General features: G+C 40.9%; 6 protein-coding genes and 1 long non-coding RNA gene across 14 annotated transcripts in view; 5 read left to right on the forward strand and 2 right to left on the reverse strand.

Annotated features, from left to right (window-relative positions):
* Window positions 1-13,629: 13,629 nt before the first annotated feature.
* On the reverse strand, window positions 13,630-18,351 carry LOC117508923 (SID1 transmembrane family member 2-like). Its single transcript, XM_034168761.1, has 3 exons — window positions 17,604-18,351; window positions 17,330-17,451; window positions 13,630-13,699 (listed from the first exon to the last, which is right to left on the reverse strand). The coding sequence occupies exons 1-3, from the start codon at window positions 17,835-17,837 to the stop codon at window positions 13,630-13,632; spliced, it is 426 nt and encodes a 141-aa protein (XP_034024652.1). The 5' UTR covers window positions 17,838-18,351.
* A 17,421-nt stretch (window positions 18,352-35,772) lies between these two features.
* On the forward strand, window positions 35,773-159,482 carry sik3 (SIK family kinase 3). 3 transcript variants are annotated; one of them, XR_004560022.1, is made up of 27 exons: window positions 35,773-36,082; window positions 97,948-98,064; window positions 103,600-103,663; window positions 106,104-106,265; window positions 106,345-106,469; window positions 106,767-106,890; window positions 109,822-109,940; window positions 110,810-110,920; window positions 117,056-117,190; window positions 117,806-117,886; window positions 118,292-118,399; window positions 121,047-121,205; window positions 122,837-122,986; window positions 123,111-123,184; window positions 124,446-124,580; window positions 127,191-127,332; window positions 136,324-136,443; window positions 140,419-140,477; window positions 140,588-140,697; window positions 145,368-145,534; window positions 146,499-146,626; window positions 149,596-150,362; window positions 150,472-150,626; window positions 155,650-155,779; window positions 155,863-155,989; window positions 156,277-156,847; window positions 157,037-159,482. XR_004560022.1 is itself a non-coding variant. In XM_034167905.1 (26 exons), exons 1-25 carry the CDS (start codon window positions 35,801-35,803, stop codon window positions 155,982-155,984), a joined length of 3,846 nt encoding a protein of 1,281 aa, XP_034023796.1. In that variant the 5' UTR covers window positions 35,773-35,800; the 3' UTR covers window positions 155,985-155,989; window positions 156,277-159,481. The 3 variants fall into 3 exon arrangements, 2 of the variants coding, with proteins under 2 accessions (XP_034023796.1, XP_034023797.1); XM_034167905.1 differs by having other exon boundaries at window positions 156,277-159,481; XM_034167906.1 differs by lacking the exon at window positions 124,446-124,580 and having other exon boundaries at window positions 156,277-159,482.
* An 11,619-nt stretch (window positions 159,483-171,101) lies between these two features.
* LOC117508236 (transmembrane protein 25) lies at window positions 171,102-204,925 on the forward strand. Of its 2 annotated transcripts, none has more exons than XM_034167907.1 (9): window positions 171,102-171,240; window positions 173,115-173,219; window positions 194,390-194,734; window positions 194,889-195,179; window positions 197,869-198,000; window positions 198,092-198,125; window positions 200,316-200,425; window positions 204,568-204,651; window positions 204,759-204,925. In XM_034167907.1, the coding sequence occupies exons 2-9, from the start codon at window positions 173,144-173,146 to the stop codon at window positions 204,830-204,832; spliced, it is 1,146 nt and encodes a 381-aa protein (XP_034023798.1). In that variant the 5' UTR covers window positions 171,102-171,240; window positions 173,115-173,143; the 3' UTR covers window positions 204,833-204,925. The 2 variants fall into 2 exon arrangements, with proteins under 2 accessions (XP_034023798.1, XP_034023799.1); XM_034167908.1 differs by having other exon boundaries at window positions 171,117-171,240; window positions 173,118-173,219.
* Window positions 204,926-218,105: 13,180 nt separating this feature from the next.
* LOC117508237 (T-cell surface glycoprotein CD3 delta chain-like) lies at window positions 218,106-221,511 on the forward strand. 2 transcript variants are annotated; one of them, XM_034167909.1, is made up of 7 exons: window positions 218,106-218,222; window positions 219,140-219,216; window positions 219,362-219,379; window positions 219,451-219,660; window positions 219,760-219,903; window positions 220,979-221,037; window positions 221,145-221,511. In XM_034167909.1, exons 2-7 carry the CDS (start codon window positions 219,162-219,164, stop codon window positions 221,202-221,204), a joined length of 546 nt encoding a protein of 181 aa, XP_034023800.1. In that variant the 5' UTR covers window positions 218,106-218,222; window positions 219,140-219,161; the 3' UTR covers window positions 221,205-221,511. The 2 variants fall into 2 exon arrangements, with proteins under 2 accessions (XP_034023800.1, XP_034023801.1); XM_034167910.1 differs by having other exon boundaries at window positions 218,141-218,222; window positions 219,137-219,216.
* Window positions 221,512-233,783: 12,272 nt separating this feature from the next.
* LOC117509171 (T-cell surface glycoprotein CD3 epsilon chain-like) lies at window positions 233,784-247,395 on the reverse strand. Its single transcript, XM_034168924.1, has 5 exons — window positions 247,131-247,395; window positions 245,588-245,782; window positions 245,358-245,501; window positions 237,221-237,273; window positions 233,784-234,189 (listed from the first exon to the last, which is right to left on the reverse strand). Exons 1-5 carry the CDS (start codon window positions 247,189-247,191, stop codon window positions 234,130-234,132), a joined length of 513 nt encoding a protein of 170 aa, XP_034024815.1. The 5' UTR covers window positions 247,192-247,395; the 3' UTR covers window positions 233,784-234,129.
* LOC117509172 lies at window positions 238,815-249,109 on the forward strand. The gene is made up of 3 exons (XR_004560287.1): window positions 238,815-239,007; window positions 243,411-243,415; window positions 249,099-249,109. It is a non-coding gene; the product is annotated as an uncharacterized LOC117509172 (long non-coding RNA).
* Window positions 249,110-255,835: 6,726 nt separating this feature from the next.
* LOC117508238 (myelin protein zero-like protein 2) overlaps window positions 255,836-288,358 on the forward strand; it is a 98,529-nt gene continuing 66,006 nt past the window's right edge. For 3 of the 4 annotated variants that reach the window (XM_034167915.1, XM_034167911.1, XM_034167914.1), the window contains exon 1: window positions 255,836-256,209. In XM_034167915.1, the coding sequence (XP_034023806.1) occupies window positions 256,155-256,209 (55 nt within the window). In that variant the 5' untranslated portion in view covers window positions 255,836-256,154. Of the gene's footprint in view, window positions 256,210-268,247; window positions 268,575-288,358 lie in introns of those variants that run through there. The other variant, XM_034167912.1, reaches the window with a different exon arrangement.

Below are 288,358 nucleotides of genomic sequence, written 5' to 3' on the forward strand. Positions count from 1 at the left end.
ATAAGTAAGAAGAAGAATTTTAAATTCTATTCTAGAATTAACAGGAAGCCAATGAAGAGAGGCCAATATTGGGTGAGATATGCTCTCTCCTTCTAGTCCCCGTCAGTACTCTAGCTGCAGCATTTTGAATTAACTGAAGGCTTTTTAGGGAACTTTTAGGACAACCTGATAATAATGAATTACAATAGTCCAGCCTAGAGGAAATAATGCATGATTAGTTTTTCAGCATCACTCTGAGACAAGACCTTTCTGATTTTAGAGATATTGCGTAAATGCAAAAAAGCAGTCCTACATATTTGTTTAATATGCGCTTTGAATGACATATCCTGATCAAAAATGACTCCAAGATTTCTCACAGTATTACTAGAGGTCAGGGTAATGCCATCCAGAGTAAGGATCTGGTTAGACACCATGTTTCTAAGATTTGTGGGGCCAAGTACAATAACTTCAGTTTTATCTGAGTTTAAAAGCAGGAAATTAGAGGTCATCCATGTCTTTATGTCTGTAAGACAATCCTGCAGTTTAGCTAATTGGTGTGTGTCCTCTGGCTTCATGGATAGATAAAGCTGGGTATCATCTGCGTAACAATGAAAATTTAAGCAATACCGTCTAATAATACTGCCTAAGGGAAGCATGTATAAAGTGAATAAAATTGGTCCTAGCACAGAACCTTGTGGAACTCCATAATTAACTTTAGTCTGTGAAGAAGATTCCCCATTTACATGAACAATTGTAATCTATTAGACAAATATGATTCAAACCACTGCAGCGCAGTGCCTTTAAATACCTATGGCATGCTCTAATCTCTGTAATAAAATTTTATGGTCAACAGTATCAAAAGCAGCACTGAGGTCTAACAGAACAAGCACAGAGATGAGTCCACTGTCCGAGGCCATAAGAAGATCATTTGTAACCTTCACTAATGCTGTTTCTATACTATGATGAATTCTAAAACCTGACTGAACTCTTCAAATAGACCATTCCTCTGCAGATGATCAGTAGCTGTTTTACAACTACCCTTTCAAGAATTTTTGAGAAAAAAGGAAGGTTGGAGATTGGCCTATAATTAGCTAAGATAGCTGGGTCAAGTGATGGCTTTTTAAGTAATGGTTTATTACTGCCACCTTAAAAACCTGTGGTACATAGCCAACTAACAAGATAGATTGATCATATTTAAGATCGAAGCATTAAATAATGGTTAGGGCTTCCTTGAGCAGCCTGGTAGGAATGGGGTCTAATAAACATGTTGATGGTTTGGATGAAGTAACTAATGAAAATAACTCAGACAGAACAATCGGAGAGAAAGAGTCTAACCAAATACCGGCATCACTGAAAGCAGCCAAAGATAACGATACGTCTTTGGGAAGGTTATGAGTAATTTTGTCTCTAATAGTTAAAATTTTGTTAGCAAAGAAAGTCATGAAGTCATTACTAGTTAAGTTAATGGAATACTCAGCTCAATAGAGCTCTGACTCTTTGTCAGCCTGGCTACAGTGCTGAAAAGAAACCTGGGGTTGTTCTTATTTTCTTCAATTAGTGATGAGTAGAAAGATGTCCTAGCTTACGGAGGGCTTTTTTATAGAGCAACAGAACTCTTTTTTCCAGGCTAAGTGAAGAGCTTCTAAATTAGTGAGACACCATTTCCTCTCAACTTACGGGTTATCTGCTTTAAGCTAGAGTTTGTGAGTTATCCCACGGAGTCAGACACTTCTGATTTAAAGCTCTCTTTTTCAGAGGAGCTACAGCATCCAAAGTTGTCTTCAATGAGGATGTAAAACTATTGATGAGATACTCTATCTCCCTTACAGAGTTTAGGTAGCTACTCTGCACTGTGTTGGTATATGGCATTAGAGAACATAAAGAAGGAATCATATCCTTAAACCTAGTTACAGCGCTTTCTGAAAGACTTCTAGTGTAATGAAACTTATTCCCTACTGCTGGGTAGTCCATCAGAGTAAATGTAAATGTTATTAAAAAATGATCAGACAGAAGGGAGTTTTCAGGGAATACTGTTAAGTCTTCTATTTCCATACCATAAGTCAGAACAAGATCTAAGATATGATTAAAGTGGTGGGTGGACTCATTTACTTTTTGAGCAAAGCCAATAGAGTCTAATAATAGATTAAATGCAGTGTTGAGGCTGTCATTCTCAGCATCTGTGTGGATGTTAAAATCGCCCACTATAATTATCTTATCTGAGCTAAGCACTAAGTCAGACAAAAGGTCTGAAAATTCACAGAGAAACTCACAGTAACGACCAGGTGGACGATAGATAATAACAAATAAAACTGGTTTTTGGGACTTCCAATTGGATGGACAAGACTAAGAGACAAGCTTTCAAATGAATTAAAGCTCTGTCTGGGTTTTGGATTAATTAATAAGCTGGAATGGAAGATTGCTGCTAATCCTCCGCCCCGGCCCGTGCTACGAGCATTCTGACAGTTAGTGTGACTCGGGGGTGTTGACTCATTTAAACTAACATATTCATCCTGCTGTAACCAGGTTTCTGTTAGGCAGAATAAATCAATATGTTGATCAATTATATATCATTTACCAACAGGGACTTAGAAGAGAGAGACCTAATGTTTAATAGACCACATTTAACTGTTTTAGTCTGTGGTGCAGTTGAAGGTGCTATATTTTTTATTTTGAATTTTTATGCTTAAATAGATTTTTGCTGGTTATTGGTAGTCTGGGAGCAGGCACCGTCTCTACGGGGATGGGTAGACATAAATGGTTAGATGGTTAGATATAAATAGATGGTTTATAACATAAAGTCATTACCAGAATACCCAATGTTACGATCTAGTTTTTGTACAAAAGTGAAATTAATAATCTCAACATTATTTACCATCTACTTAAAGGCAAAAACACACACAAAACATTTTTTTTATATACAGCTATATAAATTTGGGCGTTAAGGGGTTAAATCTGTTCTTAAGATTCATTTTTATGCTTTGGCTTTTAATACAATTTAAGATGTGTGTGTCTGGTCTTATGTGTATTTGTATATTTTGGAATTTTAATGCTCTGTTTTTTGTGGTATGGTTTTTGATATTGTTTTTACTGTGAAGCACTTTGGGCAGCTGCTGTTGTTGTAATGTGCTATATAAATAAAATTGAAATTGACATTGACATTGACATTCGTGTTGGCGATCCTCCTGTCCTGTACGCCAATAGCATTTCTTGTCTATTCGTCCGTGAATTGTTCTGTGAATTGTTCTGTAATTTATGTTTGTAGCATGGCCCAAGCAGAGGGTCATCCCTTTGAGTCTGGTCTGCTTGAGGTTTCTTCCTCAGAGGGAGTTTTTCCTTACCACTGTTGCTCTGGGGGTTGGTAAGGTTAGACCTTACTGTTATGTGGGCCGCTGAAGAGGAGGTACTGCTGGCCCACCACCACCAGAGGGCGCCCTGCTTGGAGTGCGGGCTCCAAGCACGGGAGGGCGCCGGACCCTGAAGAAGTGACAGCTGTCATTCATCCCCTGCACCAGCTGTCACTCGTTCATCCATCATCATCACCATCTTAAAAGCCGGATCGTGACTCCACCTCCTCGCCGAGAAATCGACTACCGTGAGGTAATCTCTCTGCTGATTAACACGTTGTGTAGGATTCTGAACTTTGTGCAGCCGGTATCCTGTGGTGTTCACCCTTATCTGGGAAGTGGCGTGGAGCGTGACGACGACAACCGCGCTACAGATAAGTGGTCACACTAGGAGCTGCACGAGTGTGTGATTCGGAGGTGGAGGTTCTCCTCCTAACTGTGTACAGACTATAGACCGCTGAGTGTAAGGATTTACACTCATTCATCTTTCTCTGCTTTCTGCCAGCAGTACCAGGGTCGACAGCCGAAGACAGAGGTCACCTGGGGATTCGGGACTTGGCGGCTCCGGTGTTCTTCAGACCGTTGGTGGTGGAGGCCGTGTGGGACGCGGTCTCTCTCTCGTCGGGGTCTTCTATCTTCGAGCCTGCCCACACGTCACCTGGTGTTCATTGACTTTGTAATTTCTGTACGTTTAGTTGTGTATTGTCACAACAGTAAATTGTTACCTTTTGGCTTACTCATTGTCCGTTCATTTGCGCCCCCTGTGTGGGTCCGTGCTACGACACCTTCCCAACACTTACCTGTGTGAAGCGCTTTGAGGCAACTCTGTTGTGATTTGTCGCTATATAAATGAAAATAAATTGAAATTGAAATTGTCTGAATTTAAATTTCTTGGAGTACTCATTGATTAAAACTTGAAATGGAAGTCGCACATAGCAGGTGTAAAAAAGAATTTGTAAAAATATTGCTGTTTTGAGCAAGATCAAGTATATGTTAATTACAATGCAATGAGACTCCTTTATTGTTCTTTGATTTTGCCATACCCGATGTATTGTTTGGAGGTATGGGGCAATACATATGTCACTAACTTAATGCCTTTATTTATTTTACAGAAGAGGGCTATAAGGATAATTAATAGAGCTGCTCCAACAGCACATACAACAGAACTGAGGTCACACCTATTAAAACTGAAGGACTTGGTTGTTTTAAAAACATTATTAGTTCTTCATAAAGCCAAACTTTTTATGTTACCATGTAGTCTGCAAACACTTTTCACTGTAATAGTGACACAAGCCGAAGAAGATATGATTTTAAAACCTCTTTTGCTAGAACTACACTGAAGCAAATGTGTGTTTCAGTGGCGGGGCGTGGAACTCTATGGAAAATCATTTAAAATGTTGTTCAAATGTCTTTCTATTTAAATGCCTGTATAAACAGAAATATTAAAATTGTATGAAAATCAAAATGAATAGAGCTAAAAAAGAAAAAGGAAAAAAATGCTCATTGTTGTGTATTCTTATAATGGAACTCAAAGGTGAGGCCGTCTAAACTTGTGTTGAAACAAGAATGGGGTAGGAGATATGTTTTTTTTATCCTATCTCCTGTTCTTTTTACATGGAATGTGTTATTTGTACTCTGTAAAGGCCAATTTTCTTGTTTTTTTTAATTCATTACCATGGAAAAAGAATAAAACAAATGAACTGAAATGAAATGAAATCGAGTGCTGTGGCCTGACCAAGGCTAAAGGCATAATGACACCCAGTGAGCAGTCATTTTTATACAGTCCTTTGACTTTTTTTTTCCCCATGCCGGAGACAAATGTAACATTTCCACTGTTTCCATATTCTATTTTTTTACTGTATGTACAGTAAATGCTGAATCCTGAGTTTTGCATTTTTTTTTTCTTTTTGCTGGCCATGAAAAATACTTTTACTATATCATATTTCTCCAGGACCTATATGAACTGCCCTGAACACTTTTTTCAATTGTTTGATGTAGTCTGTAATGACTGTTCTGCAGTGTTTTCATTTTGACTGCTTTGTGAATGATCTGTTGCAAGTGTTTTGAGGTGATTGCTTTTGCAACAGGATTCAAGGGTTTTGAGAGTTTGAAAATTGGTTTATGTGTTCACAATTTTGAGAAAAAGATAAAAGGTTTCAAGGAAATGGTTTTAGCAATTGTGAAAACCTATAATAATAATGCAAGATCCATGTGTGACACTTGTGGGTAACTCTTTATGCCTCTGACGCTTTGGGATATTTTAGCACATGCCTGTGTTTCCGTTTTTGGCCATGGAGTGGCGCTGTTTACAATCTTGTGAAGAGAAGATTAAAGTGTTCTGAACATTGTAATTTTTATATTCACAATTACAGTGGTTCAACAAATGTTTTCATTTCATACTGTATTTGACTAGTCATGTATTTAACCAAAAATAGGAAGATCCGCACCACCACGGCGCTCCCATGCAAAAAAAAAAAAAAAAAAAGCTTTATTAGTAGAGACGTGACGTTTCAGGCAAACTGCCCTTCCTCAGACCAGTATTTAAACCATCTTTTATATTAATGTCATTTGATTTTACACAATGTTTTTTGTGTGGAGCTTAATAATTTGCTTCCAGTTAATTTTGCCTTTTTTCAAACAATCCTGTTTGTGCAGAAGCTGTGGATATATTAACTTTTCCACTAAAACGGGCGAAATGCTAAAAATATTTGATGGCTTTCCACATTCTAAACTGCAAAAAGACAGTTCAAAGCTATAATGACTGATTCAGACCCTTTCCATTATGCCGTTTGTTGAAATGCAATATTGCAATTATTCAGATATTTAGGCATTTATTCCCATTGTCAAAGACTATTTATTACTCAGTTTTGTTGTTTATCTGTAAGCAAAAGGTGAATGGATTGCAATGAAGTTTGTTTTAGAGCTGGGACGTGGGTTAAAGAAGAGCTGATTAGATTTTGAGCCTTTAGATGCCCCTCTCCAAACAGGAAAAGCAAAAACAAAGGTTTGCCCCCCCCCCCCCCCCCCCATTGTTGGGTGTGTATGTGAGTCTTTCCATTTCATCCACATTTCATAAATCCACACCAGAATTTCCCAATATATTTTGATGGTTGTATTCTTTATTTCCAGTTATTTTTATTTTGTTTCATTATTTAGTATGCTATGCTGTTGCCCTGCTGCAAAACAATTCTCCCCTGCGTAACAGTTAAGGTTTGAAATTGAAATTATGACTTTTGATCAATGATGATAAGTATTTTATAAAAATTTGACTTGGGGGGGGGGGCACCCCCACCTCCACACACACGCACACACTTCTGCCGCCCCTGTATATTATCTACTAAATATTCACTACACGTATAACAACGGCAGGTTTTGCTCTGCATTAATGTGTTCTGTGCGGAAGAGCATAAAATGGGTTGACAACAGTCTGGACCACTGCATATCGTGAACAAACAATCACTAATGTCATTCGTGTCAGATAAAAATCTGACTGTCAGCGCCGTTATTGCGCCTGTAAATCGCCATGAGCCCCATATGCAGCAGTTTGGCACAGAATCACTGAATCATGGGAACCGGGAGCGATAATGCGCACTTTCTCTGTCGCCTAGGCAACCACAATACGTTTCAGCGGATGAAGTCATTTGTTACGCTCATCGTTGCCTGGTTACGGCCTAGCGAGGGCGCTGCGGAGGAGCGTTCCACGTACAATGGACGCAGGGCGGGGGCGTGCCCGCGAAGCGCGCTGCGCAAGCCTGCTTGTTGTTCCCGCAGAGAGGCGAGAAGATGGGCGGCCGTGTCAAGCGGAGGTGCTGCTGGGTCCCCTGCGGTCGGGGATTACGCACTCTGCCCGACCGACCCATGCAGGCATGGGCTCCCAGAACAGAGCCCAGCCGTCCTCCGGATGAGTCGCGCCGGCACGGCCGCTGGCTGCATCACCAGCCCCGTCCAGTCTTCGGTCACCAGGCCCCCCCCAGCCCGTGTGGGCCACTATGAGATCGAGCGGACATCGGCAAGGGAAATTTCGCGGTTGTTAAACTAGCCACACACATCATTACCAAAGCAAAGGTAAGGTTGGTGATGCCCGCGCCGCAGAGGGGGACGCTTACGGGTTGTCATTGCTTTATTTGTGGCATTTTGGAGCGTGTAGTGAGGATGACGCTGGGGCCTTGAGCAGCCAGCCCCGCTTCGGTGACATCGCCGCTGGGTGTCTGGGGGACCGTTTGAAACGCGGGGCATCACCTCTGCCCGCTGCTTCCACACACATCTTCACCGCCAAATCACTCTTATTCACTGGTACTTTCTTTGCAGTGTTGTTGGGAAAAGTTAGAAAGGTCTGATGCTAACAGTGTGTGGCACAGCTTAGAGGACGGGAGAAGGGTATTGACGGAGATGAGGAAAAAAAGAGACAAACCCTTCCAGCTGCAGTAGCTTAGCTTAGCTCACAAGCTAATTAGCGCTTGCTTAGATGGCAGATAGTCATTCAAACAGATACAAAGTAGTTTTGCTGTACAGCTGGATGAGTTAACTATATGGCAGTAGAACCGGCCGTCGGTGTTAATAGCTGTAGTTTGTGTTTGTGTGACTTTGAAGACTTTATCAAAACTTGTTTTATAAAGTTAGCAGAGCCATATAATGTGTTCCAGTACGCAGAATAATGCTGAATGTATGAGGTGGTTGTTGTTGTTTCTTTTTTTTTTTTTAAATTAGAAGGATTATTTTTCCCTTTCGGGTGAACTACAAGCATTTTTGTCGTGATAGATTGAAAGCTGCATAACAATCTTGTGCAAGTTTTGGTTGCCATTTTTGTAGGTGCATTTTCTATCTTGTCCGAATGGCTATGATTTACAGAAGTAAGTTCCTTTAAAGTTCTCCCTGTTTTTCCCCCCGAAGTGGCTAAGGATACGTACATCCGTATCTTCTGCAGGACTGCTAAAGGTACGGACCGAGGAGAATTACGGCCAAGAGATTTCCCCTAACCCTGACCTGAGTCTGAGCATGGTTTGAAAAAAGTAAATGGCCGGACTTTGAATCAAGGAAAATGCGGTACCCATTTTCTTCAACTCAGTTATTGTCAGTGCTGAACTTTAATTTCGTACCTCTGTTACTAGGCACGTCTAGGCTGCTCTGTCTGGTATGTGCAAGGGTTTTTTTTTTTTTTAATCAAAATGCGTTGCTGTCAGACAGGACGTTTTGGTCCGACTTATAAGTGAAAATCCGTTGCATAAGATCTATTATATACAGTGTTTATTACATGGAAACCATACAGAAACATTGGGACGTTTGCTTTTGGCTGGTGACTGCTAGTATCTGGTTTATACGCTGACGGTTTAGGCGAGTTTTATTACTGAGATGCCATCAGTAACCCGACTGATAACCACATTCTGCACCCATCTAGCCGCGAAGAAGCTGTCTGCATCCAAACTTTTATATGCCTTCAGGGCTTCTCCTGTTGTAGCGTGATGGAGTGTGATAAAGTAGTTGAAAATGTCTGGATATCGCAATCTGGCTTCCGCTCAAAATCGATAAAACTAGTGAACATCTCGTGGGAAATATTGTAGGGATCCATGTGATTCTCTGTATTTTTTTAAAACACCTCTTCTGATGTTTAGGATAAAGCATTTTCGCTATATCGGACAAATTAGCTTGGCCGTCCACCAACGATCCAAACATCGGCCATGCTGGGGTGTGAACTGAGCTTGCCGTCCAGTATGGCTACATACACAAAACGTGTGTTGCATGTAAAGCCAGTCTATAATATGAAGTGGTTATTGATACAGTACCCTATTGTTTTTTCACAGTATGACATCTTGTGATTATCACAAGATAAAGAGGGACATCATGGCGTTTAAAGCTGTACAGGGCACAATTGACAAGTTAGGGTTATGCATGCACTAATAACATAGACCTGAAATGATTACTCAAGTAACTGGAATAATTCGATTGCAAAAAATGTTCAAGACAAATTCCTTTGCCCCGAGGTTTTGTTTAATTCTTGGCACCATTGAAACTGCAGTATATACATCAGGCGTGTATGTGTCGCAGTAACACTCCCACAAAAAACTGAGAAGAAGACATGGTGCATGCGCATAAGGAGCTAATGACCCATTTTGCCCCACTGGCAACAATTGTTGCTGAAGTATATCACTTTCATTTTCATTGTAATTTCTACTCACAATAAAAAATCTCAAAGGTACTAATGCAACTTTTTCCACTTATATAAAAAATATGGGCATAAATGGGTTAATGTAGCAGTAGAAGCCACAATTTTCCCAAGTGGCACACAGAGAAAAATGAGAAAAATGAAGCCTTTTAAGAGAGTCTGCACTGATCATCTGAAACAGACGTATTGTGTATTTAAAGTGAAGCAGTGTGTTTGTGCATTTAAAAAAAAACAAACAAAAAAAAACACAGTGCTGTGTATTAGTCCACTGCTGCTCTCCACCTCACAAATGAAGTGAAAGGACATTCACTTTACGTGAATCAATATTAACTATTCAAGAAATGCTTTTATTCGGATATCATCAGAGTTTTGATCAACAGGGTGCGCAGCAGATTTATCAATGCGGCTTTTTGCGGAAAAGCTGCATTCCACAGGCTGTGTTCACGTTCACAGGCAGCCTGCCCCACTGACTGAGGATTTTGCCAACTGCCTAGGCTAACAGTCCAGGAAAGCTCAGAAACTTGTAACGACATGAAAAATAATTACTCAGGAAAAGGGAAAGGGAACATCCTAATTTTGAAAATCTGCAGGATGGCACAGTGGCGCAATATGTCACTGCTTAGGGAGAGCCTGGCACTAGTGATGTTCAAGAGCCGTTTTTGTAAGAATCAGGCGGCTGTGATTCAAGCAACTCAGATTTCAACGAAACATGGCTCACAGATAGAACCTACCAGGAAACGAACTTTCCCCAAAGATTTTCGACCGAAAACCACAACTGGGACCTTGCCAGGGGGTCATCAAAGTTCAGGGAAAAAATACACAAAAACTGATATTTCATTAACTTCCCCATCTTTCAAGTGGTGTAACATTCAGCGCCATCAAGTCCCCAAGCCAGTTTAACTATCAAATGACTTATGGAGGCAAACTCTTTCATATTACATACATATTAGGTTGGGGGGGGGTGCTCAAAGTCTGGTTATTTTGCGAAATTGGCTGTATTTAAAGGCCTGTAACGTTCTGTGCCATCAAGACCCCAACCAAATTTCAGTGTTATCAACAAATATAGGCCCTACTCTATCAAATGCAACTGAAAAAACATTGGGGTCTTGATGACGTAGGCCACCAGGTGGTGCTAAACGTCTTCAAAATTACTTTGGCATAATTAATGAATGTTTGAGTGCAGTGGTAAAAAATATTTGCACGAGTTGAAAGGTCTTTCATTCAATGAAGTGTCTTTGAATGAAACCTCTTCGGACACAGTTCCTACTCTGCCCACTGCTGTCGGCTTCCCAGAAGTCAGATTTCAAATGATGTGGCTCTATTTAGATGCAGAATTCAACAAATAGTGTTTGCTATTCATGCAATGTAAAGAATTTTTTCATTTGTTGAAAGATGGAATGCACCATTGAACTCAGCTGACGCCTCTTTTAATAAAATGTTCCGTCTTTCAAATCATGCAAAGAGTCTTACCATTGCACTTAAAAACATTCATCTATATTTTAATAGCCAAGTGGCCTCTGTGTCCATGCGTGCATATGGCTTCGATCATGGGGAAGGGCTGACATTTGCCGTTTCATATGGTTATGTGTTTTGGGTCAAGGATGAATGCTGCAAAAACTGAAAGTTGATAGGACTAATATTTTTGGAGAAATTAGTGATATTGGCTAACAACAGTGAACAATGGACATTGTGCTGCAATGCATCATGGAAGTTTGGGGTTTTAAACGTTATCATGGTTCATGTTAGTTTAACAGTGTTGTTAGTGTTATTGATTTAACTTATAATTAATCCAATTATTCACTTTTATCATTTCATCACTGATTCTTTATGTTAATTCTAACAAAATACTTCCTGAGTAATATATACTCATATCATCAGCAAATGACAAAAATGTAACATTTTTGATGATTCACGGATATCATTAATAAACTAAAGAAATTGCAGAGGCCCTAAAATGTACTCTTGTGGGACTCCATATATGACTTTTCTACAATCAGAATTTAGCCTACTAATATGAACATACTGTTGATGCTTAGTAATAACTTTGAAGCCACTGGTGTGCTGTGCCTCTAATCTCATACTTTTATAACTTTGATAATAACAAGGAACAATTTATGTTGTCAAATGCTTTGTGTAAGTCAGTAAACGCTCTCACAGTATACTCTTTTCTTTTAATTGCAGCTATAATTGCTTCTACTAGTTATTTAAGTGCAAAGTTTGTAGATTATTTATCTGAAACCATATTGTTTTTTGCTAATTAACTTATGTTTCTCTAGAAAATTGGTTAGTCTTTGAGTGAACCATTTGTCAAGAACTTCAGAAAACTGTGAGAGCTGCGACACAGCTCTGTAGTTGTTAAATTTGTGTTTGTCTTCATTTTAAAAATAGGAATTACTTCAGTAACTTTCATTTGTTCTGGAAAAATCCTGGTTTGTATGGAAAGATTACAAATGAAGGTCAGCGGTTTAACAATGCAGTCAATAGTTCTTTTAATAATTGTCATATCTAGTCCATCACTATCTGTAGATGTTTTACTTTTACATTTCTTACTATAGATAAGACTGGGCTCGACAATAGCACTGGTCCGATGGCCCGGCGGCCTTTTTTACATGTTCCGGGCCACCACGGGCCATTGAAGTTCATATTTCACTGGTCCGTATGGGCCAGTAAGAATTAAAATCGCTTTGGGCAGATTTATTAGTCTAATGCTGCGTTCACACCGGGCGCGATCAAATGCTACAAATTCGCGGGGTCGCGTGGCAACGGACGCGCCTCCTTCACCCGGTGTGTCGCTCTGCTTTTGCTGCGAAAATTCGCCCCGGTGCGTCATCAAATAGGAGGAGCTTCCATTCAGCTCGCCGGCCGGTTGTCAGTCAAGTTAACATGACGGACCTTGATCACACGGAGCGAGTTGTTGTGGAAAGCTGCCAAACGTCATGAGACGTTCCCAATTCAGGCAGTATCATTATTTGCTGCAGGAGCTGCGTCTGGATGATGGCTGCTTTCAGCGGTCCTTCTGCCTCTGCAGGACCCAACTTGAGGACCAACTGTCCCGTTCACGCGCGCACATGTAAACAATTAAAAGAAAAAGAAACTCCGCTCCCGCTGCTGTGGGGCTGCTGCTCCTCCAAAAACTCTTGTCATAGTTGTGAAATAAAGGACAAAAGAGACATACGTCCTGCTCACAGGCTGCTACCAGAGACGGGACATGTTGCACCACTTTGCAATGTTGGGAACATTGCCGAAGTGCAGACAAACTTCGTCTGCAGGCGCATCTTCTGATGTGGCGCAAATTTAGCTTCAACATCGACGCGTCATTTTCGCTTAAGCAAGATCGAGCGCAGTGAATATTATGAATTTCTTGAAACCTCCTGCCCCTGGGCAGAAACCAGGAAAGCAAAGGAAAGAACAGCTATCACCCTCAAAACAAGCACAGAAGAGGAAGGCTGCTGATGCTGAATATGAGAAGAAAAGGGTGAGGAAAACTTGGCAAACTTCCTGGAAGAAAAGACGCCATAGCTGGAGCGTGATGAGGAGAGTGAGGTTGTCTTCTGTGGAACTTGTAGGGCCATGCCAGAATATGCTAACAAGTAAGTATAAATATACCATGTCCTGGTAGACAATGTGGTATGATTTCATACGCCAGTTTAAAAGTCTAATCAGTATGCCCTTGTGGAAACCCCACGGTGACAACATTAGCAAGGGAACTTGGTTTATGAAATTTAACATATTAATTTTGTAAATGATCAAGAAATAAATTTATTTTGTATTAATGTCTGAGTGTTGAAAAAATTCCTATCAGTTACCTACCGACATTTTTTTTCAAAGTTTACTCACTTTAAGGTTTTTATCATGTAGTATAAGAATTTTGTGTTTGTTTTCAAGTGTTTTTACATTAAGGAAACCCAATTCTAATGTCTGAGTGTTGATTTAAAAAATTCTTATCAGTTACCCCCCGGTTCGGCACAGGCGTGAAAGTATGGGCCAGTGATATTTTCATCCGGGCCAGTAACTTTCAGATTCTACTGGCCCTGTGGGCCAGTGCATAAATTGCCTTATTGTCAAGCCCTGTAAGACCTCCTGTTCACTGACCTCCCCAACAAACATAGACTGCATTATCTTGCTATATCTTCCTATTTCAGATGCTTAAAAAGCCAGTGTCAGAGGTTGGCACAACGTCCGCCCCACGTGGGCATATAGGTATTTCCTTTGGTAGCTAGAGACAAAATGGAGGGGAATCAAATGGGGACGGAAAAAAAGAACAGAAATGTGAATGTTCTCATTCAAACTTTCTGTGTTTCGTACTTTAAAATTACATCTGCACTATCATGAACCTGACAAATGTTAAGTTTAATGATATTTATCAAAATATGTTTTCAGTTGAATAAAAGTAATATGAGCAAAGTGATGTGCAGCGGCTCGAAGCTCGCTCATGGTACAGGGAGTCCCAAACAGAAAGTGCCAAATTTTGAGTCCACAGTGAAACAGGAAATGTCAAATGTTGAACACTTCCTGGCATGTGTGGAGCTTGAGGGGAGGCCAGGGTTGCACTGGATCCCCTGAAATCTGATTGGACATAGATGATTGATGTGATGGCCCCCTGCAGCCGTCCTAATGCGTTTGTTGTGTTTGTTGTTCATTCGGCTGCTCCCGGTTTGTTTGAGGTCGCCACAGCGGACACAGCCAGATCCGCATTGGTAATTGGCACACGTTTTACACGGATGCCCTTCCTGATGCAACTCCAGTTTTAAATGAAGAAACACACAAACCGCTGGTGTTCCAAAGAGGTCTCCCATCCAAGTACTAACCAGATCCTGCTCTGCTTAGCTTCTGAGGTCCTGGCCACCAGGAGGCGCTGGTGTTGTCTTCTGCCTTGGGCTATAAAAGGAGGGGCTTTCCTCTTCTCTGGGCGCTCTGCTTCTTCCTCCTCCGGATCATGGCTTGGAGAGTGGCCGTGGGCATTTGATCCTGGTTTGGTTTTTGGCTGGTTCATCTCACTACGCCTTCCTTTTTCTTTTCTTTTGTACTTTTAATAATAAATATTGTTATACGTTTTAAAAGCCTGTCTGCTCTCGTGTGTGCCTCACTTTTTGTTGCGGCTTTTGAGCGCGGGTCGTGACATTGATATGTCACAGCACTACACATCCGGTAGAAAAGAGTTGCATTTTGAAATCAGTGAGTCACATTGACAGGTTGGTTCCTCCTGTCTAGTAGTTGGTGCTGTGTACCACAAAAACATCTAATCCACCTTAGTATAAGAAAAAAAATGCTTGCCTCAGATTTGAACTAAACGCGTCGTTTGAACCATGGACTAGTAATGACACCAAAGTTATATTGGTGAGTAAACGGCTGTATTTTATGCCAGAAATGAGGTCCAGGTTGTTAAAAGCGGCATTTCTCCTTCAATTCGGGTTATATATATAATATATGTGTGTGTGTGTGTGTGTGGGTGTGTGTGATTTTTAAACGAGCAGGCAGCTGTTGATTAAATAACGTCTTAATTTTGCTGTCTGACTGACACACCAGTGACATGACTTTAGATAAATAAGTCTAAAGTTATCTTCCTTAAACTCAAACTGAAAGCAAATCTCTACAACTTGAAATAAATTAATTAAAAAATAAAATCCAGCTTCCTGATGAAGTCTTGGAGAGGAGGATTTTCATTAAAAAAAAAAAAGACACCGATAGTTCAGCTACAATTTGCCAGAAAATACATCCAAGATGCAAGCCTTGACTTGATGTTTTGGTGAAAGAAACCTTTGTATTTCTTCATAATTGATGTAAATAAAGTGCAAGACATATTCAGTGACTTGGAAATGTTCATGTTTCCATCCCCTGACTTGTCTGAAGAAAACTGACAATAAAACTAATTACTATTTACAGGTATTATCAAGTTTTAGAGATCTACTTAGAGTTTAAGGAAGATAATTTTAGAATTTTTTATTCCTTATATTTTGTATTTCTTGTATTTAAAATGGCATAAACAAATTAAAATGTGTGAAATACCAAGTGTTCCAATACTTTTGGAGGGCACAGTATCTGAACCTTATAATGAGTGTGAAATTTTACTGTTTTGTTTAATTTTCACTGTTGCTGCACTTTGTGTGAAATCATAGTATTGTATATCATACTGATATGACAATATTGAGATATGATAATTTGGCCATATTGTACAGCCCTACTAACTAGCTGAAAACTTTGAATATTAATTTACATCTACATTCTGTCTGGGGGAGCGGAGTCCCCACAGAAACTGAAAGGCAAAAATGTTTAAAAAGTAGGAGGGTCTGGGTGGGCGGAGCACCCAGAAGCTGAAAGGCAAACAATCTTTAAAAAGGCAGGGGGTCTGGGTGGCCGGAGCCCCCCAGAAGCTGAAAGGCAAAAAATGTTTATAAAGGCGAAGGGTCTGGGTGGCCAGAGCCCCCCAAGAAGCTGAAAGGCAAAAAAAGAAAAATGCTTAAAAGATGGGGGAGCTATGCCCCCAGAAGCTGAATGGTTTCAGCCATGCTAATGTGCCCCTGACACATTTGCTCAAAAAAAAAAAACTGTCTGAAGGACCCCAACGACATGGTGATATGCTGAAGAGCTTTACTCGTTCATGTCTGCGACTGCGACATATACATATTAGGTGATCTGGAATGGTAATTTTAAAAAGAAATGAGATGACCAAAGCAGAAAATGTACTTCCAACATGTGAATAAAATTAATTTGCTCTCAAGAGTCTTGTTAAACTCTCGCTCACATGGAAATACAGTATTTTAACAAAGCATGTAACAAGGGCATAAGAAAAAAAAAGTTTTATAGCAGATTTCCTCATTTACAATAAGTGTGGCTTTTCCCAAAGGACTATGAGGAAGTCAAGAAAAAGGATGTGAGAGGCCAAAGTTCTTTAGTCATCTGCCGAGTCAAGGTTTGCAAAGGGACTTCAGAATCAAGACTGACCACATCACTGCAGTATTGCATAACCAAAGAAAGTACCTCAGAATGAGAGAGACAAAGGTCACACCACAAGCAGGCTATTCGCCACAAGCTAATAAACAGATGAACCACCTGATTTAATCAGGTTATAAAATGTGCTTCTTACAGTCACTAAAATTAATGCCACAACATATGAAATCCAGAAAATGTTAGCATTTCTTCTGTCCAATATACTCAGGTCCATGAGTATTGAGATCGTGATAGTTTTTGTAAATAAAGCTGAAAGTCTACATGACATGCACATCTTGATTGCTTCATTTCAACTGCACTCCAGTAATGGACAGAGGCAGAACATTGCAAACACTGTCACTAACTGTCCAATTACTGATAGACCTGACTGTAAAAGACACATGTGACTTTGTTCTGTAAAGGGTGGCTGCAACCAACTTTATTTTCATAATTGATTAATTGATAGATTGCTTTCTTGAATAGTCAGTTACTTGTTAGGTGCATAAAATAAAAAAGGTGAAAAATGTCAATCAATGTTATCCAGAAGACAAGATGATGCCTTCACATGTCTTGTTTTGTCCACAACCCAAAATACTCAGTTTACTGCCAGGAAAGAGTAAATCAACTCGTAAAATAAAACAGAAAATATTCACACTTAAGAAATTGAAACAAAAAAATTTGGATATTTTGATTACCAGAAGTTATTGATTAATAGTCTAACAACTGCCAATTAATCACTGGAGCTCAAAAGTTTATTCAGACTGCCCCATAGCCAGGAAGGAGTTCAGAAGTGTTGTAAGGGAAAGAATCATAAGGCAGGACCGAAGCTGAGGAAGTGGGGAAAAAAAATGATAGAGCGATCAACCCAGTTTACATGAATTTCTTTGACGCTGGCTTTAATAATTGTAGGGCTACTTACAGGCCTCTGAGGATCAGCGGGACTTGGAAAGACAATACAGCTTGCTTCTGCCGTACCACAAACAGGATAGGACTCTCCAAGCCCTGGGTCATGACATCCACAGTAACACGCACGCCTTCTGTCTGAGAGCCAAAGAAAGGAAAGACGAGAAGAAAGGTCACATTTCATTATCATTATAACCTACAGGTTGTCAGAGTTTATAAGGAAACACAGATTGAACAATCCTGTATGTACCTTGTGAGAACATGTCTGAGATTCATAGAATTAAGCTCACCTTATTTCTGGAAACGGTATGATTGAAAGCATAGATGGTCTGGTTGTCACTTGTAACCTTGTCATTGTAGGTGACATCAAACTCAGCATCTTTCTGGACCACAGTTTTTCTCTCCCCCACCAGTCCACTGCCACATCCAAACTGACTCACACAGAACCAAAGCAGGGCTGCGAATCCTAACCGGGTCCAACAGCCGCCCTTGTACCGAGATTTCCAACAGCTTCTTAGAAACATTTTGTGTGACGTCTTCCAAACGGACGAGGGATATCACAATTATCCTGTATGAAAACTCCTCCCCATTCAACAACAGATAAGGAGCTGGCAACCTGTCCAACAGCAGGTGCTGACAAACATCAACGACAAGCTAAAGGCAACAGAGTGACGGCTTCCACGTCGTACCAGCAGCACCCATAACAAAGCCAAAGTGATATTTAGGAAATAAGACGACAATGGGGAGAAAGAGAGAGAGGAAAAAAAAAATCTCAGTTTCGCTTCCCTTTTCCAACAGCAAAGGCTAGCAGCCGCTAACTAGCCACCGATCGTTAGCACTATCGGCGTCAAAGTTCGGTTCCAGTGAAGCAGTCCGCGTTTAAAAATACACCACCGTGTCGTTATTTTGTCGTCTGTCCGAGAAACACAATTGTTCCGACCTGTAGTCGCAGTCCTGAGGGATTTTTCAAGTATTTTCAAGTGCGGGGAGGTTGTGTTTACAATATGAAGAAACCTGTGACTTTAACGCCCCCACCACGCTCAGACAGCAAACATAACCAGAGGGACGTCGTGACGTCAGGACGTACTGCGCGCTCCTCCAGCCAATGCTCCATATCAGAATGTAAATGCAGAACCAAATGCACATTTTGCAGATCTCATTTACCCTTTTTTTGCAAAATTCGAAACACATTCTCAGGCAATAAAGAACATTTTGCACTGTGATGCAGCATCTTTAAAGCATATTATTCATCACACAAGGCCAGTGGCAGCACCAAGGGGGGCTTAAGCCCCCCCAACAATTTCGCCAATAATGTGAATAGCGACTGACATATTTGTGGATCTCAACTGCAGTTTTGCGCTTGGGCTAGATTGTACACAAACTTCATAAAGAATCACTTTTTTGTATATTGTTTACAACTAAGTTTCTCAAGCTATACCTTTTACTTACTTTTATCGAATGGTTATGACCGCTGTGTAAAATTGGCAATAAATTTTTGATACAGACGATTTGTGTAAGGTTGATTCCATGCATTGTCTTGAGCACCATTTCAATGAATTCAGTTTGCATACCTATGTGCAAGTTTACTGAATTGCAATCATTCTAAGTGATGTGTGTGCATTGATACCACATTTAGAGGAGCACGGGTGACTAAAACATATACCTTGGTATTTATAAGCAATTTACTAATATTGTTCATTTCGATGACATTTTGTGGAGCCCCTCCAACTTTTACCCCACCCCCCCCCCCCCCCCCCCCAGCTCCCCAACAAAAATTTCCTGGCACCGCCACTGCACAAGGCAACAGGTAGACAGTGACACAGATGTCACAAATTAAGCACGACTCAAAATTGCTAACACTATTTGATAACACTTGGTCCAATGATGTGACAACTAAAACCATACAGTTCAAAGTACAAAGAGGGTGATTAGCGACTCATTAACAATGGACAGAAATCATCTGTGTGTGTTAGAGGTGGGGTACAAGGAGTAAGAAGAGGGGGCAGAGGAAGACAAAGAGTATGAAGAGATGTAATTTCTGATGAAATTAAGGCAATAATCATTGACCATGTTCAAGTCCATGGAATGATGATGAGAGAAGCATACGAGTGCAACCCAAGCTCAGCATTTGGAAAGACCCCTAGTATGTATCCGGAAAGTATTCGCATCGCTTCACTTTTCCACATTTTGCTATGTTACAGCTTTATTCCAAAATGAAGTAAATTCATTTTTTTTTCCCTCAAAATTCTACTCACAACACCCAATGACAACACGGAAAATGTTTTTTTTCTTTTCACATTTTGCAAATTTATTAAAAATAAAAAAACTAAGAAATCACATGTACATTAGTATTCACACCCTTTGCTCAGTACTTTGTTGATGCACCTTTGGAAACCATTACAGCCTAAAGTCTTTTTAAATATGATGCCACAAGCTCAGCATGCCTGTCCTTGGGCAGTTTTCCCATTCCTCTTTGCAGCACCTCTCAAGCTCCATCAGGTTGGATGAGGCTTGTCGGTGCACGGCCATTTTCAAATTTCTCCAGAGATGTTCATTCGGATTCAGAGAGTTGTCCTGAAGTCACTCCGACAACAATCTCACTCCAGAGATGTATCTCACCTTGATTGCTCTGTTTCATCCAGGATCTCTCTATATATTGCTGCAATCATCTTTCCCTCAATCCTGACTAGTCTCTCAGTTCTTGCTGCTGAAAAACATCCCACAGCTGCCACCATCACGTTTCACTGTAGGGATGGTGCCTGGTTCCTCCAAACATGACGTCTGGCATTCACGCCAGTCAATTCAAGTCATTTCAGTCTTTGTCTCATCAGACCAGAGAATTTTGTTCTCATGGTCTGAGGTCCTTCAGGTGCCTTTTGAAAAGTCCAGGTGGGCTGCCAGGTGCCTTTTACTAAGGAGTGGCTTCTGTCTGGCCACTCTATCAGAGATGGTTGTCCTTCTGGAAGTTTCTACTCTCTTCACAGAGGAATGCTGGAGCTCTGACAGAGTGACTGTTGGGTTCTTGGTCACCTCCCTGACTAAGGCCCTTCTCCCTAATCGTTCAGTTTACATGGGCGGCCAGCTGTCCTGGTGGATCCGAACTTCTTCCATTTACAGATGATGAAGGCCACTGTGTTCATTGAGTCCTTCAAACCAGCAGAAATGTTTCTGTGCCCTTCTCCACATTTGTGCCTCAAGATAATCCTGTGACTATTTTTGTGGATGAAGCAGGGTTCAGTCTAACAAAGAGAAGGACAGGCTGGAACATAATTGGACAGCAAGCCATTGTTTGACGTCCTGGCCAGCGTGGTGGTAATGTGACGACATGATGTTAGGTTGTCTGCCATATACTCCATGGGCCATGGAGTTGATCTGTGGTGACATAAGTGATGAAATATGTCAAGTCTGGATACGGATACACCAGAATTTTCTTTCCACCGTTGCCTGGAAAGGGAGAATATTTCATGTGAAGTTGATGAATTAACTATAGGCCAGTATCTTTCTTTCTCCATTTTCCAAATTGTGGAAAAAGTTTTTCCTAAAAATTGATTATTTTTTTGAAAAATCTTTAATTTATGATAATCACTTCAGCTTCAGAATCAATCATCAATTCAATCAATTTTATTTATATAGCGCCAAATCACAAACAAACAGTTGCCCCAAGGCACTTATATTGTAAGGCAAGGCCATACAATAATTACGTAAAAACCCCACGGTCAAACGACCCCCTGTGAGCAAGCACTTGGCGACAGTGGGAAGGAAAAACTCCCTTTTAACAGGAAGAAACCTCCAGCAAACCAGCTCAGGGGGGCAGTCTTCTGCTGGGACTGGTTGGGGCTGAGGGAGAGAACCAGGAAAAAGACATGCTGGAGGGAGCAGAGATCAATCACTAATGATTAAATGCAGAGTGGTGCATACACAGCAAAAGGAGAAAGAAACCTCAGTGCATCATAGGAACCCCCCCCAGCAGTCTAGTCTATAGCAGCAACTAAGGGAGGTTCAGGGTCACCTGATCCAGCCCTAACTATAAAGCTTTAGCAAAAGGAAAGTTTTAAGCCTAATCTTAATTAGAGAGGGTATCTGTCTCCCTGATCTGAATTGGGAGCTGGTTCCACAGGAGAGGAGCCTGAAAGCTGAAGGCTCTGCCTCCCATTACTCTTACAACCCTAGGAACTACAAGTAAGCCTGCAGTCTGAGAGCGAACGCTGTATTGGGTGATATGGTACTATGAGGTCCCTAAGATAATGGGACCTGATTATTCAAAACTATAAGTAAGAAGAAGAATTTTAAATTCTATTCTGAATTAACAGGAAGCCATGAAAAGAGGCCAATATGGGTGAGATATGCTCTCTCCTTCTAGTCCCCGCTAGTACCTAGCTGCAGCATTTGAATTAACTGAAGGCTTTTCAGGGAACTTTTAGGACAACCTGATAATAATGAATTAAATAGTCCAGCCTAGAGGAAAAAATGCATGAATTAGTTTTTCAGCATCACTCTGAGACAAGACCTTTCTAATTTAGACATATTGCGTAATGCAAAAAGCATCTACATATTTGTTTAATATGCGCATTGAATGACATATCCTGATCAAAATGACTCCAAGATTTCTCACAGTATTACTCGAGGTCAGGGTACCTCCACCAGAGTAAGGATCTGGTTAGACACCATGTTTCTAAGATTTGTGGGGCCAAGTACAATAACTTCAGTTTTATCTGAGTTTAAAAGCAGGAAATTAGAGGTCATCCATGTCTTTATGTCTGTAAGACAACCCTGCAGTTTAGCTAATTGGTGTGTGTCCTCTGGCTCATGGATAGATAAAGCTGGGTATCATCTGCTAACAATGAAAATTTAAACAATGCCGTCTATAATACTGCCTAAGGGAAGCATGTATAAAGTGAATAAAATTGGTCCTAGCACAGAACCTTGTGGAACTCCATAATTAACCTTAGTCTGTGAAGAAGATTCCCCATTACATGAACAATCTATTAGACAAATATGATTCAAACCACCAGCACAGTGCCTTTAATACCTATGGCATGCTCTAATCTCTGTAATAAAATTTTATGGTCAACAGTATCAAAAGCAGCACTGAGGTCTAACAGAACAAGCACAGAGATGAGTCCACTGTCTGAGGCCATAAGAAGATCATTTGTAACCTTCACTAATGCTGTTTCTGTACTATGATGAATTCTAAAACCTGACTGAAACTCTTCAAATAGACCATTCCTCTGCAGATGATCAGTTAGCTGTTTTACAACTACCCTTTTAATAAAGCTAACTAATAAAGATAGATTGATCATATTTAAGATCGAAGCATTAAATAATGGTAGGGCTTCCTTGAGCAGCCTGGTAGGAATGGGGTCTAATAGACATGTTGATAGTTTGGATGAAGTAACTAATGAAAATAACTCAGACAGAACAATCGGAGAGAAAGAGTCTAACCAAATACCGGCATCACTGAAAGCAGCCAAAGATAACGATACGTCTTTGGGATGGTTATGAGTAATTTTTCTCTAATAGTTAAAATTTTATTAGCAAAGAAAGTCATGAAGTCATTACTAGTTAAAGTTAAAGGAATACTCGGCTCAATAGAGCTCTGACTCTTTCAGCCTGGCTACAGTGCTGAAAAACCTGGGGTTGTTCTTATTTCTTCATGATTGAGTAGTAAGATGTCCTAGCTTTATGGAGGGCTTTTTTATAGAGCAACAGATTCTTTTTCCAGGCTAAATGAAGATCTTCTAAATTAGTGAGACGCCATTTCCTCTCCAACGTATGGGTTATCTGCTTTAAGCTGCGAGTTTGTGAGTTATACCACGGAGTCAGGCACTTCTGATTTAAGGCTCTCTTTTTCAGAGGAGCTACAGCATCCAAAGTTGTCTTCAATGAGGATGTAAAACTATTGACGAGATACTCTATCTCACTCAGAGTTTAGGCAGCTACTCTGCACCGCGTTGGTATATGGCATTAGGGAACATAAAGAAGGAATCATATCCTTAAACTAGTTACACAGCGCTTTCTGAAGACTTCTAGTGTAATGAAACTTTTCCCACTGCTGGGTAGTCCATCAGAGTAATGTAATGTTATTAAGAAATGATCAGACAGAAGGGAGTTTTCAGGGAATACTGTTAAGTCTTCTATTTCCATACCATAAGTCAGAACAAGATCAAAGATATGATTAAAGTGGTGGGTGGACTCATTTACATTTTGAGCAAAGCCAATTGAGTCTAATAATAGATTAAATGCAGTGTTGAGGCTGTCATTCTCAGCATCTGTGTGGATGTTAAATCGCCCACTATAATTAACTTATCTGAGCCAAGCAAAAGTCAGACAAAAGGTCTGAAAATTCACAGAGAAACTCACAGTAACGACCAGTGGACGATAGATAATAACAAATAAAACTGGTTTTTGGGACTTCCAATTGGATGGACAAGACTAAGTCAAGCTTTCAAATGAATTAAAACTCTGTCTGGGTTTTTGATTAATTAATAAGCTGGAATGGAAGATTGCTGCTAATCCTCCGCCTCGGCCCGTGCTACGAGCATTCTGACAGTTAGTGTGACTCGGGGGTGTTGACTCATTTAAACTAACATATTCATCCTGCTGTAACCAGGTTTCTGTTAGGCAGAATAAATCAATATGTTGGTAAATTATATATCATTTACTAACAGGGACTTAGAAGAGAGAGATCTAATGTTTAATAGACCACATTAACTGTTTTAGTCTGTGGTGCAGTTGAAGGTGCTATATATTTTTTCTTTTGAATTTTTATGCTTAAATATCTTTTTACTGGTTATTGGTGGTCTGGGAGCAGGCACCGTCTCTACGGGGGGTAATGAGGCGATGGCAGGGGGAGAGAAGCTGCAGAGAGGTGTGTAAGACTACAACTCTGCTTCCTGGTCCCAACCCTGGATAGTCACGGTTTGGAGGATTTAAGAAATTGGCCAGATTTCTAGAAATGAGAGCTGCTCCATCCAAAGTGGGATGGATGCCGTCTCTCCTAACAAGACCAGTTTTCCCCAGAAGCTTTGCCAATTATCTATGAAGCCCACCTCATTTTTGGACACCACTCAGACAGCCAGCAATTCAAGGAGAACATGCGGCTAAACATGAGACTAGACTTTCTTGAGACTAATTGAACTTCTATGTGTGCTGCCTCCTGACTCGCCCAGAATTAAAATGGCAACCACGCCTCCTTGCCGGGACACAGCTCAGTGCAAGTGTGGCCTCTCGTACTCATATATATAACCTGTTTGGTTGGTCCACAGGTGGCCTTTAGTTCTCTTACTCTGCACCAGGAGGGAGCACGGCTTGGGCTTTGGACTGGAAGGGGTGGGCTTCATGCTGGCATTTACAACCCTAGACCCTGGCACTAGACTCTACAGAGTTGAAGACATCTGTTCTACTTCTACACTGATGATGGTCATCACACTTTCGAGTAAATTTCATCATCAATTTTTTTTTCTTGGCCTTTGGAATATTTTTTTAGACAAACATATTTTCCTTAACATGGCCCATGCCCGAATTTCCCAGCCCATCTGCCCGAATTTGAGCATTTTGCCAAGCCCGGGGGGAGGGGGGGAAACCCAGCCATTTACACAAAAATTTGCTGCACAGCCTCTCCATCTCTTCCACTCGTGACATGGGAATGGCTATTGCAGTCTGGGTACAATGCCATACTGAAAGAACCACAACTTGAAGCGTCCAAGCATTTGACATTAGCACATTACTGTACAAAATTCTGTTTATCTATAAGTCAGATTATTTATTTTCTGGGTTACATTTTCAAATGGCATTCAATTTTTACTTACCACCTCGTAAGATCAAATGAGAAGGAGGGCCACAACCTTTGGAAAACAGAGGAATGTGAATTGGAGAAAGTCATGACATAAACCACAGACAAGAATTTTCTTGGGGACTCTTACTGGGGTCAGGAACCATAAAATAAATTATACACAAAAAATTATTGGAAGTGACAGCTAACCGATAACTTTCAGTATTGTCTCCGGTACACTTGCAACTACTAACAAGCCGATAGCTTCTGGTAGCGTCAAAGGTGATCACAAACCCAAACAATAAGTCAGCACGTCTGTCCCAGTGTGCCCTGACCACTGCTGGAAGCTTGTTTACTATGTATTTTGCAGCAGTGAAGCAGTTGAGAGAAGCTACGCTCAACTCTACACAAAAAACAAAAAAGTCATTATTCCGTAACAGCTATTGCAGTCCCACTGTGAGGCAGAGGTCTTGGAAAATAAAGCAGTTTTGACTTATGGTTTTGATATATAAATCCAATTAATCTGGATAGAATAACTCCATTAATGTCAATTCTGTCATTTGTACAAAGTTAAAATACAACACATATCTTTTAATTCTGACATTTTGTAACAAACACAGACAGATGCCAAAGGGATGACGGGTAAAATGAGACTCTGCTAACATTGATTGGTTGACTCATTCATTCTATGTAAAAAAAAAAACAAGACGTTAATGCGAGATGTTTGTGGTGTTTACATATAAATGTGCTTTTGTAAAATATGCCATTTTTTATTTGTTAAAAAAAGCCATTTGCAAAAGCCAAAGGTCAAATTGGCCAGATTTCTAGAAATGAGAGCTGCTCCATCCTAACAAGACCAGGTTTTCCCCAGAAGCTTTGCCAATTATCTATGAAGTCCACCTCATTTTTTGGACACCACTCAGACAGCCAGCAATTCAAGGAGAACATGCGGCTAAACATGTCACTCCCGGTCCGATTGGGGAGGGGCCCAGAGAAAACTACAGAGTCTCCAACATTGTTTTTGCAAAGTTACACACCGATTCAATATTAATTTTAGTGACCTCCGATTGGCGTAACCGGGTGTCATTACTGCCGACGTGAATTACAATCTTACCAAATTTACGCTTAGCCTTAGCCAGCAGTTTCAAATTTCCTTCAATGTCGCCTGCTCTGGCCCCCGGAAGACAATTGACTATGCTGGTTTCGCTAACTTCACATTTCTCAAAACAGAGTCGCCAATAACAAGAGTTTGTTCCTCGGCGGGTGTGTCGCCGAGTGGGGAAAAACGGCTAGAAATGTGAACGGGTTGGCGGTGTACACAGGGCTTCTGTTTAGGACTACGGTTCCTCCTCACAGTCACCCAGTCGGCCTGCTTTCCCGGTTGCTCGGGATCTGCCAGAGGGAAACTACGCGGCTAAGCTAACCTTGGTCCGCACGACTACAGAGGCCTGGCTGTAGAAGTTTCTACGGTGCGGAGGCTGAGCTCTCCATTCGCCCAGCCTGGCCTCCAAAGCTACGATAAGCTACACTTATTACAAGTACCATTACTGACCCCATTCCTACCAGGCGGCTCAAGAAGCCCTACCATTATTTAATGCTTCGATCTTAAATATGATCAATCTATCTTTGTTAGTTGGCTATGTACCACAGGCTTTTAAGGTGGCAGTAATTAAACCATTACTTAAAAAGCCATCACTTGACCCAGCTATCTTAGCTAATTATAGGCCAATCTCCAACCTTCCTTTTCTCTCAAAAATTCTTGAAAGGGTAGTTGTAAAACAGCTAACTGATCATCTGCAGAGGAATGGTCTATTGAAGAGTTTCAGTCAGGTTTTAGAATTCATCATAGTACAGAAACAGCATTAGTGAAGGTTACAAATGATCTCTTATGGCCTCGGACAGTGGACCTCATCTCTGTGCTTGTTCTGTTAGACCTCAGTGCTGCTTTTGATACTGTTGACCATAAATTTATTACAGAGATTAGAGCATGCCATAGGTATTAAAGGCACTGCGCTGCGGTGGTTTGAATCATATTTGTCTAATAGATTACAATTTGTTCATGTAAATGGGGAATCTTCTTCACAGACTAAAGTTAATTATGGAGTTCCACAAGGTTCTGTGCTAGGACCAATTTTATTCACTTTATACATGCTTCCCTTAGGCAGTATTATTAGCCGGTATTTGCTTAAATTTTCATTGTTACGCAGATGATACCCAGCTTTATCTATCATGAAGCCGAGACACACACCAATTAGCTAACTGCAGATTGTCTTACAGACATAAAGGACATGGATGACCTCTAATTTCCTGCTTTTAAATTCAGATAAAACTGAAGTTATTGTACTTGGCCCCACAAATCTTAGAAACATGGTTTCTAACCAGATCCTTACTCTGGATGGCATTACCCTGACCTCTAGTAATACTGTAGAAATGTTGGAGTCATTTTGATCAGGATATGTCATTCAACGCATATTAAACAAATATGTAGACTGCTTTTTTGCATTTACGCAATATCTCTAAAATCAGAAAGGTCGTGTCTCAGAGTGATGCTGAAAAACCTAATTCATAGCATTTATTCCTCTAGGCTGGACTATTGTAATTCATTATTATCAGGTTGTCCTAAAAGTTCCCTAAAAAGCCTTCAGTTAATTCAAATGCTGCAGCTAGAGTACTGACGGGGACTAGAAGGAGAGAGCATATCTCACCCATATTGGCCTCTCTCATTGGCTTCCTGTTAATTCTAGAATAGAATTTAAAATTCTTCTTCTTACTTATAAGGTTTTGAATAATCAGGTCCCATCTTATCTTAGGGACCTCGTAGTACCATATCACCCCAATAGAGCGCTTCGCTCTCAGACTGCAGGCTTACTTGTAGTTCCTAGGGTTTGTAAGAGTAGAATGGGAGGCAGAGCCTTCAGCTTTCAATCAATCAATCAATTTTTTTATATAGCGCCAAATCACAACAAACAGTTGCCCCAAGGCGCTTTATATTGTAAGGCAAGGCCATACAATAATTATGTAAAACCCCAACGGTCAAACGACCCCTGTGAGCAAGCACTTGGCTGCCAGTGGGAAGGAAAAAACTCCCTTTTAACAGGAAGAAACCTCCAGCAGAACCAGGCTAGGGAGGGCAGTCTTCTGCTGGGACTGGTTGGGGCTGAGGGAGAGAACCAGGAAAAAGACAGTGCTGTGGAGGGGAGCAGAGATCGATCACTAATGTATTAAATGCAGAGTGGTGCATACAGAGCAAAAGAGAAAGAAACAGTGCATCATGGAACCCCCCAGCAGTCTACGTCTATAGCAGCATAACTAAGGGATGGTTCAGGGTCACCTGATCCAGCCCTAACTATAAGCTTTAGCAAAAAGGAAAGTTTTAAGCCTAATCTTAAAAGTAGAGAGGGTGTCTGTCTCCCTGATCTGAATTGGGAGCTGGTTCCACAGGAGAGGAGCCTGAAAGCTGAAGGCTCTGCCTCCCATTCTACTCTTACAAACCCTAGGAACTACAAGTAAGCCTGCAGTCTGAGAGCGAAGCGCTCTATTGGGGTGATATGGTACTACGAGGTCCCTAAGATAAGATGGGACCTGATTATTCAAAACCTTATAAGTAAGAAGAAGAATTTTAAATTCTATTCTAGAATTAACAGGAAGCCAATGAAGAGAGGCCAATATGGGTGAGATATGCTCTCTCCTTCTAGTCCCCGTCAGTACTCTAGCTGCAGCATTTGAATTAACTGAAGGCTTTTTAGGGAACTTTTAGGACAACCTGATAATAATGAATTACAATAGTCCAGCCTAGAGGAAATAAATGCATGAATTAGTTTTTCAGCATCACTCTGAGACAAGACCTTTCTGATTTTAGAGATATTGCGTAAATGCAAAAAAAGCAGTCCTACATATTTGTTTAATATGCGCTTTGAATGACATATCCTGATCAAAAATGACTCCAAGATTTCTCACAGTATTACTAGAGGTCAGGGTAATGCCATCCAGAGTAAGGATCTGGTTAGACACCATGTTTCTAAGATTTGTGGGGCCAAGTACAATAACTTCAGTTTTATCTGAGTTTAAAAGCAGGAAATTAGAGGTCATCCATGTCTTTATGTCTGTAAGACAATCCTGCAGTTTAGCTAATTGGTGTGTGTCCTCTGGCTTCATGGATAGATAAAGCTGGGGTATCATCTGCGTAACAATGAAAATTTAAGCAATACCGTCTAATAATACTGCCTAAGGGAAGCATGTATAAAGTGAATAAAATTGGTCCTAGCACAGAACCTTGTGGAACTCCATAATTAACTTTAGTCTGTGAAGAAGATTCCCCATTTACATGAACAAATTGTAATCTATTAGACAAATATGATTCAAACCACTGCAGCGCAGTGCCTTTAATACCTATGGCATGCTCTAATCTCTGTAATAAAATTTTATGGTCAACAGTATCAAAAGCAGCACTGAGGTCTAACAGAACAAGCACAGAGATGAGTCCACTGTCCGAGGCCATAAGAAGATCATTTGTAACCTTCACTAATGCTGTTTCTATACTATGATGAATTCTAAAACCTGACTGAAACTCTTCAAATAGACCATTCCTCTGCAGATGATCAGTTAGCTGTTTTACAACTACCCTTTCAAGAATTTTTGAGAAAAAAGGAAGGTTGGAGATTGGCCTATAATTAGCTAAGATAGCTGGGTCAAGTGATGGCTTTTTAAGTAATGGTTTAATTACTGCCACCTTAAAAACCTGTGGTACATAGCCAACTAACAAAGATAGATTGATCATATTTAAGATCGAAGCATTAAATAATGGTAGGGCTTCCTTGAGCAGCCTGGTAGGAATGGGGTCTAATAAACATGTTGATGGTTTGGATGAAGTAACTAATGAAAATAACTCAGACAGAACAATCGGAGAGAAAGAGTCTAACCAAATACCGGCATCACTGAAAGCAGCCAAAGATAACGATACGTCTTTGGGAAGGTTATGAGTAATTTTTTCTCTAATAGTTAAAATTTTGTTAGCAAAGAAAGTCATGAAGTCATTACTAGTTAAAGTTAATGGAATACTCAGCTCAATAGAGCTCTGACTCTTTGTCAGCCTGGCTACAGTGCTGAAAAGAAACCTGGGGTTGTTCTTATTTTCTTCAATTAGTGATGAGTAGAAAGATGTCCTAGCTTTACGGAGGGCTTTTTTATAGAGCAACAGACTCTTTTTCCAGGCTAAGTGAAGAGCTTCTAAATTAGTGAGACACCATTTCCTCTCCAACTTACGGGTTATCTGCTTTAAGCTACGAGTTTGTGAGTTATACCACGGAGTCAGACACTTCTGATTTAAAGCTCTCTTTTTCAGAGGAGCTACAGCATCCAAAGTTGTCTTCAATGAGGATGTAAAACTATTGATGAGATACTCTATCTCCCTTACAGAGTTTAGGTAGCTACTCTGCACTGTGTTGGTATATGGCATTAGAGAACATAAAGAAGGAATCATATCCTTAAACCTAGTTACAGCGCTTTCTGAAAGACTTCTAGTGTAATGAAACTTATTCCCTACTGCTGGGTAGTCCATCAGAGTAAATGTAAATGTTATTAAAAAATGATCAGACAGAAGGGAGTTTTCAGGGAATACTGTTAAGTCTTCTATTTCCATACCATAAGTCAGAACAAGATCTAAGATATGATTAAAGTGGTGGGTGGACTCATTTACTTTTTGAGCAAAGCCAATAGAGTCTAATAATAGATTAAATGCAGTGTTGAGGCTGTCATTCTCAGCATCTGTGTGGATGTTAAAATCGCCCACTATAATTATCTTATCTGAGCTAAGCACTAAGTCAGACAAAAGGTCTGAAAATTCACAGAGAAACTCACAGTAACGACCAGGTGGACGATAGATAATAACAAATAAAACTGGTTTTTGGGACTTCCAATTTGGATGGACAAGACTAAGAGACAAGCTTTCAAATGAATTAAAGCTCTGTCTGGGTTTTGGATTAATTAATAAGCTGGAATGGAAGATTGCTGCTAATCCTCCGCCCCGGCCCGTGCTACGAGCATTCTGACAGTTAGTGTGACTCGGGGGTGTTGACTCATTTAAACTAACATATTCATCCTGCTGTAACCAGGTTTCTGTTAGGCAGAATAAATCAATATGTTGATCAATTATTATATCATTTACCAACAGGGACTTAGAAGAGAGAGACCTAATGTTTAATAGACCACATTTAACTGTTTTAGTCTGTGGTGCAGTTGAAGGTGCTATATTTTTTATTTTTGAATTTTTATGCTTAAATAGATTTTTGCTGGTTATTGGTAGTCTGGGAGCAGGCACCGTCTCTACGGGGATGGGTAGACATAAATGGTTAGATGGTTAGATATAAATAGATGGTTTATAACATAAAGTCATTACCAGAATACCCAATGTTACTATCTAGTTTTTGTACAAAAGTGAAATTAATAATCTCAACATTATTTACCATCTACTTAAAGGCAAAAACACACACAAAACATTTTTTTTTATATACAGCTATATAAATTTGGGCGTTAAGGGGTTAAATCTGTTCTTAAGATTCATTTTTATGCTTTGGCTTTTAATACAATTTAAGATGTGTGTGTCTGGTCTTATGTGTATTTGTATATTTTGGAATTTTAATGCTCTGTTTTTTGTGGTATGGTTTTTGATATTGTTTTTACTGTGAAGCACTTTGGGCAGCTGCTGTTGTTGTAAATGTGCTATATAAATAAAATTGAAATTGACATTGACATTGACATTCGTGTTGGCGATCCTCCTGTCCTGTACGCCAATAGCATTTCTTGTCTATTCGTCCGTGAATTGTTCTGTGAATTGTTCTGTAATTTATGTTTGTAGCATGGCCCAAGCAGAGGGTCATCCCTTTGAGTCTGGTCTGCTTGAGGTTTCTTCCTCAGAGGGAGTTTTTCCTTACCACTGTTGCTCTGGGGGTTGGTAAGGTTAGACCTTACTGTTATGTGGGCCGCTGAAGAGGAGGTACTGCTGGCCCACCACCACCAGAGGGCGCCCTGCTTGGAGTGCGGGCTCCAAGCACGGGAGGGCGCCGGACCCTGAAGAAGTGACAGCTGTCATTCATCCCCTGCACCAGCTGTCACTCGTTCATCATCATCATCACCATCTTAAAAGCCGGATCGTGACTCCACCTCCTCGCCGAGAAATCGACTACCGTGAGGTAATCTCTCTGCTGATTAACACGTTGTGTAGGATTCTGAACTTTTGTTGCAGCCGGTATCCTGTGGTGTTCACCCTTATCTGGGAAGTGGCGTGGAGCGTGACGACGACAACCGCGCTACAGATAAGTGGTCACACTAGGAGCTGCACGAGTGTGTGATTCGGAGGTGGAGGTTCTCCTCCTAACTGCGTACAGACTATAGACCGCTGAGTGTAAGGATTTACACTCATTCATCTTTTCTCTGCTTTCTGCCAGCAGTACCAGGGTCGACAGCCGAAGACAGAGGTCACCTGGGGATTCGGGACTTGGCGGCTCCGGTGTTCTTCAGACCGTTGGTGGTGGAGGCCGTGTGGGACGCGGTCTCTCTCTCGTCGGGGTCTTCTATCTTCGAGCCTGCCCACACGTCACCTGGTGTTCATTGACTTTGTAATTTCTGTACGTTTAGTTGTGTATTGTCACAACAGTAAATTGTTACCTTTTGGCTTACTCATTGTCCGTTCATTTGCGCCCCCTGTTGTGGGTCCGTGCTACGACACCTTCCCAACACTTACCTGTGTGAAGCGCTTTGAGGCAACTCTGTTGTGATTTGTCGCTATATAAATGAAAATAAATTGAAATTGAAATTGTCTGAATTTAAATTTCTTGGAGTACTCATTGATTAAAACTTGAAATGGAAGTCGCACATAGCAGGTGTAAAAAAGAATTTGTAAAAATATTGCTGTTTTGAGCAAGATCAAGTATATGTTAATTACAATGCAATGAGACTCCTTTATTGTTCTTTGATTTTGCCATACCCGATGTATTGTTTGGAGGTATGGGGCAATACATATGTCACTAACTTAATGCCTTTATTTATTTTACAGAAGAGGGCTATAAGGATAATTAATAGAGCTGCTCCAACAGCACATACAACAGAACTGAGGTCACACCTATTAAAACTGAAGGACTTGGTTGTTTTAAAAACATTATTAGTTCTTCATAAAGCCAAACTTTTTATGTTACCATGTAGTCTGCAAACACTTTTCACTGTAAATAGTGACACAAGCCGAAGAAGATATGATTTTAAAACCTCTTTTGCTAGAACTACACTGAAGCAAATGTGTGTTTCAGTGGCGGGCGTGGAACTCTATGGAAAATCATTTAAAATGTTGTTCAAATGTCTTTCTATTTAAATGCCTGTATAAACAGAAAATATTAAAATTGTATGAAAATCAAAATGAATAGAGCTAAAAAAGAAAAAGGAAAAAAATGCTCATTGTTGTGTATTCTTATAATGGAACTCAAAGGTGAGGCCGTCTAAACTTGTGTTGAAACAAGAATGGGGTAGGAGATATGTTTTTTTTATCCTATCTCCTGTTCTTTTTACATGGAATGTGTTATTTTGTACTCTGTAAAGGCCAATTTTCTTGTTTTTTTTAATTCATTACCATGGAAAAAGAATAAAACAAATGAACTGAAATGAAATGAAATCGAGTGCTGTGGCCTGACCAAGGCTAAAGGCATAATGACACCCAGTGAGCAGTCATTTTTATACAGTCCTTTGACTTTTTTTTCCCCATGCCGGAGACAAATGTAACATTTCCACTGTTTCCATATTCTATTTTTTTACTGTATGTACAGTAAATGCTGAATCCTGAGTTTTGCATTTTTTTTTTCTTTTTGCTGGCCATGAAAAATACTTTTACTATATCATATTTCTCCAGGACCTATATGAACTGCCCTGAACACTTTTTTCAATTGTTTGATGTAGTCTGTAATGACTGTTCTGCAGTGTTTTCATTTTGACTGCTTTGTGAATGATCTGTTGCAAGTGTTTTGAGGTGATTGCTTTTGCAACAGGATTCAAGGGTTTTGAGAGTTTGAAAATTGGTTTATGTGTTCACAATTTTGAGAAAAAGATAAAAGGTTTCAAGGAAATGGTTTTAGCAATTGTGAAAACCTATAATAATAATGCAAGATCCATGTGTGACACTTGTGGGTAACTCTTTATGCCTCTGACGCTTTGGGATATTTTAGCACATGCCTGTGTTTCCGTTTTTGGCCATGGAGTGGCGCTGTTTACAATCTTGTGAAGAGAAGATTAAAGTGTTCTGAACATTGTAATTTTTATATTCACAATTACAGTGGTTCAACAAATGTTTTCATTTCATACTGTATTTGACTAGTCATGTATTTAACCAAAAATAGGAAGATCCGCACCACCACGGCGCTCCCATGCAAAAAAAAAAAAAAAAGCTTTATTAGTAGAGACGTGACGTTTCAGGCAAACTGCCCTTCCTCAGACCAGTATTTAAACCATCTTTTATATTAATGTCATTTGATTTTACACAATGTTTTTTGTGTGGAGCTTAATAATTTGCTTCCAGTTAATTTTGCCTTTTTTCAAACAATCCTGTTTGTGCAGAAGCTGTGGATATATTAACTTTTCCACTAAAACGGGCGAAATGCTAAAAATATTTGATGGCTTTCCACATTCTAAACTGCAAAAAGACAGTTCAAAGCTATAATGACTGATTCAGACCCTTTCCATTATGCCGTTTGTTGAAATGCAATATTGCAATTATTCAGATATTTAGGCATTTATTCCCATTGTCAAAGACTATTTATTACTCAGTTTTGTTGTTTATCTGTAAGCAAAAGGTGAATGGATTGCAATGAAGTTTGTTTTAGAGCTGGGACGTGGGTTAAAGAAGAGCTGATTAGATTTTGAGCCTTTAGATGCCCCTCTCCAAACAGGAAAAGCAAAAACAAAGGTTTGCCCCCCCCCCCCCCCCCATTGTTGGGTGTGTATGTGAGTCTTTCCATTTCATCCACATTTCATAAATCCACACCAGAATTTCCCAATATATTTTGATGGTTGTATTCTTTATTTCCAGTTATTTTTATTTTGTTTCATTATTTAGTATGCTATGCTGTTGCCCTGCTGCAAAACAAATTCTCCCCTGCGTAACAGTTAAGGTTTGAAATTGAAATTATGACTTTTGATCAACTGATGATAAGTATTTTATAAAAATTTGACTTGGGGGGGGGGGCACCCCCACCTCCACACACACGCACACACTTCTGCCGCCCCTGTATATTATCTACTAAATATTCACTACACGTATAACAACGGCAGGTTTTGCTCTGCATTAATGTGTTCTGTGCGGAAGAGCATAAAATGGGTTGACAACAGTCTGGACCACTGCATATCGTGAACAAACAATCACTAATGTCATTCGTGTCAGATAAAAATCTGACTGTCAGCGCCGTTATTGCGCCTGTAAATCGCCATGAGCCCCATATGCAGCAGTTTGCACAGAATCACTGAATCATGGGAACCGGGAGCGATAATGCGCACTTCTCTGTCGCCTAGGCAACCACAATACGTTTCAGCGGATGAAGTCATTTGTTACGCTCATCGTTGCCTGGTTACGGCCTAGCGAGGGCGCTGCGGAGGAGCGTTCCACGTACAATGACGCAGGGCGGGGGCGTGCCCGCGAAGCGCGCTGCGCAAGCCTGCTTGTTGTTCCCGCAGAGAGGCGAGAAGATGGCGGCCGTGTCAAGCGGAGGTGCTGCTGGGTCCCCTGCGGTCGGGATTACGCACTCTGCCCGACCGACCCATGCAGGCATGGGCTCCCAGAACAGAGCCCAGCCGTCCTCCGGGATGAGTCGCGCCGGCACGGCCGCTGGCTGCATCACCAGCCCCGTCCAGTCTTCGGTCACCAGGCCCCCCCCAGCCCGTGTGGGCCACTATGAGATCGAGCGGACCATCGGCAAGGGAAATTTCGCGGTTGTTAAACTAGCCACACACATCATTACCAAAGCAAAGGTAAGGTTGGTGATGCCCGCGCCGCAGAGGGGGACGCTTACGGGTTGTCATTGCTTTATTTGTGGCATTTTGGAGCGTGTAGTGAGGATGACGCTGGGGCCTTGAGCAGCCAGCCCGCTTCGGTGACATCGCCGCTGGGTGTCTGGGGGACCGTTGAACGCGGGGCATCACCTCTGCCCGCTGCTTCCACACACATCTTCACCGCCAAATCACTCTTATTCACTGGTACTTTCTTTGCAGTGTTGTTGGGAAAAGTTAGAAAGGTCTGATGCTAACAGTGTGTGGCACAGCTTAGAGGACGGGGAGAAGGGTATTGACGGAGATGAGGAAAAAAGAGACAAACCCTTCCAGCTGCAGTAGCTTAGCTTAGCTCACAAGCTAATTAGCGCTTTGCTTAGATGGCAGATAGTCATTCAAACAGATACAAAGTTAGTTTTGCTGTACAGCTGGATGAGTTAACTATATGGCAGTAGAACCGGCCGTCGGTGTTAATAGCTGTAGTTTGTGTTTGTGTGACTTTGAAGACTTTATCAAAACTTGTTTTATAAAGTTAGCAGAGCCATATAATGTGTTCCAGTACGCAGAATAATGCTGAATGTATGAGGTGGTTGTTGTTGTTTCTTTTTTTTTTTTAAATTAGAAGGATTATTTTTCCCTTTCGGGTGAAATACAAGCATTTTTGTCGTGATAGATTGAAAGCTGAATAACAATCTTGTGCAAGTTTTGGTTGCCATTTTTGTAGGTGCATTTTCTATCTTGTCAGAATGGCTATGATTTACAGAAGTAAGTTCCTTTAAAGTTCTCCCTGTTTTTCCCCCCGAAGTGGCTAAGGATACGTACATCCGTATCTTCTGCAGGACTGCTAAAGGTACGGACCGAGGAGAATTACGGCCAAGAGATTTCCCCTAACCCTGACCTGAGTCTGAGCATGGTTTGAAAAAAGTAAATGGCCGGACTTTTAATCAAGGAAAATGCGGTACCCATTTTCTTCAACTCAGTTATTGTCAGTGCTGAACTTTAATTTCGTACCTCTGTTACTAGGCACGTCTAGGCTGCTCTGTCTGGTATGTGCAAGGGTTTTTTTTTTTTTTTAATCAAAATGCGTTGCTGTCAGACAGGACGTTTTGTCCGATTATAAGTGAAAATCCGTTGCATAAGATCTATTATATACAGTGTTTATTACATGGAAAACCATACAGAAACATTGGGACGTTTGCTTTTGGCTGGTGACTGCTAGTATCTGGTTTATACGCTGACGGTTTAGGCGAGTTTTATTACTGAGATGCCATCAGTAACCCGACTGATAACCACATTCTGCACCCATCTAGCCGCGAAGAAGCTGTCTGCATCCAAACTTTTATATGCCTTCAGGGCTTCTCCTGTGTAGCGTGATGGAGTGTTGATAAAGTAGTTGAAAATGTCTGGATATCGCATATCTGGCTTCCGCTCAAAATCGATAAAACTAGTGAACATCTCGTGGGAAATATTGTAGGGATCCATGTTGATTCTCTGTATTTTTTTAAAACACCTCTTCTGATGTTTAGGATAAAGCATTTTCGCTATATCGGACAAATTAGCTTGGCCGTCCACCAACGATCCAACATCGGCCATGCTGGGGTGTGAACTGAGCTTGCCGTCCAGTATGGCTACATACACAAAACCGTGTGTTGCATGTAAAGCCAGTCTATAATATGAAGTGGTTATTGATACAGTACCATATTGTTTTTTCACAGTATGACATCTTGTGATTATCACAAGATAAAGAGGGACATCATGGCGTTAAAGCTGTACAGGGCACAATTGACAAGTTAGGGTTATGCATGCACTAATAACATTAGACCTGAAATGATTACTCAAGTAACTGGAATAATTCGATTGCAAAAAATGTTCAAGACAAATTCTTTGCCCCGAGGTTTTGTTTAATTCTTGGCACCATTGAAAACTGCAGTATATACATCAGGCGTGTATGTGTCGCAGTAACACTCCCACAAAAAACTGAGAAGAAGACATGGTGCATGCGCATAAGGAGCTAATTGACCCATTTTGCCCCACTGGCAACAATTGTTGCTGAAGTATATCACTTTCATTTTCATTGTAAATTTCTACTCACAATAAAAAATCTCAAAGGTACTAATGCAACTTTTTCCACTTATATAAAAAATATGGGCATAAATGGGTTAATGTAGCAGTAGAAGCCACAATTTTCCAAAGTGGCACACAGAGAAAAATGAGAAAAATGAAGCCTTTTAAGAGAGTCTGCACTGATCATCTGAAACAGACGTATTGTGTATTTAAAGTGAAGCAGTGTGTTTGTGCATTTAAAAAAAACAAAACAAAAAAAAACACAGTGCTGTGTATTAGTCCACTGGCTGCTCTCCACCTCACAAATGAAGTGAAAGGACATTCACTTTACGTGAATCAATATTAACTATTCAAGAAATGCTTTTATTCGGATATCATCAGAGTTTTGATCAACAGGGTGCGCAGCAGATTTATCAATGCGGCTTTTGCGGAAAAGCTGCATTCCACAGGCTGTGTTCACGTTCACAGGCAGCCTGCCCACTGACTGAGGATTTTGCCAACTGCCTATGCTAACAGTCCAGGAAAGCTCAGAAACTTGTAACGACATGAAAAAATAATTACTCAGGAAAAGGGAAAGGGAACATCCTAATTTTGAAAATCTGCAGGATGGCACAGTGGCGCAATATGTCACTGCTTAGGGAGAGCCCTGGCACTAGTGATGTTCAAGAGCCAGTTTTTGTAAGAATCAGGCGGCTGTGATTCAAGCCAACTCAGATTTCAACGAAACATGGCTCACAGATAGAACCTACCAGGAAACGAACTTTCCCAAAATTTTTCGACCGAAAACCAAACGGTGACCTTGCCAGGGGTCATCAAAGTTCAGGGAAAAAATACACAAAAACTGATATTTCATTAACTTCCCATCTTTCAAGTGGTGTAACATTCAGCGCCATCAAGTCCCCAAGCCAGTTTAACTATCAAATGACTTATGGAGGCAAACTCTTTCATATTACATACATATTAGGTTGGGGGGGGGTGCTCAAAGTCTGGTTATTTTGCGAAATTGGCTGTATTTAAAGGCCTGTAACGTTCTGTGCCATCAAGACCCCAACCAAATTTCAGTGTTATCAACAAATATAGGCCCTACTCTATCAAATGCAACTGAAAAAACATTGGGGTCTTGATGACGTAGGCCACCAGGTGGTGCTAAACTTCTTCAAAATTACTTTGGCATAATTAATGAATGTTTGAGTGCAGTGGTAAAAAATATTTGCACGAGTTGAAAGGTCTTTCATTCAATGAAGTGTCTTTGAATGAAACCTCTTCGGACACAGTTCCTACTCTGCCCACTGCTGTCGGCTTCCCAGAAGTCAGATTTCAAATGATGTGGCTCTATTTAGATGCAGAATTCAACAAATAGTGTTTGCTATTCATGCAATGTAAAGAATTTTTTCATTTGTTGAAAGATGGAATGCACCATTGAACTCAGCTGACGCCTCTTTTAATAAAATGTTCCGTCTTTCAAATCATGCAAAGAGTCTTACCATTGCACTTAAAAACATTCATCTATATTTTAATAGCCAAGTGGCCTCTGTGTCCATGCGTGCATATGGCTTCGATCATGGGGAAGGGCTGACATTTGCCGTTTCATATGGTTATGTGTTTTGGGTCAAGGATGAATGCTGCAAAAACTGAAAGTTGATAGGACTAATATTTTTGGAGAAATTAGTGATATTGGCTAACAACAGTGAACAATGGACATTGTGCTGCAATGCATCATGGAAGTTTGGGGTTTTAAACGTTATCATGGTTCATGTTAGTTTAACAGTGTTGTTAGTGTTATTGATTTAACTTATAATTAATCCAATTATTCACTTTTATCATTTCATCACTGATTCTTTATGTTAATTCTAACAAAATACTTCCTGAGTAATATATACTCATATCATCAGCAAATGACAAAAATGTAACATTTTTGATGATTCACGGATATCATTAATAAACTAAAGAAATTGCAGAGGCCCTAAAATGTACTCTTGTGGGACTCCATATATGACTTTTCTACAATCAGAATTTAGCCTACTAATATGAACATACTGTTGATGCTTAGTAATAACTTTGAAGCCACTGGTGTGCTGTGCCTCTAATCTCATACTTTTATAACTTTGATAATAACAAGGAACAATTTATGTTGTCAAATGCTTTGTGTAAGTCAGTAAACGCTCTCACAGTATACTCTTTTCTTTTAATTGCAGCTATAATTGCTTCTACTAGTTATTTAAGTGCAAAGTTTGTAGATTATTTATCTGAAACCATATTGTTTTTTGCTAATTAACTTATGTTTCTCTAGAAAATTGGTTAGTCTTTGAGTGAACCATTTGTCAAGAACTTCAGAAAACTGTGAGAGCTGCGACACAGCTCTGTAGTTGTTAAATTTGTGTTTGTCTTCATTTTAAAAATAGGAATTACTTCAGTAACTTTCATTTGTTCTGGAAAAATCCTGGTTTGTATGGAAAGATTACAAATGAAGGTCAGCGGTTTAACAATGCAGTCAATAGTTCTTTTAATAATTGTCATATCTAGTCCATCACTATCTGTAGATGTTTTACTTTTACATTTTCTTACTATAGATAAGACTGGGCTCGACAATAGCACTGGTCCGATGGCCCGGCGGCCTTTTTTACATGTTCCGGGCCACCACGGGCCATTGAAGTTCATATTTCACTGGTCCGTATGGGCCAGTAAGAATTAAAATCGCTTTGGGCAGATTTATTAGTCTAATGCTGCGTTCACACCGGGCGCGATCAAATGCTACAAATTCGCGGGGTCGCGTGGCAACGGACGCGCCTCCTTCACCCGGTGTGTCGCTCTGCTTTTGCTGCGAAAATTCGCCCCGGTGCGTCATCAAATAGGAGGAGCTTCCATTCAGCTCGCCGGCTCCGGTTGTCAGTCAAGTTAACATGACGGACCTTGATCACACGGAGCGAGTTGTTGTGGAAAGCTGCCAAACGTCATGAGACGTTCCCAATTCAGGCAGTATCATTATTTGCTGCAGGAGCTGCGTCTGGATGATGGCTGCTTTCAGCGGTCCTTCTGCCTCTGCAGGACCCAACTTGAGGACCAACTGTCCCGTTCACGCGCGCACATGTAAACAATTAAAAGAAAAAGAAACTCCGCTCCCGCTGCTGTGGGGCTGCTGCTCCTCCAAAAACTCTTGTCATAGTTGTGAAATAAAGGACAAAAGAGACATACGTCCTGCTCACAGGCTGCTACCAGAGACGGGACATGTTGCACCACTTTGCAATGTTGGGAACATTGCCGAAGTGCAGACAAACTTCGTCTGCAGGCGCATCTTCTGATGTGGCGCAAATTTAGCTTCAACATCGACGCGTCATTTTCGCTTAAGCAAGATCGAGCGCAGTGAATATTATGAATTTCTTGAAACCTCCTGCCCCTGGGCAGAAACCAGGAAAGCAAAGGAAAGAACAGCTATCACCCTCAAAACAAGCACAGAAGAGGAAGGCTGCTGATGCTGAATATGAGAAGAAAAGGGTGAGGAAAACTTGGCAAACTTCCTGGAAGAAAAGACGGCCATAGCTGGAGCGTGATGAGGAGAGTGAGGTTGTCTTCTGTGGAACTTGTAGGGCCATGCCAGAATATGCTAACAAGTAAGTATAAATATACCATGTCCTGGTAGACAATGTGGTATGATTTCATACGCCAGTTTAAAAGTCTAATCAGTATGCCCTTGTGGAAACCCCATGGTGACAACATTAGCAAGGGAACTTGGTTTATGAAATTTAACATATTAATTTTGTAAATGATCAAGAAATAAATTTATTTTTGTATTAATGTCTGAGTGTTGAAAAAATTCCTATCAGTTACCTACCGACATTTTTTTTCAAAGTTTACTCACTTTAAGGTTTTTATCATGTAGTATAAGAATTTTGTGTTTGTTTTCAAGTGTTTTTACATTAAGGAAACCCAATTCTAATGTCTGAGTGTTGATTTAAAAAATTCTTATCAGTTACCCCCCGGTTCGGCACAGGCGTGAAAGTATGGGCCAGTGATATTTTCATCCGGGCCAGTAACTTTCAGATTCTACTGGCCCTGTGGGCCAGTGCATAAATTGCCTTATTGTCAAGCCCTGTAAGACCTCCTGTTCACTGACCTCCCCAACAAACATAGACTGCATTATCTTGCTATTATCTTCCTATTTCAGATGCTTTCTTTTGGTTGGTTATATTCATGGAATTTGCAATGGTAGCTCTAATATTTGTAAAGAACAAGTTAAATTCATTAGGTGTATTTTTGCTGTTGTTATACACAACATCATTTTCAATTCATAGCTTGGTTAACTGAAAGGCTCTGCAAAGTTGAGGCTTGTCAATGCAGGGCAGCTGTTGGTTGGGCTGAGTGTTCCAAAAAATTCAGTACTGGTGCATAGGTTTGGGTATTACAGGTTCTTTTTGGGTATTGTTAAGAAATTATTCAATCCACCGACATCAATAGTCTTTTTGCTTAATGATTCCCTTATTGGTCCTTCAGAGCGGCCGTTGTTTTTTAGGGTGTTTGTCGGAAAAATGATCATTTCTTTATGTTGATTACAGACCCTGCAGAGGCTCTGTAATCAACCCCTTCTGCAGCGCGACTCCACTTTGAAGTATCCACCAAAGAAGCAATGCTTCGATCCGCTGGCTCATTGGTTGTTTGATTTGCTGCTGTTCAGAAGCGGCAAGTCCGCTTCTTAACCCCTCTCAAACCCATTAAAATATGTTAATCGTGGGTCACTTTTGTGTGGATTAAAGTCACTAACTGGGACTCTTGACTTGTTGCAGTCAAGAAACGAGAATCGTCCTCCGTTTTGTTGCTCCAAATGCCGATCGGCTCTCTGCCGAGACAGAATCCGGTCGGAATTAATATCTTCAAAACGAATTGAAGCTTTAAATAAAATGACACCTCTTTCCAAATGCTGCAATACAGACAATAAACTACAATCGACTAAAACGTTTTTTCCTCCCAATATGACACATCCAGCATTCTTCATGAATTACATCCTGACGTGCAGCACATTTAAGCTCAGCTCAGAGGCATGGAAAGGCATTCATGCCAATAATGTCTGCTTTTGACAAAAACTACAGATTTTGTTTATTTCTATTTATGTCCAGAGATCAAGGATCCACCTTGTAGAGTTTATTATGTCCAGAGTTTAAGGATCCAGTGACCAATTTCATATTTATTTACTTTAAGACTCCATAAAATGTTTTTGACATAGGAAACCTGTAAAGCCTACTTTTAGTACACAGAAAATTCACAAGAGGTATCGATAAGGGAATCGATAAGGAATCGGATTGATAAACGGAATTGATAATGGTATCGATAAAATCTTATCAGTACCCATCCCTACTGGTGCGTGTGCTGATACCTTGACTTTGATATCCAGGAGGAGAAGCCCCTGCATTTTTGCCTTTTTCAAATTCCAACGGAAGCCATTTCCTACAACTTCATAAACAGATGAGACTTGGAAAAACATTGTCTGAAAAAGAGAAGAAAAATAATAAATAATAATAATAATAATAATAAACAAATAAACTTGCAGGTACATTTCAGTCTTGCTTATTTATTGTGGTATTTATATGATGCATGCTTTCTTTATACTTTTATGTATTTTTTTTTAACAGTAATAAATGAATTTTGATCTGTTTTCTCGACAAAAGCGTGAGCTTTTCTTCCGTCTCAGCACTGATGACCCCCCACCCCCAATGTGGTCATTGACTGCAGCGCCCTGGATGCTCCGGTGGTTCTCAGTTTTACGTACGGCGGGTACTGCCAGAGATGGCACAAGAAAACAATAAACTAGTCCTGTGATCCACAGGCTTTGTGTATCGTTTGTGCATTGTCACGATTCATGCAAACAGAGTTTGCTGAAAGTGATCATGAACTTTCCCTTGTGGAAATGGGGCTCTTAAACATTGACGTGACGTCGGACATTCCTCCAATAACCGTTTTTATTTTTTTTTAGTGACAGTTAACCAGACCAATGACATTGCATGTTGAATCATCACAAGACACCTGCTTTGAGATTCCACCAATAATAGCGTTTTATTTTTTTGAATGACAGTTAACTAGACCAATGATGTGGAGTCTTGCTGAGATGTCTGCTTTACAAGATTACACAGGAAAGCAATGGAGACAAGAGAAATCACTCTGCGCGGCTGCAATCTGACGAATTTCACTACATTTCAGCAAAATTACCTGAGAAAAGAGTGAATGCTCTAAACTTGAAAATCGTCATGATGGCGCTGAGATTTTAACTACCTGGCACTGCACCACACATTCATTAGGGAGAGCCCTGTAAGCAGTTTCATAAACTATATCTGTTGCAGCACATTTCAGCATCTTGGCATTTTTCCACTCAACATAAAAAAGACACCTATTTATCATAACTTGAACTTTGAACCCAGTCATAGCTGTGGTTGGCTTTAAAAAAACTGATCACCAGTCTGTTGCCTTTTTGAATCATGTTCATCATTATGCTTCTTAAAATTCCAATTTAAATTCCTCACATGAAATACTAAACGCTGCCAATGTTTTGATGAAAGAAACTACAGCATCACTGTAGAGATGTGAAAGATACTGAGCTGAAATGACATCATAAAGTCACTACTTGTCTCTCTGATCACCATCTGAGCACCATGTTTAGCCGCATGTTCTCCTTGAATTGCTGGCTGTCTGAGTGGTGTCCAAAAAATGAGGTGGGCTTCATAGATAATTGGCAAAGCTTCTGGGGAAAACCTGGTCTTGTTAGGAGAGACGGCATCCATCCCACTTTGGATGGAGCAGCTCTCATTTCTAGAAATCTGGCCAATTTTCTTAAATCCTCCAAACCGTGACTATCCAGGGTTGGGACCAGGAAGCAGAGTTGTAGTCTTACACACCTCTCTGCAGCTTCTCTCCCCCTGCCATCCCCTCATTACCCCATCCCCGTAGAGACGGTGCCTGCTCCCAGACTACCAATAACCAGCAAAAATCTATTTAAGCATAAAAATTCAAAAAGAAAAAATAATATAGCACCTTCAACTGCACCACAGACTAAAACAGTTAAATGTGGTCTATTAAACATTAGGTCTCTCTCTTCTAAGTCCCTGTTGGTAAATGATATAATAATTGATCAACATATTATTTATTCTGCCTAACAGAAACCTGGTTACAGCAGGATGAATATGTTAGTTTAAATGAGTCAACACCCCCGAGTCACACTGTCAGAATGCTCGTAGCACGGGCCGGGGCAGAGGATTAGCAGCAATCTTCCATTCCAGCTTATTAATTAATCAAAAACCCAGACAGAGCTTTAATTCATTTGAAAGCTTGTCTCTTAGTCTTGTCCATCCAAATTGGAAGTCCCAAAAACCAGTTTTATTTGTTATCTATCGTCCACCTGGTCGTTACTGTGAGTTTCTCTGTGAATTTTCAGACCTTTTGTCTGACTTAGTGCTTAGCTCAGATAAGATAATTATAGTGGGCGATTTTAACATCCACACAGATGCTGAGAATGACAGCCTCAACACTGCATTTAATCTATTATTAGACTCTATTGGCTTTGTTCAAAAAGTAAATGAGTCCACCCACCACTTTAATCATATCTTAGATCTTGTTCTGACTTATGGTATGGAAATAGAAGACTTAACAGTATTCCCTGAAAACTCCCTTCTGTCTGATCATTTCTTAATAACATTTACATTTACTCTGATGGACTACCCAGCAGTAGGGAATAAGTTTCATTACACTAGAAGTCTTTCAGAAAGCGCTGTAACTAGGTTTAAGGATATGATTCCTTCTTTATGTTCTCTAATGCCATATAACAACACAGTGCAGAGTAGCTACCTAAACTCTGTAAGGGAGATAGAGTATCTCGTCAATAGTTTTACATCCTCATTGAAGACAACTTTGGATGCTGTAGCTCCTCTGAAAAAGAGAGCTTTAAATCAGAAGTGTCTGACTCCGTGGTATAACTCACAAACTCGTAGCTTAAAGCAGATAACCCGTAAGTTGGAGAGGAAATGGCGTCTCACTAATTTAGAAGATCTTCACTTAGCCTGGAAAAAGAGTCTGTTGCTCTATAAAAAAGCCCTCCGTAAAGCTAGGACATCTTTCTACTCATCACTAATTGAAGAAAATAAGAACAACCCCAGGTTTCTTTTCAGCACTGTAGCCAGGCTGACAAAGAGTCAGAGCTCTGAGCTGAGTATTCCATTAACTTTAACTAGTAATGACTTCATGACTTTCTTTGCTAACAAAATTTTAACTATTAGAGAAAAAATTACTCATAACCATCCCAAAGACGTATCGTTATCTTTGGCTGCTTTCAGTGATGCCGGTATTTGGTTAGACTCTTTCTCTCCGATTGTTCTGTCTGAGTTATTTTCATTAGTTACTTCATCCAAACCATCAACATGTTTATTAGACCCCATTCCTACCAGGCTGCTCAAGGAAGCCCTACCATTATTTAATGCTTCGATCTTAAATATGATCAATCTATCTTTATTAGTTAGCTATGTACCACAGGCTTTTAAGGTGGCAGTAATTAAACCATTACTTAAAAAGCCATCACTTGACCCAGCTATCTTAGCTAATTATAGGCCAATCTCCAACCTTCCTTTTCTCTCAAAAATTCTTGAAAGGGTAGTTGTAAAACAGCTAACTGATCATCTGCAGAGGAATGGTCTATTTGAAGAGTTTCAGTCAGGTTTTAGAATTCATCATAGTACAGAAACAGCATTAGTGAAGGTTACAAATGATCTTCTTATGGCCTCGGACAGTGGACTCATCTCTGTGCTTGTTCTGTTAGACCTCAGTGCTGCTTTTGATACTGTTGACCATAAAATTTTATTACAGAGATTAGAGCATGCCATAGGTATTAAAGGCACTGCGCTGCGGTGGTTTGAATCATATTTGTCTAATAGATTACAATTTGTTCATGTAAATGGGGACTCTTCTTCACAGACTAAAGTTAATTATGGAGTTCCACAAGGTTCTGTGCTAGGACCAATTTTATTCACTTTATATATCCTTCCCTTAGGCAGTATTATTAGACGGTATTGCTTAAATTTTCATTGTTACGCAGATGATACCCAGCTTTATCTATCCATGAAGCCAGAGGACACACACCAATTAGCTAAACTGCAGGATTGTCTTACAGACATAAAGACATGGGTGACCTCTAATTTCCTGCTTTTAAACTCAGATAAAACTGAAGTTATTGTACTTGGCCCCACAAATCTTAGAAACATGGTGTCTAACCAGATCCTTACTCTGGATGGCATTACCCTGACCTCTAGTAATACTGTGAGAAATCTTGGAGTCATTTTTGATCAGGATATGTCATTCAAAGCGCTTATTAAACAAATATGTAGGACTGCTTTTTTGCATTTACGCAATATCTCTAAAATCAGAAAGGTCTTGTCTCAGAGTGATGCTGAAAAACTAATTCATGCATTTATTTTCTCTAGGCTGGACTATTGTAATTCATTATTATCAGGTTGTCCTAAAAGTTCCCTAAAAAGCCTTCAGTTAATTCAAAATGCTGCAGCTAGAGTACTGACGGGGACTAGAAGGAGAGAGCATATCTCACCCATATTGGCCTCTCTTCATTGGCTTCCTGTTAATTCTAGAATAGAATTTAAAATTCTTCTTCTTACTTATAAGGTTTTGAATAATCAGGTCCCATCTTATCTTAGGGACCTCGTAGTACCATATCACCCCAATAGAGCGCTTCGCTCTCAGACTGTAGGCTTACTTGTAGTTCCTAGGGTTTGTAAGAGTAGAATGGGAGGCAGAGCCTTCAGCTTTCAGGCTCCTCTCCTGTGGAACCAGCTCCCAATTCAGATCAGGGAGACAGACACCCTCTCTACTTTTAAGATTAGGCTTAAAACTTTCCTTTTTGCTAAAGCTTATAGTTAGGGCTGGATCAGGTGACCCTGAACCATCCCTTAGTTATGCTGTTATAGACGTAGACTGCTGGGGGGTTCCCATGATGCACTGTTTCTTTCTCTTTTTGCTCTGTATGCACCACTCTGCATTTAATCATTAGTGATCGATCTCTGCTCCCCTCCACAGCATGTCTTTTTCCTGGTTCTCTCCCTCAGCCCCAACCAGTCCCAGCAGAAGACTGCCCCTCCCTGAGCCTGGTTCTGCTGGAGGTTTCTTCCTGTTAAAAGGGAGTTTTTCCTTCCCACTGTAGCCAAGTGCTTGCTCACAGGGGGTCGTTTTGACCGTTGGGGTTTTACATAATTATTGTATGGCCTTGCCTTACAATATAAAGCGCCTTGGGGCAACTGTTTGTTGTGATTTGGCGCTATATAAAAAAATTGATTGATTGATTGATCTGTGAGTACAGTCACATGCTGTGTTGTGCTGCAGTGCCTGTGACGTGGAACAGCACAGAAGCAATCTGTGCACATCAGCTTCTGTGTGTCGCCCATATAAAGAATTTGAAGTTGATCATAGTACAAAAGACCGCAATCCTAAATCCTTTTTAAAAATGGTAGTATTGGCATCAATACGTGGCTCGGAATTAATAACATTGTTTGGTGTCCATTTTATGACCACATACAGCGGTATGTAATTACATACAGCTTGGTTGATTTGAAGGAGTATTTAATTTTAATGACGTTTTGGGGAAGCAAAGTATGTGCTTGTTTACATGCATAGACTGACAGAGACATATCAGTTGTTTGATTTACACCACACAATAAAGAGAACCCTCCATTTACTTGCATGGTAGTTTATGAGCCTGGGCAAAATTTTCTAGTTTCACACTGTACTGTACAGTAGTGTTTGTCAACTCTGGATTGAAGGGTTTGGTGATTGCTTTGGACTGACCATTCTGCAATTTAAAAACCAGTCATTTGTGTGTGTGTGAGCAGTCACTTAGAGAACAGAGCAGTGTAAAGACACCAATGGAATGCAATAGCTGGATTTTGATGAGCTGGTTATGAGGCTTTATTCCTTGTATATGAGCTTGTTTATGTATAGAAAATCTGCATTCACAGTCGATCTAGACTAGAGACGCCTGTAAGTGGGTTTGTTTACCCTGGAAATGTCATTGCATGCTGACAAACATATAGTCCCTGACAGATCCTTAGCCCGGTCCGATGGCTGGGAAATCCCAGACGATTGGGGTCCGAGGACCTGCTACAGCTTTCATCCACTTTCACAGCTGTTGGGTTACAAGGTATCGCCTCCTCCACCTGATCCACCATTAAGGACTTCTTTTTTGACCAGAGCCTCATTAACAGTCTCATGCTAAGGTGTCCTGTTGGGCCTTCATGGTTACCGTAGCGATCACGGGGCACTCAAGGACCCCACTGTATTTCACTCCAACAGACAATCCCCTAATTGATCCATTGCCCATGTGTCACAACACGCTGCATATCAGTACATGTCCACAGTGATGTGTTGTGCAGTGAGCCTTGTCGTTCATCCTGACGAATCAGATAACATAAAAAAAAGTTAAGTCCTAATATAATTTATTTAACTATTATCCTTATTTTAAAAACATCCACAGCCTTTAGTATTCTTGTTTTTCTAATGAAAGGCTAGTGGCAATGAACATAATAGTGCAGCACCTTCACCTGTGATACTAATTGCAAGTGTTTCTGCTGAAAATCACACTGGTCAGTAAGAACAACTACAATGATAATATTTATATGCTGTAGCAATTGTACACATTAACAAGGAAAATGTTAGTATTATGATAGTAAAGACCAATAAAGAAAGAATAACACTCAGAATGTCCCCAAAATATGTAACCAGATTAGAGTGAATACACTATTGTGGTATAGTGACATAAACACAAAAAGGCTGTAAATGGCTATCCTAATGGTCATGCTTCAAACAAAAATGCACATCGGTACCTTGTTTTGTTGATCGCATATTTGTGTGTGTTTTTTAAATGTAACTGGATGATATTCTGGCCTGCAGTCATCCAGATGAAAACATGGAATTTACAGTACACAGCACACGAGTGGCAGAACAGGACAGTCTCCTTCCAGACGTCATTTGTTTCTACTTTGTGAAACATGAGTGTTTAGTTTGAAACTTGTTTCCTGCAAAATATTTCTGTTTCTACTTGAGAAATGGGGACTATTGGTGTGTGTTCTCATACAACATATGAGGTCTATTAGACAATAAACCGACCCTTTTTTTTTTTTAACTATATGGATTTGAATGACGTGCGATTACACCAGTCATGCTTGAACCCTCGTGCGCATGCGTGAGTTTTTTCACGCGTGTTGGGGACGTCATTTCTCTGTGGGCAGGCCTTGAGTGAGATGTAGTCCAGCCCTCTCGGCTGAATTCCTTTGTTTCACACGCTGCTCGAGACGGCGCGCGTTGCTTTATCAAAATTTTTTCTGGACCTGTGAGGAATATCCGAGTGGACACTATTCGAGAAATTAAGCTGGTTTTCGGTGAAAAGTTTAACTGCTGATGAGAGATTATGGGGTATTTCTGTCGCTGTAAGGACTTCCCACGGAGCGGGACGTCACGCAGCGCTTCCAGGCGCCGTCGTCGGCCTGTTTCAACCTGAAAACATCCTAATTTAAGGCTTAATTCACCCAGGACATCGTGAGAGAACAGAGAAGATTCAGAAGCGGCCGGCATGAGGACTTTATGCGGACATTCCACTGTTTAAGGACATTTTTTAATGAAAGACGTGCGCGCAAATTCGCTGAGTTGTTTCCGTGACGACTCGGCGAATCTGTGCGCCGCGACATGAAAAACACCTCCGTGTTGAAAACCATTTGTAAAATTCAGGTGGCTTTTGATGGCTTTCAACAAGTGAGTAACTGAGAAATTGTTTAACAGCTTGGGCATGTTCCAACTTGCCTGTTAAGGTTTCCAACGGAGGTGTTTTTCCTGTCGTGACCCCCACGGTCGGGTCCGGCCCGACATGCAACTCTACCCGCACGTTCTTTCATTACAAAATGTCCGTTAACAATGGAATGTCCGAATAAACTCCTCATGCCGACTTCTTCTGAAAGTTCTCTGTTCTCCGACGACTTACTGGGTCAACAGAGCCTGAAATGTGGAAGTTTTCAACTTGAAATGGCAAGACGCTGCCGCCTCGAAGCGCAGATCGCCGTCAGGCACCGTGGGCCGTCCTTACGGCGACACTACCAGACCAAAATCTCTCATCAGCCGTTAAAATTTTTACCAAAAACCAGCTGAATTTATCGAATGGTGTCCACTCAGTTGTGCCTTACAGTTTTGAAAAAAATTTTGATCAAACAAAGCAGCAGTCTCTGAGCCATTCCTAAACAATGGAAAAAAGGACGAGAGGGTGGGCCACTCCTCACTCAAAGACTGCCCACAGGCGAATGACGTAACCGACAGGCGTGAAAAAACTCTTGCATGCCCACGAGGGTTCAAGCATGTCTGATGTAATCACACGTGATTCAAATCCATATGGTTTTTGGAAAAAATAATAAGGTCGGATACTTTTCTAATAGACCTCGTATGTCTTTGGATTGCCAATAGCTAACATCCTGCATCATGATATTGCAATATTTGTCCCCTGAAAGGGCAGAAAATCACAACAGAAATGTTACTGCTTACACAGATTTAGCCATGCTTTCTGCTTCCTTGACACAGTAAACTGTGACACAGTAACCTTCTTTTCATAGCGTTGCTGTCATGCTTATTGCTGTAAGTATTTTGGCAGTGAGTAGACTACATTGAAGAACAGTATGTGTGATCTCATATTTCTTCAAAGTCATTGAGGCAATTTTTGTGCTTTATACAACTTAGGCTAGTTTAAAAAAGTATGATAGTATACTGGTATAGGTTTGTATTCACTTTTTGAAAAAAAAAAAAAAGCACAAAAAATATTTAATGAATATTTAAAGTAATGCATTTTGGGTATACACGAGCACCCATAACATTGTGATCACTGACTAGTGGAGTGAATAAAATGATCTTGTAACAATGGCATCTGTCACTGCGAGGGATATATTAGACAGCAAGGTAACATTGTGCTACACTACATTAGTAGTGTATCATGCACATGCATTGTTCTGGGTAATTCATCGTTTCGAAACGTCGCATGTAAATTAGTGTGTAATCTGGTGTGTCAAGGTGACCAAACCTCAACACTGCAGATGCACATTGTGAGCTTATTGAGATACCCCCCAAAGATGATTCAGTGAATATTAACACAATACATGTTAATCTTCTGAAAAATGCAGTTTGATTATTCATTAAACACATTGGCCACCAGAGGGCACCAAAGTTGTATGACGAACACAAATTTAACCACTTTGGCGTCGCCTGGTGGCCAACGTGTACAATCCCCCACTTATTTTTTTGTTGTTTTAACCCTCTGGGGCTGATGCCATCATATACGATGGCTAAGACCAAGCTTTACTAAATTATAAATAACCTTTTAATGATATGAGATAGAAACTTACTTTTTTTTTTTGCTGAAAAGTTAACTCAGCGGACTTTCGAGCCAGCCAGCAGTACTCCTCATAGAAGCTGTGTGATGACGTGCACAATGTGAGTGTCCAATCGGACACTCCAATGAGTTGCTCCAGTGAGTACATACTATTCCAATGTGCCCTGTGCCATTACGCACAGCGAAAGTGAAAGCAGATGGAGCAGACAGAGAGCCTCTGATGACAATCTCACGTGCTCAAACAAAGAGTGTGTAACTGTCAGGATTGCTCCACTAGTTTGCATGTGAATGTTACTGGATGACTTTGTTGCTTTCTTGGCGTAAAGCACTGTTTAACATATCAAAATAACAAAAACACATAGACCATTTTGTATATATTGTTTAAAATGTGCATTTGTGTTTATTGTTTGAACTTTTTTGTTGTACAGTATTTCACACAAGACCTCAAATTACCTTTATAAAGTGTCAAAGCAGTTGTTTATTATAGTCTGCTGTGTGTTTTGAATATATTTGTGTGGAAAATTATTTTTTGCTTTATTTTTTCCTTGCCTATTTTTGATTGTAAACCTTTATTAGACTTATAAAACACAACAAATACATATATGTTCTGAAAGCACAGGTTGTCCTGAAAAAAGAGACATAAAACGTGATTGTGGGCTGCAGGGAGAGCTGTTAACAGCAATAATATAACATTTATGCCAGGCGAGTGAACTGTACAAAAAATGCCCTTGGACCTCAGAGGGTTAAAGAGGGTAAGTATTGCCCTTTCTAATACAATAAAAATCTTGCTGGGGGATTAAACATGTATTGAGTAATAGCCTTCAAAAATATGAGTATTTCTGGAAATTCGCCAACTTGAAGTGCCCCCTATAGTCAATACATTCAATCCCCCAACCTGAAATAGTGATTTATTTTGAAGAACTGTCCTCCTATAATACTTAGATCACAAAAGTACTTTGGGAATTGAATGCATTTCATGTACGAGCTGTCTAAAACCTCATTGTTCACCAAATTCCAGTTTTATGCCATACTGGGTGTGAATTTGATGACCCCTGGCATGGTCACCGTAGGGAATTTGGCCAAAATTTTTGGTGTATGTTTGTTCGTTTGGAGGGTGCATCCAGTTACCAAAGTTTAAGCCTGTCTGACTCTTATTAAAAATTGGCTCTTCATTTTCCAGTCCAGATGTCATATGTGGACTATTTTTATCTTAAACAAGTCAATGAGACGGATCATCACAAAATTGTCAAACTCGAAATCAAATGATAGGCTATTAATATACGAGGGCTGTCCGTAAAGTATAGGTCCTTTTTATTTTTTTCAAAAACTATATGGATTTCATTCATATGTTTTTACGTCAGATATGCTTGAACCCTCGTGCGCATGCGTGAGTTTTTCCATGCCTGTCGGTGACGTCATTCGCCTGTGAGCACTCCTTGTGGGAGGAGTCGTCCAGCCCCTCGTCGGAATTCCTTTGTCTGAGAAGTTGCTGAGAGACTGGCGCTTTGTTTGATCAAAATTTTTTCTAAACCTGTGAGACACATCGAAGTGGACACGGTTCGAAAAATTAAGCTGGTTTTCAGTGAAAATTTTAACGGCTGATGAGAGATTTTGAGGTGAGACTGTCGCTTTAAGGACTTTTCATGGTGCGAGACGTCTCGCAGCGCTCTCAGGCAGCGTCATCAGCCTGTTTCAAGCTTAAAACCTCCACATTTCAGGCTCTATTGTTCCAGGACGTCGTGAGAGAACAGAGACGTTTCAGGAGAAGTCGGTTTCAGCATTTTATCTGGATATTCCACTGTTAAAGGAGATTTTTTTAATGAAAGACGTGCGGACGGGTCCGCGCGTCGGGACGCAGCCGACGCGGCGCGGCGGCACAGGAAAAACACATCCGTGTTGATAGCCATTTGTTAAAATCCAGTTGGCTTTTGATGGCTTTCAGTGGAGTGAGTATATGAGAAATTGTTTATCAGCTGGAGATGTTCCAACTTGTCCTTAAGGTTTCCAACGGAGGTGTTTTTCCTGTGACGGAGCGTCGCAGCGGCTGCGAGCCGACACTGCAATCCGCCCGCACGTCTTTCATTAAAAAAATCTCCTTTAACAGTGGAATATCCGGATAAAATGCTGAAACCGACTTCTTCTGAAACTTCTCTGTTCTCTCACGACGTCCTGGATCAACAGAGCCTGAAATGTGGAGGTTTTAAGCTTGAAACAGGCTGATGACGCTGCCTGAGAGCGCTGCACGACGTCTCGCACCGTGAAAAGTCCTTAAAGCGACAGAATCACCTCAAAATCTCTCATCAGCTGTTAAAATTTTCACTGAAGACCAGCTTAATTTTTCGAACCATGTCCACTTCGATGTGTCTCACAGGTTTAGAAAAAATTTTGATCAAACAAAGCGCCAGTCTCTCAGCAACTTCTCAGACAAAGGAATTCCGACGAGGGGCTGGACGACTCCTCCCACAAGGAGTGCTCACAGGCGAATGACGTCACCGACAGGCGTGGAAAAACTCACGCATGCGCACGAGGGTTCAAGCATGTCTGATGTAAAAACATATGAATGAAATCCATATAGTTTTTGAAAAAAATAAAAAGGACCTATACTTTACAGACAGACCTCATATATATATATTATATAATATCAGTAGTTGCTTTCCAAAGAAGATACAGTGATGTCCTAGTTAAACCATTAACATATCTGGTCAGTCTGTCTATAAGAACCTCTAAATTTCCCTCAGGCTGGAAAAGAGCAGTTGTACCAATTTTTAAAGCAGGAGACCAGGACTCCATGTGCAGTTACCGGCCCATATCAATTTTGCCTGTACTATTTAAAGTGATTGAGAAAGTGGTAGTTGCACAATTGACTGACCATTTGGAAGCCAATCAGCTCTTCCACCCACAGCAGTTTGGTTTTTAGATCTGGTTATTCAGCCGAAATAACAAACTGCTGTTTGGTTGAGAACGTGGAAAAAGTCCCTGGATCGGGGTCAGGTGGTAAGAGCAGTATTTTTAGATCTTAAAAAGGCTTTCGAAATGGTCAGTCACAGGCTGCTCTTATCCAAAATGTCATCTTTTAGCATCTCTTCAGAGGCAGTGGACTGGTATGCATCATATCTTCAGGACAGAGAACAGTGTGTTAAAGTAGCCCAAGATAAGTCCTCAATTTTAAACATTCGACAGGGCATACCACAGGGCTCTATACTGCGATGCTTGCTGTTTGGTATCTTTACAAATAATTTACCTGTAACCTGCAACGGTGTCACTTGCCAAGTCTATGCGAATGATACAGTTTTTTATGCACGTGCTGAGTCACCGGAGCATGCAGCTGAAGTTTTGTCCACATGTATGTCTGAGATGAGGCAATGTCTCATTCAAAATTATTTGGTGCTAAATCTAACTAAGACAGTTTCAATTCGAAAACAAAATGTCGAACAAAGTTTTCAAATACATTTGCAAAATACAAACATACAATCTGTAACGGAATTTAAATATCTTGGGCTGATCCTTGACCCCCAATTGAAATTTGTTAATCATATTAAGAACATTTCTAAAACCATACAAAGAAATCTTAACTGTTTTAAATTAATTAGATCTTATGTTCCAAAACAGGCAGCCCTCCTGCACATGCATGCTAAAAAGCCAATTCGTTACTATCAATGTAATTTTCTTGAGAAGTATGACCTGCTGAACTCTAAAAGCTTTAGTAATCTATGCTTTCTTAAACTGTTGTTCAAACGCACAACCCCAATTCCAGTGAAGTTGGGATGTTGTGTGAAATGTAAATAAAAACAGAATACAATGATTTGCAAATCCTCTTCAAGCTATATTCAATTGAATACACCAAAAAGACAAGATATTTAATGTTCAAACTGATAGACATTTTTGTGCAAATATTTGCTCATTTTGAAATGGATGCCTGCAATACATTTCAAAAAAGCTGGGACGGGCAACAAAACACTGTAAAAGTTGATGAATGCTCAAATAATACCTGTTTGGAACAGTGGAACAGGTTAATTGGAAGCAGGTGGGTGTCATTATTGGGTGTAATATGATCATCCCCAAAAGGCTCAGCCATTCACAAGCAAAGATGGGGCAAGGATCACCACTTTGTGCATAACTGTGTGAAAAAAAAATAGTCCAGCTGTTTCAGAATGTTTCTCAATGTTCAGTTGCAAGGAATTAAGGGATTCCATCATCTACAGTCCATACTATAATCAGAAGATTCAGGGAATCTGGAGAACTTTCTACACGTAAGTGGCATGCCCAAAAACCAACATTGCATTAAAAACCGACATCATTATGTAAAGGATCTTACCACGTGGGCTCAGGAACACTTCAGAAAACCATTAGCAGTTAACACAGTTCGTCGCTACATCTACAAGTGCAAGTTAAAACTCTACCATGCAAAGCAAAAGCTATACATCGACAACATCCAGAAACGCTGCCGCCTTCTCTGGGCCCAAGCTCATTTGAAATGGACAGACACAAAGTGGAAAAGTGTGCTGTGGTCTGATGAGTTCACATTTCAAATTGTTTTTGGAAATCATGGACATCATGTCCTCCAGACGAAAGAGGAAAAAGACCATCAAGATTGTTACCAGCGCAAAGTTCAAAAGCCAGCATCTGTGATGATATGGGGGTGTGTTAGTGCCCATGGCATGGGCAACTTACACATCTGTGATGGCACCATCAATGCTGAAAGGTACATCCAGGTTTTGGAGCAACTCTTTGTGTATCGCATCTGTTGAAATACTGCTTGCTTGATGTCTGATTGCATTGTCCCAGTCAAATAAACAAATAAATGAAATTGATTCATTCGTCTTTTATTGTTTCTGCTTCAGTATGACATAGAACTTTCTCATTGGTTCTGTGGCCAAATTTTCTATGACAACTGCTCTGTTTTTGTGAGATATTTAAAATATGAAGCAGCAGTGGATGCAGTCTTATGAAAAAATGTTTGCTGTCCAGGCGTGCTACTTCTTTGGTGTCACAGGAGGATTGTAGATGTGGTGTTAGTTTCCCTGCCCCAGGCTGTTGTGTGGTTACGGGACTGACAGCAATGCATCACAATTTGATAGGCTATTAATTAGGCTTGTTTTTGTGACGTCTTTCCATGTGCTTTCGGTTGGAGATTGCAATTATCATTGGCAGGAGGTTCCCTCCCCATCCTTTTAACATTTCTGCTAATATCTTGGTTTGGATCAAAATGACTTTTGTTTATTCATTTGTTGACTAATTTCACAGGACATTGACAGAAGTTTTAGTTATTGATTAGCTTACATAGGTAAACATTCTCTGGTTAAAGATTTTCCAGTCTTGCCTTTCTGTTCTATATCATTTTAAACTGAATATTCATTGCATCCTTGGGCCACAGTCATGCTGTTCTGAGTACACCTGGTCCCCTCATATAGGCCTGGGAGGTATGAGATAACAATTATTTTGTGGTATAATTTTGAAGAATGGATGACAGGGTTCTCAACAGGATTTTTTCACAGCATAGGCAATAACTTGGTGCGCGGTGAGAGCTGCAGGTGCATGTATTGTAGGAGGGTCTGGATCATCTCCCCCCACCACCCCTGAAAATTTGCAAATTTAGAACCCTCTGAACCATTATTTCCTGCATTTTGAGGGCCAAATTTAGTCAAATAAATCCCATGATTTTTATATTTGTTAGAGCCTTACTTGAAAGCCAAAAGAAATGAGGCATCAGGCCAAAACATGGAACAATGTAGAAATGTGTGACACAGGAACATCAGAACTGCTAATTTATACACAGCAGTTTTCTAAAGAAAATCCTTACAAATGTTTTTTTTTTCTTCAAGATCAATTTCTCATTACTGTATATTTTGAAGTAAAAAAAAAAACTTTTCTTACATTAGAAAACTTGTAACTAAAATTGTTTTGAGTTTAAAAAAAAGTCTTTAGAAATCTTTAATCATCTGTGAATTAAAACCATAACCTATGTGTTGTTCTTGTGTCAAATGATAGGATTTCTTGATGAACATTAAAAGGAACCATGGGCCTTTATGTTTAGACAAATAAAATGGCATGAAACGTAATGTGTACATTTTTAAGTCTGATAGATTCATTAATTCATTCATATCTGCATTTCGACCAGGAAAAAAACACACCATGAAAATAAATATAAGTATTTATTGTAAACACAAAAGGAGATGATGTAACAATGACAGCAGTGTGTCTGTTAATTGGGATTTCTCAATGTGGCATAAACATCATGATATCATTTTTTAATTAATTTCAGCATTTAATTACATCCTCATTGACTATGTGCTTTTAATGTTGTAATCAGGACAGAGTAATTGTGAAGGCTTTTAAATTGCGCACAATGGGGTGGGGCTTCTACCTGTACAAGCGTCTTATTGACTGAATGGACACGTTTAATATTCATTCATTTAGTGTTAAAATATAAAAGGAAACAGATTTTTCAAATAATACATTAGTTTCCCTTTGAAGAGCCTTTGTTTTATTTCGAAGCGTAGCAACAGGTGTTGTTTGTCAGAGACAACTGGTGAGCTGGACTCACAGGACATTTAACCAGATGAGGGTCCCCTCCACAGCTTTGACCTCTTGGTGGAGTTTATGGAGACACTTTCCTCACATTTTGAAAAGCAGAGTTTTGTTGTTCGGCTCCATTGCTGGAACTTTTTGATGTGCATCTGTATTCACAAGGTTCTCTGCACAGCAAATGTTGAAATGTTGCTGATGTGGAACAAGTGAAGAAATATATTTCTTAAAATATAAAGAAACATGAAACAGTTAAAAAGCAGTTATAACTGCTATTTTCTTTAAGGTCTAAATTCTAGATAGTTTTAAAAAAAATCTAAGTTATTTAAAGTTGAGACTTTTCTTGTAGTCAGAGCAGTAGCCATTATAAAACTGTGTAGCTTTATTTGGTAAAAACAAAAATAGATTGAACAGTTTAACTATAACTCAGCTTCAGCTATATTAATATTAACTCAGCTATATTCGCTCAGCTCGATTGAGCTGTTGATTCAATATCCTGCAGCTGCTGAGCTAACGTTAGTTGATAAAACTTCAGCGGTGCAGTGACGTCATGTTTTATTTTCATATTACTCACCGGTCAAAGACAAATTTGCAAAAGTTCCATTGCTCAAACTGGATGTGTGTATATATCCAAAAGTGAAGAATTTCAGACTGCGTATGTCTGCTTGATCACAGCGGCTGCTGGCTTGCAGAGCAAGAGGGATAATTAACAATAAAATACATCAGTGACCACTAATTATTACCACATAGACTTACAATCATGAATAATTTGTGTTGCTAACTGGGACATTAAGTAACGTGCAAAAAAAAAAAAAAGCTCCTCTACGCTGGTTAAATACAGCGTAGGGGCCCCCTACGCTCAACTGCGCCGGCGAGAACCCTGTATGATAACTGCATGTATCACAGTATCAGCATTTGTTTTAAATTTAATCATAAATGCTCCAGAAAGCATAAAATACTGCTATGGCAACTGCATGACAGCTACTATTGTACTCATCCATATTACTGGTACATATTTCACATAAACCAAGGAAACTTGCTACATTGTGTGTGTGTGTGTGTGTGTGTGTGTGTGTAAAACTCCAATAAAGATAAAAAGAATTATGCAACTGTAACAAATAGGAAAAATGCAAAGCCTCCCCCCCTCCATAATTCTGCCAACTGTTATATAAAATAGAGATGCTGTTTATCCACTCCTGCAAATTCCGTTAAAAAAGGCTGATGGCGCAGGCCACCAGGTGGTGCTAAACTTCCTCAAAATTGGGCAAGTTGAGTACCTTGGCGCCCCCTGGTGGCTAGTGCCATCAAGACCCCAATGTTTTTTCAGTTGCATTTGATAGAGTAGGGCCTATATTTGTTGATACCATTGAAATCTGGTTGGAGTTTTGATGGCGCAGAGGGTTATGGGCCTTCAAATACAGCCACTTTCGCAAAATTACCAGACTTTGAGCGCCCCCTATATTCAACGCCATTGATCCCCCAACCTAATATGTATATAAGATGAAAATTTGGGAAAGTTCGTTTCTTGGTAGGTTCCATCTCTGAGCCAAGTTTCGTTGAAACGAGTCTTCATGAATCACACCCTAATGTAAACCTGCCTAAAGTTTAAAAATATTGACTCTTAAAATATGACGAGAGAAGAAGTGAAAGCGGAAAAGTGACAAATCACAGCCCTAGTGGTCTCATTGATTTGGCAGGTGCTCATCAGGCTGTGGAGAGGGGTCGCAACCAGGTAGAGGGCTGTGATCTACCGTATTTTCCGCACCATAAGGCGCACCTAAAAGCCTTAAATTTTCACAAAAATCGGCCGTGCGCCCTATAATCCGGTGCACCTTATGTGCGCACTGAATTCCAAAATCTGTAAAAACCGACGTTGTCTTTGACTGTCGGAATATCGGACCATTTCCCGCTGACACAAGGATGTAATATGTAAAGTACGTACGCTGGTAACGTAGTGTACGTACGCTGCCAGTGATAAACCAGTCAGAGAAGAGTCCGTGGTACGTACACTTACCTCCGCCACGCCTCCGGTAGTTACCGTATACTACAGGTATCCTGCAAAACATTTGTTTGTCTAAGGACCCCTGAAAATGGCGCCAGCGAAGAGACATGCTTACAAGGCACAATTCAAACTGCAGGCTATCAGTTACGCGGTTGTTCATGGGAATAGAGCAGCTGCGAGAGGAAACAAGAAAATGAGCTGCGCCAAGTTAAAAAGACCAAATGAAGTTTCCGCAGAAACAAAGCGAGGTAGCCACAGCTAGAAGACCAGCTGTTCAGTTCAGACACAGAAGATGAAGACTTCGATGGATTTGTGACAGAACCATAATAAAAAATAATGTGAGTACCATATTGTTAAATACCGGTAGTTCAAAGTTGTTAAAAAGTTCAAATAAACTCACCATTTTGCTTCCGTGACCTTTTTTTTTTTTTTTGTAGACTATATGTTTTAGTGTGCGCCTTTTGTAAGGGTTAAGTACCCGCTAATTGAGGCCGCGCCTTATAATCCAGTGCGCCTTTTGTAAGGGTTAAGTACCCGCTAATTGAGGCCGCGCCTTATAATCTGGTGCTCCTTGTGGTGCAGAAAATACGGTAATGCTCTTTGGTTTGTCGCACCCACATATATGTGTGAAACGTGACACCATATTACAGTGCAGGCAATAAGCAGCATTTTGTTAATCACCAGACTTCAATTATGGGCTGCCTCGCCCGTGTCTGAACACGGTTTGAAAAAATAAACACTGGTCTTTTAATCAGGAACCTATGCTACCCACTGTCCTTGAATCGGTGAGTGTCAGGGCTGAACTACATTTCATACCTTTGTTACTGGGCACGCCCAGACTGCTACTCTGTCTTGTACATACGAGGGGTTTCAATGGAAATGCATTATGGGGCAGGACGTTTTATCTGATGTGAGCAAAAATCCATTATACAAAATCTGTTGTAGTGTTTATTACATAATAAACCATTCAAAAGCATTGAGACTTTTGCCTTTGTCCAATGAGTGTGAATATTCGGTTTATACGATGACTGTTTAGGCAGGTTTTACTGTATTACCAAGTCTTTCCATGTGTCTGCTTGTCAGGTTCACTGATCTGAATGAATTCTGATCAATGGCTAGTATGAATGAATTTTTCTGGATGGGTTATAAATAAAACTTATCTTCTCACCATACAATGTAGACACCCTCATGTCTTATTTCTAAAAAATAGTTATAAGTTAATTATCTTTGCTCCATTTCTTTTTACTTTTTTTACTGTTTATATTGCAATTTAATATATAGCCATCAACAATCAGGACCACCAGCAAAAGTTCCTTATTTTCATTGCTCAAGTTAGTATTTGTATAGTATAATATAGTATTTGTCTTTTTGTTTATTTTTTATTAGTTTTTGTGATCCATGAAACCAATCGTCTTCAGCACTTGGATGACCAAAAACACAAGTCAAAAGAGAAGCAGTTAAGCTTATAAAACTGAAAAATCTTGTTTCTATAAAGAAAACCAGAAACAAGTAAACAGAAACATGACGTCTCTTTCCCCAGGCTGTGCTAGTTATCGCATGTGAAGGTCAGACAGCCTAAAAGATTAAATTTGTCTTGACATGATGTGTAGCACACACTCGGTATAAATTCTTTTCTGTGTTCATGTTGTCTGATGTGACGGCGTGGGAAATCCCAGCTCCATGACCTATTAACATGGATTTGTATATTTAAGTAGGGTGGAGTTTCATGCGTGTGCATGTGCGCTCAATTCCGTGTTCAGTGGGATGTACAAACGAAATGTGCTTGGATCCATACTTACGCAAACTATGATACATCTGGATATTTTTGTGCTTATGCCAGTTTCTGGGTTTTGGCATACACCATGTTTCAGTAGGAAATCCAAGCAAGTCTTTGTACATGAGGCCCCTGGTCATTCTGGACATACTGAGTACCTTGAAAAAATGTGTAGCTGCTGCAGTTTTGAAAATACAGCTGTATTTGAAGTAACACTTGGAATGAAAAAGGGCATGGTCATTTTCGGGCTGTTTGTCCTGGATAGAGATTTTGGCATATATCCCAAGTTGTTCATTGGTTGTTCATTAATATTAGTCTAAAACAGTTGAGTTGTCCTCTCCTAAATGATCTATGTCTAAGATAGGTGCAAGACCAGGGTTGGGCAACGAAGGCCGAGACACTGCAGGTGTTCCTTGCAACCAATCACTTCAGCAGGTGGGTTGGTGATGAGCTTCTCCCCTGAACATAAACACCTGATCGTCAATGAAATCACCTGCTGAGGCACCTGATCATTATTGAAATCACCTGCTGAGGTGATTGGTAGCAAGGAAAACCTGTAGTGTCTCTGCATTTCATGGTGCATGATTGCCCACCTCTGTCCTAGACTGTAAGCTCAACCCACAATACAAGGCAATTATAAAAGCCATCACACTCTTGGAAATTCCTGAATGATCCTGAGCACAAACATGATAAATGCATAGGAAATACAACATTTCCATTTACAAAGTAAAGAAAATCAGATTTGTGGAATGTTGTTGATGGTGGAGTCATTTGCCAGATTACTTCCTTGCTGGCATAATTGAGTAGATGTTATATAATCTTTTGCTTGGGGGTGTTTTATAGTGTTTAATTAACCCACTGAATAATGGTGACGACACAGTTTGAGAAGTAAACGAAGTCGATTGGCCTGACTAAATACTACACCAAAGTGAGCATAACTGGAAAAGTTGGCATACTGTTATGTGCCCTGGCCTGTTTATATGCAGAGTAGGCGGCCTTTCTCTTCTCTTCTGTTCTTTCTTTCTTTTTTCTTTTATTCTGCATTTTTCATCTCCTTCTTCCTCTTGTGTTGAAGGCAAGACAAGGAGCAGCAGGAAGAAGAGGACAGGCAGGATGGCAAGTGTTAGGTAACAGGCCTAATGTGCTGGATAACAATTTCACTTAACTCCCGCAGTCACACGCTCTCTCTGGCACATCCTCACAGCTACTTAACATACAGCATCTCTGCTCTGCTTTGCAGAGACACATACACACACTCAAATGTGAATTGAATTTTGGTGAATAATGTGACAGGCTGTATCTGTGCGCGACCTGTCCCCCCCGCCCCTCCAGTATTATTCTACTCGATAGTGTGAAGTTGCGGCAGCCGGTCTCGAAAATGGACAAGTCCAGACTGTGTGTTTGTATATGAAAGGAATATGAAATTCTGGGTTCTGCCTCTGCAGCCTTGTTTGAACTGTTGTCATGAGCCATACTGCCCTCCCCATGAACATGAACTGTGACAGAATTCAGAATTCTGTCCTGTTTGTTCAAAGTCGCTGTGTGCTGCCAAGGCTTCTAGCTGGTAAAAATTGCAGTGTTTGAGTCTTACTGGTTTCCATAGTGATGATGGTGGTTACAGCCACAGCCTCTTAATGCAGCGGTCACTGTTTCTAGCAATTGGGCACCGCAGTCCCGTTTGAGGGCGGCAGCTAAAGGGGTAAAATATGATGTAATTTCTCTACTTCTGGGGACAAACCACAACATTTTCAGTGGGTTTTTGGGCAAATTACACGCAAACAAAGTGAAAATGCAAAGAAAAAGTGATGCTGCGGTGGGTAAGTGGACATGTGTTGTGGTTTGTTTATGACCCGGAGCACAAATGTGTCGAGGCCGTTGTGCAGGCGAGAAAACGTAGCTACTTTGGTTAGCTGTGTAGGCTAACACTTACCGACACGACCTCACATCTGCCTCATCTTTTCTTCTCCACTGGGAACTGGAAAAATAACTTCACGACTGCTTCGGTGATTGCAGTCAAACAGAACAGTACACCATTTTTCCATATGAACTTATGCTGTGTATATATTGCGCAATGGAGCAGAGGTCCCCGTAAGTGGTCAAATCCCGTGATATTACGCAGTGTTCAAACGAGGCTGCACTGCCCTTTTTTATGGGGCTTCAAGCATGGTGAATTTAAGGAAATAAGCTCTCCAGAAGTTTGAGGAATTAACATGACAATCATGCTGAAAAGTTCTCTTTTTGAAGAGAATACATTTGTTTATATCTAATCGTCACTCACTCACTCATCTTCAATCGCTTTTCTAGGTTTGGGTCGCGGGGCAACAGCTCCAGCAGGGGATCCCAGACTTCCCTTTCCTGTGCCACATTGACCACCTCTGACTGGGGGATCCCGAGGCGTTCCCAGGCCAGTATTGAGATATAATCTCTCTACTTAGTCCTGGGTCTTCCTCGGGGTCTCCTCCCAGATGGATGTGCCTGGAACACCTCCCTTGGGAGGCGCCCAGGAGGCATCCTTACCAGATGCCCGAAGCACCTCAGCTGGCTCCTTTCAATGCAAAGGAGCAGCGACTCTACTCCGAGCTCCCCACAGATAACCGAATTTCTCACCCTATCTCTAAGGGAGACACCAGCCACCCTCCTGAGGAAGCCCATTTCAGCCGCTTGTACCTGTGATCTAGTTCTTTCGGTCATGACCCAACACTCATGACCATAGGTGAGAGTAGGAACGAAGATTGACCATTAGATCGAGAGCTTCACCTTTTGGGTCAGCTCCCTTTTCATCACAACAGTATGGTAGAGCGAATGCAATACCACCCCTGCTGCGCTGATACTCCGGCCAATCTCACGCTCCATCGTCCCCTCACTTGTGAACAAGACCCGAGGTACTTGAACTCCTTCACCTGGGGCAAGGCCGTATTCCCTACCCGGAGTAGGCAGTCCATCTGTCTGTTTGCTGCTGACAACCATGGCCTCTGATTTAGAGGTGCTGATCCTCATCCCAGCTGCTTCACACTTGGCTGCGAGCCAATCCAGTGAGTGTTGGAGGTCACCGGCTGATGAAGCCAACAGGACTACATAATCTGCAAAAAGCAGTGATGAGACCCTGAGTCCACCAAACTGGAAACCCTTCTCCCCCGAAACGCGGAGATCAGCTTCGACCGGAAACAAGCCTGACTTACTGCCAAGCACCAGAACACAGCTCTCGCTTTGCGAATACAGAGATTGGATGGCCCTGAGAAGGGACCCCGTCACTCCATACTCCCGCAGCACCTCCCACAGTATCTCCCGGGGGACCCGATCATACGCCTTCTCCAAGTCCACAAAACACATGTAGACTGGGTGGGCATACTCCCAGGCCCCCTCCAGGATCCTTGTGAGAGTAAAGAGCTGGTTGGTTGTTACAAATTTGATATTCATTCAAAACATACAAAAAGAATTGCAGCTTTTCTTATGGTGGTATGACCAGCGATACCATAGTGTGAAATGAGCGTTTCTTTACTTCACTGGGTAAGAAAGAAGTAGTAAATCTTATATCGATCTAAAGGCCCATACGGCTTTTCCTTCCGATTTCCATAGTGTGAAGCAGATGAGAATCCGTGTATCCTCCTGGACAGGGTACCAGTTCAAAGCAGATTACTTTCACAGCCAAGGTTGGTACCTGTATTTACATCTGGGTGGACTGAGACAGTGCAGATAAAGTGATTTGTCCAAGGGCAGGGAAGCAAGCCTGCGGCTATAAGTTTGTAATATACAAGGTCTATTAGAAAAGTATCCGACCTTATTATTTTTTTCAAAAACCATATGGATTTGAATCACGTGTGATTACATCAGACATGCTTGAACCCTCGTGGGCATGCGAGAGTTTGTCACGCCTGTCGGTTACGTCATTCGCCTGTGGGCAGTCTTTGAGTGAGGAGTGGCCCACCCTCTCGTCCTTTTTTCATTGTTTAGGAATGGCTCAGACTGCTGCTTTATTTGATCAAAATTTTTTCAAAACTGTAAGGCACAACTGAGTGGACACCATTCGATAAATTCAGCTGGTTTTTGGTAAAAATTTTAACGGCTGATGAGAGATTTTGGTCTGGTAGTCAATCAATCAATCAATCAATTTTTTTATATAGCGCCAAATCACAACAAACAGTTGCCCCAAGGCGCTTTATATTGTAAGGCAAGGCCATACAATAATTATGTAAAACCCCAACGGTCAAAACGACCCCCTGTGAGCAAGCACTTGGCTACAGTGGGAAGGAAAAACTCCCTTTTAACAGGAAGAAACCTCCAGCAGAACCAGGCTCAGGGAGGGGCAGTCTTCTGCTGGGACTGGTTGGGGCTGAGGGAGAGAACCAAGAAAAAGACATGCTGTGGAGGGGAGCAGAGATCGATCACTAATGATTAAATGCAGAGTGGTGCATACAGAGCAAAAAGAGAAAGAAACAGTGCATCATGGGAACCCCCCAGCAGTCTACGTCTATAGCAGCATAACTAAGGGATGGTCCAGCCCTAACTATAAGCTTTAGCAAAAAGGAAAGTTTAAGCCTAATCTTAAAGTAGAGAGGGTGTCTGTCTCCCTGATCTGAATTGGGAGCTGGTTCCACAGGAGAGGAGCCTGAAAGCTGAAGGCTCTGCCTCCCATTCTACTCTTACAAACCCTAGGAACTACAAGTAAGCCTGCAGTCTGAGAGCGAAGCGCTCTATTGGGGCGATATGGCACCACGAGGTCCCCAAGATAAGATGGGACCTGATTATTCAAAACCTTATAAGTAAGAAGAAGAATTTTAAATTCTATTCTAGAATTAACAGGAAGCCAATGAAGAGAGGCCAATATGGGTGAGATATGCTCTCTCCTTCTAGTCCCCGTCAGTACTCTAGCTGCAGCATTTTGAATTAACTGAAGGCTTTTTAGGGAACTTTTAGGACAACCTGATAATAATGAATTACAATAGTCCAGCCTAGAGGAAATAAATGCATGAATTAGTTTTTCAGCATCACTCTGAGACAAGACCTTTCTGATTTTAGAGATATTGCGTAAATGCAAAAAAGCAGTCCTACATATTTGTTTAATATGCGCTTTGAATGACATATCCTGATCAAAAATGACTCCAAGATTTCTCACAGTATTACTAGAGGTCAGGGTAATGCCATCCAGAGTAAGGATCTGGTTAGACACCATGTTTCTAAGATTTGTGGGGCCAAGTACAATAACTTCAGTTTTATCTGAGTTTAAAAGCAGGAAATTAGAGGTCATCCATGTCTTTATGTCTGTAAGACAATCCTGCAGTTTAGCTAATTGGTGTGTGTCCTCTGGCTTCATGGATAGATAAAGCTGGGTATCATCTGCGTAACAATGAAAATTTAAGCAATACCGTCTAATAATACTGCCTAAGGGAAGCATGTATAAAGTAAATAAAATTGGTCCTAGCACAGAACCTTGTGGAACTCCATAATTAACTTTAGTCTGTGAAGAAGATTCCCCATTTACATGAACAAATTGTAATCTATTAGACAAATATGATTCAAACCACCGCAGCGCAGTGCCTTTAATACCTATGGCATGCTCTAATCTCTGTAATAAAATTTTATGGTCAACAGTATCAAAAGCAGCACTGAGGTCTAACAGAACAAGCACAGAGATGAGTCCACTGTCCGAGGCCATAAGAAGATCATTTGTAACCTTCACTAATGCTGTTTCTGTACTATGATGAATTCTAAAACCTGACTGAAACTCTTCAAATAGACCATTCCTCTGCAGATGATCAGTTAGCTGTTTTACAACTACCCTTTCAAGAATTTTTGAGAGAAAATTAAGGTTGGAGATTGGCCTATAATTAGCTAAGATAGCTGGGTCAAGTGATGGCTTTTTAAGTAATGGTTTAATTACTGCCACCTTAAAAGCCTGTGGTACATAGCCAACTAACAAAGATAGATTGATCATATTTAAGATCGAAGCATTAAATAATGGTAGGGCTTCCTTGAGCAGCCTGGTAGGAATGGGGTCTAATAAACATGTTGATGGTTTGGATGAAGTAACTAATGAGAATAACTCAGACAGAACAATCGGAGAGAAAGAGTCTAACCAAATACCGGCATCACTGAAAGCAGCCAAAGATAACGATACGTCTTTGGGATGGTTATGAGTAATTTTTTCTCTAATAGTTAAAATTTTGTTAGCAAAGAAAGTCATGAAGTCATTACTAGTTAAAGTTAATGGAATACTCAGCTCAATAGAGCTCTGACTCTTTGTCAGCCTGGCTACAGTGCTGAAAAGAAACCTGGGGTTGTTCTTATTTTCTTCAATTAGTGATGAGTAGAAAGATGTCCTAGCTTTACGGAGGGCTTTTTTATAGAGCAACAGACTCTTTTTCCAGGCTAAGTGAAGATCTTCTAAATTAGTGAGACGCCATTTCCTCTCCAACTTACGGGTTATCTGCTTTAAGCTACGAGTTTGTGAGTTATACCACGGAGTCAGACACTTCTGATTTAAAGCTCTCTTTTTCAGAGGAGCTACAGCATCCAAAGTTGTCTTCAATGAGGATGTAAAACTATTGACGAGATACTCTATCTCCCTTACAGAGTTTAGGTAGCTACTCTGCACTGTGTTGGTATATGGCATTAGAGAACATAAAGAAGGAATCATATCCTTAAACCTAGTTACAGCGCTTTCTGAAAGACTTCTAGTGTAATGAAACTTATTCCCCACTGCTGGGTAGTCCATCAGAGTAAATGTAAATGTTATTAAGAAATGATCAGACAGAAGGGAGTTTTCAGGGAATACTGTTAAGTCTTCTATTTCCATACCATAAGTCAGAACAAGATCTAAGATATGATTAAAGTGGTGGGTGGACTCATTTACTTTTTGAGCAAAGCCAATAGAGTCTAATAATAGATTAAATGCAGTGTTGAGGCTGTCATTCTCAGCATCTGTGTGGATGTTAAAATCGCCCACTATAATTATCTTATCTGAGCTAAGCACTAAGTCAGACAAAAGGTCTGAAAATTCACAGAGAAACTCACAGTAACGACCAGGTGGACGATAGATAATAACAAATAAAACTGGTTTTTGGGACTTCCAATTTGGATGGACAAGACTAAGAGACAAGCTTTCAAATGAATTAAAGCTCTGTCTGGGTTTTGGATTAATTAATAAGCTGGAATGGAAGATTGCTGCTAATCCTCCACCCCGGCCCGTGCTACGAGCATTCTGACAGTTAGTGTGACTCGGGGGTGTTGACTCATTTAAACTAACATATTCATCCTGCTGTAACCAGGTTTCTGTTAGGCAGAATAAATCAATATGTTGATCAATTATTATATCATTTACCAACAGGGACTTAGAAGAGAGAGACCTAATGTTTAATAGACCACATTTAACTGTTTTAGTCTGTGGTGCAATTGAAGGTGCTATATTATTTTTTCTTTTTGAATTTTTATGCTTAAATAGATTTTTGCTGGTTATTGGTAGTCTGGGAGCAGGCACCGTCTCTACGGGGATGGGGTAATGAGGGGATGGCAGTGGGAGAGAAGCTGCAGAGAGGTGTGTAAGACTACAACTCTGCTTCCTGGTCCCAACCCTGGATAGTCACGGTTTGGAGGATTTAAGAAAATTGGCCAGATTTCTAGAAATGAGAGCTGCTCCATCCAAAGTGGGATGGATGCCGTCTCTCCTAACAAGACCAGGTTTTCCCCAGAAGCTTTGCCAATTATCTATGAAGCCCACCTCATTTTTTGGACACCACTCAGACAGCCAGCAATTCAAGGAGAACATGCGGCTAAACATGTCACTCCCGGTCCGATTGGGGAGGGGCCCAGAGAAAACTACAGAGTCCGACATTGTTTTTGCAAAGTTACACACCGATTTAATGTTAATTTTAGTGACCTCCGATTGGCGTAACCGGGTGTCATTACTGCCGACGTGAATTACAATCTTACCAAATTTACGCTTAGCCTTAGCCAGCAGTTTCAAATTTCCTTCAATGTCGCCTGCTCTGGCCCCCGGAAGACAATTGACTATGGTTGCTGGTGTCGCTAACTTCACATTTCTCAAAACAGAGTCGCCAATAACCAGAGTTTGATCCTCGGCGGGTGTGTCGTCGAGTGGGAAAAAACGATTAGAAATGTGAACGGGTTGGCGGTGTACACGGGGCTTCTGTTTAGGGCTACGCTTCCTCCTCACAGTCACCCAGTCAGCCTGCTTTCCCGGCTGCTCGGGATCTGCCAGGGGGGAACTAACGGCGGCTAAGCTACCTTGGTCCGCACCGACTACAGGGGCCTTGCTAGCTGTAGAATTTTCCACGGTGCGGAGCCGAGTCTCCAATTCGCCCAGCCTGGCCTCCAAAGCTACGAATAAGCTACACTTATTACAAGTACCATTACTGCTAAAGGAGGCCGAGGAATAACTAAACATTTCACACCCAGAGCAGAAAAGTGCGGGAGAGACAGGAGAAGCCGCCATGCTAAATCGGCTAAGAGCTAGTAGCTACGCTAAGCTAGCGGATTCCTAAAAACACGCAAAGTGAATAATGTGTAAATAATTTAGAGGTGATTCAGCAGAAGGAGTGCTTTAGTTAAGGCACGTAAAGATTACACTGGGAAACAAATCGTAATCTAGATAACTAGATCAATCTAACTGCGCAGATTAAACAGCTAACAGATACAGAAAAACACCGCTGTGCTCCGGAACAGGAAGTGATACAATACCGCAGTGAGAGCCAACCACCAGTAGAGGCAAGCAAGAGATTCAACAACCATGGGGAGCCATGCAAAGGTAGTGTCGCCGTAAGGACGGCCCACGGTGCCTGACGGCGATCTGCGCTTCGATGCGGCAGCGTCTCGCCGTTTCAAGTTGAAAACTTCCACATTTCAGGCTCTGTTGACCCAGTAAGTCGTCGGAGAACAGAGAACTTTCAGAAGAAGTCGGCATGAGGAGTTTATTCGGACATTCCATTGTTAACGGACATTTTGTAATGAAAGAACGTGCGGGCAGAGTTGCATGTCGGGCCGGACCCGACCGTGGGGGGTCACGACAGGAAAAACACCTCTGTTGGAAACCTTAACAGGCAAGTTGGAACATGCCCAAGCTGTTAAACAATTTCTCAGTTACTCACTTGTTGAAAGCCATCAAAAGCCACCTGAATTTTACAAATGGTTTTCAACACGGAGGTGTTTTTCATGTCGCGGCGCACACAGATTCGCCGAGTCGTCACGGAAACAACTCAGCGAATTTGCATGCACGTCTTTCATTAAAAAATGTCCTTAAACAGTGGAATGTCCGCATAAAGTCCTCATGCCGGCCGCTTCTGAATCTTCTCTGTTCTCTCACAATGTCCTGGGTGAATTAAGCCTTAAATTAGGATGTTTTCATGTCGAAACAGGCCGACGACGGCGCCTGGAAGCGCTGCGTGACGTCCCGCTCCATGGGAAGTCCTTACAGCGACAGAAATACCCCATAATCTCTCATCAGCCGTTAAACTTTTCACTGAAAACCAGCTTAATTTCTCGAATGGTGTCCACTCGGATATTCCTCACAGGTCCAGAAAAAATTTTGATAAAGTAACGCGCGCCGTCTCGAGCAGCGTGTGAAACAAAGGAATTCAGCCGAGAGGGCTGGACTACATCTCACTCAAGGCCTGCCCACAGGGAAATGACGTCACCGACACGCGTGAAAAAACTCACGAGGGTTCAAGCATGATTGGTGTAATCGCACGTCATTCAAATCCATATAGTTAAAAAAAAGTGTCGGTTTCTTATCTAATAGACCTCGTATCTCTTATGCAGGTAAACGGTATCTAATTAAGTATTAATACAGCCTCAGTTCCAATGAAGTTGGGATGTGTAAAATGTAAATAAAAACAATACAATGATTTTCAAATCCTCTTCAACCTATATTCAATTGAATACACCACAAAGACAAGATATTTAATGTTCAAAGTGATAGACATTTTTGTGCAAATATTTGCTCATTTTGAAATGGATGCCTGCAATACATTTCAAAAAAGCTGGGACGGGCAACAAAAGACTGTAAAAGTTGATAAATGCTCAAATAATACCTGTTTGGAACAGGGGAACAGGTTAATTAGGCAAATATTTGCTCATTTTGAAATGGATGTCTGAAACACATTCCAAAAAAGCTTTTCAAGTATTGTAATGTATTCAAACTGATCCATGATCCCTGGTATGTGATAAATAGGCCCAACACCATAGTATGAGAAACATCCCCAACACCCATCATGATGGTTTCTCCACCATGCTTCGCTGTCTTCACAGTATATTGTGGCTTGAAGTTTTTGGGGTCATCTCTCGAACTGTCTGCAGCACCAAGACCCAAAAGAACAATTTCGCTTTCATCAGTCCACAAAATGTTGCACCATTTCCCTTTAATCTAGTCGGTGTGTTGTTTGACAAATTGTAACCTCTTCAGCACATGTTTTTTCAACAATGGGACTTTGTGGGGGCGTCTTGCCCATAGCTTGTCTTGTATGGGCATCTTTTAATGATACTCACAGGTACTTAGAGTACTCACAAGTAACTTTAGACCTTCTTTGATCACTCGAGAGCTGATCATTGGCTGAGTCTTTGACACTCGGGCTATTCTTTGATCCATTTGATGGTGATTTTCTGTTTTCTTCCATGTCTTTCTGGTTTTGGTTTCCATTTTAAAGCATTTGAGATCATTTTAGCTGAGCAGCCTATCATTTTCTGCACTTCTTTATATGTTTTCCCCTCTCCAATCAACTTTTTAATCAAAGTACACTGTTCTTCAGAACAATGTCTGGAACGACACATTTTACTCAGATTTTCAGAGAAATGCACTACAAGTGTGTAATAAGAGTCACAAAGAAAAATTCAGGCATTACTATTTTTTTTGAACAGCCTAATATTCCTTCTGCTTCATTTTCTGTAAAGTAATACATTTTTCTTCGTTTTGATTGTGAATAGAATGTGCAGTATTCCCAATTCCAGTATTCTCATCAGTTTTTACCCTTATTGATTTTCTTTTTTGTCTTTGACCTGCTATTGCTGGTTGAAATTAGCTTATTGCGGAGTCTTGTACAGAATATCACTTTTTCTTTCTTTCTGATTGTATGCTGACATTGTTTGCATTTTTAAATGCTTACAAATGCATTTGAGCAACTTGGAAGATGCCGTTAAATCAAAATTTATTCAGTGCAGGTTTGTTTGTTTGTTTAGTGGTACTTTGCTTCAGACACTTTACGTGATTGCATGCCTCGACGATCCCTGGCACACCCAGTCTTATGTGAACATCCCAATACAGCAGGTTTTAAGGATGGAGGTGTTGTTGCACAGATTGTAAACATTCTTGTAGTTCTAGGGCAATACAAATAAACTTGGCATGACTTGACACTTCAGACATTAATGGTTAAGTGAGGTCAAGAGAGTTCTTTGTTCCTATAAAGCACGAAAATACAACCCCTGGCAATAATTATGGAATCACCGGCCTCGGAGGATGTTCATTCAGTTGTTTAATTTTGTAGAAAAAAACAGATCACAGACATGACAGAAAACTAAAGTCATTTCACATGGCAACTTTCTGGCTTTAAGAAACACTATAAGAAATCAAGAAAAAAAAAATTGTGGCAGTCAGTAACGGTTACTTTTTTAGACCAAGCAGAGGGGAAAAAAATTATGGACTCACTCAATTCTGAGGAATAAATTATGGAATCACCCTGTAAATTTTCATCCCCAAAACTAACACCTGCATCAAATCAGATCTGCTCGTTAGTCTGCATCTAAAAAGGAGTGATCACACCTTGGAGAGCTGTTGCACCAAGTGGACTGACATGAATCATGGCTCCAACACGAGAGATGTCAGTTGAAACAAAGGAGAGGATTATCAAACTCTTAAGAGGGTAAATCATCACGCAATGTTACAAAAGATGTTGGTTGTTCACAGTCAGCTGTGTCTAAACTCTGGACCAAATACAAACAACATGGGAAGGTTGTTAAAGGCAAACATACTGGTAGACCAAAGAAGACATCAAAGCGTCAAGACAGAAAACTTAAAGCAATATGTCTCAAAAATCGAAAATGCACAACAAAACAAATGAGGAACGAATGGGAGGTAACTGGAGTCAACGTCTGTGACCGAACTGTAAGAAACCGCCTAAAGGAAATGAGATTTACATACAGAAAAGCTAAACGAAAGCATCATTAACACCTAAACAGAAAAAAACAAGGTTACAATGGGCTAAGGAAAAGCAATCGTGGACTGTGGATGACTGGATGAAAGTCATTCAGTGATGAATCTCGAATCTGCATTGAGCAAGGTGATGATGCTGGAACTTTTGTTTGGTGCCGTTCCAATGAGATTTATAAAGATGACTGCCTGAAGAGAACTTGTAAATTTCCACAGTCATTGATGATATGGGGCTGCATGTCAGGTAAAGGCACTGGGGAGATGGCTGTCATTACATCATCAATAAATGCACAAGTTTACGTTGATATTTTAGACACCTTTCTTATCCCATCAATTGAAAGGATGTTTGGGGATGATATCATTTTTCAAGATAATGAATCTTGCCATAGAGCAAAAACTGTGAAAACATTCCTTGCAAAAAGACACACAGGGTCAATGTCATGGCCTGCAAATAGTCCGGATCTTAATCCAATTGAAAATTTTTGGTGGAAGTTGAAGAAAATGGTCCATGACAAGGCTTCAACCTGCAAAGCTGATCTGGCTACAGCAATCAGAGAAAGTTGGAGCCAGATTGATGAAGAGTACTGTTTGTCACTCATTAAGTCCATGCCTCAGAGACTGCAAGCTGTTATAAAAGCCAGAGGTGGTGCAACAAAATACTAGCGATGTGTTGGAGCGTTCTTTTGTTTTTCATGATTCCATAATTTTTTTCCCTCTGCTTGGTCTAAAAAAGTAACCGTTACTGACTGCCACAATTTTTTTTCCTGATTTCTTATAGTGTTTCTTAAAGCCAGAAAGTTGCCATTTGAAATGACTTTAGTTTTGTGTCCTGTCTGTGATCTGCTTTTTTTTCTACAAAATTAAACTGAATGAACATCCTCCGAGGCCGGTGATTCCATAATTTTTGCCAGGGGTTAGCCCCTAATCCCCACGTTGCTCCCAGTGTGCAGTTGAGCACCTTGCATTAGGGCTGCCGCAAACGATTATTTTGATAATTGACTTGTCACCGATTATTTTTGCGATTAGTCGACTAATCGGATCATACTTAAATTATGGCTTATCGCACCGGCATGCAGCTGTTGTCATTGAATGTTGCTATTGTTTATTATATCATTTAATTAATTATTTATTATGCTGTTATTGTTGGCAATATTGTTTTAACACATTCATGAGAGAGAAAGAGAGGGAGAGGAAGAGATTGATTCTCACAGGTTGTATGTATTATATTTATTTTCCATAATTGTGGTGAAGTGAGATTGGTCTCTTGTCACTCACCAACATGTTAAAGATTGCTTCAGTCAGGATAGTTGGTTGCAGAGGTGTGCATGTTGTTGGCTTGGTAACAGAGTTGTCCATTGAAGAGGAATGCATTTTATTTATTTATTTTTTTAAGCACTGTAATGTGGCGTTATAAAACATTAGCTTTATCACATTTCCTATTCAAACGTGACGTCGCTGTTATAATTTTACAGCAAACGCATAACGTGTGTGCTTAGGCTAATGAAATCAGCATCATTAATGTTAATGTTTACAGCTATCAGTAAAAGTAAGTAGCTCACTATGGATGTTAATGTTGGCAGCTAACTAGCCATTTAGCTTAAGCCCCTTTCACTCCAGGCCCACTTCGAGTTGCTTCCTGTTGCGTCATGACGACGCAGGTTGCGTCAGGTGCACGCAACGGTGGCAGAGAGGAGGTGAGAACGCAGAGTGCACAGTTTGGCTGCAGCAAGACTTTCTGTGCTCTTTTTGAGTGTGTAGTTTCACTGCATACGCTCAATAAAAAAAAAAAAAACCTGCTTGATTTATACATAGGGAACAATGGAACACAGCAGGAATCATAAATTGGCGTCGGGTAACGTATTGTGTGGGTGTGGCTTCCAGTCACGTTGAGTACCATTGCGTTGCTCTGACTTGCGCTGAAACCACTTAATTTCTGCGTTGAGCACAGGACGCAAAAAAAAAGAAACATTTTTAAATATTGGCGTCCGATTTGCTTCGTCCTTTGCACTGTTGTGGCGTTGAGCTGCATCGTCTCAGCTTCCACGCGGCGTCGTCATGATGATGCCCGACGCAACTCGAAGTGGGCCCAGTGCGAAAGGGGCTTTACTGAGACGACTGACCCTCTTCGTCAGAATCAGCCACAATGTGCTTCCTTTCTCAGATGCTCCTTGTAATCTGCCTTGCAGGTTTTCCATTGCATATTTTTCTCTTTAATTTGGTTAAAATGTTCCCAAACTTTTGAGCTCGGTTTAGTATAACTTTTCCAGTAACATCACGGTTGACCCGTATTACCACTACTGGGCATGTGCATCAAGGAGAGAAAGGCAGCGGAACGCACAGCAGCAGCTTTGAGAGAAAAACAAAGCTTAAAAAAATAAACGAAGTTGATTATTAAATTATTCGCCAACGAGTTTGATTGTCGACGTAATCGTGACTAGTTGAATAATCGTGGTAGCCCTACCTTGCATAGCGGCACACTGGTGTGTGCGTGTGGTAGCCCTACCTTGCATAGCGGCACATTGGTGTGTGTGTGTGTGTGTGTGTGTGTGTGTGTGTGTGTGTGTGTGTGTGTGTGTGTGTGTGTGTGTGTGTGTAAGTCATTGTAAAGTGCTATGAGCATCTTATGCAGATAGAAAAATCCTACAGAAAGACATTTACAATTTATATTTATTTTCTTAATGCAGACATTGCTGTGTACCTGTTGTGGTCAGCCATGGCCTTATGCCACCTGCACAATCAGGATCTGTGCTGTTTTTATGACTTTTTTAAAGGAGACCTGCATTGAAATAAATGTGGTCAGATTTCAGAAAAGAAATAGCTGATATGTATTTATAAGACCCTTGTGAATGCAGTAAAGTAAATCTGTAAGCCCAAATTTGTAATTCAGAGGAGAAATATTCGTTTAAAAATGACAAATTAGCAGCTAACATTTAGCCCTCTGTGAAAACAGTTTGTACATCCAGATCATTTCCATGACGTCGGTGACAAGACGACGCTTTCCCGCCTTCAGTCCGATCCCGCATTGAAATTGATTTTATCTCTTAGTAATGTTACTGTTATACACATCCTGGTTTCAACATCCAAAAGTAAGCTGCAATGAATGTGAGATACAGCTCTGCTTGCTCAGATCCGGGGATCAGATCAGCGGCGGCATCGACAGCGGGCGACATTATTCCCAGACGCCTCGCTCTCACTGCCCCCGATACGCTTACCGAGTGCATGCGCTCGTTAAATTCCGCCGCGGCACTCACACCCCCGTGTCTGCTGTGCAGCCAGCACCACCTCTCTGTCTGCTGAATGGAGTTGCAGCCAACTTGGCACAAGTCCAGAGACTACGCTCGCCATTTTAATGCAGTGTGCGCGGTGACACCTGTTGCTCACAAGGACAGACTTCTTGCTGCAAAATCCGCAGCACCACACGTCTCGGTAATCGGAGCCGCAGAGCTCCGTGGCCGCTGAGATAGGTTTATATATTTTTAATGACTTGAATTCTTTGCGGGTCTCGCCTCCGTAGCCCGCGACGGTACACCGGAGGTGAAAGACAGTAGATTTTCAATGCAACACCACTCAATCAAACGGGCGTATGAAAAAGTCCACAAAAATAATTTTCAAGCACAAATAAAAGAAATGTGTACTTGCCAAGCGTTCCACAAGACAATATGAAGTTTTAAAAAGTAGATCCTTCCGTATAAGACAAGAAAAAGGTGCAGATGCAAACTGACGTAAATCCACAAATTACAATGCATGCTGGGAGAGGGTCTTGTCCCTGACGTCTCGGCAGTGTCCATGATGAGAGGGACAATTTGCGGAGGGCTAAATGTTAGCTGTAAATTTGTCATTTTCAAATGAAGATTTCTTCGTTGAATGACAGATCTGGGCTTGCAGATTTACTTTACTACATTCAGAAGGATCTCATGTGTAAATATAAGTCATTTTTTGGTCCAAAGATCTGACTGCATTTATTTCAATGCAGGTCTACTTTAAACGCATGCAAACCACAGTTGCATATTCATCCCAAGTGGTTCTTACAGAGCTGTTGGAATAACTATGCTTAGGTACAGAAAGCTATGATGCCATGTTTTTGACTTGAACGTGTGTGTGTGTGTAAGTAAGTTAAATACCCTTGCATGCCGATATGGGTTAAGCCTGGGCATTACAGGGTCTGGATGTTGTAATCAGTGTCATCTGTTGATAAAGGTTAACCTCATACATTACATCACTGTGTGTGTGTGAGAGAGAGAGAGAAAACAGGTGAGCATGTACGATGTACTTACCATAGTGTAGACATTACACCGTAACACCGGTTCTCTGTTTAGGAATAGGATCAACCTCTTCACTGAGTCATGAATAGATATGTTGTTTCTGTGAATATTGTCCTTATGTATAATAACAGGCTATGAAAATGCAATACAGTACTGTGCAAACATTGTAGGCATTCTTTTGCTAATGTACTTGAATTTTAGTGTATGATCACAGCAGGACAATTAATCACAAATATAACAAAATCAGCAGAACCTATAACTGGCATAGTCTTGCACATCCTGAGTAATTCTGTTTAGGTAGATAAAAAATTTTCAGGGGGAAAAAATTATCACATCAAATCTCAGCATAGATGGGGAAAAATAATGTTTACTTTGGAATGTTCAGTTTGCGGCCGTAAAGAGTAAAGTGGCCTGATGGAGTTTTCAATGACTTTTATTAGTGAGCTTCACCTCCACCTTTATTTGGACACTGGAGATGGTGTTTTTTTTGTTTGTTTGTTTTTTTTATCTGTTTTCATGAAACATTATTTTGCCATTCATGCTTTTAAAAACTCAATAATTCATTGCACATCAGAATCAGCACTGATAGAGCCAACATGTCATTAAAACAACCTATAACTCTGTGATTCTTAACAAGGTTTGAGTGATTGTTTTTGGGATAAGCCTGCCATTCTACAGCCCAGGAATGACGGTCTTAACAGCCCACACAGCTGCATGTACGGATGCATCAGTGCCGATACCAGTATCGGGTATCGGCCCAATCTGGTCTTCATTTGCTCGTAAAATGTCTGATACTCCTACCCATATACCACTTTACAGCAGCGTGATGTCAACCTGTCAATGTGGGATTTTCACATACATGTTCTGAAATTTCCAGACTATAACCGCTACTTTTTTCATACGTTTTGAACACTGTGGCTGTAAACAGTCATGCAGCTAATTTATGGACTCATAAGTCAAATACGTCTGTCAATGTTGTCCATTAATTAGCTGAAAGCTGCTGTCCATCATGCGGAGTAAATTCACACACCGTAAATAAAAAGTCTTACCTGTTGCTTCAGTGGAATTCATCATCATACGAGTTTAAGAAAAATAATCCACACAAAACCTGAGTTTGGAAGACATCTGAAAATACTTTCATTCCTTGTGTGGGTGAAAAAAGTTCCTTAAAGTTAATTAAAAGTTAAAAAGTAGTGTGGAGAATGAAAAACTGTTTAGCTCAGTGTAGCACATTGTAGATAAAAAGAGCTGATAACAGACTCTTCTTTTCATCAAAATGAATCTGTCCCTCACATTTTGAAAAAAGGCTTTTAGTCCTCAGACATAAATAATAATGGACATGATGATGATTTTACAGGTTACATTTCAGTGAGATGTCTGGCAGTGTCATGTTTATTAAGAAACACACGGTTAACGTTAAAGGACAATTTGTAGTCAAAAAAGGACAATTTGTTGTAGTCAAAAAATTACATGATTTAAGTGAATATAATAATATGAAAAATACTTGTGTAATGTTCTGTGAAAAGTGTTTAACCAAAGATACAGGACTGTGACATGACTACATAAATTATGAGTTTGTTGATTACCAGAGTCTGAAAAAAAATTCTAGGGAAAACTCCAACTAATGTACAATCACTTTTGCCAAACACGGAGATGGACATGAACTCATAACAACAGATCTGTTGTGTCATGCTCCGTACCCCTGCAGTAAATATTTGCATCACGCTCATTTGTAGCGATTTAGATCTTACACTGTATACGATAAGCAGTTACCAAGTTAACCAATGTCTTTTGTCTTTGAGAAAAAAAAGAAAAAAAAGAACCCGTGGGTCTTTGAAATGCCGACATCCGTGTCAATAAACTCCAGTTGTGCTGAGTGATCAGATGGTAAAATATAATTCCTCCACGTGTGCTTCTTCACTGTGATTCCCTTTTGTGAAAGACTGATTAAAAATGTTTCTCTTCTTGAAAAGGCTCTGTCATGGGTTTATAAGCCTGTCGTCCAGTGTTCTGTCAGTGTCAGATTGACACTCACTCACTCACTTACTCACTCAGCATGTGGCTGCTCAAAGCAGAGACCAGGAGGATCATGAGATGTGCTTTGGCCTCTAGGATTGGCTGGGGGTGAAAGATTGTCTCCAAACAAGATTCACACTCTGAATGAGAATTTGTACTTTCAGAAAGTGGTTAAATGAAGTTTCTGATATTCCATCACTGATCTATTAATAGAAACATGACAAAAAGTTGACTAAAAAGTTTAGACTTCTGTGAGTGATGTGTGTAAACACACATCACTGAAAGTGCACCAAGTGTTAATCCAAGTCTTTTAGTAGTCATTCCACTTGGTATGGCTTCCAGTTTTGTGGCACTTTGACAGTAGTTTTGGTATTATTCATGTCCTTTTTTCCTGCCGTTTCTGCTCTCAGGCACTGCGTGTGCAAGCACATTTCCTTGCCAGAAAACCTCTCACTTCTGAGTGTACCCTCTAAATTTCAAGAGCTGAAGGTCAGATTAAACCATTTTAGTACAGATTTACAAACATTTATGTTTGTAAATCTGTACTAAAATGGGGGATCATCATCAATTTCTCTGTTGGAAATCACTGAGTTTGTTAAACAACTCTGCAATGGCAAAGTATTGGGAAGGTGATGGTCTAGTGGTTAAGTGTTGGGCTTAAGACCAGAGGATCCTCGGTTCATACCCCCAGCCTGACCGGAAAAATACTAAGGGCTCTTGGGCAAGGTCCTTAATCCCCAAGTTGCTCCCGGTGTGTACTGAGCGCCTTGCATTGCAGCACCCTGACATCGGTGTGTGTGTGTGTGTGTGTGTGTGTGTGTGTGTGTGTGTGTGTGTGTGCGCGCGCGTTTATGTGAATGGGTGAATGCGAGGCATAATTGTAAAGTGCTTTGAGTGTCTGATGCAGATGGAAAAGTGATACATAAATGCAGTCCATTTAAAGTCCTGGGGGTTGATGAGATCTGTCCAGAAATGCTGAAGGTTCTGGGTGTGGAGGGATTATCTAGGATAAGATGTCTTTTCAGCAGTGTGTGGAGGAGGTCTGGAACAGTGCCAGAGGAGTGGCAAACTGGGGTGGTGGTCTCCATACTAAAAAAAAAAAAAAAGAAAAAAGAAAAAAAGGAGACCAAAGGATGTGAATGTGGCAATTACAGGGGCCTCACACTACTTGGCCTCCCTGGTAAAGTCTACTCCAGGGTGCTGGAAAGAAGGGTTTGGCTGATAGTCCAACCTCATATTGAAGAGGAACAATGTAGGTTCCATCCTGGCTGTGGAACAACCGACCAGCTCTTCACTCTTACAAGGATCCTGGAGGGTGCCTGGGAGTAAGCTACCCAGTCTACATGTGTTTTGTGGACATGGAGAAGGCGTATGATTAGGTACCCCGAGAGATACTGTGGGAGGTGCTGCACGAGGATGGAGTGAGGGGGTCCCTTCTCATGGCCATCCGATCTCTGTACTCGCAAAGCGAGAGCTGTGTTCAGGTACTCGGCAGTAAGTCGGACTCGTTTCTGGTGGGGGTTGGCCTGATATTCATGGACAGGATATCGAGGCATAGTCAGGGGGAGGAGTGTTTCTGTGAAGGCTCTCAGTTGTCCAGGTGGTTTCCATCGTAGAGAAGCTTGAATCTTTGACTGGACTGGGTTGCTTGACGTGAAGACGTTTTGTTTCAAATCGTAGAAGCATCCTCAGCTAAAATTCTTGCTCTGGTAGTCTGACTTCTGTTGGCTTCATTGGCCTGTGACCTTCAGTACTCACTGGGTCAGTTTGCAGCCGAGTGTGGAGCAGCTGGGATGAAGAACAGCACCTCTAAATTTGAGACCATGGTTCTCAGGAGGAAACAAACTCCAGGTAGAGAATGAGGTCTTGCACCAAGTGAAGGAGTTCAGGTACCTCTGGGTCTTGTTCAGGACTGAGGAGACAATGGAGTGAGAGATTGGTTTGAGAATCTGAGCAGCAGGGATGGTATTGCATTTGCTTTTCCATACTGTTGTAGCGAAAAGGGAACTGAGCCAAAAGGCGAAGCCAACATAAAAAAATAGTTTACCTGCTAGCTGCGATTATCATCCACTGTTGGCACGCTATTCAGAAGGAAAATGCAGGAGTAATTTGTGCTGGGTTTTTTTGTTTGTTTGTTTGTTTGTTTGTTTGTTTGTTTTTTTTAGCTGGGCTTCCCATTAGATTGCTAAGTAATGCACACCCTTAAAATATATGTTACATTAATTACTGTCACTGAGAGTGCCGGGTCTTCATTGCAGTGAAAACACAGACTGAGAAGGTTTATAGACTTTATACAGTGCTTTTCCATCTGAGTCAGACGTTCAAAGTGCTTTACATTAATGCATCCCATTTTTTCTCTCTCTCTCTATCTCTCTCTCTCTCCACTCTCTCACACACTCACACATATTAGTGTCAGGGCACTGCCGTGCAAAGTGCTCATCTCCACACTGAACTGTGAGATTAAAGAGATGTGATGCTGAGAAAATGCAACTTAAAGAAAAATTCTTGTTTAACCTTGACACTATGAGGTAATGAGATTTTTTAATGATCTTTTTCTAATCAAGCATAGTGGAATTACTATTTCAGTAAGGCCTGTGTATTTATTTGTTCTGTACAAAAAAGTCTGCTGATTATATTTGGGAGGAGAAAAATTGCCCTGTTTTATTTAACTATGATTTATGGTACATTTGAATAATGACAAAAAAAAGTGTATAATTGAAGTGGATTATGCTGTATTGCATTTTCAGATTGTGGTTCTGTTGTTTGGAGTGAAGTGCAGATGGTTTCTGTGTGTATTAAGTAATGTACTGTAAATTGTAGTGCATACTCCTCTGCTGGGCACCAGCTGCTCTGGCGTTGTGTTGTGTTGAGATCACAGTCTTGTGATCACAGGGGTTATGTGACACTTCATCTCAGTGTGGCCAGCTTGTGTATGTGTATGATCGAAGATCTTCGGAAATTTCCAGAGCCAAACACAGTGAGCAGATAGGGCAGCCACTTCTCTCACAGCTCACCTTCAGTAGCAGCTCTTAAAGCTGTTGAGAGTTTTGGGACTACCTTTACTTTAGAGCAGGGGTGGGTCACTTTGTGTCATGAAGCGAAGATCCATCCATCCATCCATTCATTATCCGAAGCCAGGTCGTAGGGGCAGCAGCTTGAGCTGAAGCGAAGATGGTACAGATTTTTCCTGCAACTAACGAATGGTCATCAGGTGGTTTTACTGATGAGCTTGTCTCTCAACACCCTAATCATCCCTGAAATCACCTCCTGAGGTGAGGCGCAGCAAGGAAAACCTGTACAGTCTTGGTCTTCATGCTTATTCCTGCTTGAAAGCACAAGTTGCATCCTCATAACACACCCATGTTCCATGTATTTGAGAGAATAGCAGGTCATGGTATTGTTAGGTGTAATGCGGCATGTCCATACAGCAGCAACAACATGGCAAAAAAGGTATGTGATACAGCAAAATTGCATTAAACATTTATAGTGTGTTTTTTAGCTAACCAGCTTTTATCTCCGTGATTGCTGATTAGATGATTATTGCAAACGTAATGAAATATAAACTGATTTGGGAGAGGAGGTGGGGAGTCCACAGTAGGGATGGGTATTGATTGAGAAGACTTTACCGATATTGATGCCATTATCGATCCGATTCCTTATTGATTCCCTTATCGATACCTTGTGAATTTTCTGTGTACTAAAAGTAGGCTTCACGGGTTTTCCATGTCAACAACATTTTGAGTCTTAAACTAAATAAATATGAAATTGGTCACTGTATCCTTGCTCTCAGACATATGCTCTTTGGGGTTTTAGTGGGGAAAAATTACGATAAAGCGGAATAAAACAATGAACCAACGAAGCAGCGGGTCGGATCAATGCTTCATTGCTTCAAAGAAGAGCCGCGCTGCAGAAACGGTTGATTACAGATCCTGCGGGGGTACTGTAATCAATGTAGAGACATGATCATTTTCCTGACAAACACCCCCAAAAACAACGGCCACTCTGAAGGACAGATAAGGGTTATTGTTAACCAAAAAGTCTATTGATGTCGGTGGATCAAATCATTTCTTAACGATACCCGAAAAGAACCGGTTCTCGATACCCAACCCTAGTCCACAGTGTCCTTAACTTAAACCGTTTATTGTGTGTAGAAAATGACAGTGATGCACTTCAGCAACAATTGTTGTCAGTGGGGCAAAATGGATTAAATGTCTGTCATTAGTAAGGTTTGCTAAAACCTGTGTTCGTGAATGTGGAAACATTGGTCTTATGTGAATGGACATACTGGGGTTTCATATCCAAGCACACAAGAAAAGAAGGAAATTTGTGCGGGGGGGGGGGGGGGTGTATAGGAATCACCTTATCCATCTTCAGCCAGTGTCTTTAAGGAGAGATAATTGGGGTTTTGTTTTTATTTGACTGGTCATATCATGATTAACTCCTAAGCTGCTTATGCATTTCAGTTAAACTTTTTCTCTGGGCAATAAAACAAACATGATAAGGGACTGGATAAAGTTAGGTTGATAATGATAAGCTCTGGGCGTATGAACAGCTCAAATAGGCTATTGCACAGCAGAAACATGAGAAAAGCCAGTCTGCAGTGTTTGGCCTGCACATCAGAATGCATGTGGTAAAGTCTAGTTTGACCTTCCGGTGGCTAAGAAAGCGCTGGAACCTAGTTCTACCTCCCACTCACCGTTGTGGCAGGACAAAGGGAAAAGAAACAAGAGGATGAGCATGGAAGTGACTGTGAAAGTTAACTTGCATCACACTACAAAACTCAGGAAGTTGTTGACAATTGAGGCTTATAGTTGGGCTTAAAGGTAAAGCAGGATAAAATAAAACCAGAGGCGTGCGAACTGATGTTATTAAAACTTGGTTCTGAACTAACAGTCAAGCATCAATAAGGGAAAGATACCTTTTGTCCTGACTTTTCAAAATAAAAGTCCAAGACATTGAGCACTTTGACTCGCAACTTTATGTAGTGACCAGCGTGTCCGTCTGCCATTTTGCTTGTATTGTGATATTCAAGAAGCAGTTGACCAATTTTGTTTGTATTTAGCATAAGGGTTTACTTGGATGATCCATGACACCAATCAATTATGGTGGCCTTGAGGTCAATTTCAAGGTCACGGAGAAATATTTAAAGGGCATGTCTCACGGTTTTTAACATCCCAGTTAGTAAGACAACATAAAAGTACTCATGACTGTAAGTGTCTCTGAACACATTGTGCTATAATTAGTGATCTCTGATGTATTTTAATTCCACTCACTCTGAGCATTAGCAGCTGCATTCCCGGAAAACGTTTCACTCGGCAATCCTTTGCATTTTTCAGTGTGTGACATCCTTATTAGCAAAACAGAAACATTCCAATGACTGACAGAAAGAGGGAAACAAATTTGCTCTGTCCAAAAATGAAGCTTCTGAGCTGCTGTTTGAAAGTGATGGCTCGGATTTACTGAGAGGCGACGACCCGCTTCACCCCGAAACTCTTAACTTTTTCAGAGTGTCGGACCTAAAGTGACGCGCTGTTTGTGTGAATGCTGGTTACTGAAGCTGTGTACATGGATGCGGGACATCTCACACTGTTTGTAACAGACTGCCTGGACACAGAGATGGATTTGTTGCATTGGAAAAGTCAGAATACATTATTTCCAGGAGTTCATGGACATTACTTTATGTGCCACGATTGAGAGGGGCAGAGCTGCAAACCATGGCGATCTCACACACGCGCGCACATGCGCATGCTTCTTTGATCGTATGAAGTTACATTTGAAAATAATTCACACTAAGACGTTGAGTCTGGCATGCTCAGGATTTTACCCCTTTTGTGTTTTATGGCTAGATTTCAAATCAAATCAATTTTATTTATATAGCGCCAAATCACAACAAAAAAGTTGCCCCAAGGCGCTTTATATTGTAAGGCAAAAGCCATACAAAATTACAGAAAAAACCAACGGTCAAAACGACCCCCTATGAGCAAGCACTTGGCGACAGTGGGAAGGAAAAACTCCCTTTTAACAGGGAGAAACCTCCAGCAGAACCAGACTCAGGGAGGGGTAGTCTTCTGCTGGGACTGGTTGGGGCTGAGGGGAGAGAATCAGGAAAAAGACATGCTGTGGAAGAGAGCAGAGATCAATCACCAATGATTAAAAGCAGAGTGGTGCATACAGAGCAAAAAGAGGTGAATAAAAAGAAACACTCAGTGCATCATGGGAAACCCCCAGCAGTCTAAGTCTATAGCAGCATAACTAAGGGGATGGTTCAGGGTCACCTGATCCAGCCTTAACTATAAGCTTTTTCAAAAAGGAAAGTTTTAAGCTTAATCTTAAAAGTAGAGAGGGTGTCTGTCTCCCTAATCTGATTTGGGAGCTGGTTCCACAGGAGAGGAGCCTGAAAGCTGAAGGCTCTGCCTCCCATTCTACTCTTACAAACCCTAGGAACTACAAGTAAGCCTGCAGTCTAAGAGCGAAGCGCTCTATTGGGGTGATATGGTACTATGAGGTCCCTAAGATAAGATGGGACCTGATTATTCAAAACATAAGTAAGAAGAAGAATTTTAAATTCTATTCTGGAATTAACAGGGAGCCAATGAAGAGAGGCCAATATGGGTGAAATATGCCTCGTCCTTCTAGTCCCTGTCAGTACTCTAGCTGCAGCATTTTGAATTAACTGAAGGCTTTTCAGGGAACTTTTAGGACAACCTGATAATAATGAATTACAGTAGTCCAGCCTAGGGCTGCTCGATTATGGAAAAAATCAGTATCACGATTATTTAGGTAAATATTGAAATCACGATTATTCAAACGATTATTGTTTTTTAGTTACACAATGCATTTATTCAGCATTTCTCTCTCTTAAAAAAATAAAATAAAAAATTGTTATAGACAATGTGGCAAAACCTCCAAAATTGAAAATGTACTGTTCCTTACCTGTATAAAACATAAAATGAATAAAAATAAATATTAAAAACTATCATATTATATATTATTTTTCTGTTTACCTCTCCCTTCCCTGTTGTCACTGACCAGTTGGTCAGTGTCTTTGGGCATCTCCCTGACTTGTGCTACTAGGACATAATGCGGCTGCATTGTTTTTGTTTCAATTTATGTTCATTAGTTTGTGTTTTTGTCATCATTCCCTTGACCACGTCTCGTTATCTCCTTTTGGAGAAATTTATCCGTTCATTTATTGTTAAAATATAAATGAAACAGCTTTTAAAAATATAAAAATAGTTGCTGTTGAAAGAGCCTTTTATTTAGAAGCAGGTGATGTTATGCTGAATTCTCGGGACCAGATGAAGGTCTCTTCTGCAGCTTTGAACTCTGGTGCTGTTTCTTTCAACTGGACGTGGTGTTCAGCTCATCAGTGGAAGTTTGGTTGTCTGCACAGCAAATGTTCCTGATTAGGACAAATAAAATATTTCTTTAAATATAAAGAAACACTAAACAGTTTATATATAAAAAAAGGGGACAAAAATGGGGAAAAACAATGGGGGGAAAAAAAAAAAACGCCCGAAAAAATAAGTTATTTAAAGTTAAGCTGTTGTGGTGTCTGAAAAAAGCTGTAGCTTTATTTGGTAAAAAATAAAAAGACTGAACATTTACAAATGAAAGCATTCACTCAGATCAACTGTGGCTAAAAGGCTAAGCTAACGTTAGCCGATAATTAAACTTCACGCAGTTCAGTAAATGTCACGTTTTATTTTTACATTATTCTCACCTCGATAAAGCTGCAGAACTAAACTCCGTTGGGCAATCTGGGACTTAGCATATATCCAAAAAGTGGGAGATTTCGGACTGAGTGGGTCCTGCTCATCACCCCCGGCTGCCTGCCTTGCTCTTCCAGGAATGATGCCTGAAGGCCGGCTTCTCCGTGCGGATTGGCTCCTGTCGCGGTACGATCGATATCCCACCAAGTCGTCAGTTCTTCGCTCAGCTCGGCGTCACTCCGAAAAGTAGCTGAAAAAAAGCTTCACCCAGCAGGGTGATGGGAGAATCGTTCTACTGCTGTTTTTTAAAGCTTTTTTGTGGTTCAGGCGATGCAAATTCAAGAAGGCGATTGCTGAACTTTTTTCAGGTTGTGGAAACAGCCAGAGTGTGACGTAGCAATCCCGCCCCCTTGCCGCTTCCGAAGCGTCGATTCTGACGTCATGCGTCTTGGGACACGTTGACGGATTGGCCTGATGAAAGGCCCTTAATCTGTTTCACTCGGTTATACGAGTTTGGAGATTGTTTTGATACAAATATCGATATCCGGCGATCGAAATTTGGTAATTGCACAGCCCTAGTCCAGCCTAGAAGAAATAAATGCATGAATTAACTTTTCAGCATCACTCTGAGACAAGACCTTTCTAATTTTAGAGATATTGCGCAAATGCAAAAAAGCAGTCCTACATATTTGCTTAATATGCGCATTGAAGGACATATCCTGATCAAAAATGACTCCAAGATTTCTCACAGTATTACTGGAGGTCAGGGTAATGCCATCCAGAGTAAGGATCTGGTTAGACACCATGTTTCTAAGATTTGTGGGGCCAAGTACAATAACTTCAGTTTTATCTGAATTTAAAAGCAGGAAATTTATTTATATTTATTTATTATTATTTTGATATTTATTTATTTCTATTTTTTTTTTTTTTTTTTTTACTTTGAGAGAGTATAAATTTGGAGCTGGAATATGTATATATGGTGTGCGTGTGTGCGCGCGCGCTTGCATAAAGAAGTTGAACTCAACCGAGGGACAATCTAAACCATAAAAAGCCACTGTTTCTGCGAAAAAAAGAACTTTAAACAGTAATGAGGGGGAGGTGATGGTTTAGTGGTTAAGTGTTGGGCTTGAGACCAGAGGATCCTTGGTTCAAATCCTAGCCTGACCAGGAAAATCACTAAGGGCACTTGAGCAAGATCCTTAATCTCCAAGTTGCTTCCAGTGTGTAGTGAGCTCCTTGTATGGCAGCACCCTGACATCGGGGTGAATGTGAGGCATTATCGTAAAGCACTTTGAGCATCTGATACAGATAGAAAAACGCTCTATAAATGCAGTCCATTTACCATTTACCAACAAGCATCTCGACATCATTACAGGGTCACGGAGCTAGAGAAGCATACAGTTGTATGCAAAACCCCTGATAATTTTCATGATTTTCCTTTATAAATCATTAGTTCTCTGGATCAGAAATTTCAGTAAAATATATCATATTGCAGATGAACACAATGTTAGGCAGGTACATAAATTTGGACACCCTTTTAATTGATTTAAATACATTTAGCACTAATTATTGGAACACAAAATTAGTTTGGTAAGGCTCATTGACCCTTGACCTCCTTACACAGGTAAATCCAATCATGAGAAAGGGTATTTAAGGTGGCCGTTTGCAAATGTTTCTCCTCTTTGCATCTCTTCTAATGAGTGGCAACATGGATGCCTCTAAACAACTCTCAAATAACCTGAAAACAAAGATTGCTCAACACATGGATTAGGGGAAGGATACAAAAAGCTGTCTCAGAGATTCAGCTGTCAGTTTCCACTGTAAGGAACATAGTGAGGAAATGGAAGACCGCAGGCACAGTACTAGTTAAGGCCCGAGGTGGCAGGGCCAAGAAAAATCTCAGATAAGTTGAAGCGAAGGATGTAAGAACAGTCATAGTCGACCCATAGACCTGCTCCAAAGACCTACAACATGATTTTGCCGCAGATAGTGTCTCTGTGCATCGTTGAACTGTACAGCGCACTTTGCACAAAGAGATGCTGTATGATGCTGTAATGCAGAGGAAGCCTTTTCTGTGTACACGCCATAGAGTCGCTTGAGGTATGCTAAAGCACAGCCTCAGTTTGGAATAAGGTGCTGTGGACTGATGAAACTAAAATTGAATTATTTGGACATAACAAGGGGCGGTATGCATGACTGAAAAAGAACACTTTTTACCTACAGTAAAATTTGGATGTGGTTCCATCATGCTGTGGTGCTGTGCGGCCAGTGCAGGTCCTGGGAATCTTGTTAAAGTTGAGGGTCACATGGATTCCACTCAATATCAGGAGATTTTTGAGAACAGTGTTCATAATCAGTGACAAAGTTGAAGTTGCGCCGGGGCTGGATCTTTCAACAAGACGACCCTAAACACTGCTCAAAATCTACTAAGGCATTCATGCAGAATGGCCATCTCAGTCCCCAGACCTGAATATTATTGAAAATCTGTGGTGTGATTTTAAGTGGGCTGTCCATGCTCGGAAACCAACAAACCTGAGATGTTTTGTAAAGAAGAATGGTCCAAAATACCTTCAACCAGAATCCAGACTCTCACTGGAAGCTATAGGAAGCACTTAGAGGCTGTTATTTCTGCAAAAGGAGTATCTACTAAATATTGGTGTATTTTTTTTTTTTTTCTGTTGGGGTGCCCAAATTTATGCACCTACCTATTTTTTTTTAAAGAATTATTGCACACTTTCTGTAAATCCATTAAACATTAGAGGTGCAGCGATCAGGATTTTTTTAGGCCGATCACCGATCACTGAAATTTTGATCGGCCGATACCGATCAAGGCTGATACCGATCAAGTACATATTGGGATCACACCCAAAATAAGAATATAGGTGTAATGTATAGGACTATTTTTGCATTAAGACTTAATGATGAAAACAAACATGCATTCAAATAAAGACACTAGAATAAACTGCCAACTTTTGTTTTATTACATTGACTTTGTTCTACCAGCAAGCTTTTTTTCCCATGTTTCATGTTGCTCAGGTTACAGCCTACAGAGAATACATTGAGAATGTAAAATACAGCCCTCATTCTATGGGGGTTAAAATTGTCTCATTAATATTGTAAATGCACACAGGGTGGGCTACAAATAATCATTAATTTGCAAATGTGTTCAGATATCCACAAATGCAAATTTCATATTTGTAACTTGTAAATTGGTCTTTGCAAATAATGTTGTATTTGCAAATATAAAACTTAATTTGTAAAAAAAAAAAAAAAGAAAAAAAGAAAAAAAAATTACATTTGTAAAACTGGAAATGTATTTGTGAATTGAGTTTCAGCATTTGTGGATCACAAATTACATGCATTCATCGCTTTCCTCTGTGACGTAATTTTGAGACATTCTTTTCGCGAAATCCACAGATCCACAAACAAATGCCTACTGATTCACAAATAGACACTCACGCACACTGGATATCCACTAGATGGCAGTGTGGTTCCATTCATTACACAGCAGTCTATTTAGATCTCTCAGAGCCATTTGACTCATTTTGCCTTCTGATATGAGCTGGACGGACATGGACTACATTAGATGATGGCGACTGCTCTCCTTGTCCGTCCAGCTCATATCAGAAGTCAAAATGAGTTTACGTCACAGAGGAAAGCAAAAACAAAAATAAACAAAACGGTGTTTCACTTTGAAGTTATTAATTCAGACTGGACTCTATCGTTATAACTTGACTCGTCAGAGAGCCGCGCAGCGTTTGGAGCTGTGTGAACAGAACGGAGGACAATTCTCGTTTCTTTCTCGCAACAAGACAGGAGTCCCAGTTAGTAACTTTAATCCGCACAAACGTGACTCACGATTGACATAGTCAGGGATGAAAGTGGTGAGAAAAAAAAGAAGAAGCTGAAACCCAAAATTACCCACCAATACCACGTGCACGAAAATCTTTGAATTCTAGAAGCTCTGAAATGCAATCTGGGACTATTCCAGACGATAAACTGGAGTGAGTGCAGCATCCATTTAGTGAGGGGGAAAAAAAAAACTTACTCAAATTCATTCCAGTAGTATTCTGCTCTTACTAGGATGTAGCAGTTTTCCTAGTTTGGCAGATAGTTCTGGAGGAAATCAACTGAAGAATTAACACACTGAAAATATGGTTTGACCGAAACAAACTGTCATTAAACTTAAATAAGACAGGGATGAAATGGAGGTGTAAGAGTCACTAGGTATTCACAAGAAACACTTATTTATTTCTGTATGTATGTATGTATGTATGTATTTATTTATTTATGTATGTTCATTGTTAGTTGCGTTTATATTTTGTGTTGTTTCTATTCAGGTTCTTTTTGTCTTTCTCTAAAATTGTATATAATAAGCATTAGATTATTAATATATAAACAAAAATAAATTTAATAAATATTACAATTTGAAAACAAATGCACCCGAACGTGATGACAGCTGCAAATGTGTAATGCTAACTTTTAACATTGAAAATGCCATAGACATGCTAACGCGTTAGCATCGCTCCCGTTTTTAAGTTATAAAATACATCTATCAACTGTTTCAGAAGACCATAACAGGTCGGTTTAACATAGAAAAGGTAAATAATACTCTCAGACGTATGCTCTTTAGGGTTTTAGCGGGGGAAAATTAAGCGAAAGAAAGAAAGTATAAACGAAGCAACAGGCTCGAAGCATTGCTTCAATCTGCGAACCACTGGTTCGATTGGTTCAAGGTTCAGAGCAAAGCCACGCTGCAGAAAAGTTGATCACGGACCCGCTGCAGGGTCTGTAATCAATGTAGAGAAATGATCATTTTCCTGACAAACACACCAAGCGCTCCCTGCGCTACTGCCTGCACTGTTGTGATCGGGCCTTTTGATCGGCGCATTTTGCCGATCACCGATCAAACCGAACAAGGCGTGATCGGCCGATAATGATCGGTGCACCTCTATTAAACGTCATTGCACTTCTCAAATATCACTGTTTGTCTGCTATATGATATATTTAACTGAAATTGCTGATCGAAACAACCAATGATTTATAATGATTTATGTGTATAAAGGATTTCGATTATAATGAACAAAATTCGCTGCTGCACCTGAATCCATTACATGCAAGATTTACTGTAGTTTTCTTCTGCTTTATGCATTCATTTTCTCCCATATTTCTTTATTTACAAGGTTCTTCCTAGAAATTTTTAGTATGGCGGTGCTGTTGGGAACTATCACTGTGCGCAACGCTTCCACTTGGTGTCCTAGCTGACCTTGTGTCCTGAAGCCCAAAGACAAAAATGAAAATATTTTAGTACTGTTTCTGGTCTGATTTTGTGCTGAATTGTTGATTAGTTGTATGCAACAAATGTACAATAAACTTATTTGAAAGAAAAAACAATGTACAGAAAGACTATTTAAAATGTGGGAGATTCCAGACTTTTTACACTTTTTCTTTGTTTTCAGTTTGAAAAGTTTGAATTCCCAAGTCACAATATCACCAAACTGGGGGCATTCACTTCAAATTGTGAAAATCTCACCTTGTCCTTGTGGTTCAGATTTTTACACCCCTCTATACTGTCAAAAAAAATTGGAAAAACAAAGGTCCAGCTTTCCTCCCCGAGTCAGCAGGTGCATTTCTAGAAAACGTCTTATTACTCTGTATTTTACTCTGCATTTGTCGGCATTTCTCAGCATGTGATGTACATTTTAGGAAAAGCAGAAACAGCAGGCTGACACAGTGAAGAAATGAACACTGCTTTGTTCGATAGTGAAGCTTGTGAGCTTTCATTTGAAAGTAAAGCTTCGGCTTTACAGAGGCTGTACAGAGAGACAGGAGGCGAAACACTTCACCCCAAATTCTTAATTTTTTCAGAGGCTGTCAGATTTTGGATTCTAATGTGTGGTGACACTGCCGTTTGTATCGCTGGACACTATTTTAGCCCTGCCGTGAGCGTGCACGTAGAGTGTCTCCATGACATGGTTTCTTTGCAGGCTGGACCCACAGATGGATTTTTTTTTTTTTTTTTTTTTTTTTTTACATTGAGTTGGTTGGTTGGTGGTTGGAATATGCTATTTTCAGGACATAATGGACTTTCTGTCTAATCGTGAGAGAACTTTGTGAGGATCTCCACAAAACCGGCTGGTGATCGCGCGCGATCCGTCCGTGGGGACTTCTTTGGTGGAGTGGACTTTGGAAATCACAAGTGGATGACTGTTCAGGTTTTTTTTTCTTTTCAGTGAAGCTGATGGGCTATATTTTTATTTTACTTTGAGTGTCTGTCTTGACATGTGACTGTTCTGTAACGGAGCAGCGTGCACCGCACTCGCGCAATGTGCACGCGCACTAAGTTTTTGCACAGTGGAAAGCGGCTGCTTTTACCGTGACTGCATCGAAATTAAGTTAAAAAAAAAAAGGAGTCATCATAACACCACATCACACTTATATAAACTTTGTAATTAATCTGTGGTTCCATTTTTAACGTTGTCAGCATTCAAGCGCGCGCTTTCCTCTAAGCGACGCTGTCGGAAACACAGAAATGTTCTGATTTCAGTACAACATGTCCTTTAAAACATAGAAGAATGGAAATAATGCACAGCTATCCAGCACCAAAATCTCAAAGTGTGTGTCGGTACCTGAATCTTCTTCTTTGTCTTTCGGCTGTTCCCGTTAGGGGTCGCCACAGCAGATCAGTCGTTTCCATCTCACCCTGCCCTTTGTATCTTCCTCTGTCACACCAACCACCTGCATGTCCTCCTTCACACATCCAGAACCTCCTCTTTGGCCTCCCTCTTCTCCTCCTGCCTGGTGGCTCCATCCTCAGCATCCTTCTCCCTATATACCCTGGGTCCCTCCTCTGCACATGTCCAAACCATCTCAGTCGCGCCTCTCTGACTTTGTCTCCAAACCGTCCCACCTGAGCTGTCCCTCTGTTCTTTCCTAAACTTGTCCATTCTTGTTACTCCCAAGAGAGAATCTCACATCTTCGCTCTGCCACCTCCAGCTCTGCCTCCTGTCTTTTGTGCCACCGTCTCTAAGCCGTACAACATAGCTGGTCTCACTACTGTCTTGTAAACTTTCCCCTTCACTCTTGCTAATATTCTTCGGTCGCAAATCACTCCTGCCACCTTTCACCACCCACTCCACCCTGCCTGCACTCTCTTCTTCACCTCTTTACCACACTCTCCATTACTTTGAACAGTTGATCCCAAATATTTAAACTCATCTACTTTCACCACTTCTGCTCCTTAGTAGAGAAGCTTGAATCTTCGACTGGACTGGGTTGCTTGATGCAAGCACGTTTCGCTTCAAATCGCAGAAGCTTCCTCAGCTAAAATTCTTGCTCTGGAAGTCTGACTTCTGTCTGACTCTTGTAGAGAAGAATAAAACAGAAGCCAACAAAACCTGGAGTTTTAAACCTAACCAGACCCCTCCTACTGAGAGGCAGACTGCTATAGGCTAGTGACTAAACAATAGCTCTAATTAGCAACTATTGTGCTGTAGTTAGCACACCTAATGGCAGGACAGCTGTCCCTCTAATGATGGGATGGATGCCTTTCTGACGTCTCCCTTGATGACGTGAATGACTCATTACCATGAACAAAAGACTGAAACTCCTTTGACCTCCTTTGACTCCCCCTTTGACTCCTTTGACTCCAGGTCATGGTATGGTATTATACCATGTGAATGAAGGAAAGTTATTCCACTCCGACATGTTCGAAGGGAGATAACTGCACTTTTGTCTGTTTGTTTTTAAAAAGCCTTCAAAATTTAAATTGGGTACTTAGTCAGGCCACTAGTCCAGCTATATAGGAAACACCACATTGGTATATGTGAGGAGCTGGAAAGATGTATTTGATGTTTAATACATTTCTTTATTTAGCTTATTATTGGTATTATTGGTGATTAAAATTGTGTGAACATACTAATTGTTTCATCAGTCATTTATCATTTCAGCTTTAGTGGCATTATTAAACAATTAAATGGCTTTTGACTACTACATGTTTACACAGTTTTGGCCAGGACTGCTCAGTGCCCTTGAAGGAAAATTACATGAACACGCACACTGTGTGCTCTGGATCAATGCCACTGTTAGATGTGCCTCTCTGCTCTCTTAGGAACCCTGTCTTTGTTGTTCCTCATTTCCGATGCCTGTCTACAACAGGAAGCCAGCCCTGTCGGGCATTGGATGGCAGATCTCTGTATCTGTTAACAGGAAAGGGGGAGGGCAGGATGCCATACAACAGTGTTTTGGGTAATGGGATGATTTGGGGTTTGCTATAGAGGATGCATGCTTTTAATTTTTTTTTTTTCTCAGACACGCTGCACTCGCACATCTATTTTTGGCAGATGCTGTTCTTTTTGGGCAAGCCCATTTGGTTGTCTTGATTTAGTTAATAAAAGGGCCCACCCATTCCTAAGTGGCACTCCAAAGCTCCTGTCACAGATCATCACTGTACACACTGCCAGAGTCATTGTTGTCAACTCTGTAGTTACGCAAGAGACATGCTCATAGCTGAAGGTCATGGCTTCGGCCAGATTAACCACAGAAGCTAGAATTCAGTGAATGAATTGGTAATATCTCTTTTATCATTGTAATCCTTTCCAACTCATTATAAATAATTGCAATGCTTGCTGTGGATTTACCTTTCACTCATATTCTCACCTTAACCTTTTTTATTTTCGCCACTCCCGTAAGATTACAGCATCATCATCACAGTATTGCAGGGACACTGCGAATGGCCTGGAATTGTCACCAAAATGTCACAAATGACAGTGTATTGACTGGTTTTAACACCCGAGAGTGGTTAAATATATTGAAAGGCTTAAGATGTTTATTTTTAGTTTCTGTCTTCTTGTTCATCATTAAACAGTCTTTTGTTCAGTTGTTTTATGTCTTTCATCCTTTAACTCCATCCATTTTTCTCTATCCTTCTGTTTCTCTGCTTCCAGGTGGCGATTAAAATAGTGGATAAAACCCAGCTGGATGACGAGAACCTGAAAAAGATCTTCAGAGAAGTCCAAATTATGAAGTTGTTGAAGCACCCTCACATCATCCGCCTTTATCAGGTATGTTTATTCACCCATCGGTCTTGCACTTTAGAGACAAGGTCAAATAAGAAATGAATGCAAACTGTAAACTAAAACCTGATAACCATCTGATGTCAGTGTCCAAACTAAAGGCGCACACATAACGTCAACAAATCGAGTTTGTGTGAGAAATGCCAAATTAAGTTGGAATGCCACTGTATGTTTGTTTCTTCAGACAGCAAGTGCTCGATTGGGTGGGACAAAGCAGCCTCTTATGAGAAGGGCCAAATTACATGAATAAACACACTAATTTTTTTTCTTTCTTTTGTGGCATGCTTGGAATCCATTTATGATTTTTGTTCCTAATGTGTATCTGCAGAATAAATAATGTCAACATGGTAAATGGTATATGGACTGCATTTATATAGTGTTCTACATCAGACGCTCAAAGCACTTCACAATAATGCCTCACATTCACCCCGATGTCAGGGTGCTGCCATACAGTTTGCTCACTACACACCGGGAGCAACATGGTTCAACAGAAAAATTCCAGTACCATTACATAAGACTTGTGTGTCTCAAGTGTCTGCATCGAACTATTGGTCTGGTGTAGGGGTGGGTATTGATAAGATTTTATCTATCAATACCATTATCGATTCTGCTTATCGATCCAATCCCTTATTGATTCCCTTATCGATACCTCTTGAAAATTTTCTGTGTACTAAAAGTAGGCTTTACAGGTTTTCTATGTATTTTATTGAGTCTTAAAGTAAATAAATATGAAATTGGTCACTGGACCCTTGATCTCTGGACATAAATAAAAATAAATAAAATCTGTAGTTTCTGTCAAAAGCATTTCCTTTCAGACATTTTGGCATGAATGTCTCTCCATACCTCTGAGCTGAGCTCAGCCGGCTGCTGCACGTCAGCGCGAGACGTCTCATTTTGGGAGGGAAAAAAACGTTTTGATCGATTGCAGTTTGTTTGTATTACAACATTTGGAAAGAAGTGTCAGTTGATTTAAGCGTTTCACTTTGAAGTTATTAATTCTGACTGGACTGTATCGTTCTTACTTGACTTGGCAGAGAGCTGCACAGCGTTTGGAGCTGTGTGAACAGAATGGAGAACATTTCTTTCTTGCAACAAGACAGTTAGTGACTTTAATCCGCACAAAAGTGACTTAAGATTGACATATTCACGGATGAAAGTGGTGAAAACCAAAAAAAAGCTGTAACCCAAAATTACCCACCACCACCATCACCAAAATGTTTGAATTCTAGAAGCTCTGAAATGCAATCTGGGCCTATTCCAGACAATAAACTGCAGTGAGTGCAGCATCCATTTTGGTGAGAAAAAAAACCCCAACTTTCTTTATTCAGATTCATTCCAGTAGTATTCTGCTCTTACTAGGATGCAGCAGTTTTCTAGCTTGGCAGATAGTTCTGGAGAAATTCACTGAAGAAATTAACAAATTGAAAATATAGTTTGACCAAAACAAATTGTCATTAAACTTAAATAAAACAGTGATGAAGTGGAGGTGTAAGAGTCACTAGTTGTTCACAGGAAGCAGGTATTTATTTATTTATGTTCATTGTTAGTTGGTTTTATATTTTCTGTTGTGTTTTTAATCAGGTTCTTTTTGTCTCTTTCTCTAAAATTGTATTGTAGCATTATTAGTTATTATTACTATTATTGTTGTTGTTGCTATTATTATTAATATATAAACAAAAATAAATTAAAAAAAAATACAATTTGTAATACATTTGACTCTTTTACGACAACAAACGCTGAGCCATTAATTATTATACAGAAAAGAAATGCACACAAACGTGCTGACAGCTGCAACAGCTTAATGCTAACTTTAACATTGAAAATGCCATAGACCTGCTAATGTGTTGGCATCGGTCCCGTTTTTAAGTTATTAAATACATCTACCAACTGTTTCAGAAGACCATAACAGGTCGGTTTAACATAAAGGTAAATATTACTCACAGACATGTGCTCTTTAGGGTTTTAGCGGGGGAAAATTAAGATTAAGCGAAATAAAACAATGAATCAACGAAGCAGTAGATTGAAGCACTACTTTGATCTGCGAATCACTGCTTCGATTGGTTCAAGGTTCAAAGCAAAGCCATGCTGCAGAAAAGTTGATTACAGACCCGCTGCAGGGTCTGTAATCAATGTAGAGAAATGATCATTTTCCTGACAAACACCCCCAAAAACAACGGCCACTGTGATGGACCGATAAGGGAATCGTTAGGCTAAAAGGTTATTGATGTTGGTGGATCAAATCATTTCTTAACGATACCCAAAAGGAACCGGTTCTTGATACCCATCCCTAGTCTGGTGCTTCATTCTGTCGTCCTCAAATTGAGAGCTTTTGACTGTTAATAACAGTTCAAGGAGGCTATTTGATGAAACACCTTACTGCCTTAATTTAGATTTTAATTTCTGTTTGTTATCAACTTTGGTAGGTAAAAAGACATATTTTTCTTGGATGGAAGCCTCTCACCCAGTGATGATGGAAAACTTGCTTGACTGTAGACTGTGACACTGTTGTTGCAGCATCTTCCAATTCCAGTGGCGTTCCTGTGTCTTGATGGTTCCTGGGTTGTTTTTGACCATCTTGAACCAGTTTCTTTTTAATTCATGGTGGTCATTCTTCTTCCAAACACTGGCAAAGTGGCCACAACTCTCAATATCTTATGCTTGCAGTGCATCTCGAAAGGATTCAGAACGCTTTACTGTTTCCATATTTTATGTTACAACCTTATTCCAAAATGGAAGAAATAAATTTTTTCCCCTCAAAATTCTCCACACAATACCCCATAATGTGAAAGTGGAAAAAAAAAAAAAGGTTTGGGGAAGGGGGGGTCCTGTATTTATTTATTTATTTTTGCAAATTTATGAAAGATAAAATAACTTAAGAAATCACATGTACCTAAGTATTCGCAGCCTTTGCCATGAAGCTCAAGTGCATTCTGTTTCCACTGATTGAGATGTTCCTAAAGGTGATTTGGAGTCCACCTGTTGGAAAATTTTGAAATGCACACACCTGTCTACATATAAGGTCACACATTTGACAGTGCATATCAGAGCACAAACCAAGCATGAAGTCAAAGGAATTGTCTGTAAACCTCTGAGATAGGGTTGTCTCAAGGCACAAATCTGGGGAAGGGTACAGAACATTTCTGCCGCTTTGAAGGTCTCAGTGAGCACAGTGGCCTCCATCATCCTTAAATGGAAGAAGTTCAAATCCACTAGGACTCTTCCCAGAGCTGGCCGCCCATCTAAACTGAGGGATTGGGGGAGAAGGGCCTTAGTCGCGGAGGTGACCAAGAACTCAATGGTCACTCTTTCAGAGATCCAGCATTCCTCTGTGGAGAGAGAACCTTCCAAAAGGACAACCATCTCTGCAGCAATGCACTACTCAGGTCTGTATGGTAGAGTGAAAAGACGGAAGCCACTCCTTAACAAAAGGCACATGGCAGCCCACCTAGAGTTTGCCAAAAGGCACCTGATGGACTCTCAGACCATGAGAAACAAAATTCTCTGGTCAGATGAGACAAAACTTGAAATCTTTAGCACGAATGACAGGTGTCATGTTTGGAAGAAACCAGGCACCATCCGTACAGTGAAACACGGTAGTGGCAGCATCATGCTGTGGGGATGTTTTTCAGTAACAGGAACGGGGAGACTAGTCAGGATTGAGGGGAAAAAGGAATGCAGCAATGCACAGAGACATCCTGGATGAAAACCTGCTCCACAGCGCTCTTGGCCTCAGACTGGGCTGACCGTTCATCTTTCAGCAGGAAATTTACCGTAAGCACACAGCCAATATATCAAAGGAGTGGCTTCAGGACAATTCTGTGAATGTCCTTGAGTGGCTCAGCCAGAGCCCAGACCTGAATTCGATCAAACATCTCTCGAGAGATCTGAAAATGACTGTGCACAGACGCTCCCCATCCAGCCTGAGGACATTGAGAGGTGCTGCAAAATGGAATGGGAAAAACTGCCCAAGGATAGGTGCACCAAGCTTGTGGCATCATATTCAAGAGGATTTGAGGCTGTAATTGCTGCCAAAGATGCATCAACAACATACTGAGCAAATGGTGTGAATACTTATGCACATGCGATTTCTTAGTTTATATTTAATAAATTTGCAAAACAAACAAAAAAAAAACAACTTTTTTATGTTGTCATTATGTGGTGTTGTGAGTTGACGTTTGAGGAGAAAATGAATTTAGTCCATTTTGGAGTAAGGCTGTAACATAACAAAATGTGGAAAAAGTGAAACACTGTGCATACAGTTGAAACACTGTGCATACAGTTGTTTCCACAGATTATTTGTGGCCCCAAAAGATATTCCTGACTTGTGTAACCCTGCAGTCTTTCTCACATCATGTAAGAGCTGTGCATCGGTCAGTCCAATGAGTGCAACAAGCACTCATTGGACTGACCGATGCACAGGTATTTGCAGGCAGAAACTACCAGCTGTAGTTAGTCATGATCACTATAATGAAGTTAAGAGGCCTTGGCAAATTATGACATTTTGGAACTTTTAGCATCACTGAATTATATATTGTGCATGTATAGTTATGACGTTGTACTGTCAAGTTTTATGCTGCCATTAATTTCAGGAAACCCAAAATAAAACTTGTGCACAAAGTTATTTTTTTCTTCCAATAAAATGTTATGTTGCACAATCATTCTTTTCCAGAAAATGATCCATTGAATGACATTGAAAGATCAATATTATGACATTTGTGTGTGCATGTGTGGACAGGTTGACAGCCGAGATCAGACAGGAGTGTCATGGACTATGGTGTTTGCAGATGATACTGTGTTCTGTAATGAGAGGATGGAGTAAGTGGAAACTAGCCTGGAGAGGTGGAGATATGCTGTGGAGACAAGGGAAATGAAAGTCTGTAGGAGCATGACGGAGTGCATGTGTGTGAATGAGGAAAGAGCAAGGAGGAGTTGTGTGGTTGTACAGAGAAGAGGTGGTTAAGATAGATAAATTTAAGTATGATGAGCTGTCCAAAGTAATGGAGAGTGTCGCAGAGAGGTGAAGAAGACAGTGCAGGCAGTACCAGAGCTGAATATGCTTAGATTTTCTTTGGGTGGGATTTTTTTCTTCTTCTTCTTTGTCTTCATGTACGTATTATTTTATTTTAGAATAAGCGGTTGATTATTTTTGCTTTTGTAGTTGTGTATTTGAAGGCCTAACCAGTACATTAACAGTTGTTTCAAGGTTTTGAACCTTTCTCTGGTGACACTTGGTAGTAAATGATTATTTTTCCATCATTGTGAGGATTCAAACATCAAAACTCACATGCCCATTATTGCAACATGTCAACTATCCCCAGTAGTTACATTATAATTGAATGCCTTTGCATTATTCCCCACACATTTTTATTTAACTGTACTCTGAGCATTGTTCTCTGTTCCTTAGTAAAAGCTGCTTACTCACTCTGTTGTGTAACAGCTACACCACCTACCACCAGACATGTCCCTGTCAGAGGTCCCAAATGTTAATACATATTTGTTTCTATATGTATTTTATGTGTTTAGGTGATGGAGACTGAAAGGATGATATATCTGGTGACAGAGTATGCTAGCGGTGGTGAGATATTCGGTAAGGGAGTTCAACACAATTGTATTGATGTAGATTGTTTTTGTCGTATGTTTTTATGATCCAGTTTTGTGTCAGACTTCATTAAGCAAAAATCCCAAATATATGCAACCACACAAGGTTAATTAAGCCTGTATATTCCATCAGTGGGAAATTTCACTTTTTCTTTGTGAGATACTGCCAAGCCAAAATGAGGCAGGTGGTAGGGGGTTAAAGGCCCCCTGACACCTGCATGACTGATCTGCGCACTTGCATGCACTTCGTTGTGACTTGCATGCACTTCTTTGTTCCACTGGATGCCGCGCGTTGTGTGCTGGGCGCTGCGTATATAAAATAATTATTTTGTCGCGGATTAATCATTTTCTCTCCTTGCTAGCTGTTGAAAATGCCTTTAATTGCTTCTGGAAATTACAGAGGATTATTCGAGCTGCCACTTTTCTCTCTCTCTCATGCACGTGCACTTAATGAGGTGGCGAATGCATTGGAACCGTCTAAAAGGTAAGTATTTGTAATGTTTATATTGTAATAGCTTGGTAAACCAGTTGCATGTTCATTCCTTCTTATAAGTAGCTGTAAAAGTACGTTTGTGATAGATTTAACATCTCATAATCTATCAGATGAGCTACGCTCTGGTGAGGTGTGCTGACGCAATCACACGCATTCACGCAGTGTTTTTGACTTGTTTGCGCAATGTTCACTTGAGGTTCACGTAATTAATGCGTGATGGAGATTTTGAATGTTTAAAAATTTTCTTTGTATGTGTGCATGAAGCCGCGCACAGTTTGCAACGGTTTACAGTGAGTTTGAGACGAGTTTACTCTCGTGCATGGCAGAACGCGTGGAAGTGCGCGGATCAAAGTCATGCAAGTGTCAGGGGGCCTTAACTTAGTCCATTGATGGGTGCTGTAAACATGAACAATAGGATAGACAACTGCACTAATTACTTGATGAAATTTGATAAGAACATCTCAAATCATGCATGAATAAAAGGCTGTGCAGTGCTTCGCTTTTCATGATTCCCTACATAAAAAGGCAGAGAATGTTTGCTGCAATGTTATCTTGTTTGGATTTTATCTACATTCTGATAAAATTAAGACATCTTTCTTAAACTCCATTTTCTCAAGGATATAACAATTTCATCTTAATATTTTCATAATCAAGCTTTATCATTAAAGATGAATTAAGGGATTTTTCCACCTGAACTCTGTTATTAAATGTTTTTTGGGTTTGCTTTTTATTTGGGACAAATGATGGTAATCGGTCCACTACTGAATTAGAATTTAAAGTGTCCATGGGCTAAACAGCTGTATGTCGTTCTATGGGGTGAGCTATAAACCTCAAAGTAAACCACGTCTTGTCACACCTGAATAAGTATGCCATTAAAAGTGCTTGGTAGCATGGGGAAAATCCCTACGGAGGGGCATGTGTGTATTTTTCCTCAGAAAATGTAGAGAAACAAACATGCCTCTCATCAACAATCAATTCATATGAATTTAGTGGAGAGCAGTAGTGGTTTTGTCCTGAATAAAAAAAAACAAACAAAAAAAACCCAAATACATGTAAAAGTAGAACCCAGATTTCACAAAATAAATAAATAAATAAATAAAATCCTTGGGTTTCCCTTTGACCATGGCCTGGTAAGTTGTGACCACAAAAAGACCTGTAGCCAGCAAATACCCCATGTGCGTGGCCCTCTGTGAACCCCATACCGCAAGCCTTCACAACTACAGCATTACTTACATGTTCATAAACATCCCAATTCTTAACACGTTTTAGTTCAAAATACTACAAAAACTGTATAATAACATTGCAGTTTTGCATGTACTATACTTGTCACTAGTTGGCTAGTAGCTAGTCATATGTGAAGGCAACTTAGTTACGAGTTTAACATGCCCACTCAAACTGCTAATGTGATTACAGAACTTATGCTAGAAACACAAGTGTACTATGAAAAAGTACATGGACATTTAAGGGTGAATTGAAGCAGGAGTTTGTGGTTAAAATATGACACATCTAAGGATGAGATGTTCTGCTGTGTGTACTACCATTTTTCTCAACTACCATAGTCTAGGTCATTGCTCAGTATCATGCCTTCAGGAAATATCACAATTTATGGAAAAATTGGGCAACAGTGCATAATTGCACAGTTACATCACAAAAGAATTCAAATAGCTTGAAATAATTTAAATTGTTTAAAAAAGTAAAAAAAAAATATTTCATGATGTTAATGATTTTTCATTTATTGCCATAAATGAAATGCCACATCACCTATAGCCAATCAAATAACAAAGATCTATTTGGGTGTTATATAAAATACTATGCATGCACTACATATACAGTACAATAAATGACAGATACAGTGGACTTCACGTGTGTGTGTGGTGTGTGTGTGTGTGTGTGTGTGTGTGTGTGTGTGTGTGTGTGTGTGTGTGTGTGTGTGTAGATCACCTGGTGGCTCATGGGCGTATGGCTGAAAAGGATGCAAGAAAGAAGTTCAAGCAGATTGTGGCAGCAGTTCATTTCTGTCACTGCCGCAGCATTGTGCACAGAGACTTGAAGGCAGAAAATCTGCTTCTCGATCACAACCTCAACATCAAAATTGCAGGTTTGTCTCTGCACTTTTGAATATATGGATTGTGGAATGCTCTGGGATTTCCTAAACTTTTTCCCTTAATTTCTCTCAGATTTTGGTTTCAGTAACCTTTTTTCAAGAGGCCAGTTGTTGAAAACGTGGTGTGGTAGCCCTCCATATGCCGCCCCAGAACTCTTTGAGGGCAAGGAGTATGACGGACCTAAAGTAGATATATGGGTGAGTGCAACTTCAGGTATACCCCTAGGCTGCGGTGAATGGTTTAATGGTGTTTACCAATTGCAGTTTGCATGGCAGGAAACTTGCTCATGATCTTAGTTGGCATGCTACTGGGGTGGTGGCAGGAGTATGAAAGCAAAGTTGGCTATAATGTGGTTGCTGAGATTTACTGAATGTAAAAATGGTTTGCTTCAAAGAATTACATATGCAGTAAAGTTTCACATTCGAAGGACAACACGATCTGACATTGGACACCTGTCACACGTCTGTCACTTCTGTCTTGTTCTTTCTGTACAGAGCTTAGGTGTGGTGTTGTACGTGTTGGTGTGTGGAGCTCTGCCTTTTGATGGCAGCACTCTTCAGAATTTACGGGCCCGCGTGCTCAGTGGCAAGTTTCGCATCCCCTTCTTCATGTCCACAGGTATGGCTCTCAAGATAAAATGTCAGTTTTCACTCTGTGTTTCCCTTTTACTTTCTCCTTGATAACAGACCCTACATAATACAATATTTTATTCACCAACTTTGGTTCCACTTCAGTGTCTAGCAAGCGATACTCCTTTAATTATGAAATCCTGGTGCAGTAGTGGTTGATTGAAAGTTGGCAGCATCACTGTTCAGCTTGGATATGTTGTTTATTCGATTTCATTGTTGACAAAACACAGTGGTGGAAAAAGTATCAAAATATTCAGACTGCTGTTATTTTATCCATCCTCTGTTGGCTGAGAGTATGTTCCATGCAACACAACGTCAGTTACCTATATATGTGTGTATGTGTTATGACTGTAAATATAATGTGTTACGTTAGATCAGTAGGGCAGCGCAGTCTCGTTTGGACTCCTATGTGATATCGTGGGATTTGACCACATCTGGGGACAGCTGGCACGAACAAGGCAGAGAATTCCTGGGTGGAGTGTGGGCCTTTCAGAACAAACCATTCAGCCCGGCTTGATAAACTTAAAAGCATACTCTCTGTCCCCTAGCGGACCTGCCGGTTTAAGACGTGCGGTTTAAAATAGTTTCCGCTGAAACCCCCATTTTCTGAATGGTTTGTGCTGACACTCTGCCCGGGGATTAGTCTCTCCCCACAGACAGCGTCAGTTGTAATGGGAAAATGGTGTACTGTTTTGTTTACGGCTGCAGTCAGCGAAGCAGTTGCGAAAAGTGCACTTTATTTCGGTTCCTAGTGGAGAAGGGAAGACGAGGCAAATGAGAGAGGTCGTGTTGGTAAGTGTTAGCCTACTGATGCTAACACTTATGCTGACCTGTTATACTGTGTTTGTTGCCTTTTAGCGCCTGCCCTCAAACGAGGCTGCGTTGCCCAATTAACTACATCATTGACTTGGTCTGTAAATAGTGTTGTTGAGAGCAATAACTGGTTTGTATGTCTGAGGCTTTGGACGCCTTTTTGCACTGTTTAAACAACAGGACCAAGTTTAAAATGATCTAAAAATGCTTGATTTGTGATGTTTTTCATCTTCAATGGGCCGATTAAAAAATTAAATGTCTTCAATTCAGTAAGACAAATTGTTAAAGGGGCCATATTGTTCAGAATCTTTTTATTTTCCTTCTACATTTTCATGTGTTTGATACTTATTGTTCAACATCTTGAAAGTCCCACAATTCTCTGAGTGTTTTCAAAGATATTCTCCTGATTTAAGATGAGTTTGTGTCACAGTTTATCACCTCTGTGACATACGTATGTAGCAGAAGTCACCCTGGTCCTCAGATCCTCTGTTACCTCAGATTACACACTTTCTCTGTAGCTCAGGATTACAGCTGTATTCTAAAATAACAAAAAGCCCTGATATGCAAAATGAAAATTGATAGTTTTCACACGCACACACACACGCCATGACCACCACATTAATTGAAGTTCAAAAAAATTTTCAGAATACATTTTGTAGTGCAGCAAAAAATGCTCAGTGTGGTCATGATTTTCCGCGGATTTCATCATGGGGAGGAGGTAGGGGGCGTTAGTGTTGTACTCTGTGATCATCACTGAGTTTTTAAAATGCCTATCGCAAAGCGTTTCCTTTTTTTACGGCATTGTGCAATTTTTATAAGTCTGCGGACACTGATCTGTGTGTTTCAGATACAAATCTGTGTCCTCGGATCCGCGGAACTTTGCGGAGGAAAAATGGGACTCAAAGAGTAGCTGTTTTGACAGTTGTTGTAAAGCGGGACTGTTTGGTTGCTGCGGCGATGCTGTGTGGCTCCTGCAAGGCGCTTAAGCTAAATGTAGCATGTGGCCATCGCAAACTTTTAGAGCTGTCAAGTTTTTAAAAGAAGAATTTTGCAGCATGTCTGTGTCATGGAGTGACATCAGACAGAGGGGAGATGGTGAGAAAGACTGCTTGAAAAAGTTTGACAAGGACAAGAATTCATGGAATTGTCGCTGGCTTCATGAACTCACCTGAAAGATAAACGGGAAAAGCGAACTGTGCCATCAAGAAACACGGTAAGAATTTTTCTTTCCCTGGAAAATAAACATTATGCTGTTCAAACAGGATTTTAGATAAGATTATGTGACTTTTTTATTATTAATCTAGACTTTCTTTCATTGGAAAAAAGACATTGTGGCTTTGAATGGATTTACATGAATTTACACAAGAATGTAAATGAGTTTTTATTAATGTAGACTTTTTCATGGGAAAAAAGACACTGGATTTACAGGAATTTACACAATATGTGACTTTTTTACTATAAGGTATGTTATACCCTGATTTTCAAAATATTCTACAAGCTTTAGTTGTGGTTTTTGAAATGCTTTAAGTCTTTTCAGTCTTCATGAATTTCATGTAGTTTAATTGTTCTGAGTTGATGCATAATTTGGTTTACAATTAAAAGGAAAATCATTCCAAGTCCTACTTCCACATCATATTCTGTTATTTCAACATGATCATTGACAGTTCAAATGAAAGGTTGAGTCTAGGATCAGTTAAATATGCACTTCTTTTGAGGTTTTTTTTCTCCCAGGAGATGCTGAAAATGTATTATTAGACACAAAATTAATTTAGTTTCTGGGGCCCCTTGGGCCCTAAACCCCAGCTCGACCCCCTGCAAATTTTTCTTGGATTTCAGTTTTCATTTCACAGCCCTGGTGTATGTTTTGCAATTTGAGGGGTGATATCGCTTCCTCTCGCTCTCTCTCTCGCTCTCTCAGGTGTTTTTTTGTTTTTTTTTAATGCAGTTCCATGTAGGTGGTCTTGAATCAGGAACCTTCTGCTCTGGAAACAAGGGCACTAACTACTTTTCCACCATGCTGAGTTTGGTTTCTGCTTTATTTTTCAGTTGTCATGCTTGATATAGATAAAAAAAAAAAATAAAAAAAAACTGTTGTGTGGTATTGCAGACTGTGAGTACTTGATCAGACACATGTTGGTTCTGGAGCCCACCAGACGATTGACCATGGAGCAGATTTGTAAGAATAAGTGGATGAGACAAGGTGACCCGGACCCAGAATTCGACAGGGTGAGACCCCTCCACATGATTTTTAAATCAGATGTATTCTATTCATGTCCTGAAACACTTTGTTTGGAGTTGATGTCACTTCAATGTCTTGGTTGTATGTGATCATTTCTTCTTCCACTACAACATTTGTTAAATTTGATGAGTTGATTCTGGATCAGAATTAGTCACTTGTTACCAAGCGTTTTGCCTGGCATCTGCATGTAAATCTACACTGCAGTTTGAATGTCATGCATTTTGTGTCCTGGTTAGTTTCAGACATATTTTATTGACCTCAGGTTACTTGTGGGCTGCATCTCTTAAAAAATAAAATTGTTATACTTGCGTTTGAGTTTAGGTCGTAGCTCTGTGGGTCTGATTAGGCTGAATTTCAAACTTTAATTTGTGTTACTAAATCATCAGTCATGATCACATGTGGTGACAAATTGAATCTGTTTTACTTGATTGGTGTAATTTGTGGAAGAAAAAGTTAAGTTATACCTAAAGACTATGGATCCTGCATTCTAGCTATCCAGCATTTTGGCGCACATCATTGCTTTGGTTCACCATCTAAGGGTTCAGTGTATTTAGGGATGGACAGTTTTGTGCTTGTTACAGAGTTTAACCCTGTTCAGATCAGATTTATATAAGAAGGTGGGGTAATATAATATTTATTATGACCGCGTAGCATGGGATAAGGCTCAGTATAAATGACTAGTAATGTTATTTGATGCACTATAACAACTCCCTGGAGTTAGCACTTATTTCCAATAACTAATTTTCTTGGGAAAACACATTTCATTAGATTGTGTATTTCTTGTCTTCCTGCCATCAGTTCTTCTACTTGTGTGCTCTCCATCTCTGCCCTCTTCCTCACTTTCATCCTCATCCAGTTGATAGCAGAGTGTGAGCAGGTGAAGACTGAGAGGGAGACGGAGCTCATCAATGATCAGGTGCTGTTGGCCATGTCTGAAATGGGCTTGGACAGAGAACGGACCATGCAGGTTGGACAAAACTACATACTGATAGTAATAGTAATTTTATTTATATAGCACTCTTTAGCAAGTGATTTCAGTGTGCTGTCCAGAATAAAATGTCAAAAACACAGCAATGTAGCAATAAAAATTTAAGCCTTCATATGTAGAAATTAAAATTAAGCACAGTGTACAAACGTGTTTAATTTTAACATACATGCATACATACCAGGGTTCTCCGGGGTTCAAAAACAGTTCACCACTATGGCTGATTGGTGGCAATTTCAATTAATCACATGGGAATGATTAGCCTCACAATGATTCATAAGGGGCAAAAACAAACATGCATGCAAATACGGTATGCACTACTTTACTACTTGTAAAAATTAACAGTTTAAGTATAAATTTATTTTAAAATAGGACCATCGATCTGTTATATGCAAATGCCACAGATGCATATAAAGTGTCCCCTCTCCCTCCTCTGGGGAAATCCAACCATAACCTCATCCATGTGCAGCCAATATATATACCCAGAGTGAAAACGCAACCTGTAACAACTAGGCAGGTCAGAAAGTGGTCCCCTGAAGCAGAGGACGCACTTAGACTGCTTTGCCACCACTGACTGGAGTGTGTTTATGAATGTACATGGTGAGGACCTTCAGGGGGTGTATAACTGACTATTTGAACTTTTGTATGGATGTGGTGGTGCCTGTGAAACCAGTAAAGTGCTTTCCCAACAAGAAGTCGTGGATAACCTCTGAGGTGAAGCAAGTCCTAAATAAGAAGGAAGTGTTCAGGAGCAGAGACTGTGAGAAGTTGAGGGAGGTGCAAGATGAGGTTAAAATCTGCCTGACTAGAGAGGCATACTGTAAAAAGCTGGAGAGGAAGCTGGGTGAAAACAACATGCGGGAAGTCTGGAATGGTATGAAAGCCATTACAGGCTGCAGTAGCAAGGGCAATGTGGGCTGCATGGACCTCCAGCGAGCAGAGGAATTGAACACCTTTTTTAATCATTTCAGTGGCAGCACTGGAGTACCTCAGGGCATGGGGCTTTCACCCCTCCTCTTCACCCTTTACACTACGGACTTTCACTACAACTCGGATACATGTTACATGCAGACGTTCTCAGATGACACCGCAATTGTGGCATGTATTGGGGGGTGAAGAGGGAGAGTACAGGAGCGTGGTGAGGGACTTTGTGAGATGGTGCCAGCAAAACAAGCTCCTTCTCAACACCACCAAAACAAAGGAAGTGGTGCTTGATTTCAGGTGGGCGCCAGCCTGTGTGCAGCCCATCGTAATTGACGGATCCGAGGTGGAGGTGGTTTCCACCTATAGGTACCTTGGCCTGCAGCTGGATAACAGGCTGAGCTGGGCAGCTAATATGGATGCTGTCTATAAGAAGGGACAGAGTAGAATGTACTTTCTTAGGAGGCTGGCTTCATTCAGGGTCTGCTCCAAGTTATTGTACATGTTCTATCAGTCCATCATGTCCAGTGTTCTTTTCTACACTGTTGTGTGTTGGGGTGGGATGGTGTGAGGAAGAAGGACATTCTGAGGCTGAATCCGCTCATTAAAAAAGCAGGCTCTGTGGTGGGACTGTGTCTGGACCCTGGTGAGAGGGTGCTGAAGCGGAGAACACTCTCCAAGATCAGGGCAGTCCTGTCCAATCAGAGCCACCCCCTGAACTCTGTGATATCCAAGCAGGGGAGCGCCTTCAGTTCCAGATTCCTCTCCCTCAAATGCTCTGCTGACAGACTGAAGAACTCTTTTATCCCTCGGGCCATCAGGCTGTATAATGTAGCCACATCAGACGGGGGCTATAAATGCCTAAACATAGTGTCAGGTGCCTTGACTCCTGTCACTTGTTGCACTTTATATACTGTTTTTGTACTATTTATTTATTAACTTGTCTCTGTGCTGTTTTTATCATTAACTTATTTTTTTAACTTGTGTAACTTTTATATGTATGAATGAGAGCGACAGACGCCACACAATTTCCCTCGGGATTAACAAAGTATTTATCTATCCGTCTGTCTAACCTTAGCTATATCTCCTACTCTGCTTCAATAGAATAATTATATTACTTGTTCAATAATACCAGGAACTAATGAACAGAATTTCTTTGTTTCAGGCTTCTGCAGACTAAAGAAGATATGTCCAACTGTTGTTGCAAGTGTTACGCTCTAGCACATTATAGTATATATGCATTAATAATTTCTAGCAATGACTGAACCGAGACCAACAGAAATATTGAAACTCTGATATATAACCATACCTAAAATGATAAAATTTCACAAAAAAGACCACTTTTATATTTTGATGGTTATGTCACACTTTGGCTTCATTATTTTTGAACTAGGCCCTATTCCTTAATAGTCTGTGGTAGGTGGACATTTATTTGTTCATGTTGAGTTGTGGTCGGGGCTGATTAAGGTAGCCAGGAGGTCCTGGGTTCCATTTCTCTGTAGGGCTTTAAAACCCCATTATAATTATAGAATGGAGGTAAATAGTACCCAGTTTAATTAATGCAAGTTTTCCATCTGTGATAATATAATTCTTAATTAAACACTTTCAAGGAGGACCCCAAAACATTGTGCATAATTTTTTATTAAATTTTAATTTCATGAACTTAAAAAATGTTGTCACATTCTGATATGCATCTGTTCTCATCATGCAATGGAGCAGTGTTGTATTTACAATTATAGGCACGCCATTTGTTTATTTGTTACTTGTGTGTATGTGTATTCTCCACAATAGTTTAGTGAACAATATTGTGGGGGTCCCATGTAATGTTGGGCTCTTGGTCTTCAGCTCAGACCAGCCTGTACATGAATCCGCCCAGGTTTGGTTATTGATTGGATCCAAACATTATCATACTTTTTCACAGCTGTGATGGAGCTTTTTACTGAGTATTGTCAGAAACTCAGTAATATCTGTGAAGCATTAATAGGGATAGTTTATATTAATTGAGTTGCACAGTGGCTGAAAAGTGCTCTGTGACCACATCCGCTGTGTATTACACACATACTCATCTGAGTATGTTCATGTTCTTGTTTCATGAAACGTAATATTTCTACCTTCATGTGTAAATTACCTCACAGTAAATGACAATGATAATAATCATGTAAAAGGTACTGTGAACTTAGTGCACAAAAGTGAGGAAATGTGGTTCACCTGCTACACATGAAGACAGTTTACTTTTCTTCACCTTACAAATATGAACTAAGCTGCTCTCATTAAATTATTTACAATGATTGCTATTCCCCCCTCTGTCGGGTGGTGGCATCTGTACTTAAGCCTGTTTTTTATGGAGAAGTCTGCAGCACACTATGCATAACACCTTTGATAATAATGAAATTATAATGGAACTTACTAATAGAAGTTTAAGGTTTTTATATTTGCAACTGTGGTGGTTGACAAGCAAACTAGGCTCACCACATTCGCCACTACTAGGCCCACAACCTCTCAAGGGCTAGGGAGATCCTTACTATACCAACAAATATAACTAAATCCATCAAATTAATTGCAAGCAATAGAAGATAATGATGCACAGTGTGTGAAAAATGTCAACCCTGATATTTGTGAGGAACATTTTTACATTCATTTATTTATTTTTTTAAGTTATACTATCGTGAAACTTTGTATATATGTGTCTACACATATGAACATACTTTGAGTGGAAAGAACGTAGTTAAGTATGTTCTGTGAATCTGTCATTCTTACTGTGGACTTATTGGTGCTGAAACAGGATCATATGTAGCTAACACATGGGTTAAAGTTGTCCGTCACCGCAACAGATTTCTGTCATTTGGAAAATTTAACCACACATACGCGTGCGCACGTGGTGTCATGCGTGTTTGGGGCTGAAATATGATATTCTCACTGTCAAAGCAACATCCCATTCTGCGCTAATCAAAAACAGCAGCAATGTCAGCGTGGACTGCGGGTGAAGGGACTGTGTGAATTTTCACTCCTCTCCGCTCTGTTTACTGCTTGCTATGAGCCACGGTCCTTCTCCTCTCTGTTTTTGTGGGAACATTGGCAGACACTCCCCAAGTAGAGCGAGGTGTGGCTTTGCTTTGAACCAATGAAGCAATGTTCCGACTCTGCTTCGATGGTTTGTCGCTTTATCTTAATTTTTCTCCGCTAAAACCCTAAAGAACATATGTCTGTGAGTAATATTTACCTTTTTTATATTAAACCGACCCGTTATGGTCTTCTAAAACAGTTGATGTATTTTATAACTTAAAAACCGGACCGATGCTCACGCGTTAGCATGTCTATGGCGTTTTCAATGATAAAGTTAGCATTAAGCTGTTCGCATCTCAGCACAGTTTGTGTACATGTTTTCTGTATAACAAATAATGGCTTAGTGTTGTCGTAAAAGAGTCAGATGTATTACGAATTATAATTTATTTATTTTTATTTATATATTAATAATAATAATAATAATAATAATCAGAAGGATCAGAATCGCCTTTATTGTCATTGTAATTTCCATTACAACGAGATTTGAGTGCAACTACAAAAGGTGCTTTCCGTGGTGCGAGTAATTTTTAGCCAAATGAAAGATCGTGAAATTTAACGGTAAATTATTCAGAGTATATGCACAACTAATATAAACATAAGGTAAAATAAAATGAAATGTGGACTAAGTAATGTAAAACGAGAATTATATACAACTGGTTAAGTTTAATGACAATTTGTTTCAGTCAAACCACATCTAAGCTGTGTTTTTACACAAAAAAATGCAGTAATTGCACATTTTTGTCTTTTTTCATGAAAATAACTTATTAAAGATCACATATTACACTTTAGTCAGGCCTTTAAAATACTTTTGTGGACTCTTGCTGTTATATGTGTCAGTGGTTGAGATAGTTTCTGTAGGCATCTAAAAATGCTCATCATCGGATTGAAACCTGATGGAAATCTCTCAAAATAAACAAACAAAAAAAAAAGATTAATCGATTACTAAATAATCGTTAGTTGCAGCCCAGTTTGTTTTTAGGCAGGGAGAGCATTTTACAGATTAAATGTGAATAAGCCAGTTTTGAGTTTTCTCAGTGCGCATGCGTTTTCAAAAACTGGTGACAGTGTTACTTTGTGCACAGCAGAACAACGTTGTCAGTTGCTTTAGGCCCTAATTTTGTATTTTATTGACTGTACAGCAACACAGCAACCATTTGGTGCATTCAACCGGATTAGAACAATTCAAAATACTACAGAAGACAAAGAACTTGACAGTTTGAAGTGCGTTTTTTTTTTTTTTGTTTGTTTCAGAAGACTTCATACCCATTAAAATTCACCAGAATATACAAAATTTAACTTGCTCTTTTAAAAATAAATTGTGGGGGAGAACCCCCAGACCCCCCCCCCCCCCCCCCCCCCCCCCCCCCCCCCCCCCATAATCAATACTGTGTTTTACTTCACAGATTGAAGTGAGTTTTATTTGATTCAGAGGGTTTCATACCCATTAAAATTCACCAGAATACACAAAATTTGACTTGGTCTTTAAAAAAATGTTCTGGGGGAGCACCCCCAGGCCCCCCAGAATCAAGACTACACCCTGCCCCCCACCACCCTTTTATGTACCTTTATGTTCAGGTTTTGCATTCTTTTTATGCTTTGTCTGTCTCTCCTTAGAGGCTATTTAGAATTGATTTGTATGCTGTTTAATGTGTTTATTGTATTTGAGGAAAAAACAGTGTGTGCCCCCACTACGCCACATTTTAGGGAATTGCCAGGAAAAAAATTCAGTCAGATGAAAATTTATTGCTTTAACCCATGAGCTAACAACAGCATTTAATGCTGATTCATAATATAGCTTTGAGGTGAGTGAGTGAGACATGGTTGACATGTTCAGTATATTGTTTTTTGGATTGGTGCTTTGGGCGAAAGCTACTTTAACTACCTACATCATGAAGCCATCATAGTAGGGTGATTAATCACACTTATTTTAAGTCTGTGATTTTTTATTTATTTATTCATTGATCTGTTTTTTTATTTAATGTTATAAACTAGTAACATTTTTTTGCATCTATCAAAAGCCAGTAGCATTCATTAGAATAATAAATCTTAATTTTGTGGTTCATTTCCATTATGTATATTCTCATTTTGGCTCTTTTTTCCCCCCTATATCTCTTTACCCCCCCTCTCCACCAGTCCCTACAAACAGATGCGTATGATCACTATAGTGCCATTTACAGTTTGCTGGCAGACCGCCTCAAGAAACACAAAACTCTTCGTGTTGCTCCTCCTACACCACGCTCCATTAGTTTTCCCCTCAATGCTGTGCAGGTACTCCTTTCCTCTTGATATTTGTAGTGGTAGTGTGTGTAGTCCACCTTATGTATAGTGTTGTAATATTTTGCAAGAAATAATTTTTGTTTTTAAAAAGTCATTACAAGGTTTGATGAGCCATCACACATTATGATGTAGACCAAAATTTGCTCGAAATTCTGTACATACGGTTTTGTATATTACAACTGTAATAATTGCAGTTAATTTTGGTTATGGTGGAATGTTTTACGACTTCTCCATTTAAAGCACCTGTTTTAGTTGAGGTTCACTTTTGTGAGGCACAAAAATTTAATTCTTTAATTTGGCATAAATTTGCTTTACTGGCACAAATAATGTAGATGCACAAAGAACCCTGTCTACTTTAGAAGTGCAGGGTTTTGCATGCATCAAATAAGAAGTGGACTTGAGATTTCCTTTCTAGTGTTTTGCTAAAACAACAGCGTTTTTCTTGGCTATTTTACAGGAGCGTAAACTTAAATGTTCGTATTGTGAACCCCGATTGGGTTTGCTGGCTATAACCAATGTCTCTCAATCCATTTGTAATAAGATCTTTAGAGAATGAGTACAATCCCCACCTGACCTCTGCATATGTATGTCTGTGTGTGTGCTCAGCAAACGGATCAGCAGGGTAATCCAGTTAGCATGACCGTTCCACATGTCCAGCTCATTAACCCAGAGAACCAGATTGTTGAGGTGAGTTGACCACAGCATCCACTCCAGCACCAATGAGGAACTCCATGATTGATGTGAAATTTAGGATTGACATGCCACAATCCAAACCGAGGCCCATAACATACATTGTCATAGCATTTGATTGACTCTCATAAAGAGTATCATAAAGAGAGCATCACGTCGGCTCATATCATAAACAGTTAATTTGCATATATTTTGATTTTACCACTGTTGGTGTATCCTGTGACTCATGCTGTAGTGTATGAACACATGTAAGTAGAAGTAAGTTTGTTCACAATATGGAATCCATTTAAAATATACATTATTTTATTTTGATACTTTGTCACACAGTCCTGCAGATAAACAAAGCCCATGCATATTCGCATAGGTTACTACATATAAATGTGTTTATTTATTATTATCTAGCCGGAAGGTAACATGGCATTAGACAGTGATGAAGGAGAGGAGCCATCTCCCGAGGCCATGGCTCGCTACCTTTCAATGAGGCGGCACACTGTGGGAGTACCAGACCAAGGTAACGCACTCACACAAACATCCACACATTTCCAACCTACTATTAAATGTTGGAACTGTTTTTGACCTCATGCTGAGCTCCTGTGACTTACAGCAACAGTCACATCTTAAGGAGCTCAGCCTATGATGTTGCTAGACAGAGGTGTATGATACTGCTCATATTATTGGAGGAGAACAAACATCCAGGTCTTGGGACCTTGAGTGCTTTCAGTGTCGCTGTAATATTGTGAGCTCTGGATGCGAACCAATGAAATAAGGTTGCATCTGAGTGTGTGTGTGTGTGTTTTTTTTTCTTTTTTAAACAAATCGCTGAAATGGACTTTGTGTCAAATAGGGGGTATTTGTGAACACTGATGAGGTCTGTCACAGATGCATCTTGAGGTTGCATCAGCTGCAGTGTTATGGCTGTGCCTTGTTTGACTATGCATGATCCAGCAAGCACATGCTTCGTTTCTGAGGATGTCAGTATTTCAACAAGGCCAGTAGGCCATCCCACGTGTTTGCAAGATTGATGTTTACTTCAAAAGATAATAATGGAGGCGAGTGTTCGTGGTCATCCGTAGTTGACCTGACATGGTTGTCTTCATACCTATTTATCAACTGATCAGATTTTTTGATTCAGGTGACCAAAGTTTTCAAGACTAGTTTAAAAAAAGACTATTTTGGTTGTTTTTCTTATTTTCTCTTTTTTTCTTTTTTTTAATTCTTTGTCCACCTGTGTAGCTAATTGAAAATTCAGTGAGGTATATCTTACACGTTCTATTCCAATTCTAAGGCAGAACCATGTCAGCATACAAAGGATCATCTAAACATCCAAAAAGGAAGAGCAAAACAGGTGAATAGAAAAGAGTAGAGCAGAGCCACCCATGCGCCCGGTCCCGAGAAGCATGGATGGTAGGTTGAAAAGTTTTTTTTATCCCATGGGAACTCTCCCTACCCACCCAAGCAGCTCAAGAAAGAAGTATATATAATATAATAAATAATAAGACATAAGAAAGATAAGACATCACAGGAGAAGATTGTAGTATAGGTAATTTAGTATGTAGACTATTAGTAAAATTAAATATAGTTAATAGGCTAAGCTATAAATCTGGTATTTTATTATAGAAACAGAAGCTATGAGTGTATTGGTATCTATATAAACTCTGTTAGCATACTGTAGGAAAATAAAAAGTATAATCATTATGCTATCAAATGGAAACCTAAGAACTTAGGTACTATATGTTGATATCTTTAAAAGAACACAGAAACTGATGAATCATTAAAAATCTACACCATGTAAAATAAAATTGTAAAAAATGAAAATAAGCTAGTTATAGTTAGAAGAGCTAAATAAGCAGTTAATAAGATAACTGTACCTAGCAAGCTAACAAGATGAACAAAAACGTGCTTCGATTATTTTTATAATCGATTGTGAGCTCTGGATGCTAACCACCGCTGCATTAAAAAAAAAAAAAAAATGTTCTAAATTTTTGATTTATCTAAATATTTTCTGAATAGTCAATTATTACTTTGGTTAAAAGGGAACACTGACCTTTTTGTTTGTTTGTGTTTGGTTCATTTTTTTCAGTCAGGACCAAAACAGTTTTAATATCAAACACCACGGTGAGCTCAGTTGCTATACAGTGTGATTGTATGGGTCACACTAAAAGCTCATAGTAAGCCACTTCTTGTCATCAGTGAAGAGGGATAAATGTCATGACAAGTGCTGTGCAGCACTTTGAGGATAAACATCCACATTTAACTCACTAAATGGAAAGATACTTTTTAAAATGATTGATTTTTACAGTTAGTTGCTTACATCTGAGGCATTTCAAGTTGATTGCAGATTAAACACTCAGTCTACTTAGAGTCGGAAGGAGCTCCCCATCATGATGTGACTGCTGATAGAAAGATCATCATGAATTCTGAAGGTATCCATTACACTTGATAATATAGTCCTGTAGGACTATTTCATCTGCTCAGATTCAGCCAAATGCTGCTAACCTGAGAGGATGCTGCTTCAGTGCAAATGGATAATAATCCAAAGCATAGTGCTAAAACAGTCCAAGAGTTTCTTAAGGTAAAGAAACAGTATATTCTTCAAAACTAGTGAAGACAGAAAGACCTTCAGTCTGCAATAAGGCTGTGGCAAGGCATGTCAAGGGAGTAAACTGGGAATATGGTGATATCCATATGGTCCAGACTTCAGGCATTCATTACTGAAAAGGATTTTCATTCAAATATTAACAGTTGTCCTTAGATTTATAATAATTAGTCTAATTACTTATGGCCTCTGAAAATGGAACTATAGTATAAAAATGAGTCTATTCCCACAATGGTTTATTTTTGGATGTTTGTTAAACCTCTTGAATTAAAGATAAAACTTTGCACATAAGTAAATCTTGATCGTTATTTTGGAGCATTTCTGGTCATGTATAGGCAAAATTGCAGAAATTGTTGCCATTGAGACTCGACTGTAGATCTGTCTGTCGTCTTTAGAACAGGCTGTCATTTGTTTTCCGATATTTATATTTAATAATCTCTAGTTAATGTCTTTCTTAGTGACACATTAATCTCGAAGTATTGCATTCTTTGTCAATAAAGCTGTACTTAAATAATCCTAGCATAACATAATTGACTTGTTCATTCTATCTCCTCCTACTGCAGGACAGATATGCAGGAGGACCTGCAGAAACTCCCACCAGGTTTCCCTCGTGGCACCATGCACCAGCCCCCCTTCCCATCACTTGCTCCAAATATGGGCCAAATGCACACACTCATGCCCACACAGATCCTGCAGCCCACACAACAGCTGGAGTACAAGGTACAGTTATTTGGAATACACTGGGCAAGGTATTTAAAGGGGGAAATCAGTGTCTCAAATAATGTCGTCTCTCTCAAATCTCTTATCATTTCCATCTTAAACATCACCTGTTTTGTTTCGCTCCCCTGTTGGTTCCAAGGCTGATTTAAAGTGAAATACCTTTCCCTACCAGTTGATATATTTGACTTTCTCTTGCTGTGTTAGATTGTATTCAGTGTAAGGCAGACATTGTGTGGATATTTTACAAAAGGTTTTGCACTGCTGAAAGAAAAGTGTCATGTACCTACCTGTACATACGTACCTGTTATTCTCAGTGGGTTTACATAAGGCTGGACGGTATAGCCTAAATTTATATCATGGTATAATTTGAAGCACATATATGGTTACTGTATATCAGGGGGCATTAAATATAATATTTTACAAACTATAATTTGCATTCTATGTCGTCTCTGTTGGTTCTCTGTCAAGAAGGTGGATTGGATTGTACCCTGTGTGTCAGGGAAGAGTTATTGCTCTAAAGGAAGGAGTTCAAGTATCTTGGGGTATTGTTCACGAATGGGGGCAAGTTCTAGCGTGAGATCGACAGATGGATTGGGGGCTGTGTTTGAAGTTCTGCAGACACTGTATTGAACCGTCGGGTGAAAAGAGCTGAACCAGATGGTGAGACTCTTGATTTACCAGTCATTTACACGCTCATCCTCACTCATGATCATGACCTTAAAGGAACAAGGTCACAGAAACAAGTGGCAGCAATGAGATTCCTCTGTTGGGTATCTGGGCTTACACTCAGGGTGAGAGGCTTGTCCTGTCTGTGTGGTTTGATTGAAGGTGATAGGAATAATCGTAACTTACTGATTTCTGCTCACTGTCTGACTTCTTAACTCCGAACTGTGTCCATACAAAAGAACCTTTTTTGACAAACTTCATTGTATGCTCTTCATTCTGCTGTTTTTATTTTCATGGCAAAACAAAACTGTGTGACGTTGTCACAGTTTTGTTCACGTTTTCAGATGATTCACTGGTGCAGGTTGATGATGTCGAAGCCTGTTCTACCTCTTGGCACAGTAAAAGCAAAATCTATACTGTCAGACAAGTTATAGTGACTACAGCTTTGTCATCTACACCGTGTATCTATAGGTTTTCATTGAAAAATTACTGAGACTTGAGTTTTTAAAAAGGGTATTTTTAAAACTTGTATTTTATAACTATAAAATCATTCTGTTATATATGTGTGTGTGTGTGTGTGTGTGTGTATATATATATATATATATATATATATATATATATACACTTTTTTGTTATATTTTTGGCTCATGAACAAATCTTGCAAAGTCAGTGGGTCCAGTGATTTGCTGGGGGAAATAAAGCCAGTGATTTCCTGCTATGTGTAATGCTTTAACACATTCACATACTGCCATCACCTGGCTATGATGCTCTCAGCATGTCATGTGACTCCCTTGATACATTGCCAACCCGCATTGTCGTGTTCCATGAGCAAATATGAGTTTTATTTAACCATTTATGAACAAATGTAGCGTTTCAGTCATACTGTTTTTTTAGTTGGTTGTAATATGAATATTTTCTAGTGTTTGATTTTCCTTAACAAAATTATTTCTGTGCCTGCTGATCAGGAGCAGTCACTGCTGCAGCCCCCAACTCTGCAACTGCTCAACGGTATGGGCCCTCTGGGTCGAAGGGCTTCCGATGGTGGGGCAAATATTCAGCTCACTGCACAGCTTCTCAAGAGGCCCCGGGGGCCTTCTCCACTTGTAGCCAGCCCAGTGAGTGTTATTGTTTGTCCTGGAGATCAGGACTTTTCCTTTGGAGTGATTTGTATGTGCATTGCAAATGATCACCCCTGCAAACTATATGAGTGTTGACCATCTAACTGCTTACTTTTCTCAGCACCCTATCCCTGCTGTTGCTCCGGTGGATGAGGAGGGTTCAGATGGAGAGCCAGACCAAGAGGCAGTACAGAGGTAAAACCTGTGCTGGCTGTTTTCGGCAATAGGGCTTACTTTACAGAAGTGCTGTCTAAACTGGATGCCCGGGAAGCCTGATAGCCTGCGACAACCAGTCTCTTTAAATTCAGATTGGAGTTGTGGGTATGAAGAGATTACATCAGATTTTTTTTTTTTTTCACGAACTGAGAGCTGCATTAGTTTATTTTTAAAGTTTTATTGTGCAACTATTTCCCATGTAGGTCTAAGAATCTGCAAGATTTTATTTCTTTCCTTTTACTGTTCAGTGCCAAAGAATTGAGGGTAAAAGCTCATCAATAAAATCACCTGCCGAATTCATGGTTTGCAGTTTGTTGGCCTTTCATTTATAAGTGTTATGCTTATTATACAAGCAGGCCTAAAATACATTGCACCAGTGATATACTTCACCACTTGTACTTCTGCACAATATGCTGTGCTGTGTATAGCTGAAGATATGATCATTTGTAGTTTTAACAAATTATATGGATATATGTTCTCACTAATGAATTCACAGGCCAGTTTTACATTCAGCTGCACTCATGTTTGAAAGTTGAGAAACAAAGACAGAAACAAAGATGAAAATCAATAATCCACAGTAGGTAAAGCAAATTCTATCATTAATTTATATGTCAGTGAAGATGTGCAATGTACCAGTAAGAACTCCAGGTTTGGTTTTCCAGCACTTCCTCTTCAGACAGCACTTCCAGACTTTGCTGGTGTCCTGGGTTGCCGGGAGTGAGTGCCTCTAGGCTGCACTGCTCTGCTTTTTTCCTGCGGGAGGTGGCTACACCACTATGACGCTTACCTCACTTCTCCTCCTTTCTACATTGCACAGCAGCTTTTTCCTGCTGTTTCAAACCAAATCTGCCATTAAATCTTGCCATCCTATCTCTCAAACTATTGACGGAGTGCTTCCTTATATTTCCGCAAACGCCAAATTCTCCCAACTCTCTCGCCCTCTCTTGCACAGCTTTGCTAACTTTAAGGCTTGCAAAACCAATTATCTAAAAGCTGCAATAATTTCACTTCTCAAAGTGAAAGCTAAGGATACCCATAAGCTATAACTTTTCATGTATGATGTAACTTTTATATTTTGTTTTTCTGATTGGCTAAGATTATATGAATGATGGCGCCCATTGGCAGAGGTGGGAAGGGGTGGGCTTTCACCCCCTCTATTAGCCAATGAGGACAGAGAGCTGACCAGCGCTGCTTCCTGTCTCCCACCCCTCACCCATCCTCCCCCCTCCCTGCGGCCCAGGTACCTGGCGAACCGCTCCAAGCGGCACACGACGCACGCGCTAATGAGCACTTCGCATGGCGAGCCCTCGGCAGAGTCACAGCGGCCCCAGGGCCCTCGCCAGAGGGGGGTTTGGGCCCCCGACACATACACCCGGTGAGGGTACATCTCCAACTCAGTGCTGCATATGCACCAATACAGACATAGACGCAAACATAGCAAATGCACTGTTTTCTGCATATAATACACAGAGGCAGCAGGCAGAGACTGAGACTTAAAGTAATGCAGAAATGTAGCCAAAAGTCATACTAATATTAATGTTGCTATTTTGCTCTGTTGACGGAGCCAGATTCTGTGCAGTAGTTAACAGCCTGGGTGGGGGGGTGGTGGCTAGAGCCATTAGTGAGCAGATGTAAAGCTGAATCTGATTATTCAACAGAAGTTGCTTTAATCAAAATCTTGTGGGTGGATGACACAAACACCCGCTGATGCTGCAGGCTACGATTTATTCAATAGTTAAAGGAGATGCTTGTCAGAAACAGGTAATGTTCAACAAACTAGCATGTTGGTACGTTATAGCCGATTTTGTCAGAGTGGAGCATTGGTTGTGACCATTTAAAGCTTCCAAAGTGGAGTGTGACAGAAAAGGGTTAGGTACCGCTGCACTATTTGGTTGGACTCATTGCTTTTGTGGACATTAAATAGTACAGTTGCAGATGTTTACATACACCTTCAAACGGTTTTCTCCCCAACTACACATACATCAAACAGTATATGTTAATTCAGTAAAATTTATATTTGTGTATATAATTTGTGATTATTTTTTTAATTATTTATTTATTTATTTATTTATTTAGTTGCTTTGTTTTTAAACTGTAAAGCGTCTTTGAGCATTGTTAAAAGTGCTACACAAATCAAATGTATTATTATTATTATTATTATATGCAATTCTATTTTATTTTTTTTCCCTTCTCTAAGACAGCGATGAAAGATGGTCATCCTTGCTCAGGCAGAGGCTATTTCGGATTACCCACATGAGCCACCTCAGGTTTTGTCCTCAGTGCCGTTGTGCAGAGGACGACCCCCTTAGCCTGTGGTTTCTTGTTGTCCGGAGATGACCAAACTGCTTTCTACATCCCCTTCATAGCATTCCATCTGATGGAAGGCAGCTTCAAAATTGCTCCAACAGAATTTTACTTTTTGCTATTGACCTTGACAAGATATTTTTTATCGGGCTGAAGTGTAATCTCGGCACAGACACCCAAAAAGGATGATCTGTGGTTTGGAGGACCACCTCTGCAGTCCCTAGATGAAGGGTACACCATGCCCAGGACGGCACATATAAAATACAGTGCACAGAGGGGCACTTGTTTTTCATCCCACTGGTTGTCATGCCACCCTCCTCACTAGCATGAATGTTCTTGGGGGGGGGGGGGTATTAGATGTAGACCACCCGTTGTTGCAGCAGGTTGTACTGAGTTACAGTGTGACCAGTAACAGGATCAATGCTTACCGCTGTCATCTGCCTGAATGGTTGCCATCCTGGACAAAGGCCAGTTCTGTGGTATGGTGGATGCAACGGCGCACAGAATCAGTGCATGGTCTGAGACTTGAGTATGAGGTACCTGTACGATGTGCAGTAACTTCTCAGATGTGTTTAATGAGAACACATCTGAAGACATGTAACGCATCATATTTGGGTTTCAGGTTGGTGCAAAATTATTCAGTTAGTCCCAGGAATTCAAGTTTTAGAAGTGACACTCACACAGGTTTCTTTAAACCTATATTCTGTAGGATTATGATGGTTACGTGCAGCATGATGTCTTAGTGGTGTATCACTGTTGCTTCCCAGCGAGAAGGTCCTGGGTTCACTTCTGACCCGGTCCTTTCTGTGTGGAGTTGCATGTTCTCCTTGTGTTGCGTGGGTTTCCTCCAGGTGCTCCGACTTCCTCCCACTTCCAGAGACATGCTGATTAGGTGAAGTTGTGTCTTTAAATTGACGGTAGGTGTGACTGAAGGTGTCTCTGTGTATAGTATGTCAACCTGCTATGGATGGTGGCCTGTCCAAGGTATATCCACTTTTTGCCCATTGACTGCCTGAATAGGGTCCAACACACCGTGACCCTTAATTGGAATAAACATGTTCAGACAATGGAAGGAGGGATGGATAATGAAAACAGGATTCTCTTTTTTTTGGCAAAATCCACTTACTCACTCACCATCGTAGATGTTGTTCTTTACACCAACAGTAGATAACTGTAACTGTATTCCTTTTAGTCCTGCAGGAGGAAATATGCAATATTGCAACATTAATATCCTTATCATTGTTTGTCAACTAGGAACCCCACTGGAGTAATTTGGGAATCCGACCTCTTGCTCAGCAGGCACGTTGGCGATATGCGTTAAACAGCTTTTAAAACTATGAACTTTCAATGAGAAATTATTCTGAAGCCCGTCTTAATCAGAATGACAATATGAATGAAAATACATATTATTGGCTAGGTTTCACTGGATTATTTGACAACGTCAGTTTATGAGATTTATTATCATATTTGTTTTTACTAACGTCACCATTTTTTTTTTTTTTTTTTTTTTTTTTTTTTGCGTATTATGCATGTGTAGGTCTGATGCATCTTGTCTCTTGGCTCTCCTCTGTCCTTGTGTGACTGATCTCTCTGTTGTGTTGTTATTGTGCGTGTGTGTGTACACACACGCCTGTGTGGACACATGCGTGTGTGCGTCTCCTCCATGTGGTCCCCTCCTCAGATCCAGCTATAAGGATTGTAACACCCTTCATCTCCCCATGGAGCGCTTTTCACCTGTGAGGCGATTCTCTGATGGTGCTGCCACAATCCAGGCCTTCAAAGCCCATTTAGAGAACAGCAGCCTCATTAAGCAACTCAAGCAGGTATGATGCTGTAGGTAAATATTAGGGGAAGTGTTGTTTCAGTCAGGAACTTAAACATTTTGTGTGAAATTTTCTTTTCCACACTCAAGAGTTCAAACTGGCTTGACAGTGGCATGTTTTTTACATTGTTCTGAACTGTTGAATGATCATGTGCAACAGATTTTAAACAGATATGGTCAGGTCCATAGGTAGTAGGACCGTGACAGAATTTTTGCATTTTTGTCTATGAACAGCACCACCACAATGGAGTTGCAGGGTATCCAGAAAGTATTCACAGGGCTTCAATTTTTTCCACATTTTATTTTACAGCCTTATTCCAAAATGGGGTAAATTCTTTTTTTTTTTTTTTTCCCTTCAAAATTCTACACACAACATCCCATAATGAAAATGTGAAAAAAAAATTTTTTTTTGAAATGTTTGTAAATTTATAAAAAAAGAAAAAAAAAAAAGAAATCACATGTGCATAAGTATTCACACCCTTTGCTCAGTATTTTATTTCTGCACCTTTGACAGCAATTACAACTTCAAGTCTTCCTGAATATGCCGCAAGGTTGGTGCACCTATCTTTGGGCACTTTTGCCCATTCATCTTTGCTGCACCTGTTAGGCTCCATCAGGTTGGATGGGGAGCGTTGGTGCACAGCCATTTTCAGATCTCTCCAGAGATGTTCAATCAGATTCAGGTCTGGGCTCTGGCTGGACCACTCAAGGACATTCACAGAGTTGTCCTGAAGTCACTGCTTTGATATCTTGGCTGTGTGCTTAGGGTCATTGTCCAGCTGAGAGATGAACCGTTGTCCCAGTCTGAGGTCAAGAGCGCTCCGAAGCAGGTTTTCATCCAGGTTGTCTCTGTACATTGCTGCATTCATCTTTCCTTCAATCCTGACTAGTCTCCCAGTTCCTGTCACTGAACAACATCCCCACAGCATGATGCTGCCACCACCATACTTCACTATAGGGATGGTATTGGCTAGGTGATGAGCAATGCCTGGTTTTCCTCCAAACATGACGCCTGGCATTCACACCAAGAGTTCAGTCTTTGGCTCATCTGACCAGAGAATTTTGTGTCTCATGGGCTGAGAGTTCTCCAGGTGCCTTTTTGGCAGACTCCAGGCAAGCTGCCATGTGCCTTTTACTAAGTAGTGGCTATGTTCTGACCACTGTACCGTACATGCCTGATTGGTGAATTGCTTCAGAGATGGATGTCCTTCTGGAAGGTTCTCCTCTCGCTACAGAGGAATGCTGCAGCTCTGACAAAGTGACAGTCGGGTTCTTGGTCACCTCCCTGACTAAGGCCCTTCTTCCCTGAGTGGTCAGTTTAGACAGGTGGCCAGCTGTAGGAAGAGCCCTGGTGTATCTGAACTTCGTCCATTTACAGACCCTCTCTACTTTTAAGATTAGGCTTAAAACTTTCCTTTTTGCTAAAGCTTATAGTTAGGGCTGGATCAGGTGACCCTGAACCATCCCTTAGTTATGCTGCTATAGACTTAGACTGCTGGGGGGTTCCCATGATGCACTGAGTGTTTCTTTCTCTTTTTGCTCTGTATGCACCACTCTGCGTTTAATCATTAGTGATTGATCTCTGCTCCCCTCCACAGCATGTCTTTTTCCTGGTTCTCTCCCTCAGCCCCAACCAGTCCCAGCAGAAGACTGCCCCTTCCTGAGCCTGGTTCTGCTGGAGGTTTCTTCCTGTTTAAAAGGGAGTTTTTCCTTCCCACTGTCGCCAAGTGCTTGCTCACAGGGGGGTCGTTTTGACCGTTGGGGTTTTTACGTAATTATTGTATGGCCTTGCCTTACAATATAAAGCGCCTTGGGGCAACTGTTTGTTGTGATTTGGCGCTATATAAATAAAATTGATTGATTGTTGATTGACAGATGATGGAGGCCATTGTGCTATTTGGGACCTTCAAAGCATCAGAAATGTTTTTGTACCTTTACCCAGATTTGTGCCTTGAGACAATCCTGTCTCAGAGGTCTACAGACAATTCCTTTGACTTCATGCTTGGTTTGTGCGCTAACATGCACTGCACTGTCAACTGTGGGAACTTATACAATCCCAATTCCAATGAAGTTGGGACATTGTGTGAAATGTAAAAAAAAAAAAAAAAAAAAAAACAGAATACAATGATTTGCAAATCCTCTTCAACCTATATTCAGTTGAATACACCACAAAGACAAGATTTTTAATGTTTGCACTCAAACTTTTTTGTTTTTGTGCAAATATTTGCTCATTTTGAAATGGATGCCTGCAACACATTTTAGAAAAGCTGGGACAGTGGCTACATAAGATTGGGAAAGTTGATGAATGCTCAAAGAACACCTGTTTGGAACATTCCACAGGTCAACAGGTTAATTGGAAACAGGTGAGTGTCATGATTGTGTATAAAAGGGGCATCCCCAAAAGTCTCAGCCGTTCACAAGCAAAGATGGGGCGAGGATCACCACTTTGTGAACAACTGCATGAAAAAATAGTCCAGCAGTTTAAGAACAATGTTTCTCAACATTCAATTGCAAGGAATTTAGGGATTTCATCATCTACAGTCCATAATATAATCAGAAGATTCAGAGAATCTGGAGAACTTTCTACACATAAGCGGCAAGGCCAAAAACCAATATTGAATGCCCGTGACCTTCGATCCCTCAGCTGGCACTGCATTAAAAACAGACATTGTGTAAAGGATCTTACCGCATGGGCTCAGAAACACTTCAGAAAACCATTGTCAGTTAGCACAGTTCATCACTACAAATACAAGTGCAAGTTAAAACTCGACTATGCAAAGCGAAAGCCGTACATCAACGACATCCAGAAATGCCACTGCCTTCTCTGGGCCCAAGCTCATTTGAAATGGACAGATGCAAAGTGGAAAAGTGTGCTGTGGTCTGATGAGTCCACATTTCAAATTGTTTTTGGAAATCATGGACGTTGTGTCCTCCAGACAAAAGAGGAAAAAGACCTTCTGGTTTGTTATCGGCGCAATGTTCAAAAGCCAGCATCTGTGATGGTATGGGCGTGTGTTAGTGCCCATGGCATTGGCAACTTACACATCTGTGATGGCACCATCAATGCTGAAAGGTACATCCAGATTTTGGATGAACACATGCTGCCATCCAAGCAACGTCTTTTTCAGGGACGTCCCTGCTTATTTCAGCAAGACAATGCCAAGACACGTTCTGCACGTGTTACAACAGCGTGGCTTCGTAGTAAAAGAGAGCAGGTACTAGACTGGCCTGCCTGCAGTCGAGACCTGTCTCCCATTGAAAATGTATGGCGCATAATGAAGCGAAAAATACAACAACGGAGACCCTGGACTGTTGAACAGCTGAAATCGTACATCAAGCAAGAATGGGAAAGAATTCCACCTACAAAGCTTCAGCAATTAGTGTCCTCAGTTCCTAAATGCTCGAGTGTTGTTAGAAGGAAAGGTGATGTATCACAGTGGTAAACATACCAGCTTTTTTGAAATGTATTGCAAGGCATCCATTTCAAAATGAGCAAATATTTGCACAAAAACAATAAAGTTTATCAGTTTGAACATTAAATATCTTGTCTTTGTGGTGTATTCAACTGAACATAAGTTGAAGAGGATTTTCAAATCATTATATTCTGTTTTTATTTACATTTTACACAATGCCCCAACTTCATTGGAATTGGGGTTGTATGTAAACAGGTGTGTGCCTTTCCAAATATTGTCCAGTCAACTGAATTTACCACAGGTGGACTCAAATTAAGCTGTAGAAACATCTCAAGGATGATCAGTGGAAACAGGATGCACCTGAGCTCAATTTTGTGCTTCATGGCAGAGGCTGTGAATACTTATGTACATGTGATTTATTATTATTATTTTTTTAAACTTTCAATAAATTTGCAAAAATCTCAAAACTTATTTCAGATTGTCATTATGGACTTGTGTGCATAGACTTTTGGGGGAAAAAATTATTTCACCCATTTTGCAATAAGGCTGTAACATAAACTGTTTAAAAAAATGAAGCACTATGAATACTTTCTGGATGCACTGTAAAATGAAACTGTCAAGATTTATTTATTTATTTTTTTTATTTATTTATATTTATATAGCGCCAAATCACAACAAACAGTTGCCCCAAGGCGCTTTATATTGTAAGGCAAGGCCATACAATAATTACGTAAAAACCCCAACGGTCAAAACGACCCCCTGTGAGCAAGCACTTGGCGACAGTGGGAAGGAAAAACTCCCTTTTAACAGGAAGAAACCTCCAGCAGAACCAGGCTCAGGGAGGGGCAGTCTTCTGCTGGGGCTGGTTGGGATGTGCATTGCATGTAGAAATTTTGCTTTAATTCAAGGAGTTTAAGAAAAATATTGTATGTAACGATGTAGAATGTAATTTCTTAAAAAAAACAAAAAAACGAAAAAACAAAAGCCTAAATTTTCAGACACCGTTATTGGTCAAACTACATATAAGGATTGTTGTAAACATAAATCATGACTTCTTTAGGCATTTTTTTTTTAAATAAACAAGTCATTGGATATATATCCTGGATTTTGTTTGTCGGTCATTAATAAAATTGTGGTTACTGCATGGTAAACCTGTCTGGCTTATGCAGTTCTCACTGAGTGGAGCAAGTATTAACAAAGGAGACAAGTGAGGAATGCCACAAAGACATCCATGAATTCTCTGTAGGAGTTATAGGCTTCTGTGGATGTGTTAAAAGGAATTGCGGCTACTGTTTTATCACGAATCAGATTTCTATAGTTTAGGAACCCCCCCCCCCCCCCCCCACACACACACACACACACACACACACACACACACACACACACACACACACACAACTGTTCGGCAATGCATGTGAATTTTAAGGTGCACTGACACTTACATGACTTTGATTCACGCATTTGCACGACCCGTGTCGTGCAGGAGAGTAAACTCGTCTTTAACGGGTGTAGACTGAACGTGAGAGGGGTGCCGACGTGTGCAGTTGCGCGAAGAGAATTTTGAAACATTAAAAAAATCCTTCATGCATAAAAGTTGTGCTACGTGGCGCGATCTGCTCGCCAGCACGACGAGCAGCTCATCAAGTAGAATAAAGAAGTTAACAGAGTGAGTGATTGCATCAGCCGCTCGCATTAGAGCACAGCTCATCTGAAGGATTATAATGAGATGTTAAATCTGTCATAAACATACTTTAACAGCTGCAGACAAGAAGGAAAGAACATGTAACTGTTTTACCAAGCCATGATAATGTAAACATGACAAATAATTACCTTCTTAGACAGCTCCAAATTCTTTCTCCAGCTCATTCAGCACGTGCACAAACCGTGCTGCTGGAGCGGTCCTCTGTGATTCAGGAAGTGATTAGAGCCATTTTCAACAGACAACTTGCAGAGAAAATGATTAATCCGCTACGAAATAATTATTTTATATATGCAGTGTCCAGCGCAAAGCACATGATAGGCGGTGGAACAAAGCACGGCGTCCAGCTGGGAACACAGCGGTAGGATCATCACGATGATGATGACGACGTGCGTGCAAATGCATGCATCAAAGTCATGCAAGTGTCAGCGCAGCTTTAGATTCATTGCAAAGCTTGTACAACCCCTGGCAAAAATTATGTAATCACCGACCTCAGAGGATGTTCATTCAGTTGTTTAATTTTGTAGAAAAAAAAAAAAAAGCAGATCACAGACATGACACAAAACTAAAGTCATTTCAAATGGCAACTTTCTGGCTTTAAGAAACACTATAAGAAATCAGGAAAAAAAAATTGTGGCAGTCAGTAACGGTACTTTTTTAGACCAAGCAGAGGGGAAAAAAATATGGAATCACTCAATTGTGAGGAAAAAATTATGGAATCATGAAAAACAAAGAACGCTCCAACACATCACTAGTATTTTGTTGCACCACCTCTGGCTTTTATAACAGCTTGCAGTCTTTGAGGCATGGACTTAATGAGTGACAAACAGTACTGTTCATCAATCTGGCTCCAACTTTCTCTGATTGCTGTTGCCAGATCAGCTTTGCAGGTTGGAGCCTTGTCATGGACCATTTTCTTCAACTTCCACCAAAGATTTTCAATTGGATTAAGATCCGGACTATTTGCAGGCCATGACATTGACCCTATGTGTCTTTTTGCAAGGAATGTTTTCACAGTTTTTGCTCTATGGCAAGATGCATTATCATCTTGAAAAATGATTTCATCATCCCCAAACATCCTTTCAATTGATGGGATAAGAAAATTGTCCAAAATATCAATGTAAACTTGTGCATTTATTGATGATGTAATGACAGCCATCTCCCCAGTGCCTTTACCTGACATGCAGCCCCATATTATCAATGACTGTGGAAATTTACATGTTCTCTTCAGGCAGTCATCTTTATAAATCTCATTGGAACGGCACCAAACAAAAGTTCCACCTTGCCCAATGCAGATTCGAGATTAGCCCATTGTAACCTTGTTTTTTTCTGTTTAGGTGTTAATGATGGGTTTCATTTAGCTTTTCTGTATGTAAATCCCATTTCCTTTAGGCGGTTTCTTACAGTTCGGTCACAGACGTTGACTCCAGTTTCCTCCCATTCGTTCCTCATTTGTTTTGTTGTCATTTTCGATTTTTGAGAGATATTGCTTTAAGTTTTCTGCCTTGACGCTTTGATGTCTTCCTTGGTCTACCAGTATGTTTGCCTTTAACAACCTTCCCATGTTGTTTGTATTTGGTCCAGAGTTTAGACACAGCTGACTGTGAACAACCAACATCTTTTGCAACATTGCGTGATGATTTACCCTCTTTTAAGAGTTTGATAATCCTCTCCTTTGTTTCAATTGACATCTCTCATGTTGGAGCCATGATTCATGTCAGTCCACTTGGTGCAACAGCTCTCCAAGGTGTGATCACTCTTTTTTAGATGCAGACTAACGAGCAGATCTGATTTGATGTAGGTGTTAATTTTGGGGATGAAAATTTTACAGGGTGATTCCATAATTTCCTCAGAATTGAGTTAGTCCATATTTTTTTCTCTCTGCTTGGTCTAAAAAAGTAACCGTTGCTGACTGCCACAATTTTTTTCCCTGATTTCTTATACTGTTTCTTAAAGCCAGAAAGTTGCCATTTGAAATGACTTTAGTTTTGTGTCATGTCTGTGATCTGCTTTTTTTTCTTCAAAATTAAACAACTGAATGAACATCCTCCGAGACCAGTGATTCCATAATTTTTGCCAGGGGTTGTATAATTAGGATTTTGTATCATTGTGAAATAATGTGAAAGTGATGGCTAGGGGTGGTGGCCAAGCGATTAAATATGCTTGTTTCCAGTGCAGAAGGTTCCCGGCTCAAATCCCACCTCTGCCCATTGTCTGTGAAAGTTCGAGTTGCATCCAGAAGTCCATCTGGTATAAAATTTGTGCCAAATCAACATGCAGATCCACCTCAGATCTACCGTGGCAACCCCCGATTGAAAACAAAGGAACAGCTGATGGGAGTTGCTTATTTTTGACTGCTTTAATTCTGATGCAGCTGCATTAAAAATCGCAGTTTGTTTGGAAGAAATGCCAAAGCTCTATGCTCACAGCCTGTTTAAAAAAAAAAAAAAAAACAGCCTTGCACAGAGACAAAGTCCCAATTTGGTGCACACACACGCAGGCTGTGCTGCTTCATGCGCTGCACAAAAAAACAAAACAAAAAAAAAACCAGGCTCAGCACTTCAGATCCAGCCACATAAAAACCCCAGATCTGATGACGTTAAGGACAAAGTGCCTGTTGTCTCTTCACTGTGCAGCCGTGAGCCCAGTGGTCCGACCATTGCAATCAAAGCACTTGTGCGGCCAAGCTGTCTGGAACACCCACAGCTTCAGAAAACAGTGAGTTATTCCTGACTGTTTCCAAATGTCTGCTCATCAGGACCACTGATCTGAATTAATTCTGATCAATGGGTATGATAAATGTATTTGTCCAGAAAGGGTTATCAATAAAAAAAATTTTTCTCACCTTCCCACCAAACAATGTAGGCATCTTCATCTCTTGTTTAAAAAAAAAAAAAAAAACTTAGATCAGTTTTGCTCCTTTTCTCTTTTTTTGTACCTTTTCTAGTTTAGGCAAAGGCTATTTTTTTTAATTCGCTGGTATTGTTCATGCTGCTGTTTAATCCAACAATTAAATATTTTATTTGAAAATTTTCTGTTTAAATACTGAACACCTTGTTCTCACTCAGGACCACAGACAAAAACTCCTTATTTTCATTACACATTAAGTTATTGTTAATGGGCATCTTTATTATTGATACATCTCAGAATAACTAACCCATGATGATATTTCATCGTCTGTAATTGTAAGATAAATGTCAGCTACATAACTTTATTTCTCTATTAAAATACTTAACATTACCATAATTGCTGTCCAGCTTTGTATAATTATTTGTCAAGCTGTGTGTTTCTGTATTAGTGAAAGTGAATATTGAAGAATCTTAAGTACAACTGTGACTTTTTGTTGCTGATCACACCAGTACAGAATTTTGAACAATATTTATTGTTTGCATAATTACATGTGTGTGCATTCACTCTGTCCAGGCTGGGATTTATGCCTGCTGTAGTTTTTGTCACGCACCAAATATTGGCGTTTGTTGATTTGGCCTAAGTTTTACACAGAGTGCATTTCCTGACACAACTCCACATTATATGGAAAAAGGGCAGGGGTGAGTTTTGAACAGGGAACCTTTTGCACTGAAAACAAGCGCACTTAACCGCCGACAATTATGTGAAGGCATTTGTTCTAAAAACAAACCTCAAATTAAAGAAAAACTTTATACATGTTTAACAAACCTTTCATGTAATTTCACATTTTTCTCATACAGAATGTTAGGGTCCCATTGTTTGATGTGTCTGAAATATTGCAGATATAGCAAGTTTTAGAGTCAGCCATGGGAAGAAATTCTTGTTTGTGTTTCTCAGTATCAGCAGAGTATGCTCATCTACAGGTTGCCTTTTATTTTCTTTGTTCCATTGTTGATGTCTGTGCTTCCCATAGGAGTGTGAACAGCTTCAGAAAATGTACGCTGCTCCACAGGATGAGCGACTTTTGGAGCACACCCAGCAACAGCATATTCTGTACCAGCAAGAACAACAAATACTCCACCAGCAAATCCAGGTATGTGAAGAATGTACACATTGCAGTTAGATCTGTCACCATAATTACTTTATGTACTTGGGGGCTTTGACAACGTGCACAGATGCATCACTCTGAAACCCTGTATTTTCAGTGAGAAGCTTTGTGTGGAGGGACGTCACAGAGCAAAGCACCAAAAACCGTCACTCTCAGCAGTGTGCGCACAGTGCTGCTTGACTTCAGCGCACTGCGGTCAAAGTTCAACCTAATCCATGTTTCACAATAACACGCGGTGACGTATCTTCATCCGGCCAAGTTCTCCATCACTACGATGGATTTCCCTCAAATGGGCTGCCAAAATGCAGCGTCTAAGATGAGCCGTCCTGACAGAGTCTAGGCTGAACGCAAGATATAAAATTTGCTGCATCCCCGGGGCACATGCGCGTCATGTTCAAAACATTCAGAAATCAATTTTCAGAATGTCTCTGATTTTTGTTTGTTTTGTTTTTTATTTGTTTAGTTTTTTCCTGTTCACAGCAAGTCCCCACGTCTGTTCCTGTGTCCTATGTGCACACTGCCGGAGGGAGGAGTGGGGAGGGTATCAGTGTGTTTGAGTGGGTCACAGTGCTGTAACGAATGACACAGAGCAGAGTTTTATAAACATTTTTAAACTTTTCTTTTCTTTGAAAGTCTTCGCTAAGTGTCTCTGTGGGTGTTTTTTTGTGTTTAAACTAAAAACAGAGCTGCTCTAGCAATAAACACTAGTGCTTTTTTCCTCCCAAAATACACCTAAAATCTCTTTCTGAGGATGGCATGATGTAAAATACGCGCATAAAACCTTCTTACCTCTCAATCAGGTCACGCTTTCCACATAAATACACAAATTCTTTCTGCTCAAACACTGAAAACCACAGGAGAATCCAGGCGGAAAGAGGGTGTTTTGTGTGTGTGTGGGGGGGGGGGGGGGGGGGGGGGGGAGACGTGCCATCCACAACACCCTTTGATTAAAGGTCCACTTTTGAAGACATTTTTCATATGACTACTTAATAATAATAATAATAATAATAAAATGAGTACAATTTTCTTCCCTGCTACCACTACCCTTACTCTATGTAAATATTTCTGTGTAGGCTCTCAGTTGTCCAGGTGGCTTCCATAGTAGAGAAGCTTGAATCTTCGACTGGACTGGGTTGCTTGACGCGAGGACGTTTCGCTTCAAATCGCAGAAGCTTCCTCAGCTAAAATTCTTGCTCTGGAAGTATGGAGTACATGGAGCGAGTGGAGAAGACAGCCTTGACGTCTTTCACAGGCATCTCTCCCAGTCACTGGTTCAGATATGTTAATGACATATGGGTCAAAATCAAGCAACAGCAAGTTGAGGACTTTACAGAACACATCAACTCGGTGGACGCCAATATCAAGTTCACACGTGAGGATGCCAGAAACAACCATTTAGCCTTCCTGGACTGTGATGTTACGATTGGAGAGAACAGGCAGCTCCAGCCAGGGGTTTACAGAAAACCAACTCACACTGACCAATATCTGCTCTTCGGCTCGCTTCAACACAGAGCCCTACAGGTGCCCACAACTGCAGAGGGAAGGGCTAAAGAACAACAACGTGTCTGGAAAGCCCTCACAGTATGTGGGTACCCACAATGGTCCCTGGACAAAGTGCAGAAGTCCCAGAGAACAAAGAGACCAGATAGACAGGAGACGGAGACAAGAAGAAGAGTGTCTCTCCCTTATTTATCAGGAGTAGGGGAAAAAATACAAAGGATCTTCAGACAGCACAAAATCCCAGTTTACTTTAAACCAGTTAACACCTTGAGACAGAAATTAGTTCACCCTAAGGACATGATCACTAGTTACAAACAGAGCAATGTAGTATATTCTATCAGATGTCAAGAAAACTGTAACGAACACTACATAGGTGAAACGAAGCAACCGTTACACAAAAGGCTATACCAGCACCGCAGAGACGGCGCCAGTGGACCTCAGTCTGCAGTTCACCTCCACCTTAAAGACACTAACCACATGTTTGAGGACAAGGAAGTTAAAATATTAGCCAGAGAGAAGAAATGGTTTGAGAGAGGGGTCAAGGAGGCATTCTTTGTGAAACGTTTGAAACCCAGCCTTAACCGGGGAGGGGGTCTGAGACACACTTTATCCCCTGTTTACAATGGGGTACTCAGGTCAAAGGAGTTTCAGTCTTTTGTTCATGGTAATGAGTCATTCACGTCATCAAGGGAGCCATCAGAAAGACATCCATCCCATCATTAGAGGGACAGCTGTCCTGCCATTAGGTGTGCTAACTACAGCACAATAGTTGCTAATTAGAGCTATTGTTTAGTCACTAGCCTATAGCAGTCTGCCTCTCAGTAGGAGGGGTCTGGTTAGGTTTAAAACTCCAGCTTTTGTTGGCTTTTGTTTTATTCTTCTCTACAAGAGTCAGACAGAAGTCAGACTTCCAGAGCAAGAATTTTAGCTGAGGAAGCTTCTGCGATTTGAAGCGAAACATCCTCGCGTCAAGCAACCCAGTCCAGTCAAGGATTCAAGCTTCTCTACTGTTCTATGTAAATATCTAAAATATATGCCCTTTTGTCCTATTCATCCTTACAGTTGTGTTCAATATGCACCATTTGGTACCTCATTTTCAATAAATTTTCCAGGGGAGTCCCCCCTGAACCCCCACCTATGGGAAGATATTCCCCTCCCACACCGAACGTGGCATTGGCACTCAGTCAGTTTCAGGTTTTCTTGACCTCAACCTACTTACATGTCTTGAATTCGAGTTTAGGGCAGTGGTGGCCACAGTTCCGCTAATCCGCTAACTGCTAATTATCGAAGGTAATGTTTTCATTATTGGATTAACTTTTCAGATAACTTTGAAAACCATCATCAGACCAATTATCTTCCGATAGGTTTTGGTGCGATAATTTTTAGACCGCTAACAGTTTTGCAAACGTAGCTTTTTGTAGTAGATGCGCAGTTCTATCCTCTACAAGTAGAGAAGAGCTGGTTCTAGAAACCGCTCTGTCCTCTGCAGGCAAAGGAGAACTGGTCATAGAAAAGAAAAAACGCATTTCTTTTGACCCCATACTAATACGCTGGAAATAGCAACCAAGTCATCCAGAGGCATAGAGTTTTAACTTATGGTTAGAATTTTAAAGCCATATTCATTGGTGAACAACTTGATAACTGATAATATCACGTTGTACATTTTAATAGTTTACATTAATGTAGTTATTCTATCCGGAATAATTTTATTTTTAAAGCCGTGACCACTGTATCCTGTCAGGGTAAATTCTGCTTTCCCACAGCAGGGGGCAGAATGCACAAAGACAAGCGCTGGCTCATTGGCTGTTTTGGTTTGTCATCCCACAAAACTGGAATGGACAAAACTGCCCAAAGATAGGGGCATCAAGCTTGTGGCATCATATTCAAGAAGACTTCAGGCTGTAATTGCTACCAAAGGTGCATCAACAAAGTATTGAGTAAAGGGTGTGAATACTTATGTATATGTGATTTCTTAGTTTTTAATTTTTAATAAATTTGTGAAAATTTCAGGGGAAAAAAAACTTTTTCAAGTTGTTATTATGGAGTGTTGTGAGTAGACTTTTGAGGGGAAAAATGAATTTGCCCCATTGGAATAAACCTGTAAAATAACAAAATGTGGTAAAAGTGAAGTGCTGTGAATACTTTTCTAGATTTTGTGTGTGTGTGTGTGTGTGTGTGTGTGTGTGTGTGTGTGTGTGTGTGTGTGTGTGTGTGTGTGTGTGTGTGTGTGTGTGTGTGTGTGTGTGTGTGTGTGTGTGTGTCAGGCAGCAAATTGTTTGGGTTGCTTGTGCTGATTGCCTTTTGAATGTTGTTAAAATGGACTACATAATTGGTGTCAGAATAAATGAAATTAGCTTTCTAATTTCATTCAGACAGCCTCTTATACTCAAGGACATGTGTAGGAGAATGTTAATGATCAAACACATTATAAGACACCCATGTTTTCTCTTTCATCTGCAGGGTCTGTCTTTAGGCCATGGAGAGAGCCAGCCGAGTCACCTAACCAACCAGCTGCAGAGGTGAACACATCAATTGCTGAACTGAGAACAGTGTACTTGATACTGTGCTGACTAAATTGTTGCATTATTGTCGTATTTCTCCTCTCCTACTCTGTTCTCTCCTCCTTCAGGTTGCACATTCAGCCCTCTAGCCCACCGCCAACACATCCCAGCAACCACCTCTTTAGACAGCCCAATCAGAGCCCTCCGCCTGGCTCTGCAGGCATATTGCAAGGGCATGGTTAGTAATGGCGTTGTTGGAGAACTTTCTGCTTCTTGGCGTGTAACTGCTGTGTATGCAGTGGTAGTATTTTTATTTTTTACTTTGAGTAGAAAATGCAGACACCCACCACATTCGGCTGAACAAATCATTATAAATACAGTAAGTGGTAATTATGGATTCATGTTTCTGTGTAGCTTTTCATAGTGACACAGATTACAGTTAAACTTTATTTCAGAAGTGTTTACTCTTAACCGTGTACACGTTGAGTGGTGTTTGAAAGTTTGTGAACCCTTGGACTTTTACATGACTGAATTTTTAATGACATCAAATGTAAAATAATAATAACAATAATAATAATAATAAATTCAGAAGCTAATCTCCACAACATAAAATAAATGAAAACAAAAGTCAAAACAGTGACATGCACCAGTGTACACACCCTGAAATGTAATACATCTAAATTTGTTTAACAGCCGGTTTTCTGTAGACAAGTCAGGAAATGGACACATTGACATTTCCAAGTAACTGAATATGTCTGACTTTATTTGCATAAGTCTTTAAGAAATGCAAACCACTGTGTGGTAAATCTGTCTGGAGGAGACAGTTGTCAAAAACTTTGTGACAGTTCAAAAAGGAAACGAGTGAGGAAAGCCACCAAGACACCCATGACAACACAGAAGAAGCCGCCTTTTGCTGCTTTTGGGTAAATTAAAACGTTCTGAATTTTGCATCACTGGTTATACAACTTCATGGTGGACTGGCACAGAGAGCCTTATTTGATCTGTTGTATGAAAATCCTCTGCTGCACTTCACTGTGAAGGTGAGTGGTGGTGCAACAGACAAAAGTTCGGCACAGTGTTGTTGAGGATGGGGGTTCCCCCTGAAGTCCACTATCATCTCTACAGTCTTAAGCAGGTTCAGTTTCAGGTTGTTCTGACCACACCAGAGGACCAGCTGTTCCACCTCCTGTCTCTATGCAGCCTCATCACCTTCCTAGATGAGTCGAATGATGGTGGTGTTGTACGTAAGCTTCAGGAGGAGTTATATAGCACCAAATCACAACAAAGCTGTCTCAAAGTGCTTCACACGAGTAAGGTGTAACCTTACCAACCCCTAGAGCAAGCACACAGGCAACAGTGGTAAGGAAAAACTCCCTCTGATTCCAGGTGTTTTGTCTGTATGTGGTAAAAGTGTTGAACTTGTATTGGCAGCATTCGATATTGAGAAAAGCCTGGGAAAAGCTGATGAGGTTGCTGGACAGAGGTGTTTGGCAATGCCAAAATCTTTGCAGGAGAACAGCTGTCTTTAGTCTTGAAAGTCCTTTGCTGCCTGCCTTGCTGTATGGCAGTGATTCTCAACCGGGGTGCCGCGGCACCCTAGGGTGCCGTGATCGATCGTCAGGGGTGCCGTGAGTATTTTTCATATTCGCGATTACGTGAATTATTTATTTTATCCACAAAGCATAAAACGACTCAGAATCTGACATCATTATGCTGCAGCCTCGCTCTCGTCTTAAGGCGGGACAATAACAAGGAGGCTGACGGCCGATTAAAACAGTGCCGTCTTCTTCAAAAGCCATCTAAAATGCGGAGCTGTCGGTGTGTGTGTCTGTGCCTGTGTGTGTGCGCGCGCGCGTGGAGTTAACAGGCTGCAGACTGCGAGGGAGGGGGTGGGTGAGGGAGGGGGTGGGTGAGGGAGATTCCTGAATGCAGGCGCAACACGTTCAGTGCGCAGCGAGCGCAGAGCAGAGAGAGGATTTTAACCCGAGTGAACGTTAACAAAACGGAATCGTGAAGCTGCCTTTACTTCTCTCTGAACTTTCTCTAAAGGTGTGATTCTGCCGTTACCGTCCTGTTCACACCATGTGCGCGTCGTATGCTGAATTTATGAGCTCATGAGATGAAATAAACGGTCAAATATATTTAAAAACATATTTAAAAAATGAGAATATATGAATGAACTGAGAGCCACAAAAAAAAAACAATGTTCAGACGCACAGATCACAAAAAGCAGGTGAGAACTCTGAACTTTAACAGCTGTTATTTTCCAAAGGTATTTATTTGTTCAATCTTGAGCTTAATGCAGTGTTTAAGCACAAAACGTGACTGATGAGGAGAAACAATTTCAGAAATGCAACGTAAACAACCACAAATCAGAAAAAGTTGGGACTGTATGTAAAATGAAGATAAAAATAAAAATGTTGCACCATTCCCAGTTTCTCCACTCACAGAAGCCAAACGTTCTTCCAGAGTTGTGTAATTATACTACAATAGTAGAATATAAAGAAGGGGAAAAAAAGAAAAAAAAATAGACAATATATTCGTCAATCGCAATTATTTGTCTGACAATTAATCGTCTCCAGAAATTCCTAATCGTGACAGCCCTACTTGAGATCAGAGCGCAAAATGCTTGAGGATTTTCGAAATGCGATGTTTTCTGTATCGATTTTCTATTGCGATAATTGGGTTTTGCGCAAAACCAGAGGTAATAGCATTATAATATTTTTGTTGGTGGTGTGCCGCAGGATTTTGTAAATATAAAAAGGGTGCCGCGGCTCAAATAAGGTTGAAAAACACTGCTGTATGGTCATGAGTGGATGTTCACCAGTGACCTAAGGTGACACCTGGATGTCTTTAGTCTTAAGATTTATTTTTATCCCCTCAGGGCAGTTTCACAGCCAGCAGTACAAACAGCAATCACAACAACAATGGACATCAGAACAAAACTGGATAAACAACAACAATTGCATCTTGGTAAGGTGTATCTGTGGTGAGATGGAAACAACGTCAACTCACTATACAGGGTGCGACTAGAATCAGCCAATATTGACTTTGCCTTTTTCACTGACCTGACCTTGTTCAGATCAGGGAGGTCCTTTAAAGCAGTCCCTGCCATTTTACTGCACACTTTGGTAAAGCCCTTCAGTCTGTTTTGATTTTTAATGGTCACTAACTCGTATCATTGGACAAAAAGAAAGAACAGACTCAGTCAAATGACCAATGTTTTCATAAAAGTGGTATCAGCGTTAAAATGTCTGAGTTTCCAAAAAAATGCATGCGCCAATGAGCTTTCCTGCACACGATGTCCACATGATACTTCAAAGTCAGATGGTTATCAATAACTGCCCAGATATTTGTACTGCTGGACTACTTCCACAGCTTCGGCAAATTCTTGGATATTGCTTAAAATTATTGTCAAAAAAGCAGTTACTTCCGGAGACTAAGATGAGAGGTGCCTGAGTGTTGATAGCCCCAGTGGCTGGAGATGATCAAGGGAATACCCACTCTTCACATGGCTGTGGCAGACAGATGGCTATTTTGCAGATGAGGCAATGGACTGGTTTTGCCTAGGTGGTTTGTTTTCAGGACCCAAGCCAGTTAAGTGGTGTCATGGATGCAGCAAGGTGCTGCACCACCTCATGCTCCCAGACATTCTTTTGTTTTTAATCAGTAGTAGTCGCATTACGTCAATTTGAGAGTTTGCAGTACGAGAGCTGTGTACAAGCTGCAATGGATCTGGCACCACCTGGCATTAAACATTTGTGTTGAAATCAAGACATTTTGCTCTATTACATTTAGGGGTGGACGTTCTGAGGAATGTAATAATGTCCGTATGCTCATGCATCCGTCCACCTCCTTTTCAGGCTGAATTTTACGCAAAACACCCTGGGCCTTCTGACATGCAGCTATGGTATTTTCTTAAAGATAAATGTAAACAAAGTTCAAGACATATTTAGTGACTTGAAAATGTTCATGTATCCATCACCCGACTTGTCTGCAGAAAACTGGCTGTAAAACTGATTATTTTTTTTGTGTTGAAGAATCATGGAGACTAACAATCCATTAATAATTAGAATTGTTGTGAATCAGAGCAGAAATGCTTCATGCAAGCATGTAATTCAAAAATAAATGGCAGCTTCTGAAAGAAGTACTGTTTGTAATCAAAGGAGTGCTTTAAATCCTTGATACGAAAATATTAGTACCGAGTAGCCATATAAACATTTGATAGCCTTATTTGAAACTTTGTTTTACTGTGGTCTTTTTTGTTTTCTCTCTCTCTCTCTCTCGCTCTCTCACACACACACACTTGCCGGGTTTAAGTGGTTCACATTTTTTAAATAGCTGCTTGATATTGCAGACAGTTTTCCTGACATAGTAATTTGCTTTTACAGGCTTGAATCCATATGCATCTTGTTTGAAGGGATGCAATATTGACCAGTGTCACTGGTCAGCAAATGTTTGTTTACTTTTGTTTTCCTGTCAAGTGCATGTATAAGTTGATTTCTCTTGCTGGCATTTCAGCAGGTTTTTTTTTTTTTTTTTGATTGAGAGAAAGTTGCCCAGCAGGTTCATCTTCAAACGCAACGTGGCTTACACAAGCCAGGTCTATACTTGTGATAATGTATATACGGATTGTGTTGCTTTGATCATGTACACATGCTTTGGCAGGATTGATGTTTATGTGCTGGGTGGGGAGTTTCTAGCCATATTCAGAAACTAATGCACTCACATGTACCACCCATTAATGAGAATGTCAAAGAACAGATAACAAAGGCAAAAATCACATAACCTCTATCCAGAAAATGTTGAAGATTTAACACACAAGACAATGAAAAAATTTAGTGAAATCCGTTGAAAACATTCAGTCTATTAACATATTGGGTTGTCTAATTTTTTCTTTCACTGGAGGTCCGTCATCAGTGCAGTATCGACACGGTGCACCTTCACTCTTCCAGGGCCAGACTGTCAGCCCACCTCAGACAGGCCTGCCTCGGGTTTCCCTACCAACCAGTCAACAGGCAGGATCTCCCTGCCCAACTGTACCAATAGCACAGGGTGTACCCTCACAGCAGCAGGTGAGCATGCAAAGTCAGAGGTACATAAGAATTATCCTGTCAGTCTGTCTGACAGTGAGTCTTGTAAGTACAATTCCTTCTGAGCTGTTTATGGATTTCATTGAAACTTCACCCACTGTTAGCACACTATACGAAGATGGGCATGAAAAAAAAATTTTTTAGTTGATGTTGTCCTTTTCTCCCTTTGCCTTCTCCCGTTAGGGGCCACCACAGCAGATCAATCGCTTTCATCTCACCCTGTCCTCTGTATCTTCCTCTGTCACACCAACCACCTGCATGTCCTCCCTCGGCACATCCATAAACCTCCTCTATGGCCTCCAGGGATTAAAGTTCTCTGTCACAGAGAACTTATTCGTTATATTTAGGGGTATTCTATACATTTCGCGCACAATAGCATGTCCGCTAAATGTCTTGTAAATCACTTCAGAAGTGTTATTCGGTTCCAGAAAGTGTTTTCAGTTTTAGAAGTGTTTATTTCTCACTAGCTTTTACATAATATATGTGAAACATATATATAAACACACAAAACAAAGCAGTTTTAGAGAGACCTGCCACTGACATCACAGTGCAGCTCTTTTCTGATTGGCTGCCACCCCTGCCACTGAAAAAAAAAATGGAACAGATTGAAACAGAATGTGTCCTTTTAACCTCTTACTTCTTAAAATAGGTCAACATTAGCCATCTTTGAACATGTCCAAGGTCTGTGTCCCCAGAATGTTTCCTGTACATTTGAAGACTCTGGCAGTAATAAGACTGGACTCATGCTGAGCACAGACAGATGGATGGGCGCAAAGTTTCACAATACCCAATGGCCATATTTGATGGCCTTGGGCAAAAACAGAAATGTTTTAGTCACATTGTGGCTCACCACAAATAAATCTGTTGGAAACTTTTACAGAAGCTTTTACAGTATTCCATTTAGTTGACCCTCAATTATTTTCTAACATCTGCATTGATTATGCAGGTAACCATTCAGGTGCAGGAAGTGGAACTGGGAGGAGCGGCACAGAGACAAGGTGGCTTTTTGTCTACACCATGTGGACACAGAGTCCTTGGGAAGCAACTGAGTGCAGACAATGCTGAAACGCACAGGTGATCCCACCCAACATGTGACCTATTCCCAAATGACTGGCAGATGTTCTGCATGGTGCTTCCATTTCTTTCTTTCCTCCATATTTACTCAGTATTTTTTGATATCATGTTTAAATGACCTCTTCATTAACTATTTCAGTCCATTGTGTTTGCACAGATATGATTGTAAGTCACTGACAGTTACTTCTTTTAATTTTTGTTATGCTCATTCATGCTGATTTCCCATGAATCATGTCTTGAAATTTCACTCAACAATACTGTCACTGGAGCATTGATGCTTTGTGGGAGAATTCCCAGTATAAGGACATCAGTTTTTTGACAGCATTGATACCAGAATTGATGACAGTCTCAAATCCAACTAAGCTTCCCAGCAATCACCATCCCAAGTTGGCTGGGTGAGTAGTGAGATTTGCGAGTTTTGTAACTGTAGAGTCCCAGCGGTTGGTATAGCATCGGATCTACCATCCTTTGAAAGTGCGTCTTCACACTCCATGTACAGTCCCTGGACCCAGGATCGCCTTTTCTGAGAGAAAGTAAATAATAATTGGCACTGTTTGAAATTTCTCCTTGCAAAATGTTTTTATATCTCTCAGTGAAGACTGAACCTGGAACTGTGTTGTGTCATTGTTAGGTTGTATGACGTGGTACATAGTTACACACAAGGTGATGTGTTGCACATTGGTGTATAGATATTAGGAACATAGACTGTAGTGTACACACTCAGCACACTCTCTGACACCCATAGGATTTCTGAAGAGTACATTTGAAGCTCAGCGTGCGGCTCTGCATGTTGCCGTTTTGGTAGTGCCTAACTCAGGCTACAGTATGTTCTGGCCAGCCCATAAATGTGTAATGCAGTGGGATGTGAGCAAGACTGATGTGACCTGGGTGAGACAAATGAAGCTCAACCATGCCCACCGATATTGAAGTTACCCTGGCTAACAGGCCAGGTCACCTGATGACTGATTAATGCATTTTTTGCAGACCGAGTGATGTCTCTTATAACTTTTGATTTAGGAGAGGATATTAAAAACTTCAACCAGCATATTGCCTCAGTAACTATGGTGCTATCACTGTAGTTGGTGTCACCATGCTGTTGATACCTGCTAATTAGTGCTAATGGTGCTACAAATGTTTCACTTCATGAATGTAGTAGAGCACTGATGTCTTAAATGGTCCATTATTACAGTTAAGTGCACATTCATTTAGTCATAAATTCATTGTCTGCTGCTTATCCGGGTCCAAGTTGCGGTAGCAGTAGACCAAGCAGCTCACCTCACTTCTCTATTGTCGGTCAAATCCTCTCATTGTTCCCGGGGCATCCAGAGGCATTTCCAAGCCAGCTGGGAAATCTAATCCCTCCAGCATGTCCTGGGTCTTCCCCGGGGCCTTCTCCCAGTTGGATTAACCACATAAGAAGACAAATTAATTCAGATAGTTGTGATAAAATTTTCAGAACAGACAAACACAGTCAAGGGGCCATCGACCCAGCACATTAGCTATCACTCAAAGTGACTGTACCCCTAATTATTCATACCTTTATGCCTGAAAATGGCTTAAATGCACAAGGTGTATACAAATTTTGTCATTTTGAGCCAGCCTCAAATGCTCATTCAAGGTTTCCTCAACCATTATTTATGATCTGTGCAAAGATGCATGCCATCGGCCCAGACTTTTTTTTTGTAAAGGACACGATAAGTAACCAGAGTCAAGTAACATCCTGTTGCTTCAGATAGAAATTCTTTGCCACCTAATAAGCCAAATCAGCATTATCCATGCACATGCTCTATGAACGTGTCAAATATATCAAATATTCCGGTCGAAGTTCATGGTTACCCACCTTAGTAAACAAAGCCGCGTTATTCGTGTGTGTGTGTGTGTGTGTGTGTGTGTGTGTGTGTGTGTGTGTGTGTGTGTGTGTGTGTGGTGTGTGTGTGTGTGTGTGTGTGTGTGTGTGTGTGTGTGTGTGTGTGTGTGTGTGTGTGTGAGAGAGAGAGAGATCCATTTCTAGCTGCCCTTTAAGTTAAATTATCAATTTTAAGCTGTGTTAAAGCAGCATGTCAGGTCCACATTGTTCCGTGGATGGTTGTCACAACGGTATGCTTGTACTACAAAAGAGGAAACAGCAAAATTGTTGAGTACATGAGTGCAAACGAGGTACCGCACGTTGTATTTGCGATCTGCCATACGTCCAACACACTTTTCCAACTGAATTCCAAGATTCCACAAATCTTAGAAACATGGTGTCTAACCAGATCCTTACTCTGGATGGTATTACCCTGACCTCCAGTAATACTGTGAGAAATCTTGGGCTCATTTTTGATCAGGATCTGTCCTTCAATGCGCATATTAAGCAAATATGTAGGACTGCTTTTTTGCATTTGCGCAATATCTCTAAAATTAGAAAGGTCTTGTCTCAGAGTGATGCTGAAAAGCTAATTCATGCATTTATTTCCTCTAGGCTGGACTATTGTAATTCATTATTATCAGGTTGTCCTAAAAGTTCCCTGAAAATTTTGTGAAGGCAATCTTTATTCATTAAATCCTGTAGCGGATTCAAAAACAAAAAACTGTTTAGAAATTTAGAGGGAGAGGTGATGGTCTAGTTGGTAAGGTGTTGGGCTTGAGAAGATCCTCGGTTCAAATCCCCGCCTGACTGGAAAATCACTAAGGGCCCGGTGTGTAGTGAGCGCCTTGTATGGCAGCACCCTGACATCGGGGTGAATGTGAGGCACAATTCTTCATTGACCCCTACCTGGCCGCCATATTGGATTTTCACGTGGCCAGCACTTTTTTCTCAAACACTGATTTATGAAGAACATTCATGTCAAATCTGATGCTTGCATCACCAAGTGAAGGATTGTTTCAATTATCTGCTGCACTAATTGAGAGTTTGGATTGTTTACGTGCTTCTGCAGTCGATCCTGCAGCAATCATAACCATCCCCTTCATTCCTTCCTTTGTTCCAGTCGTAGCCTTGGCCGCTTCTCATCGGGTTATGAACAGGCCCAGTTCAATCCCCACCCCTTCTCTGCTGATGCAGCTTCACGGGGCACCTCTGGAGTGGTTGCTGCCTACAGCCCCTACCTGCAGGGGGCATCCCTCAAAGTGCCCTGCTTGGAAGGTTATCAGACCGGACCAGTGGGAGCCAGCAGCTATGGTAGCCCTTCAACACTACAGCAGGCCCTGCTTTCCCCGACTCCATTGGACTACCGCCCCCCACAACAGCACGTCACCCCGACTCTCCAGGGCCTCCTTTCTCCCCGTCACTCTTTAACAGGCCATGCTGACCTCAGGCTGCCTCCCCAAGACCTGGCTGCTCTACTGAAGAGACAGAGCCCCCGACAGGGCCCGGCACCCCCCACACCACCCAGCACTGGGCCCCAGGAGTATGGAGACATGCTGCTTCTCCGCCAGCTGAGTCCGGCTGAGACCTTGGAACCACCCACACAGCAGGGTGCATCTGGAGGCCAACACTATCACCACCTCCTCCAAATCCGACCACCAGAGGTTCAACCTCAACAGCACACAGCCCAAGCTACATGCCCCACTTTGCCCCACTCAGAAAGCATGGAGGAGGATGAAGTGCCCGCTGGGTACCAACACGCACATGATGGTCTGCTGGCCAAGGCAGGTGAAAATCATGAGCTCCTGGGTCCTCCTCATGGAGACACTCCTTCCTACAGCTCCCCGACCCACCGGCATGGCTACATAAGGAGTGGTTCTTCAACAAGAGGTAAAAGCTGTTTATTATGCCGTTTATTAAGAACTGTATATCAAACAACGAGACTGGTAAGGGAATGTTTATACAAGTTGATTAATGCGCATCATGTTGCTCTTTTTAGAAGCTGAGCAAGTGGAGTGCAGGGCCCCAGGGCAGGCCATGGAAGTGCCTGATCATAATGGTGTGGGTTTTTCGAGAGGTTCCCAAGGTGACGCCTATAGGTCCCGTGGACAGCTACAGCGCCACCACACCATCCAGACCTGTGATGACGCTTATGTGAGTGAAATTCTGCTGCTGTTTTATACATGTCCATAAATCTGTCATGACAATCCATTGGCTGTTGACAGCAAGAAAGTGGCTCACCATTCGTGATTAGTTTTGATGCAGTGCCATCTGTTAATTAGGCGGTGTAACACTAATATTCAAACAAGCTCCACAGCAACAAAAAGCAATGTACAAATTAGACACAGGCCCCGTTATTTTGTCTTTGAGGGCTGTTGGGGTTTGGCAGAAATATGTGGTCTCTGATTGATAGATACTGCCCCAAGTGGAGGAGTTTAAGTATATCAGGGTCTTGTTCATGAGTGGGGCTAAGTTGGAGCGTGAGATTCATAGACAAATTGGGCAGCATCTGAAATCTTACGGTCGTTGTACTGGACCATCATGGTGAAAAAGGAGCTGAGCTGGAAGGTCAGGCTCTCAGTTTACCAGCCAATTTACGCTCCTGTCCTCACGTATGATCTTGAGCTTTGGGTAATGACTGAAAGAATAAGATTAAGGATACAAGCGGCAGAAATGAAATTCCTCCACTGGGTATCTGGGTTTACACTACTGGACAGGAATTAGAAGCTCAACTATCCAGGAGGGACTCAGAGAAGAGCCGCTGCTTTGTCGCACCAAAAGAAGCCAGTTGAGGTGGTTTGGGCATCTGGTGAGGATGCCCCCTGGTCATCTCCCTAGGGAGATCTTCCAGGCATGTCCAACTGGGAGGAGGCCTCAGGGAAGACCCAGGACACACTGGAGAGATTATATTTCCCAGCTGGCTTGGGAACACCGGGGATCCCCCTGGAAGAGTGATAGGATTTGGCTGAAGATAGGGAGATGTGGACTCCTTGCTCTGCTGATACTGTGCCCCGGATAAGTGGTTGAAAATGAAGGAATGATTTGATAGATAAAACATACATTCCCAATATTATGATGGCCGAATTAAAATTGTCTTTTAAAGGTGAGTCATGAATTGTTGTTTAACCCTTATGTGGCATCATATACTCTGTTGAAAAATACCGAATTTAAAGTGTATGGATAAGTGCAAAAAGCATGATCACAGCATGTCTAATATCAAGGTAGAGTAGAAAAAGTTGCCAAAGCCACTCCCAGAATTATCTTTGAAATTTAATCTTAATAGAAGGAGAACATACTTGGCACTTTCTAACTTTGATCTGTATTGAATAGCATAAATGTTTGGCCCATACTAAAATACGAAATGGGCGAAATGGGGACTGATAATCACGAAATGGGGGTAAAATGTAACGAAATGGAGCAGAGTGAACCAGACTGACTCCAAATAATTACTTTTATTTAATTGTTTAGCTTTTGTTTTTTGTGAGATGTGCTCAGTACATGTAGTAGGGGCAGGTGCGCCAACTGGCATTCAAGAGATGAAATTTCAGTTAATGGGTCAGTCTGCTCCATTTTGTTACGTTTTACCCCATTTCGTTATCAGTCCCCTTTCATCCCATTTCATTAAAAAAGTTTAATGAAAGTACATAATTGAATCGTATTTGGAGTCGGTCTGCTCCATTTTGCTCCATTTAACCCCTGTTTCATTCCCCATTTTGCTCCATTTCGCTTAAAAAAATTCAATAAAAAGTAATTAATTGAATAATATTTAATCATATTTGGAGTCAGTCTGGGTTGGTCTGCTCTATTTCTTTACGTGTTACCCCAGTTTCGTTATCAGTCTCCATTTCGCTCCATTTCACTTAAAAATAAAGTAATTGAGTCATATTTGGAGTCAGTCTGGGTCAGTCTGCTCCATTTCATTACATTTTACCCCCATTTTGTGATTATTAGGCTCCATTTCGCTCCATTTAACCCCTGTTTCATTCCCCATTTTGCTCCATTTCGCTTAAAAAAAATTCAATAAAAAGTAATTAATTGAATAATATTTAATCATATTTGGAGTCAGTCTGGGTTGGTCTGCTCTATTTCGTTACGTGTTACCCCAGTTTCGTTATCAGTCTCCATTTCGCTCCATTTCACTTAAAAATAAAGTAATTGAGTCATATTTGGAGTCAGTCTGGGTCAGTCTGCTCCATTTCATTACATTTTACCCCCATTTTGTGATTATTAGGCTCCATTTCGCTCCATTTCATATTTTAGTATAGCCACAGTGATAGGCATATTTCCGCTAATCCGCTAGCCGCTAATTATCAAAGCTAATGTTTTCATTATCGGATTAGCTTTTCAGATAACTTTGAAAACCATCATCGGACCAATTATCTTCCGATAAATTTTGGTCTGATAATTTTTAGATCGCTAACATGTTTTTGCAGGTGAAGTAAATAAAGCTTTACAGTTAAAAACCTTTAAGTCTGTTATCAAAGATTTTAGCACTTACCTGTTAAATGTTTTGTCACAGATAAACAGCTCTATTCTCTGTAAACAGTGGAGAGCTGGTTTCTGAAGAAACCGTTCTATCCTCTGCAGTCCGAGAAGAGCTGGTCACAAGATAATTACGCTTGACACCATATTAACTCAACGGCAATGTCACCCAAGTCGTCCAGAGGCATAAAGTTTTAACTTATGTTTAAAATTTTAACCAAACTAATTTTGGACATGTTATTTAAATTAATGTCACTTCTGAAGTTTTATACAGTTAAAATATCAGCTGTATGTTTTAGTTTTAAAGTATTGCACTCATTTTGAAGGTTTTAGTGTGGACATGCTGTGTCCAGGTGCATTGTCGGTAATCTCAGTACAGTCACGACAGGAGAAATGCATTTGAGATGCTCTGATCAGGCTCCACATGGACAACAGCATTAAACTCTTTGTATATTGTGCCTAAAACGCTTGTGAATATACTCTCTGGGTTTATAGTTGTTGTTATTGTTTGTTTTATGTAAAAATGCCAGAAGAAGCTCAGGTTGCTTCTCCATTATATTCAGTTGGAATCACTGAGAGTTGCATCGCTTCCTGTTTGCGCTACGGTCTCTACTGCCATCTACTGGCCAGTAGTGTTCATGGCAGTATTCGTCCTAAGTATTGAGATATCCCATAATCCTAATGTTCAGTGGATTCTGTTTAAACTGCAGCAACTCTCTGGCGCACAAAAAAAAAAAAAAAACTGGTACGCAGAGGATTATGGGTTAGGGTCTGGACGCCAGTAGATGGCAGTGTTCTATGCTTTTTGACCCCGATTATATCAGATGGTTGTCTAATAAGTTATAACAACTTGACTTTTGGCTTTTTCAAATGTCTTTTTTTTTTTTTACATATGAATAAAATGGCATATTTTACAAAAGCACATTTATATGTAAATACCAATACGTCACGTCACATTAACGTGTTGGTTTTTACATAGAATGATTGAGTCAACCAATCAGTTAGTGGAGGTTCATTTTACCCAAAACGTCAAAATTAGTGCATTATTTAAAATTAAAAGATATGTGTTATATTTTAACTTTGTACAAATGACAGAATTGACATCAATCAATCAATCAATCAATTTTTTTATATAGCGCCAAATCACAACAAACAGTTGCCCCAAGGCGCTTTATATTGTAAGGCAAGGCCATACAATAATTATGTAAAACCCCAACGGTCAAAACGACCCCCTGTGAGCAAGCACTTGGCTACAGTGGGAAGGAAAAACTCCCTTTTAACAGGAAGAAACCTCCAGCAGAACCAGGCTCAGGGAGGGGCAGTCTTCTGCTGGGACTGGTTGGGGCTGAGGGAGAGAACCAGGAAAAAGACATGCTGTGGGAGGGGAGCAGAGATCGATCACTAATGATTAAATGCAGAGTGGTGCATACAGAGCAAAAAGAGAAAGAAACAGTGCATCATGGGAACCCCCCAGCAGTCTACGTCTATAGCAGCATAACTAAGGGATGGTTCAGGGTCACCTGATCCAGCCCTAACTATAAGCTTTAGCAAAAAGGAAAGTTTTAAGCCTAATCTTAAAAGTAGAGAGGGTGTCTGTCTCCCTGATCTGAATTGGGAGCTGGTTCAACAGGAGAGGAGCCTGAAAGCTGAAGGCTCTGCCTCCCATTCTACTCTTACAAACCCTAGGAACTACAAGTAAGCCTGCAGTCTGAGAGCGAAGCGCTCTATTGGGGTGATATGGTACTACGAGGTCCCTAAGATAAGATGGACCTGATTATTCAAAACCTTATAAGTAAGAAGAAGAATTTTAAATTCTATTCTAGAATTAACAGGAAGCCAATGAAGAGAGGCCAATATGGGTGAGATATGCTCTCTCCTTCTAGTCCCCGTCAGTACTCTAGCTGCAGCATTTTGAATTAACTGAAGGCTTTTTAGGGAACTTTTAGGACAACCTGATAATAATGAATTACAATAGTCCAGCCTAGAGGAAATAAATGCATGAATTAGTTTTTCAGCATCACTCTGAGACAAGACCTTTCTGATTTTAGAGATATTGCGTAAATGCAAAAAAGCAGTCCTACATATTTGTTTAATTAATGGAGTTATTCTATCCAGATTAATTTGATGATTTTAAATCAAAACCATAAATCAAAACTGCTTTATTTTCCAAGACCTCTGCTTCACTGCTGCACTGCTGTATTCTGTTAAGGAATAATGGCTTGTTTTGTGTGTGTGTAGAGTTGAGCCTAGCTCCCCTCAGCTGCTTCACTGCTGTAAAAACAGGAGCTTCCAGCAGTGGGCAGGGCGCACAAAGACAGAAGTGCTGACTCATTGTTTGGGTCGCCTTTGATGCAACCAGAAGCGATCGTGGTGTTAAAACTCAAAATCAGCTTGTTAGTAGTTTCGTGAAAGTTATCGGTTAGCTGTAGCTTCTGATAAATTTTTGGGTGGTTTATCGGTTTAGCTTTATAAAATATAACTTTTCAGTTAGCTGATTAGCTGTTATCGAAACTAACTTTTTGGTTAGCTGTGCCCACCACTGTATAGCCGTAAATGTTTGGATTTTTGTTTGTTTGGCAGTGGGGATCATCAGCACAAAATAGGTTTCCTCCAAAATTCTGAGTTGTCACAAATAACTGAAAGGTGCTAGTTACTGGTTTTTATGCTGAAAATTGTCCTTTTAATTTTTGCATAGGATCAGGCAGAACCTATGTCTGGAATGAGTTTATTGGCTGGGAAGGCTCTTAGTTCTGCTCGTATGTCGGACATTCTCAGCCAGACATCGCTGACAGGAAGTCAGCAGCTTCACCAGCGAGAAGATTCGGGTGAGTCGGATATACATTGATAGAGCTGAACTGTTATTTTGTTTATCTTTGTCTACATCAGTAAAGCGTGTTTCCTTGCACAGCATGTGATGTGGAAGGAGAGATCCATGCTGCAGCATGCTACCCCTTGTCCTGCACCACGGACATGCTCCTCAGCTACAAACCCCCTGACCTGCAGTACAGCATGGAGCAGGCTGGGGTCTAGCACAGGTGTGCACACACCACGTCTTCTGATAGATTTTTAACAATTAATCAGTTCAGTATAAAAATGAAGATCTGCACAGTCAGTTGTTGAGAACAATCAGCTAAAATAGAGGCACTGTAACTCCATGTACTGATGTTCTATATCATGTTTTGAGTTCTTTAATGCTGAATATTGAAAAATGAAATTGACTGTGTTGGAGCTTTAATGTGAAGGCAACCGATGTATTGAAAATTAATTTTTGTCTCTCCTCCATACTTCCTTGTATTTTCTCCCTGTGTGTGTTCTCTTGTAGGAGGGGTGTATATCCTGTGCACAGCGATCCATATCAGCCATACTGAGTTGTGTTGACTTGAGTTGAGCAGCATCACAAGCAGCATCACACCAAACACCATCATCTGCCCAAGCGGGTGCGCTCTATGTCCATCTGTCTGTTTCCATCTGACCCCAGGATGGCAGGCTGTATGACAGAAGGGGAGGAGTGGGTGGGGCAAGATGTACACAGGTCGGGGTCACAGAAAAGGCCATGGGGTTAAAAACGTCAAAGTACCAGCATTTTCTGCACAGACATCCAGCATTCATCGCCATGGAATGTCACTTCTCACATCAAAGAATCATCATTTGTAGATTCGGAGGATCTGCTTCTCCCTCATTCAACATGGTCCAAACCCTCAACCCACCCCACCTCCTCCCAAATGCCACTCTGACCTAAAAGTCTCCCCTTTCACCTTTGATCCCTAACTGCTGACACGCTTCATTGTGTGCCTCCTTGGCCTAAGGCATCTCGACAGTCACGCTTGCAGGAGCATGGAACCACATGTACATTCTACAGCCACAAACCCAAAGTATTCACATTAGGAGTGTGTGTCTGAAAGCGGACTGGGGTGGAGCAAAGGTGTATGCATGAGTTTCAGTGTGTTCCTGCTGCTGTCCTGCAGCAGATCACTGTGGAGTGGATTGTAAGCTCAGTCAGGCTGTGCAGCGGGCCCTTTGGGTGGGTTTAGGTCCTCTGTCTCCAAAGATGGAGCTCTGTGAGAGCACACAGGACAAACCAGCTGTGTGTGTGTGTGTGTGTGTGTGTGTGTGTGTGTGTGTGTGTGTGTCCTTCCTTCCTCATTCTGTTTTCTTTTTCCTTGTTTTACATTTAATTTTAAACTTGTTTTTATGGAGAATGTCCATGTAGGCATTATGGTCAATATTATTACTCTTATCGCTGATACCGTTTCCATGATTATTATTGTTATTATTATTAAAAGAGAAATAGTTTTGTGTTGAGGAAGAAAGGATTTTTTTATTTGCATAAGTCTGCACTTTCAGTTCAAGCTATGTTTTTTCCAGACCTCCGTGCTTCTCTCCTCACACTTCTTCGTGCTCTCTTGCCCTCCTTTTCAGTTCCACCCTCATCCCCATTCTTCTCACCTTTTCTCCATCTTTCATAACCTCTTACCATTGTCTGTGACAGTGTGTTGCATGGTGGGTAATTTTACCGGACATTTGCTCCTTTCCTTGTACAGTGATACCATGTATAGAATGCTCTTGGAATTTTTTTTTTTTTTTTACATTTTGTTTGTAGATGTTGTCTGGGAGGATTTTTACATTGGTGTTGTTTTATCATTTGTCTTTGAATATTTTTGTGTTTAACGATTATTGAAATTTCTAACCGAAAGACAACAGAAAAGAGACGGCGCTCTTCCTGTTGTAAAAGATTGTTTTATTTGTTTTGATATTCTATCAACACTTGAACAAGTGGAAATGAATTTTGTTGCTTTTTAAACTATCATTTCAACTGTCGATGTTGTGGCTGTCATTCTTGTTGATGTTAATGGTGTAGCTGCGGCAAGACATACAGGGTCAGGGTTTGGGCTTTGTCTGAATTGGTTTGGATGCTGCAAAGTCTTGACACTTTAAAAAACAGAGAATAACTTGTAAAATAGCTGACATATCATCCTCAACATGACTGTGTGGAGATGGACAAACACACTTGTTTTTCTCTCGCTGCCCTACCTATCGTCTGTGACCCTCACATCATTTTTAACTGTATCAGCTTCCGATTTGATGACGCCTTACCAACGCGGCTCTTCTTTTTGAGTTATGTCTTGTTGCTACAGCAGCCACGGACAAAACTGCAACTCAAATCCACCCCAGTTTTCATTTTTGCCTTCATTTGAAAGCGGACTCGAGACAACAAATGTGGGGAAGCAGCAAAGGAAAAAAAAAATTGAACCTGGAATATTTTGTGGCATGCGTCTCCTGCCATTGAGCCATGAGGTCACCACCCCATACCTCCCCCCCCAAACACTTGTTTTTGTTTTTTTAAACCTCTGTTTGCTGTGTTTCCTTGTGCATTTGAAAAGGAGCCTGTGGTTGCTTCATGAAGAGCAGAAGGACCCTGTTGGAGTTGGTAACAACTAGGCATCCCTCCAAACCATAATGGGTATGCCTACCCTAAACATGCTTAACGTGATGTGGACTTGGTTTCCTAAGCTGAGTCGGGCTGGTGCTCTGCTGCATTAGGGACCACCAAGAAAGGACTGAAGAGATCCAGGAACTGTTAGCACACCCCTTTTAATTTTATTGTATGTCCTTTATTTATCCTCCTATATACAGTGTTCCTGATTGTATATCAGACCAGCCAGAGACTGTGGTGTAAAGAAAAAAGTTCCAGGTCCACTTACCTTTGTTTATATAGGTCAAATTTCGCAATGCCTGGCTGCACGGATGACATGAACCCCTAACTGTATTGTATGCTATAATGCTATATAACTCTGAGAGCTGTTAATGGTGTGATGCAGCCCCTCTGCTTTCAATTTGCATCATGCCACTTCCTATTTAACAGCATTCACTCCTCAGACCCTGATTAGGTTGAGTTTGATTAATCTGTTGGTTGGTCCCAAGAGACAGCAGTAAAGACTAAAACGCAACAGACTTAAATTTCCTTGACCTGATGTGTTTTCTGCCATCTTCCTTAAGTCCTGCTGTAGTGGAGATACACATCTGACCTACGATTAGCTCCTCAATGCGTTTCTGCCAGCAGAGGCTGAGTCTGATTGGGTAGATTAAATATTTCTCTGGACCTCGTTTTGTCTTAATGGTCGTGGTTTACACCAAGCCAAAGTGCAGATTTTAAGAGGGGGATCCTGATCCTCCACGTTGTCTAATTTTGAGTATGGTGTCAGAGCTGTCGGCGGGTTTGTGTTGGTTAAAGATCAGAGGCACGTGAATGGAAAGCACTGCCTGATCAGACTCACCTCATGTTCAGTCCAAACTCTTCTATCATCCCTTCTGCCTGTCTGCTTTTTCTCTTAATCCCAACATCCCTCTTCAGCAAGCTTGCTGTCTACTTTACGTTTTGCCTCTCCCCCCCAAAAGTTATTTTGTCTCATTTGTTTTGTTTCTTTTTGTTGAGTACAGAAATACTAAAGTGCAAGAAAAACGACTAAAAAGAATATCAACCAAACTGAGATGAATAAATATATATAAATAAAGACAGTTTGAAAAGGTCATGCCTTGTTTATTGGTTAAGTATACGAGGGCTGTCAATAAAGTATAGGTCCTTTTTATTTTTTTCAAAAACTATATGGATTTCTTTCATATGTTTTTACGTCAGACATGCTTGAACCCTCGTGCGCATGCGTGAGTTTTTCCACGCCTGTCGGTGACGTCATTCGCCTGTGAGCACTCCTTGTGGGAGGAGTCATCCAGCCCCTCGTCGGAATTCCTTTGAGAAGTTGCTGAGAGACTGGCGCGTTGTTTGATCAAAATTTTTTCTAAACCTGTGAGACACATCGAAGTGGACACGGTTCGAAAAATTAAGCTGGTTTTCAGTGAAAATTTTAACGGCTGATGAGAGATTTTGAGGTGATTCTGTCGCTTTAAGGACTTTTCACGGTGCGAGACGTCGCGCTGCGCTCTCAGCCGCCGTCATCAGCCTGTTCAAGCTGAAAACCTCCACATTTCAGGCTCTATTGATCCAGGACGTCGTGAGAGAACAGAGAAGTTTCAGAAGAAGTCGGTTTCAGCATTTTATCCGGATATTCCACTGTTAAAGGAGATTTTTTTTAATGAAAGACGTGCGGACGGATCCGCGCGTCGGGACGCAGCCGACGCGGTGCGGCGGCACAGGAAAAACACCTCCGTGTTGATAACCATTTGTAAAATCCAGGCGGCTTTTGATGGCTTTCAGTGGAGTGAGTAGATGAGAAATTGTTTAACAGGCAGGACATGTTCCAACTTGTCCTTAAGGCTTTCAACAGAGGTGTTTTTCCTGTGACGGAGCGTCGCAGCGGCTGCGTCCCGACGCGCGGACCCGTCCGCACGTCTTTCATTAAAAAAATCTCCTTTAACAGTGGAATATCCGGATAAAATGCTGAAACCGACTTCTTCTGAAACTTCTCTGTTCTCTCACGACGTCCTGGATCAATAGAACCTGAAATGTGGAGGTTTTCAGCTTGAACAGGCTGATGACGCCGCCTGAGAGCGCTGCGCGATGTCTCGCACCGTGAAAAGTCCTTAAAGCGACAGAATCACCTCAAAATCTCTCATCAGCCGTTAAAATTTTCACTGAAAACCAGCTTAATTTTTCGAACCGTGTCCACTTCGATGTGTCTCACAGGTTTAGAAAAAATTTTGATCAAACAACGCGCCAGTCTCTCAGCAACTTCTCAGACAAAGGAATTCCGACGAGGGGCTGGACGACTCCTCCCACAAGGAGTGCTCACAGGCGAATGACGTCACCGACAGGCGTGGAAAAATCACGCATGCGCACGAGGGTTCAAGCATGTCTGACGTAAAAACATATGAATGAAATCCATATAGTTTTTGAAAAAAATAAAAAGGACCGTTACTTTATTGACAGCCCTCGTATTCCGGACTGTCTTGACTGTACTTGTTTATCCTGAACTCTTACGGTGCATCCGGAAAGTATTCAGTGCTTCACTTTTTCCACATTGTATGTTAGTCTTATTCTTAAATGGAGCAACGCCCCCCCCCCCCCCTTAATAATTCTACTCACAACACCCCATAATGACGTCAAAAAGTTTTCTGAAATTTTTGAAAATTTTAAAAAATTAAAAACTAATAAATCACATGTACGTAAGTATTCAAACCCTTTGCTCAATACTTTGTTGATGCATGTTTGACAGCAATTACAGCTTTGAGTCTTCTTGAATATGATGCCAAAAGCTTGGGGCACCAATTGTTGTGGTTAGAGGTCCAGCTGGAACCGGACCATTACAAGGGGTTGGACTCAAACGCTGGGAGCAAGAAGCAGAACAGATTGTGAATGAAAAGAGTTTTATTTACAACACCAAATAACTTGAAGTACTGTGCTGAGCTGCAGGAAGCCTGCTGAGCCGAGACCGGGCCCACATATAGTGGTGGAAGTTAAGGAGCCGCAGTGCACACTGGGCCAGACTTGGGAGTCTGAGAACGAGCTGGAGTCCTGGAGTATATGGAGCTGGAACCAGGGCCAGGTGGGACGCAGAGAGACGAGGAACTAGGAAAATGGAGAACACAGGTGACTGTGCTCATAAAACTGGAAGCCTTAACCAACCAACAGTTCACTGAAGGTTTAAACAGGAATGTTCTCAGGTCCAGGAATAAATTTCACTGTCTAGGAAATAAGGTTCTCTGTTCAGGAATTGTTCACAGTTCATGAATTATCTTAAGAGGTCAGGTGCTGCGCGGCTTGTGACGCATTTCCAATTAAGCAGGGCTTTAGAAAAGACTTGGAAAGTTCTTAACTGTTCTGCATCAGAGCTCATACAGTTCTTAGTCAATGCACAGTCACAAACAGGATCTCACAGACTTAATGAGCAGATGAGTTCTAAAGTGATGTGCAGGAATTCGTCTGGAAACAAAAGGATCAACAATACGGTAATTAGAGATGGCCAGGGTACCTGGAGATGAGCTACGGGAAGCTCAGACATCAGAGCGCATGGAAGTGGCAGGAATGATGACGTGTAGAATCTGGCATGGTCAAGGACACGGATTCATTGTGGAAGGCTCACAGAAGAATTGAATCCAGCCAGTCAGGCTTGCGGAACAAAGACTGAGCTCAGAGCCGGGGTTTAAGTAGCCATCAGGCGCTCATGCAGTCAGCTGCAAGGAGAAGATGAGCTGCAAGTGTTCCTCGGCTCTGCAGAGCGTCACCTGGAGGGAAAACAGACAAACTACACACAAGAAGTTAAAAAAGGGAAAGAGGCAGACAAAGGGAGACCATGGCACCTGTCTGGGCAGTTTTTGTCCATTTCTCTTTGCAGCACCTCTCAAACTTCATCATGTTGGATGGGGAGTAGGGTTATGACTACAAAACGTTTTTCAAAACTTTAATTTTCCTGATGTTGCATTTGATGAACTTTTACCCATAGTTCACTTTTTTGAAGTTTATTTCATTGGATCATGAGAAAACCTCCCGCACCTAGCACTACATCACTTTTAAAAAAAAAAATACGAGTTTACACAATACTATTTAAAATAATGTAACAAGAAAAGAATTAAGAAGTATCAAGAAATAATAAAATATATACAAAAAAAATTGTCTGCAATTTGATGGTAAGAAAATTGACAATAAGGAGTACGAAGTTGTGTGCTTGAAAAATGACAGAGCAACTTGGCATTTTGGCAAGTGACAGTGGAACTGCTGCAGACATATACCACTACAGGACCTGCTTGATGAGTACAGTGCATGGAACAGTATTCAGATGATCATGTCTGACACAACAGTCAATACTGGTCGCAAAAATGGTGTTGTTGCCAGGCTTCAGAGAACTTTTCGAGACACGGGATTCAATGAACCTCAATACAACAGCTGCCAGCACCATATTCTTGATCTTGTTCTGTGACGTGATGAACTTCTTTTTATACGGTCACCTAACATTAACTGCAAGTTTAATGATGAGATTTTGGAACTGTATGATGATTTGCAAAATGCATACATGGGCACCGAAGGGATACCAGAGTATGAGAACCTTGGCTGGAGAGATGATTTTAAATTCCTTTTTGAGCTTTGTGAAGCATACAAGTTTTACAAAATGGAGGAAAAATGGTCTCGCATCAAATGGCACAAGCTGCCATCACTTCATAGTGCCAGGTTGAACTCACAAGGAATTTTTGCACTTACTGCATTTTTCCATCTTCCAAATTGGCGAGAACAGCTGAGGGTAACTTGCGATTTCATTGCAACTACTTGGTCACGGGCCTGGTTTTATAACCAGCACTATTCAGAGACAGATTATGAAGACCTGCTGTCAGCAGTATCGAAACGTAAGTGTCCCAGAGCTGTGAAATGCTTCTCTACTCACTGGAAAAAGGAACCATCTACTTGCAAAACAGACAAATATCTTAACAGCAAATTTATTAACACTAATACACAAATCTGAAACACTATTAAAAACACTACAAATGCTATATGTACTCATTTTCATGTATTCCTCATGTGTATTGTATGTAAAACTGACGTTATAATAAAGAGTGTTTGAGCCGCGAGGTGTTTTAATGTGAAATATGAAACTGTCTTAGGTGTGGGAGGTTTTTTCAAGATCTGGCAAAACCAAAGTCATTTTTGTGAGTTTTAGGTAAAAGTTCATCATTTATAACCCCAGGCTAATAAATTTAAGATTTGTCATAACCCTAATGGGGAGCGTCGGTGCACAGCCATTTTCAGATCTCACCAGGCATGTTTGGTCAGATTCAGGTCTGGGCTCTGGCTGAGCCACTTAAGCACATTTGGATAATCGATTGGCAGCACGGTGGCTTAATGGTTAGCACATGCCTCACAGCAAGAAGGTTATGAGCTGTGGCACCTTATATGTAGACAGGTGTGTGTCTTTCCAAATCATGTCCAATCAGCTGAATTTAACCCAGGTGGATGCTAATTAAGCTGTAAAAACATCTCAAAGATGATCAGTAGAAACACGATGCACCTGAGATCAATTGTGAGCTTCACGGCAAAGGCTGTGAATACAACCCCAATTCCAGTGAAGTTGGGACGTTGTGTAAAATGTAAATAAAAAGGTGCAAATCCTCTTCAACCTATATTCAATTGAATACAGCACAAAGACAAGATATTTAATGTTCAAACTCATAAAGTTTATTGTTTTTGTGCAAATAATTGCTCATTTCTAAATAGATGCCTGCAACACGTTTCAAAAAAGCTGGGACAGTGGTATGTTTACCACTGTCCCATCTTTCCTTCTAACAACACTCAAGCATTTGGGAACTGAGGACACTAATTGTTAAAGCTTTGTAGGTGGAATTCTTTCCCATTCTTGCTTGATGTACGATTTCAGTTTTTCAACAGTCCGGGGTCTCTGTTGTCGTATTTTGCACTTCATTATGCGCCACACATTTTCAATGGGCAACAGGTCTGGACTGCAGGCAGGCCAGTCTAGTGAACTCTTTTACTACGAAGCCACGCTGTTGTAACACGTGCAGAATGTGGCTTGGCATTGTCTTGCTGAAGTAAGCAGCGACGTTCCTGAAAAAGATGTTGCTTGGATGGCAGCATGTGTTGCTCCAAAACCTACCTTTCAGCATTGGTGCCATCACAGATGTGTAAGTTGCTCATGTCATGGGCACTAACACACCCCCATACCATTACAGATGCTGCCTTTTGAACTTGGCGCTGGAAACAATCTGCATGGTCTTTTTCCTCTTTTGTCCAAAGGACACAACGTCCATGATTTCCAAAAACAATTTGAAATATGGACTCATCAGACCACAGCACACTTTTTCACTGTCCATTTCAAATGAGCTTGGGGCCAGAGAAGGCGGTGGCGTTTCTGGATGTTGTTGATGTATGGCTTTCACTTTGCATGGTAGAGTTTTAACTTGCACTTGTAGATGTAGTGACGAACTGTGTTAACTGACAATGGTTTTTTGAAGTGTTCCTGAGCTCACACGGTAAGATCCTCTACACAATGATGTTGGTTTTTAATGCAGTGCCACCTGACGGATCAAAGGTCACGGGCATTCAATGTTGGTTTTCTGCCTTGTCGCTTACATGTAGAAAGTTCTCCAGATTCTCTGAATCTTCTGATTATATTATGGACTGTAGATGATGGAATCCCTAAATTCCTTGCAACTGAACGTTGAGAAACGTTGGACTATTTTTTCACAGTTGTGGTGATCCTCATCCCATCTTTGCTTGTGAACGGCTGAGACTTTTGGGGATGCTCTTTTTTTACCCAATTATGACACTCACCTGTTTACAGTTGACCTGTTCACCTGTGGAAGGTTCCAAATGTGTTCTTTGAGCATTCATCAACTTTCCCAGTCTTTTGTTGCCAGTGTCCCAGCTTTTTCAAAACATGTCGCAGGCATCCATTTCAAAATGAGCAAATATTTGCACAAAAACAAAAATGCCTATCAGTTTGAACATTAAATATCTTATCTTTGTGGTGTGTTCAACTTAATATAGGTTGAAGAGGATTTGCAAATCATTGTATTGTGTTTTTATTTACATTTCACACAACATGCCAACTTCATTGGGATTGGAGTTGTACGTATCTACATGTGATTTCTTAATTTTTTGTTTAATTTTGAATACATTTGCAAAAAATCTGATAAAACCTTTGTCACTTTGTCATTATGGGGTATTGTGTGTCGAATTTTGAGGGAAAAGTGAATTTTCTCCATTTTGGAATAAGGCTCTAACATTTAAAAAAAAAAAGTGGAAAAAGTGCAGCGCTGTGAATACTTTCCAGATGCACGGCATACACACACACACACCCACACCCAACAACTTTAATAACAGCAATAGCTTGTACCACATTTTTAGGCTGCCTTCGTCTCTGGAGTTGGGATTATATGGATGATGACATTCATGTCCAGTGCCATTGTTGATGAGAAAAGTTTACTAACCTTGACTTTACAGAAAATGTTGGGTTCATGATTTTCCTGGATCAAGAATAATATCCAGGCTTAATGAGTTCTTGGACTCTACCTTCAGAAATATCTGTTGAAGGTACTGAAAGATTACTTTGTCTTCGCAGTTAGTTTTGCTGTCGGATTTCTTTCTTTGAGACCAAGAGACGCCTGGGGAAAATGTATGAAGTAATGAGGTTGATGGATACCTTTGCGCAAGAACAAAGGTCCAGGACTTTAGACTTGAATAGAGGATTTACTGTCATTGTATATGTTTCATACATAAAATGAAATTTGTCCTCTGCATTTAACCCATCCTAATTACAGTTAGACACAATCCAACCAGTAGGAGCAGTGGGCAGCCACAGTCAGGCACCCGGGGACCACCTCCAATTGTAGAGACACTGCCTTGGTCAGGCGCAGAGAAAGAAGACCCTAAATAAGCATATTTTTGATTGTGGGAGGAAACCCACACAGACACGGGGAGAACATGCTAAGTCCACACAGAAAGGGCAGGAAGCGATCCCACAACCTTCTTGCTGTGAGGCACTAGTGCTAACCACTAATCCACTGTGCCGCCAGGGTCCTGATGCTTAGTCTTTCCTTTATTGTGAGACCAACACTGTCGCTACGTTAGCTGATGTATTAAATTATTAGTATCTACCCTGGCAAAGTGTTGACGTCTGCCTGCTGAAGTGTTTTGTTGATCTGGCCACCTGTGTGTAGTGGCTTTTCATCACTAGAGGAAGCATACTGTCATCTGCCACTCTTCACCTCTCAGCTCACTAATGTGCTTGTGAACTTCACTGGGCCACATCTATTGTGGTCTTTCTGATGGTTTTCTTAGCTTGATTATGACTGGCATCAACACTGCAAATGCAGCAGTCATCTACTGTAAGCATTTTGTTTAATTTTAAGTTAACACTTTTAATCAACAGAGTAGCCAATTTGTCAATCCAGTTAATTACAGCCTTGTTACAAAAGGGATCAAATTACTTTTTTCTCCTCAAAATTCTACTCAAAACACAATAATGACAACATGAATTTTTTTTTGTAAATTTAAGAATAAAAAAAAACCCCTAAGAAATCACATGTACATTAATATTCTCACCCTTTGCTCAATACATTGTTGATGCACCTTTTGGCAACAATTACAGCCTCAAGTCTTCTTGAATATGAGGCCACATATCTTTGGGCAGTTTTGTCCATTCCTCTTTGCTGCACCTCTCAAGCTCCATCAGGTTGGATGGGGAGCGTCTGTGCACAGCCATTTTCAAATCTCTCCAGAGATGTTCAATTAGATTCAGGTCTGGGCTCTGGCTGGACCACTCAAGGACATTCACAGAGTTGTCCTGAAGCCACTCCTTTGATATCTTGGCTGTGTGCTTAGGGTCATTGTCCTGCTGAGAGATGAACTATCGCCCCAGTCTGAGGTCAAGAGCGCTCTGGAGCAGGTTTTCATCCAGGATGTCTCTGTACATTGCTGCATTCATCTTTCCCTCATTCCTGACTAGTCTCCCGGTTCCTGCTGATGAAAAACATCCCCACAGCATGATGCTGCCACCACCATGCTTCAATGTGGGGATGGTGCCTGGTTTCCTCCAAGTATGATGCCTGCCATTTACACCAAAGAGTTCAATCTTTGTCCCATCAGACCAGAGAATTTTGTTTCTCATGGTCTAAGAGTCCTTCAGGTGCCTTTTGGCAAGCTCCAGGTGGGCTGCCATGTGCCTTTTATTAAGGAGGAGCTTTCGTCTAAATTTTTGGAGTATGGAGTTAAATTTGTCTCATTAATATTTGCAAATGCACAGAGGGTGATTTACAAATATCCTTTGATTTGTACACGTGCTTTGTGATCCACAAATGCAAATTTCTGATTTATAACGTGTGTGGGTTTTTACAAATAAATGTTTATTTGCAAAGCTGAAAATTCTGTTTGCGAAGGGTGATTCAGCATTGGTGGATCACCGAATACACACATTCATCACTTTGCTCAGTTATGCAATATTGAGACATTCTCAGCGCAAAACTGCAGTTGAGATCCACAAATATGTCAGTCGCTATTCACATTATTAGCAAAATTATTGGGGGGGGGGGCTTAAGCTCCCCCTTGGCACCACCACTGCTCTTAGCTTCATAGTGGAGTAGAACAAAGAAGGATTTCTTTCACTAAAACAGATCAAATCCAGGCTTGCATCTCAGATGTACCTTCTGGCAATTTGTAGCTAAACTTTCAGGTCTTCTTTTTAAGAATCTCCTCCTCTATACCACTTCATCATGAAGATGGATAACTGGTGATACAAAAGGCAAAGCTTGCACTGTGCATAATTTTTCCAATCACAGCCATGAAAGCCTATAACTTCTTTTGAGTTGTCTGGGTGTCTTGGTGGCTTTCCTCACTCTTCTCCTTCTTGCACAGTCACTCAGTTTTTGAGAACTGTCCATGCAGATTTACCATAAAATGCCATATTGTTTGTATTTCTTTGTAGTTGATGTAAATAAAGTCCGAAACATATTCAGTGGCAGCTTTACCATCAGAGAGCCTCGTCCACAACTACCACAAAAGACTCCAAGCTGTCACTGATGTTAAAGGGGGCAACACACAGTATTAACAACAGGGGTATGTAAACTTTTGATCAGGTTTATTTTGGTAGTTCTCTTGTCATTTTGATTTAAAAAGAGGAAACACAGTTGTTTGACAACAAATGGCTTCACCCAACCACTAACCATGAGTGAAAAAAAAGTTTTTGTGTTGTCATTCATATTCTCTTAGAAATGGCCAAAAAAGCAAAAATTCTGCCAGGGTATGTAAACCTTTGAGCACAACTGTATGTACATGTGATTTCTTAGGGTTGTTTTTTATATGTATAAATTTGCAAAAATCTCAAAAAATAAAAACAACAAAAAACTTTTTCACATTGTCATTATGGTGTATTGTGTGTAGAATTTTGAGGAAAACAATGACTTTCATCCATTTTGAAATAAGGCTGTAACATAACAAAATGTGGTAAAAGTGAAGTGCTGTGAATACTTTCCAGATGCACTGTATGTGTGGGCCTGCGGTACATATAGTGAGGCAAATAAGTATTTGATCCACTGTCGATTTTGCACGTTTTCCCACCAACAAAGATTGGAAAGGTCTGTAATTTTTATCATACCACGTAGGTACACTTCAACTGTGAGAGACAGAAATTAAAACACAAAAATTAGAAAATCACATTGTATGATTTTTAAAGAATAAATTTTCATTTTATTGCATGAAATAAGTATTTGATCACCTACCAACCAGCAAGAATTCTGGCTCTCACAGACCTGTTAATTTTTCTTTAAGAAGCCCTCTTATTCTGCACTCTTTACCTGTATTAATTGCACCTGTTTGAACTTATTACCTGTATAAAAGACACCTGTGCACACAATCAATCACACTCCAACCTGTCCACCATAGCCAAGAGCAAAGAGCTGTCTAAGGACACCAGGGACAAAACTGTAGACCTGCACAAGGCTGGGATGGACTACAGGACAACAGGCAAGCAGCTTGGAGAGAAGACAACTGTTGGTGTAATTATTAGAAAATGGAAGAAGCACAAGATGACTGTCAATCTTCCTCGGTCTGGGATTCCATGCAAGATCTCGCCTCATGAGGTAAGGATGATTCTGAGAAAGCCCAGAATTACACAGGAGGACCTGCTGGGACCACAGTCACAAAGATTACATTAGTAACACACAACGCCGTCATGGTTTAAAATCCTGCAGGGCAGCAAAGTCCCCCTGCTCAAACAACCTCCTTCCCTCAGTAAGAGCATTGAAGATGGGTCATGGATGGGTCTTCCAGCATGACAATGACCCGAAACACAGCCAGGGTAACTAAGGAATGGCTCCGTCAGAAACATTTCAAGGTCCTGGAGTGGCCAAGCCGGTCTCCAGACCTGAACTCAATAGAAAATCTTTGGAGGGAGCTGGAGAAGATCTACATGGAGGAGTGGACCAAAATCCCTGCTGCAGTTTGCAAACTTGGTTAAGAACTACAGGAAACGTCTGACATCTGTAATTGCAAACAAAAGCTTCTGTACCAAATATTAAAGTCTGTTTTTCTATTGTATCAAACACTTATTTCATGTAATAAAATGCAAATTAATTTAAAAATCATACAATGTGATTTTTCTGATATATATATATTCTGTCTCTCACAGTTGAAGTGTACCTATGATAAAAATTACAGACCTCTCCATTCTTTGTAGGTGGGAAAATTTGCAAAATCAACGGCAGATCAAATACTTATTTGCCTCACTGTAGGCCTGTCTAGGTTGTCCTATGACTGCTGGGATAGGCTCCAGCCCCCCTGTGACCCTTGAAAGGGGTAAGCAGGTATAGAAAATAAATGAATTCTAGTGCAGGTTAACAAGTTTGAGTGCCCTCATTTTTACCAAATGGAGAATGAGACATATTCCCTATCACATTCCTGTGTCTAAAGAAGCGAAAACATGAAGGGGGAACCAAAATCGGGACAGATGACAATATAACCTGCAACCTCATCATTCAACCATAAATCATACCCATTGTAGCTTTAAATTTGAGTAGAACTGTATTATAATCCAGAAATTCCTGAAACAGATCACACTGACAACAATAATTTAAAAATTAATTAATTTCCTATACCCTGTAACTCCAATTAAGGGTCACGGGGTGTGGACACTGGATGGGCTGCCAGTCCATCACAAAGGCTAGTTTGAAAATTGTTTGAAATTTAGTCTTGCAGCAGTTTCAGCCAAAATGCTGAAACTGCAACTGCTTGCTTTGCTGCTGGACCTTTCTGCTGGCAGTGTGCCTTCCATCCTGCTGCACTATAGGCAGTCTTACTGAGCTAGGATGGATGGATGGATGGATGGATGGATGGATGGATGGATGGGATAATAGATGGAATTAAAGGGAAAGCAGCATCCCTTTAAACTGACATTTCACCCACTCAGTTGTCTTCTATCACAATTCCACACACCGTCCTCCTGTACGTCATTAATGATTGGCATCTGTCCCGCCTCTTCCATCCAGCTTCTTTTCTCTCCCCCAACATGCTTCTTTCCCACACTCATTCTTCTCTTCCTCTCTTTCTACATCTCCTCCTCCTCCTGAGTGGCAGCAGCGTGACTGTCTGCGTCAGCCAGCCTGCCAGCTAGTGAACACTGCTATTTGAGCTTCCATACCCTGCAGAGAGAGTGAGGGAGAGGGGGAGGCTGTGTGTGTGTGTGTGTGTGTGTGTGTGTCAGTACACGATGCGGATGGGAGTCAGGGAGCACTGCCTCGCATCTCCGGCATTATCACCATCCTGTCTTCTTTCTTCCTCTGCTGCCATGGAGCTGCATCAGGCTGACTCACAGCACCATCTGCACAAAGGCCTGAGGTAACAATGCATGTGTGTGTCTGTATGTCTACATGTAACTCTGCCCTCAAACATGCACAGCGGTGCACCTTCCTGGCTGTGCAGCGGCACCACGAATGCCAACAGCATCCTCCAACCACCTGAAATCTCCAGAAGCTGCAGCACTTCCTGTCATGTGTGCATGTGTTATGTCAATACTTGTGTGTTTTCAGTTCCTGTGGTCAGCCAAGGTGCTCCCACAGATCACGTGACCCACATATTGCTCATTTCCTGCTCTTACTGAGTGTGCAAACAGGCCTTTGTATATTTTTTCTGTTGCTGCTGCCTCCACATGTGATGCTGTATGTGTGAACCCTGAACGTCAAAGTGGGACAGCTGGTGAATTATTAAAGACGATGACTGAGAGTGCTTGCTTGGTTGGGAAGCATCGTGTGCACTGGCTGCACTTGTCATTGTGTTTTTGATGTTATTCCACACACAAGCATCTTTTTCCTTCACCTTTTCTAATGCTGCACTTAGTTTTATGAATTAGTATTGTTTGAATTTAGTGATTGATCTCTGCTCCCCTCCACAGCATGTCTTTTTCTTGGTTCTCTCCCTCAGCCCCAACCAGTCCCAGCAGAAGACTGCCCCTCCCTGAGCCTGGTTCTGCTGGAGGTTTCTTCCTGTTAAAAGGGAGTTTTTCCTTCCCACTGTCGCCAAGTGCTTGCTCACAGGGGGTCGTTTTGACCGTTGGGGTTTTTACGTAATTATTGTATGGCCTTGCCTTACAATATAAAGCGCCTTGGGGCAACTGTTTGTTGTGATTTGGCGCTATATAAATAAAATTGATTGATTGATTGATTGAATCTACAATGTCTTTAAAGGGATCATCTTTACTCATTGTTCAAGTGGAGAATAATGACACAGAATCCTAGTTTTCAGCTCTGTGATGGATATGAGCCTGTCCGTGCACTCTGACTTGCAACTGAGCAATAACATTTGGGGGCACTGCTCTGCACTGAGCCACTATTATCAAGTCACTTTTAAAGGTGCCAAATCTGTTTCTGGGTATATTAAGTGTATGTGGAAAAACAGTAAGTATCTGCCAAGATTTTGTTCTAAAACTCCTGCACATAACTGGGGGAGGGAGAACATTTCAATGTGCACAGTCTGTGTTGCCATCAAGAACAAAAACAGCACATTTTGCCATCTAGTGGCTGTGCTGCTCTACTATCAACAGTCCCCAAGCTTGTTGGGGATTAACAACCATATAACACGAATACGGATGAGCAATTATGTAAAAAAAAAAAAAAAAAGAAAAATCTATGTTTTGTTGAATTTTAAGCTTTATTTGTGATTTATTGCATCCAATTTGATTTGATAAGCAATAAAAAGAAAATGTGATAGAGATGCATTACATTTTATGTTGATGTAAAAGAAATAACTGCAAACATGGCAGACTGGCACAGGTTATGATCTGCATTTGGCATAGTAATCAAAATATTTATGCAGCTTCAGTGCTGTCTTCAATGCACACCGATGTTAATATTCTCCAAGTGACACTTTCTCATTCAATTGAATGAGACAGTCTGTCCACTCTTTTGATGATGGGTAGTGTGTAAATATGTATATATATATATATATATATATATATATATATATATATATATATATATATATATATATATATATATATATGTTTGTGTGTGTATGATTCGACAATACAGTTGGCTTGATGCATCACAATGCAATTACTATGTTCCACCTAATCAACAGCAATAAGAGATGGTGAGAAAGGTTTTTTTTTGTTTTAAAGGAATAAGTCAAACTTTTTACCTTCTTTTGCAATATTAATATATTGTGTAGTCTGTAGCATGAGCTATAAAATAAAATGGACTTGTCTCCTGTCCAAGCAGGTAGATCTATACGTGTGCAGGCCAGGATGGAATGTGTGTGTCTGAGGTGGTATTCAGGCTCTGCCGTCATCTTCCTTCACACACTGGCTTTGTCGTGGACAGGTGAGACATACACTAACTTAGGATTCATAACGTGTTTCTGTTGCTCTTCGGCAGTCAAATATTTAGAAATAATGTGTTACACATAGAGTTGTAAGTGGAAAATATCATTTTCAGTACTAGAAGCACTCGGAGAGCAGAAACCTCCGCCAAGGCCATAGGGTCACTGACGTCACATGGAATACCCTTTGGCAAAGAGACTTATTCCACGTCATTTCACGCATCTACCATCATGTTTCAGATTCAGTGGTTAACCCTCTGGGGTCCGAGGGCATTTTTTGGACAGTGCACTCGCCTGGCATAAATGTTTTATTATTGTTGTTAACAGTTCTCCCTGCATCCCACAATCAAGTTTTATGTCTCTTTTTTCAGGACAACCTGTACTTTCAAAATATTTACGCTATAGTTGTGTTATGTAAGTGTAATACATGTTTACAATCAGAAATAAGAAAGGAAAAAGTAAAGCGGAAATAATTTTCCACACACATTTATTCAAAACACACAGCAAACTATAATAAACAACTGTTTTGACACTTTATAAAGTAATTTGGGGCTCTTGTGTGAAAGACTGTACAACAAAAAGGTTCAAATAATAAACACAAATGCACATTTTGAACAATATATACAAATGGTCTATGCGTTGTGTTGTCTTTTCTGTCTGCTATTACACAAAGGTCATATCACAAACTTTTACTATGAAGTTGACTGTGTGTTTGTTCTCTCCTGCTCTGAAAGCAACATTCACACTTTGAGGCTCATTCAGTTTGAGGAGCGGCCCCTCTCCCCCTCGCTCCATTGATATGGTAAACAGTGCTTTACACCGGAGTGAGAGAGCTTGCCACAGGCTTATCCAGTAACATTCACAGGAAAACTAGTCGAGCAATCTTGATACTCACACGCTGTTTGAGCACGTGAGATGTATGAGAGGCTCTCCATCTGCTCCGTCTGCTCACTTTCACTTTCGCTGTGCATAATGGCGCAGGGCACATTGGAGCAGCCAGGGGGCTATTCAAATGGGCCAAGTAGTAACACATCACTCCTAAAAAAAATCTTTGGTGTGTCACATGAGGTGAATCTGCCCTATGAGTGGATTTTAGAAAACCATGTGACGGTGAACCAATTCCGATTGGACACTCACATTGCTCACATCATCACACAGCTTCTATGAGGAGTACAAAGATGGTGGACGGTGGCTCGAACGTCTGTGGAGTTAACTTTTCAGCAAAAAAAAAAAAAGTAAGTTTCTATCTCATATCATTAAAAAGTTATTTATAATTTAGTAAAGCTTGGTCTCACCCGTCGTATAAGACGGCGTCGGCCCCAGAAGTTTAAACCCTTAGATCTTCAGCAAATGTATTTTATAAAGAGAAACTGCATGAACTACACAAGTTTTTTAAATTTTCTAATAACAAGTTTATTCAGTGAGGAGAAACAAATGCTAAATTATTGTTGTGTCGTAACTTAATTTTTGTTCAGCCTTTGTGACCCGTCTTCATGAAGTTAGATGCAAAAATGTTGAAATTGGTCCTATCCTGCAATGATAAAGAATCCTTAAAAAAAATTACTGGATCCGGATCGTGTTCTGGATCATTACCAAAATTTAATGACTTCTAAATTAGGCCAAGATAGACCCCGGTAAAAATTTCATTGAAATCTGTTGAGGATTTTTTGAGTAATCCTGCTAACAAACCAACCAACCAACCAACCAACCAACAAACAAACGGACATGACCGAAAACATAACCGCCTTGGCTGAGGTAATAAAGAGGTTCTTTGTCATCTCTTTAAAAAATTAATTTTATTGGTTTAAGAAGGAAAATTATGGATTACATGTAGACTTTATATGTAATGGACAAGCCCTCTGTGATGCCACCCACAGATTTTTTTTTCTTTTTTTAGCGCTCTAGTGGAGTAGATCTATTCTTTATTGCTGTCTTGGCAGTGCCTGACTTCACTTAATCCTGGAAGCCCAAACATTACCGCATGTCTCGGGTGACCATACCTCCTGTTTTCCCAGGACATGTCCTGTTTTCATATTCTGTCCTGGCTGTCCTGGGTTGTTTTCTAGAACATGATGAAAATGTCCTGGTTTTCAGTGTTTTTCATTGGGCCATTAAACTGTTTAAACTTCGAGTAACATTTGAGGATCTCATACAGGGTTTTCATGTATCCCATAATTCCTTGCGCGCCAGAGAGTCGCTGCAGTCACAACAACATAGAGAATCCACATGATGACAATTGTAAATTAATATTATACTACAAAAATGTAATTTTTTATGGTTTTCGTCACATTAATAAGAGACTGCTGCATGATACCCTGAAAACTTGCTAAAACAATTATAATAAATAATCCATGTCTGATACGTTTAATCTGCGTGGAATTTAATAAACGGAAACCGAATTTCAGACATATTATATATATTAGTCTGGAACAAAGATGACAAACAGTGTTGTAAAGAACAATAATAAAGATGTTAAAGAGCAAACTTCACTTTCCCCCAGAACGACATGATCAGGAAGCGAACGTAGCTCACAGCAGCTCCCATTGAAAATAACGGAGAGACAACCTGTGACTCTCGCATGTTTACATAAAGGCCATGGCCGCTGTGTCCATAACTCTCATTCCACTATTCGCCCGGCTTGTATATATGTGTGTGTGTGTGTGTATATATATATATATATATATATATATATATATATATATATATATATATATATATATATATATATATATATATATATATATATATATATATATATATTTGACAAAGTGACAATTCGGCACACAAAATATTCAAATAGAAAAAAATGAACAATTCCACAAACAAACACAGACAAAACTAGTGAGTCCGAAAGGGTGTGGGCTGAAGCAAAGCTTATTAGCGCCCACCCCTGCTAGTACAAGTCCAACAATTCTAATCAGTCATATTTACATAAATATAAATTCACTACTACATGTCGACACACAGACATACACATCAATATACTATTCACTTATAATTATATTTATATAGTACCAGATCATAAGAAAGTCAAATCAAGGCACTTTACGCCAGTAAGGACTAACCTTACCAACCCCCAGAGCGAGCACTAGGCAACTGTGGTGAGGAAAAAACTCCCTATAAGGAAGAAACCTCAAGCAGACCAGGCTCTTGGGGGTGACCCTCTGCTTGGGCTGTGCACATATACCTATATACATATGTATATACTTTACAAACATAAATATATACATACATATACACAGTCACTTATATACATATACACCTACCCATATCTATATATCTACATACGCATATACATACCCACACATTCAAATATACAATAAGTCCCACTTATAAATTGAACATTCCATAAATCAAATTATATTTGCTTCTTTATGATACTTAGACATAATGTTCTTTTGAGTAGTTTCTTAAATCTCACTAAGGTACTACTCATTCTAACCTCTGTTGAACATTGTTCCATTTCCTCACCCCAACCACAGACACACAAAAACCCTTTACATTTGTTCTTACTGGTGGTTTCATAAAAATTGCACAACCTCTTAAACTATATCTGGATTCCCTCAATCGGAACAGACTCTGGACATGTCTCGGTAAGGCTTGGTTTTTCGCTCGAATGAGTTGGTTCACGATATTGTTTATTGCAGATGATTCGTATGGCTCGTTTTTGCAAAAGGAATATTGGATTGGTATTTGATTTGTAAGTGTTTCCCCATGACTCAACACAATATGTCATATATGGTACCATCAGAGAATGATATAAAGTAAGTAACCCTTCTTGCGGCAGTAGGTCTTTGGCTGTATACAAAATGGCTATAGTTTTTGACAATTTTGATTTCACATAATTTATATGTGGTTTCCAGCTAAGTTTATTATCAATTATAACACCTAAAAATTTATTCTCTGTTACTAACTCAATTTCCTTATTGTTTATAGTTAAATTTTTACATTTGGGTGCCTGTTTATTTCCAAATATAATACATTTAGTTTTCCCAAGGTTGAGTGACAACTTATTAGCGTCAAACCAAACCTTAAATTTTCCAGTTCTTTCTCCACTATGTCCAGAAGCTGTTCAAGATTTTCACCGCTACAGAACACAGTTGTATCATCCGCAAAAAGGACACATCTCAGTGAACTCGACACCCAACTTATATCATTTATATAGATTATAAACAAACAAAGGACCCAGCACTGAGCCCTGCGGCACCCCACATGTGACATCCCTGAGTTCAGAATTTGTATTATTGAATTGAACATACTGAAATCTGCCTTGTAAATAACTAGCTATCCATTCATATGCCAGACCTCTGATTCCATATTTCTGCAGTTTACTTAACAGTATTCCATGGTTAATTGTGTCAAACGCTTTCTGTAAATAAAAAAAAAACACCTATTGTGTATTGTTTATTATCAATTGCAGTTGCTATACTTTCCACAAAGTCCATCAAGCATGTGATGTAGTTCGAGACCTTTGAATCCATATTGTTCTTCACAAATGATGTTATGCTTCAGTAATAATCATTTAATCTTTTAGCAAATATTTTTTCCAAAATTTTGGAAAATTGTGGCAGGAGTGATATAGGTCTATAATTAGAAAATGTGTGTTTGTCACCAGTTTTAAACAGAGGAATTACTTTGGCTATTTTCATTTGAGAAGGAAATTTACCAGTACTTAGTGACATATTGCAAATATAATTGAACGGTTTTACTATACAATCAATAACTTTTTTTAATAAAGCCATATCCAAATTATTAAAATCAGTCGATTTCTTACTTTTTGAACCATGAACCAGATCAAGTATTTTTCCCTTTCATGAGTAACCACCAATGAACATTGAAACGATTTGTTAAACGTTGAATTATTTACCCAGAAGTTATTAGTTGATGAGTCAATCTTACTGGCAAGATTTTTACCCACATTAACGAAGTATTCATTAAAGTGTTCAGCAATAGACTCGTCGTATCAATCGTGATGTAGTTGTTACTCTGAAAAATGAAGGATAATCTCTAGTTACTCTATTCTTTTTTACTATTTCATTTAATAATGTTCCATGTGTTTTTGATGTATTTCTATTTTTGACAGTAAACTCATTATAATATGTTTTTTTACTGAGTCTCATGATATTGATTACTTATTCTTATATGTTTTATACTTACTTTCAGCTTCCTTAGTTCGTAGTTTTATGAAATTGTTTATATAGTACGTTTTTCTTTTTACATGCCCTCTGAAGTCCCTTAGTTATCCAAGTGGTTGCGTATCTACTGTCAGTGGTGAATGCTTGCATGTAAAAAAAAAAAAAAAAATTAATGATAATAATAATAATGATTTTTATTTTATTGAGGGTTTACAGTAAGAGTAGAATGTAGATTGACAACAACCAGTTAATTAATACTAATCTTAAACATGGCCCTCATTTTGTGATGGAGGGTTATACGAGGTCTGTGAGAAAAGTATCCGACTTTTTATTTTATGCAAAAAATATATAGATTTGATTCATATGTTTTTACGTCAGCCAAGCCCTGAACCTTCGTGCGCATGCGTGAGTTTTTTCCACGCCTGTTGGTTTGTGTCATTCGCCGGTGGGCAGGCTTTGAGTGAGCACTGGTCCACCCTCTCGTCGTTTTTTTCATTGCGAGGAAATGGCAGAATGAATTTGGGCTTTTTTTTCCTCAGAATTTGATCAGAACTGTTAGAGACAGGCAGCTGGAAACCATTCGAAAAATTTATCTGGCTTTCGGTGAAAATTTTACGGGCTTTCACAGAGAATAAGGCAAGGGTAGAAAGCATATAGCATAGATAGCATTGAGCGGTGCTGTAATTAAATACAGCTACTGAGGATTGTTTTTCACCGGCGTGGCTCCACCTGAAGCCCGAGGCGCCAGCGCACATCCACCGGCGTGGCTCCACCTGAAGCCCGAGGCGTCAGCGCAGTTCCACCGGCGCGGCTTTACCGAGGTCCGAGGCGTCAGTGCAGTTCCACCGGCGCGGCTTTACCGAGGCCCGAGGCGTCAGCGCACATCCACCGGCGCGGCTCCACCTGAAGCCCGAGGCGTCAGCGCACATCCACCGGCGCGGCTACACCTGAAGCCCGAGGCGTCAGCGCACATCCACCTGCACGGCTTTACCGAGGCCCGAGGTGCCAGCGCGGAGTTATCTGACCATGGGTCCGAAGAAGGCACTGACGGCGGAGGAGGGAGACGATATCAAAAAGTCCCTGGACTTTTTGTCTGAGGAAATCTCTGTTGTTAAAATGCAGCAGAAATCCATTATGGAGCTGGTGGAAGAAGTGAAGGCTCTCCGGATCCAGAATGCCGAGAAAGACCGGCGTCTGGTGTACCTGGAGAACCGTGTTGCGGAGGTTGGAACAGTACACAAGGATGAACGCGTTATTATACAGGAATTCATATTAAACCTCGATCCTACGCACGGGCGGTGTCAGAAGACAGCAGAGGGGTGGCCAGTGAGCAGGAGGTCAGCTCAGTGGAACAACAGGTGGCTGACTTCCTGCAATCTAAAGGTATTCAAATGGACTGTAATACCATTGAAGCGTGCCACCCCGTGCCCAGGAGAGAGGATGGAGACAAGCGAGCAGTTATAATGAGGTTTGTCAACAGAAAACATAAAATGGCATTGTTAAAACAGGGACAGAAACTCAAAGGAACAAACGTATTCATCAATGAACATCTGACCAAAAGAAACGCAGACATCGCCAGGAAAGCTCGTTTCTTAAAAAAGCAGGGAAAAATTCAACAGATATGGACATCCAACTACAAAACATTTATCAAATTGAATGGAACACCAGAACAAGCGAAGGTTATGGTAATCAGGAACATCGAGGAACTGGACAAATACGACCAATAAGGTATGAGGACACAAACACATCACAACACCATGACACAGACCAGAGGACCTATTCATCTACTACATCATCTACATCTGGAGACAAGAAGGATAACTCAAAGGATTGCTGATCATGGAAAAGTAGAACTGAGAACATTTAAATACACAGACCACAATGTACTGGACTTGGAGCACGATATAGACCCGGACATAATTTCTTCTCAAATATCAATGACAGTTGTTGCTATTATACAGATGAACAGTTTAATCGGATCATTAAAACGGATAACAAATTATCAATAATCCATTTCAACAGCAGAAGTCTATATGCAAACTTTAACAACATTAAAGAATATTTAAGTCAATTAAAAAAATATTTAACATAATTGCTATATCAGAAACATGGATCAATGAAGATAAAGGAATGGATTTTGAACTGGATGGATATGAATTTAATTGTGTAAACAGAAAGAATAAGAGTGGAGGAGGAGTGCTGTGTATGTGGATAAGAACATGGATTATAAAATAGTAGACAATATGACAACTGTGATTGATAACTTATTAGAATGTATAACTATTGAAATATGTGAAGAAAAAAAGCAAAAATGTATTAGTCAGCTGTATATATAGAGCACCAGGATCTAGTATTGAAACATTCACTGACTGTATGGGAAAAATGTTCTCAAAAACTAATCAAAAAACTGTGTTCATTTGTGGTGACTTAAATATTGATCTGCTCAATCCAAATAAGCATAAAATAACAGATGAATTTTCAGTATAATGTACAGTATGAGTTTATATCCAAAAATCACCAGGCCAAGCAGAATTACATCCCATAGTGCCACCTTAATTGATAATATATTCCGCAATGATATTGAGAATAACACTGTGAGTGGATATTAATCAATGACATTAGTGATCATCTACCAGTTTTTCATCGTTTATAATAGAAACCATCGGCGGAATCAGCCAGAGGAGAAAATAAAATACAGGCGAGTGCGGACAGAGGAAAACATGAACACACTAAAGAAGGATTTACAGGAGCAAAAACTGGGAAAAGGTATACAGTGAAAGTGATGTTGATAGTGCATATGAAACTTTTTACAAATATTTACATCATTATATGATAAAAATTATCCAATTAAACAAGACTACAGAAAACAAAAAATCCAAGATCGACCATGGATGACGAAAGGGTTACGAAATGCATGTAATAAGAAAAATACACTGTATAGAGAATTCATAAAACTAAAGACTAAAGAGGCAGAAAATAGATATAAGAAATACAAAAATAGATTAACTAATATTATACGGGTATGTAGGAAGGAATATTATAGTAACATATTATATAATAACAAAAACAATATTAAAGGAATATGGGATATATTAAATAGCATTATCAAAAATGGTAATAAAAAACAGAGTTACCCTCAGTATTTAATTGATAATAATGTCAAGAAGGAAAATAAGGATGAGGTAGTCAGCGGTTTTAATAATTTTTTTGTAAATATTGGACCAAGCTTGGCAGAAAAAATTCCCAATTCCCAACCTGAGGACTGGGATAATAATCTCATAGAAATAAATCCCTGTTCAATGTTCCTCACAGCAGTGGATGGAAAAGAAATTATAGACATTGTGAATAATTGTAAATATAAAACATCTACCGATTTAAATGAAATTGATATGCTGGTAGTAAAACAGGTCATTGAATGGATTGTAGAACCATTAACATACATCTGTAACTTATCATTTCAAACCAGTAAATTTCCCAATCAAATGAAAATAGCTAAGGTTGTGCCGCTGTATAAGACTGGGGATAGACACCACTTCACAAATTATAGACCTGTTTCTTTGCTTCCACAATTTTCCAAATTATTAGAAAAGTTATTCAATAATAGATTAGACAAATTCATAAATAAACATAAATTACTTACTGATAGTCAATATGGATTCAGAGCACATAATAGAATCAGTTGAGGAGATTACAAACGCCATAGACCACAAATTACATTCAGTTGGAATATTTATAGACCTTAAAAAGGCTTTTGATACAATCAATCATGACATATTAATCAGTAAACTTGAACAGTATGGGATTAGGGGGTTGGTGTTGCACTGGGTGAGAAGCTACTTAAGTAACAGAAAACAGTTTGTGAAGTTGGGGGAATATACATCATCATGCTTGGACAATGCTTGCGGCGTCCCACAGGGGTATTGGGTCCAAAACTGTTTCTAATTTATATAAATGATATTGTCAATGTTTCCAAAATATTAAAATTAGTATTATTTGCAGATGACACAAGCATTTTTTGTTCAGGGGAGGATTTGCAGGAGTTACTGAGGAGGATCAGTATAGAAATGGGAAAATTGAAAATATGGTTTGACAGAAACAAATTATCATTAAACTTAAGTAAAACAAAATACATGTTATTTGGCTATTGTAATACAGACATACAGGTTCAGTTACAAGTCGAGGGGGTAGATATTGAAAGGGTACATGAAAATACGTTTCTGGGGGTGATAATAGATGATAAGATAAACTGGAAGACTCATATAAAACATATACAAAGTAAACTGTCAAGAAGCATTTCAGTTCTAAACAAAGCAAAACATATTCTGGACCACAACTCACTCCGCATTCTTTACTGCTCACTGGTTTTACCATATTTACAGTACTGTGCAGAGGTATGGGGTAATACTTATAAAGGTACAACACAATCACTATCAGTAATGCAGAAAAGAGCTATAAGAATTATTCATAATACTGGCTATAGAGATCATACAATCCACTATTTTTACAATCCAAATTCTTAAAATTCACAGACTTGGTTCATTTTCAAACAGTACAAATCGTGTATAAAGCAATAAACAATTTACTTCCAGCAAATATTAAAAATATGTTTTTTAACAGATCAGGGGATTGCAGTCTGAGGGGGAAATTTAATTTAAAGCATCAGTGGGCACGAACAACATTAAAAGGTTTCTGTATTTCTGTCTGTGGGGTGAGGATGTGGAACAGATTGGGAGTGTGGCTCAAGCAATGTCCAAGCATGAACCAGTTCAAACAGCGGTACAAAAATATGTTTTTTTCTAGTTATAGGGAGGAGGAAGGGTAATGAGGGTTAGGGTGTTTTTGTTTTTTGGTTCGGCTTGTAAATATATAGTATTTTGTATGTAAATAGGTATGTGTAGGTGTATATTTATGTTTGTGTATATATGTGTATATATATATATATATATATATATATATATATATATATATATATGTGTGTATGTATATATATGTATATGTGTGTGTGTATGTATATATATGTATATGTGTGTGTGTGTATGTATATATATGTGTATGTATGTTGATATATATATATATACGAGGTCTATTAGAAAAGTATCCGACCTTATTATTTTTTTCAAAAACCATATGGATTTGAATCACGTGTGATTACATCAGACATGCTTGAACCCTCGTGGGCATGCGAGAGTTTTTTCACGCCTGTCGGTTACGTCATTCGCCTGTGGGCAGTCTTTGAGTGAGGAGTCGTCCACCCGCTCGTCGATTTTTTTCATTGTTTAGGAATGGCTCAGAGACTGTTGCTTTGATTGATAAAAATTTTTTCAAAACTGTAAGGCACAACTGAGTGGACACCATTCAATAAATTCAGCTGGTTTTCGGTAAAAATTTTAACGGCTGATGAGAGATTTTGGTCTGGTAGTGTCGCTTTAAGGACGGTCCACGGCGCCTTCGAGGCGGCAGCGTCTCGCCGTTTCAAGTTGAAAACTTCCACATTTCAGGCTCTGTTGACGCAGTAAGTCGTCAGAGAACAGAGAACTTTCAGAAGAAGTCGGCATGAGGAGTTTATTCGGACATTCCATTGTTAACGGTCATTTTGTAATGAAAGAACGTGCGGGCAGAGTCGCATGTCGGGCTGGACCCGACCGCGGGGGGGTCGCGGCAGGAAAAAACACCTCCGTTGGAAATCTTAACGGGCAAGTTGGAACATGCCCAAGCTGTTAAACAATTTCTCAGTTACTCACTTGTTGAAAGCCATTAAAAGCCGCCTGAATTCTACAAATGGTTTTCAACACGGAGGTGTTTTTCCTGTCGCGGCGCACACAGATTTGCCGAGTCGTCACGGAAACGACTCGGCGAATTTGCACGTACGTCTTTCATTAAAAAAATGTCCTTAAACAGTGGAATGTCCGCATAAATTCCTCATGCCGGCCTCTTCTGAATCTTCTCTGTTCTCTCACGATGTCCTGGGTGAATTAAGCCTTAAATTAGGATGTTTTCAGCTCGAAACAGGCCGACGACAGCGCCTGGAAGCGCTGCAGGACGTCCCGCTCCGTGGGAAGTCCTTACACCGACAGAAACACCCCATAATCTCTCATCAGCCGTTAAACTTTTCACAGAAAACCAGCTTAATTTCTCGAATAGTGTCCACTCGGATATTCCTCACAGGTCCAGAAAATTTTTTGATAAAGCAACGCGCGCCGTCTCGAGCAGCGTGTGAAACAAAGGAATTCAGCCGAGAGGGCGGGACCACATCTCACTCAAGGCCTGCCCACAGGGAAATGACGTCACCGACACGCGTGAAAAAACTCACGCATGCGCACGAGGGTTCAAGCATGATTGGTGTAATCGCATGTCATTCAAATCCATATAGTTAAAAAAAAAAAAGTAAAAGGGTCGGTTTATTATCTAAGAGACCTCGTATATATTGATATCGGTTTAGGTGTGTAGGAATCTATGTGTATATGTGGCAAAGGGTAGCTTCACCCTACCCCTTTTCGGACATGTTGGGTACACAGCAGGAACTTTTTTGTTGTTGTCTTTACTGATCTATCTTGTAATTGTTGTTGTATCAAATGTTCGAAATAAACAGTTTTCATTCATTCAATAAGGAGTGTTACTACAGCTTTAAGGATGACCCACAATGGCGCACGGCGCGCCGCGCTCCGAGCCGCCATCGAAAGGCAGAAACCACCAGATCATTTCTAAATGGATGGCTGTGTGGAGCCGGGACCATCGCGTGCAATTTCTCTGGTTATCACAAGAGCTGGACATCAGCCATTTTCTGGCAGATTTCACTTTTAACAAGAGATTTTGTCATGGAAAGCCGCGCAGAGCCTTCGCGCGTCACGACAGATTCGCTGAAGAAGCAGACAAAGGAACACCTCCGTTTCGGAGTATTAGAGGACAAGTTGGGACATGCCCAGCTCTCCACAATTTCTCTTATACTCACTCGACTGGTAAGCACTGACAGCCGAGATAGGCATGTCCCAACTTGTCCTCTAATATATATGAATCAAATCCATATAGTTAAAAAAAAAAATAAAAAGGACCGTTACTTTATTGACAGACCTCGTATACCTACAGTATTAATATACGTAAATGTATAAAAGCATGGTAGTTGCAATATATAAGATTGAACATTTTATTCTAAAACTGACTGTTGGGAAAGTGTAGTGACACGGACCCACAACAGGGGGTGTAAATGAACGGACAATGGAAGGAGTTAAATTAGAACACTTTACTGTTGTGAATGTCACAACCAAACACAGCAGATTACAGAATGTACACAAGTCAATTAATAAAGGTGTCGTGTGGGCAGCCTCGACGATAGGAGACGCCCGTCTGGAGACGAACCGGAACCACACGATTTCCACCGCCACCGAACCCGAGGGATACTGGAGCCGCCAAGTCCCGAAGTCCCCAGGTGACCACCGTCTCGGTGTGTCGGATCTGGTACTGCTGGCAGAAAACAAAAATAGTCAAGTGTGGGTGTGTGTGCACCCAGTAACAATTATGGTGGGAATTCCACCTCCACCTCTCACTCAATACGTGTTGCAGCGATCCCTCAGAGGAAAAGAGTGCCGTCCTGCACAGCCTCCACAAACTAAGGACCGGTACTCCTGCAAACACTCACAATAGATAGATTTAGAAAATTACCTCAAAGGCTGAGGATATTACCTCTTGATGAAGATGATATCTCGGCAATCTGGTGGAGGTGTCTTCCTGCTTTTATTCCAGATGTGGAGTAGATGATCAGTGACAGCTGTCATGGTTGATGGGTTACAGCTGTCACCACGGCTTGTTCCTGGAGGCGGCAGCGCCCTCTCGTGCCTGAAGCCCGCACTTCAGGCAGGGCGCCCTCTGGTGGTGGGCCAGCAGTACCTCCTCTTCTGGCGGCCCACACAACAGGACCCCCCCCCTCAACGGGCGCCTCCTGGCGCCCGACCAGGCTTGTTCGGGTGGCGACGGTAGAAATCGGCCAGGAGGGCCGGGTCCAGGATGAAGCTCCTCTTCACCCAGGAGCGTTCTTCGGGTCCATACCCTTCCCAGTCCACCAAATACTGAAAGCCCCGGCCCATTCGACGGACGTCCAAGAGCCGGCGTACTGTCCAAGCCGGCTCCCCGTCGATGATACGGGCAGGATGCGGCGCCGGACCGGGTGCACAGAGGGGTGAGGTGTGATGCGGTTTAATCCTGGAGACATGGAAGACCAGATGGATCCGCAGTGAGGCCGGGAGTCGGAGCCTCACTGCGGTAGGACTGAGGACCTTAAGGATCAATCAATCAATCAATCAATCAATCAATCAATTTTTTTATATAGCGCCAAATCACAACAAACAGTTGCCCCAAGGCGCTTTATATTGTAAGGCAAGGCCATACAATAATTATGTAAAACCCCAACGGTCAAAACGACCCCCTGTGAGCAAGCACTTGGCTACAGTGGGAAGGAAAAACTCCCTTTTAACAGGAAGAAACCTCCAGCAGAACCAGGCTCAGGGAGGGGCAGTCTTCTGCTGGGACTGGTTGGGGCTGAGGGAGAGAACCAGGAAAAAGACATGCTGTGGAGGGGAGCAGAGATCGATCACTAATGATTAAATGCAGAGTGGTGCATACAGAGCAAAAAGAGAAAGAAACAGTGCATCATGGGAACCCCCCAGCAGTCTACGTCTATAGCAGCATAACTAAGGGATGGTTCAGGGTCACCTGATCCAGCCCTAACTATAAGCTTTAGCAAAAAGGAAAGTTTTAAGCCTAATCTTAAAAGTAGAGAGGGTGTCTGTCTCCCTGATCTGAATTGGGAGCTGGTTCCACAGGAGAGGAGCCTGAAAGCTGAAGGCTCTGCCTCCCATTCTACTCTTACAAACCCTAGGAACTACAAGTAAGCCTGCAGTCTGAGAGCGAAGCGCTCTATTGGGGTGATATGGTACTACGAGGTCCCTAAGATAAGATGGGACCTGATTATTCAGAACCTTATAAGTAAGAAGAAGAATTTTAAATTCTATTCTAGAATTAACAGGAAGCCAATGAAGAGAGGCCAATATGGGTGAGATATGCTCTCTCCTTCCAGTCCCCGTCAGTACTCTAGCTGCAGCATTTTGAATTAACTGAAGGCTTTTTAGGGAACTTTTAGGACAACCTGATAATAATGAATTACAATAGTCCAGCCTAGAGGAAATAAATGCATGAATTAGTTTTTCTATTAGGATTTTCTATTTCAATTAGGATGGTGAATGGTCCGATGAAACGGTCTTTTAATTTGGGCGACTCGACCTGGAGTGGAATGTCCTTGGTGGATAGCCATACCTCCTGCCCGGGCTGGTATACGGGGGCCGGGGACCATCGACGGTCTGCATGGGCTTTTGTCCTCGTCCGGGCCCTCAATAAGACAGAACGGGCGGTGCGCCACACCCGACGGCATCTCCGCAGGTGGGCCTGGACCGAGGGCACACCGACCTCTCCCTCCACCAAAGGAAACAAAGGGGGTTGGTTCCCCAGACACACCTCAAACGGGGAGATGCCGGTGGCAGAGGACACTTGGCTGTTATGAGCGTACTCGATCCAGGCCAGATGTTCACTCCAAGCCGTCGGGTGTGCGGAGGTAGTACACCGAAGGGATTGCTCCAACTCTTGATTGGCCCGTTCGGCCTGTCCGTTAGTCTGAGGGTGATACCCAGACGAGAGGCTCACGGTGGCCCCCAGTTCCCGGCAGAAACTTCTCCATACCTGCGAGGAGAACTGGGGACCGCGATCTGAAACGATGTCTGTAGGTATCCCATGCAGCCGGACGACATGGTGGACCAGGAGGTCCGCCGTCTCCTGGGCCGACGGGAGCTTCGGGAGGGCCACGAAGTGGGCCGCCTTGGAGAATCGGTCCACTATCGTGAGAATGGTGGTGTGTCCCCGGGACGGCGGGAGGCCCGTGACAAAATCCAGACCGATGTGGGACCAGGGGCGATGAGGCACAGGAAGTGGCTGTAGGAGTCCCTGTGCCTTCTGGTGGTCCGCCTTGCCCCTGGCGCAGGTGGTGCAGGCCTGGATGTAAGCCCGGACATCAGTCTCTAGGGACACCCACCAGAAGCGCTGCCGGACCACTGCCACGGTCCTACGCACCCCTGGGTGGCAGGAGAGCTTGGACCCGTGACAGAAGTCCAGGACGGCAGCCCTGGCTTCTGGTGGGACGTATAGTCTGTCTTTCGGTCCAGTTCCGGGATCCGGGCTCCGTGCCAGGGCCTCCCGGACGGTCTTCTCCACGTCCCAGGTTAGGGTAGCCATGATAGTGGACTCCGGTAAGATGGGTTCCGGTGGATCCGACAGCTCGGTCTTGACTTCCCGTTCGTGCACCCGGGACAGGGCATCCGATCTCTGGTTTTTGGTCCCGGGGCAGTAGGTGATCCGGAAGTCAAAACGGCCAAAAAACAGTGACCAGCGGGCTTGCCTGGGGTTCAGTCGCTTGGCGGTCCTGATATACTCCAGGTTCCGGTGGTCAGTAAAAACCGTGAAAGGCACTGACGCTCCCTCTAGCAGGTGTCTCCACTCCTCAAGAGCCTCTTTCACCGCAAGGAGCTCTCGATTGCCCACGTCATAGTTCCGCTCTGCTGGGGTCAACCTGCGGGAAAAATAGGCACACGGGTGAAGAACCTTATCGGTCTCTCCGCCCTGGGATAGCACTGCTCCTATCCCTGAGTCAGAGGCGTCCACTTCAACCACAAACTGGCGACTAGGATCGGGCTGCACCAAGACAGGTGCAGTCGAGAAGCGCTGTTTCAACTCCCTAAACGCGGCATTGCACCGATCCGACCAGGTGAAGGGAACTTTTGGTGAGGTCAGGGCTGTCAGGGGGCTAACTATCTGACTATACCCCTTAATGAACCTCCTGTAAAAATTTGCGAAGCCGAGGAACTGTTGCAGCTTCCTACGGCTCGTAGGTTGGGGCCAGTCTCTCACCGCTACGACCTTGGCCGGATCCGGGGCGACGGAGTTGGAGGAGATGATAAACCCCAGGAAGGACAAAGAGGTGCGGTGAAACTCACACTTCTCGCCCTTCACAAACAGCCGGTTCTCCAACAACCGCTGCAGGACCTGACGTACATGCCGTACATGGGTCTCAGGGTCCGGAGAAAAGATGAGCATATCGTTCAGATATACGAAGACGAATCGGTGCAGGAAGTCCCGCAAGACGTCATTAACCAAAGCTTGGAACGTCGCGGGGGCGTTAGTGAGGCCAAACGGCATGACCAGGTACTCAAAATGACCTAACGGGGTGTTGAATGCCGTCTTCCATTCGTCTCCCTTCCGGATCCGAACTAGGTGGTATGCGTTCCTAAGATCCAACTTTGTGAAGATTTTGGCTCCATGCAGGGGGGGTGAACACCGAATCCAACAAAGGCAACGGGTATCAGTTGCGAACCGTGATCTCGTTCAGCCCCCGGTAATCAATGCATGGACGAAGACCGCCATCTTTTTTGCCCACAAAAAAGAAACCTGCTCCCATCGGAGAGGTGGAGTTACGGATCAGCCCGGCAGCTAAGGCGTCCCGGATGTAGGTCTCCATCGATTCGCGCTCAGGTCGGGAGAGGTTGTACAGCCTGCTGGACGGGAACTCCACACCTGGCAACAAATCGATGGCACAATCGTACGGACGGTGCGGGAGAAGGGTGAGTGCCCGATCCTTGCTAAAAACGTCAGCAAGATCGTGGTACTCAACCGGCACCAGCCGACAGATTGGGGGGAACTTTGACCTGCTCCTTAGCCTGGGAACCGGTTAAATCCCCGCTAAGGATTGTAACTGGGAGCCGTGTGGAAATGTGTGTGTGTCCCACGTGAATTTCTTGGCCCACCCTAAGCCCAGTTTCTAGGGGCGGGCGTTGGTGTTTAACCGTTCGGGGCAATTGCTCAATTGGTGCTCCATTGAGCCACAAACAAAACACGCCCCGCGGGGAAGCCTCCTCTGTCTATTCGGTGGTCTGAATGTGGCCCTGCTCGTGTCCATAGCTTCGTCAGCAGGGGGAGCTGTCACCCCACGGGACGTAGAGGCCAGGGAGCGTGGGAAGGGCGGACCTTTCTCGGACCCGGAAGGAAGAGGGACGGCACGCGCCCGGCCACGCCCTTCGTCTCCTTCCCGACGGCGTTCCTCCAACCGATTGTCTAACCGTATAACAAGATCGATAAGCCCATCTAATTCCCGCGGTTCATCCTTGGCCACCAGGTGCTCCTTCAGGACCGACGACAGTCCGTTTACGAAGGCGGCGCGGAACGCAGCGTTATTCCAGCCGGACCTCGCAGCCGCGATGCGGAAGTCGACTGCATAAGCGGCTGCGCTCCGGCGTCCCTGTCTCATTGACAGCAGCACAGTTGAAGCGGTCTCTCCCCTGTTAGGGTGATCAAACACTGTTCTGAACTCCCTCACAAACCCAGTGTACGTGTGAAGGAGCCGTGAATTTTGCTCCCAAAGCGCTGTAGCCCAAGCGCGTGCCTCTCCCCTAAGCAGAGTAATCACATAAGCTATTTTGCTAGCGTCTGATGCGTACATGATGGGACGTCGTGCGAAGACGAGCGAACACTGCATGAGAAAGTCCGCGCACGTCTCCACACAACCTCCGTACGGCTCTGGAAGGCTTATGAATGCTTCAGGGGATGGTGGGAGGGGTTGTTGAACCACCACAGGAACATTCATATCCTGCACAGGGTCGGCAGGAGGAGGAGCTGCAGCAGCGCCCTGAGCGCTCGCCGCCACTTGTGCGGAGAGAGCCTCCACCCTGCGGTTCAGGAGGATGTTTTGCTCGGTCATTTGATCCAACCGAGCCGTAAAGGCGGTGAGAATGTGCTGTAGCTCACCAATCACGCCTCCTGCAGACGCCTGCGCTCCCTGCTCTCCCATTGGTCATTCAACAGCCGGGTGACGCCCCTCGGAGTCCATGACGCTGGCCGAGATATCCTGTTGGGAAAGTGTAGTGACACGGACCCACAACAGGGGGCGTAAATGAACGGACAATGGAAGGAGTTAAATTAGAACACTTTACTGTTGTGAATGTCCAAACACAGCAGATTACAGAATGTACACAAGTCATTTAATAAAGGTGTTGTGTGGGCAGGCTCGACGATAGGAGACGCCCGTCTGGAGACGAACCGGAACCACACGATTTCCACCGCCACCGAACCCGAGGGATACTGGAGCCGCCAAGTCCCGAAGTCCCCAGGTGGCCACCGTCTCAGCGTGTCGGATCTGGTACTGCTGGCAGAAAACAAAAACAGTCAAGTGTGGGTGTGTGTGCACCCAGTAACAATTATGGTGGGAATTCCACCTCCACCTCTCACTCAATACGTGTTGCAGCGATCCCTCAGAGGAAAAGAGTGCCGTCCTGCACAGCCTCCACAAACTAAGGACCGGTACTCCTGCAAACATGGTTGATGGGTGACAGCTGTCACCACGGCTTATTCCTGGAGGCGGCAGCGCCCTCTCGTGCCTGAAGCCCGCACTTCAGGCAGGGCGCCCTCTGGTGGTGGGCCAGCAGTACCTCCTCTTCTGGCGGCCCACACAACACTGACATAGTAAAACTTCAGGTAGACATAGAAAACTGATAGGTTTTTGTTGTAAAATCTTTGAATCTTAGCGGTTCTAATATTGACAGGAAGATAACTGCATAATACAGTAGTATATGGTAAAGCTTCTCATGTCAGAGTATCAAAAGACAGTGTAGGCCTGTTCTTAGCCCTTTCTTACAGGATGTATGATATTTAAATCATTTTTACACCAGTGTAAGCCTTAGGGATACAGTAAGTCCTCTTTTAAATATCATTTTGTGATGCAGACTGTAGACTAGATCTAGAAGTGTGAGACATTTTTGGTTTGACGCTTCGCCACGCTCTTTTTGTTGTACAACCCCTGGCAAAAATTATGGAATCACCGACCTCAGAGGATGTTCATTCAGTTGTTTAATTTTGTAGAAAAAAAGCAGATCACAGACATGACACAAAACTAAAGTCATTTCAAATGGCAACTTTCTGGCTTTAAGAAACACTATAAGAAATCAAGAAAAAAAGATTGTGGTAGTCAGTAACGGTTACTTTTTTAGACCAAGCAGAGGAAAAAAATATGGAATCACCCTGTAAATCAGCATGTTCTCCCTCACGCCATCCATAAACCTCCGGTTTGGCCTCCTTCCTGTCATCAAATCTGACAACTCCATCCTCAGCATCCTTCTCTTCATCTACCCATGTCTACCCATTTTTTGATCAATATATGCTTTAGATCATCCACGAAGGTTGCTGTTATTGGTTGCTGAGGTTTTCCTTGACCTTTGACCAAACTATGGACTGGACTGCACTTTTCCATTTATACAGTAGTGTTCAGAATAATAGTAGTATTTCTCAACTGTGCTTGCATGCACCTCCCAATCACACTAGATCCCAAATGCCACACGAATGGACATTCAAATTACAGTAGTGTTCAGAATAATAGTAGTGCTATGTGACTAAAAAGATTAATCCAGGTTTTGAGTATATTTCTTATTGTTACATGGGAAACAAGGTACCAGTAGATTCAGTAGATTCTCACAAATCCAACAAGACCAAGCATTCATGATATGCACACTCTTAAGGCTATGAAATTGGGCTATTAGTAAAAAAAGTAGAAAAGGGGTGTTCACAATATTAGTAGTAGCATCTGCTGTTGACGCTACAAACTCAAAACTATTATGTTCAAACTGCTTTGTTAGCAATCCTGTGAATCACTAAACTAGTATTTAGTTGTACAGTTTTTCATGATTTCTTCACATCCGCGAGGCATTAATTTTGTTGGTTTGGAACCAAGATTTTGCCGTTTACTAGTGTGCTTGGGGTCATTGTCTTGTTGAAACACCCATTTCAAGGGCATGACCTCTTCAAGTATTTTGACATATCCAAACTGATCCATGATACCTGGTATGCGATATATAGGCCCAACACCATAGTAAGAGAAACATGCCCATATCATGATGCTTGCACCACCATGCTTCACTGTCTTCACTGTGAACTGTGGCTTGAATTCAGAGTTTGGGGGTCATCTCACAAACTGTCTGCGGCCCTTGGACCCAAAAAGAACAATTTTACTCTCATCAGTCCACAAAATATTCCTCCATTTCTCTTTAGGCCAGTTGATGTGTTTTTTAATTATTATTAATAAATTAGCTTCAGACAGGCGTCTTCTAAGTGTCACAGCACTTACAGGTAACTCCAGACTGTCTTTGATCATCCTGGAGCTGATCAATGGGTGAACCTTTGCCATTCTGGTTATTCTTCTATCCATTTTGTCTTATTGGATTTGTGAGAATCTACTAGTACCTTGTTTCCCATGTAACAATAAGAAATATACTCAAAACCTGGATTAATCTTTTTAGTCACAGAGCACTACTATTATTCTGAACACTACTGTATCAGAAGCTCTAAGCACTTTATAATAATGCCTCACAAGGCGCTCACTACACACCAAGAGCAACTTGGGTGTTAAGAACCTTGCCAAAGGGCCTTTAGTGACTTTCTGGCCAGACAGGGATTTGAACTGGGGATCCTTTGGTTTCAAGCCCACTGCTTAACCACCAGACCATCACCCCAAACTACTCCAAAATATTAAAAAACTGCTGCAGGTCATCCACAGAGGATGGTCTTTGGTATACCAAAACAAACACATGAGAACAACAACAAGACTATGTTTTCCTTGACCTCTTTCATTTTGACTGGCTGGTTGTATCCTAAGATGGGTTCAAGCTTTTTCATCCATCCATCCATTTTCTGAACCCAGTTATTCCAGTTAAGGGTCATGTAGGGATGTAGCCTACCCTGCGAGAGATGTGGTACACCCTGGACGGGCCCGCCAGTCTATTGCAGGTCGGATTCAAGCTTTTCACCAAGGAATTCAGTTAATTAGTTTTTTAGTCATTATTTTAAGAATTCATTAAAGAATGAACAGGTAGCTCAGCTGGACAGGAGCTGGACTACTTCACTAGGTTGCTGACACATACTGCAGTTGTGTTTCATCATTAACATCCATCGTTCACCAATAGGTACAATTGAGCACGGCCCCAAAATTGACGGAAGTCACCAGGCGGCTTTGACACTGCAAGAGAACATGACACATAGATTCAACTGTCAGTCAGACAGCTGGGATCCCCGAGCACCTCCCTTACTCACCTGGTACCTGAACAGAGAGCAACAGAACGAACCATCATCGAACCCCAGGCGGCTGGTGATGACATCAAAAGAAAGGTCCAAGGTCATCAGACCAGGGAGCAATCACAACACTACCTTCTCTTTGCGAGCCAAGAAGTGGGACAGGGAACTGGTTTGTGTTTCGTCAAACCCTAAGACAGGAGAGAGCTATAACGCCACCGTCACACTCAACGTCCAGTGTGAGTATGTGTACTCATGTCGGTTTGATTTTGGCGTTAAATGTACACTCCACCAGTCTCTGCAACTACAGTTTATTTAAAAAACAAACTGGACTTATGTGAAGCCCAGTACTCAAATGCTGCATTTCTTGTCCATCTTTCCTTTGTCTCCTAGTTCAGCCAGAGATCATTAAGGTCAGTGCCCATTACAGTGAAACCTCAGACCCCGGACTGTCCCTGGTTCTCTTTGCCTTGGTACGATCCAACCCACCTGCCACCATCACCTTTGTGGACCAGTCAGGACAGCCTGTAGCGAACACCACAGACTTCCTCATCCTGGACTCGAGAAGCTACCCCTGGCTGACCAATCACACGCTGAGGGTCACACTCAGCAGCCTATCGGGGAACGTCTCGTTGATTGCCAGCAACAGTGTCGGAACGGTGCAGAGCAACCTCACCCTGGCAGGTTAATCACAAAGGTTCAGTAAGAAATGAAAAGATGTCACTTCAACCATATTAACCCCAGCACATAGTCCAACCCTTCAACCATATGTGTGTTGTGGTGCAAGACTTTATATCTGCATGCTTTTGTATGTCCATGTGTGTGTAATATCTCATTAACAGTACAATAACCCATAGGGATCACCTATGGAGTAGATTAGTGGATAAGAGTTTTGGGTGGTTTATATATTTGGATATAAGGAGCCATGGGATCGATGGACAAAGGTGTTTGGTGATGCCAGTATCTCTGCAAGAGAATGAAGATCTTTTCGGTCCTACTTCTTCAGATGTTAATGATTGGTTGTGAGACTTGGAGGCTAATGAGTGACATAAAGTCAAGACAGGCTGTCAAAGTTGATGTTCCCTCACACTCGTTTGATACAAAGTCATTCCAGTGGTAACCAAGGATCCTCAGAAGAGACCTGGTGCCAAAGACATCCCATCTCCCAATCAAATATTAACATAGGACACACCAGGACCTGAAAGACTTATACCTCTGTTCTCTTGCAAAGATATTGACATCACCAAACACCTTCACCCAGTGACCTCATGGCTCCTTATATGCAAGTAAGGCTTAGTCTGAGATGGAATAGTAGGCGTTCAATTCCTCAACAATGCAGGACCTGTGTGGTGGATCACAAACACAGGCCCCTCAGTGTTGAGGAACCAAGCAGGCGAAGAACAGCAGATAGATGGTTACTTTTGACAGGTGGGGACAGAATAGTTGTCTCGTGGGTGTTTGCCATCCAGGATCCAAGGCAGTTCTGTGATATTGTGGATACGGTTGCATGCTCCAAGACTTGACTTGGGATTACAAGTCAAGACAAATGATAACAACTTCACTCTGTACAGCATTTTTGTTTTCATAGTTAACATATTAATGACAGTATTTTTTTTTTGGGGGGGGGGGGGGGGGGGCATGTGAGGCAATAAAGCATTTTCAAAACATGGAGGACACTTGAAACTTACACTATACAGTAGGTGTCTCTGGGAAACAGCTGAGTGGATTAATGTTTAGGGTTGTCTGGTTTATCCCTTTGTGTATTAATGAGAATGAAATTATAATAATTACACACCTCATTAGCAGTACAGATTAGCCACTTGAGTCTTACTCCATAGATGCCCCTGGGGAGTACATCAGTTAATTCCACTTTAGGATTAGGGGAAGCCGGGGCACAGTGGATCAGAAATGTTGTTTTGTGGCAGCATAAACACATTATGCATAGGTTTAGGTCATTCTATTGTGGATTTAATACAGCAAGTTATTGTTTATAAGGCTGTGTTATTATTTCTCTCCAAGTGTAATTTACAGGTGTTTAAAATTGATTTAAAAATTTTGATTCACTGTGCCCCGGACATTAATTCACAGGGCACAGTGAATCAGTGTCCTGCCAAGACCCACAGTGAATCAACTTAGAATATAATAAAAAAATACAACTATAAAGGTTTCTTCAAAATTATTAAATATATGCTGATGTATATACAAACTATAATCCAGCAAACCAGCTATGTAATGTGTGAGAGTCTTATATAGTGATAAGTCCTTTAGAAACTATTATAAATACAACTGTCATCATTTCTGTTCAAACGTGAAAACAGTTGTTATATACACAAATTCTAGAAATAATTCATAGAAAAATAAATGTATAAGCTTTAACAAGTAATATTTGTCATCCACTTGATAGTGGGGCTTAGTAAATCACTTTCTAGACTGATTCACTAGGCCCCGATTCACTGTGCCCCGGGTGCATGTGACACATATTAGTCATGTTATCAACTAGCTGATAGTCTGGAGAAGACATAACACATGCTCATCAGTTGGACGGGGTAGTCTTCTAACTAACAATTTTTTGGGCCACCTTTCCTCTGTTGTGAGAAATAAATACAAAGACACTGACATCCACAAACTTTACTTTTGATAGGAAAAAACTGACTTCACTTGCCACTTAGTTTAACCCTTAACGTATCCAAAAACAAAATGCTAATTTATAAGGTTTTTATGCATAAAAATATGGCATAAATGCTTCAAATACATATGTAGTTTTGCAGCTATAGCTGCTGATTCACTGTGCCCTGTGATTCACCGTGCCCCGGTTTCCCCTACTTGATTCATATATTTGTTTAGGACAGGGAATGTAATTATTTTTCTTGTCAATGCAGTGACACATTAAAAAAACCTGTCAGTGACTTGAGACTTACACCACATGTATGCTGTGGGGATGGGATGCGATAAACCTTCGGCTGGTTTGGTGCATATAGTGCTTTCACAATTTTTGTTTGGTGTTGACAATGAAACAATACGAGGCTTGGCTGAAAAGTTCTGCCTTCTGTGTGATTTCAGCAAGCAACAAGCGAGATGCTAACATGAATCACATATCTGGTTAAAACTTGGAATGTTCTCATCCAGGCAGCGTCATTGCTTTTCCACATAGTCACTGTCCCTTTCCACACACTCGCACCAATGCTGGATAAGTATTTGCATTCTGTCAGTGAAGAAATGAGCTTGTCTGAAAGTGGAAGATGGAATAATTTGAAGCCAGTTGGTGATAAAGTGCAGTTGTCACTCCTCCCTAGTTTTATTTTAATCTATTTCTGTCATGTTTGGAATGTGACAGTTAAGAAATGAAACTCTTTCATTGTCCTCCTCCTTCCAGAGTTCCTGCAGTCCCGTGTGGAAGTGCCCATGCTGGGAATCGTGACTGGAGGTTCCATGGCCTTCATGGCGCTCCTCATCCTCAGTCTCATCGTGCTGTGCCTCATGCAGAAAAACAAGAGCAAGTCTGTCGGTGAGTCTGCAATGTGCTTTTGGAGTGTGGATCAGTCAAGCATCTGGTCAAACATTTATTTACTCGTTCACCATCCTGTGTTTTGTTACAGATGAGCCCGTGGAGATTCTGATGATGAAGAAAAGGTAAATGAAGTAGTTAACTGAATATTTGTTGAACCAGCTTCACAGTATCAGAATAAAGTAAGTGAGGCAGATCAGCATGGTGGGTCTGCGTCCTGTCAGACCCACCAGAAATAAAAACAACAGCAGTTAAAGGGCCATACCGTACAAAATGTATTTTTGCTCATATTTACAGTTGAGTATGATTGCACTTTTCTGTTACAAAGTACAGAAAGTACCATGGCTTATAAAATTGTTCATGGACTTGCACCTCCCTATCTGGCTCACCTGGTAAGGCCCTATGTATCAGCTCAAGCCCTGCGTTCTCAGGGTGCAGGACGTTTGTGTGTTCCCAGGGTGAATAAAAAGTCTGCCGGTCGCAGAGTTTTCTCTTACCGCACCCCAGCTCTGTGGAACGATCTCCCGGCAGTTGGATACTGTAAAGACTTTTAAATCACGTTGAAAGACTCACTTGTTTTCCTTGTTTTATCATTAGTTTTTATTGTGTTATCATGTGTTTTTATTTTTGTGTTCTTTTATGGTTTTGTCTGTTTATTGTGTTTTTTAATTTTTATTCAGTTTTCTCTGTTTTTATTTTTCTGTGTGAAACGCCTTGAGGCGATCTCATCACGAATTGGCGATATATAAATTAATACATTTGAGATTTGAATTTTACCACAATTCTGTATCTGTGCATGTGCAAAACCTGCTTAAGCTTGAAACGGCTGTATGTGTGTGTGTGAGGCTGTGGACAAGATAACTCAAAAACAGTTGGATGAATTTACTTCAAACTTGGTGAGAATATTACTTGGATAAATATCTAGAGGTGATTGGATTTTGGAGTAGTTTGGTTATACATCAAGGAAAAAACATGATCTGCAAAACGCTTTTAGTGCAACCAAGAAACCTAAATAGATGATTTAGAGCAGGGGTTCTCAATCCGGTCCTCAAGGACCCCTGAACCTGCACATTTTGCATCTCTCCCTGCTCCGCCACAAGCTAATTTGCTAATTCAGGTGTCTGTTAGGAGTTGATTGGCTGTGCACCTGAATTAGCAAATCAGCTTGTGGCAGAGCAGGCAGAGATGGAAAATGTGCAGGTTCAGTGGTCCTTATTGATTAGCAAAAGACCTTCTTGCCTGGGATCACTTCCCGTCTGGCTCCCTGCTGCCTTTCTTTCCATATCCAGTGACTCATAAATAACACCCCTTTAAACCCTTAAAACAAGAGCAGCCCAGTGTTGGGCTGGAATTATGGAATTTACTTGACTTTTCCTGGGATTAGCAGGGCATGCAGAAGATCAATTCAGTGACTGGTTCACAGAATTGCTATATACTCAGCCCTGAACTCTTGGGTTCTGATAGACACAGGTGAGGACCAGTGATGCTCCTATTTTGGGCCTTGCAAACTAAAATAATGGCAGACAGGCCTGTCAAGTTAAGCCTTGTTGCTAATGTTGCTAATCGTAGGGTCCAGGTGGCCATTGTTGCTTGTTTTCAAATTGCTATTTCTCTCCAAAATGGCAACATATAAATCTATCAGAGTTGCATATCTGCCTTTTGTGGATGATGTTTCCCAAAGTCTTTAATCCCAAAGTGATTTTTCCGGTCTGGCAGGGATTTGAGCCTAGGATCCTCTGGCCCCTCACTCCTGTTTTAATTAAAGTCGGATTCCCTTGGTCCACACCTCAACAGGCAGTCTCTTACTTCATACCCAGGTGTTACGACATGGACGAGGGGTTGGATTTGGACACCCAAAATCTGTTGCTTTAAGGAGTGGAAGACAGTACAAATCTCAAATGTAGAACTCCCTTTCTTATATCACACGTGATGGTCAAGAGGTTAAAGAGATGGGCTTGTGACCAGAGGATCCTTTGGTCAAATCCCCATCAGACCAGAAAATCATCAATTAAATCACTTGGGGAACGTCCTTAATCCCCACGTTGCTCCTGGTGTGAAGTTGGGCACCTTGCATGGCAGCACCCGGACTTTGGTGTGTGTATGTGAGGCACTGCTGTAAAGCCCTTTTTTTGATATAACTGCAGTCCATTACATAGCTTCCTTACTAACTGTCTCACATATTTCATCCATCTCAGCAACATTAATGGGTTTGGAGTGCAACACTCTTATTCTCTTGTGCCCTTATGAATATTCTTTGGCATTTGGCAGCACGGGAACAACCTAATTCCTGTTTGTTCTCGATATTACCTGGACAGTGACTCGACCAATGTGAAGACAGAGAAACATGATAAGATCTACATCCCCAGAGAGAACATGTCTCTACCTTCCAACGTCCATCTGTACGACCTCAGCACTTTGCAGAAAGGTAAGAAGGCCAAGCCACCTCAGAGCTGCATAATCTTTTGGTATCCAAGAACGCCAGCATTTTTCAACATGGGTGTATTTTTAGATGACAGTTGATTTTTGCTCATCTTTCACCATGAACAAAAAACATTTTTAATCAGTGCAGTGTTGATTCAGAATACAAGCATGATCATGAGCTAAATGGTTACATAATGTCATTCTACGGGACAAGCTGAAATCACTCACAGTAAACCGCTTCTCGTCGCCAAGAAGAGGTTTAAAATGTTGTTCTAAATATCTGGTAGCATGAAGTCCATTTGGTGGCGCTGCTCTCGACTGAGTCATTACAAATGGATGGACAATGTGGGGCTCATTCTTCTGCTTACAACAGCAAATTGCAGCACAGTGGACACTATTAAGAAGATAAGGTAAGAAGGTAACTATAACCAGGTTTTTTAAAAGGTTTCCTTCCAGTTCATTAGGGAGACATGCACATTTACCTCTGTAGGGATCCTCTGTGTGATACCAGTCACTTCTAATAGCATTTTCAAAATGCCTGTTCAGTGGCAATAAATAGCGCTTTACTGTGTTTTTAACTTGCCCCATACAGTTACATCATGTAGTTATTTAACCTGTCATATTTACATTCTATATCAATAAGTGGCTTGATTAAAATGTTTTTGTTCTAAGTAAAAAGATGAACACAAAAAAAGATCTAAAAAAGTACAGCCCAGGTTGAAAATGCCAGTTCTCCTTTATTATGCAAAATATTAACTTCACTAAAAACTTAGCAATATGTTTTACTCTCTGGGGTCTTTGGGCGCACAGGCGCCTCCAAGTGTACTTTTCATTATACTTCTGTTAACAGATCATCAATGGAACGTGTCAGAGACTTCGTTTGATGACATCCTGAAAATACAAATTCTCTTCCTGAAATTACAAGTTCTCTGCTTTAGATGATCTTTGACTCAGAGCCAGTCCTAGAGGCCAGAGCATATCACATGCATATGTCTCTCTATGCCTGCAAGAGGCTGCACTCTGGTTGCAGCGTCTGTTCATGGGAGATCCTCACTGAAACTTGCCAGTAAACACTCAGAAATCCTAAAAGAACAGTCCTGTTCACCTGAAAACACTGAACATTTTGATAAGCAACACACAGGCATCATAAGTACCTTAAAATGGAAATTACTGAAAATATGCCAAAATTGAGAAAATTCCCTTGGATCCCAGAGGGTTAAAGCGTACATTATTCATGAAGTCATAACTGCAGTTTAAACTTGCCACGTGGCATGTGCAGCCACTACATTGTGCTGGTTCCAAGCCTGGATAAATGAGTAGGGTTGCACCCAAAGCGATCAAATTGAAGGGGTGATCATGAATATCATCAGTGCATATGCCTCACAGGTAGGTTGCGAGATGAAGGAGAAAGAAGATTTCTGGGGTGAGTTAGATGACGTGGTAGAGAGTGTGCGCAAGCATGAAAGAGTGGTGATAGGGGTGGACTCCAATGGCCATGTTGGCGAAGGGAACAGAGATGATGAGGAAGTAATGGGTAGATATGGTATCAAGGACAGGAATGTGAAAGGCCAGATGGTAGTTGATTTTGCAATAAGGATGGAAATGGCTGTGGTGAATACCTACTTTAAGAAAAAGGAGGAGCACAGGATGACATATAAGAGTGGAGGAAGGTGCACACAGGTGGACTACATTCTTTGTGGGAGATGCAAGCTAAAAGAAATTGGAGACTAAGGCGGTAGCAGGGGAAAGTGTAGCTCGACAGCATAGGATGGTGGTTTGTAGGATGAGGAGGAAGAGAGTTAGAACTCAATAAAGGATCAGATGATGGAAGCTGAAGGAGGAAGACTGTTGTTGTGAGACAGGCACTGGATGGAGGGGAAGCAGTTTTGGACAACTGGAAAAGTACTGCAGATGTGGTGAGGGAGACAGCTAGGAAGGTACCGGGTGTGACATCTGGACAGTGTAAGGAAGACAAGCAGACTTGGTGGTGGAATGAAGATTTTCAGGAAAGCATAAGGAGAAAGAACTTGGAACTTGAAAGACTTGGGATAAAGAGATGAAGAAAATAGACAGGAGTACAAGGAGATGTGATGTAAGGTGAAAAGAGAAGTGGCAAAACCTAAGGAAAAGGCATATAGCGACCTGTACAAGAAGTAGAACAGTAAGGATGGAGAAAAGGACTTGTACCGATTGGCCAGAAAAAGGGACTGAACTAGAAAGGATGTGCAGCAAATTGGGATAATAAAGGATACAGGTGATAAAGTGCTGACAAGTGAGGACAGTGTGTTGAGAAGGTGGATGAGATATTGTGAGGAGCTGATGAATGAAGAAAATGAGAGAGAGAAAAGGCTGGATGAGAGAGTAAATAAGGAAGTGCAAGAGATTAGTATGGATGAAGTGATGGCAGCTATGAATAGGATGAAGAGTGGAAAGGCAGTTGGCCCTGATGACATTCCAGTGGAGGCATGGAAATGTCGAGGAGAGATGGCAGTGGAGTTTCTAATCAGACTGTTTAATAAAATCTTGGAAAGTGAGAAGATGCCTGAAGAGTGGAGCCGAAGTATGCTGGTTCCTATTTTTAAGAACAAGGGTGATGTGCAGAGCTGCAGTAACTACAGAGGAATAAAGCTGATCAGCCACAGTATGAAGTTATGGGGAGGAGTAGCAGAAGCTAGGCTTAGAAAACAGGTGAAGTTCTGTGAGCAGCAATATGGTTTCATGCAGAGAAAGAGCATTCCAGATGCAATGTTTCTTCTGATAGTACTGATAGAGAAGTATAGAGAGGGGCGGAAGGAGTTACATTGTGTGTTTGTAGATTTAGAGAAAGCTTATGACAGGGTGCCAAAAGAAGAGTTGTGGTATTGTGTGAGGAAGTCTGGAGTGGCAGAGAGGTATGTAAGGGTAGTGTAGAAGGATAGTGTGACAGAGGTGAGATGCGCAGTAGAAATGACAGACTCATTCAAGGTGGAGGTGGGATTACACCAAGGATCAGCTCTGAGCTCTTTCTTGTATGCAATGGTGATGGACAGGTTGACAGATGAGGTCAGACAGGAGTCTCCATGGACTATGATGTTTGCAGATGACATTGTGATCTGTAGTGAGAGTAGAGAGCAGGCTGAGTCTAGTCTGGAGAGCTGGAGATATGCTCTGGAGAGAAGGGGAATGAAAGTCAGTAGGAGCAAGACTGAGTACATGTGTGTGAATGGGAGGGAGCCCAGTGGAACAGTGCAGTTACAAGGAGTACAGGTGGTGAAAGTAGACAGTTTAAATACTTGGGATCAACTGTCCAAACTAATGGAGAGTGTGGTAGAGAAGTGACCAAAAGCGTGCAGGCAGGGTGGAGTGGGTGGAGAAACGTGTCAGGACTGATTTGTGACCAAAGAATATCAGCAAGAGTGAAGGGGAAAGTCTACAAGACAGTAGTTAGACCAGCTATGTTGTACGGCTTAGAGACGGTAGCACTAACAAAAAGACAGGACACAGAGCTGGAGGTGGCAGAGCTGAAGATGTTGAAATTTGCTTTGGGAGTGATGAGAATGGACAAGATTAGGAATGAACATATCAGAGGGACAGCTCAGGTGGGACGGTTTGGAGACAAAGTCAGAGAGGTGAGATTGAGATGGTTTGGACATGTGCAGAGAAGGGACCCAGGGTATATAGGGAGAAGGATGCTGAAGATGGAGCCACCAGGCAGGAGGAGAAGAGGGAGGCCAAAGAGGAGGTTTATGGATGTGCTGAGGGAGGACATGCAGGTGGTTGGTGTGACAGAGGAAGATACAGAGGACAGGGTGAGATGGAAACAACTGATCTGCTGTGGTTACCCCTAACGGGAACAGCCAAAAGACAAAGAAGAACTGAAGTTTAAAGTTGCAGTATTACCAGGAAGGTGTGAAAAGACTTGAAACTCAATTGCTAAACCAGTCAGAAGACATTCTGATGAAAGCATGTACAGCTGGGCTGGAAGGTCGCAAAAAAGGTTTGTCTAGTTCTATATTTTTAACATGGTGGGTAATATGGTTCCTTAAAGTAGTATTGATATGTAATCAGGTAAATTAATCAGTACATCTTATTAATCAGGTAAATTACCTGATTAATAAGATATACCATAATTCAGACAGAAACGTCTTTCTTGTTTTGATTTTGTAGCCCGTGAGGTTGCACAAAGGAACAGTTTCAGAGAGAAGAAGGAGGAAGAGGAGGAAGACCTGTCTCTTGCTTATGCCGCCAGAGGTTAGAAAAATACACACTAATACTGTATTATAAACAGCATTTTTCAGTGTTAAATGCATTGAAGCTTTCATGTTTTACATTTTTGTTGGTGCTATATGTCACCACAGGTTTCGCCAGATATCCGATGGTGGGTTACATCTACAAGGTCAACAGCACAAGTAGCGAGGAAATCTGGCTCTGACTGACCCCAAAGTGATCCACAGACTCAGATGCATGCAAAAAACAAACAAACAAACAAAAAAGTGCAACTGTCCATTTAGGCTCCAAAAACAACCGGCAGTCATTATTACAACTAAAAGCTGGACCTGGACTCCCTGATCAGGAAAGGCACAGTTGGTTTTGAAGTCAGTTTCTCTGAAGCACACGTGCACGGCATCGTGCAGGAAGAGCCTCAAACATAAATGTTTGTAAATTAAAACATTAATATTTCTTGGATGTGGTTTGACTGTAAATGTAAATGAGTGCTCTGCTCATAAAGTGTCAAAGGACATTTCAGGTGCATATTCCCATTATGTTTCACTTTGCACTTCGCTGACACCAGACCTTTACAATAATTTGGAATAATCATATGAAATGAACTAGATATCTGAAGACAGAGCCATATCATTAATTTGAAGTTGTTCTTGAACCTCGTAAGTCAGATAAATGCCACTTAGTCTAATTAAAAAAATATTTTTAGATTAATTATGTGAAATAAGTCACAGCTACCAACACAAAGACGCTTAAATAACCCACTCTACAGACCCCCTCCATATTCATAGTACACTGTTACGCAGATTAAGCATGACGCAGCATTACAACTGACATGCACAAGAGCATCACAAAAAATTGAATATCATGAAAAAGTTCAACATTTTTGTCATTAATTTCAGAACGTGAAAATTTTATATATTCTAGACTGAATACATACAAACTAAAATGATTCAAGCATTTTTAAAAATTTAGATAATTACACCTGCGACCCGATCCTCTATAAGTGGTTGAAGATGTATGTATGTATTTGTAATTACAGACCAGCTATTTGAATATTTAATTTGAAGTTGGAGTAGCCTAGCTCACGGTGCAGCACAGAGGCGGAGTGGTTAGCACTGTTACCTCACAGCAAGAAGGTTCCCGCATCCCATCTGGGGCCTTTCTGTGTGGAGTTCGCATGTTCTCTCTGTGTTCACTTGGGTTCCCTCTGGATGATCTGGCTTCCTCCTGTGTCCAAAGGAATGCAGGCTTTGTGAATTGGAAACTTTAAATTGACCATAGGTGTGCATGTGGGTGTGAATGCTTGCAATCTCTGGCATGGGAGGCCGACTCTGTAACCAGAAGGCTAAAACTGTATCAATATGATAAACTAGAAGCACGTTAGAGACAAACGAAAACCAGCTGATTTCAATAGACAAGCAATACAGCCCGAGCATGTTTTCATCGGCGGCCAGTTGCGGAAATATGAATTCTCGCCTTCGGATTCGCCACTTCGCCAGAAGTGATGTTTACTCGCGTCATCCCATAGTCTGAGAAAAACAAACAAACAAACAAACACACAAACAAAAACAACAACAGAAAATGCTTCATGAAGTAATCGTCATCACTGCCACCCAGTCTGCAAAAATAAGAGTTACTCAATCACCCAAACCCAGGTTACTTGGTAATTTCGTCCTGCGCAGAATACTCGTTTAACCCACTTGGTGTTTACCCACTTATGGGTTTACAAGGAATTAGGTGCAGTCAGAGACTGCGAGACCTTACTCAAGCTTCAATCTCACTCTTCAGAAAACCTGTGAGTGACGTCCGCGGGATTGTGTGATATTTTTGCAGTCCATGCTTTTTTACCATTTGCTAAAGTTAGCTTAGCAAAACCAAAACAAATGGCAACCACAATTTAAAAAATATGCCAAAATGTTGTGTGTCGCATATGAAAATACAGTAAGGTATATCTTATATACAGTAGTGTTCAGAATAGTAGTAGTGCTATGTGACTAAAAAGTTTAATCCAGGTTTTGAGTATATTTCTTATTGTTACATGGGAAACATGGTACCAGTAGATTCAGTAGATTCTCACAAATCCAACAAGACCAAGCATTCATGATATGCACACTCTTAAGGCTATGAAATTGGGCTATTAGTAAGAGAAAGTAGAAAAGGGGGTGTTCACAATAATAGTAGTGTGGCATTCAGTCAGTGAGTTTGTCAATTTTGTGGAACAAACAGATGTGAATCAGGTGTCCCCTATGTAAGGATGAAGCCAGCACCTGTTGAACATGCTTTTCTCTTTGAAAGCCTGAGGAAAATGGGACGTTCAAGACATTGTTCAGAAGAACAGCGTAGTTTGATTAAAAAGTTGATTGGAGAGGGGAGAACTTATACGCAGGTGCAAAAATTATAGGCTGTTCATCTACAATGATCTCCAATGCTGTAAAATGGACAAAACAACCAGAGCCGCGTGGAAAAAACTGGGAAACAACCATCAAAATGGATAGAAGAATAACCAGAATGCCAAAGGCTCACCCATTGATCAGCTCCAGGATAATCAAAGACAGTCTGGAGTTACCTGTAAGTGCTGTGACAGTTAGAAGACGCCTGTGTGAAGCTAATTTATTTGCAAGAATCTCCCGCAAAGTCCCTCTGTTAAATAAAAGACATGTACAGAAGAGGTTACAATTTGCCAAAGAACACATCAACTGGCCTAAAGAGAAATGGAGGAATATTTTGTGGACTGATGAGAGTAAAATTGTTCTTTTTGGATCCAAGGGCCGCAGACAGTTTGTGAGACGACCCCCAAACTCTGAATTCAAGCCACAGTTCACAGTGAAGACAGTGAAGCATGGTGGTGCAAGCATCATGATATGGGCATGTTTCTCCTACTATGGTGTTGAGCCTATATATCACATTCCAGGTATCATGGATCAGTTTGGATATGTCAGAATACTTGAAGAGGTCATGTTGCCTTATGCTGAAGAGGACATGCCCTTGAAATGGGTGTTTCAACAAGGCAATGACCCCAAGCACACTAGTAAACAAGCAAAATCTTGGTTCCAAACCAACAAAATGAATGCCTCGCAGATGTGAAGAAATCATGAAAAACTGTGGTTATACAACTAAATACTAGTTTAGTGATTCACAGGATTGCTAAAAAAGCAGTTTGAACATAATAGTTTTGAGTTTGTAGCGTCAACAGCAGATGCTAATATTATTGTGAACACCCCCTTTTCTACTTTTTTTTTTTTTTTTTTTTTTTTTACTAATAGCCCAATTTCATAGCCTTAAGAGTGTGCATGTCATGAATGCTTGGTCTTGTTGGATTTGTGAGAATCTACTGAATCTACTGCTACCTTGTTTCCCATGTAACAATAAGAAATATACTCAAAACCTGGATTAATCTTTTTAGTCACATAGCACTACTATTATTCTGAACACTACTGTATTATATTCCAATTCTAAGGTGGAACTATGCCAGTATACAAAGGTATATCTAAATATCTAAAAAGGAAGAGTAAAATAGAAGAGTAAAAAAGAGTAGAGTAGAGCCACTTAGGTGCCTGGTCTTGAGAACCAGGGATGGTAGGTTAAAAAGCTTTTTTATCTCATGGGAACTCTCCCTACCCACCCAAGCAGCTCAAGAAAAAGGCATATATAATATAATAAGTAATAAGACATAAGAAGGATAAGACATCACAGGAGAAGATTGTTATCAAACACAAAGGAACCAACCATTTTGTAAGCTATGATGAACGTTGCTAAGGCCGGCTAGATAAGATATATAGATTTTGGATATTTATTTCTACAATACAGTGAGATCATAAGTGCTTTTTCTTTTTGTACCAATAATCGCTCTTTCTGCTAATATTTACGGTTATCATTTCCTAGGCATAAAGTGAAGCATCTTGGGAATACATGTCCAAAATGTTCTTGAAGGATTATAACTCACCCATCAGAGAAACTAAAGGTTGTCCTCAACACCAACAACAAAAAAATCTCATTCTGTGTTTTCACATCATTTCACCATACAGTCAATAATCATGTCAATTGTGTCCTCTTCGGCTGCATTATGAAATGTGTTTACTGTCCTATGCTAACACCAAAATATCCAAGATAATGTATATGAGATTTTACATTTTGACCAGTAATATCAAAATGACATGATAAGTAACTATAGAATTTATACAATATGTCATGTATTGTATAGTTGTATGCATATGTACATGTGTATAAAAGATAAAGAGAATATTGAAATTGTATTAAACAAAATGATGTGGCGTTTTTAATACGACCCACCAGGGGGCGCTCTAAAGTGCTTTTTTTCAGACACTAGTATGTTTTTTGTTATAGTGGCTGTGTGGAGTGTGTGGAAATGAAATCGTTGCTGCATTCAGTGCTGTTTGAATTTTTAATAGTGTGTGTGTGTGTGTGTGTGTGTGTGTGTGTGTGTGTGTGTGTGTGTGTAGTAAGAATTGCAGGTGCACGAGAAAAACTGTGTTTCTGTGTGACAGAGTGCACAGCAGCTGTGGGTCACAGGTTGTTGTGGTTTCAGTCAGGAAGCCACGCTGTGTTGTGAGAACATCTTTGTGCTCTTTCTCTGCTCAGCCATATGCAACAAGACAAAAAATTGTGATACAAGAGGACTAAAATACTCATTTGAACACATGGTTGTGTTCATCTTTGTTTAACTATACAACTTTCAAAAGAACGATACAAACAGTCTGTGTTCCATGCTGATCTGTTATTGCCACACCTGTAATGCTGTTTGTGATGATCTCTTATCAGAATGTGTTAATTATTTGACATTTCCTAGCTATGTGTATACAACCCCAATTCCAATGAAGTTGGGATGTTGTTTAAAATGTAAATAAAAACAGAATACAACTATTTTCAAATCCTCTTCAACCTATATTCAGTTGAATACATCACAAAGACAAGATATTTAATGTTCAAACTGATAGACTTTATTGTTTTTGTGCAAATATTTGCTCATTTTGAAATGGATGCCTGCAACACATTTCAAAAAAGCTGGGACAGTGGTATATCACTGTTACATCACTTTTCCTTCTAACAACACTCGATAAGTGTTTGGGAACTGAGGACACTAATTGTGAGTGTCATGAATGGGTATAAAAGGAGCATCCCCAAAACTCTCAAACGTTCACAAGCAAAGATGGGGCAAGGATCACCACTTTGTGAACAACTGCATGAAAACATAGTCCACCAGTTTCAGAACAATGTTTCTCAATGTTCAGTTGCAATGAATTTAGGGATTCCATTGTCTACATTCCATAATATAATCAGAAGATTCAGAGAATCAGGAGAACTTTCTACACGTAAGCGGCAAGGCCGAAAACCAACACTGAATGCCCGTGACCTTTGATCCCTCAGGTGGCACTGCGCTAAAAACCGACATCAATGTGTAAAGGATCTTACCGTGTGGGCTCAGGAACACTTCAGAAAACCATTGTCAGTTAACACAGTTCGTCGCTGCATCCACAAGTGGAAGTTAAAACTCTACCATGCAAAGTGAAAGCCATACATCAACAACATCCAGAAACTCTGCCACCTTCTCTGGGCCCGAGCTCATTTGAAATGGATAGATGCAAAGTGGAAAAGTGTGCTGTGGTCTGATGAGTCCACATTTCAAATTGTTTTTGGAAATCATGGATGTTGTGTCCCCAGACAAAAGAGGAAAAAGACCAACCAGATTGTTACCAGCGCAAAGTTCAAAAGCCAGCATCTGTGATGGTATGGGGGTGTGTTAGTGCCCATGGCATGGGCAACTTACACATCTGTAATGGCACCATCAATGCTGAAATGTACATCCAGGTTTTGGAGCAACACATGCTGCCATCCAAGCAACGTCTTTTTCAGGGACGTCCCTGCTTATTTCTGCAAGACAATGCCAAGCCACATTATGCACGTGTTACAACAGTGTGGCTTCGTAGTAAAAGAGTGTGAGTACTAGACTGGCCTGCCTGCAGTCCAGACCTGTCGCCTATTGAAAATGTGTGGCGCATTATGAGCTCAAAATGCGACAACGGAGACCCCAGACTGTTGAACAACTGAAGTCGTACATCAAGCAAGAATGGGAAAGAATTCTACCTACAAAGCTTCAACAATTAGTGTCCTCAGTTCCCAAACGCTTATTGAGTGTTGAGTGAGGTGATGTAACACAGTGATAAACATACCCCTGCCCCAGCTTTTTTGAAACGTGTTGCAGGCATCTATTTAAAAAGGAGCAAATATTTTCACAAAAACAATAAAGTTTATCACTTTGAACATTAAATATCTTGTCTTTGTGGTGTATTCAATTGAATATAGGTTGAAGAGGATTTGCAAATCATTGTATTCTGTTTTTAATTTACATTTTACACAATGTCTCCACTTCATTGGAATTGGGGTTGTATATTTTTAGGTGATGTCTGAAAAATCTGTTCAAGCATTCAGCCTTTTGTTATAAGTTTTGTAAAGGTTGGTTTATTAGTAAAACACCCTATTCCAATAATGATAAAATATAAACTTTAAATTTCTTACATCCATCGAGGAGTCAGGTTCTTCATAAGATTCCAAACCTCATAGGTGGGAAATGACATTCAGACATTCAGTTCTGCTACATAAACCTTCAATTTCTCAATACAAGAAACATTATCTGCATTGGTGACCATGTAAAGCTATGTGTCATCAGCATAAAAGTGAAAAGCAATGCTATAACACTGAATAATCTGACAAAAAACTGCAAAATAAATAAAAAATCACAATGGGCCTATGACGGAACCCTGGGGTACACCTATAAACCCATGATCTTGAAAAAAACAAAGAAGAGCCTATGGAATCGTGATGTCTCTAAGCGGAGATGGATGTTACTACTGATAACGTTCTCACAACACCCCATAATGACAACATGAAAAAAGTTTCTTTTTCAAATTTATTAAGAATAAATAACTAAGAAATCACATGTACATAAGTATTAACACCCTTTGCTCAATACATTATTACAGCCTCAAGTCTTTTTATGATGCCACAAGTGTGGCACACCTATCTTTGGGCAGTTTTGTTCATTCCTCTTTGCAGCACCTCTCAAGCTCCATCAGGTTGGATGGGAGCATCGGTGCACAGCCATTTTCAGATCTCTTCAGAGATATTCAATCAGATTCAAGTGTGGGGTCTGGCTGGGCCACTCAAGGACATTCACAGAGTTGTCCTGAAGCCACGTGCATAGGGTCAGTGTCTTGCTGAAAGATAAACCATTGCCCCAGTCTGAGGTCAAGAGCACTTTGGAGCAGATTTTCATCCAGGATGTCTCTCTTCATTGCTACACTGATCTTTCCCATATGGAAAAGATATACATAAATTTTTATCAAGTTTGTATCTGTTCTATCTGGAACTTGTAAGTAATGCATGTGACAGCCAAACCAGATATAAGATCCTTAGTAAACTTGTACAATATGTGACTTATATGAATTGGGAACTTAAAAGAACAATATATGACAGTAATTCCACATACAGAATCCTTAGTAGATATGTATAATATCAAACTGAGACTTATAAGCACAACACGTAAAATATAAAGTTTATTACTGGAACCAATGTAACTTCTTGGAAGTTTTTTCTATTTCTTTTCCATATGAGTTTCTTAAATCCTGACTAGTCTCCCACTTCCTGTCGCTGAAAAACATCCCCACAGCAAGCTGCCACCACCATGCTTCACTGTAGGGATGGTATTGGCTTGATGAGTGGTGCATGGTTTCTTCAAACATGTTGCCTGGCATTCATGCCAGAGAGTTCAATCTTTGTCTCATCAGACTAGAGAATTTTGTTTCTCATGGTCTGAGAGCTCTTCAGGTGCCTTATAGCTAAGTCCAGGTTGGCTGCCATGTGCCTTTTACTAAGGAGTGGCTTCCGTTGGGTCACTCTACCGTATTGGTGGATTGCTGCACAGATGGTTGTCCTTCTGGAAGGTTCTTCTCTCTCTACACAAGAATGCTGGTCTGACAGATTGACCATCGGGTTCTTGGTCACCTACCTGACTAAAGCCCTGGTCCCACCGAATAATGAAGGATGAATAATGAACCACGTAGCATGTTTTTTTTTTTTTTTTGGTACTAGTCCAGTTATTCAACAGTCGTGGGAGAATAGTGGCTCTAAGAGACTCTTAGAGGCAGAATATTAACACTAACGAGGCTCATCTCTGAGTGCGGCGCTAATTTCAAGAAGTTCAAAATTTAGCAACAACAGCATGGAGCAGTTTGTGTAAGAGGTATCATGAGGACAAACAAGGATTTTAGAGGCATGTTTGTAGTGAGGACGAGGCTGTTAAAAGCCTATTATCCGAGCACCTGGTGGCTACAAGGACAAGACAGGCTATTTTGGACAGGCTCAGCCCTCTTGCGCACTACAATGCCACCTGCTTTGTGCACCAGATACTGTATACAAAATCATTATTTTGTAGTGGATTAATCATTTTCTGTCAGAGCTTGGATGTTGAAAACACCTCTAATCGCTTCTGGAATCACAGAATACATTTGGATCTTTTTTCTCTCTCTCTGTCTCTGAGCACTGAGGTGGAGAACGTATTTGGAACAGCCTAAAAGGTAAGTATTTGTAAAGTTTTAATAGCTTGGTAAAATAGTTACATGTTAATTCCTTCTTTCTAAGCAGCTGTAAAAGTATGTTTATGATAGATTTAACATCTTGTTATAATGGATCAGATGAGGCATGTTCTGTGTGCGCTGAAGCAATGACTTGCACTCAAGACGAGCATTTATGCAGAACGCCAGCGCGTAAAAGAGCGATTTTGCAGACATTAACGGACAAACACAAAGTGACTGTAAGCCATGGAAGAAATAAAGCCAGTGAAAAGAAGCACAGAGGCGACTGTCCAGGAACCCGTGGTTCAGTTCTAGCTGGTCTGGTTATGGATCTGTTTTTTTTGGGATGGGGGGGGGAGGGGGATGTGATCAACACAGTTGCGGGTGAATATAATTAAAGCGGCCACTTCATTGTTGTGTCTTTTCTGTTTTTGTGATCACAGAGAGCTGGGTGAACCAGCAGGACTGCTACATTTAATGACTCTAGAACACAGGTGAACAGCAGCCTGGTGCATGGATGTGCACACCGGCCAGACTGTACGGGAGCGTCATTTTTTGGACTGTGTTTAAACAATGTGACAACATCTTGAATGGATGCTGTGAATTAAAACCCACACTTTAAAGGGACCAAATCTGGGAGGGCTGGAGGTTTAGACCAAACCCATGCCTAAACATGCACCAACGTCGTGTTACATGGCACTACATGGATCATATGTGGCAACACGAGCCATTCAAGGGTGGACGGGACTCAAATGACAGGTCAGTCGTGATTCACTAGAAGCTGATACGTGGCACATGTGAGGTACAGAGAGGCATAAAGAAGCACCTTAGTAAATACGTGATAGCTTAAAACATGGGTCATTCTTTGACTAATCGCTGACACACCCATGCGTGGCTCATTATTCATGGCTTATTATTCGGTTGGACCAAGGCTTAAGGCCCTTTTCCCCCAGTCTCTCAGTTTAGATGGGCGGCCAGCTCTAGGAAGGCGGTGGATCCGAACTTGTTCCATTTACGGATGATGGGGGCCACTGTGCTCAATGGGACCTTCAAAGCAGCAGAAATGTTTCTGTACCCTTCTCCAGATTTGTGCCCCGAGACAATACTGTCTCAGAGGTCTACAATCAATTCCTTTGACTTCATGCTTGGTTTGTGCTCTGACATGCACTGTCAACTGTGGAACTTATACATAGACACAGTGGTGGGCAAAATTCCGCTAATTATCGAAGCTAGCTTTTTTTTGTTAGCGGATTAGCTTTTCAGGTAATTTCACAAAACATCAGCGGACCAATTAGCTTCCGATAAATTTAGTTCCGATGACTTTTAGACCACTAACGTTTTTTTTTTTTTACACAAAGTAACAGTGAAAAACATTTATAAGACCAGTTGGCTCCTGTCTGGTATGTATTTTGCAGCAGTGAGGCAGCTAAGAGGAGCTGAGCTCAACTCTACCCCAGCAGAAGGAACCTGGCCACCAGGCTGCTACAGAAGAAAAAAAAAACCCATCATTACCCTTTATAGCATACAGTGGTCCAGCTGTGAGGCCGAAGTCCTCAAAAGGAAAGCAGGTTTGACTTATGGTTTTGATTTATAAACAAAATTAATCTGGATAGTTTAATGAGATTAATGTCAACTCTGTCATTTGTACAAAGTGAAAATATAATGCATATCTTTTAATTTTAAAAAATGCACAAATTCTAAAGTTTTGAACATATTAACAGACACAGATGTCAAGCTGCATTATGGGTAAACTGAGCCTGTGATCACCAATTGGTTGATTCATTTAACCAACACAAATCTTAACGTGTGTGTTGGTTTTTACACATAAATGTGTATTTGTAAAATGTCATTTTTTTATTTGTTAAAAAGGCATTTGCAAAACTGAAAATTCTGTTTAAGTTGTGATTCAGCCAGGCAGCAACAACCACATGATATAACCATGTGTCATTCACACTGCCATCCAAGAGATGGCAGTGTTCTATGCATTTTGACCCATCTACTGGATGGCATATTGCATACTGGCATATTATGTTACTATGCCTTTTACATTTTTACTCTTTTACTATGTTTTGTAATCTTTTAAATTATTTTATTTTGTTTTCTGAATTGTTTTGTGTGAAGTGCCTTGAGGTGACTCTGCTGTGATTTGGCGCTATATAAATTGAATAAATTGAATTGAAATTGAGGCTCAGTTTACCCATAATGCAGTTTGGCATTTGTGTTTGTTAATATGTTCAAAACTTCAGAATTAGTGCATTATTTTAAAATTAAAAGATATGTGTTATATTTTCACATTGTACAAATGACAGACTTGACATTAATGTAGTTAAACTATCCAGATTAATTTGGTTTATAAATCAAAACTATAAGTCAAACCTGCTTTCCTTTTCAAGATGTCTGCTCACGGCTGAACTACAGTATCCTGCAAAGGTAAATTACGCTGCTCTGCAGCAATGGGTAGGGTGTAGAAAGACAGAAGCGCTGACTCATTGGCTGTGTTTGGGGTTGTGATCACCTTTGTTTCTATCAGAAGCATTGGCGGTGTTTAAATTCAAAATTGGCTCATCAGTAGTTGAGAGTGTACCGGAGACAATACTGAAAGTTAGTGGTTAGCTGTAGCTTCCGATAAATTTTTTAGTGGTTTATTGGTTAAGCCTTATAAAAGATAACTTTTCAGTTAGCTGATTAGCGGTTATCAAAGCTAACTTGTTGATTAGCTGTGCCCACCACTGTGTAGACAGGGGTGTGTGCCTTTCCAATTCATGTTCCATCAACTGGGTTTACCACAGGTGGACTCCAATTAAGCTGTAGAAACATCTCAAGGATGATCAGTGGAAACAGGATGCACGTGAGCTCAATTTTGAGCTTCATGGCTTCATGTGAATACTTAAGTACGTGTGATTTCTTAGTTTTTTTTAAAATAAATAAATAAATTAGCATAAATGTCATTATGAGGTATTGTGTGTAGAATCTTAACAAAAAAATGAATTTCAACCATTTTGGAATTAAGGCTGTTGCATAAAAATATGTGGAAAAAGTGCAACATTGTGAATACTTTCTGAATGCACTGTATTTTGCAAGCATGGTACATCAGATATCAAATTACAAAGGACCCCAATGACTGGTCCAGATCAGTGGGGCTCCTCCTTGATACAGTAGAAAATAAGGGTGGTCAGCAGGTCTACCTCGGTTGGATTGCAAAGTGGTTCTGTGAGGGGAATGATGTAGTGACTCCCAACACTCATGTGCTCCTGAACCTGCCCTGCCCTATTCGTGGATGGACTTATTCTGTGTTCAAAAATCCTCAGGTAGCTTGGTGGAAAAATGCCTGGAACACTGCATCTGGCCAGAATTTTTGTGATATTGAGCTCTCCGAGATATTTGAGTTGACATCACAGCCACGGCAGTCTTGGTTGCGAAGTAGTTGATTAGTATTTGTCTCTGAGGTAATCTCATGAGTACATTTTTTTCCAGAAGTAGGGTTTTTTTTATGTTGGGTCTTTCCGAGTTTCTGCAGGTTCTGAACGCAGCACCAAATGTCCACCAAATTTTTTTGTTTTAATCAGCTTTTGTGTAATTTCAATGCACCAACATGAGTAAAAGCTTGTTAGAGGCAATAAAACCCTATTCAGTAGGGGTGTAACAACTAACCAATATCAATATGAAATCGATTTTAAAGTAAAAGATACAACTACATCAATACACAGACCCCAGAATCAATGTAAAAGTGCTACAAACCAGTTGATGACTATTTTTTACCTTACCAACTGGTTATTATGTTGTTACTTCTGAATTTTTATATTCTCAAAAAAGTTAAAGGTTGGTGCAAGACTCTTGCGAGACTCTTGTGAGGTAAAAACAAAGTCAGCATGTCCGATAGTGCAAACAGATAAATGCACCCATTTGAAATTGACATTGACTAAAATATGGAATAATCTGGCGAAGGAACTCAAGCGATGTCCAAATGTCAATCAGCTTAAATGCTAATATAAGGAACTGATGTTTTCTGAATATATGAAAATTGTCTAAATTCTCTGAAAATTCAGTTCATGTTTGAAGGACTATATAGTTGTTGGTTAAAGTATGGACAACTGAGTTATTGATTTTGTATTGTTATTTTTTGAATCATGTGATGTGTGCTGTTATTGGTGTGGATATGATGAGGAATTTGAGTTTATTGATTATTTTAAGATGTCTGTGTTTTGCTGTTCTGCTCACTTTGTTTTGTTTTGTTTTTGGTTTTGTTGTGATAAGTAAAAGTTGCTGAGGTAAAAAAGCTAAGTGTATATAAGCTTTGCTTCTACCTACAGGCTTTCGGTTGCATGGGTTGACTGGCTGATGAATCAGTTTTGTTTTATTTTGTTTTGTTTTATTTTGTTGCAAAGTTCTTTCCTTGAACTGAATAAACTTGAACATGAACATTCGTTCACAAATTCTTGTTTTGGATGGGCAAGTTATGCTATGCTAACAACAGCTGGCTTCTTCTTCTGGTCTCCTTTTATGCTGTACTTTCTGTTACTGTGCTGCTGCCCCTAGAGGTGGGCAAAAGACAAGCCGAAGCAGCACCAACATGCTGCAGGACAGTAGTAAGAACCAAAAGAAGGTCCCTGGTTTTTCATGACATACGTCTTCCAAGGCAAGCAGTAACACCTTTGGTTTGTAATTTATCATGGAAAATGAATGACTGTCTTCATTAAAGAACTGTACTGAATTGCACCAAATCGAATTGTGCCATAATAAAACTATCATAGCCCATGTATATACCCATCAGATCATTTACCCCAATTTTGATTTGTTAAATTAAGGATTCAAAGCACATTTATGGCACGAAATCCATTTGCCTACATAAAAAGTACATATTGTCTTAAACGTTTTGTTCAACACAGCAGTTGATGTTGAGACAGAACACAAACCCGTCACCCACTTCCTGTTCACACACAGACTGAATCTCTCAGACAGACAGTGACTGGATACTTTGACAACAGATGAACACCAGCTTTTTATTTTAAGGTCAGTATTTTTTATTTCACAGTTCAATGCAGTAATACCGGTTAATCATAAAGTTCAGCTCAGAATAAGCAAAAACAATATTACAAATCTGTCTAATTTCTAATCAAAGTATTGAATCTATACTTGATATAAGACAAAGCCACTTAAGTAAAATTTAAGTAAGATATAAATTGTTTTTAGATGGTACCACATAAAATTTTTATGTGAGTCTTGGAAACATCTCATTTGGAGTCATATCTGACAAGAAACAGCCTTTGCTGATTTACCATACTATTTCTAAATTGCTGTGTTATTTGTAAAACATGTAACATTTCCTAATATGAGTAAAATAAAGCTCAAAATCTAATTTCAAGGCCTTCCTTCAAAATTCAGGTCAAACTTCACTTATTCCATTGTCACATTTCCCGCTTGAAAACAAAGTGCTTTTAACTTGTAACAAGTAAAGCAAAAACATCTGCCAATGGAACAAGTTAAAATTCACAAGTTAAGATTTCTTGAAATAATTTGATGAAAAATGTTATATATTTTACAAACAGCACAGCAGCTTAAAACCTCATGGTTTCATCTTAGATACAAGTCAAACAAGACATTTCCAAAAATCATTTACTTAACAAAAATTTTAAGATGCCTTATCTAAAAACAAATCCTTACATGTAGTACTGAAATTTTATTTAAGTGACTGTATCTTATATTAAGTGTAATTTGATATTTCAACTAGAAATTAAACAAATATTATTTTCTATTTTTTGCAGTACTTTTGAAACACTTGGGAATCTTCATGATGATTTTGCAGATGCTTTATTTTACCTTCAGTTGTGTCTTCCACTTAGTGTAGAGTAGAATGGTCGAGTGAGCGTAGAAAATGGTGCCTTCCTACCTGCATGATGAGCTGTGATATTTTTCTTTGTCATCAGCAGAGCTCAGACACACAAACACACAATGAAAAGTCAGGTAGCGTCGCTGACCTGTGTGCTGTTACTGTGGAAACTGACCGGTAGGTCTCTGATGTAAACCTTTATACATCACATATAAATAAGCCCATAAGAATTAAAAAGTTCTTTAGAGGGAAATGGGGTGCATGCTCTTTTCATTGCAGTTGTGTAACTTTTTTATTTTTATTTTTCCTAATTCTCTTACAGTTTTCGTAAGCTGTCAAGGTAAGAAGACTTGTAGTGCCACGGAATACCGCGCAAGTCTATCGTCTTTAATGTTCCGATTTCCTCTGCAGGAGATTCTGGATATCCGGAGATAAAGGTGGCCGCGGTATCTGATGGGATTAAGCTGTCCTGTGTTGGTGAATATAATATTTCATCTGAACACAAGGGGGCTCAAACGATTATGGAACTGAAATACAAGGATGAAAACACAGGGGAGTACACATGCGTGCCACGCAAGGCACCTGGAAAAGAGTCGACTAAAATCTTTGTAATGTTTCGCAGTAAGTTCTTCACCCTTTTATTGGAAACTGAAGCATTTTCTTGATGCTCGGTCATCCATCGCTGGCAACTGATTGTCTGACCCCTGTGTGTCTGCACAGCATGTGACAACTGTATAGAGCTGGATAAGGGCACTTTAGCTGGCGTGGTCATTGGCGACGTGCTGGCTACAGTCGTAGTCGGGGTGGCTGTCTACCTCATTGCGTCTGCGGCTCGGCCAGCTGCACTCGCCCCTCTCAAACAAAGTAAGACTTCTGTTTCTTTAGCTGCATAGTCCATGGGCCAAGCAGGTTTTTGGTACCACTTAAGGTGATGAAACGACACTTAGAATCCAGTCTCAGTGTATCATGTATCATTTATCTGATCATAATTATTCCAAAAAGGTCTAACTATCTATGACTGAATGTTCTGGAGGTTTGGGGTAAAAACAACACCAATGGTGACAAAGGTCAGTTTCAGTTTTTACAGGGGTCAAAAGTTAAAGTTGCTCCAATTTCAGTCAAAAAATATGCAAATTATTGTTTGGGTTAATAGGGTTCTAAAAAGGAATAGTTTGCACCATCTGTCATGCTTAGTTATCATGTTACAGGGTAACATATATCACAAGCCATAGAATCCAATGGGCGTTGAACTTGTTTGACCTTTACTTTGGAGACCAAACATTCAATACAGTTAAAACTATTTCATTTATTAATGCTTTTATTTTAAATAACTTGCATCATTTTTTACTGAAACTGGAGCAACTTTAACTAAAAGCTGGCCAAAATATTTATTTATTTATTTATTTTTGCCACGTCCTTCCTGGAAAATCTTTGCAATCCATTAATGCCTCCATTTGTGTAAAGCAACTTCAGTCAAGAATAAAATATTCTCTGATGTAACTACAGATGGGACAATACCACTATTTAATACTTGACACGATAATACCGGCACTTCAGTATCTGTCAATACCAATATCAATATGATACCTTTTTATTTCCCTGTCGTGGCGCTGTGCATCTAATTTGTTCATAAATACATGTGTCTGGATGTACTTTGCTAGCCTAGCCACCTAACATAATATCAACTTAAAGTGTGAAACAAACACTACATTTCCTCAAAGGAAAACACACATGGCCCACAGCATGATTCAGATCTGCAACAGAAGACTCGGATTGGATTGGATTTTATGTGACTTTTTCTGATCCAGTAATTTCAATCAGTATTGATCCCAGTACGTTCTGAAATATTGGATCAAGACATCCCTAGATGTCACACTGCTCTCAGATGTCATATCCCCTTGAAGGTTACATTTTTCATATTATCCTCATATTTCCACAGGTTCTGATAAACAGCATTTCATTCCAAACCGCAGCAAAGTCCCCAACGATGAGTACCAGGTGAGTTAAAAATGTGAAAGCCTCTAAGAGTCCTCTCATCTCAATTATTCTGACTTTAATGTCACATCCTCTGACTGACTTTCATCATCTTGATGTTTCTCTTTCAGAAACTGAAATTTCAAGGTGGTAATAGAGAGGAGTATGATGTCATACAGAATAGAAGATAAAGGAATGGTGCCATGCTTCCTGCCAGGGAAAAAGTCAAGCCTCAGTCTCCTGACAATGGACAGAACTTCAAGATGTACAATTTGGTGATGATTGTCAATCATCTGTGGTCTGACTATTTGTGTAATTCTGTTGAGTTTCGAGCTGGTTGTTTATTCTCAGATTGAAAGTAAGATGAGGATTTCTCCAGACAAAATGCATAACTTCTTATCTTGTTCCTGTGGATTATAGTTACGTAATCAAGGTTATTCTTTTAATGTTTTAATTAAATTTACAAATCTGACAAATAAATGTGCACTGTTTATGTAACAGCTGTTTCATCTGTATTTCATTATCATTGTAGCCTTCAAGCATTCTTTTTCAGTCTGGGAAGGTGAGGAAAAATAAAAAATATAACGCAATGCTAAAGTACACTCGGCCGTATGAGCATGTAATCAATGAAAGAGTGTGTAGAAACAATGTGACCTTTTGACCCCTTAGAATAGGTCAAGGTTAGCCATCTTTGAACTTATCCAACGTCTGTGTCCCAAGAATGCTCCCTGTGAATTTGAAGAACCTGACAATAATAGGAATGGAGTTATGCTGAGCACAGATAGATAAACGGACGCAAAGTCTTCGCAATACCCAATGGCCATATTTTGGCTTTGGGTAACAACACAGAAAATAAAAGGTGTCACAAAGTGAAATGCAGATATAAGAATCACAAAGATGAGAAAAAGCCAACATAAAACAACACAAAAGCATAAACTCCATGTGACTTTAGACTGAAACTGTAGATGTCAGATAATTAAAGAGCTTGGATTTTTATCGGACATTTTAAATATGCTTATGGGTTTTACGTTAACATACCCTGAGTCCCACAGCTCTATCAACGTGTGTAGAAGCTGTCTTGCTGTCAGCAAAATGAAGGTGTCAGATGGCTCATTTTAGGGAATTGTGACATATGTCACAGACTATCTGGATTCCTGAATGCTATGTGAAACAGGTCTACTGAGATGCACACACCAATAGTCTGTGGCAAAACCACGCAATCCAGTCTCAGTATACCATTGCCTACACAGAAATGGATAACATCAATCTCAGAGTTCTATTGTGGTGGATATGCAGTTCAAGCTCCCACACCTGGTCTGACCTTCTCAGAGTGGCCACGCTCAAGTCAATTAAGGATTACACAAGGATAAAAATTTTAAAATGTTCCAATCGTGTCCCATCCACGTTTTTGGGGTCCTGGTATGGTTGAAAAATGTGGATGCTAACCAGTGGCTAAAAATACCAACTGGATCCCTTTGGCATTAGCTCACTTTGGATAATTTTTGGGTACTATTGGAGTGATGAGGCATTTTTTTGAGGGAACATAGCCTTTGGACCATGTGGTGTGTTTCTCTGGGCAGTGTTGATGAATTCAGAAACTGATAAAGGACAAGAAGGCTATTGGACAAGAGGAATATTAGAAGGCTGCAGCAAATAGATGGCTACTTGTGACAGGGATGGACCAGTTGTTTGCCTGACCTGATCTCCAGGACCCAAGATGGTTCCATAGTGCAGTAGATGTGGTGACACATTCTCACCTGATCAGTCATGCTGAAAAGTATACCACAGTAGCTGTCTATCATACACGTTCCAAAAAGGTATAGTTTGTGCTGTCTATGGCCTAAACGTTCTGAATAAAATCAATGGTAACAAAACAGAGTTTGCATGTTCTCCCCATGTTCGCATGGGTTCCCTTCAGGTGCTCCAACTTCTTCCCCCTTCCAAAGAAATGCACGATTGAGGAATTGGTGACTCTAAATTGACTGTAGGGGTGAGTGGCAGTGTGATTGTCTGTATGTGTTGGTCCTGTGACATGTCCAGGGTGTACAATGCCTCTCACCCAATGGCCACTATAGCTATAGACTCCAACTGCCTCATGAACTTTAACTGGTATACAGTACCTTGCAAACGTATTTGGCCCCTTGGTATTTCATACATTTTAATTTATTTATGCCATTTCAAATATGAAAAGTAAGTCAGACTTCTCAATATATACGTTTCTAAAATGATCTTCCTTAAACTCAAACTCAAAAATCTCTACACCTTGATATAAATGAGTTAAGAATATAAAAGCCAAGATGATGAGTTGCATAAGTAATGGTCCTCGTTGGTATCAGACTTGTAAATAATCAGATTTATTGCCAGTTTTCTTCTGACAGCTGAGGAGATGGATACATGAACATTTCCAACCCTATGGATTTTCTTAAAAAGAAGATCTGAAATGTCAGCTACAATTTGCCAGAAGGTACATCTGAGATACAAGCCTAGATTTCATGTTTTGGTGAAAGAAAACCCTCCTCTATAACTCTTCATCATGAAGCTGTATAACTGGGGATATAAAATGCAAAACGTGCACTATGCACAATTTCTCCAATCACAGCCACAGAAGCCTATAATGTCTGGGTTGTCTGCGTGTCTTGGTGGTTTCCTCACTTGTCTCCTTCTTGCACAGTCACTCAGTTTTTGAGTATGTCTAGTGTCCACACAGATTTACCATATAGTGCCATACTGCTTGTATTTCTTCGTAATTGATGTAAAAAACGTTCAAGGCATATTCAGTGACTTGGAAATGTTCAAGTATCCGTCCCCTGACTTATGTGGCAAAGTAGGTCATAAACCCAGTGATTGCTGACCTTCTCTATTTATGTTGATGACAGTCAAAACTACTTATCCATCCATTTTCTTCCGCTTTATCCGGAGTCGGGTCGCGGGGGCAGCAGCGGAGGCTGTGGTATATTGTGGCGGAGGTGTCAGAAAGGAGGGTGTTGAAGAAGCTGCTCAGCATCCTGGACAACACCTCCTACCCCCATTCATACCACACTGACGTCCTGTCAGAGCACTTTCAGCCATAGACTGACACCACCAAGGTGCACTACAGAATGCTACAGGAGGTCTTTCTTATCTGTGACAATCAGACTGTATAACTCCACCCCCCTTCTGCAGGATGAACACATAACGGAACACAGTTATTCAGTTACTCAGAGTTATGTGCAATATCGTCAAACATCTTGAGCAAATGTCTTAAAAAAAAAACATGGTTCACTGTTTACTGTCACTGTTTCTGTGCCTTGGCAAAATAATTTTCTTCAGGATAAATAAAGCTGATCTCATTCTTATTCTTATTAAGACTTGATTGTAAAGCCCCATACTCACCACCGGCATGTCTGCTAGGTGGTGAGTATGCTTTGGCTGACGACGGCTGAAGTTTACCGAGCCGGGCCCGGAACTATCATTGATACAGATTGCTGATAAAGCCAAGAAGCCATGGTACGGGGTGAGTGTTGCCCCGAAGCCAGTATTTACAGCCAGTACGGCTGTGGTATGCTGGACAATGGACGCTAAGTACAACAGTTGCAAGGTGAGTTTTTCCCCGTCCCCTTCTTCTTCTTCTTGGGCGTTCTGGCTGCTTGGTCTGGCCCACCTCCTACAGGAGTAGTTGGATGACATCCCTATTTTTGTGGATTTTATTCAAATACTATTGCACAGCTATGAGGCTGGTTTTGTCATAGTTCTAAGAAGAAGAAGAAGAAGAAGAAGAAATAAAAATACCCTCCATCATCACTTTTTTCTGATGTCAAGAATGATAAATGTTTTTTTTTTTTATGAGGCCTAAGTGTCATCTTGCCTATTTAAGTAATACTGAAGTCTTACCTGACTCAAGGTCTAAAATGGGGAAGGGTGTGTGGCTACGAGTGGCTCCTTTCCATTTAAAGCAACAGGCTCAGAAATAGATTCTTTCTTCTAACACCCCATTTAGACTGAGTTCACGACAGAGTTGTGATCTAAAAATGGCCTCTGCTCACCGTCACTCTCACTGACTCCCACTGGGGCTGCAGGCTGGTCACAATGGGATCTCCATGGTTGGAAAAAAAAATCCTTCTTGGTCACCATTACTCCCCATCAGTCTCCAACAGGTGTACGAATGTATTGAACTGTTTAAAACACTCGCACAAGTTGTGCGACCAGTTAATCAATCAATCAATCAATCAATTTTTTTATATAGCGCCAAATCACAACAAACAGTTGCCCCAAGGCGCTTTATATTGTAAGGCAAGGCCATACAATAATTATGTAAAACCCCAACGGTCAAAACGACCCCCTGTGAGCAAGCACTTGGCTACAGTGGGAAGGAAAAACTCCCTTTTAACAGGAAGAAACCTCCAGCAGAACCAGGCTCAGGGAGGGGCAGTCTTCTGCTGGGACTGGTTGGGGCTGAGGGAGAGAACCATGAAAAAGACATGCTGTGGAGGGGAGCAGAGATCGATCACTAATGATTAAATGCAGAGTGGTGCATACAGAGCAAAAAGAGAAAGAAACAGTGCATCATGGGAACCCCCCAGCAGTCTACGTCTATAGCAGCATAACTAAGGGATGGTTCAGGGTCACCTGATCCAGCCCTAACTATAAGCTTTAGCAAAAAGGAAAGTTTTAAGCCTAATCTTAAAAGTAGAGAGGGTGTCTGTCTCCCTGATCTGAATTGGGAGCTGGTTCCACAGGAGAGGAGCCTGAAAGCTGAAGGCTCTGCCTCCCATTCTACTCTTACAAACCCTAGGAACTACAAGTAAGCCTGCAGTCTGAGAGCGAAGCGCTCTATTGGGGTGATATGGTACTACGAGGTCCCTAAGATAAGATGGGACCTGATTATTCAAAACCTTATAAGTAAGAAGAAGAATTTTAAATTCTATTCTAGAATTAACAGGAAGCCAGTGAAGAGAGGCCAATATGGGTGAGATATGCTCTCTCCTTCTAGTCCCCGTCAGTACTCTAGCTGCAGCATTTTGAATTAACTGAAGGCTTTTTAGGGAACTTTTAGGACAACCTGATAATAATGAATTACAATAGTCCAGCCTAGAGGAAATAAATGCATGAATTAGTTTTTCAGCATCACTCTGAGACAAGACCTTTCTGATTTTAGAGATATTGCGTAAATGCAAAAAAGCAGTCCTACATATTTGTTTAATATGCGCTTTGAATGACATATCCTGATCAAAAATGACTCCAAGATTTCTCACAGTATTACTAGAGGTCAGGGTAATGCCATCCAGAGTAAGGATCTGGTTAGACACCATGTTTCTAAGATTTGTGGGGCCAAGTACAATAACTTCAGTTTTATCTGAGTTTAAAAGCAGGAAATTAGAGGTCATCCATGTCTTTATGTCTGTAAGACAATCCTGCAGTTTAGCTAATTGGTGTGTGTCCTCTGGCTTCATGGATAGATTATCATCTGCGTAACAATGAAAATTTAAGCAATACCGTGTAATAATACTGCCTAAGGGAAGCATGTATAAAGTGAATAAAATTGGTCCTAGCACAGAACCTTGTGGAACTCCATAATTAACTTTAGTCTGTGAAGAAGATTCCCCATTTACATGAACAAATTGTAATCTATTAGACAAATATGATTCAAACCACCGCAGCGCAGTGCCTTTAATACCTATGGCATGCTCTAATCTCTGTAATAAAATTTTATGGTCAACAGTATCAAAAGCAGCACTGAGGTCTAACAGAACAAGCACAGAGATGAGTCCACTGTCCGAGGCCATAAGAAGATCATTTGTAACCTTCACTAATGCTGTTTCTGTACTATGATGAATTCTAAAACCTGACTGAAACTCTTCAAATAGACCATTCCTCTGCAGATGATCAGTTAGCTGTTTTACATCTACCCTTTCAAGAATTTTTGAGAGAAAAGGAAGGTTGGAGATTGGCCTATAATTAGCTAAGATAGCTGGGTCAAGTGATGGCTTTTTAAGTAATGGTTTAATTACTGCCACCTTAAAAGCCTGTGGTACATAGCCAACTAACAAAGATAGATTGATCATATTTAAGATCGAAGCATTAAATAATGGTAGGGCTTCCTTGAGCAGCCTGGTAGGAATGGGGTCTAATAAACATGTTGATGGTTTGGATGAAGTAACTAATGAAAATAACTCAGACAGAACAATCGGAGAGAAAGAGTCTAACCAAATACCGGCATCACTGAAAGCAGCCAAAGATAACGATACGTCTTTGGGATGGTTATGAGTAATTTTTTCTCTAATAGTTAAAATTTTGTTAGCAAAGAAAGTCATGAAGTCATTACTAGTTAAAGTTAATGGAATACTCAGCTCAATAGAGCTCTGACTCTTTGTCAGCCTGGCTACAGTGCTGAAAAGAAACCTGGGGTTGTTCTTATTTTCTTCAATTAGTGATGAGTAGAAAGATGTCCTAGCTTTACGGAGGGCTTTTTTATAGAGCAACAGACTCTTTTTCCAGGCTAAGTGAAGATCTTCTAAATTAGTGAGACGCCATTTCCTCTCCAACTTACGGGTTATCTGCTTTAAGCTACGAGTTTGTGAGTTATACCACAGAGTCAGGCACTTCTGATTTAAAGCTCTCTTTTTTAGAGGAGCTACAGCATCCAAAGTTGTCTTCAATGAGGATGTAAAACTATTGACGAGATACTCTATCTCACTTACAGAGTTTAGGTAGCTACTCTGCACTGTGTTGGTATATGGCATTAGAGAACATAAAGAAGGAATCATATCCTTAAACCTAGTTACAGCGCTTTCTGAAAGACTTCTAGTGTAATGAAACTTATTCCCCACTGCTGGGTAGTCCATCAGAGTAAATGTAAATGTTATTAAGAAATGATCAGACAGAAGGGAGTTTTCAGGGAATACTGTTAAGTCTTCTATTTCCATACCATAAGTCAGAACAAGATCTAAGATATGATTAAAGTGGTGGGTGGACTCATTTACTTTTTGAGCAAAGCCAATAGAGTCTAATAATAGATTAAATGCAGTGTTGAGGCTGTCATTCTCAGCATCTGTGTGGATGTTAAAATCGCCCACTATAATTATCTTATCTGAGCTAAGCACTAAGTCAGACAAAAGGTCTGAAAATTCACAGAGAAACTCACAGTACTCATAGATACATGGGTCTCATAATTGGTCTTGATAAACTCTCATATGTCTCAACTCACTCTCATTTTGATCCTGTGGGTCGTAATAGACTATCAAACTACGTGCATCAATAATCACGAATATTAACATATTTTTCACTCGCACAATTCAGTCGCAATGCAAGCTTGGTTAAAATGCAAATAACAAAACCAAATGGAGACCATCCAAGGCTTGAGAGAGTTGACAAAATGTCAAGATCTTATATACAACCCCTGGCAAAAATTATGGAATCACCGGCCTCAGAGGATGTTCATTCAGTTGTTTAATTTTGTAGAAAAAAAGCAGATCACAGACATGACACAAAACTAAAGTCATTTCAAATGGCAACTTTCTGGCTTTAAGAAACACTATAAGAAATCAAGAAAAAAAGATTGTGGCAGTCAGTAACGGTTACTTTTTTAGACCAAGCAGAGGAAAAAAATATGGAATCACTCAATTCTGAGGAAAAAATTATGGAATCACCCTGTAAATTTTCACCCCCCAAATTAACACCTGCATCAAATCAGATCTGCTCATTGACATTGACCCTATGTGTCTTTTTGCAAGGAATGTTTTTGCAGTTTTTGCTCTATGGCAAGATGCATTATCATCTTGAAAAATGATTTCATCATCCCCAAACATCCTTTCAATTGTCCAAAATATCAACATAAACTTGTGCATTTATTGATGATGTAATGACAGCCATCTCCCCAGTGCCTTTACCTGACATGCAGCCCCATATCATCAATGACTGTGGAAATTTACATGTTCTCTTCAGGCAGTCATCTTTATAAATCTCATTGGAAAGGCACCAAACAAAAGTTCCAGCATCATCACCTTGCCCAATGCAGATTCAAGATTCATCACTGAATATGACTTTCATCCAGTCATCCACAGTCCACAGTTGCTTTTCCTTAGCCCATTGTAACCTTGTTTTTTTCTGTTTAGGTGTTAATGATGCCTTTCGTTTAGCTTTTCTGTATGTAAATCCCATTTCCTTTAGGCGGTTTCTTACAGTTCGGTCACAGACATTGACTCCAGTTTCCTCCCATTCGTTCCTCATTTGTTTTGTTGTACATTTTTCGATTTTTGAGACATATTGCTTTAAGTTTTCTGTCTTGACGCTTTGATGTCTTCCTTGGTCTACCAGTATGTTTGCCTTTAACAACCTTCCCATGTTGTTTGTATTTGGTCCAGAGTTTAGATACAGCTGACTGTGAACAACCAACATCTTTTGCAACATTGCGTGATGATTTACTCTCTTTTAAGAGTTTGATAATCCTCTCCTTTGTTTCAATTGACATCTCTCGTGTTGGAGCCATGATTCATGTCAGTCCACTTGGTGCAACAGCTCTCCAAGGTGTGTTCACTCCTTTTTAGATGCAGACTAACGAGCAGATCTGATATGATGCAGGTGTTAGGTTTGGGGATGAAAATTTACAGGGTGATTCCATAATTCTTTCCTCAGAATTGAGTGATTCCATATTTTTTTCCTCTGCTTGGTCTAAAAAAGTAACCGTTACTGACTGCCACAATCTTTTTTTTCTTGATTTCTTATAGTGTTTCTTAAAGCAAGAAAGTTGCCATTTGAAATGACTTTAGTTTTGTGTCATGTCTGTGATCTGCTTTTTTTCTACAAAATTAAACAACTGAATGAACATCCTCCGAGGCCGGTGATTCCATAATTTTTGCCAGGGGTTGTAGGTCTCATTCTGCTGTAAACTGGGCATAAATCTGAGAACTGATCTGGGTTAACGTTACATCACCTCATTATCTTATTATTCAGTCCTAACAGTATGTTTTTAGTAGCAAATGCCATTTTGCTGAAAAAATACAAAACAACCTCATAATCATTTTCTGCTTCTCCTTCATGCTCCTCTGACAAACAAGCTGTTACTTTCTAAAGGAGCAGAGAAATAGAGCAGAGATCAAACCCCGGAGCTCAGACACACAACCCAGATCGGCACACGCACAAAGAGCAGATGTGGGTCTCTCTGTGGGAGCGGTTTAGACTCACAATCAGATAGCAGAACACGCTGTCTGCACACCCTCCACTCTCTGTTTTGTTCTTCTACAAATGTATGTGGATGTAGATTACATGTGGGAGTGTTTCCACTAAACTCTGCACATCTGAGCCATAACAGAAAAACAAATGATTGATTATGACTGCTTTTGGGATGTAATGTTTGACACTCATTTCCAGCATTGCTGATGTGCTCAGTCACTGCAGTGACAGAACATTTCCATTTTCCCTGCATCTCAATTGTTTATCACTGCACCATATGCACACTGTGAAGTGTTTCAGATGTTTCCAAAGAAATGATGGCATGTGACCTGCTGAGGAAAATGACACTCATACAAGAGAGACGTGAGTGATGAACACATAATGGTGATGTGATAGTGTGTAGGTGGGTGTGCTCCGGAAGTGAGCTGCAGCTTTGGTTGTAACAGATGAATTTCAGCATTGTTTCCAAATCTGAACGGCAGACTGAGAATATGACAATGATCTTTCCTGTTTTTTCTTTCTAGTGTTGGTTTGTTTGTTTGGTGGCGTGCAATGTTCCATAACAGTGTTACAATTCTTAAAACATTTTGTGCAATCATCAATGTATACGTGGGTTCCCTCTGGGTGCTCCAGCTTCCTCTCACTAGGTGAAATAGTGACTCTAAATTGACTGTAGGTGTGAATGTGTTTGTCTATATGTGGCCCTGTGATAGACTGGTGTCCTGTCCAGGGTGTACCCTGCTTCATGCCCTATGTCTGAGTTTAAGAATACAATACAAGTGAGAATGTAATCTGCTGTATGGGTAATTGACAATACTGAGGGTAAAATAAGTATTGAACACGTCACCATTTTTCTCAGTAATAATTTTAAAGGTGCTATTGACATGAAATTTTCACCAGATGTTGGTAACAACCCAAATAATCCAGATACAAAGAAATCAAACAATGGATGTCCATAAATTAAATTGTGTGTAATAATGTGAAGTGACACAGGGAAAAGTATTGAACATGCAAAGAAAGGGAGCTGCAAAAAGGCATGGAAAGCCAAGACACCACCTGAAATCTATCAGTAATTAGAAAGCAATCATGCCCCTTGTCAGTACAAATTAAGATCAGTTAACTCAGTCCCAATTGATGGCCTAAAAAAAGGTGTCTCTTTTCCAAGGTGTCACACAAGAAACATCTCAAGATCAGTACAAGCAAAGAGCTCTCTAAAGATCTTTGCAACCTTACTGTTGCACAACATACTGATGGCATTAGTTGCAGAAGGATTTATATACTTCTGAATGTTCCTGTGAGCACAGTGGGACCATAATCTGGAAGTGGAAATAACATCATTTCACAATAAACCAGTCATGACCAGGTGCTCCTCACGAGATTTCTGACAAAGGAGTGAAAAGAATTACCAGAAGAGTTGTCCAAGAGTGAAGGACTGCTTCAGAAAGACCTGGAATTAGCAGGTATAATTATTTCAAAGAAAACTAGAGCACTGCACTCAAAGAGGACAAACCTCCACCAACACTAGATTCCAATTCCACAAATTTTCACCTTGGAAAAAATTTTCGAGATCAAACTTCTGTTAGAAGTGGCTTTTCATAAGCTAAAATGTAACAATATATATAACAAAATATTTGCTGTTTCACAGTTGTGAATCTTGTACCATCTCGCGGTCCGTGACTCACGTGAGAGATCTGGTGAAAATTTCATATCAGTAGAACCTTTAGAAATAAATTTACTGAGAAAAATGGTGATGTGTTCAATACTTATTTTTCCCTCTCTATATCCTCCGGAGTACCAGGAAGGTAGTCCAGAGGATATGTATATATTGCATGTGTGAGTAAGAATACACCATATGTATTGCATGTATAAATGAATTACACGTGCAGTTTATCTGTGACACTAATAATATATGTACTGCATTATTATATATCAGACAGCTGTGAGGTGACTACACAATATACTGTATTTAATAAATATCTCTAGAAAATTAAAGTTGTATGTTACTTTAAGACTTTTATATTTTTGCATTTTGTACCATTTGAATTTTTGGCAAAGTTAAATAAAATAATACTTCCTAGATCTGGATCAATATATAAAAAAAATTATTCCTACATACTTATCATCAATTTTTACAAAGCTTCAGAAAAATCCACTAACAACCCTTTGAGTTACACTGTTCAAAGAAATGTAGAGCAGGTAGTTTGTGAGGTGGATAAGAAGCTGACCTGCCAATATGCAGACTTGGGCTTGAATCCCACTCATTCTACACTCTAAGAAATAATTGTTAATTTTAGGGATTTAAGTAATGTTTCATTTAATTAATTTCAACTACAATATTGTTTTGCACTTAACTGACAGTGTTATGTAGAAAAAGTTACCTTAACTTTATACATTCAATTCAACATTTTATTTCTTAGAGTGTACATGTGTCCTGTCCACCCAGCTGTAAAAATGGGCACTGGCCTGGGTTTAGGAAATAAATGTGAGGCATCATTGTAAAGGGCCTTGAGCATCTCCTATTTGGAAAAGTACTATAGAAATGCAGTCCTTCTGCTTGTTCTTCTTCAAACACACAGCAGTGGGGTCCCCTCCTGCGTGGCTGGAGCCGGTGCATGCTTGGCACCAGTGGCTGCGGTGGCTTACCTCCTGCTTGCCAGCTTGTTGGGTACACGCTCCACTGGAGTAGCTGGTCTGTGGTTGTCTTCACCGCTTGGCCCCACTGTGGTGCATGACCTCTCCCACAGTGGCAGGGTGCTTTGTGCCATGTGGTGCTGACCATGACTTCAGGTCCCCTGCATGCTGTGGGGCTGCGTTTGTGGTCTAGGGATTGGTGGATATGATGCAACTCCACACAACCATCCACATTATTGCACATCTCTGTATCCATTTCACCCTGCGTGTATAATTACAGCTGACTTCACATGTGCGGTATGCACACGTACATTCACGGGTACTGAACACACTCTAACTTACAAAAACTCTAGATATTTTTATGACTACTGCTGATATTCCCGTGAACACCTACTTTATTGTTTGTGCCCCCCCCCCTTTTTAAAAATGTTTTTTTTTCTCTTTCTTCTAGTCTTCATCCTCGTCGTTGTCACAGATGCTGGTTTTCTGTCTGTGATATTTGTCAATGTCACATTCACAGGCTGCCGAATGTCTTTGCTGAAATATTATAATTGTATGTATCCTTGGTAGTGAGTCAGCTATGACCCTTACTGGAGCGATTTACACACACACACACACACACACACACACACACACACACACACACACACACACACACACACACACACACACACACACACACACACACACACACACACACACACACACACACACACACACACACACAGTTAAACAGCAGCGACAACAGTAATAATATTACACATTAATACATAATAAACATAGCTGTGAACTATATGATCTATTTTAGAAGTGAAATTGGTTAGACATTAATGATAACTGAGTTTCACACAAACCTTCCCTGCATTATATCTGAGCTGTAATCCTAAAAGGAAGCGTTCCCTTATTATGTGTATTTCTACTTTGTTACATTACGACACTGATTGTAAGCATATAATTGTTTTACATTGCAAGAATATCACACATTGTTTTGGCACTAGTTTTTAATTAAATGACTGCGCCACAACAACTAAGAAAACGTAATAAAATTGATGCAGGATTAGAAATAAAATCAGCAAAACAAGAAATATGACTAAAATACATTGTCTATATGTAATATTTACACAGTTTTGCTCTATCTACAGTACAACAGGTCATCATAACATCTATAAAATACATGCGCACATGATGATTTGCTCAATTTATCCAAAGTAACAAAATAAATTGATTTTTATTACTGATATGAATGACGCAAATGTAAACTCTCTCCATCCCAAATGTTGCTGTCAAACATCATGGTGCCAAATCCAGTGGAGGATATGAGTCATTGGTCAGATGTCTCTATCCCATCCTATGGACAGTTGAGTAAGGTTCGTGAGAGCGAGTGTGGGTGCTCAGTTGCTGCCAAAATAAAACACCAAGAGTGATGAGAAAACATAACTTCATACTTCTCAATAAAATGTTACAATGTTCAAACTTTTGTTATAAAAATATACTGTTATGTATTCTCAGGTCACAAAAATAAAGAAACAAATATCTGGCATCTGGGGCAATAATAAACCAGATAACATGTAATTCACCTGAATGAAGAGATTTTCAGTTGTATTCAGGTCAGAATTTATATACAGTGCATCCGGAAAGTATTGTATTGGTTAAATATATTCTGGACTGTCTTGACTGTACTTTTTTCTGAATTCGTTGACTGCTACGGTGCATCTGGAAAGTATTCACAGTGCTTCACCTTTTCCACATTTTATGTTACAGCCATATTACAAAATGGAGTAAATTCCTTTTTTTCCTCTCAAACTTCTGCTCACAACACCCGATAATGACAACATGAAAAACGTTTTCTGAAATTTTTTGCAAATTTATTAAAAATAAAAATAAAAGAAACTAAGAAATCACACCCTTTGCTCAATACACTTATATGCAAAGGTTTGGGCACCCCTGATAATTTTCATGATTTTCCTTTATAAATTGGTTGTCTGGATCAGAAATTTCAGTTAAATATATCATATAGCAGACAAACACACTGATATTTGAGAAGTGAAATGAAGTTTATAGTATTTACAGAAAGTGTGCAATAATTATTTAAACAAACTTGACAGGTTCATAAATTTGGGCACCCTTGTCATTTTATTGATTTGAATGCATTTAGCACTATTTATTGGAACAAAAAAAATTGGTCTGGTTAGCTCATTAACCCTTGACCTCCTTACACAGGTGAATCCAATCATGAGAAAGGGTATTTAAGGTGGCCATTTGCAAATGTTTCCCCTCTTTGCATCTCTTCTAATGGGTGACAACATGGGAGCCTCTAAACAACTCTCACAGACCTGACAAGTGGTGGTATGCATGGCTGAAAAAGAACACAGAAAAAGAACACTTGCTACCTACAGTAAAATTGGGAGGTGGTTCCATCATGCTGTGTGGCTGTGTGGCTAGTGCAAGTACTGGGAATCTTGTTAAAGTTGAGGGTCACATGGATTCCAGTCAATATCAGCAGATTCTTGAGAACAATGTTCATGAATCAGTGACAAAGTTGAAGTTGTGCCGGAGCTGGATCTTTCAACAAGACACTGACCCTAAACACTGCTCAAAATCTACTAAGGCATTCATGCAGAGGAACAAGTACAATGTTCTGGAATGGCCATCTCAGTCCCCAGACCTGAATATTATTGAAAATCAGTGGTGTGATTTTAAACGGGCTGTCCATGCTCGGAAACCAACAAACCTAACTGAATTGTTTTGTAATGAAGAATGGTCCAAAATTGTTGTCCTGAAGCCACTCTTTTGATATCTTGGCTGTGTGCTTAGGGTCATCGTCTTGCTGAAAGATGAATCGTCGCCCCAGTCTGAGGTCAAGAGCGCTCTGGAGCAGGTTTTCATCCACAATGTCTCTATACATTGCTGTACAGGGACATCCTTTCCTTCCTTCCTTTCCTTTCCATCCATCCTTTCCTTTCCCTCAATCCTGACTATTCTCCCAGTTTCTACTGATGAAAAACATCCCCACAGTATGATGCTGCCACCACCATGCTTCACTGTAGGGATGGTGCCTGGTTTCCTCCAAACATGGTGCCTGGAATTCACACCAAAGAGTTCAATCTTTGTCTCATCAGACCAGAGAATTTTGGTTCTCATAGTCTGAGAGTCCTTCAGATGCCTTTTGGCAAACTCCAGGTGGGCTGCCATGTGCCTTTTACTAAGGAGTGACTTCTGTCTGGCCACTATGCCATACAGGCTTGATTGGTGGATTGCTACAGAGATAGTTGTTCTTCTGGAAAGTTCTCCTACCCCACAGAGGAATGCTGGAGCTCTGACAGAGTAACCTTCGGGTCTTAGTCACCTGCCTGACAAAAGCCCTTTTCCCCGATCACTCAGTTTAGACGGGTGGCCAGCTGTAGGAAGAGTCCTGGTGGATCCAAATGTCTTCCATTTATAGATTATGGAGGCCACTGTGCTTAATGGGACCTTCAAAGCAGCAGAAATGTTTCTGTGCCCTTCCCCAGATTTGTGCCTTGAGACAATCCTGTCTCAGAGGTCTACAGACAATTCCTTTGACTTCATGCTTTGTGCTCTGACATGCACTGTCAACTGTGGGACCTTATCTAGAGAGATGTGTGTCTTTCCAAATCATGTCAAATCAACTGAATTTACCCCAGGTGGACTCCAATTAAGCTGTAGAAACATCTCAAGGATGATCAGTGGAAAAAGGATCCACCAGAGCTGAATTTTGAGCTTTATGGAAAAGGTTGTGAATACTTACATACATAGGCTAAAAAAAAAGAAAGAAACCAAAACTTTTTTTTCCACATTGTCAGTTTTAAGGAAATGAATTTCATCCATTTTGGATTAAGGCTGTAACATAAAAAAATCTAGACAAAGTGCAGCACTGTGAATACTTTCTGAATGCTATATTTTATATATGTATAACCACAGTTTTTCATGATTTCTTCACATCTGCGAGGCATTAATTTTGTTGGTTTGGAACCAAGATTTTGCTCGTTTAAAATGAAGACCTTGTAACAAAAACAATGTTTTTTAAATCTTCTGGCTTTGAAATAATTCTGATTATTAATAATTTGAAATAATGGTAAATGTAAAGAGCAATAATGTTGGAAATAGTTAGCTAGATCCGGTTAGGCTAAAAGCAGTGTTACCAGCACAGCCTGGCAGGCATGTAAACTACTTGTATAAAATTAGAGTCTTTCAGGGATCTTTTGCGTGCGTAGAGGGATTCCAGTTCAACATTAAAATACCATTTCAGCATGTGACTAACTGACTGAAAAATAAATAATAAAAAAATAAAAATCTGGTTTGTTGCCCTGATATGCAGCATTTAGAACAGCTGCTGAATGCAGAAAGTACGAATGCAGATTGGAATCTGGCTTTTGTACAAAGTAAACTGCACTTTATCTGAAGTACTTACCTCATAGTCAGGAGACGGGACAGGCGGGCCCCGGCCTGCTGCGTGAGGAGGTGCTAGAAAATAATTAGAGAGGAAAAAGAGACAGGAAACAGCAGTAATGTTTCAATAATATAAATGCAGAGAAATGAACAGAGAAACACAACTGGAGTGATGTTATTTGAAGACTCCAAATCTAACCTATGAAAATTAGTGAACATCCAGCAGTCACTTAAATAGCTGAGAAAAGGCAACGACTTGTATGAGCGAACAAACACAATCAGTATACGAGGGCTGTCCATAAAGTATAGGTCCTTTTTATTTTTTTCAAAAACTATATGGATTTCATTCATATGTTTTTACGTCAGACATGCTTGAACCCTCGTGCGCATGCGTGAGTTTTTCCACGCCTGTCGGTGACGTCATTCGCCTGTGAGCACTCCTTGTGGGAGGAGTCATCCAGCCCCTTGTCGGAATTCTTTTGTCTGAGAAGTTGCTGAGAGACTGGCGCTTTGTTTGATCAAATTTTTTTCTAAACCTGTGAGGCACATCAAAGTGGACGGTTCGAAAAATTAAGCTGGTTTTCGGTGAAAATTTTAACGGCTGATGAGAGATTTTGAGGTGATACTGTTGCTTTAAGGACTTCCCATGGAGCGAGACGTCATGCAGCGGTCCCAGGCGCCGTCGTCAGCCTGTTTCAAGCTGAAAACCTCCACATTTTAGGCTCTATTGATCCAGGACATTGTGACAGAACAGAGAAGTATCAGAAGAAGTCAGTTTCAGCATTTTATCCAGATATTCCACTGTTAAAGGAGATTTTTTTATTGAAAGACGTGCGGACGGGTCCGCGCGTCGGGACGCAGCCGGTGCGGTGCGGCGGCACAGGAAAAACACCTCCGTGTTGATAACCATTTGTAAAATCCAGGCGGCTTTTGATGGCTTTCAGTGGAGTGAGTATATGAGAAATTGTTTAACAGCTGGACATGTTCCAACTTGTCCTTAAGGCTTCCAACGGAGGTGTTTTTCCTGTGCCGCTGCACCGCGCCGGCTGCGTCCCGACGCGCGGACCCGTCCGCACGTCTTTCATTAAAAAAATCTCCTTTAACAGTGGAATATCCCGATAAAATGCTGAAACCAACTTCTTCTGAAACTTCTCTGTTCTCTCACGACGTCCTGGATCAATAGAGCCTGAAATGTGGAGGTTTTCAGCTTGAAACAGGCTGACGACGGCGCCTGGGACCACGGCGCGACGTCTCACTCCGTGGGTAGTCCTTAAAGCGACAGTATCACCTCAAAATCTCTCATCAGCCGTTAAAATTTTCACTGAAAACCAGCTTAATTTTTCGAACCTTGTCCACTTCGATGTGTCTCACAGGTTTAGAAAAACCTTTGATCAAACAAAACGCCAGTCTCTCAGCAACTTCTCAGACGAAGTTGCTGAGAGCATTCTGACGAGGGGCTGGATGACTCCTCCCACAAGGAGTGCTCACAGGCGAATGACGTCACCGACAGACATGGAAAAACTCACGCATGCGCACGAGGGTTCAAGCATGTCTGACGTAAAAACATATGAATGAAATCCAGGACCTATACTTTATTGACAGCCCTCGTATATTAGACGCTAATGACCGTCTGTGAAGAAATCAAAGATGAACAATGTGCTTCATGCCCAAATTATGAGGTGCAAATAGTATTTCATTTTCCTACTCTCCATACATCAGTGTAGCAGGGATCATGCAAGGTCAGTGAGCACTTTTCACACCATGGATGTAACAAGTCTTAAAGGACACATATATTATCAAAATATTTTGGTATTGTTATGTAGTAGCAAATGCATTCTCTCCCTTTCTCTTTGTATAAAAGGCAAGTTCCTTTGACTTCCCACTTTTTTTTACTCTGGGTCACCACAGCAACTCAGAGATGGATCTGACTGATGATTTCGCACACGTTTTACACTGTATGCTCTTCCTGTGCATTACATGGAGAATGTGGGGGAAAAAATATACAGTGAAGAAAATAAGTATTTGAAGACCCTGCGATTTTGCAAGTTCTCCCACTTAGAAATCATGGAGGGGTCTGAAATTTTCATCTTACGTGCATGTCCGCTGTGAGAGACATAATCTAAAAAAAAAACAAAAAATCCGGAAATCACAATGTATGATTTTTTAAATAATTTATTTGTATGTTACTGCTGCAAATAAGTATTTGAACACCTGTGAAAATCAATGTTAATATTTGGTACAGTAGCCTTTGTTTGCAATTACAGAGGTCAAACGTTTCCTGTAGTTTTTCACCAGGTTTTCACACACTGCAGCAGGGATTTTGGTCCACTCCTCCATACAGATCTTCTCCAAATCTTTCAGGTTTGGAGTTTCAGCTCCCTCCAAAGATTTTCTATTGAGTTCAGGTCTGGAGACTGGCCAGGCCACTCCAGGACCTTGAAATGCTTCTTATGGAGCCCCTTCTTAGTTGCCCTGGCTGTGTGTTTGGGGTCATTGTCATGCTGGAAGACCCAGCCATGACCCATCTTCAAAGCTCTTACTGAGGGAAGGAGGTTATTTGCCAAAATCTCGCAAAACATGACCCCATCCATCCTCCCTTCAATACGGTGCAGTCGTCCTCTCCTCTTTGCAGAAGAGCAACCCCAGAGTATGATGTTTCCACCCCCATGCTTCACGGTTGGGATGGTTTTCTTGGGGTTGTTCTCATCCTCTAAACATGGTAAGTGGAGTTGATTCCAAAAAGCTCTATTCTGGTCTCATCTGACCACATGACCTTCTCCCATGCCTCCTCTGGATCATCTAGATGGTCACTGGTGAACTTCAAACGGGCCTGGACATGTGCTGGCTTGAGCAGGGGGACCTTGCTGCCCTGCAGGATTTTAAACCATGACAGCCTCATGTGTTACTAATGAAATCTTTGTGACTGTGGTCCCAGCTCTCTTCAGGTCATTGACCATGTCCTCCTGTGTAGTTCTGAGCTTTCTCAGAATCATCCTTACCCCACAAAGTGAGATCTTGCATGGAATCCCAGACCGAGGGAGATTGACAGTCATCTTGTGTTTCTTCCACTTTCTAATAAATAATCATAACAGTTATTGTCTTCTACCAAGCTGCTTGCCTGTTGTCCTGTAGTCCATCCCAGCCTTGTGCAGGTCTACAGTTTTTTCCCTGGTGTCCTTAGACAGCTCTTTGGTCTTGGCTATGGTGGACAGGTTGGAGTGTGATTGATTGAGTGTGTGAACACTTGTCTTTTATACAGGTAACAAGTTCAAACAGGTGCAATTAATACAGGTAAACAGTGCAGAATAAGAGGGCTTCTTAAAGAAATATTAACAGGTTTGTGTGAACCAGAATTCTTGCTGGTTGGTAGGTGTTCAAATACTTATTTGCAGCAGTAACATACAAATAAATTTAAAAAAAATCATACATTGTGATTTCCAGATTTTTTTTTTTTTTAGATTTTGTCTCTCACAGTGGACATGCACCTAAGATGAAAATGCACCATGATTTCTAAGTGGGAGAACTTGCAAAAATGCAGGGTGTTCAAGTACTTATTTTCCTCACTGTATATCATACATACACACATATATATGAGGAACAGTGGCTTTTTATGGATCAATTTGTCCCTCAATGAGCTCCACTTCTTTATACAATCATCAACCCCCAAACCAACGGTATGGTATGTACAATTTTCCTCCATAAATTGCAGGTCATTTGAGTGTCTTTGTAGTTTTTAGACTCTGTGTTGTAAAGTTGGTCATATTTTCTGACTTTTCTATCAAACTTTCCTCTGTTTGATCATTGGTCGCAATGTAATCGGCGTGCGCACTGCAAAAACATTTAAGATTTGACAGGAGAGGAGTGAAACTAGAAAAGTAACCAATCACAGCTCTGTGGTCTCCGTCGTTACAGCAAGTACACGTCAGGTTGCGGAGAGGGCTCGCAGGAATGCAGAGGGCTCTGATCTAAAGTGGTTGTCTTTGGTTCATCACACCCAGGGTATGTGTGCAACTTAACACCATATTATAGTGCAGGCAGCAGCATTTTGTTATCACCAGCCTTGAATAAAGTCTGCCTCGTTTAGGGGCCAGGTCTGAGCACGGTTTGAAGAAATAAACACCTGGGTGTTTAATCAAGGAAATATGGAACCCACTTTCCTCGAATCAGTTATTGTCAGTGCTGAACTTCATTTCATACCTCTGTTGCGATTGGGCACACTCAGACTGCTCTATCCAGTACATATGAGGGGTTTTTAATGGAAATGCATTGCGATGGGGTGGAATGTTTTGTCTGATGCGAATGAAAATCCATTATACAAAATCTGGTATACTGTATAAGTTGTTTATTACATGGAAAACCATACACAAATATTGTGACTTTTGCTTTTGTCTGGTGAGAGGGAATGTGCGGTTTATACGATGATGGTTTAAGCAACACACACATATCAAATATGTACACATATCATCAATGTACAGTTGTGCTCAAAGGTTTACATATGCTGGCAGAATTCTTGAATTTTGGCTATTTTTCAGAGAATATGAATGATAACACAAAACTTTTTTTCACACATGGTTAGTGGTTGTGTGATGCCATTTATTGTCAAACAACGTTTACTATTTTTAAATCATAATGACAACAGAAACTACCCAAATGACCCTGATAAAAAGTTTACATACACCAGTTCTTAATACTGTGTATTGCCCCCTTTAACATCCATGACAGCTTGGAGTCTTTTGTGGTAGTTGTGAATGAGGCTCTTTATTTTCTCTGATGGTAAAGCTGCCCATTCTTCTTGGCAAAGAGCCTCCCTCTCCTGTGGATTCCTGGGCTGTCTTGAATGAACTGCATATTTGAGATCTCCCCAGAGTGGCTCAATGATATTGAGGTCAGGAGACTGAGATGGCCACTCCAGAACCTTCATTTTATTCTGCTGTTGTAAATGACAGGTCAACGTGGCCTTGTGTTTTGGATCATTGTCTTGTTGGAACATCCAGGTATGTCCCATGCACAGCCTCCAGCCTGATGAGTGCAAATTTTCCTTCAGTATTTTCTGATAACATGCTGCATTCATCCTGCCACCAATTTTGACCAAGTTTCCTGTGCCTTTGTAGCTCACACATTCCCAAATCATCAGCGATCTACCTCCATGCTTCACGGTGGTGTACCTTTCATCATAGGCCTTGTTGACTCCTCTCCAAATGTAACATTTATGGTTGTGGCCAAAAAGTTCAATGTTGGTCTCATCACTCCAAATTTCTTTGTTCTCTGTGCTGTTTGGTGCATTGTAAGCAGGATACTTTGTGGCATTTGTGTAGTAATGGCTTTTTTCTGGTGACTTGACGATGCAGCCCATTTTTCTTCAAGTGCCTCCTTATCGTGCATCTTGAAACACCCACACCACTGTTTTTCAGAGAGTCCTGTATTTAAGCTGAAGTTATTTGTGGATTGTTCTTTGAAATTTTTGTTGGTCTACCTGACCGTGGTTTGGTTCCAACAGAAACCACCATTTTCCACTTCTTAATTAGAGTTTGAACACAGCTGATTTTCATTCTCAGTCCCTGGGATATATTTTTATATCCATTTCATGTTTTATACAGTTCAATTTCCTTTTCTTTTTTTGCTTTACCTATGACTCAGAAACCAGAAACGTCAGTGCAGCACTGGATGAAAGATGCAAGGGTCTGTCAAGAGCCCAGACACTCACGGACCTTTTACACACACACACACACACACACGCACACACACACACACACACACACTGATTACAGCCAAACAGATCACAGGTGAGGATGGTTACCTTTAGTAGCCATTCAAACCCGTTTGTGTCAACTTGTGTGAATGTTATCAGGTCAAAATCACCAGGGTATGTAAACTTTTGATCAGGGTCATTTGGTTAGTTTCTGTTGTCATTAAGATTTAAAAAGAGTAAACACAGTTGTTTGACAATAAATGGCTTCACACAACCACTAACCATGTGTGGGAAAAAAAAAATTGTGTTATCATTCATATTCTCTGAAAAATGGCCAAAAAAAAAAAAAAAAAAAATCTTAAATTCTTCCAGGCTATCTAAACATTTGAGCACAACTGTATATAAAAACTACAACGATGCTCAAATGGCCTGCAATTTATGGAGGGAAACGGCACGTGCCACTGGTCTAGAGGTTTATGATTGTATAAAGAAGCGGAGCTCGTTGAAGGATAAATTGATCCAGAAAAAGTCGCTGTCCCTGTGGTAAATTGCATTAAGACACCCACCAATGTGTTGGAGAGCTATAAAAGGGTCATGTGCACATCCACATCATTGCATGGCCATGGAGTTACGGAGTTGTAGAAGCATAAATCAGGCTCTAGGAATTTAAGGTACCACTCCAAGCAGACTGAGAAAAAAAGAATGACTCTACTCAATGTAATCCTTTGAATGCACATAATGCCTGGGGCTTATTTAAGGCACAAGTTAATTTTTTTCAGACAACGTTTTGACCCGACCATTAAATGAGACAGGTCCCAATTCAAGGTCAGGTATTTAATCAAGGAAATACATAAGCCTAATTCAGGCTGGCTATTCCCTGTAGATTGTTCAGCGCTTTGTGACTGTAACTAATCCATTACACACACACACACACACACACACACACACACACACACACACACACACACACACACACACACACACACACACACACACACACACACACACACACACACACACATATATATATATATATATATACACACACACACACACATATACGTACAAGATTTCAATTATAATATACACACACAGTAAAAACAAACAAAAAAAAACATATATGTATATATATATATATATATATATATATATATATATATATATATATATATATATACACACACATACATATATACACACATACATATATACACACACGATATAGTACATACACTCAACAAAAATATAAATGCAACACTTTTGGTTTTGCTCCCATTTTGTATGAGATGAACTCAAAGATCTAAAACTTTTTCCACATACACAATATCACCATTTCCCTCAAATATTGTTCACAAACCAGTCTAAATCTGTGATAGTGAGCACTTCTCCTTTGCTGAAATAATCCATCCCACCTCACAGGTGTGCCATATCAAGATGCTGATTAGACACCATGATTAGTGCACAGGTGTGCCTTAGACTGTCCACAATAAAAGGTCACTCTGAAAGGTGCAGTTTTGTTTTATTGGGGGGGGATACCTGTCAGTATCTGGTGTGACTACCATTTGCCTCATGCAGTGCAACACATCTCCTTCACATAGAGTTGATCAGGTTGTCAATTGTGGCCTGTGGAATGTTGGTCCACTCCTCTTCAATGGCTGTGCGAAGTTGCTGGATATTGGCAGGAACTGATACACGCTGTCGTATACGCCGGTCCAGAGCATCCCAAACATGTTCATTGGGTGACATGTCCGGTGAGTATGCCGGCCATGCAAGAACTGGGACATTTTCAGCTTCCAAGAATTGTGTACAGATCCTTGCAACATGGGGCCGTGCATTATCCTGCTGCAACATGAGGTGATGTTCTTGGATGTATGGCACAACAATGGGCCTCAGGATCTCGTCACTGTATCTCTGTGCATTCAAAATGCCATCAATAAAATGCACCTGTGTTCTTCGTCCATAACAGACGCCTGCCCAAATTCTCTGAAATGCCTTTGGAGACGGCTTATGGTAGAGAAATTAACATTCAATACATGAGCAACAGCTCTGGTTGACATTCCTGCTGTCAACATGCCAATTGCATGCTCCCTCAAATCTTGTGACATCTGTGGCATTGTGCTGTGTGATAAAACTGCACCTTTCAGAGTGGCCTTTTATTGTGGGCAGTCTAAGGCACACCTGTGCACTAATCATGGTGTCTAATCAGCATCTTGATATGGCACACCTGTGAGGTGGGATGGATTATCTCAGCAAAGGAGAAGTGCTCACTATCACAGATTTAGACTGGTTTGTGAACAATATTTGAGGGAAATGGTGATATTGTGTATGTGGAAAAGGTTTTAGATCTTTGAGTTCATCTCATACAAAATGGGAGCAAAACCAAAAGTGTTGCGTTTATATTTTTGTTGAGTGTAGGAATCAGTTGTATGACTGACTGTCAAAATATGTTTGTGACTGAATGTTTTCTTACTTTTCGCAGAGTGAGTTGATCCACCTGAGCTTTTGTTCTTTGTGCACTTGTAGATTATGAACATCACCACAGCTGTCCCAATCATATCTGCAATGATGACCACTGCAAAGAGAATCCCATCCAGCTCATAGCAGGTCTCACACACTGTAAATGGCAGAGATGGAGGTGAAGAGAAACATCTCAGTCACTGCAGTTAACATGAGCAGCACATCAGAAAATTCCATACTCACCCTTTCCTTGAACGTAAAAATAATATTTTTTTTTGCTTGAGTCCTCGCCATATTCACAGTGGTAAGGATCTTTGTTGACGTCATCGTAAATTATTGTAAGCCAGTTTGCCTCTTTGTTTGGTATCTTGGATCCTCTATTGAACCAGTCTCCGTCATCCGGGCATGTCATTGTGACTGCAGTCCCAGAGATGGACACTAAAAACACGTGTGCGCACACACACACACACACACACACACACACACAAAAATTCAAAATGTCAGTTGATTTGGTTTTATGTCTCATTACACCTGAATTCATCTATATGTCTTTGCATACTGTATATACAGTACAACAGTATTGTGCAATGAGTAATACTTCATATACAATATTTGTCATTCATCCATCCATTTTTGGCTCCTTATTTGGGTTTGGGTCATGCTGGCAATGTTGCGGTGGTGAAAATGTCGAACTATTTATAATGCCCACACAACAAAAATACAACAACAATAGCAATATGTCAGATAAAATTTCACACAGCCTTGTTTACAATTCAGTTTAGAACAAATGCATGGTTCTGTGACACTACATGCTTTGTTTTTCATTGAATTCCATCTGTCCTTTTTTCTTTAAATCCACTTCAGACTCAGCTTTCTCTGACAAATGTACATTTTGTGTAAAACATGTGTGAGGTTCAAGCATTCTACCACTATAAATTCTAGTTTATGTGCAGGAAAGGGGTTTCTTCATGGTTTTTGTGCATGCACACGGTTTATAACTGAGAGCCCGTATCTTTCTCTTATCAAACTGCTTCTTTAGGAAATAATGCTCCTGCCAAGGCTTAGATGGTCAAATTCTGTAGCGTCTTTTAAATTTCTAATCAAAACACATATTGTCTATCTTGTACATTTATCAAGCTACTAAATGGTTGTTATTGTGCCAAGATGGCAAAATGTAATAATTTGATTACGGCTCAGTTTGTCCATAATTTTTTTTCATCTAATTTTATTTTATTGTTCCTGTAAATTAATCTTTTTGTACATACATATAATTAAAGCTTTTCATTTTAAAATTCTAAGCCTACATGTAATCTGTTTTTATTTGCTTTTCATTAAATTAGTTTCAACAATTTGTTACTTATTATTATTATTATTGTTATTATTATTAAGAATGTGTTGCCTCAATTTTAAATCAGCCTCTACGCCGTGTTGTCTTTATAGCTTTGTATTAAAAGAAAATTTAAATATTTTGGACACCTCATTGACATACCATGTCAGAAAACGTTGGGACAAATGGTGTTCGGTAATTTCAATTTCAAAAACATAGTATGAATGAGTTTGTCCATTTGTCTGGTTAGTGATATATTTATATATACATAAAGATATAACAATATAACAATATGCAGTGATATTTCTTAAAGTATTAGTGAATAAAAACAGAACAGTTAAGATGCCATAATTATAGGAGGGTATTTGGAAAAACCTATTGAAAAACAAGATGGGGATATCGTAATTGTATCACAGTAAATAACGGTAGACAAAGATAAGAGTTTCTAAATGTATTTACCTTTGGCCTCCACAGTTACAGCGAGCAGAAGAACGACAGCCGACAAGACCTGGACAGTCATCGCTTTCTGTCTCTTGCGCTGAACTTCAGGTTTCTGCTTTGGTTTTTACGGATGTCTCTTGTCCACAGGTGAGACTTAAGAATGCATACACTACAACATAACAATAAAGTATTTTAATAAATTCAGTGAGACCAAAAGGCTCAAATATGAAGATGGGGTATGTATCTGTCTTTCTCTCACATGTTGCTCCTCACAGGAAGCAGCTTTCCCCCCCCTCCATTTCAAGCTGCTTTCACAACTTAACCTCAAAATGAAGACGGACTGTATTTGCACATATAGGTACACATATCCACATGCACTACTGTGCAAAATGTTTTGGGAACATTAAATGAGTAAAGAAATCCTGGTGAAAATGTAATATTCATTAATAAATATCAGTATGTCAAATGTGTGATTACTAAGGGAGCTATACAGCAACTACATGTGTATGGGGCAGGACATCTATAGATATCAAAAAGTATATATATTTTTTTTAAATAAGGGTTGTTTAGTACATTTATTGAAATTTTGGAGTTTTGTCAGAATACTATAAATCTGATTTTTTTCTGACAGTGATGTAGGGGTAAAAATGCAAAGACGTTGCAAAATAACTGATTAACTGCCAGCTGCACGGTGGCAAACAAGACAGAGCTCCAGAGGGTTACCAAAATGGCAGAGAAGATCATTGGGTGCCCTCTACTCACACTGGGGGACCTTCACGGCAAGTACAAATAGAATGAAAAACAGTTTATACCCAAATGCTGTTTATACCCAACTGCTGTCACATGCCACATGTGAAATGAGTGCAATATTTGTTAATGTGCAATATCCACTGCCACTGAAATATCCAGTTTTGTACATACTTTTCTCTTTTTATATATATATAATCTCTTGTTTGCTACTACATACTTAGAATTTTGTTTTAATTTGCACTCCGAACACACCTTTCCCATTCTGTTAAATTTTATGTTTATTTTATTTTCTTCCTCAGACCTTTAAAGTCTGCGTGTGGTTTACTACCTGCAACTGAAACAAAATAGGGTGCCAAAGCTAGTGTGAGATTTATATACTCAAGAACAGATGGTGATGAATGCTGTATTCCATTACCATTAATAAACATCTGTTTTCTGCACACTCTAGCTGTAAAACGTGCACAGTGATGTGCATGCCCCCATTAATTATGAAATCAACTACATTTAAAAATGTGGAGCAGTTTACCAACAAATTAAGCAGGAACACACACAAAAGAAAAAGAAAGGTATAAACTGATAGGTATAAATTGATGATTGAGACCTTTTTTTGTGAAGGGTCACGTTTTTATTTTCAAGTTCTGGAGGTTGACCTTCAACAAAACTTTCTCTTTGACTAAAAACAACCTGTGAAATAAATATTCTATTTGAATGTAATTGCAGGCTGAATTACTAGATCAAAGTGCTACTCTGCCCCCAAGTGGCTGAAATGGCAAACCAGGTTCATCTTGATTAGAAATCGAAATGGGCCAATCAAAACTGGTTCCATGTTCACAAGCACTGCTCACTATGATGTGTGGCTTCTTTTGCATTCTAGAATATAGATATACATATAGAAAATGTGCTTCTCTTTTTCCAACACAGTTCAGGTTCATTTAAATTCAATCAAGCTCATATTTCTGTATCTTTCCATTCTCATGTGCACCTGCTGATTTTCTTTTATGTTTTATATTTTGTTTGACCAGAATGTTGCAATTTTTTAACTGTTTTAAATTTAATAATAATAATAATAATAATAATAATAATAATAATAAATAATCTTTTTCGTTTGTCTAATAATATATGAAATGAAATTTAATGAAAAGCAACTAAAAAAAAAAAAAATGCTTTTGTCCACAGACATGCCCATTCTGACTTTCACAATTATACATCTTGGCACAACTGGGGACCCCTGAGCAGAGAACCACACAGGAAGGTGGGTGAAACATTTTTTTTTCATAGTCCACAGACATACAAGGTTAAATAACAAAACAAAACACAGGAATAACAGTCCACATATAGCAGCCAGTTCTGTGGGGGGCAAAACACTGGGCCAAATCCATAAAACAGGCAGAAGGTCAGAACACAGAAGGCCAGTATACCAGGCACCAGAGTCTAAGGGAGCAGGTTAAAAGGCGAAACCAGGATCAGGTGGCAAAAGTCAACAGTGGGAAGAGAACACAAAGATACACATAATTACACTCCACCAAGGACAGCTTCCTGGAAAAATTAATGTGTAGGTGTGCCTTGTTGTCCTTGGAGGCGCGCTGGGACAGAACCATTCTGACATCTACAGTGTCTCCCTCCTCAATGAACTGAAGAGAGGGATCTGGCAAAAAAAAAACCCCAAAAAAACCCCAAAACAAATAAACAAAAAAAGGATAGGTGCAGATGAGAAACAGCTTTTGAAGGTGTAGAAGGTAGACTCTGCTCTCTCAGACCACTGGAACCTGGATTTGGCAGAGGTGATACTGTAAGGCGGCAACAAAAGTACGATAGTTACAAATTAAATACCTGTTGAAATTGGGAAAACCTAAAGTGCTGTAATTGCTTCATACCCTCAGATCTGGGACATTCTAGAATTGCCTTAAACCTTGGCTGAGTTCATCTTAATGGATCCAAGACTCTCGTTCAAAGGACATTGGGTCAGTGTCCTTGAAGATGCAAGGCTGGTTTTCTGTTACGAGACACTTTTGTTTGGGGGAGAATGGGTGCTCTCTCTCTCACACAGTCATTTAACTATTACAATGACTCCCAAACTGTAAAATTAAGGTCAAAATGTGATGACTTTCATCTCAACATCTATTATGTTACTACCCTGGATGGGAAAAGTAAGCTCATTCCTGATGAGGTCAACCACAAACATTATCCCTGCACAGTCAAGCCAGTAGCGTGTTACTGAATCACTGCCATTCAGTACACATTCTCCTTCCTTTCTTAGTGTGTCTTTCCATCGTCTTCTCTGGTTAAGACTTCTTAAAAGTCCTCCTCCCTATTCGTAATAGCTTTTCACCTTAGGAGCTCTCTTAAGGCAAATTGGTGAATAAATTATCATACCAAGGGAAAATTATAAGAAATGTCTAAGAATTCGAGGAATTCTATTTTTTTTTTCTTAGAATAACATCACTAAGAGCTACTTTTAGCCTTAGGATGCTTTGTGGATACGGGCCCTCAGATAAATAATTTAACCCGTTCTAAGTCCAAAAAGCCAAACAAAGATTAGTGTTAACAGAGGCAAAAATTTAAAATTTGGAAGATATTTACTTTAAGAACCCCTTTCTGAAGATGCATCAAGATCTGTTAATTTTGAGAGCACAATAAAATGAAATTTTGCCAACCTATTAAAATTTAAGAAATGCATCTTTGATCAAGGAGAATAATCAGGCAAGATTCTACAAGCAGCTTGGTGCATAAAATAACTTCAAATTGAAATATTTATCATCATTCTTAAAAAAGATAAGGGGGAACCCATCACAGACCCTGCTGCCACAAATTATTAGGGACTTTTATGAAAGACTCTACAGCTCTGAAGTAATGGAGGACTAATAGAACAGAGCTTCATGTCATCCTTAAACAATCTTAATTTTTCCAAATGAGCCAGTCAGCTTTGGGGGCAAGCTTGACAGTGGAGGAAATCTCAGCAGCAATAAATTGTATGAGTTCTGGAAAAGCACCTGAAAGGGCTGCCCATTGATATCTATCAAAAAATTGAATTGAAAATTAGGTCACTCCTTTTAGAAATGTTTTCAGAATCTCTTCATAATGGGATACTCCCTCCCTCCCTGAGGGGTGCTCTGATTACTCTGCTCTTGAACCTGGGCAAGCCAAATGATAAGGGTTAAAATATGACACCAATCAGCTTCCTGAATCCGGATCTAAAGATACTTTGTAAAATTTTGGCATAAAGATTTGAACCTATGTTATCACTTATGATAAGGGCATATTTCTGATTATACATCATGGTTTTCATAACGTGAGAAGGGTCTTGAACATCTTGCACAAACAGAAGGGGGCATCAGACACAGCTTTCTTAGCATTAGATGCTGAGAAAGCTTTCAGTTTGGTGGAATGGATAGATTTATTTGAGGTTTTTGGAGGCTTTGCCCTGGGGGAGGGTTTTTGCAAATGAGTTAAAATTTTCTACAATGATTGAGGAGGTGATGGTCTAGTGGTTAAGTATTGGGCTTGAGACCAGAGGATCCTCGGTTCAAATCCCAGCCTGACCGGAAAATCACCAAGGGCCCTTGGGCAAGGTCTTTAATCCCCTAGTTGCTTCCAGAGTGTAGTGGGCGCCTCTCATGGCAGCAGCGTGACATTGGGGTGAATGTGAGGCATTATTTGTAAAGCACTTTGAGCATCTGATGCAGATGGAAAAGCGCTATATACGAGGTCTGTTAGAAAAGTTTCTGACCTTATTATTTTTTTTAAAAACTATATGGATTTGAATCACGTGTGATTACATCAGCCAAGCTTGAACCCTCGTGGGCATGCAAGAGTTTTTTCATGCCTGTCGGTGACGTCATTCGCCTGTGAGCACGCCTTGTGGAAGGAGTGGTCCAGCCCCGTCGTCGGAATTCCTTTGTCTGAGAAGTTGCTGAGAGACTGGCGCTGTGCTTGATCAAAATTTTTTTCAAAAACTGTGAGGCACATCCGAGTGGACACCATTCGAGAAATTCGGCTGGTTTTCTGTGAAAAGGAGATTTTTTTAATGAAAGACGTGCGGACGGATTGGCGCGTCGGCTCGCAGCCGGCGCCACGCCCGCCACAGGAAAAACACCTCCGTGTTGATAACCATTTGTAAAATCCAGGCAGCTTTTGGTGGCTTTCAGTTGAGCGAGTGTCTGAGAAATTGTTTAACAGCAGGGCATGTTCCAACTTATCCTTAAGGCTTCCAACACAGGTGTTTTTCCTGTGGCGGGCGCGCCGCGCCGGCTGCGAGCCGATGCGCCAATCGGTCCGCACGTCTTTCATTCAAAAAATCTCCTTTAACAGTGGAATGTCCGGATATACTGCTGATTCCGACCTCTTCTGAAAGTTCTCTGTTCTCTCACGACGTCCTGGGTCAACAGAGGCTTAAATTTGGAGGTTTTCAGCTTGAAACAGGATGACGACGTCGCCTCGGAGCGCTGCGCAACATCCCGCTCCGTCCCGCTCCGTGGGAAGTCCTTACAGCGATAGAAACAATCTAAAATCTCTCATCAGCCATTAAAATTTTTACAGAAAACCAGCTGAATTTCTCGAATGGTGTCCACTCGGATGTGCCTCACAGTTTTTGAAAAAATTTTGATCAAGCACAGCGCCAGTCTCTCAGCAACTTCTCAGACAATGAAAATCCGACGAGGGGGCTGGACCACTCCTTCCACAAGGCGTGCTCACAGGCGAATGACGTCACCGACAGGCGTGAAAAAACTCACACATGCGCACGAGGGTTCAAGCTTGGCTGATGTAATCACACGTGATTCAAATCCATATAGTTTAAAAAAAAAAAATAAAACTGTCGGTTTCTTTTCTAATAGACCTTGTGAATGTAGTTCATTTACCATTTGATCTTTATGCAGAAATGAACACCAATAATGACAATAACAAATATCACCAATAACAACATAGAGGTTGTAGACAAGGCTGACCACTAACCCCCCTGCTATTTATAATTGCAATCAAACTGTTTGTCATTGCTGTGAGAGAGCATAATACACTCAACAAAAACATAAATGCAACACTTTTGGTTTTGCTCCCATTTTGTATGAGATGAACTCAAAGATCTAAAACTTTTTCCACATACACAATATCACCATTTACCTCAAATATTGTTCACAAACCAGTCTAAATCTGTGATAGTGAGCACTTCTGCTTTGCTGAGATAATCCATCCCACCTCACAGGTGTGCCATACCAAGATGCTGATTAGACACCATGATTAGGGCACAGGTGTGCCTTAGACTGCCCACAATAAAAGGCCACTCTGAAAGGTGCAGTTTTATCACACAGCACAATGCCACAGATGTTGCAAGATTTGAGGGAGCGTGCAATTGGCATGTTGACAGCAGGAATGTCAACCAGAGCTGTTGCTCGTGTATTGAATGTTCATTTCTCTACCTTAAGCCGTCTCCAAAGGAGTTTCAGAGAATTTGGCAGTACATCCAACCAGCCTCACAACCGCAGACCACGTGTAACCACACCAGCCCGGGACCTCCACATCCAGCATGTTCACCTCCAAGATCGTCTGAGACCAGCCACTTGGACAGCTGCTGAAACAATCGGTTTGCATAACCAAAGAATTTCTGCACAAACTGTCAGAAACCGTCTCAGGGAAGCTCATCTGCATGCTCGTCATCCTCATCGGGGTCTCGACCTTACTCCAGTTCGTCCTCGTAAGTGGGTGGGCAAATGCTGACATTCGCTGGCGTTTGGCACATTGGAGAGGTGTTCTCTTCACGGATGAATCCCGGTTCACACTGTCCAGGGCAGATGGCAGACAGAGTGTGTGGCGTCGTGTGGGTGAGCGGTTTTCTGATGTCAATGTTGTGGATCGAGTGGCCCATGGTGGCGGTGGGGTTATGGTATGGGCAGGCGTCTGTTATGGACGAAGAACACAGATGCATTTTATTGATGGCATTTTGAATGCACAGAGATACCGTGACGAGATCCTGAGGCCCATTGTTGTGCCATACATCCAAGAACATCACCTCATGTTGCAGCAGGATAATGCACGGCCCCATGTTGCAAGGATCTGTACACAATTCTTGGAAGCTGAAAATGTCCCAGTTCTTGCATGACCGGCATACTCACTGGACATGTCACCCATTGAGCATGTTTGGGATGCTCTGGACCAGCGTATACGACAGCGTGTACCAGTTCCTGCCAATATCCATCCAACCACCTCCTCCAAACTTTTTTCCCCAGAATGAAAAAAAATTTCAATGACTTCCCATGGAACAGTAGACACCCCAGGCTTTGATTATCTCTTTTATACTTAACCTAGAGGAGGGCTACAATGCCCTAATTTGCTATGGTATTTCTGTACAGGGCAGCTAAGAATGCTTATGTTTTACTGTACCACAGTCAGACCCCCACCATGGAAGGATATTGAGTCATGGTCTCTAAATCTCCTGTTCCCCACCTATCTATACTCAGATGAATAAAAAAAAACCCCCCAAAAAACTGACTTCTAATCCAGTAGTTCAAAACATAATTGGAGTCTGGCAAAAAGTCAGGAATTATTCAAAAGATCCCTCCTCCCTTTCCAACTTCAATCCAATCTGGGGTAATAACCTTTTCAGAGCAGGGAGAGCTGATGTGGGCTTTAAATTGTGGGTGGATAGAGGGGTAAAAAAAGTAAAACACATTTATGGCAACATTGGGTATATTTTAATATTTGAGGAGTTTAATTAGAAAATACAGCATCCCTCGCAAACACTTGAAGTACCTTCAATAATAAAGTTTATGAGAACAAACCAAAATATTATTTTGCCCCCCTCTGACCCTGCTGGAGAAAATTCTCATAAAAAACCCCTTTGGAAAGGGCATCATCTCTGAATTTTATGATTTGTTGAAAGCCTTCTCCTCAGATTACATCTTTAATATATGAAAAACACATCTACAGGTAGAATCAACAGTGGAACATGCAAAGCTGTCCAGACAGGTACACGTAATACACGCCGAAGTCTTCTACAATATGATTGGCTCCACAAAAATTAAACAAATTCAATACAAATATTCCAGATCCCTGCAATAGATTTGGGAAAAATACGGACACTATATTTCACTGTTTTTGGAAGTACCCAAGAGTGAAGGAGTTTTGGGAGGACGTTATATTAACTGTGGAGGAGATTCTCTCCATTAGATTAGTTCTAGAACCTAAACTCTTTGTTTATTCAGATGGACACAAAATAAAGAGGCATGAAAACAATTTTGTAACCATGTGTTTACTACAAGCAAAGAGGACAATAGCTCTAACATGCCAATAAGCGCAGCCAAACCTCCAATCACCTTGTGTTTTAGAGAATTATCTTCTGGTTTACGTCTAGAGAAAATTTCTTACACTAATAACAACAAACAGGAGGTATTTCAAAAGTGTGGGGTCGCTTAATCCATTATATAAATAACTAGAGCATCGTGCTCATAGAGTGCAAACTTCCACCAGCACTAGTTTCCAGTTCCACTAATTTTTTCCTTGGAAAACATTTTCAAGGTCAAAGTCCTGTAAGAAGTGACTTTTCATAAGCTAAAATATAGATCAAAAGAGCTTTTCAATGTTAGAATCAAATATCCGCTAAATCCGCAGTACAGATCACATGCGGATCAGAGTCCAGTCATTGAAAGTGCCAGTTTGCACCTCATTGTCACAAATGCGAGTGATTGAGGCACTTTTAATTGAGATATAATGCAAAATGTACACAAAATGGGCTTTTCAGTATTAAATTCAAATGTCCACAAAATCCACAATCCGGATCACATCCAAATCAAACTTTTTCAGGTGATAGTGAGTGTCAGTCTGCAACTCACTTTCAAATATGAGAGTGATTAGGGCATGTTTGATTAAGATATAATGTAAAATATACATTAAACAGGGTTTTCAATGTGAAATTCAATTCTCCTTTTTAAAACTCTGTTTGCTCAACCAATAATTTTCATCACTTTTTAAGCAACTTTAACGTTTTACGCAGCGACACAACAGGTTTCGCGACCACGAAGAATTTCCACACTTTGGGATGTTTTAACGTGAGACAGAAAGGAAGCAGTGAGTGGAAAGATTTGACACTCCTCCCGAAAATACGGTGGGAGGGAAAAGAAAGGCAGCAGCGAGTCGGGACGCGTCTTTGGAGAGACCAGCTGGAGGAGGAGAGGACTCACCGCCACTTTTTTCCGCTCCTCTCATCAGACCCTTGACTTTTTTTTTTTTGTCCCTCCGTGTCCGTGGACAGCTGTGGGGTTATTGGTTCATCATCGGATCGTGGGACATCGTGCCGTCCATCCAATGTGCGTAAAACGGCTGTACTTCCTCACCGTCCTGTCCGGACTCGCAGCTTCAGGTGAGACTGAGGGGGGAGAATGGAATCCTCGTGTGAGATTTAACACTTTACTTTTATTGCGCACGTAGTAGTTTGATATTTTAAATTAGATTTTTAGTCAGTAACTGCTGGTGTAAAACTGTATTTTTGTGTGGTTTAGTTCCAAACTCGGACTAGGGTTCCTTTTTTTACGCAGTGACCCTCCAGACCATATAAAGGAAAACCCTGATTGTCCTAAATGACAGTTCCGCAGGGACTCCGAAACTCGAGCCGTGCGCGCACGACGTGCGTCACTGGAAAGCGGACAACAATTACGGCGCAAAACGGTTCCCGTGAGCGCCATAAAACACCCGGGCTCACCTTTGGCATAGTTCCTTAAATCCTGCTGGCCACATTGTGTTTTCGGCTTCACGCAGCCTCGCGTCTTTCCTGCCTGCTTCAAAGCCCGTCCGTGCTGACGTCAAAGAGACTTCGAAGTGCCTCCCTGGACGCCGATGAATGCACCTGTATCCCGTCTTCAGGATGTGGAACACACACGCACGACTAATGGAAAACGTTTTAATATGACAAACTGGCATACTCATTCCACAGGTATTTTATCCGTTAAGTCATCTGAGTCCATCTCAGACAAGTGGATTACACTGATTGATTGTGGCAAGATGATTATGTTTACAAGAAGCACGTGCAGGCCGATCAATGATAACAGCATGACAGCAGGAGAGATGACAGAATGAAATGTGGATGAAGACAAACACCAGAACTGATTCTTCTGGCTCCCTGTATGCAAAAGTGAAACATCTCTGTGGAGTCATGAGGCGTAAAAGGAACTTGGGCTTTGTGGTCACTCCAGTCTTTATGTCAACACCTGATGTCACATCTAAAAAAAAACAAAAACAAGTATGTGTGGAGTAACAAGTAGGCCAGATTAACCCCCTCTCTCCCCCAATCATTCATTCATTTTTTTTCCTGCCACATGTTAGGGTCATCCCGCACTTCCCTGTCTTCTAATTTTTCCTGGGGAATCCTGAGGCATTCCCAAGACATCCCAAGATATAATCCCCTGCAGTGTGTCTTCCACGGGGCCTACTCACTGAAGCTGTCCTCTCCTGTCAAAGATTCTTATGGATGTCAGTCACAGACTATATTTCAGATCACATCCCAAATAGAGTCACGTATTTCCCAGAACATGTTCTATCTGCTCACCAAATTTCATTGAAACATGCTCATTATATATTGAGTTATCCTGCTAAGAAACAAAAAGAAAAACAAACAAACCTAAAGGCCAAAACACAGATGTGTTGATTTATTGAACTGCCAATACTTACACCGAGCTTCATAAAAGTGTTTTTGGTATTTTCCAATAACTCCAGTTATGTCTTTTTAAACAGGGAAGAGAGAGAGAGAGAGAGAGACAGAGAGAGAGAGAGAGAGAGAGAGAGAGAGAGAGAGAGAGAGAGAAGCACAAACATAGTTTCTCCATCAAAAATTAAAAGTCCTTCTCAGACTCAGTTGGATTACATGATTGTGTATTTTGAGATTTGGTAGAAGTTTGTTTGGTAGATAATTTTATTTACCTGTATTTTATTCTATTTTGATTTGATTTAGTATATCAGCAAATATAAGCTTTTCAGATTACTGAGGAGTTACTGATTCAGTACTGAAGATGAATCAGTGAGAAACCTCTGTTCTGCCTCAAAACTGTGACAGCTGTGGAGTCAGAATATTAGTAATCAGTGACAATAATTTGAATTTATCATCAAGAAGATGATTCATTTTACCTCTACAAAGGAGGTTATATGTTTGAATCAGTTTGTTCACATCTTGATTTGGTTTATTTCAGACTTCAATAAATACATAAATTAAAAAAAAAAAAAAATATATATACTTAAAAAAAATCACAAAACAGATTTAGCACCATAAATTAACATTTCCTGTGTGAACAGGAGTCAGATAACTCAAAACATTTAACATTTTCATAGAATGTGTTGGAAAGGTCGTCTCATAGACTCAGAACAAGTGATCAGACAACCCCTGGCAATAATTATGGAATCACCGGCCTCGGAGGATGTTCATTCAGTTGTTTAATTTTGTATAAAAAAAAGCAGATCACAGACATGACACAAAACTAAAGTCATTTCAAATGGCAACTTTCTGGCTTTAAGAAACACTATACGAAATCAGGAAAAAAAATTGTGGCAGTCAGTAACGGTTACTTTTTACATCAAGCAGAGGGAAAAAAAATGACAGAATTCCTCAGAATTCACTCAATTCTGAGGAATAAATTATGGACTCACCCTGTAAATTTTCATCCCTAAAACTAACACCTGCATCAAATCAGATCTGCTCGTTAGTCTGCATCTAAAAAGGAGTGATCACACCTTGGAGAGCTGTTGCACCAAGTGGACTGACATGAATCATGGCTCCAACACGAGAGATGTCAATTGAAACAAAGGAGAGGATTATCAAACTCTTAAAAGAGGGTAAATCATCACGCAATGTTGCAAAAGATGTGGTTGTTCACAGTCAGCTGTGTCTAAACTCTGAACCAAATACAAACAACATGGGAAGGTTGTTAAAGGCAAACATACTGGTAGACCAAGGAAGACATCAAAGCGTCAAGACAGAAAACTTAAAGCAATATGTCTCAAAAATCGAAAATGCACAACAAAACAAATGAGGAATGAATGGGAGTTAACTGGAGTCAACGTCTGTGATCGAACTGTAAGAAACCGCGTAAAGGAAATGGGATTTACATACAGAAAAGCTAAACGAAAGCCATCATTAACACCTAAACAGAAAAAAACAAGGTTACAATGGGCTAAGGAAAAGCAATCGTGGACTGTGGATGAAGGATGAAAGTCATATTCAGTGATGAATCTCGAATCTGCATTGGGCAAGGTGATGATGCTGGAACTTTTGTTTGGTGCCGTTCCAATGAGATTTATAAAGATGACTGCCAGAAGAGAACATGTAAATTTCCACAGTCATTGATGATATGGGGCTGCATGTCAGGTAAAGGCACTGGGGAGACGGCTGTCATTACATCATCAATAAATGCACAAGTTTACGTTGATATTTTGGACACTTTTCTTATCCCATCAATTGAAAGGATGTTTGGGGATGATGAAATCATTTTTCAAGATGAAAATGCATCTTGCCATAGAGCAAAAACTGTGAACACATTCTTTGCAAAAAGACACACAGGGTCAATGTCATGGCCTGCAAATAGTCTGGATCTTAATCCAATTGAAAATCTTTGAAGTTGAATCTTTGAAGTTGAAGAAAAAGGCTCCAACCTGCAAAGCTGATCTGGCAACAGCAATCAGAGAAAGTTGGAGCCAGATTGATGAAGAGTACTGTTTGTCACTCATTAAGTCCATGCCTCAGAGACTGCAAGCTGTTATAAAAGCCAGAGGTGGTGCAACAAAATACTAGTGATGTGTTGGAGCGTTCTTTTGTTTTTCATGATTCCATAATTTTTTCCTCAGAATTGAGTGATTCCATATTTTTTTTCCCTCTGCTTGGTCTAAAAAAGTAATCGTTACTGACTGCCACAATTTTTTTTCCTGATTTCTTCCATGGTCTACCAGTATGTTTGCCTTTAACAACCTTCCCATGTTGTTTGTATTTGGTCCAGAGTTTAGACACAGCGGACTGTGAACAACCAACATCTTTTGCAATGTTGCGTGATGATTTACCCTCTTTTAAGAGTTTGATAATCCTCTCCTTTGTTTCAATTGACATCTCTCGTGTTGGAGCCATGATTCATGTCAGTCCACTTGGTTCAACAGCTCTCCAAGGTGTGATCACTCCTTTTTAGATGCAGACTAACGAGCAGATCTGATTTCTTAAAGCCAGAAAGTTGCCATTTGAAATGACTTTAGTTTTGTGTCATGTCTGTGATCTGCTTTTTTTCTACAAAATTAAACAACTGAATGAACATCCTCTGAGGCCAGTGATTCCATAATTTTTGCCAGGGGTTGTATTTTGAGAGAGCTCTGCATTAGGGTCTACACCCTGTTTTTTTTTTTTAAAGGTTTCCTCGCTATTCAGGTTTGTTGTTACATAATGAAATCAACAAACTCATAAAACAGCATTTCTGCACTAAAAGCACAACCAACCCTGATCTCTACTGATGCACCATCCATCCATCCATCCATTTTCTTCCGCTTTATCCAGAGTTGGGTCGCGGGGACAGCAGCTCAAGCAAAGCCGCCCAGACCTCCCGATCCACATACACCTCCCCCAGCTCCTCCGGGGGAACCCCAAGGCGTTCCCAAGCCAGCCGAGAGATGTAGTCCCTCCAGCGTGTCCTGGGTCTTCCCCGGGGCCTCCTCCCAGTGGAACGTGCCCGGAACACCTCTCCAGCGAGGCATCCAGGGGGTATCCGGTTTATCTGTTTATAAAATTCTATAAAAAAAGACAGAGATCAAGGTCTTATTTCACAAGAAACTGACAAAACTGTAGAAAAATCCTTAATCCACCTCATGTTAACAAAAGTGACAAAATGTCCTGGATCCATGTCTGGATCAGTATCAGAACTGATGGGCTCTTTCTTGGCGCATACACCACCAAGTTTTATGAAAAAACTGTTTTGAAGTTTTTGAGCAAACTTTACGACAAACAGTCAAGGATGAAAACGGTACCTCCTTGATGGAAGAAATAAAATCTAGCAGAAAATATTTCTATTATTTATCCAGGCCTTTTCTGTTTTGTAAGGAATGTAATCCAATCAAAAGTGATTTCTGCTACGTTAACGAGTCTTCTAACTGTCCATGCACGTGCATCTTAAAAAGCGCCATCAGATAACAAAAAGCAGCAATCTAAAATATTCACTCAATAAATCTGGGCAAAGATGTGCACTCTCAAAAACTTTACTCAGTTTTTCTTAAAAGTACCATAAAAATCTTAGAAACAATTAACAAATCTTCACAAAGCAAAGATGTGGCAAAGACAATGAAACAAAGAATATAAAAGAAAAATTACAATAAAATATACTATTAAAACCCAAAGAAAATGTGGTGTGATGACATTTTACCTTTAAAACTGTCTCCTTTTAGGGAAACTCTCACATGATTTTACGAGAACATCCTGTTGATCGGTTGATTTTTCATTGATTATTATCCTGTTTGTCATCTCTGTGAAATTATGTATTGGGCTCTAAACCTACAAATTAGTCAGGTATGAATTTGAAAATGACTTTCATTTCCTTTAATGAAACAGACAAAATTCTTTAACACTTGACTTTTTGCAGGTAAAATTAATATTTAGAAATGTCATTTTATTTTACTGATGTACAAATGGAGAGAAAAACATCAAATAAGAAGGACACTGCATCTTATCTATATTAGAATAGCCAAGTGGCCTCCATGTGTGCGTGCGTGTGTGTATGGCTTCAAGTCATGGACAAACCAGGGACAGCTGACATTTGCATTTGGTATGTTTATGTATTTTGGGTCAAGGATGAACGCTGCATACAAGGAAATTGAAGGGACAATTTTTTGGGGGAAATTAGCAATTTGAGCTAACCAGTAAACAATGGACTTGTGCTGCAATGCACCATGGGAGTTTTGGGGATTTAAATGTCGATATTGTGGTTCATGTCAGTTTAACAGTGTTGTTAGTGTTATTGGTTTATTGTGCTTTTGTAGTTCAATTGGTTTAGTCAGTTAAGTGTCATGTTGCCATTACCATGAGTGAGTTAAGTGTCATGTTGCTGGTACCATGACTGAAAAGTTTATTGCATTTGATGTCTGCTACCACCATCTCTGTTTGTGCATGTCTAAAAATAGAAGCACCTGCTTGCAGAAGAATGTGAAAAAGATAAAAAAGCTCTCCGTGCGTGCGTGTATAACTTTGGTCACAGACAAACTATGGAGAGCTGACATTTGCCATTTGGTATGCTTATGTATTTTGGGCCAAGGATGAATGCTATGAAAACTGAACATTTGTAGGACTAATTTTTTTTTAGCAAAACTACAGATATTAGCTAACATTACTAATTACATTCTGGACTAACATGCCATTCCAGCAGGGGATGGTAAATGATCTTTATTTTAAAACACGAGTGTGTCTGTATGATTTTATTTAGCAAGTTCAATGTAAGTGTATAATATAATTGTAAATACTTTAAAAATACATGGATGACACAATAAAGTGAACATATTTATTTCCATTGTGGACCATTTAAAAATCAAATGACAAAATAGAAGTAATTAACAGGAAAAAAAGGGTTGAGTTCTTCTAAAAACTGTTGAGGTCTAAGGTTCTAAAACATTCTGGGCTCACATGCCATTCCAACTCATTATAGAAACTCTGCACAATTTATTACCACCTTTTCAAAATGTAAGCTACCTATTTTATAAATACTACCCAATTTAGAGCCCGTGGATCCCCACGGGCAACACACTGATATATTTGATACTCATTCATGTAGATTAATTCTTTGTGGCTACCTGATACTGTATTATTTTTTTTTTTGTGTCCTTGATATTTCAACAATTCTGTCCAAAACTGAACCGCTTGGGGGTGGGGTGAGCACTGTTAAGAAATGTCTGAACTCAGTGAGTGGTGTGGCATCAATGAACTCATTGATTCACTCTGGTCTGTTTGGCTGGGACTCTGGACGTTGTGTCCTGGATATCTTTCAGCTATCTGTCATAATGAACATATGGACTGACTATACAACATAGGGACTGTATATGGATGATTAACTGTAACATCCATCACTGCATGTACTGATAATTGTGCTTTGCTTTGTTACTGTAGTATTGCTAAAGCAGATGTCACCTTTTACTCTGGTCTGCTTGAGGTTTCTTCCTGTCGATACCATATAAGATCTTATGTGTGTGTTCAATGTCTGCAGTTTGTGTGCGTAAGCCAGCACCAGATATTTGTATTAAAACGCTCACAAAGGAGCCAATGGCTCATGCTAACATCAGCCATTAGCTTCACACTATGTCATGCTAGCCACTTCTAAAAGATAATGTTCTTTTCAAGAGGTAAATGATTACATCCATCATGAATCACTGTTTTAAGGTACTCACTTCAGTCAAGTCATCAGCTGGAATTTGAAAATAATTGTAACACATAAATGCATGAAAATAGAACAACTTCTTTGTGTTTATTGGGGGATTGCTAACCACCTTTAGAGGTGCCACTGTTGCCAACTCCCATCGAGTTAAATTACAGAAAGACTAGAGCGCACACTCACTATACTTAACCCCATCCGCCATTTTGTAAGTGGGCAAATTGTTAGTAAAATGCCCAGATGTTTAGCATGCACACTTCACAACTTAACATAAAAATCCCCTACATACTCAGACAACTCCAGATTGACTCGGGACCTTTGATAAAGTATGAGGTCTGTTAGAAAAGTATCCGACCTTTTTATTTTTTTCAAAAACCATATGGATTTGAATCACGTGTGATTGCATCAGCCAAGCTTGAACTTTCGTGCACATGCTTGAGTTTTTTCACGCCTGTCAGTTGCGTCATTCGCCTGTGAGCAGGCTTTGTGTGAGCACTGGTCCACCCCTCTCGTCGTTTTTTCATTGTGAATAAATGTCTGAATGCTTTGGAGCTTTGCTGCATCAATTTTTTTCCAGAAACTGTGAGAGACCTCCAGGTGGACACCGTTCGGAAAATTAATATGGCTTTCAGGGATGATTTTATGGGGATTACACAGATTAAGGAGTGATCCAGATGGTTTAAAGACCGCCCACAACTGCTGAGAGCGCGCCGCGCTCCGAGCGCCGATCGACAGGCTCAAACCCTGCTGAAACAACCAGATCATTTCCAACGTGAAGGCTTTGTTGATCCGGGACGTCGTCTGACTTTCACAAAAAGGCAGAAGGCGTGGATATCAGCACTTTTTCGGCACATTCCACTGTTACAGGAGTTTTTGTCATGGAAAGAAAAGCGGAGGGATGTGCCACGGAGCCGTTCATTACGCGGCACAAAACCACCTCCGTGTTGGTCTCACAGGACGGCTTTCAGGTGGATTTCAGACGGCTGTCGGTTGCTTTTCAGTCATGTGATTATCCAAGAAATTGAGCATGAGCTGGACATGCCCCAACATGTCCTGTGAGGCTTCATCACGGCGTTGCTTTGCGCCATGCAGCTCCACCGCGACGCGCATAACTCCTCCGCATGTCTGTCTCAATGTGCCGAAAAAGTGCTGATGTCCACGTCTTTTCACAATTCCTGTGCTAGTCAGACGACATACCGGATCAAGACAGCGTCCAGTTTAGAAATGAACGGCACATTTCACTGTTACAGGAGTTTTTGTCATGGAAAGAGGAGCGGAGGAATCCTGCGCATCGCGGTGGAGCCGCATGGCGCAAAGCAACGCTGTGATGAAGTCTCACAGGACATGTTGGGGCATGTCCAGTTCATGCTCAATTTCTCGGATAATCACACGACTGAAAAGCAACCGACAGCCATCTGAAATCCACCTGAAAGCCGTCTTGTGAGACCAACACAGAGGTGGTTTTGTGCCACGTAATGAACGGCTCCGTGGCGCATCCCTCCGCTTTTCTTTCTATGAAAAAAACTCCTGTAACAGTGGAATGTGCCCAAAACGTGCTGATATCCACACCTTCTGCCTTTTTGTGAAAGTCAGACGACGTCCCGGATCAACAAAGCCTTCACGTTGGAAATGATCTGGTTGTTTCAGCTGGGTTTGAGCAAGTCCATCGGCGCTCGAAGCACGGCGCGCTCTCAGCAGTTGTGGACGGTCTTTAAACCGTCTGGATCACTCCTTAATCTGTGTAATCCCCATAAAATCGTCCCTGAAAGCCATATTAATTTTCCGAATGGTGTCCACCTGGAGGTCTCTCACAGTTTCTGGAAAAAAATTGATGCAGCAAAGCTCCAAATCATTCAGACATTTATTCGCAATAAAAAAACGACGAGAGGGGTGGACCAGTGCTCACACAAAGCCTGCTCACAGGCGAATGACGCAACCGACAGGCGTGAAAAAACTCACACATGCGCACGAAGGTTCAAGCTTGGCTGATGCAATCACACGTGATTCAAATCCATATGGTTTTTGAAAAAATAAAAAGGTCAGATACTTTTCTAACAGACCTCGTATATGTACTGTTTGGTATTTACAACAGCATGCCTTCTTTCCCGTTCAGGATCTACAGACACATCCTTCTTGTTCTGTTATTTACTAAAGGCATGTAGAGATATTTACCAAAGGGACATCTTTCTCACTAAATTATTTACAAAAGGCCTATCGTCCTTCCTGTAGAGGTATTTACAAGACACATTTTCCCTGCTCAGTTATTAAAAAAAAGCACATTAATCACTAACTGGCATTTGTAAAAAGTACATCATTCATGTTAGGGTTTTACAACAAACCACTTTCTTCCAGGTCTGTGATAAATTCTTGGTTTTCCCTACCATTTGCACTTAAATGCATACTGAAAAAAAAAATCCTTTTTTTTACACTGACACATTAAAAATAAACAGGCCTTCACTAATTTGCGAAGAGACATTTTTGGTCTTATTGCTCCAATTTGTGCAACCATACCATACACAAGTCTTCAGCATCCTGACTCCGATGTCCCAGTTGGGATATGTATTCTTAAAAAAACTTTTATAAAACGTACGTCTGCAGCAGAGAGCAGAGTTCTGTACGTACTTTTTGCCTACTAACAAAATGGCAACCAGGCAGCATTCTCAGCCAGGGGTCACGTGATAGGTGCACCCTCTAGCCTTTCTATAGTATAACTCTGTGCCAGCTCCTCAGTAAGGAAAGTCGCTATTGGCTATCGTAAAAGTTGCTAGAAGTCGCTAAATGACATTATCACCTGATTTGGGACGTGGGAGGAGCACAATCCCAAAATATTTGCTTTCACGTCAGAGTCTCCAGTAACACCAGGAAAAGTTGCTAGTCACTTTTTTGGGAAATCAAAGACACTGGCCTCAGCTGCTGTCACTCAACGTGACCATGCCCCTAATTAGTAGGGATGTCCCAATCCGATCACGTGATCAGAATTCGGGCCCGATCACGTGGTTTCAGACTTGATCGAAATCGCCCGTTGCAGCGCGATCAGGAATCCGATATAGATTTTATCCTCATTATTTTGATCAGTGCTATTTCAAGCTCATTATTGCAGATTAACAGGCCTTTCACGCGTCGGAAGCGTCAGAGGCATCAAGAATCGGTCTAAAAAGCATTATTTTCAATGAGACGTGTTGCTTTTTAGAGGTGTCAGAAGCATCATGTCAAAAGCCGAACTAAAGCGACGCTTCTGATGGGAGCGCGCATTGTCGCTTGTTGGCAGGCTGATGTGGTCAAAGTTCAACCCAATCTTTTTTTTTATTTTATTATTTTTTATTGAACAAAAGAAAAAAACAACAAGTTCAACACAATCCAACTTTCGACGCTCTGAGCTGTGACGTAGCTTCGTGCTGTCCAGTAGGAACGATGCATCGGGCCAAAACATGGAAGAAGAGTGGCAGAAACCACTGATCTCTACAAAACAGATCAGTGCAGAAACCACTGATCTCTACAAAACAGATCGATGCAGAAACCACTGATCTCTACAAAACAGGAGCAGTTTTCTGAAGAAAAATCAGTGGAAATGTTTTTTGTTGTTGGTTGTTACCTCAAAATTTCTGATTACTGTTAAAAAAGTTTAGAAGACTTGTAATTAAAATAGCTAAATCAATAAATGGTTCTTTAGAAACCTTTCATCTGTAAATTAAAACCACTTGTTATTTCAGATTAGATCATTTCTTGTTTTACATGAGGAACCTTGGACATTTATTTTTAGACAAATAAAATAACATGGAAATTTGTACATTTTTTAAGTCTGGTAGATTATTACTTGATTTTTTTTAAGCTACGTCAAGGAGAAGTGCACTGTTTAAGTGATAAATAATAAAATAAGGTGATTAAAATAAAAATATTATATATTTAGCATTTGTTCATTGTTCATTCATTTTTTAAAAGTATCGGATTGGGACTCGGTATCGGCAGATACTCAAAATCAGATGACTCGGAATTGGATCGGGGCCAAAAAAACCTGATTGAGACATCCCTACTAATTAGTCACAACTTTATAGCTTAAAATGTCTTCAGCTAAGAAGTTAGAAAAAAAAATCACCCCTGTACTGTTGTCATGGAGGGGGAAACTAACTAAAGAAGACAAAACTGTTTTTGTGCCAGGCTGTAAACACGTTTCTGCTCGAAAGTTGGACATGTTAACAAAGACTTGAATGGGAACCTGCTTTCTTTAGGAGGCAGCATCAAGTGGTCAGTCAAGGAACTGCAACGTTTTCTTCTTCTGAGTGGGCTTCATCTGAGCCTGTCGAAGTTTATAACTTGGCTAAACTTGATACGGCTATGTTGTGAGTTGGCGCTGTATAAATAAATTGATTTAAATTGAAATACTCATGACAAATATACAACCCCTCCACCATGTTTAATCCATAATGGGTACTAACTGAGTTAAAAAATGGGCTTTGAGTTTCCCCTTTAAAGGTCACCCAAGCTGAAAAGTCATGTGAGCAATAGAAATGTGCCACATGACTTCATATAATTTAATAGTAACCATAGGTGTATCTTTAACTGATTTCTTGGAATAGCCATTCTAAATATCACATACTGTATATACAAGCTGTAAAGAAGAAATATGAGCACAGCGCTATTCACAGATGAAAACAAGTCCAAAACTAAAAAAAAAAAAAAAAAAAAAAAAGGAACATTCTGCAAAATATGAAAGAATTTGACCATGCAATTTTTCATTTTCTTGACGGAAATCCGTATATTTTATGTGTTTTTCTTTCAACTCCCATTTAAAATAGCATTTTTTTTTCTCTGCATCTGAACTCTTCATTTCTAGCCGTAGATTTGCAGTTCAAACTCCTGTGGAGCCTCATGTGTCCAAAAAGCTCACATTATAACTATAATACTTCAGTCAAAAGTTAGATTTTTGACTCAGAAAACATGCGTTTCACTAATATACCCACTGACATCCACCATTCACTTTGAACATATTTAACACAGTCAGCTGTGCTGGTTGGTGATGTACATTCTTTCTTTTGTTACATGTGATCTTGTTTTTAATTTCTTCAGTCTGGATGCAGCATTTTCTTCTCCTGGCATGTGCCAACCTGTCCTGACTTACAGGTTCACCTCACACAAAAATTCCCCCACATGACTCGTCTTGACTGCGGCATACCAGCACTTCCGAGTGGAGCTCAGACTTTTAAAAGCTCTCACACGAGCCACTTGTTTACTGGTAAATAACATTTATCCCTGTGCCTTTCTCAGGAATAACAAAACAAAGCTGCGGCTTTTGGACACGCTGGACTGTGATGGCACAATGTGTGACTGATGGAGGGTCAACCTGCAGCGTGGGCTTAAGGTACTCTCGTGTTTGAGAGTTATGGCATTCCTCCCTGCATAATGTTTAAAACATGAGACGACAGTCGAAGCCAAAGTGTAAACATGGATTTAAAATTCATTTATCACTACACACACGCTTTTGGTGCGCTGCGTGTAATTGGTTGGCCACTTGTTCTCAACTGTTTAGAGAGACTGTAAACAAGTCGATTTTCCCGTTAAAGCAACACCTCTGTTGGCTTTATAGGAATAAATCACCGCTTTCCGGGGAATACCAGCGGGAGATCCATGTGCAGAGAGAAAGAGATTCATCAGCAGCTATTCACTTATTTTCTCTTGATGTACAGTTGTGATCAGAGAATTTGCCAAACTGGGAGGGTTTTTGTGTGTGTGTGTGTGTGTGTGTGTGTGTGTGTCTGGTTTTGTGGTTCACAGTAAGCCAGCAGTTGTAATTCAGTCTCCGTGCTGAAACTGTATCGGTTAGAGGTGGGCAGATTGATCCTAATATCGATAATATCGATACCAACACTGGTATTGATATTGAACGATCCTTTTGTAAAAAGATTGATACGAAAGGTTTTTTTTCTCTTCCACACACACTGACTGATGTGCACGCAGATTCATCAAAGTCTACTCTCTGTCTGTAAGAGCAGCGCTGCACTGTGTCACACAACACGGAGCAGGGCACCCTTGTATTGTGGTTTGTCAGCCCTGTACCTCAGGAGATATTGTTTTAAGTTGAGTGATATTTTTTTAAACAAAAGTGTTGATTGTGATAATAAAGTATTTTGTTGTCACGTACAATGTTTGGCGAAATTCTATCCTAGGTCTTTTGGATCTATGAAGCTTAAATATGAAAAAGTATCGATATCGGTGATACTGGGCCTGTATTTACTTGGTATCGGATCAATACCAAAATTCCCGGTATCGCCCACCTCTAGTATCGGTATCGGCTTTGTTAACTAATTGTCAGGTGTTGTTGTCAGTGAGTTTAATGAATGAGGGGGCTGGATTATTCATAGTAGGCATGGCTGGTGAAGGTCACAGAAAGGTGCAGTCAGTGTTGTGAAAGTGTAGTGACACGGACCCACAACAGGGGGTGCAAATGAACGGTCAATAGATGAGCCAAAAATTAACAATTTAATGTTGTGAAGGAGCACAACGAACATACAGACAATCTCAGAATAAGATTACAGTCAATCCACAAAGGTGACGTGTGGGCAGGCTCGAGGATAGAAGACGTCTGTCCTGAGAAGAGCCGGAACCACACGATTTCCGCCGCCACCGAACCTGGTGAATACTGGAGCCGCCAAGTCCCGAATTCCCAGGTGATCACTGTCCCCGACTGTCGGATCTGGTACTGCTGGCGAGAACAAAGACAGTCAAGTGTAGGTGTGTGCACACCCAGTAACAACAATGGTGGGAATGCCACCTCCACCTCTCACTGAGGGCACACCGACCTCTCCCTCCACCACGGGAAACAATGGGGGCTGATACCCCAAACACACCTCAAACGGGGAGAGGCCAGTGGCAGAGGACACCTGGCTCTTATGTGCATACTCGATCCAGGCCAGATGTTCACTCCAGGCCGTCGGGTGTGCAGACGTTACGCAGCGTAGGGCTTGCTCCAATTCCTGATTGGCCCGTTCTGCCTGTCCATTGGTCTGCGGGTGATACCCGGACGAGAGGCTCACAGTGGCCCCCAGTTCCCGGCAGAAGCTCCTCCAGACGTGTGAGGAGAACTGGGGACCACGATCAGAGATGATGTTGGTGGGTATCCCATGCAGACGGACGACGTGGTGGACCAGGAGGTCTGCTGTCTCCTGGGCTGTTGGGAGCTTCGGGAGGGCCACGAAGTGGGCCGCCTTGGAGAATCGGTCCACTATCGTGAAGATGGTGGTGTTGCCCTGGGACGGCGGGAGGCCCGTGACGAAATCCAGGCCCTTGGGACCTCTTGTGGTCTGCCTTGCCCCTGGCACAGGTGGTGCAGGCCTGGATGTACTCCCGGACGTTGGCCTCCATAGACGCCCACCAGAAGCGCTGCCGGACAACTGCCACGGTCCTTCGCACCCCTGGATGACAGGAGAGCTTGGAACCGTGACAGAAGTCCAAGACTGCAGCTCTGGCCTCTGGTGGGATGTATAGACGATTCATCGGACCGGTTCCGGGGTCCGGGCTCCGTGCCAGGGCCTCCCGGACGGTCTTCTCCACGTCCCAGGTGAGGGTGGCCACGATAGTGGACTCCGGAATGATGGGCACCGGTGGATCCGACAGCACCGTTTTGACTTCGTCTTCGTGTACCCGGGACAAGGCATCCGATCTCTGGTTCTTGGTCCCGGGGCGATAGGTGATCCGGAAGTCAAAACGTCCGAAGAACAGTGACCAGCGGGCTTGCCTGGGGTTCAGCCGCTTGGCGGTCCTGATATACTCCAGGTTCCGATGGTCAGTGAAAACCGTGAACGGCACAGATGCTCCCTCCAACAGGTGTCTCCACTCCTCAAGAGCCTCTTTCACCGCAAGGAGTTCTCGATTACCGACGTCATAGTTCCGTTCAGCTGGGGTCAACCTGCGAGAAAAGTAGGCACATGGGTGAAGAACCTTATCGGTCTCTCCGCTCTGGGATAGCACGGCTCCTATCCCTGAGTCAGAGGTGTCCACTTCAACCACGAACAGGCGGCTAGGGTCGGGCTGCACCAAAACTGGCGCAGTAGAGAACCGTCATTTCAACTCCTTGAACGCGGCTTCGCACCAATCTGACAAGGTGAAGGGGACTTTTGGAGATGTCAGGGCTGTCAGGGGGCTAACTACCTGACTGTAGCCCTTAATGAACCTCCTATAGAAATTAGTGAAGCCGAGGAACTGTTGCAGCTTCCTACAGCTTGTTGGTTGGGGCCAATCTCTCACCGCCGCAACCTTGGCCGGATCAGGGGTGACGGAGTTAGAGGAGATGATAAACCCCAGGAAGGACAAAGACGTGCGGTGAAACTCGCACTTCTCGCCCTTCACAAACAGTTGGTTCTCTAACAACTGCTGCAGGACCTGACGTACATGCTGGACATGGGTCTCAGGATCCGGAGAAAAGATGAGAATATCGTCCAGATATACGAAGACGAATCGGTGCAGGAAGTCCCGCAAGACGTCGTTAACCAAGGCTTGGAACGTCACGGGGGCGTTGGTGAGGCCGAACGGCATGACCAGGTACTCAAAGTGACCTAACGGGGTGTTAAATGCCGTCTTCCATTCGTCTCCCTTCCGGATCCGAACCAGGTGATACGCATTTCTAAGATCCAGCTTAGTAAAGATTTTGGCTCCATGCAGGGGGGTGAACACGGAATCCAACAATGGCAACGGGTATCGGTTGCGAACCGTAATCTCATTCAGCCCCCTGTAATCAATGCATGGACGGAGTCCGCCATCTTTCTTGCCCACAAAAAAGAAACCTGCCCCCATCGGGGAGGTGGAGTTCCGGATCAGCCCTGCAGCTAATGAGTCCCGGATGTAGGTCTCCATTGATTCGCGCTCAGGTCGTGAGTAGTTGTACAGCCTGCTGGACGGGAACTCAGCGCCTGGAACCAAATCAATGGCACAATCGTACGGACGGTGCGGGGGAAGGGTGAGTGCCAGATCCTTGCTGAAGACGTCAGCAAGATCGTGGTACTCAACCGGCACTGCCGTCAGATTGGGAGGGACTTTGACCTCCTCCTTAGCCTGTAAACCGGGAGGAACCGAGGATCCTAAACACACCCGATGGCAGGTTTCGCTCCACTGAACCACCACCCCAGACGGCCAATCAATCTGGGGATTGTGCTTCAACATCCATGGGAAGCCCAAAATCACGCGGGAGGTAGAAGGAGTTACAAAAAACTCAATCTCCTCCCGATGGTTTCCAGACACCACCAGAGTTACTGGTTGTGTCTTGTGTGTGATTAAAGGGAGGAGGGTGCTATCTAGTGCCCGCATCTGCAATGGCGAAGGAAGCACCACCAGAGGGAGCCCTACCTCCCTTGCCCATCTGCTGTCTAGCAAATTCCCTTCTGACCCCGTGTCCACCAGTGCTGGGGCTTGAAGGGTTAAATCCCCGCTCAGGATTGTAACTGGGAGTCATGTGGCAATCTGTGTGTGTCTCACGTGAATGTTTTGACCCCCCCTTAGCCCAGTCTCTGAGGGCGGTTGTTGTTGTGGCCGTTTGGGGCAGTTTTTCTGTCTGTGCTCCTTTGAGCTGCAGAGAAAACACTCCCCGCGGATCAGCCTCCTCATTTTGGCCCTGTGCGTTTCCCTAACAACGTCAGCAGGGGGAGCTGTTGCCCCACAGAGCGCTGCGGCTGTGGAGCGTAGGGAGGGCGGCCCCTTTTCGAACCCGGAAGGGAGATGGACGGCGCGTATTCGGCCACGTCCTTCGCCTCGCTCCCGACGGCGTTCCTCCAACCGATTGTCTAACCGTATAACGAGATCGATAAGCCCATCTAAATCCCGCGGTTCCTCCTTAGCTACCAGATGCTCCTTCAGGACCAATGACAGTCCGTTTATGAAGGCGGCGCGGAGTGCAACGTCATCCCAGCCGGACCTCGCAGTCGCGATGCGGAAGTTGACTGCATATTCGGCTGCACACCGGCGCCCCTGTTGCATTGACAGCAGCATTGTTGAAGCGGTCTCTCCTCTGTTAGGGTGATCAAACACTGTTCTGAACTTCCCCACAAACCCAGTGTATGCTGATAACAACCGTGAGTTCTGTTCCCAGAGCGCTGTAGCCCAGGCGCGTGCCTTACCCCGAAGCAGAGCAATCACATAAGCTATTTTACTAGCATCTGACGCGTACATGACGGGACGTTGTGCGAAGATGAGCGAACACTGCATGAGAAAGTCCGCGCACGTCTCCACACAACCTCCGTACGGCTCAGGAGGGCTTATGTATGCTTCAGGGGATGGTGGGAGGGGTTGTTGAACCACCACTGGAACGTTCATATCCTGCACAGGGTCGGCAGGAGGAGGAGCTGCAGCAGTGCCCTGAGCGCTCGCCGCCACCTGCGCGGTGAGAGCCTCCACCCTGCGGTTCAGGAGGATGTTTTGCTCGGTCATTTGATCCAACCGAGCCGTAAAGGCGGTGAGAATGTGCTGCAGCTCACCAATCACGCCTCCTGCAGACGCCTGCGCTCCCTGCTCTCCCATTGGTCGTTCAACAGCCGGGTGATGCCCCTCGGAGTCCATGACGCTGGCCGAGATATCCTGTTGTGTAAGTGTAGTGACACGGACCCACAACAGGGGGCGCAAATGAACGGTCAATAGATGAGCCAAAAATTAACAATTTAATGTTGTGAAGGAGCACAACGAACATACAGACAATCTCAGAATAAGATTACAGTCAATTAATTAATTAATCAATTTTTTTATATAGCGCCAAATCACAACAAACAGTTGCCCCAAGGCGCTTTATATTGTAAGGCAAGGCCATACAATAATTATGTAAAACCCCAACGGTCAAAACGACCCCCTGTGAGCAAGCACTTGGCTACAGTGGGAAGGAAAAACTCCCTTTTAACAGGAAGAAACCTCCAGCAGAACCAGGCTCAGGGAGGGGCAGTCTTCTGCTGGGACTGGTTGGGGCTGAGGGAGAGAACCAGGAAAAAGACATGCTGTGGAGGGGAGCAGAGATCGATCACTAATGATTAAATGCAGAGTGGTGCATACAGAGCAAAAAGAGAAAGAAACAGTGCATCATGGGAACCCCCCAGCAGTCTATGTCTATAGCAGCATAACTAAGGGATGATTCAGGGTCACCTGATCCAGCCCTAACTATAAGCTTTAGCAAAAAGGAAAGTTTTAAGCCTAATCTTAAAAGTAGAGAGGGTGTCTGTCTCCCTGATCTGAATTGGGAGCTGGTTCCACAGGAGAGGAGCCTGAAAGCTGAAGGCTCTGCCTCCCATTCTACTCTTACAAACCCTAGGAACTACAAGTAAGCCTGCAGTCTGAGAGCGAAGCGCTCTATTGGGGTGATATGGTACTACGAGGTCCCTAAGATAAGATGGGACCTGATTATTCAAAACCTTATAAGTAAGTAGAAGAATTTTAAATTCTATTCTAGAATTAACAGGAAGCCAATGAAGAGAGGCCAATATGGGTGAGATATGCTCTCTCCTTCTAGTCCCTGTCAGTACTCTAGCTGCAGCATTTTGAATTAACTGAAGGCTTTTTAGGGAACTTTTAGGACAACCTGATAATAATGAATTACAATAGTCCAGCCTAGAGGAAATAAATGCATGAATTAGTTTTTCAGCATCACTCTGAGACAAGACCTTTCTGATTTTAGAGATATTGCGTAAATGCAAAAAAGCAGTCCTACATATTTGTTTAATATGCGCTTTGAATGACATATCCTGATCAAAAATGACTCCAAGATTTCTCACAGTATTACTAGAGGTCAGGGTAATGCCATCCAGAGTAAGGATCTGGTTAGACACCATGTTTCTAAGATTTGTGGGGCCAAGTACAATAACTTCAGTTTTATCTGAGTTTAAAAGCAGGAAATTAGAGGTCATCCATGTCTTTATGTCTGTAAGACAATCCTGCAGTTTAGCTAATTGGTGTGTGTCCTCTGGCTTCATGGATAGATAAAGCTGGGTATCATCTGCGTAACAATGAAACTTTAAGCAATACCGTCTAATAATACTGCCTAAGGGAAGCATGTATAAAGTGAATAAAATTGGTCCTAGCACAGAACCTTGTGGAACTCCATAATTAACTTTAGTCTGTGAAGAAGATTCCCCATTTACATGAACAAATTGTAATCTATTAGATAAATATGATTCAAACCACCGCAGCGCAGTGCCTTTAATACCTATGGCATGCTCTAATCTCTGTAATAAAATTTTATGGTCAACAGTATCAAAAGCAGCACTGAGGTCTAACAGAACAAGCACAGAGATGAGTCCACTGTCCTGAGGCCATAAGAAGATCATTTGTAACCTTCACTAATGCTGTTTCTGTACTATGATGAATTCTAAAACCTGACTGAAACTCTTCAAATAGACCATTCCTCTGCAGATGATCAGTTAGCTGTTTTACAACTACCCTTTCAAGAATTTTTGAGAGAAAAGGAAGGTTGGAGATTGGCCTATAATTAGCTAAGATAGCTGGGTCAAGTGATGGCTTTTTAAGTAATGGTTTAATTACTGCCACCTTAAAAGCCTGTGGTACATAGCCAACTAACAAAGATAGATTGATCATATTTAAGATCGAAGCATTAAATAATGGTAGGGCTTCCTTGAGCAGCCTGGTAGGAATGGGGTCTAATAAACATGTTGATGGTTTGGATGAAGTAACTAATGAAAATAACTCAGACAGAACAATCTGAGAGAAAGAGTCTAACCAAATACCGGCATCACTGAAAGCAGCCAAAGATAACGATACGTCTTTGGGATGGTTATGAGTAATTTTTTCTCTAATAGTTAAAATTTTGTTAGCAAAGAAAGTCATGAAGTCATTACTAGTTAAAGTTAATGGAATACTCAGCTCAATAGAGCTCTGACTCTTTGTCAGCCTGGCTACAGTGCTGAAAAGAAACCTGGGGTTGTTCTTATTTTCTTCAATTAGTGATGAGTAGAAAGATGTCCTAGCTTTACGGAGGGCTTTTTTATAGAGCAACAGACTCTTTTTCCAGGCTAAGTGAAGATCTTCTAAATTAGTGAGATGCCATTTCCTCTCCAACTTACGGGTTATCTGCTTTAAGCTACGAGTTTGTGAGTTATACCACGGAGTCAGACACTTCAGGATGTAAAACTATTGACGAGATACTCTATCTCCCTTACAGAGTTTAGGTAGCTACTCTGCACTGTGTTGGTATATGGCATTAGAGAACATAAAGAAGGAATCATATCCTTAAACCTAGTTACAGCGCTTTCTGAAAGACTTCTAGTGTAATGAAACTTATTCCCCACTGCTGGGTAGTCCATCAGAGTAAATGTAAATGTTATTAAGAAATGATCAGACAGAAGGGAGTTTTCAGGGAATACTGTTAAGTCTTCTATTTCCATACCATAAGTCAGAACAAGATCTAAGATATGATTAAAGTGGTGGGTGGACTCATTTACTTTTTGAGCAAAGCCAATAGAGTCTAATAATAGATTAAATGCAGTGTTGAGGCTGTCATTCTCAGCATCTGTGTGGATGTTAAAATCGCCCACTATAATTATCTTATCTGAGCTAAGCACTAAGTCAGACAAAAGGTCTGAAAATTCACAGAGAAACTCACAGTAACGACCAGGTGGACGATAGATAATAACAAATAAAACTGGTTTTTGGGACTTCCAATTTGGATGGACAAGACTAAGAGACAAGCTTTCAAATGAATTAAAGCTCTGTCTGGGTTTTTGATTAATTAATAAGCTGGAATGGAAGATTGCTGCTAATCCTCCGCCCCGGCCCGTGCTACGAGCATTCTGACAGTTAGTGTGACTCGGGGGTGTTGACTCATTTAAACTAACATATTCATCCTGCTGTAACCAGGTTTCTGTTAGGCAGAATAAATCAATATGTTGATCAATTATTATATCATTTACCAACAGGGACTTAGAAGAGAGAGACCTAATGTTTAATAGACCACATTTAACTGTTTTAGTCTGTGGTGCAGTTGAAGGTGCTATATTATTTTTTCTTTTTGAATTTTTATGCTTAAATAGATTTTTGCTGGTTATTGGTGGTCTGGGAGCAGGCACCGTCTCTACGGGGATGGGGTAATGAGGGGATGGCAGGGGGAGAGATGCTGCAGAGTGGTGTGTAAGACTACAACTCTGCTTCCTGGTCCCAACCCTGGATAGTCACGGTTTGGAGGATTTAAGAAAATTGGCCAGATTTCTAGAAATGAGAGCTGCTCCATCCAAAGTGGGATGGATGCCGTCTCTCCTAACAAGACCAGGTTTTCCCCAGAAGCTTTGCCAATTATCTATGAAGCCCACCTCATTTTTTGGACACCACTCAGACAGCCAGCAATTCAGGGAGAACATGCGGCTAAACATGTCACTCCCGGTCCGATTGGGGAGGGGCCCAGAGAAAACTACAGAGTCCGACATTGTTTTTGCAAAGTTACACACCGATTTAATGTTAATTTTAGTGACCTCCGATTGGCGTAACCGGGTGTCATTACTGCCGACGTGAATTACAATCTTACCAAATTTACGCTTAGCCTTAGCCAGCAGTTTCAAATTTCCTTCAATGTCGCCTGCTCTGGCCCCCGGAAGACAATTGACTATGGTTGCTGGTGTCGCTAACTTCACATTTCTCAAAACAGAGTCGCCAATAACCAGAGTTTGATCCTCGGCGGGTGTGTCGTCGAGTGGGGAAAAACGGTTAGAAATGTGAACGGGTTGGCGGTGTACACGGGGCTTCTGTTTAGGGCTACGCTTCCTCCTCACAGTCACCCAGTCAGCCTGCTTTCCCGGCTGCTCGGGATCTGCCAGAGGGGAACTAACGGTGGCTAAGCTACCTTGGTCCGCACCGACTACAGGGGCCTGGCTAGCTGTAGAATTTTCCACGGTGCGGAGCCGAGTCTCCAATTCGCCCAGCCTGGCCTCCAAAGCTACGAATAAGCTACACTTATTACAAGTACCGTTACTGCTAAAGGAGGCCGAGGAATAACTAAACATTTCACACCCAGAGCAGAAAAGTGCGGGAGAGACAGGAGAAGCCGCCATGCTAAATCGGCTAAGAGCTAGTAGCTACGCTAAGCTAGCGGATTCCTAAAAACACGCAAAGTGAATAATGTGTAAATAATTTAGAGGTGATTCAGCAGAAGGAGTGCTTTAGTTAAGGCACGTAAAGATTACACTGGGAAACAAATCGTAATCTAGATAACTAGATCAATCTAACTGCGCAGATTAAACAGCTAACAGATACAGAAAAACACCGCTGTGCTCCGGAACAGGAAGTGATACAATACCGCAGTGAGAGCCAACCACCAGTCAATCCACAAAGGTGACGTGTGGGCAGGCTCGAGGATAGAAGACGTCTGTCCTGAGAAGAGCCGGAACCACACGATTTCCGCCGCCACCGAACCTGGTGAATACTGGAGCCGCCAAGTCCCGAATTCCCAGGTGATCACCGTCCCTGACTGTCGGATCTGGTACTGCTGGCGAGAACAAAGACAGTCAAGTGTAGGTGTGTGCACACCCAGTAACAACAACAGTGGGACTGCCACCTCCACCTCTCACTCAGAAAACAGGTACGTGTAGCAGTTGAGAGTACTTATCACAGAATAGCGTGGGGAGCGAAGACGTTTGCTCTCCACGTCTCTCACACTCAGCCTCCGGCTGCGAGCACTCACGGAACTGACTGCAAACACTGTGTAACAAACACTTGTCAGAAAAGACAAAAGCAACGGCTGAGAGTTTTACCTCCAATGAAGTACGATATCTCGGCGATGAGGTGGAGATGACGCCTGGGTTTTATGGAGTGCGATGATGAAGAATGAGTGACAGCTGTCAGGAATTAATGAGTGACAGCTGTCACTCCCGGCTGTGTACGTGGCGGCAGCGCCCTCTCGTGCCTGAAGCCCGCACTTCAGGCAGGGCGCCCTTTGGTGGTGGGCCAGCAGTACCTCCTCTTCTGGCGGCCCACACAACAGTCAGATTGGCAACATGTGCATGAAAATAGTTTAGTCGGTGTAAACGATCACCATCTTCTTCCGGTTCGTCTTTTCCTTCTTCTCTGTGGAGCTGAACATTTCCAAACCACTTTATCCAGTCAATCCTCTTTGGCATCACTTGTACTCTGACTAAACCTCTGCAGCCCACTTACACTTTCTTAGTTATCAATCCTCATTTCTTATTCTGTCCATCACTGTAAATCCACATATCTACTGTCCCTTTACTGCCCATGTCTCTGTGTACTCTGGAGCTGGGGTCACCAACCCTGCTTCTGGAGGTCACCTGCCCTGTATTTTTTTCCACCTCTCCCTGCTCCGCCCACTGCTATTTGATAGTCAGGAGTGCTCAGCCAATCAAGAGCTAGAAAAGACCAGACTTGATAAATCTCCTGTGGTTGCACTTGGAAAACATGCACACGTGATGATCTCCAGGGTCAGGCATGGTGACCCCTATGCTCCAGCCATGGTTCCCAACCTGGGGTCTCTGTCCCCAACAAAGGGGCACCAAGTTACTTTTACCCTCACCAAGGAGGATATTTTTTGTTGCCATGTGTCTGTCTGTTTGTCAGCAGGATATCTCAAAAGTACATGAATGGATTTCAGTAAGATTTCGTGAAAAAATAAGCCTTACGCCATGGAAGAGTTGATAAAATTTTGGTGTGTACTCCATCAAAATATGGATTTTACATCTTAATCTTTGAATATGGTATCTCTCAGCCTGAGATCAGGGTTGCTGATTCTTCCAACAACCACAGAAGCAAACAACAGGATCTGTCTCCTGATTTGGATTGTTGAAAGAATCAGCCATCCAGATTACAGGATCAAAGACATCAGCTTCAAAGATGAAAGCTTAAAGGCAGGCTCAAGATCAAATTAATCAGGATCAAAGATCAACATTTAAAAATGATAGAGCCACCCTGATTCTGATCCTTTTGATCCTGATTACTTGCAAACAGACAGCAGTGGAAACATAACCTTCTTGGCTAGGCTCTAAAATCAAAACTCAGCAAATTAAAAGAACATATAATGAAGATGAAGTGATTTGACAATGGGTAACACTGATGCACCAGATCAGTCAAAATACAAACTTTGTTTTGCCTGTGCAAAATCCCATTGACACATCTGCCACCTGATGTGAAACATAATAAAACTCAAGTTGAAAATGAGTTGTTTTGAGTCATGAATATTGCTTCAGTGACAATAAAAATGAGTAAAACTTTCATTTTTATGGGTTCCTTATTGTGCAGGTGTGGTGGCCAAGTGGTTAGTGCGCTTGGTTTCTGTGTGTTCCCAGTTCAAATGTCACCCCTGCAACTTTTTCCATGTAATGTGGAATTGCATCAGGCATCAAACCTGTGCCAAATCAACATGCAGAAACATCTTGAGTCTGCTGTGGTGACCCCGAGTGGAAAAACAAGGGAGCAGCCGAAGGGGCTTACGATGGGTTCCTTGTTCTCCTTCAAACTTATACATGATTTTGGCATTAAAAGAGCAGGTAATGGTGATTAACTGTCGAGACAGTGGTTAACTTTAATGCACCAGAACAACCAAAGAAAGCAACTTTGTTTTGTTTATGTAATATCCCATAGACATGTCTACCACTTGCTGGATGGTTCAGGAATGTGCATCCATATCAATTACAATTTTTTTTCTTTAAAGGCTACAATCAGTGCAGGGTCTGTAGCGCTTGTGTACGTACTTTTCCTGTCGCGATAGCATGTAAGTAAAGTTCTGGTCTGAGTTTGACTTCAGGCATAGTGAACGGACAGAGGACTGTCTCCTCGGGTGTTCACTCTCAGATCTGTGTATATTGTCTCACGCACAGACTTTTGCTTGGAAGCCAAAATGTAAATCATAGTAGGTCCGGAGTCGCTGTGGCCGGTGAAGCTCAGTAAACATAGAGCCGGTCCAGCTTCAGATTACATACTAGAATCTACACCAGTCTATTGAATGCTGATCCGTCAGCTCACCAGTAGGATAAAAAAGAAACCCACTCAGCAGATGCCCCCCGGGAGTTTGCAATCCAGAAGCTGTTGAGTCAGCTGTGGAGTGGGAATGGAAGAGGTTTGATGGATTAAACTCTTATCCTCATTCACCCATTCCACATTTCCCCTGGACACTATCGCCTGACGGATTACAGTCGGCCCAGGAGGAGCAGGAGGAGGAGACACGAGGATGCAAACAATGTCGGTTTTAATAGGCAGACTTCAAAAGTTTATTCAGACTATATTTCCACAGTTTGAGAGATTATATGAAGCAGCAGCCGTGATGATTGGGGAATAGGATTGTGGATACAATGATTATCCTGTTGGGAATCATCATTGTATCTCAGCAATGAAGTGTGTAAAAAAAAAAAAGAAAAAAAAAAAGTAGAGTCCAATTTTTTCAGATGAGCACAAAATCTTAAATTTGGGGGAAAGCAGGTGCTTATTCTGCCAGATACCCAACGTTTCCAGTGAAAATGACAATTTAATGAAAGCCATCTATGTAGGCTGGGCTGAAGATACAAAGGTTGTTTGAAACCATTAATTGGTTTCACTTAATTAATTCATTGCTTATCTAATCAACACTGTACTGTTGCATTAGTTGACAACAAATCTACTGAGTGGTAAATTGCTCTAACCTCAACGTGTGAAGCCAGCATAAAACCACTGACTTCAGTTTTTACACTTTTCCATTTGTTATAGAGTGAATGATCTCATATGAAGATGTTAATGTTTCTAAGTGTGACATGCAGCAGCAGACTTTTCCTCCGTCCCTTTCCATGTGCACATTTATGTCCTCTACAGTATTTCCTATGGATGATGAGTTCAAGAACAATTAGAATCAGTTGCTACACATTATCAAGCAGCGTACTATGCAGCATTGCGTGTGTATGTATGTGTGTTCTCCATAATTCTACAGTTATTTAAGACTAAGATTAAACAACGATTTTAAATTAATGCTTTCTCAGTGTACAGTTACTGGAGAGATAAATATTCGGATTTTGAACTGCGCACCACTAAAAACCAGGAATATCTAGGCAAGGAAGTGATGGCAGTGGGAGAACCATTGTGTTATCAGTCCCATTTGCTTTTTTTTTTTTTTAAGTGATCGGACGTATTTCTGTGTGTAAGTGCTTCATTTCTGGAGTTATGCTGGCTCAATGTGTCGCAGGCCTTTGTTTGAACACAGTTTGTTTAAGTTTCGGATCATGTGTAGCGGATTGAGTGGATTAAACGGATAAGTGGGTCACCCAGCGACTCGTCCGTCCTGTGCTCCGCACATTTTGAAGACAGCTGTTTTGACACTGTCCCAGAATACTGCTGCGCTGAGTATTTTTCCGCCGGGGACTCAACAAGGGTGAGACTTCAGCTGGAACCAGACGTTTGACAGCTGTGGACAAGTGGGCTACATGCACTAATTAGATCGCAAGCTCATTAGACCCCATTAAAAAAAAATAGTCTATCATCTCCACCTGCATGCCGAAATCAGCTGCATATTATTTATTTATTTATTTATTTGGCGAATTTCATTGATGGCAGAACAGCTGATGTCGCTGCATTTCACTCATACAGTAAACACATCCTGATCACTTTTTTTCTGATGTCAAGGATGACAAATGAGCATTTTTTTTAATGGGGCCTTATCAGTCAATTATTACCAAATAGCTGGCAAAAAACCCCAACATTAGTTTATCATCTCCGCCCGCGTACTGAAATTGGCCTGCATCAATTTTTTTTTAATCACCATTCTGTGTTCTGAACTCTGCCAGTATCGTCACTGTTGCCAGACTGAAGGTCTTCCTCCAAGGTTTCGTCTCCCTCATTGTCGCCTAATTAAGGCTCAAATTGATAAGGCTGTATCCCCACAGCTTCTTCACAGACATCTTCAGAATCACCTTTAGACTGGACTTCACAAAAACGCTCCACACTAGCAAAAAAATGGTCAGAAAACAGCTCGACCTCCGACGTGTTTATAATTGATGTAGGCTTGAATGAGCTGGTCGTGTTCTCCCGATGACGTCGCAACAACATGGATGACACCTGCAATAGAGTGCAGGCTTCAGACAGTTGTTATTAAAATTTACCTTTCACCAGCGCACTTATCATCAACATTTATTGTTCAGGGTTTTTTTTTTTTTTTTATAATTTCATCATTTTTATTAGTCACTTGTGCACATTTTTGGTGTCACCTACTCTTTAAAACAGGTGCATTTAGCTCTGGGATATTTCAGATTGGATCATAATAATCCTGGACCACTTTTTGACTGGATCTCTATTTTTTAAGAAAATTAATTTATGCTTGTCCAAGTTCTATAGATGTTCTCTGGGTCAATTTCAGTTTGATTCAAAACATTTGGACCCAGGAAGACTTCTAGAACAGACAGCATGAATTTGATTCTTCACGAGAACGCTTGTTTACAATTCACCATTTGTGTGTTTGTTTCTTCTGAACAAACAAGCAGACAAACAAAAAAGTCAAAGCAGGGCTGGACTGGGGAAATTTCTCAGGCCGGGCATTTTTAACCAAGACCAGGCCACCACCAGGTATCGAAGGGGAAAAAAATTAAGCCTGCTGTGACAGTGTGTTTTTGTTTTTTGTTTTTGGTCCCTTAACTGATCATTGTGCACCAGGAGACACATACATTTTAACACTATAAGAAGCATTATGAAAAGTTCTCCCGAAATACAGTTATCATAGGCTTATCAAAAGTACGATCTATTGACAGTAGGTCACATTACTTTTTAGACATAATAAGCCGTCATTTCATTCAGCCTTGTTACTTAAATTTAGAAATAGAAATTATATAAAAACATTTGTTATAGAAATACTGTAGGCTATACTAGAAATAATATATCATTACTTGTGTGATACAATTCATCATATAAAACAAGAAATGACTGGATGACTGGACCAATGACTGGATACAAAGGTTGAACTTTTGAAACTGCAATACACAAAAAGGCCACAAGATGGAGACAGTTGTCTATCTCACTACAAGCTACAAGTAACATCAAGAATTTCTTTTATTACCAATTTGTGTTGCTAATCAACTTAGAGAATGACTCTCAATTTAAAGTAAAATGTTAGGTATGTGAAATTATCCCAGGACTTGGGAAAATACATTTTAGACAGGGACACCGTTATACCACACCACCGCACCGCAGACTGTGCAAAACAGCATACTTCGTATGACCGACGCGCAACCGACACACAAATAGAATAAAGAATAAAGAAACAACCTGGCGGCGACAGCATGGTAGCTAGCCATGCACACCATTTGCACAGGTTACATTGCTAGGCTAGGTTACGTGACTGGCAGAGTTAGCACGAACGAAAATTATATCCAACCTTAATTCATATCTGAGTGACCCAGTTAGACAGCACTTTACTTCGGACCAGAAGATCAGAATGTCTCTCTCACACACAGATGTCTGATTTATGAACAAGTTAGGTTGCTGTTCATCAATTAATAGCTGAAGTTAACTTTCACTTGCCATCATGGCCGTAGTGGTCCCCACCTCACTTTATAGTCACCCTTTCTTGACTTCAATGAAAATATATACTTGTTTTATAAAAAGTAAAATAAAGACCTCTTTCTTGACCTCATATTTTACTGTTGACAGCACTGTAACAGTAAAACTAGTAATTTCTAACCAACATTGTTAATAAATGTAACTATTAAATTCTTTCTAACATTTTTCTAACATTTAAATTTTCTCTAAACATTTTACTTGTCGAAATTAGTAGTTGTAGTAAAAAAAAGGCTTCAAAACTGGACCTTTAATCTAGGGGTGTTGTGAGGGGGGGACATCCTTGCCCCACGCCCCCATTCCATCTGGATTCGCCCCTGCTTTGGCATTTGAGCACAAAGAATAGATAACATTTATTTATGCAGAAAACATGACCAGATTTACAGGTCAGAAAGTTTTATTGCGTTTTCACATCATGTGGTCCTCAGAAAGAGAGTTTAGGTGCATTTGAGTGGAAAATAGTGTTAGTTGTTGACACGTCGCAGAGGATCAGCTGTTTTAACGTGCAGATACGGAGCGGCTCAGCTCTAAATAGAGGAAAAAAGCATAAAAATGTCTTTGTAAAGCTCAGTGCAGGTGTGCTGTTATCATCGCGCTTTAAGAGGTGACGACGAGTCGTAGCTGCTACAAAAAAAAAAAAAAAAAACGCGGATGAAAAGCTCACAGCTCGCTTTACTTCGTAAAAAAAAAAAAAAAAAATCTGCAGGCCAGTAGGCCATCAGGCCAGCGGGCAAATGCCCGGTGTGCAATACTATCAGTCCAGCGGTGAGTCAAAGTGAATTTAGTCAATCAGACTATATAACAGTAATTACACAGAAAATCGAAATTACGTTTCCCAAAAGTCCAACGTGCAAGTATTAATTTAACACACAACATATAACATAAAACATAATAGTGCACACAGACATCAACAAATAAATCATTTTAAGATTAATGTGAGGGTTAAGGTTGGGGTCATGGTGAGAGTTAGGTTTAGGGTTGTATTGTCATGGATTTGGATTTCAAACTGGGTCATTGGGTGAAGTCTTTATTGGTGCGGTGTGTCTGCGGACATGCGTCTATAGATGGACATGTGGTTTGCTTTTGTGATTTGATCTGTGCCATCGGTATTGACGTGGGTCCTTCTGATTGCAGTCAGCGACCCTTTAATTTGTTTGTTTTTGTGCTTCCTCCACAACACAAATCTTGATGCTTTTTGATTTTGTCATCCACTCACAAAACAACTCTGACATATATGATTTTTGATTGCAAAGGCTCAAATAAGTTGCTTTCCAAGTGCTAGTATAACCACGAAGGAACGGCGCTCTGTGGAATAGGAGTATAACCATGAAGGAACGGTGCTCTGTGGAATAGGAGTATAACCATGAAGGAACAGCGCTCTGTGGAATAGGGGTATAAACAGGAAGGAACAACACTCTGAAATACGAGAATAGGGGTATAATCGGGAAGGAACAGCGCTCTGTGGAATAGCAATAAAACCCAGAAGGAACGCCGCTCTGTGGAATAGGAGTATAACCACGAAGGAACGGTGCTCTGTGGAATAGGGGTATAAATGGGAAGGAACAACACTCTGTGAAATAGGAGTATAAACAAGAATGGGGGTATAATCGGGAAGGAACAGCGCTCGGTAAAATAGGAGTATAAACTGCAATAGGAGTATAACGTATAAAGTTGGGGGAGGTGATGGTCAGGTAGTTAAGGCATTGGGCTTGAGACCAGAAGATCCTCGGTTCAAATCCCAGCCTGACTGGGCAAGGTCTTTAATCCCCTATTGCTCCCGGTGTGTAGTAGAATAGGAGTATAACCATGAAGGAACGGTGTTCTGTGGAATACGAGTATAACCATGAAGGAACGGCGCTCTGTGGAATAGGGGTATAAATGGGAAGGAATGCCGCTCTGTGGAATAGGAGTATAAGTGGGAAGGAACGTGTCAGGTTTGGGTCTTGCCAGCTTTTATTTCTTGGTTCTGTGTTCTTCAGTTACTATTGTTTATTCTGTTGTGGGGTTTTTGTTCTGTTTGGGTCTGTCTTTCCTGTCTGTCTCTGCTGGCTCTTGGTGGTGGGTGTTTCCCTCTGTCTGGCCACGCCCTCCTTCTGGTGTGTTCCACGCACACCTGTTCTCTATCTGCACCTCATCACCTGGGTGTATTTAAGCTCTCCATTGTGCCTTACTCCCTCGCCAGATTGTAGCGCCTTGTGCCTCTTTCGAGCTCTGTTCGTGTATTTCCTTGCCTTGCTTCGTTTGCCTCATCGTCTTTTTTGACTACCTGCCTGTGTACCTCGACCACGCCTAGCCTGATGTATTTGTTACTGTTGCTCTTTTTGGACTACCTATCTGTGTACTGACCCCAGCCTGTTTACAGAGTAAACATCTTATCTCCACTGAGCTGTGTACCTGCATCCTGCATTTGTGTCCAGCCTGTCAAACCTGATAGTACAGTCTGGCCAACAATGGACACAGCAGATGCAGACGTCTTCCAGCTGGTGGTACGCCACCACAGTCGGCAGCTCGCTCTGCAAGAGGACCAGCTAGCCGTTCTGAACTCTTGGATTAGTGAGTTAGCTAAGCAGCAGGCTTCTTTCATGGCCTCAGTGAACTCTCAGATGGAGCAACTACTCTCTACCATTAAGCATCAGGCTACGACTAGTACGGCTCTCGCCGATGCACCACTTCTGGGACCGTCGTTAGCCCCGCTGGCTCCTGTACCCGTGGTTTGTAATCAACTCTCCCAGCCTGAGCGTTTTTCTGGAGAGTCCGGGGATGTCAAGCCTTTCATTACACAATGTGAACTTCATTTTGAATTAATGGCGCCAATGTTTCCGTCCGATAGGGCGAAGATAGCATTCGTCATTACTCACCTGACCGGCCGGGCTGCAGCGTGGGCCACGACGGAGTGGAGCTGCGGTTCGCTATCTTGCTCCTCCCTGGCTGCCTTCACTCACGCTCTAGAGCAGGTCTCCAGCACACCTCGCCGGGACACGAGGTGGGGCGTTCATTGATGAGGTTAAAGCAAGGCAGTCGTCGGGTGGCAGATTACGCCATCGATTTTCGCATCCTCGCCTCGAAGAGCGAATGGAACCAGGCGGCGCTCCAAGATGTCTTCTTCCGGGGTTTGAGTGACGTCATTCAAGACCAGCTGGTGGCGATAAACCTGCCAAACAACCTTGATGCTCTGATAGCACTGGCTATCCGGACTGATCGCTGTCTGTCTGACCTTCCCCGCCGAGACAGCCTTCTTTACGCCCAGCAAGTCTTCTCGTCGTCGGATCGATCATCCTCTGCCGGCCGCTCTGGCAGCAGCGCTCCGCCCAGCTCTGCAGAGAAGCCCATGCGAGTAGGACGGACATGCCTCTCCCTGGCGGAGCGCGAGCGGCGTCGTGTGGAAGGACTTTGTTTTTATTGTGGTCAGTCAGGTCATGTTGCAACCCTCTGTCCAGTAAAGGGTGCCCCCATGCGGCCGAAAAGGGTTGTGCAGGTGAGTCAGAGTTCAATTCATACGTCCTCTCAGAATGATTTAATTGCCACTTTCTCATCCGACCATACCACCATAGAATGTCCTGTATTCATTGATTCTGGGGTTGATTCTAATCTCATGTCATCCTCTGTTGCCAGGTCCCTCCAACTGAAATTCTATCAGCTTTCACGCCCATTGGTGGT

This window comes from Thalassophryne amazonica, chromosome 4 (genome assembly GCF_902500255.1).
Source record: "Thalassophryne amazonica chromosome 4, fThaAma1.1, whole genome shotgun sequence".
Classification (NCBI taxonomy): domain Eukaryota; kingdom Metazoa; phylum Chordata; class Actinopteri; order Batrachoidiformes; family Batrachoididae; genus Thalassophryne; species Thalassophryne amazonica.

Bases quoted from the DNA above. Each gene is read 5' to 3' on its own strand.
- LOC117508923 (XM_034168761.1), bottom strand. From the start codon at position 17,837: ATGTTTCTAAGAAGCTGTTGGAAATCTCGGTACAAGGGCGGCTGTTGG. The intron at 17,452-17,603 runs GTGAGCTTAATT...TTTGGCTCTCAG, and splicing joins ATACCGTTTCCAGAAATAAG to ACAGAAGGCGTGCGTGTTAC. The intron at 13,700-17,329 runs GTAAGTAGCCCT...TTTTGTCTCTAG, and splicing joins CCGCTGATCCTCAGAGGCCT to CTACCAAAGGAAATACCTAT.
- sik3 (XM_034167905.1), top strand. From the start codon at position 35,801: ATGGCGGCCGTGTCAAGCGGAGGTGCTGCTGGGTCCCCTGCGGTCGGG. The intron at 123,185-124,445 runs GTAAAACCTGTG...CCTGCGGCCCAG, and splicing joins GACCAAGAGGCAGTACAGAG to GTACCTGGCGAACCGCTCCA. The intron at 146,627-149,595 runs GTGATCCCACCC...CCTTTGTTCCAG, and splicing joins GACAATGCTGAAACGCACAG to TCGTAGCCTTGGCCGCTTCT.
- LOC117508236 (XM_034167907.1), top strand. From the start codon at position 173,144: ATGGAATGTGTGTGTCTGAGGTGGTATTCAGGCTCTGCCGTCATCTTC. The intron at 173,220-194,389 runs GTGAGACATACA...GTTCACCAATAG, and splicing joins ACTGGCTTTGTCGTGGACAG to GTACAATTGAGCACGGCCCC. The intron at 200,426-204,567 runs GTAAGAAGGCCA...TTGATTTTGTAG, and splicing joins CCTCAGCACTTTGCAGAAAG to CCCGTGAGGTTGCACAAAGG.
- LOC117508237 (XM_034167909.1), top strand. From the start codon at position 219,162: ATGAAAAGTCAGGTAGCGTCGCTGACCTGTGTGCTGTTACTGTGGAAA. The intron at 219,661-219,759 runs GTAAGTTCTTCA...GTGTCTGCACAG, and splicing joins AATCTTTGTAATGTTTCGCA to CATGTGACAACTGTATAGAG. The intron at 219,904-220,978 runs GTAAGACTTCTG...ATATTTCCACAG, and splicing joins ACTCGCCCCTCTCAAACAAA to GTTCTGATAAACAGCATTTC.
- LOC117509171 (XM_034168924.1), bottom strand. From the start codon at position 247,191: ATGACTGTCCAGGTCTTGTCGGCTGTCGTTCTTCTGCTCGCTGTAACT. The intron at 245,502-245,587 runs GTGAGTATGGAA...TGCCATTTACAG, and splicing joins TTTTTACGTTCAAGGAAAGG to TGTGTGAGACCTGCTATGAG. The intron at 237,274-245,357 runs GTAAGAAAACAT...ATTATTTTCTAG, and splicing joins ATCAACTCACTCTGCGAAAA to CACCTCCTCACGCAGCAGGC.